The 255,653-nt window shown below is 43.3% G+C and overlaps 2 protein-coding genes across 4 annotated transcripts; one reads left to right on the forward strand and one right to left on the reverse strand.

Annotated features, from left to right (window-relative positions):
- The first annotated feature begins 31,008 nt into the window (after nt 1–31,008).
- Nucleotides 31,009–240,425, forward strand: GHR (growth hormone receptor). 3 transcript variants are annotated; one of them, XM_074952511.1, is made up of 10 exons: nt 31,009–31,252; nt 42,171–42,251; nt 129,372–129,452; nt 218,407–218,536; nt 222,245–222,405; nt 223,159–223,337; nt 231,736–231,901; nt 235,037–235,127; nt 237,329–237,398; nt 237,677–240,425. In XM_074952511.1, the coding sequence occupies exons 3-10, from the start codon at nt 129,383–129,385 to the stop codon at nt 238,655–238,657; spliced, it is 1,848 nt and encodes a 615-aa protein (XP_074808612.1). In that variant the 5' UTR covers nt 31,009–31,252; nt 42,171–42,251; nt 129,372–129,382; the 3' UTR covers nt 238,658–240,425. The 3 variants fall into 3 exon arrangements, with proteins under 3 accessions (XP_074808612.1, XP_074808611.1, XP_074808613.1); XM_074952510.1 differs by lacking the exon at nt 42,171–42,251 and having other exon boundaries at nt 31,010–31,252; nt 237,677–240,424; XM_074952512.1 differs by lacking the exons at nt 31,009–31,252; nt 42,171–42,251 and adding an exon at nt 59,361–59,405.
- Nucleotides 43,011–43,598, reverse strand: LOC141988093 (myelin-associated neurite-outgrowth inhibitor-like). The gene has a single exon (XM_074953924.1). It carries the CDS (start codon nt 43,596–43,598, stop codon nt 43,011–43,013), a length of 588 nt encoding a protein of 195 aa, XP_074810025.1.
- Nucleotides 240,426–255,653: the final 15,228 nt, after the last annotated feature.

The following is a 255,653-nucleotide window of genomic DNA, read 5'->3' on the forward strand; positions in this document are numbered from 1 at the left end:
GCGGCCCGCCAGCAGATTACCCTGATGGGCCGCATGTGGCCCGTAGGCCGCAGGTTGCCCACCACTGGTCTAGAATGAATCACCATTCCATCCTACAGAAATCCTAATTTTGCATAGTTTTAGAGTAGTCTGTTTATATTCTTATTGTTAATCTTGTTATCCTGTCAGACTTAGCTTTGTAATGCACCTGCAACTTTGCTTCTTTCTTTTTCAGAAACACCATATTCCAAAGGTTATAGTGTGTACAAGTCAAACAGAAAAGTCTCTGCATATCTGCTTCTGTAAATGTCAGCATCTCAGCCCTTTCATTTGTCATCTTTCTAATAGAGATTCTAGCACAGCACAGGGAGCTGTTGTGGTAATACAGCAAATGTCTGTTTGCAACCCAACACATAAATACCACCCACCCTTCACACTTTTAATAAATAATATGTCAAAATTAAATGTGTTTTTGAGCCGAACTAGTTCCAGTGTGGTACATCTATTTTAGTTTCAGAGGTTAAAATTGTTCTCTAATGAATCAATGGAACTAGAAAAGTGGTGGGTAAATCCCAGACTTCAGTTTCTTCTAGTTCTTTGCATTGTCTGAATGAATTTTAATTACTGTTTTGCTTAATGTTAACAGTTCAATAGCAGAACTTGATTAAGACAACTACCCTATACTATCATGACTGTCAGCACAGACCAGTGGGTAGGGTGCTGGATGGAATCAGGAGACCTTTGTCCTATTCCCAGTTCTTCTGCTGTGTGACCCAAGAAAAATCACACTTTCTCCTTTTGGTGTCTGTCTGTTTTGTATACTTCAGTTGCAAGCTCTTTTAGGCCCTTTGTCTCTGTTTTGTACAGTGCTTAGCAAAATGGGACATAGTGGATACTAGAGTAATAGTACCTATTGCAGGGGTCGGCAACCTGCGGCATGCATGCCAAATGTGGCACATGAGCCGATTTTTACTGGCACACTGCTGCCAGCCAGGGTCCCGGCCACCGGCCCCGCTCAGCCCACTGCCGGTCTGGGTGAATGGAACCCCAGGCCAGCAGCGGGCTGAGCGGGGCCGGCTGGCAGGAGCCGGCTGCCGGAATCCCACACCAGCAGCGGGCTGAGCCGCTCAGCCCGCTGCCGGTCTGGGGTTCTGTCCACCGGCCCCGCTCAGCCCACTGCCGGTCTGGGTGAATGGAACCCCCAGCCAGCAGCGGGCTGCGTGGGGCAGGAGCTGGCGGAACCCCACACCGGCAGCAGGTGGGCCGCTGCCGGTCTGCGGTTCTGTCCGCCACCCAGCTCAGCCGCTGACAGTCTGGGGTTCCTGCTGCTGGCCCCTTCCCAGCCGGGGTCCTGGCCATCTGCCCCGCTCAGCCTGCTGCTGGCCCAGGCCTGGGATACCAGCTGCCAGTCCCGCTCACCTCACTGCTGGTCTGGGATTCCAGCCGCCCGGCCCCCTGCCAGCTGGGGTCTGGGCTTCTGTCCCTGCTCAGCTCTCCTGCCAGCTTCGGGTACTGGCAGCCAGCCCAGGGCTCTGCTCCTGGCCTAGGCCCAGCGCTCTGCAGCCATTAGCAAAAATCACACTACAATTACCTTAAAAACTTGAAAACTTAAAAACTTTGTATATTACAGTAATCGTTAAAAAATGTATAATGTTAATAAATACATAGGTTTGATGAAACAAAGTAGTTGTACTTATGTGCCTGTGCTTAATTTGTATTTTCGATGATTTACCTTCTAAAAAAATCTCACATGTATCGCACCCCCAGAAAGGGTATCTTGCACCCCCAGGGGTGTGTGCACCCCAGGTTAAGAACCACTGCACTAAACTGATAAGATCTTCATTTTAATTTAATTTTAAATGAACCTTCTGAAACATTTTAAAAACCTTGTTTACTTTACATACAACAATAGTTTAGTTATGTAATATAGATCTATAGAGAGAGACCTTCTAAAAACGTTAAAATGTATTACCGGCACGCGAAACCTTAAATTAGAGTGAATAAATGAAGACTCGGCACACCGCTTCTGAAAGGTTGCCAACCCCTGATCTATTGTATTGTTAAATTTGTTGTTAAAAGATGAGGCTGTCTGAGGGGGAAAAGTTGAAAGTTGGAGAAAAATGTGAAGGTCAGCTCAGTGGTTCCCTTTTAGAGCATTTCTTCATCTGTCTCCCAGCAAATGGGAAAGCAAACAGATCCAGGATGCACTGATAGTGGACTAGTTCATATGTTATACAATATCTCATGGCTCAAACTGAATGGGAAAGCATTTTCCCATGCTATGAACATTTTTGAGATTTTTGGAAACTTTTCCTGTTCTGCATTGGGATTAAATGAAGGCCTTTGAAAAGTTTTTTTTTTTCTCTTTGCAAAAAAAAAAAAAAAAAAATGAGGGGGAGGGGACAGCAAAACCCACCCAAGAATAGCCAAGAGCCTGGTGGTTAAGGCATTCTGGTTTAAATCTCTGCTCTGCCTGACTTGGAGTAGGAACTTGAACCTACGTCTCCCAATCCCAGGTGAGCTCCTTGTCCAGTGCTTTTAAAACTCTTGGTTGCAAGTTATCCTGCTTATTCAGAATGTCTAACTTTAGTACCTTCTATTTTGTATCCTCTTGAGTTGTTGTTATTGGCATGGAAAGTATTTCACCATCATCACAATGTGATACATCATCTGTTTTTCCTCAAATACAGAACTAATTTTTATTTAAAGCCTTCTGGGTTTTTTGTACTATTATTGACAATTCTACCATTCCTATCTATTGGACCAATGCCATTGTCAGGATTCTTTTTGTTCCTAATATACTTTTTAAGAACTCCTCATCCTCAACTCTACTGGCCCTAGAGTTTTCCTTGTGTCCTTTTTGCTTCCCTTGTCAACTTCCTACAGTTCCTAGCTTCTGACCTATATTCATTGCTATCAACTTCCCCTGACATCTGTGAAAAGACTGAGATGCTGCCATTCCTGAGCACCCCGGTGACACATGCTACATATCCCAGTCATGTTAGAAAGACTTAGAAATCACCTCTGAAATAAGATCAGTGAGGAATGTGTTTGTGTGCCCTAAACTATGGAAGTATAAATGTTATGCTGAAATGCAGCATTTAAATATGTAAAAGAAACAAAGGTGGGTAGGGGAAGAGAGGAGTCTGTATGAGGAACGGGAGTGGACTCTCTACCCAACAGCTTTTAGTTAAGTTATTCTGAGTACTCCAAACAGTCTTTACAATGTCTGTATGCAGTAAGGCTGCGCCTTACAATGGCACGGCAGCGCTGCTGCAGCCACACTGTTCTAAGGCACGCAGCGTAGCCACTCTTTGTCACCAGGAGAGTGCTCTCCTGACAACAAAATAAAACCACTCCCAACGAGGGGCGGTAGCTTCGTTGGTGGGAGAGCATCTCTTGCCGCCGAATCGCTGTCCACACCGGTGCTTTTCGTCGTCAAAACATTTGTCATTCAGGGGGATCTTTTTCACACCCCTGAGCAACAAAAGTTTTAAAGATGAAAGCATAGTGTAGACATAGCCTCAGGCTTTGTCTACCCTAGCAAGGGGAAGACCCAACTTTTGTCGTTCAGAGGTGTTAAAAAAGCACACACGCACCCTGAAAGACAAAAGTTTTGTTGACGACAAGTGCTGGCGTGAACAGTGCTTTGTTGGCAAGAGACCTCTCTCCTGCCAACGAACAGTGGCCATACGGCGCACCTTTTAGTGGCACAGCCGTAGTAGCACAGACGTGTCGCGGAAAGCTACGTAGTGTAGCCATAGCCTAAGCAACTGTATAATACTCTCTTGCAGCTGATTGGGAACTATTAACACCTACTTATCAGGGTGTTACATACAATAACCCTGAGGTTTAACTCTCTGTAATGCTTTCTGAAAAGTCCTGACATGACAGAATTCTGGCCTGTATTTCAGCAGTAAATTAAGCAGATGTGCAGAAAGAAGGGGAATGGAGTAGATCTGTACATAACATTGCCTCAGCATCCCTCTAACCTATTTAAAATAGTACATCCAGGGCAGGTCACAGTTGTTGTCCCCTTATTGTCCACATCTGCCATCTGGTGTAGAGCCAAACCTAATCAGAAGGAATCACGCTCCCTCCTGTAAACTTTCTCTTAAAAAAATCATGTTTACTGTGCATTTAAGAGTGCCCATGGTCACAAGGATGCCCTGAATCAATTTCCAGGTATGCTGTTGTACTGCTACTGTAACCTCATGCTGACTTGCCCGACTCAGACAACAGCTACAGAAAAGACAGACACTGGGAAGTCAACAAGAGGAGAAAGGACATAGCTTAAACCTCAATACACTCTTCCCCAGCTAGCCAGGCAAATACAAAAAACAGGGGAACTGCCATGTATGGGGTGCAGCTCTCCACTCCCAAAAAGGGAAAATGCTTGAAAGTGACAGGATTTTTTTCTAAATTTTATACAGTTGGGATGCTTTTTCAATGAGAAGCCAGAGTTTCCCAAGTAATGTAGAATCCTATTGTGAGTTTTTACAGCCACATACTGAGTGAGCTGCTTCTAAATCAGCACAGCTTATTTGAGGTCAGTGACACTACACCTCTACACCAGATGAAGATCTGGCTCTTATGCTTTTGTTCCACTCTAACGTGCTGTGAACAGAAAAATGAAGTAAATTTAATCATCAGATTGGTTTCCTTTTCTGAATCATAGAATCTTTTTTGCGGGGGAGTGTGGCTTTTCTCTCTCATTGAATAAAAACATGGAAGTTCTTTCTATCGCCTCCTGAGGAGGTCTCAACCTCCCTACCAAAGCCTTGAGTGTCCACCCACTCTGAATGCTATTGCACAGGTCATTTAAAAAGAAAAGGAGTACTTGTGGCACCTTAGAGACTAACACATTTATTAGAGCATAAGCTTTTGTGAGCTACAGCTCACTTCGTTGGATGCAGACAGTGGAAAATATAGTGGGGAGATTTTATATACACAGAGAACATGAAACAATGGGTGTTACCATACACACTGTATGGAGAGTGATCACTTAAGATGAGCTATTACCAGCAGGAGAGCCGGGAGAAACCTTTTGTAGTGATAATCAAGGTGGGCCATTTCCAGCACTTTTCAAGAACATCAGGAGGGGAAATAAACAAGGGGAGATAGATTTACTTTGTGTAATGACACATCCACTCCCAGTCTTTATTCAAGCCTAAGTTAACTGTATCCAGTTTGCAAATTAATTCCAATTTTCTCGTTGGAGTCTGTTTTGGAAGTTTTTTTGCTGAAGAACTGCCACTTTTAGGTCTGTAATCGAGTGACCAAAGAGATTGAAGCCATCATGTGCCAGCAATGCCCCTCTGCCATGTACATTGACCAAACTGGACAGTCTCTACGTAAAAGAATAAATTCTTCAGCAAAAAAACTTCAAAAACAGACTCCAATGAGAGATTGCTGAATTAGAATTAATTTGCAAACTGGACACCATTACATTAGGCTTGAATAAAGACTGGGAGTGGATGTGTCATTACACAAAGTAAAACTATTTCCACTTGTTTATTTCCCCTCCTACTGTTCTTGTAAAGTGCTGGAAATGGCCCACCTTGATTATCACTACAAAAGGTTTCCTCCCTCCTTCCCCCGCCAACCCGGTCTCCTGCTGGTAATAGCTCCTGTTCTTTTTACAGATACAGACTAACACGGCTGCTACTCTGAAACAGGTCATTTAAACATCTTCTATCTGTCTGAGAAGCCCTTCCAAGCAGAGCTCAGCAGGATGCTGGAACACTTCCTCAGACTTAACAGTTTCAGCTCAATATTTTAATTTTTTTATTGCCCTTCGCTTTCTCTTTGTTACAATTGCCTGGCTGAACACCACTGAAAGAGCACCTCAGGAGAACTAAAAGGCTTCAACTGAATTATAAAAAAGCAGTTTCATTGGCCTAAACTGGTGACTAGAATTCCCTGTGTGGCTTTTCCTAGTAAGTATGCTTTTGACAAACTTTTTTTTGGAGAAAAAACTAGGTTTGGCTAAATGAAAATAGTTCTGGAACGTGTCTGCTTTCCTTGAAAATGTTTGGGTTGGGAGGAGGAGGGTTTGGCTGGCAAACAAAAAAATAGTTTTCTAAGGAAAAAATAAAATCTTCCATTGGAAGGGGAGGAACCAGACACCCATTTTCCACCCAGTTCTACTAGCAATCAGATTAGTAGCCTACCATGTTGTCTTTCAGCACTGTGTGAAAATGGTCATCAGGGTCTGTTTGTATTAAATTAGATGGAACATATGGGCCCAAAGAATTAAAGGTGTTAACAAAACCCAGTTATATCTCAACAGCTTCAAACAAAGTTTGGGGTTTTGAATACAGATACCTTAGCTTGCTTAGTACCAGGGGAAACACATAAATGGGTAAAAGAATTTTCAATTATTGAAGATACAGAAAAGAAGGGGAAACAGTTTAAGCATTTGAAATGTAAAGTATGGTGTTTATTTTAACAATTTTTTATTTTATTTTTAGCAGGAGAGAGTCTTTAGAAGGAAAAGGCTGTTGCTTGACAGGGTTTGGGTTTTTTAGATGATTATGACTGTTTGGTTTTTTGGAGTGGGGGAGGAAGTTAGTTGAGATGGGCTGGAGCGGCTGTTGTTAAAGTCCAGTCCCATTTCTAGAAATCAAAACAAGAGAAACGCACAATGGGGAAAGAAAAGAACAGCAAAGATAGCAAATGCAGTTTCTGTTTCTAGCTTCTGACTTTCCCTTGCAACCTCGCTACTAGAAAAACACAAGCACAGCACACTCTCTTATCAGCCACTCAGAAACATGGCAAGATCATACCAGCATCAGGCTGTTTAAGGCACTGCATTAGCTGCCTGTCTCGTCATAGGCTTACAGCAGTGTTGCAAAATAGGCAGTCTTGACTAGCTAGGCCAGACTCTTAGACAGAAGGCAAAAGGAGAGGGATAGAAAAGAAATAAGGCAGGGAAGTAAAAGGACTCAAGGGTGGGTGAGGGATGACAAAGTCTCACATTGCAGGTGGTGTTCAGGATTTAGCCAAAGCTAGTGGATGTGGCAATATCATCTGGGTCCCTCTCTCTGTCTTGGTCTGGTCATGGCATCTCTCAGGATTAGGCTGAAGGAGGGCTGGGGTCCCAGGAGGTGGTGGGGGATGGCAGCCATGATAACGCTTACTGCAGCAGTTGTGAACAGACAGACCTCCTTCTCCTAATTTTTCCCCCAAAGTCGTTTCCTTTTGAGCATGTCCAAAGGGAATGTTAGACAGAATAGTCTATTCTTGGTGTCCACCAATAGGCCTACTTTTCAACACACCGTTTGCTACTGATTTTTGGTTCTACTTTTGTTTACCTGACATAATTTTAACACAGTTCTTGACTAGTATTAGTAAAACATTTTCTGTTTAAATTAATTGTTTTTGTCTCCTCTCATTTTTTAAACAATTTTATAGAACAGATTATTGTGATAGTTTATGAACATTCACTCACTTCTTAAAGCTGATTTTACAATTGGGGGAAACTTGTACATGCAGTTATCACAACAGATCTAAGTCTAATCTGTTTCACTGCCTATTATTTGTAGTACTCCCTCCTCTCGGAATATGCACCATGTTAACTAGGTTTCCAGCTGCACCATAATCACTTTTTAGTCTTGAATCACAGCTTTTGGTATTCTCTGGCTTCTTCAAAAGCAAGGCAGCATTGTCAGTATAGTCTTGGTCAGCGAACACTTCTTGATTAACCTTGATTCCAACATGTGGGACGGCAAGTCCTAATACTCAGTCGATGGCTCGCTGTGGCGAGAATGCACCCTTGCCCTGCCCAAGGTTGTACAGAAATTCAGCAAAAGCCATGAACCACTACACACTCTTGCACTGGTACCAGTGTGAAGATAGTGCACCAGAGTGAGCAGACCTTCTGGGATGCCAGCTCCTTTCTGTGCATGCTGAAGTGCTGACCTGTCAGCTGAGTCAAAAGCCACATGTAGTGGATGGTTCGATTCTCAGTGCAGCTCAGCCAGAAGCTGGAGGGAAAGACAGCATCAATTGTTGAGTGCCCAGCAGTGAAAGTTGATTGCTGTGGATGACAGTGTCTGTTGAGGAGTGGCTGCATCCTGCCAAACAGGACATGAGCGAAAACCTTTCGGGAGAAGAGGGGCGGCTAAGAAGGTACAGTTCCAAGTGCGGTGTTCAGATACTACGGTGATGAGTGGCATGAATAACTACACACATTAGATAATGATTGTTTCTAAAAGGCAGGTGGGGAATGAACTTTGAGGTCCATGGAACAAACTGCAACTGAGCAGTGACCTAGGTGACCCTTTTCAGGCTGCAGCAAGGCTAGATGTGAAGGAGGATAAGATGGTACAAAGGTTTCCAGAGAGCAGGTATAAGCCCTGCTCTGGGAATACTCCAGGTTTAGGAAGCCTCTGCACCACCTATATAGGAGCAGCACCCCCCCACTTCAAACTAAGGATTGGGGGGGCGGGGCAGGCGTTCTGGGTTGATCCAGGGGGTGGAGGAAGCATAGCAGAAGTTTCCTACTGCTGCAAGCTCCATCTGGACTGTGACAGTAAAGAGTGTTGCTTGGGCCTGCCCTCTCCTGCACTGGGGACTAAAATAGCTTGTGCAATCCCATAACTGGAAAGGCATAAGCCACCTTCCCTCAGTCCCTGAGGCCCAGGGTTGAATTTGTCCTTTTAACATTGACCAGGTAATGCAGCTAATCCCTCTGCATCCTATCGCAAGAATTATGATTAAGCCACGACATTCATCTTGCTTAGAGACCTCTCTCTTCAAAGATATTTTCATTTTCTTCCTTCAGATTTGTTTGTAATTTAACTAAAGCAGATTTTAGAATGAAAAGTGGATCTCTGTTTAAGTGTTTCCTTCCTCTACTGCCTATTTCCCATCTGCTGTTATAATCCTTTGCATTTGGCATTGTCTCCACAGCAGGCAATCGGTGATGTTACGCACAGGGGATTGTGACTGCAGGTGGAACAATAAGCAGCAGTAGTAGATGGAACTTTTCATGTGTATGTATCGAGTAAACTTTTTGTTTCCGATATCAAAAAAGACAAATGCAGAAAACTGAACACATGAAACCTAAACTAACAGCCACCTCCATTAGAACTTCTCCTAAGCAACCAGTTGAAAATTGCCATGTTGCTTTGGTACATTTTTGCTCAACCTTTAAAGAACATCTCTATTAAGTAACCCAGTTTTCAATGATCCCTTGGGTAGTTGCTGAAGATAGATTTCACTGAACAGTAAGAAGGGCTGTTCAGAACTTAACAGATTCACTTTAGGGGTTCATGTGAACATTTTTCTTCAGTTTCAATCCACATGACATCAAAGCCCCTGACTTTCCCTTTCAGTGAACCTTTTATTTACTTACTTTTCTTCACTGAAGGGCATTTAGGATGAATTTTTTAAAATAAACGAATCTCAATTTCATTTATATCGAAGTGCCACTCAGTAAAACCCAAAATACAAAACATTACAGTAGCCAGTCAGACTTCTTAATGTTTTCTCTGGGGTATAGTTTTCCACCAATTCCAGCTGGTAACTTACACATTTATTTCCCTTATTTTGTACTGTGGCTTTCCTGTTGTCTGAATAGTATTATCTGAAGTGGGCACCTGTCTGAGAGATGTTAACCTCACCAGTGTTTACTTGACTATCAGAGAGACAAGGTGGATGAAGTAATTTCTTTTTTTGGACCAACTTCTGTTGGTGAGAGAGAGCTCTATGTAGCTCGAAAACTTGTCACACTCAGCAACAGGAGTTGGTCCAATAAAAGATATTACCTCACCCACCTTGTTTCTCTCATATCCTTAGGACCGACACAACTATAATTATACTGCATGCTTTGAATATGGCATTTGCAGTACTCTCTATATTTTGAATGAGAAGTACCATTGTAAGCATATCTACTGTGGGTGATAAATGTCTAATTTTTAAGTGTGCCAGAGTGGTTGCCTCTCCCCCCCCCCGGAACCCCCCTGCCCCACTTGATTCAGGATTTGCTATTCTAGTGGGCAATTTGTCTGAGAAATTCATTACCCTTATATTTTGCTGTGTTTGCATATATATATATCTTGTCTGTTTTCACCATAGAGCCTGTACAGAAGCTGGCATTTCTTCACCTCCTCTGTCTTCTCCCATTTTGGCATTAAAGATGTTGTGAAAAAAAATTTAAAGCCCTCCTCACTAGATTCATGAGTCAGTGCGCGAAGATCCTCTTCTCCTTCTTGGTCAGGTGGAACCCATCTCTTCCCAGCAGACTTTCCTCATGGAACACCATCCCATGGTCGAAGAAGCTGAAGTTCTCCTGTTGACACCATCTGTGCAGACATGTATTCAAAGTTTAAATAAAAAGAGAGAAGTGGGGATCTGCCAGCAAACACGGTAAAACTTGGAATCTCATGCTAATTGGGGTGGGACTGTGCAGCTGAGAAGGGGAAGCAGAGATGGGAGTGGACAGATGGGGCGAGAGAAAGTTGACAAAGATGTGCAAGGAACGCTAAAAAGATATTTTAATGTTTCCTTTTATATTGAACCAAGGCTAGCGATCAGGGATTGGTGTAGGACTGAGCAGCTGAAAGCAGGCAGTTGAGACGGGAAGGACAGCTGCTAGAGTATTCTCAATTCCTACTTCTTTCTTTTGAATTATGAGCTCTGAAAGCTGGGATCTGGGTGGGGAGTCTGCAGCTGGAAAGGGGGAATTGGGAGGAGAGGGGGAATAGCTGCCAGAAACTTAAAATAACGTATTTGCTTAAAATTGGGCTTTGGTTCAGGTTAGGCAGGTTGAAAAGGGTTTAAAATGGGCAGAATATAATATAACTGACCTTATTTTCCCCATACTAAGTCTTGAATTGTGGAAACAGACTAGGGTGAGTCCAAGAAGGGGGCTGAAACTAAGACATTAACGGAGTGTGTTGTCTTTGCTTTTCAACCAGTATTTCCAGAAATTACAGTGGCAGTCTTCAGTGAAACACGCTACTTCAAATGATCCCCTTCCCCCAAAGAATAGGTCCATGCAGGTGACTGGGGCCCAGATCCACAAAGGGACCTAAGCATCGCAGAACATAGATAATCACAGGGACAACATTGAAATCCACAAAACCTTAGGCATGGTCTACACTACAAAGTTATGTTGATGTAAACTCCTTTGCGTCAACCTAATCATGCATGTGTCTACACTTAAATTTGTTGCCCACTAATTTAAGTGCCCCGTTATGCCGACGTAGCAGTGTTGAGCCATGGTCGATGAATGGAAGTTGACATAGCACAAGTGTAGACACTGTTACCTATGTTGACCTTAACAGTCCTCCAGAAGCTGTCCCATAATGCCCAACACTGACCTCTCTGGACACAAGTGTGAACTCCACTGCCCAGGGTCATGGAGACTGGGAGGCCGCCCCCTCCCATGAATTTTTGAAATTCCTGTTCCTGATTGCCCACCTTGGCGAGCACACCTAGCAGCTCTCCATTGTTGAGTGCAACTGCCCAGCTGACCATGCTGGCTCTGCACTCCAGACACATGCCTGAGTAGACAGAGATATTGGATCACCTGGGCCTGTAGGGAGAAGAGGCTTTGCAGGCACAGCTCTGTACCAGCCATAGTAATGTCAACTTCTGTGAGCAGATTGCTTAAGAGATGCAGGAGAAGGAGTATGATGGGGCCAATAGCGTGAAAGCCAAGGAGTAGCAGCAGGCATACCAGAGAGGCCAACAATAGATCCAGTGCAAAGCCACAGATCTGCCACTTTTACAATGAGCTGCATGCCATACTTGGCAGAGATCCCACCACCATCACCCCCAGATCACTGAGGATACCTCCAAGGAGCCCAAGTCACAGTTCCCTGCTGTGATCAGCGAGGAAGAGAAGGGGGATGGGGATGAGGAAGAGGAGGAGGAAGGGGGATAGGGGATAGGCGACTGAGGGATCCAGCTGTTCAGCAAGCCAGGACCTATTTTGACTCCACCACAGTCCAGCCATTCCTGCCAGTTTAGCACAGGAAAGCTCAATGCAGGTCAAGGTAAGTGTGTAGATGAATTGTACATTACAGGGATGGCATCTTTAAAATAGCAGGACACAGCTTTCGACTTTTCATTAATTTACTTATGCTAGAAGAAGTAGTGATACAACCAAGAGAAAGAATTATCTGCTTTTCATTCCCCACTAGAGTTAGGCAGGTTTGGTCACATGGAGCAGTTTGTTTATGTACTTAGGGATATCCCTGGAATCATCCTGAGAGATCCCGGCAAATTTTCATGGAGGTACTCTACAATCTTCTGCCAAAGGTTTTTAGGGAAGCCTGTCTTATTTTGTCTTCTGTGGTAGGACACTTTCCCACACCAGTCAGCAATAATTCGACACGCACCATTGAAATACACAGCCTAGAAGCATGCGGGCACAAACGGCTTCAAGTCACCAGTAGCAGCTGTATGCTCTCTGCCTCTGTTACCCAGAGGAGTGAGATATCTGCTAGAATCACAATCACCTGTAGAAACCAGTGCCAGTATTCAATGACATTATCCTATTCTACAAGATTCATGCTGTGACGCACTCTATATGTTTTTATAAAAGTATGCTCATGAGTATGAATATAATGTAACTAAAATATGCTTCATGCAAAAGGTCTCTTGTAAGGTATCATTACAAAGCGTATAATCTACTGAGTGTGGTCATCCTATTTGTATAAATGTATCACTCTTGTATCTGAAACTAGAAATATGAAATATAACTCTGAGGGCCTATTGTAGTTATGCAAATTGTGGGCCATTAATGGTGGTTTGGAATCTTGATGGCTCCCATCAACCAGGACTACTGACTGTGGATGGCTCTGTTTGCAGGCAGGCCTTCCTGTGAGTCAGGCTGGGAGGAATAAAGGCTTGGGGTCTCACAGGAAATGTGACCTGGTACTGAAATCCATCTTAAACCTGGTGCTTTTCCATTTAGGGGGGGACCCAGAGAGACAAAAGATTCCCACCTTGTGCCAAAGCCATACAAGGGGGTGGAACAGAACAAGGGAGGGAGCCATGAGGAGTCCCCTAGCTACCACCTGAGCTGGAACAAGGGCTGTACCAGGGGAAAGGATTGTGCCCAGACTAGGAAGGTGTCCAGTCTGTGAAAGAAACTTATTGAAACATCTCTAAGGGTGAGATTAAATTTGTATTCAGTTTTTATTACTGTACTAGACTTAGACTTGCGTGTTTTATTTTATTTTGCTTGGTAATTCACTTTGTTCTTTCTGTTACTACTTGGAACCTCTTAAATCCTACTTTCTGTATTTAATAAAATCACTTTTTACTTATTATTTAACCCAGAGTATGTATTAATACCTGGGGGCGGGGGAGAGAAAATAGTTGTGCATATCTCTCTGTCAGTGTTAGAGGGCAAACAGTTTATGAGTTTACCCTGTATAAGCTTTATACAGGGTAAAACAGATTTATTTAGGGTTTGGACCCCATTGGGAGTTGGGCATCTGAGTGTTAAAGGCAGGAACACTTCCTAAATTGCTTTCAATTAAGCCTACAGCTGTTAGGGGACGTGGTTCAGACCTGGGTCTGGGTTTGCAGCAGGCTAGTGGGTCTGGCTCAAACCAGGCAGGGTGCTGGAGCCCAAAGCTGACTGGGCAAGAAAGCAGGGGCAGAAGTAGTCTTGGCACATCAGGTGGCAGCTCCCAGGGGGTTTCTGTAATTCAACCCGTCACACATGCAACCAAGCAATTCCCTCATTTTCCCTAACCTCTGGCAGGCCATGCTCACCATGGCTGGTGCTGGGACTGATGCTGTGCACAAGCAATGCCAAGCAGAAGTGAGAATGTAGTGCTTAAAACTTTAGGGGAGTGAGTTCTGCGTCTTAAGTTTCACTTTCCGTAGTGAATAGACTGACAATGGTACCTCTGGGTGTTTTATCTGCAGCTGCTGCCATTGCGGCCTTCAGGGTCTCCACCTCCACACTTGCAGAGCTCCTGAGCCAGATAAGGAGGATAAAGAAGAGAACGCAGGATGACATGTTGTCAAGGTTCCTCCCCCACTCTGAACTCTAGGGTACAGATGTGGACCTGCATGAAAAACCTCCTAAGCTTATCTTTACCAGCTTAGGTCAAAACTTCCCCAAGGTACAAAATATTCCACCCTTTTGTCCTTGGATTGGCCGCTACCACCACCAAACAAATACTGGTTACTGGGGAAGAGCTGTTTGGACACGTCTTTCCCCCCAAAATACTTCCCAAAAACCTTGCACCCTACTTCCTGGACAAGGTTTGGTAAAAAGCCTCACCAATTTGCCTAGGTGACTACAGACCCAGACCCTTGGATCTTAAGAACAATGAACAATCCTCCCAACACTTGCACCCTCCCTTTCCTGGGAAATGTTGGATAAAAAGCCTCACCAATTTGCATAGGTGACCACAGACCCAAACCCCTGGATCTGAGAACAAATGAAAAAGCATTCAGTTTTCTTACAAGAAGACTTTTAATAAAAATAGAATTAGAAATAAGAAATCCCCCCTGTAAAATCAGGATGGTAAATACCTTACAGGGTAATTAGATTCAAAACATAGAGAACCCCTCTAGGCAAAAACCTTAAGTTACAAAAAAGATACACAGACAGAAATAGTTAGTCTATTCAGCACAATTCTTTTCTCAGCCATTTAAAGAAATCATAATCTAACACATACCTAGCTAGATTACTTACTAAAAGTTCTAAGGCTTCATTCCTGGTCTATCCCCGGCAAAGACAAAATGTAGACAGGCACACAAACCCTTTGTTTCTCTCCCTCCTACCAGCTTTTGAAAGTATCTTGTCTCCTCATTGGTCATTTTGGTCAGGTGCCAGCGAGGTTACCTTTAGCTTCTTAACCCTTTACAGGTGAGAGGAGATTTCCTCTGGCCAGGAGGGATTTTAAAGGGGTTTACCCTTCCCTTTCTATTTATGACACATGTTCATTGAGATCCTGCAAGCCAGTGCTGCATTAGACTATGAGCACAGGGCCTGAAGGATGAACACTGTGGACAACCTAGAGAAAGAAAGAGTGGAGAGAAGAAAGCTCAGGAGTTCCAGCAGAAAAAGGAGAGTGAGATGTACCAGGACACAATGGGGCTTCTTAGGCAGCAAACACAGATGCTGCAGCAATCCCAGGCTCACCTCTCTCTGCAGCCCATTGAGAACCCAATATCAGAAACTCCCTAGACCACCCCCCCCCGTCAACATTGGATATGGCATCAAAGGTCACTGCACTACCCCTACCACTCCAACCCAGGGAATGTTAAAGACAATCACAGCTTCACATACAAGGACCCGTGAAAGCCAAGGTTCGTGTATGTGTAGCTGAAATGGTCATGAATGTTCTTCATAAGTTCTAGTCTCATAATTAATTAAGGTTTATTAAGTTTTAAATATATTTGTTCTAAAATGTCACTTTCTTTTTTTTGTACAGAATTCTTTTACAAAATGTATGTGTAACTTAAAACATAGATCATCTTTATTAGTTTGGAACATCTGCTTCTGAGTGATTTGCAGGGCTGAAAGTGACCAATTCAATGTGATACAACTCATGGGATAAGCCACAAACAAAATTAGTAGATATATTGATAATGTTATATATCTACATGTAAGGCAATCACCACACAATTCCAATTCACCACACAAGGCCACAAAAGAGCTGAGCCAGGTAGAGCACATTATAGCAAAACACTATTAGTGGCTCACTGTTAAAATGTTCTTTCAAAGCCTCTTCTAATAGCCCTTGTGTCTGGCTGTTCAAACTCACAGACAGCCCCTGGACCTCAGCAGAAACTTTCCCCCCTTTGCTTCACATACATTATGCAGGACATAGCAGACAGCTATAACCATTGGATATTTTTCTCGCTGAGGTCCAATCTTATGAGTAAAACAACTACCAGCATCCTTTCACCAAAAGCACATTCAACTCTTATTCTGCACCTGCTGATCTGGTAGTTGAATCATTCCTTGGTGCTGTCGAGATGGCCAGTGTACGGCTTTCTGAGCCCGGGGTCACCCAGGATTACTATTGGCATTTCAACATTCCCAGTGGTAATCTGCTGGTCAGGAAAGAAAGTCCCTGCATGCACGTTTCTGAAAAGTCCTGTGTTCTTAAAGATGCAAGTATCATGCACCTTCCCTGACCAGCCCATACTGATGTCAATGAAGTGTTTGCATAACCACTGAAAATTACCCCTTTCTGTTGATGTATTCTGTGGCAAGATGGTCTGGTGCCAAAACGGGGATATGCATGTCGTCTATTGCTCCACCTTGAGCATCCAAAAGTTCTGCAGCCAACGCTCACCTGGATTTAGATGTGATTCCACCAGTCGGTGCTCATTTCTCAGGCCAAGGAGCAGCGCTCCACCAGCTGCTCCATGAACATCACCAACATCCCTGAATTGGTTCTCACTATGTCCCACAGCAATCTGTCCTCCAAGAAATCATCATGTTCCCCACTGATTCAGTTCTTCTTGCGGCTCTGCAAATACTGCAGGATCGGGCGCCCTGTGCTTGCAACGCTCATGACACTAGTGCAGGGCTGTGCAGGCTCCATGCTTCTGTCCAAGATGGTGGACAGCGAGGAGGGCTGCACAGGTTTGTGGGATTTTGAAAAAAGGCACAAAAATTATGCAATACATATGACATTATGGGATGGAGTGGGTTGCAAACTAAGATCTTGATTCTTGCTTCCCGTCATCCCTGCATGACTCGTTTCGGACTCATCATGCATTGGCATTTGGACCCATCATCCCAAAAGACAGTGGTGAGTTGCACAATGGGATATTTACCCATTGTGCACCTCACTGTACATCACTACAAGCACTCCTGGTAAGTATGTGCTGCGCTGATGCAAGGAGACAAAATATGCACGCACACAAGCAATGTATTAACTGCCTCAGCTTTATGCCGATATAACTTACATTGATATAAGTTTGTAGGGTAGATGTGGCCTGAGTTAGGCACCTAGATTTCTATAAAATGCATGAGGAGAGATACGCATCTTAGACCCTGATTCAGAAAGCCAGTATGGTAGGTGGGGAGCTGCCAAAACTAGCCCAGGATAGATGATGACAAGAGGGTGTCTGCTAAGCTCCACACCTCTCTCATGGAGGTTGGCACCAAAGTCCAGGCAGCAGGGAGGTGCATAGCTCTACTTGTGATCCATGAACTGGGGGAACATAGGCCCTTGGCTACCTAAATTGTGTGCAGGATCCAAAACAAAACAGTGGGTGGGGAGGACCACCACCCTTACTGCCTTTAGCATAGTGGATAGGTCACTCACCCCAGATGCGGGAGATGCCCGGTGACCTTTCAGGTAAGTGCCCTATTGTAGCCTATGGAATATTCTGAATGGGGCTCCCTCAGTTTCTCCTACTGAAGTTGTTCCATTTAATTAAATACTTGTGTAAGTAACTATTAATTGGGCCAGAGAGGTGGTGGATTCCTGTTCAAATCCCTGCTCCTGCTTAGGAGGTGGAAGGAGTTGAATTGGGTGTTTCCCACATCCTGAGTGAGTACCCTATCTATGAGGTGAGCATAAAACACACTGCACACAACAGCATGAATGAACCCTTAGGCCATTCCAAAGGTCTTAGTCCTGAGAATAAAACAACTGGTGCCATTGCTAATGTAACCCACACACCTCCTGGGTGTGGTGTTCTGTCCCATCTAGTGGCACCAAGAGCACTTGGCGAGAGCGGTAAAATGAGTCTGCTCTACAGCCTTAGCTAACAGCCAGTTGGCTTTTAGCTCCTGCAGTAGAGGCCCATGCACTAAGCTCCAGAAGCACCAGGTTCAATCCTGCCCGCTGACAACCGGGGTCTGTTGGGGTTACACTCACACAGTGCACCCAGAAAGCAGGACTCTCTAACATTGCAGATCCGTTAGGAGTCCTCCTTATGCCTTGTCAAATGATTTATGAGACAGTTTCTGAAGGAGCTATTTCTAGATTTGGCCTTCACAGTTGGCCAGATATATAAGAATCTGTTTACAAGTGTCAAATCAATGGAATGCTAACAAGTAAATGGAAAGGGAACTAGACAATCATGTCTGCTAGTGCTTCACTTTGAGTTTAGAACTATTTTGAAGCAAAACCTAACTTTTTACAAATGTATCTGGCTTTTGTGTCAGTTAAGTTAAGACACAAGAGACTTTTCAAGTGACTTCAGAGCTGATTTATTAAATTAAAAATCAGTGTGCACTAGTCAACGCCACAGTATAAATAAATGCCCAGTTTCACTCCTCCAGAGCCACAGGGAGGCATAAACATGGAACTAACATGTAGAGCTGATGAACGCATGTTTTCCTAGTTTGGTCTTTCTATTCTGTTTTTGCATGCAGGAAATAATATAAAAGACAATGATCCTGTTCATGGAGGAAAAAGCAGATAAAAGTGATACAGGTATGAATGCAATTTTAAACACATCATTCTGTATACATAATTTGGGCATTATGACTGTATAAACCATCAGACATGAACTCCTCCAAGTAGGAATTGAAGATTATGTCAACCGAAAGGCATTTTTCCTTTCCAATAACGTATCATGTTAGATCTTTGACCCATTGTCACTGTGACAGGGTGTACCAGGCATTTGCTGTCCCCTCCCAGAGGCCTTGCTGCCTTGACCCATCTCACCCTATGAAGCTGTCCTTTTGAAAGAGAATAGGAGTAAGTTCTGACTCCAGCGGTTGAATCAGAATCAGCTCCTGGTGGAAACAGTAAGACTTGGTTCTTGTGACACAGGCACTTCTTGATGCAACACTGAGCATCATGGTGCCAGAGCGCTGGGAGGGCAGGCAGTGCAGCCCGAGCCAGGGCCGCCGCACAGGGGGACCCGCAGAGTGGGAAGCATTGGGGAGCCTACGGGCAGCGTGTGGGCGGGGCCACACCTGGCTGTTTGGGGAGGCACAGCCTCCCCCAGCCTATGACATCCACTGCCCATGCAGCGACTTTAATAAACGTAGGAACTTCCTGGGTAGGGAATTCTCTAGTTGCTGCTTGAAGTATGGCTCTTTTTGTATTTGTGTCCTCACACTATGCTCTGTGTTGCAGAGCACCAAAGGAAGGGCAACACTCAACAGCACATAGTCTTAAGTGAGCACTTTCATATTAGGTGAGTTTCAGGGTAAAACCCAGGGGTTGAACTTGGAAAAGGGAAAAGAGTGTTAAGCAAGAGTTCAAGACAGAGCTGCTTCTCAGTAACAGAGCGGTGGTGCCTTAACTGAGGCCTGGTCTATGCTATACAGTTAATTATGTCACTGATTATGACAGTGTACACACTACAGCCTTTCCCACCGATGTAAGTGCCCTGCTAAACCGACATAATAACTCCACCCCTTCGAGAGGGGTAGTACTTATGTCGGTGTAGTTAGGGTGATGCAGAGTCTGTGTAGATGCCTTACTTACATCAGCTGTTGGCTGTCTTGTCAATTTCATGGCTCCATGCTGGAGCTGTGAGCCCGGCTGCCCCAGCTACCTGCTCCCAGCCGGGCTGCTGCCCAGAGGCTCCTCGTTCCCCGCTCAGGGAGCTAAGAAACCCAGGTAGCTGCCGCCCACTGCCAGGCAGGAGCTGAGAGCCAAGAGCTCGGGGAGACAGCTGGGTTTCCGGCAGGGACCTGCGCAGACCTGAGAGCCCTGGCTCTCAGCCCCCCATACTGCCCCTCTTCAGTCAGTGGAAACACTCCTGGTGAGGATACATACTACCGACAGAAGGAGGGTAGTGTGGACATCAGCTACTGCAGTAATTACTGCGGTGGCTTAAGTCAACCTAACATAGGTCTACTTAAGACTGTGGTGTAGACATGCCCTGAGACTTCTGCAGGAGGTAGTTGCTGTGTGCAGCTTTGGCTATGTCTACTCCAGGTAAACAGGTCTTCTGTATATTTTGTAAGTAAACTCATTATACTTAATTTTGTGCCACAGATTTCTGCTCCAACAAGAAACTGACCTGTAAGGGCCTGAAACCTGCTACTGCTTGGCAAAGGGATAGCATATATATCCATCATATAGGTTATCTCAGACAGGGTGCTCTGCTAGTTCTTTTCTTTGTATCATATCAGCTGGCCCAGATAAATCATACCATCACTAAAGGGAGTTATAGGAAAATTTTTCCAGCGAAGGTACATTTTGCTACTGAATGACCTCTTGCAGCAATTGTAGAAAATCATAAACTAGTCTGTAAATTGTTGCCTAATGTAATGGTGCCTAAATCCCAGAGTCAGGCTCTACTGGGATTCACAAAACCCCTGCTCAGCTGCTGCCGAATGCTGTAGGTACCTAAAATGGCTTGGTGCCTAAATATTTGCAGTAAACGCTGCCTAGGTGTCTATGTTTCTGCCAGTGTGCATGCACACTGCAGTCTCACCCTAGGCATCCAAACACCTAAGTCCCAGAATGATGCACAAACTGGGACAAGACAGACATTTCTCCACCTAACTTGCCTGTGGGGTCCAAGCTGGTAAGTGTGCTCAGAGCTTGTCTACCAGATCAGGCCCCCATAGAGGAGCTTACACACAACAGCCAGGGGAGGATGCCAAAATCTGGGCTGGAGAGACGTGCCTCCCTCTGCTTGGGAGTCTCAGCTGCAAACCCTTTTGTGGTGTTCAGCGCCTATGCCATTTTGAGTAGGAACACTATGATCTCCCTCAGAACTTTTAGTCCAGTGTTTTGGGCACTCACCTAGGATATGGGATACCCCTGCTTCAAGTTCCCCTTGCGCTTGAGGAGAAGGCATCTGAACAGGGATTTGTCACCTCTGTCTCAGGTGAGTGCCCTACCCCCTAAACTATAGGATGTTCCGATGTGGGATTTCCTCAGTCTCTCCTGTGGCATCTGTTCCACTGTGGATACACAATTTAAAAACGTCATTGGAGCAGGGGGACTGGCTCCTGGGTCTCCCACGTCCCAGATGAGTACCCTAAACACCTGGGCTAAAAGTTCTGAGAGAGGTCAATGTCCTCCTCCTCATCAAAATGGCATAGGAGTCCAACACCAAGAGATCTGAGACCACCAAGTGGAGGGAGGTGCCTCTCTCCAGCCCAGACTTAGGCACCTATGTCTTTGAGAGCGGTGAAGTGTGGGACACACCCCTCACCTTGGCAGCTCCCATTGGCTAGCTTAGGCAGGGAGCCACCTAGCATGCTGTCTTTTGCAAGTCCCATTCCGATGCGCCTATCCCTCCCCATTCATTGTTTAGGGATCCAAGGCGCCTAACCCAGGCTTTGTGAATACCACAAAATTAGGCGCTTAAAAGTTAGGCATGATGACAATGAGTTCCTATATAAATCTAGGCATTAGTCCCTTTGCCTTGAATTCCTTGCTGTCACATGCAAAATGTGCCACATGTGGGTCCCTTAGTTTGTAGGAATTCAGCGGGTTTGGAGACTGAAGGACATGAGTGTTCCAGGAACTAACATACTTATGAGTACTACATATAGACAGTCACTTTTTTGGTTCAGTTTGATTTGGTTTCCACTCTTGGAATATGCCAAGAAGCTGAAATCTCACACATTGAATCCTGTGAACTTGTCTATGTTGTTGTTGGTTTTTTGGTTGGTGATGTTAATTAGCTATTTGTCTTAGTTTCTTCTAGCGTGTCTGTAAAAATGAAGATGAGTTGTAACATCTAGGGTAATAAGAAGTTATATGCTGTTGCTGCTCACTCACTTTCTTTGATGGCTTTTTCACCTAAGTATTCTATTAGAGAAGAAAAAAAAATTTAAGTTAACAAAAAACCATAGGAAAACATTTTATGTATAAACTACAAGCCAGAGTAGTAAAAAGTACTAGGAAGATATGACAATCAGCACACAAGAGAGAGAATATTTACGCTCTTTCACTTCCCATCCCTGGGAAACAGAGAGAAATTCACCATATGTTTTATTGACTTGGAACTTCTTAATTTTGTATAGGGCTTAGATACCAACATGATAGGCACTCCAGAGAGAGCGTGCATGTTTTAGCCATGGTTTGTACTTTAGTTTTCACTACCTCTCTGCTTTCTTCCCTCTACATTTCCCCCTTTCTCCCATGTCTACCTTGGGTCCTCAGGGATTTTCTTCTTTACAGAAAATACTCTACTTCTCTCCACTGAGTTTGTTTGTTTGTTTGTGCAATTATTCTGCCTTTTGTGCAGTGTTAAGGAATGTTTTTGTCTATAACTTTGGAGGAAGTAATCCAGACAAACCACAACCCAATATTTTCATATGGTGAGCAGAGATGCCATTAATTCTTGCTTTTATTTTTACATTAAGCATGTACTATACATTTCCGGCACATACTACAAGTCAAATCATGGTCTAAATAGGCATTTTATTAATGTAGCTTCTCATGTGAAGCTATACTGTGCAATGAAAAATAACATAAAATGGTATTTTTTCTGCTATTAAATATATTGTGGAAATGAGGTTAAATGAATACTTCTCCATTGTGGATGGTCTCCTATGTTACATTGAATAGGAAACATTAATTATAAAGGTGTAGTAATGAAGATATTTAATCATTTATTTAATCATACAGTTTGCACTCACTCCTGCTACATCATTGTAAAACAGCATAGAACATTCTAGCTGTGCCCGTGGGGATGGTATTTTCTGTATCTTTCACCATCATTGTAAAGTAGGGAAACTGAGGCATGGTGAAGTTAAATAATTTATTTCAGGTTATCTAGAAAGTGTACGGCATAGCAAGGAACAGAACCTCACTCGCCTAAAGCCTATGTATATACCTGAACCCACAAGACCACTCTTTCCCCTAACAACCTCCCTTTTCATACCATCTATACTCTTCATCCACCGGAGCCTTTAATAGGGCCTAATCGGAGAGGGGCATCGTACTAATCAAAAATCCTAGGTCAAAAATGACACCAATGGTGAACCAATAAAAAACAAGAAATGAAATCATGAAGCTAAGATGTACGAAAGAATATGAACAATGGGATAAAACACAGGAGAGGTTTTTTTGGTTTATTTATATAGTGTGTTTAATATAAAGGAAAATAGTTATGACAGCTTGTACCAATGGCTCCTCACTCAAAAAACAAAATGATTCTAGCATCTCACTTAAACTGATATAAATCTGTATTATTTAACTCCACTGAATTCAATGGCGTTACACCAGTGTGTAAAAGCTTTAAACCAATACAAGATCAAAATTAGGCCACAATGTCTCAGAGGGGATGAGAGGCAGAGAGGGACTTACATTTACCTGTGATGGGAGAGTTCCTATAATGAAGTTATTGTCTACACTTGAAAGTGTTGCATATTTAACTATGCTGGCGAAACTCCCCAGTGTAGATGTAGTCATACCAGTGTAAAGGTGCTCTTGCCAGCATAGCATAGTCTAGTTCAGCAAAGCAAAATAATCCAACCCGGTATAAGACCTCTTATATGAGTATAGTTATGTCCACACTAGGGCTTTTACCAACATGTCTATGTTGGAAAAAATCATATCCCAAGCTGGTATAGCTATGGCAGGAAAACTTTTAAGTGGAAACCAGACCTTAATGTTTTAAAAAACATGACAAGCTAATCATGCAGAAAATAGTGGCTCCATTAGGTACAGGCCAGGTTCTGCTATCGTCTGGCACATTAAAGTGAATGGAACTACTTGTGGATTAAGGTGCTACTCAATGTGAATAATGGTTTCAGACTCTGACCTCTGATGTGATTAGACATCTGTGTGCAGCAAATATATAATATGAAAAGCATGCTCTGTCATCTTTTTAACTACTGTGCATTGCTCTGTAGCATCAGACTGGGAGCAAAAACAATCCAGAGTGGTGACATGTTAAGAATGGCCACGGGATGAAAATCAAGTATATAGAACAGAAAAAAGGTTGAAAATTATCTAACTGACTAGATGCGCTTATAGGATGTGTTGCTGAAGAAAGCACTCAAGAACAAAAGCTGTCAGAATCGGCTTCTTTCTTTATTATGCATAAGCAAGACTTGCCCAGCTTCTTTGGCTTATTGGAGAGGAGTTGGTTGGAGGATAGGATGGCACAAGAGGAAAATATAATGGGTGTGATCCACGAAGGCTTAAACACCCAAGTCCTGATTTTAGGCACCACTGTGATCCACAAAACCCCCACTTGGCTGCAGCCTAACCCTATGGGCACCTAAATTCACTTGGCACCTAAGTTTTTTCCTCGGGGCACTGCAGCCTCACTCTTGGCACCTGGGCACTCTCCCCTGCCTGCGCATGGGCACTACTGCCTTATGATACGTGTTGTCATAAATAGAAAGGGAAGGGTAAACCCCTTTAAAATCCCTCCTGGCCAGAGGAAATCTCCTCTCACCTGTAAAGGGTTAAGAAGCTAAAGGTAACCTCGCTGGCACCTGACCAAAATGACCAATGAGGAGACAAGATACTTTCAAAAGCTGGGAGGAGGGAGAGAAACAAAGGGTTTGTGTGTCTGTCTACATTTTGTCTTTGCCGGGGATAGACCAGGAATGAAGCCTTAGAACTTTTAGTAAGTAATCTAGCTAGGTATGTGTTAGATTATGATTTCTTTAAATGGCTGAGAAAAGAATTGTGCTGAATAGAATAACTATTTCTGTCTGTGTATCTTTTTTGTAACTTAAGGTTTTTGCCTAGAGGGGTTCTCTATGTTTTGAATCTAATTACCCTGTAAGGTATTTACCATCCTGATTTTACAGGGGGGATTTCTTATTTCTAATTCTATTTTTATTAAAAGTCTTCTTGTAAGAAAACTGAATGCTTTTTCATTGTTCTCAGATCCAGGGGTTTGGGTCTGTGGTCACCTATGCAAATTGGTGAGGCTTTTTATCCAACATTTCCCAGGAAAGGGAGGGTGCAAGTGTTGGGAGGATTGTTCATTGTTCTTAAGATCCAAGGGTCTGGGTCTGTAGTCACCTAGGCAAATTGGTGAGGCTTTTTACCAAACCTTGTCCAGGAAGTAGGGTGCAAGGTTTTTGGGAAGTATTTTGGGGGGAAAGACGTCTCCAAACAGCTCTTCCCCAGTAACCAGTATTTGTTTGGTGGTGGTAGCGGCCAATCCAAGGACAAAAGGGTGGAATATTTTGTACCTTGGGGAAGTTTTGACCTAAGCTGGTAAAGATAAGCTTAGGAGGTTTTTCATGCAGGTCCCCACATCTGTACCCTAGAGTTCAGAGTGGGGGAGGAACCTTGACACGTGTCTAGATGTTTGTCTCTTGCCTAAACCTCAGAGTGATTTGCAAACTGGGAAAGATAGGCATTCAACTGCCTAAATTGCAGGCAGAGGCCCAATCTGGTAAGTGGCTTCTGACCATGCCTACTGGATTGCGCCTTTCAGGAAAGTTTACACAAATCAGGCGTGGGGGAGAAGAACTTCCCCTTCTCCCTTTATAACCTTTATCCTAGTGGACAGGACACTTGCCTAGGATGTGAAAGACCCCTCTTCTAGTCCCTCCTCCTCCTCCTGTCGGTGAAAGAAGGAATTTAAACAGGGCTCAGTGGTCATCTCTCAAGTGAGTGCCCTAACCACTAGGCTATAGGGTCATTCTAAATATGTCCCTGGCCCAATTATTTAAGTACTGTATCACATTATTTAATTAAAATGGAATAATGTCAATAGGAGAGACTGAGGAAGACCCACACCAGGCTAGTCCGCAGCCTAGTGGTTAGGGCACTCACCTGAGAGGTGGCTGATTCTTGCTGAAATTCCTTCTCCCTCTCAGGAGGAAACGAGGAGGAGGAGGAGGATAATGACCTCTCTCAGAACTTTTAGCCCAGGTGTTTAGGGTACTCACCTCCGATGTGAGAGACCCAGGAGCCAGTCCCCCTGTTCCAACGACGTTTTTAAATTGTGTATCCACAGTGGAACAGATGCCACAGGAGAGACTGAGGAAATCCCACATTGAAACATCCTATAGTCCAGGGAGTAGGGCACTCATCTGAGACAGAGGTGGCAGATCCCTGTTCAGATGCCTTTGCCTCAAACGCAAGGGGAACTTGAAGCAGGGGTATCCCATATCCTAGGTGAGTACCCAGGGGAAATTGAACTGGGGGGTTTCCCACATCCTGGGTGAGTATCCTGTCCACTAGACTAAAGATTATAAGGGAGGAGATCCTCTTCCCCCGGCTGTTTTTGCTTTGGGTCCCACATAATTTAAGTGGCCAAATGTCTATCTTCCCCCAGTTTCTGGACCACAAGTAGAGCTAGGCGCCTCCCTGCAGGTCAAACTCTAGGTACCCATCTCCAAGAGAGGGGTGAGGCTTAGCGCACACCCCTCTAGGCAGCATCTCCCATTGGCTAGCTTAGATGGCTCTCTGCCTAGTGTACTGACTTTGTGGATTGCATTCTAAAGTGCTTGTCTCTCCCCCACTCATTGTATAGAGAGCCTAGGCACCTAACTCAGGCTTTGTGGATCTTGGTGCTGTTTCTGTGATTTTCTAGGCAGCTAAAATGTAGGTGCTGTGATGCTCGGCATTGCAATGCCTAAGTCCCTTCCTGGATCCCATTCAATATATGTATTCACTCACTAAATGACACAATTAATTACCTTGTTTCCTTTGAGATAGACTCTTGACATTTGGTACACTCGTACTTTCTAGGATGTTGAGAACAGGAAAAATCCCAAAAGTGAAATTTGACTTTTCCATCCATTATCACCAAAATGCCATCAGTCATTTCATGTATGCAGTTTAATTGTAGCTGTGTTGGTCCCATTATATTAGAGAGACCAGGTGGGTGAGGTAATATCTTTTATTGGATCAACTTCTATTGGTGAGAGAGATGAGCTTTTGAGCCACACTGAGCTCTTCTTCAGGTCAAGTCTTGAAATCTTGTCTCTCTCACCAACCGAAGTTGATCCAGTAAAAGATATTACCTTCCCTACTTTGTCTCGCTAATCCGTCATTTCAATCAGTTTCCACCCATGCAAGCACCCTTTTTATGTGGCAACAGTTTAGAAATATCACATGAGGCCTCCAGTTTGGAGAAATGAAATATCAGCTAGGTACACACATATCTCTGTAGGAGTATGTGGAAATCAAGGTTAACGCCAGCATTTCTAAACAGACCAAAAGAGAAATCATTTTCCAACTGACATGTGGACTGTGCTGGCAAACATTAGTAGCATAGAACAAGTGAGCCATCGTACTCAAATGGAATCTATGTGAGCATTTTATTTCTAAAAGCAGATTTTCCTAATTTTTTAATAGTGAGAGAGAAGACAAGTGGGTGGTAGATGGTCACTGATCATGCATCATTTTGTTCACTTATATGGAGCAGGGAAGAGAAATGAATGCCCTGATCCCAGCCCCTATCCTACCACAGGAGTAATAACTTTATGCATGTGTTTGCAGGATTGAGGTCAAAGGCTCTGTGTGACTCTGGCAGACCAGATGCCAGCCTATGTCAAGGCCCAGGACCTCACTGAACACTAACAAGTGCATAGCTGGAAACCAGTCTGGCTTATCTCTGGGTTAGTATAGTTTCTTAGAATATCTGTATCCCATGGTATAAAGTTATATTGAGTGTTTGCATTGTAAGTCTCTGTAATTGTGTAATTCACCAAACAGGAAACGAAGCATTAATTAGGGTAAAGTGCCTGTCCTGCACAGAAGATGTCCAACTGAAGGCAAATGAGGTGTTGTGTAGCATCAAAGGACAGAGACTTCATTGATTGCATTCCTAACTCCCCCCAGGAAGGGCAGACCTATGCATGAACTCATCCCATCAGCTTCAATTCTGGGATGAAGGGGATAAAAATCCCTGACAAGGGTCTCTTTATGCTCTCTGGACTCTAAGGGGCAAAGATTCCTAAACATAAGCAAGAGATCCTAATGCTGCTTGGCACGCGACAGACCTAAAGGACATATAGAGCTGCTTATTATATAATCTTATATCACCTTTTTAGATCTAAGATTGTAACTCATTTGTGTGTGTATGTTTCCTATTTTAGACTTGTAAATAACTCTAATTTCTTTTCTTAGTTAATAAATCTTTAATTTATACCAGATTGGCTACCGGTGTTGTCTTTGGTTTGAGATCTGAGTACAATTGACCTAGGGTAAGTGACTGGTGTTTTGGGACTGGGAGTAACCTGAATATCACTGTGATTTTTCATGTAAAGTCACCATCTACTGCACAATCCAACTTGCTTGAGTGGCAAGAGAGACTGGAATGCCCAAGGGGTCTGTGACTCCATGGTAAGACTGATACAGTGCTTTAGGAGTTCACACTTGTTACTGGTTTGATGAAATCTAATTATAGAACATATAACCGGTTAGGGGTTTCTGCCCTAATGTTTGACAGTCTTTCCTGAGGTTGGCACTCACAGATAGCATGACACCCTGACTGAAGCCCATTGAAGTCTTTGGAGCCAATCCCAATGAAGCAAACCCACCAGCAGTAAGAAGACCAAAAGTAAAAGCACCTTTTATCAAGGAAAGCAACAACATGAGAGAAGTAAATCAGTCTATTAATTCTTAATGCTTATTCAAACCTGTGAAATGAAACAGGAGCAAAAACCCTTTTCCTCTTAGCTATACATAACCAGCAATTCAGGTGGTGGGAAGTGGCTGTCACTGAGCCCCTACAAATTTTTTTTTGTAAAAACCTCAGATATTTTAATTCCTCTTTGACATCACAGGTATTTCTACACGTACAAATCATAGTAATATTATAAGGTACCCATTATGAAGCAGGTAGAATTGAACAAGTAACAAAGTGTTAGAGTTCACTTAATGAGCATATGGCTGGAGCTGAAAAGAGTCTTTGCATTCTTCAGGTTACTGCATCTTTTTCTGACAAAATCCTCCTCTTGTGAATCCACTGCTTGGAGACATTTAAGGCCCCAATTCTACAACTGTTTATACACAAGCTTAACTTTGTGCAGATGGGCAGACTTGACTTCATTGGGACAGTTCAGGTATGTACAGTTTAAAAAGTGAATGGTTGTAAGATCTGGGCCTAAGTCTCCACCTTCATCATTTTGAATGCAAATTTAATAAATTAAAATAAATTGAATTGTTCCTATTATAGCCTTTTATTGCCTATAGTGTTTTGAATAGCTACACAAAAATGAAAATCATATTATTAACTGTAGACAAAGACTAGTTAAATACTCACTGAAAATGTTCCAGAGGGATGACTGATAAAATTTAGGATTTTCTATTGCTTCGTTAACCTTTCTCATATACATCCTAATTGCTACCTTGCTTTGCTATTGTTCAACTCTATAATTGTACTATTTAGCTCTGGAAGGCAATTTTTGAGATCCGGATTGTATTAAAAACACCAATTTTTATTATAGTATTCTTATTTTAGCAATCCCAAAGTGCAGGAGTTAAAAACAAAAAACAAGCCCTGTATTGTGTGTTTCATTCTTCAATTTGTATTTCTTGATCAACTCTGATTTAGCAGGCTGTAAGCTTTTTATTTTTTAAAAAGTTCTCTTGAAAATGATTGTTGTTAAAATGGTAAAACGCTCATACAAGACTGACTTTACAGGAATAAAATGATGTTGGATGCAGAAATGATTTGCCAACATTTGGTTTGCACCCTCAGCAAGTTTGCGGATGACACTAAACTGGGAGGAGTGGTAGATACGCTGGAGGGTAGGGATAGGATACAGAGGGACCTAGACAAATTGGAGGACTGGGCCAAAAGAAATCTGATGAGGTTCAACAAAGACAAGTGCAGAGTCCTGCACTTAGGACGGAAGAATCCAATGCACCGCTACAGACTAGGGACCGAATGGCTAGGCAGCAGTTCAGCAGAGAAGGACCTAGGGGTGACAGTGGACGAGAAGCTGGATATGAGTCAACAGTGTGCCCTTGTTGCCAAGAAGGCCAATGGCATTTTGGGGTGTATAAGTAGGGGCATTGCCAGCAGATCGAGGGATGTGATCGTTCCCCTCTATTCGACATTGGTGAGGCCTCATCTGGAGTACTGTGTCCAGTTTTGGGCCCCACACTACAAGAAGGATGTGGAGAAATTGGAGAGAGTCCAGCGAAGGGCAACAAAAATGATTAGGGGCCTGGAACACATGAGTTATGAGGAGAGGCTGAGGGAACTGGGATTGTTTAGTCTATGGAAGAGAAGAATGAGGGGGGATTTGATAGCTGCTTTTAACTACCTGAAAGGTGGATCCAAAGAGGATGGATCTAGACTATTCCCAGTGATAGCAGATGACAGGACAAGGAGTAATGGTCTCAAGTTGCAGTGGGGGAGGTTTAGGTTGGATATTAGGAAAAACTTTTTCACTAGGAAGGTGGTGAAACACTGGAATGCGTTACCTAGGGAGGTGGTGGAATCCCCTTCCTTAGAAGTTTTTAAGGTCAGGCTTGACAAAGCCCTGGCTGGGATGATTTAGTTGGGATTGGTCCTGCTCTGGGCAGGGGGTTGGACTAGATGGCCTCCAGAGGTCCCTTCCAACTCTGTTATTCTATGATTCTAACATTGCCCACAATGCGAATAACGACCCTGTCCAGCATGTACTCATAAACAGGATGCTTTATCTTCCTCTCCAACTCGAAAAAGTCCCTGGAAGAAAGCAGAGGGAGGCGGCATTGGGGGGAGGGCTGCTGACCAACTGTCCAGAGGTGGCAGATGCATCCTCATTTCCGTCCACCTTTAGCCCAGGGGCCCTCCCTGAACTTGGCCGAATGATTTTAACTGTTTCCCTTTAAATTGCAGCTCTGAGCACGCGCCGCGCACAGCCTGCCAAGGAGCCCAGGTGAGGCGCTAAGGAGCGGGTGGTTTGCATAGCCCAGGTGCAGTAGGTCTATGGGAGATATTAAATGTACTGGATAACCGATCTCCTAGCTGCTAACCCCGGGCACTAGAGAGCGGGGCTCCCCTCCGCTCTAGCCCGAAGAGCCTCACTTTATTGTGAAGTCCCGTGGAAACGCGCTGCAATACCCAACATTTTCCTCTAGTCGGAGCCCGCTAGCCCCAGGGAAGTGACACGCACTAACGCCGGCTCCTCACGGGCTGGGCAGGGAGCGGAGCTCCCGGGAACGCACGGAGTCGCTTGTCCATCTCCAAGCCTCTTTCCCTCCCCCCCGGCCCAGGAGCCAGCCGCTAGGCTCGGCCAGGCATGAGTCCCTCTTGAAGCCCCCGCCCTCCAGCTCCCACCCCGCGCCACCCCTCTGCAGGAGGCTGCCAGCCGAGCGGGGCGCAGGCAGCAGCAGCAGCCATGGGGCGGCGAGGGGGCGGCCGCTGAGCGTCCCGCGCCGGGACTAGATGGGGGGACGCGATTAGCGGCGCCGCTGCTGGGACAGGAGCTCGGTGCACGGTGGCGCCCTACGGCTGGGAGCTCGCTTGGAGCAGTCAGGTACGGGGCAGCTGGGCTCGCTCCCTTGCTGTGCGCGCTTAGCCGGGGCTGGCTTTCCAGGGCTGCCTGCTCGCCCGCAGGGCTGTTGCTCGGCCGGCGGGTGTAATCCAATCCGTCCCGTGCAAGCGGGGGTGTGGGCAGGGGGGTCGCTCGGGGCACGCTCGGCCCTGCTGCTGCGCTGCTATTTTTAGCGGCGAACGCCTGGAAGTTTGGACACGCTGGCGAGCGCCGCGGGCGGGTACGGGTGGGCCCCGGGCCGAGCCCCGAGCGGCGGGGAGGTGCGGCGGCGCGCTGGTGAGTGCACCACGGGCGGCTCCGGGGCGCCGATCCCCGCGCGGGGCTGGGCTTGCGGCCGGGCGCGCGTTGCCCTGTGGAACGCCTGGCGACGAGGTGCCCGCGCTCTCCCTCGCCCCGGCCGCGCACAGGCAGCCCCGCCGGGGGCGGGGGGAGGGGCTGTTGTCGGACAGCGTGTGAAACTCGGGAAAGTTTGGCCAAGCCCGCCTGAGCCCGACAGCGCCTCGGCGGCGGGGAGCCGGAGCCGGGGTGCTGCTGTTCGCGGGGCGGGAAGCCCTGGCCCAAAGGGGGGTGGGCAGGGGGCTGGCTGGGCTCAGATGGTAGGTGACTCGAGCCGCGCGTGTCCAAGCGGGAGCCCTGGCCCTGCACAGGTTTGTCGGGTGTTTTGTTCGCTGTCCCTTGGCCAGGCTTGTGCCCATCTCCGCGCCCGGTGTAGCTCTCCCTGGCCCTTGCTAACAGGGGTGCCGTGGTGGCTGTGGTCAGTGCGGAGAGCAGGTCCCAGGTGGGCACAACGTGCAGTGCAAGCCCCGGGGCGATGCTGGTGGGCGCCTTGCTCCGTTCGAGGGGGGTTGGCCGGGAAGGGGAATCTCGTTTTGGCTTGGCTACAGAGGCAACGTGTAACTGTTGATAAGGGTGCATGCGACCACCCCACAGCGTAGCCTCGGCATCTACAACCGAGGTTTTCAAAGAGGGGGTGCCCCAGTAGGGGGGTGCAGAGGAACGTTTGGGGCAGAGGCACCAGGCGGGGCTTGGGGAGAGGGCGGACTCACCTCAGCGGGCCACCCAGCCCATCTGGTTTGGGGGGGGGGGAGCACAGCCAAAAAATTTAAGTCAAAGTTGGGTTATAGCTTACAATTGTTGGTTGTGTCTCCCTCCCCCCAATCCAGACAGGCTGAGTTGCCCCTGAGGTGAGTCGGGGTGGAGGTGGTGCTCTCTCCCCCTGCCCTGCGAGAGCTGGCCCGACTTGGCCTGAATGTTCCAAGGGGGGCGAGCCCCACAGTTAGAAACCCTCTGATAGAAGTTGTGCTAAATGGAAGGCAGGATGCGCCCCACTGCAGTGTCAGGGGAGCAGAGCCCCTGCTATAGGAATGGGAGAGCGGCCTCTGCCCTGGGAACAGGCCTGGGGTATTCGCCCCAGGGTGGTCTGCAAAGCAGGTGGCAGGAAGCGCTGGGACTGGAGCAGCAGGGAAGGAGAATAAGCCCCAGGTAGCAGGCTCAGCTCATAGCCAACCGCCCTACTGCTTCCTCCCTCACTGTGCTGCACGGGGATGTGGTGAGTGCTGATGCCAGGGAGAGCCACTGGATGTTGGCCATCTTGGGGAGAGGCATGCCTTGCCCACTCCCATTGCTCTGGGGCTGTGGGGCAGAGTCTGCAGCAGCCCCTCTAGATGGGTCTTCTCCAAACATTTAGCTGTTGCTAAATGGAAGATAGAAGTCTGGGGGGAAGGGGCACATGACCCTGTGTCATCCCCCACCGTTGCCTCTACTTGGCTAGACTGCCCAGCTGTGGTGGGAGTTCTGGTCAATCTCTCCAGATTTAACACTCTCCTTCCCCCGCGTTCCCAACTGCCCCAAGTTTCTTTATTACACAGTTCTTCCTGTGAACATATGTATTGCTGCTGTTATCTTGTTATAACAAATCAGAATCCAGGCTATAGCCAGGTGGAATCACATTGGAACTCAGAGATTGCCAGTCTTCCTGTGACTGGGAGTGGATGTGTCATTACACAAAGTAAAACTATTTCCCCTTGTTTATTCCACCCCCCCCCCCCCTGGTTCCTCACACATTTTTGTCAACTGCTGGAAATGGCCCACCTTGATTATCAGTACAAAAGGTTTTTTTCCCTCTCCTGCTGGTAATAGCTCACCTTACCTGACCACTCTCGTTACAGTGTGTATGGTAACACCCACTGTTTCATGTTCTTTGTGTATATAAAATTCCCATACTGTATTTTCCACTGCATGCATCTGATGAAGTGAGCTGTAGCTCATGAAAGCTCATGCTCAAATAAATTTGTTAGTCTCTAAGGTGCCACAAGTACTCCTTAACTCAGTATGTTTAATATGTTCAACCACAGTTGCAGTTTGCTCCTGCCGTAACTGCAAGGAGCAGCCCCATAAAGACACCATGGATCACATATTTGCTCTGTTATTCCAGTGTAAATAATTGAAATAACTTAATTGAAGCCAATGGAATAGCTCTCTTTTACACTGGTGCAAGTGAAAGCTAGTTCTTAACAAATCCTCCTATCAGCCTGCCAGCAAACATTTAATAAGATAAATCAGAAAATTTCATTGAGAATATTTGTGAAATTGATGGAAGTTTAACTTGAATTTAAAAAAGACTTTTAAATACCTGTTCACTCACCTCAAAGCTGAAAACACTTTTGGACATAGACCTAATTGGAACAGATTTGTGATGAGATATTGAAAAGATTTGTTTGAGACAAGGATGCTGATGTAAATGACACTATTTAAAATATGGAGGGAGGGATAAAGGGAATTGGAATTAAAATGTCTTGTTGAATCTCATCGAACTACATGAATGTTTATTGAAAGCTGTCCCATCTAGCTTAAAAAAAGAAACCGATTTAAATAGGAACGTTCTATCTTTCATCTCCTCCACGTTATCTCAGCCTTGCATGCCAAGAATTGCAACATGTTAGTTAATATATTATGCTGGTACATTTTAATTATAAAGGGTGTGCAAACAAGGCAGTTAGTTGTCTTTTCAACTTTTAATGGGTTTCCCCGGGAAGCCTGCTGTAGAAAGTGCAGACAAATGTTCGCCTATTCAAGTGAGTCACCAGTGTGGTTTTGTTTTGTTTTGTTCCATTTGAGCTGGAATTATTAATTTATCCATAGTGGTAAACTTTTAGAAGTAATTGCTAGTGATAGGCACCTGGCAAATTCCCTAATTACTACCATGCATTGTATTTTACTCTTGTCCATTATCTTCAGTACTGATATAATTCTGTCTTTAACACTTGAAAATCCTACTAATATTTTTGTTTTAATGATGTACAACAGCATCAGTTGGTGTCACCATATGTGGAGTTTTGCTATTACAGTCCAAGGGTCTGATCTTACACACACTAACAAAAGTAGTGTTCATAACTGCAAGTGAACCATTGGATCCCTTACCACTGTGGGAGGCAAAAGAAGCACTTCCTCCAAAGAAATCTTCTTCCTCCAGGGTGGATCTGGAGCTGCCAGAGGCCTAAGGCCCCCCCCTCCCCCCCCACTGAGGTGTGGAGAACAGAAGTTCTCACATGGGGCAGATTCTGCTCCCATACTCCTGTGAAGTAGCACTTTCCTCCACAGATAGCTCCACTGATTTCAGCAGGACAGGGCAGAATCTTACCCTCAGAGTGTGGGGGAAGCAGGATGGAATAAAGAGAGAACAGAACAAACAGACCCCTTTTCAAACAGCCAGGGGTGGGATGAGAGCCCTTCTAGCCAGTGGTCTGGAGACTTAAAAAGTGTTCTCTTGTTAGCACAGATCTTGGGGATACTGGATTTGTAAGGTTTTTACTTCCAAGTTCATTTTCCTAGGATTGTGCTTAATTTTATGTAAACATTGTGACTGGTTCCTCCTGGGGTGCCACCTTGAAGTGGGATACCACTGAGCCCCCGACCCACCAGTCTGGGTTCCCTCTCACACTGTACTGCTGTGACAAGCTGCAAAGCCCTCCAGTCTATACTTTCACCAGGTAGGGGGACACCCAGCTGCAGTTACATGCAGGCTCTCTGACCAGCCCTGCATAGGAAGGCTACAGCTAAGGCAACTCCCAGCTCCTCAGGCACTCCCTCTCCCCCCAGAGTATAAACCCAAAATTATACAGTCTCATAAAATTCACCCCCTCCCTCAATGTGGAGAGGAATATGCAACAGCCTTTGCCCCAAGTTATAATTCCCACACGCTTCACTCCAATTCACCAGTTTAGATAAACCAAAAACAAGTTTATTAACTATAAAAGATGGATTTTAAGTGATTATAAGTGATCGCAAACAGATCAAAGCAGATTACCTAGCAAATAAACAAAAAAACACAGCTTAATTTATTAAATAGATTGGATATGAATAACAGATTCTCACCCTAAGAGGTGATACAAGCAGGTTGCAGATTCTTAAGGGGCAAACTGCACTTTACAGCTTGGAATCCCCAGGTGTTTCACTCACAGGTAGAAATCCCTTTAGTCTTGGTCCAGCACTTCCCCCAGTTCAGTGTTTGTTCCTCAGGTGTGTGGGGAGTGAAGAACACCAGATGATGTCACTCCCTGCCGTATATAGCTTTTGCATACAGTGGAAACCCTTTGTTCCCAAAGCTTGGTTCCCAGACCAGTCTGGGAAAAATACTGACATCCCAAGCTGGAGTCCAGAGACATGTGGTCTCATCACATGTTGTTGTAGAGTCCTAGCAGCCATTGCTTGGAGGCTGTCTGTTGCGTTCTCAGGAAGGTTCCCTAGGTGGGAGATAAGCTTCTCCTAAGGCCTATTATTTTTTCCTGATGGCCCAGGGCCCTGAATAGGCTCTTCCCTACCCACTATCTAGACCAGTGCTCTTCACTATTTTTGAAGTGGGGGCCACTTTGGCAAAAAAGCCTTCAATATGAGAGCCACATAACTACTAAATTAATGCATTGCTTACTGCTCCTTAACAATGTAATGTTACAGAGCCACTCGTGTAACTAAAACAAAGTCTGCGTGTACAGTAAAACTATACTCCTTTTGTAAAATAATAACCAGGAAAATATATGGAATTAAAAAGGCAGCTATGCGAGTAAACCTTTTAAGAGCAGAATAATGCAAAACTTACTTTAAAAACTGGATGAGTGAAAGTGTCTGTTCCTCCTTGACTTTCTTCATGCAGTATTTGTAATCTGTCATTGCAATCCTAGTAAGGCAGTCCAAATGTTCATTGGTCAATTTGTTCCTCTGTTTTCTTTTCACCCCTCTGGCTGGGGCTGAGGGCTCTAGGGTGGAGCTGAGGATGAGGGGTTCAGGGGGCTCAGGGCTGGGGCAGAAGGTTAGGATGGGGGGTGAGGAGTTTTGGGGTGCAGGCAGGAGAGGCCCACAGCAGTCCTGCAAGCCCCAGCTTGCTCCCCTCCTCAGTTCCTGCCCACCCCCTGCCTGCCTCCTCTCCAGGTCCCTACTGTGTGGCCCTTTAGAGCTGCTGCACGGCTATTTATAGCCTAGCCGCACTTAGGGTTGATGGGAGCCGCTACTGGCTCGCGGGCCTTGTGATGAAGAACACTGATCGAGACTGAAAGCATCTTGTCTAGTGCGTGTTACCCAGGTGTAACTACATTTTAAATACAGATACATAGTCAATATTCATAACTTCAGGTACAAAACTGATACATGCATTCAAATAGGATAATCATATTCAGCAAATCATGACTTTTCTAGTGACACCTCACATGACTTATCTTACATAAAATAGATCATAGTTATGCCATACTCATATCATAATAACATCACTGTGAAGAATATGGATGGGGAGCAGTGTCACACATATATACTAATTAGATGTGACCCTTGCTTCTATCAAGGTGCTCATGAAGCTGTTTATTGCTGCAGAAATTACTAGTTGTTGATTTATATGAATGGAAAACCTGTCTTATGAAAGGAGACTCAAGGAGCTTGGCTTGTTTAGCCTAACTAAAAGAAGGTTGAGGGGAGATATGATCTCTCTCTCTAAATATATCGGAGGGATAAATGTCGGAGAGGGAGAGGAATTATTTAAGCTCAGTACCAATGTGGACACAAGAACAAATGGATATAAACTGGCCACCAGGAAGTTTAGACTTGAAATTAGACGAAGGTTTCTAACCATCAGAGGAGTGAGGTTTTGGAATAGCCTTCCAAGGGAAGCAGTGGGGGCAAAAGATCTATCTGGCTTCAAGATTAAACTCGATAAGTTTATGGAGGAGATGGTATGATGGGATAACATGATTTTGGTAATTAATTGATCTTTAAATACTCATGGTAAATAAGCCTAATGGCCTGTGATGTGATGTTAGATGGGGTGGGATCTGAGTTACCCAGGAAAGAATTTTCTGTAGCAAACCACGATTTGAGGACTTTTCTGTTTTAAACACGATTTGAGGAATTTTCTGTTTTAAACCACGATTTGAGGACTTCAATAGCTCAGACATAGGTGAGGTTTTTCGCAGGAGTGGGTGGGTGAGATTCTGTGGCCTGCGTTGTGCAGGACGTTAGACTAGATGATCATAATGGTCCCTTCTGACCTTAGTATCTATGAATGCTCATGTCACATTTAGAATATCAATCGGAGAGTCAAGTTTCAGAGTTTGGAATGTTGCATATGTTATTCCAAATGCCAGATTTTCATGGATAGAATATGTGTGAGGAATTCTTGGTACTTAGGAAGGTCTGTATTACTTTGACCATTTGTAAATGTTCCAATGCCTAAAACACTGCTAGACAGACATTGTTGCAATTTCACTTTAGGTGGGAAGCAATAAGTGAGCAATAACAAAGAATAGAACGGATGAGGAATGGGTTATCACAATGCAACTGTGTGGTTACTCAGCTAAGTATGCACACGTTATGATGGTTCAGTAGAAGATTTGGGTTTCTTTTTAGTTAAAAGATGTCTTATTGGCGCTCTCTTTATTGGCATCACCAATGAGGTGACTGTGTAGGAAGGATTTGAATGAGGAAAGAGTAATGGTCTGGCAGAGCAGAATTGGGATGGTGTCCTAAGGTAAGGGTCAGTGTGGGAAGAGCAGGTCAAGGGGCATTGAGTCTGCCATTGCTGGGAAAGTGCTGGAGGCAGAAAGTATCGTATTGCATCAGCCTACCTTGGCAGGAACAGACTAATATTGGGGCTTGAAGGAACACTTTGTGCTCAGATTGTTTACCACAGGTTGTTTACTGTATATGAATCCTGAAATACAGTGGCTGCTTACTTACAGATCGTTTTGATTTGTGAAATGTAGAACACTGCCTATTCTTAAGAGATTTGCTCAGTGTATGAGAAATGGACTCGTCACATAAATGAGAGAGGCCATCCCTTCACAAAGACAGATGTTTTCCATATCTTGTTGTCCCAGTGTATGAAATGCTAAATACGTTTAAGCAGGTGACCTTTTAAAAAGGAGTCACAGGAAAAAAAACAATAAAACATGTAGTTGATAATAACTTTATTTTTGTTAAATATCTTAGAAAACAATATAAACTTCAGAAAGGCTTAACAATACTTATGAGCAGGTCTGCAGGTTTGTCATGTTGGTGAAAATGTCAGACACTGGGACTTCTCTGTTTGTCTGTTACTTCTGAGCTGGAAGGCTCTATGTGGGTTAACTCACTGGCCTGGTTCAGATGGGAGGCCCTGAGGGAGGGTCAGAGAGTGAGCCCACACCACACTTATCCTGAAGTTTCTCCAGTGTCCTGCAGGGCTGGGCCCAGCTCCCTGGTCCAGGCGTTACGACCTGGCACATGGAATTGTAGCACCTTTCACTCAAATTTGGCCTGTCCATCCCTTCTTCATGATGGAAGGTCATCTTGGGCTAACCTGAGTGGTGGTGTGGCCCTGGGCACCAGGTTGCAACACCTGAAGGAGGACCAGAGACATCCCAGAGGAGTGGACAAGGGCAAATATAGTACCTATCTCTGAAAAGGGGAAGAAGGACAACCCAGGGAATTATAGATGTCATATTAACTTCAGTACCTGGAAAGATAAATATTAAAATAATCAATTTGTAAGCATCTAGCAGACAATAAGGTAATAAATAACAATCATTGTGGATTTGTCAAGAACAAATCATGTCGTACTAACCTAATATCTTTCTTTGATAGGGTAACAAGCCTTGTGGATTGGAGGGAAGTAGTAGATATATCACATCACGACTTTGATAAGGTTTTAATACTGTCTCACTTGACCTCATAAACAAACTAGGGAAATATAGCTTTAGACTAACCTAGTATAAAGTGAATGCACAACTGGCAATGTTTCACAGGCTGGGAGGGCATATTGAGTGGGCTCCCCCAGGGACCTGTCCTAGGTCCGGTTGTATTCAATATCTTCATGAATGGTTTGGTTAATGGCATAGAAAGTACACTGTATCATTTGTGGATCTTACCAAGCTGGGAGGGGTTGCAGGCACTCTGGAGGACAGGATTAGAATTCAAAATGATGTTGACAAACTGGAGAAATGTTCTGAAAGAAATAGGATGACATTTAATAAGGACAAATGCACTTAGGAAGGAAAACTCAAATGCACAAATAGAAAATGGGGAATGACTGCCTAGGAAGGAGTACTGCAGAAAAGGATCTGTGGGTTATAGTGGATCACATATGAGTCAACAATGTAATACTGTTGCAAAAAAAAAGCGAACATCGTTCTGGGATGTATGAGCAGGAGTGTTTGTAAGCAAGACACAAGAAATAATTCTTCCACTCTACTCAGCACTGGTAAGGCCTCAAGTGGAGTACTGTGTCCAGTTCCAGGCACCACGCTTTGGGAGAAAATGTGAACAAACTGGTGAAAGTCCAGAAGAGAGCAACAAAAATGATTAAAGGTCTAGAAAACATGACCTATGAGGAAAGATTGAAAAAATTGTGTTTGTTTAGTCTGTAGAAAACTGAGCAGCAATGTAACAGTCTTCAAATATGTAAAAGGTTGTTAAATAGAAGAGCATGATAAATTGTTCTCCTTAACCACTGAGGACAGTAAAAGAAGTAATGGGCTTAAATTGCAGCAAGGGAAATTTGGTTAGACATTGGAAGTTTTTCCTAAACTGTAAGGGTAGGTAAGCCCTGGAACAAATTACCTAGAGAGGTTGTGGAATCTGTGTCATTGAAGGTTTTTAGGAACAGGTTAGACAAACACCTGTCAGGGATGGTGTAGATCGGGGTGGGCAAACTTTCTGGCCCGAGGGCCACATTGGGGTTTCAAAACTGTATGTAGGGCCAGGTAGGGAAGGCTGTGCCTCCCCAAGCAGCCTGTCCCCCCCATCCCCCTACTCCCACTTACTGCCCCCCTCAGAACCCTCCACCTATCCAACCCCTCCTTCTCCTTGTTCCCTGACCACCACCACCACCACCACCACCGCCCCCCCCATCCCCTGACTACCCTGACCCCTATCCACAACCCCGCCTCCTGACAGGCGCCCCGGGACTCCCATGCCTATCCAATCCCCCACCCCGCCCCGTTCCCTCTCCCCTGACCGCCCCCCCAGAACCTCCGCCCCATCCAACTGCCCCTGCTCCCTGTCCCCTGATTGCCACCAGGAGCTCCTGCCCCTTATCCAGCCCCGAGCCCCCTTACCATGCCGCTCAGAGTAGCATGTCTGGCAGCAGTGCCACCCGGCCGGAGCCAACAGTGCCTCCCAGAGTGCTGCCCGCATGGCGGCGTGACTGCAGGGGAGGGGAGACAATGGGGGAGGGGCCGGGGGCTGGCCTCCCTGTCCGGGAGCTCAAGGGCCGGGCAGGAGGGTCCCGCAGGCTGGATGTGGCCCATGGGCTGTAGTGTGCCCACCACTGGTGTAGATAATACTACTTAGTTCTGCCTCTGTGCTGGGGACTGGAATAGATAACCTATCAAGGTCCCTTCCAATCCTACATTTCTATTATTTCCTTTTTTTTTTTTTAAGGAAATTTTGCTTGTTCAGCCTAATTTTGTTTTGTTTTTAAGACAGAAAAGGAATACAGATCTGAAGTTAGCTTTGAAAACTATGCCATATGTACAGAACTCTGTGCTTACTCTAGCCCCTATGGACTGGCTTCATAGTCCAATGGATTTTTAGTATTTATCACTAATCTACAAATAGAGCCAGGCACACATGGATCTACTGCCTGTTGGCCAGTATGTGGCAGTTCTGGTTTCTATTCCATACAGGGTCTATCTCCATCTCATACAAGTGCAGTTGAAGAACTTGGTCAGTACTTAATGGAGTTTGGGGGCTAGATGAAAGCTAGCTGACCGAAGCTCAATCCAGATAAAGTGGAGATAATATTTACAGGCTGGGGGATGTAACCAGAGGAGTTATCTCAATTAAAGGATTGTGCCTGGTAGTTTTTACCGCTATTTGGAACCTGGATATTTTGTTTAATTGCCCAGCTTAATTGCCCATCCAGCTACTTTTGGATGTTCATGTAGCAGACAAGTTCCCGTGTTATGGGCTGCAGCTGGCAAAATATCTGTCCTTTCCTCTTTTGGATGCACACCTCACCACAGTGATTCATGCTTGTGTCTCCTGAAGATTGGCTTGCTGCAATGAGCTCTACACCTTCAGAAGATTTGGAAATTTGGCTTGAAGCTGGTGCTGAAGGCTTATTAAACTGTGCTAGCTCAAGGAACATGTTATACCTGTGCTTCTTGATCTGGGTGGCTGCCAGCTTTGTTTCGGAGTGAAGTTCAGGATATTGGTTTTGGCCTGTAAAAACCTGAATAATTTGGGTCTTGAGTACCTGTGAGACCACTTGTCACCTCGCATGATGCTGCAGCAGATGTTAAATGAGATGCATGAATTAATAAAAGAGAGGGGACTGGTGAGAGTGCATACTCTGTGAAGGATTCTCAACTCTGCAATACATTTATCTTCCTCTCCTCTCACGCATGTATCTAATAGAGCTTTGTTTGGTTATCTTCAGGACCCCCTTCAAAGCTTCTCTAGCCTTTCTGGGGGAGGAGGCTGTTGGAGAAGGAAAAGATGAAAGGATGAGTGAGATGTGGTGAGTTGGATACTTTTTTCACAGCTGATTTGGCCTGTGGAGTTTACTAAAGGTTTGTGTAATTATTGTTCATCACCTAGTGTAGTAGGTAGATGCTTATAAATAAATGCAAGTAGTTTTAAAAAAAAAAAAAAAAAAACCCCTCATAGGTAATACTAATGACAGACTGTGGACAAAGGATAATTTCAGTTCTAAAGCCTACCACCAAGTTCCTTGATCTGTCAGTTATATCCGGTGTTCTCAAACTTTTTCTTTCAGAGGCCCCCCCTCAACATGCTATAAAAACTCCAAGGCCCAGTGGGGTCGAGGGAGGGTCCTTGGGCATAGATGTAGTTTTACTTCAATTTTGGGGGTACAAGGGCTGGCAGGGCTTGAGCCAGCTCCGCACAGTGGGGTCCAGGGAAGGAGTCCACCTCCACTCCCTGACTCACCTCAGCAAGCCAGCCAGGGAGGATGCAACCAAAAAATATAACTCAAAGGGCTTGGGGGGGACGGGACTTTTTAACTCAGTTCAAAAAGTTTAAAAAAACCCCAACACATTGTGTTTAAAAAAATCCTTCCTCCTACACAACTTGATCAAAACGAACTGACATTTAAGCAAAATAGTCTACTTATATCCCTATTCACTGAATTGGCATATTGTAAAATTTCCCCGAATATCCTGTGAAATCTCCATGAAAGAAGCTGCAGTCATGTGGCCATTTATATACAGGCTACTGTTTCAACTGTAGGCACTGGTAACTTACAATACCGGAATAATCACCACTGTGTGGGCACATAGCTATAGGTTCGTGGTCCTGGAGCCCAATATGTGGGCATAGTAACTGGATGAGGGGCTATTGGAGTTGGGGAAAGAGTTGTCAACAAAGTACCTGCTGACATTGCCATAGTGGTCCCAGCCAACATTCCCATAGTCACACCATTTCCTCTTGGTGGTGGAACTGGAGCAGGATACATAGTTGCTGGCATGCCATTAGGCTGCACAGCTGTGGGGTGATGGATTACGTGGGGTGGTGCTGCATATAAATGCTGCGTATAGTAAGTTTCTTTCTGTGCATTTGGATTCTGCTGTGGATAGGCACTTCGAACCGGATACACAGCAGTCTGGTAGGGGTTGGGTGATGAAGAATAAGGTGGCACTGCACCACTGGTGGGTAAACAGGATACTTCATATGGTGTTTCTGGTGTATAACCTGTTTGGAAGGTAGGGTTTGCTCCTGGGTACACGTTGGGGGAATAGGCAGGGGCAGCTTCTGCATAGCCCATTGGGAAACCAGTTGGATAACCAATTCCTTTGGCATTTGCATAGGGAACCCCAGAAGATTCAAGACTATAAACAGGATTCATGACTTCAATAACGGGCTGCGGCGCTTCTTGGCGGCAGCCCTGGTCCTGGCTCTGTCGCTCGGTGTCTGCTGCAGCCCAGGGAATGGGTGGAGCCTCGCGGTCGGAGGGGGCGGAAGCTAGAGCGGTGGCTGGGGCCTGGGCCTCCTGCTGCTGTGTGGTTTGAAAACCACAGGGTACATGGAGAGGGGTAGCTGGGGCTGTGTGCAGGCATGGGGGTAGCTCGGGATGCAGGGAGGGGGTAGCTAGGGGCTGTGTGCAGGCATGGGGGTAGCTCGGGATGCAGGGAGGGGGTAGCTGGGGCTGTGTGCAGGCATGGGGGTAGCTCGGGATGCAGGGAGGGGGTAGCTGGGGCTGTGTGCAGGCACGGGGGTAGCTCGGGATGCAGGGAGGGGGTAGCTGGGGCTGTGTGCAGGCATGGGGGTAGCTCGGGATGCAGGGAGGGGTAGCTAGGGGCTGTGTGCAGGCATGGGGGTAGCTCGGGATGCAGGGAGGGGATAGCTGGGGCTGTGTGCAGGCATGGGGGTAGCTCGGGATGCAGGGAGGGGATAGCTGGGGCTGTGTGCAGGCATGGGGGTAGCTCGGGATGCAGGGAGGGGGTAGCTGGGGCTGTGTGCAGGCACGGGGTAGCTCGGGATGCAGGGAGGGGGTAGCTAGGGGCTGTGTGCCAGCAGGGCTCCCCTTGCGGTGGCTGCTCCCCGAGGGCTCGGCTGCCCCAGAGCTGGGTCACCCTGCCCAGGCTGCTCTTGCCGGCTGCATGAGCAGTCAAAGGGGGCTGCAAGCTGAGGAGCTGTCGCAAGCCTGGGCACCAGCAGCAGACAGGGGAAGGCCACAGCTTCCTGCTCCATGGTAACACCAGCCAGAGGTGCAGTTGCCCCGCACGCCTGGCTCTGGCTTCTGACCTATGACTTTGCCAGAGGGCCGAACCTGAGGCAGACTGGGAGAGAGGCGGAGGGGGCTGGAGCTGCCCCCGGTACTGCCACACTCTGGGTACGGCACTGAGTTATGGTCTCTCATGAAATAGGATCAATTCAGTAACGTCTAGGCTAGAGGGAGAAACAGCATTAAAAGTGTGAAGTGCAGATGGGCATGTGCCCAGTAATTCTGTGGAGGAAGCCATTGGGGAGGGGTGGGAATGCATTGTATGCATAGTGAGACTGGAAGCCTCAAAAACAGAAGTCCATGCATTAGCTGCAACATGGTAATAGTTAGCATTTAGATAGCATGTTCCATGTGAAATATCAAATCACATCTCCCGCATGATTTAGGTATGGTAATGCATCAGCAACACTGATAGTGATCAGATTGGCATAAATTTGATTATTCATATAGGGCCTGATCCAAAGTTTCCATTCACTTCATTGAGATTTGGATCAGGGCTATCTGGTTCATCCTAAAAGTTCTCAAGCACCCTCAACTCCATTGGGACAGGTGGGTGCTCCAGACCTTGCAGGACGGGTTTAGAGAAGGGTCGCCTTTCTTGATTCTGTGACCTTTTACTTTGCAGGTTGGTGAAGGAGATTTGAATCTTAGCTCTTTAAATACGACAAGGTAGTAATAGTGTGAACATCAAAACCATGGCTTTTTTTCTCTGGCTTCTTGATTAAGTTTTTTCTGGGGGGAGGGCATGAGGTGAGGCAAACAGTCTCCCATCCAGCACATTGTCTTCCTTCTGTTTCCCTCCAAAACCTATTGCAGTCAATAGACTTCATATGGCTTAGGCTCAGGTACTTTAAATTTCTAAATTCCTCAGGACAGGGATTCCCTCACTTTCCAGCACCAACTGCATAGCGTGTATAATACAGGTGGACAAACAATGTAACCGCTGGAATAACAGGATCCTGAATTGCACCTCTGACATGTAATTTAGCAAAGGTTTTCACATGATAACAAGGATCAGATTCACATGGACCTGTTGTAGTTCCTGAAATGTTTTTGGTGAGGTAGAATTTCTATTTTATTAGAAGTTTCTAGTGCTGTGATTTTCAGATCGCACATTGATTGCACTGCTGTGTAATAGTCACAGTTCAGCAACCCCTAACTGGGCACTGAGAACTGAAAATAGGTATTTCTGCATCACATATTTAGTTGTGATACAGCTTTTATTCATATCTCTTCATATGAAGTGTGTAAAGTTTGTTTAGTGTCGGTCATTTCTATTGACTTACTGTTTTCTTTCTCTTAAGGCTGATATAGAAGAAGGATTCTGACTAGTTATTTACATCTCTGAACTTATTAAAACAAATGAAATATGTTCCTATTTGAAAAATGGCAATTTGCCAAGGAGCCGTCTTTGGCAGAGACTGCAATGCAATAACTGTAATCCTGGGGTGTGGGGTGTGTAGGTGAAAGTTTGAGAAGTGGGAGAGCACAGCTATGCAACAGAGAAGAATCTTGTTTCTGATCTAGTTAATCAGACACCTTGGAAGCTAGCATGAAAATTATATGGTTGCTCCCTCACTGAGTGCGCAATATCATAGAGACATGGTAGGGACTTCATTGTTATCTGTCAGTCTGATTCTGTTCTATTTCCCTCCTCCAACCCATATAAACTTTTGCTTCTCAATCTCCGGGGCTGAAAATTCATCTACTTAGTCCCGGCTCATAGCTGATTTATTTATTTATGGGAAGTTGACATGGGCTGACCATGGGAAGGGATGAAGAAGTAGAATGAAAGGGAGCAGAGTGTCCTCATAATCCCCTCCGCTTCCATGACTTGTGCTGCGTAAACACCAGTACTGGCCATGAAGAAGAAGAAGGCAATTTATGTCTGTTCTACAGGGAAGGGCTGCTGTTATCTTCTGACTATGAATCTTTGAGCAGTTATGTTAAAAACTATCAGCAATTTGGCCAGAATCTGTCTGAATTTGTGTTCAAAGTAGGGCTGTCGATTAATCACAGTTAACTCACATGATTAACTCAAAAAAAAAATTAATCACGATTAATAGCACTGTTAAATAATAGAATACGAATAGAAATTTATTAAATATTTTGGATGTTTTTGTATATTTTCAAATATATTGATTTCTATTACAACAGAATACAAAGTGTACAGTAATCACTTTATATTATTTTTATTACAAATATTTGCACTGTAAAAATGATAAACAAAAGAAATAGTATTTTTCAATTCACCTCATACAAGTACTGTAATGTAGTCTCATTATTGTGAAAGTGTAACTTACAAATACAGATCTTTTTTTTTACATAACTACACTCAAAAAATAAAATAATATAAAACTTTAGAGCCTACTCAGTTCTACTTCTTGTTTAGCCAATCGCGAAGACAAACAAGTTTGTTTACATTTATGGGAGATAATGCTGCCCTCTTCTTATTTACAATGTCACCAGTAATGGAGAACAGGTGTTTGCATGGCACGTCTGTAGCCGGCGTTGCAAGGTGTTTATGTGCCAGATATAAAAATTTTATTAAAGCTAATGGTTAAAAATATATATAATACATAGGTTGAGAAAAGAGTGTCTGTACATCTGGGCATAGTGCTTAGATTATCCACAAATACAAAGTTTGTTTTTAAAAGTCATATGATACGTAGAGCACATAATCAGCAATAACCCAAATTTAGGTGGATAGATTTAACAGTAGGGTTAGATATTAGAATCCGAATACTCGGGTACATCACTCATGAAAAGTTGTACAGAGATTTTTGTTGTGGAAAGCAAAATATATCGATGAGTAGAGATTGTCCCTAGTAAATGAGAATTAGGTAGGTTGTCCAATTAGAACAGGGGTGGGCAAACTATGGCCCGGGGCCCACATCTGGCCCTTCAGACATTTTAATCCGGCCCTCAAGCTCCCGCCGGAGAGCAGCGTCCGGGGCTGGCCCCACTCCGCATGTGCCTTTGCACCGCATGGCTCCCAGAAGCAGCGTCATGTCCCCCCTCCGTCTCCTATGTGTAGAGGCATAGGAGCCGGAGGCGGATGTGCCGTTGCTTCCAGGAGCTGCTTGAGGTAAGTGCCGCCCGGAGCCTGCACCCCTGACCCCCCTCCTGCCATCTGAGCAGCCCATAGCACCCTCCTTCACCCCCAACCCTTCATCCCCAACCCCACCCCAGAGCTCGCACCCGAACCCCCTGCCCCAGTCTGGAGCCCCCTCCCACACCCTGAACTCCTCATTTCTGGCCACACCCCAGAGCCCTCACCCTTCCCCGCACCCCAACCCCCAATTTCGTGAGCATTCATGGCCCGCCATACAATGTCCATACCCACATGTGGCCCTCGGGCCAAAAAGTTTGCCCACCCCTGATTTATAAAATACTTTCCTCATGGATTGTATCATCCCTCCTGGTACTGCCAATGTCCAGTGATGTGTTCTATGTAGATGTCCCTCAACCACCTGATGGCGTCTGACACCATGAGTTGCCGCATCAGCAGAGCATAGCATTGACAGATTCCGCATTCTCTCAGCACTCTTTCATTACTAGGGTCCCATACACCCAAGGCTCCGATGATCAATGTGTGTCTCTGAACCTGGTAACCCATAGCTCTCAAAGTTTCAGCCAGAGGGGCATATTTCTCTACCTTTTCGAGCTCAGGCATTGTGAAAGACTGAGACCCTGTTCTGGAAGGTCACTGTGACGTCCACCATGATGATCTCCTTCCGATCCTCGTTGGTGATGACGGTATCCGGTCGCAGTTGGCTGTTGGTTCCGGAGATGGCAGCGTTTATGGCAACCTTCCCCCACGGGTGGCAGGATGGCTCTGCCCAGGCAGTCTTGGATGGTGTTGTGTTGCAGCTGCCAAGCTCTCGAATGGGGTTTCCAGCTACACAGGACATGTCCATTTTTGGGGCTGCGCAGAACAGGAATTAAGGTAGAAGGGTATGAGTTTCCCAGATGAGCAACACCGACTTCTTGACATCTCCCACAATGTAAATATTTGCTCACAGACAGGTCTGATTTTTGTGCACTGACCTTTGACTCAGCTCCCTCCCAGTTTTCGCTTTGTGGTAAATTGCATTTTCCTTTCTCCCACCACCTTTAATTTATGGTAGTGTTCTTTAACTGAGGATTACATGGGGCTTACTGCAGAGTCCATCTATGCTGGTCCTGATCAACCAAAAGAGTAGCTAGCTGTACATTCCTTCCTTCCTTCCCAGTAGCCACAGGATAATGCCTTCAGAACCCTCTCAGTCCTTGCTGTCCCTGAGATTGAGAAATTGGCCTTTTGCTTTTTACATGGGCCTGTTCCTATGCTGTTGTGTGCTCACATCAATGTAAAAAAGGATATACTTTCAGTTGGTGGCTTTGGATTTTCTGGCTCTGACCATTATCTGGACAGAGATTTAGGAGACCTGGGTTCCATTCCAAGTTCTGCCGGTGGCCTCCTGGATGACCTTGAGCAAGTCACTTCACCTTCCTGTGCCTCCAATTTCCCCATCTGTAAAACTGGAATAATGATACCCACCTTCTTTGTAAAGCCTTTTGAGATCTACGATGCCAGGGTTAGGCATTTTTATTATTTGCCACAACCTGAATGTTATGTAAAACATTTTTCTTTTTTCTCTCATTATTGGCTGTGCTAGTCTGTAGAAGACAGCCATTTCGTAGTGATGGATTTAACAGTCGGCAAAGAGGAAGGGCAATGGGGATGTGCCATGGGGACTGTTAGAAACAATTATCTGGGAATCGGGAGGCCTTGAACAGTGTTGTTTAGTCTTAGATCATCAATATAGTCAAGCATGTAGAAGCTGGGAAGTAAAGATCCAAGGCTGTCACAAAGCACCTTAAAGGGGTGTGAACCATCTGGAGTTGGTAGAAGGCAGCCAAAAATGGGGAATATAAGAGGACAGCCACCACCTTTGGGGAGTTGAATTTTCTGGGGAGTTTAATTTTCTACAATTGCTCAAAGTTAATTTCAGTGAGACTGCATTATGGCATTATCAAGGCTTTATTGAGTGCACTGTAATGTGTATGAAGAGTTATTAAAGAACAGAGCAGTCTCAGGGCCTCTCAGCATAGTAGCTTCTATATTATAGTACGCTCTTATTTCTCACATTTGGGCTTGACTCTGGTTTTTACAGCCATATTAATGTTATGGGTGGTGAGGAAGGGGAGGGAATGTTGTTTTATTTTTCCTAGGTGGCAATCTCTGGAAGCATTATGCCTGTGGTGGCTAGGAGCTCGATACCTTCTAAGTAGCTGTCACCAGCAGCCTGGCTCTGACTGCAGAATAGGTATAGCATGTGTTTTGCAGTGCAGCTTGTAAGATAGCAACTGTACACTGGGGTGTGGCCCGGCCTCTACCCAGCCATTTATCCTGGGACAGTAAGTGCTGCCTGCTTCTCTAGCATCTCACACCCATTGTGTTCTTAGTGCTGGCTTCCAGATTAGAGCAGAAGGAAAAGTTATGCAGTCCAGGGTCTTCAAATTTATATTTGTCTCACTATAGGGCAAAGCATTATGGGTCAAAAGTCATGTTGATAGATTGACTGCAGAGTTGAGTCTGATGTGCTTTCCCTTTTTGCACACCCTTACGCCTGGTCTATATTACACAGTTAAGTTGACATAAGGCAGCTTACATTGAATAATTACGTCAGTGTACACACTACAGCCTTGCCCTGCCGATGTAAGTGCCCTACTACACCGACCTAATAACTCCACCTCCATGAGAGGCATAGGGCTTTTGTCGGTGTAGTTAGGGTGATGCAACGTCTGTGTAGACATGCATTACTTATGTGGGCTGTTGGCTGTCTTGTCAATTTCAGGGCTCCATGCTGGAGCTGTGAAATTGACAAGAAAGCCATGCCTCTAGAGCAGGGGTAGGCAACCTATGGCACAGGTGCCAAAGGCAGCACATGAGCTGATTTTCAGTGGCACTCACACTGCCAGGGTCCTGGCCACTGGTCCGGGGGGCTCTGCATTTTAGTTTAATTTTAAGTTAAGCGTCTTAAACATTTTAAAAACCTTATCTACTTTACATACAACAATAGTTTAGTTATATATTATAGACTTATAGAAAGAGACCTAAAAACATTAAAATGTATTACTGGCACGCGAAACCTTAAATTAGAGTGAATAAATGAAGACTCGGCACACCACTTCTGAAAGGTTGCCGACCCCTGAGCTAGAGCCTGGCTGCTCCCCACTCAGGGAGCCAAGAAGCCTGGGAGGGAGCAGGGAGGCAGCTGGGCCCCCAGCACGGTGCTGTGCAGAGCTGAGAACCCGGGTTTTCAGCCTCCCACATTGCCCCTCTTCAGTCAGTGGAAGTGCTTGTGATGAGGACGTGCACCACTGACAGAAGGAAGGTAGTGTGGACATCAGCCACCACAGTAATTACATAGGTTGACTTAAGTCGTGTAGTGTAGACATGCCCTTAGAATAAATACAGTGCCAAATAATAGTTGCAACCGTCAAATTTTGTTTTCATTTTAAAGGTAGCATGTTAAATGTAACAGTTTCCCAATTACATCCGTACAGGGGCTCTTTTCTTTGCTGCTAGTGTGATCTGTTGAAAGTTTCACATGAATTAAAGATCCTTGTGAGCTATGAATAACTACCTAACGAGCCAGACCAGTAAAGTTCCCTTATCACCATTCAGACTGTTACTATGGAGGCAGTGAAAATCTGTAAGGGGAGAAAGCCATTAACTCATATTTAATTGCCTCAGTGACTGATGCTGTTAGGGGGTATGAAAAAGTCAACAATGCAGAAACAGTGCATCATTGTTACTAGAGTCCAATTTGCCTGTTAGTGTAAGACCCAGTTGGCAGCAGGTCTGGCTTGTACGCGGAGAAGTTATATCAGGTTCTTCACAGCTTTGTTAAGTAATACTAAAGTACCTTTGGCAGCATTTAGGACAAACATGTATAGGATATGCACACAACTGACGGTCCGGTGACTGGAAATAGAGATTATTTTATTCTATTATGACTTCCCCATGTTCTTTGTTGGCAAATAGAACCTGAAAAACTCTTATATCTGCAAGATCTGACCGTAAGTGAGTGCTAGTTCAGGAAACAGGAAATTACTCAACACCCAGTGTTGATCATTGGAAGAGTTCATTTAATTTTTCTGAGATCTCTGGCACCTAACCAGAACCCTAGGTATTCCCCCAAAAATCCAAAATTGAAATTGCCTCATTAGAATTACAATTCCAAATCTCCAGTTAATATGTAGAGACACTTGACCCAATCATGTCAGTAGACATCGCCATGTAGCCCACCCTGCCATCTCCACCTCTGAATTTCACTCCCCACCACTGTTCCCTCTAAGCTGTGCGTCTGTGGCGCGCACACAGATCCTGAACCCCGCGCACATGGCGAAACACTGCGTGCACAAAAGTTTGCACAGAAGCACAACAGTTTGCACAGAAGAAATTTTGTGCGCACACAGCCTGTCAAAAACAGGGAACATTGCTCCCCACCCAATCCCATCTCCCAGTGTACCGTCAAGAAAAGATGAGCTCTTCAGTGTGTCCAGAAAACTAACAAGTTGGGGCTCTGACAGATCAAGAAGCAAGAAAATTCCAGAGTCTTGGAGAATATCCTGTTTCAGAGTAGCAGCCGTGTTAGTCTGTATTCGCAAAAAGAAAAGGAGTACTTGTGGCACCTTGGAGACGAACAAATTTATTTGAGTATAAGCTTTCGTGAGCTACAGAATCCGATGAAGTGAGTTGTAGCTCACGAAAGCTTATGCTCAAATAAATTTGTTCATCTCTAAGGTGCCACAAGTACTCCTTTTCTTTTTGGAGACTATCCTGTCAGCCATACATCCCTCCATCTCTGCTTTCATTCAGAGCAGCAGTGGATACAATAAAATAAAGGTAATCAGTGCAGGCAACTTGCATGACTGGAGAGAAACTTTTTCCTTCTCAGTTATCTGAACTCTGCCTCTGTGGTAGGTTGCCATGATTCTCTTCTTTTTGAATTAAAAATTCCAATTGTGCATAAAAGATTTGATGCAAAAAATTCCATATTCGTACATATTAAGCATTAAGGCCTGAGTGCTTTTAGTCTGTATGTCATTTTATGCTTGTTATAGCTAATTACGTTCTGGCACATACTTGGGAGTTCTACAGACTGGAAAATACATTTTGGTGGTTTTTTGTTTTGTTTTGTTACACAGAGCTAAAACTTTCTTTAATTGCAGCTGAAGACCGAATTATTTTGAAGGTCTACAAAGATGGCAAAATACTTGGAGAAATAAATGTGTAAACATAATAGATTTAACTTGCTGTTCTCTGGAAATGTAATAGGCTTAATCGTTATTGTCTGTAATCATTTTGTCTAGATTTTTACGTTTTGTAACTGAAATTTAGTTGCCAAACAGACCAGTTGTTTTCAAAAGACTAGGAAAACAGTATCTATGAATTGCCTTTTATGTATTCTACCCATTTGTATAGACTATTAGTAACAGATGTCTAGAAATGTGGCATTTGCATGCAAAATTTTACACACACAGCCAGATTTACCTGTGATAACCCGACTCCGGACTTCCGCCAGTGTGCAGTTGGAATAACTCCATTGAGGCCAGTGGAGTTAAAGCAGTGTTAAATGCAGAAGGCAAAGGCATACCCAATCCTGTATTGCTGAGTTAGGAGTACCACTTTCATCAGTTTCCAGCATTTTACACCAAGTATCTGTGGAATGCCAAGACCCAGGTGGTTTTGTTTGTTTAGAATGCTACAACACTCTCCCCTCCCATAGATCAGATTTCTCAAGCTAATTTTTCATGCAACCGTAGCTATGATCAGAGTGTGACACAGTGGACAATATTTAAATTCTGTATTTTGATTAGCATATTTTCAAACATAAATACGCTCAAAAGATTGTGACAGACAACAACCAAGGGATTATAATCTCCACCAGTTAGGCACACCAGAGCACAGCTGACTATAATTAGGTGCGAATAGGGATCATGTTGTCTAGTAGAGGCTGGTACTATTCCTATGTGACTATCTGGATTACATCACAAGATTTACTTCCTTTTCATGCTCAGACACGTATACTTAATTTAAAAAGGAAAAATTTGCTCTGTTATGCTAGAAACACTTTATGCTTTTGTAGTATTATTACATTGGGATGGTTGCTGTTACCATGCAATCCATTTGGGGAAAATTAAAAACCTAGGTTAACTCTGCTGGGAACCCTGGTTAATTCCATTGAAATCAGTGAGGTGTATTCTTGTCACAATAATGTTGTTAGGGTGAGATTCCTCTGCCTCCAACTGACAAAACCTGATTGCAGGGGAACAGTTTAGGGGCAGACTCAAAGCTTAGAGTAGCTCTTCTGCGGCTATTACTCCACCTCTGGGTTTGGAATAGGAGCTGTGCTCTGCACTCACACCATATGTGAGATTTTTTAGCCATTGGATCTATGGCAGGGGCACCAGAGCCTTTCCAAAAGTGGGGGGGGGGGTTGGGGGCCCCACCCCTCCTCTCCCCCCAGAAGCCCTGGCCAAGCTGGAAGCCAGAGCAGGGCTGGGGGAAGAAAAAGTAGCCCCCTGCCCATGTCCTCGCCACCCCCGCCCCATCCAGGGCAGGTAAATGGACCCGCTCCTCACAGCTTCCCAGGCAGCTCTCCCCGACCTGGCTCCAGATCGGGGGGGGGGGGGCCTAGGAGCTGCAGCCTGACCATGGTAAGAGTCGCACGGGCATCTGTGAGGAGCTGGGGTGGACCCTCCACCCACCCTGGGCAGGGGGCCGGGATATAGGCTGATGCTGTTCTCAGTGGGGCCCCCGCACTGTGGGCAGGTGGAGGGTCTGCCCCGGCTCCCACAGCTGCCTGTGCAGCTCTTATCATGGTCAGGCTGTGGCTCCGAGGGCCCCTCCAGGAGCCAGAGCTGGGTCGGGGAGAGCCACACAGGCAGCTGTGGGGAGTCGGCATGGAGTCACGGACCCTTTACCTCCACCTGCCCTGGGCCAGGCGGGGAGGCCAGGGGGCGGGGACATGGGCCAGGGGCTATTCTAAGCCTCCCCACGTTACGGGCAGGTGGAGGGTCCGCATGGCTCCCACAACTGCCTGGGCTCCATGTTGGCCTTGCCAGGGGGTGGGGCCTCAGGGGAAAGAGGCAGGGTCCACCCCAGTGAAAAATGGATGGGTTATGGCATCACTGACCTATGACAATCCATAGCAACATGCCACACTCCTCTGCCTGCCTGCCTGTGATGAACCAGCATGAAGCCTGTTTCCACCAAATACTCCTTCATATTCAGCCACTTTGCACAATGGAATCATGGTGGCTACAATATCTGTCTTCATTATTTTAGGTACTTATATGGCCCTCATTACTCTAGTATCTGAGCACCTTAGTAGCTTTAATGTATGTGTCCTTACCTCTCCCCTGTTAGGTAGGGCAGTGGTATAACTGAGACACAGAGATTAAGTGAGTTGCCCAAACTCAGGCAGAAATACTACGCTGAGGGTCTTCTACAGCCCCTGCATTGCTAGGGGAATTTCAGCCTTGAGAGAAATAGTACACACCTGTAGTAGCCAACATTTTGAAACACTGGTTACTTAAAGTTTATGCACCTAAATCCACATATGGATATGTACTTGGTTAAGTGCAAAACTCTCCTGATCTTCACTGCACTAAACAGATGATTAGATTGGTCTGGCAAATGGAAGCAGAAAATCTGGCCCCAGGTTCCATATTACTTATGGCTCATATAGTGCCATAAGTATAACTTATAATTGGTAAACTGTGCCAAACAAATAAGGAGATCTCTGCCCTGGAGAACTGGCAGTCTATAGACATGTGTTGACACAGTAGGATAGATTACAATAGACAGTAGAACCTCAGTTACAAACACCTCGAGAGTGGAGGTTTTTCGTAACTCTGAACAAAATGTTATGGTGGTTCTTTCAAAAGTTTACAACTAATCATTGACTTAATACAGCTTTGAAATTTTACAATGCAGAAGAAAAATGCTGCTTTCAACCATCTTAATTTAAATGAAACAAGGACAGAAACAGTTTCCTTACCCTGTCAAATCTTTTTCTTAAACTTTCCCTTTATTTTTGAATAGTTTACGTTTAACACTGTACTGTATTTGCATAGGTTTTTTTTTTTTTTTTCTTTTTCATCTCTGCTGCTGCCTGATTGTGTACTTCTGGTTCCAAATGAGGTGTGTAGTTGACCAGTCAGTTTGTAACTCTGGTGTTTGTAATTCTGAGGTTCTGCTCTAATACAAAACAAACACAGTTGTGTGTGGCTGTGCTACATGTTTTGTATTTTAAATATTTTATATATTTTTGCTGGAGAGCAAAATGCCTTCTGAAATCAGACTCTCCCCAAAAATCAGCTGTGTTTTTTGTACTTTTCTGAAATGACTGTAGAAAAAAATACTTTGTAAGGGAGACCTCCAGCTTTAGCTACATTGGGCTTTGTCATACTAGGTATGAGTGGCTTTTAATCGTCATCACTGAGTTAAGTGCTTGAAATTAGGGATTTGTAAGGGACCAGTGAATACAACCTGATGTGTAGGGTCGCTAGGATCAAGTAATGCTGGAATAGCTCATTCAAAGTGAGAAAAAGATACACGTGCACAAATGTCTGTGTATATATGTGTTACAGCTTTTCATATAAATTTGATAACTGCTCTAAGTTGTTTTTCATACAATGCCAGTCGTTGTCATGTTGATATGCAGATATCAAGAGGCCACTGAACAGACATAAAATGTAGTCTACCTAAAGTAAAACTGGTCTCTGCTGATGTCCGGTTCTAATGCAGCTATATATCTCTTTTATATCAATTCTGTTCCTATTGATTTCAGTGGAAGCTGCTTTAGAGAGCAGAATTTGTCCTGTTAATGAAATAGTGGGTCCCCATACTTGGTGATTTCTCACTGAGCTATTGTAACAATGTATGTGGTTCAGGTGATGATAAGAAGCCTATTGTGTGTTACAGTTCATGGGGTGTGCATAGCAATAGTTTGTAGGCTGGAAGGTGAATTGCTTTGGAAGGCTCTGCCCCTCACATGTCCTCTCTAGGAGGAAGATGACAATCCTGTGCCCTTGAAACAAGCTGGTCTCCAGAGGTTATGAAAACCATGGACAGGATTCGCTTTTGAGCCATTTTCAGATGATGGGCTGCCTCAGTGCTGCTATTGAATGTCATAGATACGAGACAACAATAGTTTGCTTGCTTATAATGAATACTTCTTTAAAAGCATGTGTTTCCAGGCTCCGGGGAGGAGGAGGGGTTACACCAGGGTGATAAGAATTAGGGGAAAAAACAACAGTAAGGATAAATGGACTAGTGCACCCAGGTTGTGTGTGAACAGGCCGATGCAGTTGTTGCCACATTTATCTACTTATGGTATTTCTGTAGTGCTCACTGCTGTAGTATTGGAGCACTAAATACAGTAATTTGATCAATCCCCTCCCCAGCAGACTTATTTCAAGTGCCCCAACACATTTTAAATTAATTTTTAAAGACTTTTCATCACAAAGCGTCTGGGTCCATCTTTGGACATAGGCTTCTGAGGATTATCTTCATCTGCTCCTTCCCTTTTCCCCACCTCTCTCCTTTTAGTTCTGTGTGTAAGTTATTAAAATGCATTGTATTTATAATACGGTAGCCTGAAGAGGGCCCCATCTGAGATCAGAGCCCCATTGTGCGAGGCACTGTACAAACACACAGTAAGAGACAATTCTGCCTCTGAAGCGTTCACACTCTAAATGGACCACTTAAAAGAATAAGAGAAAGGAATGATTTTAACCACTTTGTACAGATAGGGAATGGAGGCACAGAGAGTAATTAAACGACTTGTCCAAGGTCACCCAGGAGTCTGTGGCATAGCCGGAATTTGAACCCAGGTCTCCAAAGGCACAATCTGCCTTAACAACAGTATTATACTTCTATAAGTACTTAAGAGCAACTGTCTGGATGTTTTTGGTCTTACGAGTATTTATTATTCTACTCTTTTCTAAAGCCCCCATTACTATAGTTTCTAAACACTCCTGATACACTGATTAATAGCAGAATGTCCGTCTAAAACATGTAAACGTATCATTAAAAGCAATGAGAAAACTAACTTGAATCATGCAGATTCCCTAAATGTAAACACTCACGCTCCTGCCATTTAAGGACAGATCTTTCTCTTTTCTTTTCTACTTTTATAGTCCCCAAAACAAATATTTGAAAACTGCTTTAGTGAAAGACTGCCTTTATCTCCAGGCTAGGTGGTGAAATACTAAAAAAGCTCTACTTGAGGAATCTAGATCAGTTCCAGCAGTTACATTAGCATGACATTGAAGCGCTGCCCCTGACGCTGTCCTTTCAGATTAAATGTTTAAACGAGGTCCTGCTTATTTTGTAGTTTGTAAAGATCCTGTCAGGATTTTTCTAAGGATTAGGGTGGTACCTGTGGTGTCTGAAGTAAGCAACTCACATATAGTTTCCCTTTTGCTCCTAACTGAAGCTTTTCAGGCTTTGCAAAGACAAATACTAAGCTGGAGGCTGGTTTTTCTGTCTCCGGGCTCTCCAGGGGTAGCAGCTCTTGCTCTTCCTGAGGTCTGTTGCAAAATGAGAATGTTCCCTATGCCTCTGGAACTGAGTCAGACTTGTAAACGTTGTTAACTGAAGCAATACTGAGTTCAGTTTCTAAAATACTTGGAATCTAGTTGTTGACTTTTGGGTACATAGGGTCGTTGCTCTTGCATAGCACAGTCTTGCGTTAAACTTCCAGATGATCCCTGTACATGCTTTCTCTGTTTATTCCCCTTCCAGAGAAGGGTTTTTCTTGGAAATCCAATGTTAGCGTGTCTTCCAGTTTGTGCCTAGGGTGATCAGAAAGGGCTATAAAAGTGCTAAGTGCCGTTGATTTTGCCACTGTGGAGGGATTGGAAGGTTTGGAGTCATGGGGAGAGTGTGTGAAGGGGGCTTGTCCCTGGGTGATGAGGCAAAGTTGGCAGCTGAGAGATGTGAGTGGAACTGAGGTCAGGGATGTTTGCCAATGTGGCACATGGGAAGGCTTGGCAGCTGGGGGAGGGGCTAAGATTACCGACCAGTGCTCTCAAAGGATGGATGACCTTGTGACTATCACCTGCTGTACTTATAGCTGCCCACACACATTATCTTTCCAGCTTGTCTCATTACCCTGCATGTCTCACCCTCTATCTCCCTTTAAAGTTGACCTTGGAGCTCAACTGCACGTGTGCTGAGCATTGGAGCCGGAATAGTCCAGTGCTTTGAATTGTGGCAGTGTGGGCTTCCCAATTTTAATTATAATTTTTTTCCAATTGTCCTTTCGGTATGGCATGCCAAATTACAAAGGTTTGCAGAGCGCTGTGAAGATGTGAATGGCTGTGTACTGGAAGTGCTGTTATTTACAAAACAATCACTGTTAACTTAAATTCCTTTCCTCTGCAGCAGGACTGCTGTACTCACTTTGCACTGCAGGCTACCTATACAAGTAATATATATGAAAGACCCTTTTTGCCTGCTAAATGAATTCTATGGTGAAAACTATATTTATATGTATTTGTATTTATATTTAATTAAATATTCCTGAAGCAGGCAGTGGAGAGATGTTTATAACAGCTAGGCTACTACTCTGCATTCTAACTGATCAAGGGAAGCTGGGAACCTACTTGAGAAATGGTGTCAGCTGTATGAGTTTCTGCTACATTACTGGTCAGTTCAACTGGCTGAAAAAAGGGGTTGGCATTTAGAAAGGACACAATCAACTTGAAATTTTGCAAATAAAATGTTTTTTTTTAAAAAAAATAAGCTTGTTGGTTATAACCCACCATAAATAAACTGTCCCAATTTTTTTTATTTATTATAAGCTGCGGAATGGAAAAGCTCTTGTGTTCAGAAAGGTCTTTTGCGTGAACCTGTAAGAGGTGAGCAAGCATGCTGGGGTCAGTTCCTCATCCACATTTCTCCCAGGCCTGGCTCATGATTTGTGAATGCTTGGAGTTGACAATACATTTATCTATAAATATGGCCCCCATCACCATAGCATTTGAATACCTCTCAACTATTTAAATAGAGAGAACAGTAACTTTTCTGTGTGTCTTTGTCTGTCATCTTAGTCAAGCTATTCATAGCTGAGAATTTGACAGGGCTTTTGTTTGCTGGGTGTACATAAGTGGGTGTTCTGTGTGTTGTGTGTGTGCAGAATTTAGACCTCCAACCCTCTATAGTGAGCTTCTTGCAGGTAGACCCGGGCCACTGATGTCACTTAGGCTGATGTGCATGAGTCTGCCTGACCAGCACTCATTGCAGGACTGGGCAACAATGGGGGAAGGCTGTGAGGCACACTTTGAACTGGAAATGCTAATGGGAAGAATTCTGTCATTGCAAGGTGGAGAAGAGGGCAGCAAATTATCAGTTGTGAAAACACCATTGTTTATGTTTTGAGTTGTAGTAGCTATTTCATTATATCAGAAACTGGGCTTTATTGTAAATACAAATATTAATTGTATTTGCTTTCTTGAATTTTTTAAATAAGTGTTTTGCTAATGGGCCATTATCTGAACCTTGCACTGTTATTAAAAAACAAACTGCATTCCAGAGTTAAGCAGCTTTTGAAAACAAAGAAATCATCATCTCCTCAGTTCTTTCCACTGTTTCTTTAAACAGCAGTAAAATCAGCTAGCTCTGGCATCCAATTATCTTTGAGAAAGATATGAATGTTAAGCTGACAGCAAGAGTGTTTCCTTTGCAATTTACAGGTACCTTGAGGGTGCTAATAAAGGGCTTGTATTAAATGGAAAACTACTAATAGATGGCAATGTCACTTTTTGCCTAGTTCTAATTATATTTCCCGAACTTTCTTCCTTCTTAGATCAATTGATACTTTCAGGTTTTTTTTTATCTCTTTCACTACAGTCTAAAACCAACCAACGTTAACACTGCAACATTCTAGGGCCTGCTCATCTTGCCCCCAAGAAAAGCAAGCAGTGCAGTTTATCTACTGGTCCTATCCAGTGTCATTGCTGAAATGTACATTGTGGGTGCATGCTCACTTAACCAAAACACAGGATCGGCTTCTCAGTGTTCATGTCTGCAAAGGCACCTAAAGCAGTCTGTGTCTGACATGTAGACAAACTGAATTACAGTATTTGCCTTCCGTGTTGTGATATGAATAGGTACTAGACTGTGGGAGTTAAAATTTGCCTTGGTTTGTGACTGGAGGGAAAGAAATGTTACAAAAACATCCTTTTAAAAACATTTGTCTATATCAAAAAGTCCAGTTCATTTAATACATGTAAAAGTTTTATATAGTTAATATCTGTTGGGACAGACTTTGTGGGGAGGAGAATGGAATGTGTTTTGGCACAGGAGAAAAAGGTTTTGTTGGAAATATTTCATCATTTTTTTTTCTCTGATTATTTCCAGCTGAAATTTCAAAATAATCAGGGTCTTTCTGAAAGGGAAGGAGGGCCTGATTACGTTTTTTTGCAGGTTTTTTTTAACCAACTTCCTTTGATAGTATTTTTATTTTAATCTGTAATTTTTTTTAAAGCATTGCTGGATTACCAAGGGTTATGTCTGTCCATGAATGGTGTGTGAGTGGCTCTAAGCCAATGAAATTTTCCATTTCACTTTATCCTGTGACTTCAAGGAAGAAGAAGAGAAGCTGAATGAGCAGGACATTAGAAATGAAAGTTATAGTTAACATTATTTCATAATAGATGATGATGGGCACCCTAGAAGAAATAATGAGTTGTGCTCTGTCTGTTTGGAAACGTTGTAGTATAGTATTTAATTAAGCAGCACTCATTTTCAAGAGCAACCTACCGGAATCATATGCAATTCTTTAAAACACACACAAGTGAATTCCCAGAACCTTCATATTCTGTAAATAAACTCTGTTTCCAGTGAGTTCTAATTGATGATGGCAGTTAATGCAGCACCTGCTGGCTAGTCCTGGCTTTTAATGACAGCTGTTCGAAACTATTCATTGTAACAGCAGGTTGAGTTCAGAAAAAAACATTAAATTGGCCTTAATTTTTAATACTTTATATTTCATTAGAGATTGGAGAGAGTGAGAGTGGAAGCTCTTTGTGACAGAGACCTTGTCTACCTTTTGTGTTTGTAAAACGCACAACAGAATGGGTCTCAATATGATTGGGGCCTCTGGAACTACCATAATATAAATATTAAATAATAATACAGGACCATTCTTCCTTCTATTAATTTTGGTTAGTGGCAGAGTTTCTCAGGCTATTCTAAAATAGGGACATAGGCTTTTCCCTACCCTAGTAGGTCATTGATTCATTAGGGGTTAATTCTTGCTTACCTTACTCATGCAGTTAGTCACAGATTCATAGATTCTAAGGTCAGAAGGCACCACTATGATCATCTAGTCTGAACTCCTGTATAACACAGGCATAGAACTGCCCCAAAACAATTTGTCACTAGAGCATATCTTTTAGAAAAAAAAATCCAATCTTGATTTAAAAATTCCAGTAATGGAGACTCCACCAAGCTCCTTGCTAAGTTGGTCAAATGGTTAATTATGCTCACTGTTAAAAAATGTATTCCTTATTTCCAGCTGAATTTGTGTATCTACTTTTGGGAACTCCAGATCAAAGACCCATGATCTGTCTAAAAGGGTGGAGTAAACTTGTCATGAATGTGCTTGTTGTGAGCTGAAGCTGTGATGAACTGAATGCATCCGATGAAGTGAGCTGTAGCTCACGAAAGCTTATATTCAAATAAATTTGGTAGTCTCTAAGGTGCCACAAGTACTCCTTTTCTTTTTGCGGATACAGTCTAACACGGCTGATACTCTGAAACCTGTGATGAACTGGTAACCATAGGAACTCCCTCGAAGTGGGGATTGAAGGACTACTCTTGTCAGAATCCATGTTAGGGTTGTGGTTAACTCCGTTAAATTTATTAGCTTGCATGTAGGTTCTTTTATTGTTTAAAATATGTTTTTTTCTGTAATGCTTTTTACCTTGAGAATACCTGCATAGAAAGAACTGTGGTGTAACTTTTACCTATAGCCATCACTCTGTTGTCAGTCGCTGAAAAGAAAGCAAGCGGGTCTATTTAGGCAGACTGTCTTTGTTGGGAATAACATAGTGAAGGCAGGGAACTGTTTAGCCTGCACATATCGTGGTCAGAAGAGAGTGAGATGTAGGTCTTCACCCAAGAAAGGCTTCCAGCTTCCCGCCTGTAGCCTGAGATTGGGAGCCCTTACTGAACAAGTGGAGGGAAATACAGGGGCAGTTACTCTGAACTGTGACACTTGGCATTGTACAAATATCAAATAATTAATCCCTAGCCAATAATGGCCTAGTCAGCTCTTCTGTAATGTATGTGGAGGATGAGAATTCAGTCCTCCATCTTGCAGTCAGCATGCACCTAGATGTCAGAGGTTTGATTCAATTACCTCTATCACAAAGTGTGTAATTAGAAACATTGGTCAAAAAGTTATCCAGCTAGGGTATCTCTCATGGTTTTGTGTCCCATTTTTCTCTTATGTCTCAGCTGATAGTTTCTTAATTTTTTTGCATCTGGAATGAGTCACTTACTGCTAGAGAGGCTAAGTTTAAAGGGACATGATCAACTTAAAATCACATCTAAATTCCTTTTTACCTCCTTTGTTTGATTGTTTGTATTACCTTAATGTCTAGGAGCCACAGACCAACATTCCCATTGTGCTAGGCGCTGTACAAATACAGAACAAAAAGACAGTATTTATGCCTTAAAATGATGGTAGCTGAAAGATTAGTGAGAATATTTTCTCTTTTGTTTCCAGTGTATTTACTTTGTACCTATGAGAGCACTTTGTATATAATTGCTTTTACAGTTACCCCTGACTAGTCGGTTTACCTGGCTGCTTACATCAATGGGGGAGTGAAAAACACTTTGAAAAATAGGGAAAACATATTTGTGTAATCACAAAACTTAGCTGGGGTTTTGGGAAACAGGTGTAACCCCTGAAAGAACTTTCACATCAATGTTGTTTTTAATTGACTGGATTTAAAGTTGCATTCCTTTAAAACGCAATAGTATGTGCTTCTCCAGTGGCTAGTGCATGGCCCCTTACCACCTCCCATAGTCTGCTCTTTTGCTCAGGCTTTACTGATTGTGTCATATTTGTTAGCTGATTGGAACTATCTTTTTAATCCTTAGTACAAAAATAAAAATGACCTCATGTGGTGATTATTGTCAGTCCAGTACTCTTCAGAATGTAGTACTCCAGCATGCACTGTGCTATATACCAGTGGTTCTCAAACAGGGGTACGCGTACCTCTGGGGGTACGCAGAGGTCTTCCAGGGGGTACATCAACTCATCTAAATATTTGCCTAGTTTTACAATAGGTTACATAACACTAGCAAAGTCTGTACAAACTAAAATTTCATACAGTGACTTGTTTATACTGCTCTATATCCTATACACTGTAATGGATGTACAATATTTATGTTCCAAGCAATTCATTTTATAATTATATGGTAAAAATTAGAAAGTAAGCAATTTTCCAATAAAAGTATGCTGGGACACTTTTGTATTTTTGTCTGATTTTGTAAGCAAGTAGTTTTTAAGTGAGATGAAACTTGGGGGTGTGCAAGACAAATCAGACTCCTGAAAGAGGTACAGTAATTTGGAAAGATTGAGAGCCACTGCTATACACTAGTCCAGAGAGAGTGGGAAATGATGAAGTTGTATATGAGCCTTGGGGAAAAAAAAGCAATCAAACAATTTACCCTGCAGTGGAGTGAGTGCCATTTAAAAATTGAACATTAGTGCAGTATAGTGTACACCCTGCTCTGGTGTATACAGTCTAAATATAGGCATAATAAATTACACTTGCTATTTAAATTTTAACGGCATCCTCTGTGTCGTTTAAAATAGTAATAGTTTCCAGGGTTTTTGCAACTAGTATTGCAACTAGTCCATAAGCCCCATCTATACTAATAAACTGACCCATTTGGTGAGAACTGTCATGATAAACTTTCTGTAGATCTTTTGAATTACCCTGTAGAATTTAATAGTTATATCCCTGCTCAAGAATTATATGGAATGGTTAAAAAGGTCTGTAGAAAGTATCTTGTTCTTTATTAAATTCTGTAGAGTTTCAGCGTCATTTTTATGCAATTCTATAACATTTCTCAAGAACCCTTTTGATTTCATCCTTATTAAATTCTTTAGGACTTATTTAGAAGTGCTGTAAACAATTCAACTACTCTTGTGAATGGGGCAAAACAATTTCCAGGAACTTGTAGATAGCATGATGATTTTCTCAAGAATGCTTTCTGCAATGGTGCTGACAGTGATTTTGTCCCATCCTGTTAGTCAAACTGTCTTCAGCTCTAATTCAGCAGACCCACTACTGTCAACATGTGTAAACAGGGCCAGACAGTACCAATCGGTTTTGCACTTTCCCGGTATGAATTTGTATCCTGGTTATTCAATTACATTTTCAGCAAGTGGTTTCACTGAACATTAACTCTAATTTCTCGTGTCTTTACTGGTGTCTGTCCATTCTAAACATTCTCACAAATTAAAGACAATAGACAAACTCATTCATTCTATAAATCCCTTGCATGTCTTAATTCCATGTTATTTGCCTGTTTTTAGTTGTTTTTACTGGGCTTTTGAATAGCAAGAACTAGCTCTCATATAGTGCTTTCATCCACAGATTTCAAAACACTTTATAAAGGAGGTAAGTATTGTTATAAACCAGGGATGGCCAACCTCAGTCTGAAAAGGAGCCAGAATTTACCAATGAACATTGCCAAAGAGCCACAGTAATATGTCAGCAGTCCCCCATCTGCTACCCCGCTCCAGCCTCCAGTGCCTCCTGCCAATCAGCGCCTCCCCATGCCTCCTGCCCGCCACAATCAGCTGTTTTGCAGTGTGCAGGAGGCTCTGGTGGGGAGGGGGGAGGAGCGAGGGCATGGCAGGTTTGGGAGAAGGGGCAGGAGTCTTGGGGGAAGGGGTGGAATGGTGGCAGGACTTGGGGCAGAGCAGGGGGTTGAGCAGTAAGCACCCCACAGCACATTGGAAAATTAGCATCTGTAGCTCCAGCCTCGGAGTCAGCGCCTATACAAGGAGCCGCATATTAACCCCTGAAGAGCTGCATGCGGCTCCGGAGCCACAGGTTGGCCACCCCTGTTATAAACTCTCAGTGGCCAGACGAATGCACTCCATCCTCTGGAAGTGCGTGTTTTTTTTTTTTTGTCACCATGAGCAGTAGTACTTGAAGTGCTTCTCTCTTCCTGCCAGTCTTGCCTGGATTCAGATTTACCCAGTTGTTCCTCATGTAGGTGCATTGAGAAAGCTTGGAGATGGGACATAGCTTCCTTGCAGATCGATCTCTAGCTAGGTCCTTAAGATGGTCTGGCTGGATATTCAGTTTGTGTCCATCACTGATACCCATGTGATTGCTGGCCGTGTAGCAGCATTCCATGGTAAAGGTGGTATGGAATTCATTAGTCTTTCATTCTACGGATATGTCGGTACCAAGAAAGCTGCCAAAACCAAATCAGTGCTAACAGAGGCAGTTGCTGTGTTCAGCTTTGAATATCCTCACTTCTGTTCTGATCCTGCTCTGTAATATAGAGGAGCTGACAAAGATTGTTAGAATTGAAAATGTCAATCTAGTGTTCTTCAGCCAGTACGATTCATATAGATGATGAATAATACAAGGTTAGATCTTGTTGGCATGCCACAGGTTGAGGGCTTTGGAGACTGAGCATTATTTGTCCATAATCCTCCACTGGGTTCATGCATCTTGGGAGCTGTGAAACTCCTCTACATCAACTTGCAACTGCCATCTTCCTCATGAAACCAGAAAAGAGGCCCAACAGCTTCACTCAGACCTTTATTTCTTAAATGTTTCTGCCCCCTTCCCCTTCTCTGAAAAAGAATAAACTTATTTAGAAGAAGCTTTGAATCCCTTGCCTTCCCAGCCAGCTCACTATTTGGGTCTTATAATCTGTCATCTAGAAAGAGACAGGGAGACCAGGTTAACCATATTAATTGATTCAAGCTTCGAAATGCTTCCTTCTGAATAACAACAAAACAAGGCTCAGTTGACTGGCTGTCTGCTTGTGTACCCCAATTTACAAAGGCAACTTGTCACAAGGGAAAGAAGGAATGGTTGGTTCTTCTACAGACCACTGAATCAGACAACAAGCATATCATGTTCCTTTAGTGGTCCTTTGGCATAACTGTACTGCAAATGTTGACCTTAGTTTTCAGACCCATTGACTTCACTGGATCTATGAATTGACCTCTGAAAACCAGGCCCATAGCCTTTCAAGAAACTTAGTTAATTTTCTCTCTCAAATTATATTTTAGTGTGTGATTTGACGTAACCATACGGGTATCTATTTCTAAGCTGGATAACTGGTGAAAATTACAAGAGCTTTCATACATTAGTAACTAGCATAATATGAGGTCTGGAATTCAACTGTTTCTCACCGTCCACTCTGCTGATTACTGATGCAAGTTTCTACTTCAATTAGCAACCAAATGTTGTGTGTCTTTGCATTCAAAGCCTCTTGCATCAAAGAGGAGCTGAGAAAATTACAGAGGAAGACAGAGAACAAAGAAGGAATAGCTAGTGATCCGTAAAACCAAATTGCTAATAAAAAGATTAAGTTTAAACCAGATTAGCTACCTTGTAGGCCTGAAATTTTCAAAGCAAATTATTGCCAATGATGTCAACCCTCATGAATGAATCAGTGCTATGCATTGTATGGAGTAGTTTCACAGCAGTATGTAGAAATTAGAGCAAGAGCCTAGGAGTCTAGAATTATATGTTCTATTCCCATCTCTGCCATTGATTTACTATGTGATCTTGGGCAAGTCATTTCACTTCTCTGTGCCTTCAGGTATCCACCTGTAAAACATGTAATGAGCTATACAAACCCTATGCTGAGCAACATGGGGTTAATGAGCTCATCTGGGTTTAGATGGTCCTGCCCCATCACACCTGTGAGATGTCAGACATGGTGGGAGGAGCCTAAAAGGGAGAAACAGAGCTCCGCTAAGGGCAGACCAGAAAGGAGAGTAGACCTTTAGGTCTCATTTCCTGGAGAGAGATGACCGAAGACAGGAGCTCAATAGGTGACTGCTGCCTGATGGTCCCTGAAGGAAGAAAGGGCTGGTGGACTGGCTTGCCTACTGGCTAGCAGGCTGTCCTGATGCTGACTCATCTTGATAGAGGATTATTCCTCTCTGTTCGTGAACTCAGTTTAGGGCTGTAGCCTTAGCTCAACTTCGGGATGGTTCATTGTGTCAGTTCCCCTTTTGTTCTGTTCATTGACAATCCCAGAAGGCAACTGTAGGGCTGAGCCTCTTAGGACTGGAGCTGGAGTGGGAGAACCACTTGGATGTTGCAGAGCCTGGGTGAGTACTGGGATCCCACCCAGAGCCTAGGTGGTCCCTGGGGGAAGGAACTCTGGTGACAAACAATAATAATAAGGTCTACCTCTGTGGCTTACTCAGTTGGATGTAAACTGCTTTGGGATCATTGGCTGAAAGGTGCTATAAGTACAAAGTGTTCTTAGCTCTGTTAGTTTTTAATTATACAACTGAAATTGCTGCTCTCAGAATGTTAACTTTAAACAGAAGAACTTTTCCCACAAGTGTGTTCAGTACAAACCTGGGGCTAGAATGAGTCATTATGCTCAGCGCAGAGTAAGAGGTGGTGTGTAGTTGCACAATGCAGGAGGAACAACGGGAAGGACTTTTGCCTTTGAGTCGCCCTTCTCCTTGCTCTGGGTAGGGTATAAGTCACTTCACTACTCTTCGGGCTGAGGTTTGCTCCCACTCTATTCACCCAGCCAACTGTTGTGGTTGGTTAGTAGGGGTCTGCTCCTCCCCCCTGTATCTCGCCATACCCTTCCCACCCCCTTGATCACCAAGAGGCATATCAGGCACGCAGCTACTGCTTTACCTCTCCACATGGCTGGAGCTGCAAACTGGGCAGCTTTTCCTCAGCCAAGTAGGGGAGAAATGGGGCTCCACATAGCCAACTAAGGGCTAAGGACAGTCTAGCCCCCTGTAATTGGTTAGGGAGGTGACCACCTTGATTACTGATTTATTCAAATACTGGTTCTGCTGTTATTCCTTTCACCCCCATTTGCTGGTTTATTCACCTGTGCATATTGTCTAATGCTAGACTGTGAGGTCTCTGGGGTAGGGACCATTTGTCTAGAGTGCCTAGTATAGTTGGCTGCTGATCCAGGGTCGGGGTCTGTAGGTGCTGCTGCAATAGAAATAAATAAGTGGTTGTCATACAGGGTATTTAAAGAACACCTCTTGAGTCAGTCTTACAGTTGAGGATTTACAATTAGAAACAGACTAGGCCAGTAAGATCCCACTTGCCTAACATACCTATCTGCATGTGGTTCCTTTATTAAAATTTCAGCTGCATTGGTTTTTGAGGGGCTTATTTTGAGGACTTCTCAATTCCAAGTCTGGATCCACATTTGGCACTTGTTCGTCCTCTGCTGAATTAAGTCTTTTCACACTACGTTTCAAAAATAGGATTGGATACCATGCCCTTTTGTTTTGCAAGTTACGGTACTGAATTTAAAGGGATGCTATCAAGATAGTTAAAACAAATTAAAATCACAGCAGTCTGTATGAAAACTTTGGGAGACAGATCTGACTACTACTTTTTTATCAGTAATGCTAATGTCCTGGAAGGAATCAAGTCTTTTATGGATTTAATCGGTACTTTAATTGGAGGCTTTTGTGTAAAGGCAGTAGACTCGTAGACTTTAAGGTCAGAAGGGACCATCATTATCATCTAGTCTGACTTCCTGCATGATGCAGGCTACGTAACCTCACCCACCCACTCCTATAATAGACCCATAATCTCAGGCTGAGTTACTGAAGTCCTCAAATCTTTATTTAAAAACTTTAAATTACAGAGAATTCACCATTTACATTAGTTTAAACCTGCAAGTGACCCATGACCTATGCCGCAGAGGAAGGTGAAACACCCCCAGGGTCTCTGCCAACCTGACCCAGGGGAAATTTTCTTCCCGACCCCAAATGTGGTGATCAGTTAGACCCTGAGCATATGGATAAGACCCACTAGCCCAGGGGTCAGCAACCTGCAGCACGCGTACCAAAGGTGGCACGTGAGCCAATTTTTACTGTCACACCGCTGCCAGCCGGGGTCCCAGCTGCCAGCCCCGTTCAGCCCACTGCCTGCCTGGGTGAACAGAACCCCAGGCTGGCAGCAGGCTGAGCTGGGCCAGTGGCCGGGACCCCAGCTGGCAGGAGCCGGCAGACGGAATCCCAGACCGGCAGCGGGCTGAGCCGCTCAGCCCACCACCGGTCTGGGGTTCTGTCTGCTGGCCCCGCTCAGTGCGCTGACGGTCTGGAGTTCTGGCCGCTGGCCCCTTGCCAGCCGGGGTCTTGGCCTCTGCCCCGCTCAGCCCTCTGCCGGCCTGAGTGAACGGAACCCCTGGCCGGCAGCGGACTGAATGGGGCCAGCGGCCGGGACCTTGGCTGACAGGAGCTGGCAGAACCCCAGACCGGCAGTGGGTGAGCTGCTGCCGGTCTGGGGTTCTGTCTGTCACCCAGCTCAGCCCGCTGACAGTCTGGAGTTCTGGCCACCAGCCCCTTGCCAGCTGGGGTCCCGGCCATCTGCCCGTTCAGCCTGCTGCCAGCCTGGGATACCAGCTGCCGGCCCTGCTCACCTCACGGCTGGTCTTGGGTTCCAGCTGCCCAGCCCTCTGCCAGCCGTGGTCTGGGCCTCTGTCTCTGCTCAGCCCTCCTGCCGGTTTTGGGTACTGGCAGGCAGCCCAGGGCTCTGCTCCTGGCCTGGGCCCAGCGCTCTGAAGCCCTTATCAAAAATTACACTACAATTAGCTTGAAAACTTAAAAACTCTGTTTATTACCGTAATCATTAAAAAATGTATAAAGTTAATAAATACATAGGTTTGATGAAACAAAATAGTTGTACTTATGTGCCTGTGCTTAATTTGTATGTTCGATGATTTACCTTCTAAAAAATTCTCATGTCTCGCACCCCCAGAAAGGGCATCTTGCACCCCCAGGGGGTGCGTGCACCCCAGGTTAAGAACCACTGCACTAAACTGATAAGATCTGCATTTTAATTTAATTGAAGCTTCTTAAACATTTTAAAAACCTTGTTTACTTTACATACAACAATAGTTTAGTTATATAATACAGACTTAGAGAGAGAGACCTTCTAAAAACGTTAAAATGTATTACCGGCATGCAAAACCTTAAATTAGAGTGAATAAATGAAGACTCGGGGCACACTTCTGAAACGTTGCTGACCCCTGCACTAGCCAGACACCTGGGAAAGAATTCTCTGTAGTAATTCAGAGCCCTCCCCATCTAGTTTCTCATCACCGGTTATTGGAGATATTTGCTGCTAGCCATCGCAGATCAGCTACATGCCGTTGTAGGCAGTCTCATCGTACCTCCCTTGCATAAACTTATCAAGCTCAGTCTTGATGCCAGTGAGATGTTTTGCCCTCACTGCTCCCTTTAGAAGGCTGTTCTAGACTTCACTCCTGCATCTAATTTCAAGCCCAAACTTGTTGATGGCCAGTTTATATCCATTTGTTCTTGTGCCAACATTGGCACTTAAATAACTCTTCTCCCTCCCTGCTATTTATCCCTCTGATGTATTTATAGAGAACAATCATATCTCCCCTCAGGCTTTTTTTGGTTATGCTAACCAAGCCAAGCTCTTTCAGTCTCCTTGCATACGGTAGGTCTTGCATTCCTCAGATCATCCTAATAGACCCTCTCTGCACCTGTTCCAGTTTGAATTCATCTCTCTTAAACATGGGAGACCAGAATTGCCGACAGTATTCCAGATGGTCTCACCAGTGCCTTGTATAATGGTATTAACACTTCCTTGTTTCTACTGGAAATACCTCGCTGGATGCATCCTAGGCCTGCGTCACATTGATGAGTGACCGTCATCCTGTGATCAACCCGTACACCCAGGTCTTTTTCCTCCACTGTCACTTCCAACTGATACATCCCCAGTTTATAACAAAAATTCTTGTTGTTAGTCCCTTGCACTTTGCACTATTAAATTTCATCCCATTTCTATTATTCCAGTGTACAAGGTTGTCCAGTGGATTTGGGGGTTGGAAGATTGAGATTCAGTTCTTGATTCTGCTACAGATTTCCTGTGTGAAGTCATTAGGGCCTTTAGGTACTAATGCAATATAATGATACTTATTAAGAATACATCTGCCATGTAGAGGAACTTACTGTGAGGTTTAGGCTCTGTAGTGTGCCTGGGCTGGCAAAAGAGCCCATAAAGTTTGTGTGAGGGACTTTATCTGACTGTCCCATAACATATGGGAGTTTGCTCAGTCATTCTCTCCTCTGGGTTTCCCAGTGTATCCTGTCCCTGACTGTCAATTTAGATTATAAATTCTTTAGAGCAGTAGCTATCTTCATCTCTTCTTGCATACAATATCAAGAATGATAGATAATGCTAATAGCATATCCCAAAAACCAGAGCAAATAAATAGAGCACTTAGTATTTTAATTTAAAGACCAGGGCCCTGTTGTGGGATGTAAAGTGTTAACACAGCAGTAAGGCAGTCCCTTCCTCAAAGAGGTCATGTTCCAATTACAAGGACAAAGGGTGGGAGGGTAAACAGGCACACAGAGGGGAAGTGATTTGCGCTAATGCACTGGTGGGACAAGTGTCTTTTTATGTAGAACGTCTAAAGAGTGTGATTACCTACAAAAGTGTTCCTTTTTCTTTAACAATAACCCAGCATCTTTTAATGACTACAGATTTATAAGTGAGGCTAAATCTTTGCATAATATAACAGTAGTCGGACAGAATCTCTACTACTTAATGACTTTCTAATGGATTCATCATTCAAGTGTTTTTATTTTTTCTCATTATGCTATGTTATATTGTGCCACTGATTTCTGGTAGGTATCTAACCATTAGAAAATGGCTCAATTTGAATGACATATCTTGGAGGTCTCATGCTGCCAGTATTAAAACATGCCTGAAATTTCTAAATATCATGGATGGCTTCCTAATTCAACAAATGTTGCAGCTAACATGGGAGGATTCTTTATTAGACCTTGTCCTAAGAGATAAAGAGGAACTGATCACAGAACTAAAAATTCATGGTAGCTTAGGTACAAGTGATCGTGACCTGATCACATTTATAATGTGTAAACAAAATAAAGTCCAGACCAGTAGTATATATACTTGATGCATTAGTAGGGCCAGTTTCACAAAGCTGAAAACAATTTTGAGCCACATCAGCTGGGAGGAAGACTTTAGTCGGAAAAATGGGGAATCATTTAAGAGCACCTTATTAGATGCCCAAAAAGCCACAGTCCCACAACTGAAAAAGAAGGTTCTTTTGGCTTAAAAACTGACCGGGTTTAGAAGGAAAGTGAAGGCAGCTATTAAAAAAAAATATGGAAGAAAGGGGAAGCTGATATTAATGCATATAAACCAGAAGTTAGGAATTGTAGAAAATTAATAAAGGACACAATAAATCTATGGCCAGCAGAATTCAGGACATAAAAAGATGTCTTTGTAAATGTATTAGGAACAAAAAGAAACCCGACAATGGTATTAGTCCATTACTAGATGGGAATGGTAGGATTATCAATAATGAGAAAAGACAAGTGTTCAATAAATATTTCTGTTCTGCATTTGGAAGGTGGGGGGAGACTGATGATGCAGTTTCATCTAGTGATAACACACTTTCCATTCCACTAACATCTCTAGAGGATGTTAAAGCTGCTCAAAGTAGACATTTTTAAATCAGCAGGTCTTGCATCAAGAGTTTGAAAGAACTGGCTGAGGAGCTCACTGGACCATTAATGTTGATTTTCAATAAGTCTTGGAACACTGGGAGAGTTCCAGAAGACTGGAAGAAAGCTAGTGTTGCGCCAATCTTTAAAAAGGGTAAATGGGATGACCCAAGTAATTATAAGCTTGACGCTGATGCCAGGCAAGATAATGAAGTAGCTGATATGAGGGTCTTACAACGTTTGTTTGGTTTTTTTGGTGGCCTTACAGTGCGGCCACCAACTCTTGCTGGTGGTTGCTGTTACAATTTTAACTACAATTCCTAATTAAGTTTAGGAAAGACAAAGAAATAAATATGCACATATACATGTCCAAATCATTCCAATTTATTTATGTTGGGATTTTTTGCAGACTCAGTAGTAAAAATAACGTACACTTGTCTCTCTTCTTTACTGGACCTAAACAGAATAGAAACACAAATAAGGTGTATTGCACGTTCTTGTCTTTGTTGTTGTTTATTTTGTGGTTTTGGTTGCTTTTTTTAAGACTTGCTAGCTAGTAAGTCTGCTGTTGTGAAAAGTGATATTAACAAATATCACTTACTCAGCCCTGGCAAGCCCAGGGACAAATTTAAGCCCTAAATGGGGAGGTGGGTAGGGAGGCAGTAAGGGTCAGAGGCATTGGAGAGAATGGATGGGGGCGCAGGAGAGGTAGTGGGGGCCAGGGGGAATGGATGGGACCCTATGGAAGGTGGGGAATTCACTAGCAGCCTGCTCCTCCAGCATTTGTCTCTCCAGACGGGGACAGGACCCAACCCCTACTGGCAGCCTCGGGGTAGGGGCCACTGCTTTGCCCCTCTCCCTCATCACTGTCCAGGAGGCTGTGGCCGCAAGAAAAGCCCCTGGTGGCTGCATTGAGAAATGCTGGACTAGATTAATAAAGAATTAAAGGGAGGTAATATAACTAATGCCAATCAACATTGATTTATGGAAAATAAATCCTGTCAAACTGACTAGATATATTTTTTTATGAGCTTACAAGTTTGATAAATGTAATGGACGTAATATACTGGGACTCCTGTGAGGTGCTTGATTCAGTACTGCATGACATTTTGATTTTTTAAAAAAACCTAGAATGATATAAAATGAACATAACACACATTAAATAGATTAAAAACTGGCTAACTGACAAGTCTCAAAACATAATTGTAAGCAGGGGTTCGTGTTCAAGCAGATATGTGTCCATTGGGGTTCCCCTGGGATTGAGTCTCAGCCCTACACTATTTAATATTTTTATCAATGACCTGGAAGAAAACAAAATCATCACTGATGAAGTTTGCAGATGACCCAAAAATTGCAGGAATGGCAAACAATGAAGACAGGTCACTGATTCGGAGCAATCTGGATTGCTTGGTAAACTGGGTGCAAGCCAACAATATACATTTTAATATGTCTAAATGTATACATCTAGGAACACAAGATGTCGATCATACTTACAGAATGGAGGACTCTATCCTAGGAAGCAGTGACTCTGAAAAAGATTTGGGTGTCATGGTGGATAATCGGCTGCACGTGAGTTCCCAGTGTGACACTGTGGCCAAAATAGCTAATGTGATCTTGGGATACCATCTCGAGTAAAAGTAGAGAGGGATTTTACCTCTGTATTTGGCACTCATGTGACCACTGCTGGAATACTATGTCCAGTTCTGGTGCCAGCTATTTAAGAAGGATGTTGATAAATTGGAGAGAGTTCAAAGCAGACCCTTAAGAATGATTAAAGGATTAAAAAACATGTCTTATAGTGATAGACTGAAGGAGCTCAATCTGTTTACTTTAACAAAGTGAAGGTTAAGGGGTAACTTGATCACAGTCTATAAGTACCTGCGTGGGGAACAAATATTCAATAGTGGGCTCTTCAGTCTAGCAGAGAAAGGTATAACGTAATCCAATGGCTGGAAGTTGAAACTAGACAAATTCAGATTGGAAGTAAGGCATAATTTTTTGACAGTGAGGGTAATTAACAATTTGGAACAATTTACCATGGGTTGTAGTGGAGTCTCCATCACTGACTATTTTAAAAACAAGATTGGATGTTTTTGTATAAAATATACTCCAGGAGTTATTTTGGGGAAATTCCGTGGCCTGTGTTATACAGGAGTTCAGACTCGATGATGACAGTGGTCCCTTCTGGCCATGAAATCACATAATGAATCCCAATCAGTTAAAATTCAGTCTTGCAGGACTGCTTTTCCAGTCTCCTTTAATGGCAACAATACAACTTTGAGTGCTATGTGTAGTGCGGTATTCTATTCTACTCTAAGGCCTGCTTTACATCTAAAAATTAAATTGATCTAGCTATCTCGCTTGGAGCTATGAAAACCTGTGCACCTTCTGCAGGGTTGTTAGGTTGACCCCTGTAGATGCCACTAGGTCAAAGGAACAATTCTTCCCTAGATCTAGCTGCAGCCTGTGGGGGAGGGGGATTGCCGCCATTGAGGAAAAAACCCCTTCTGTTGACAGAGGAAGCTGTGCTGCTGTAGTGTAGGCATATGCCGCTGTAGCTATGCCAGGATAACCCCACAGTGTAGATGCCGTCTCCTCTGACAGCAGGGGATTTCCGTCAGCGTAAGAACACCATGTTCCCAGACCATAGTAGCTAGGTCAATGGAAGCATTCTTCCATCGTCCTAACTGCGTCTACACTGGGGGCTAGGTCGACGTAGTGGGTTTTGGGTTTTTTGGTTGGTTTTTTTGTTTTTTGTTTTTTGTTTTTTTTTACACTGGTGTATCTACAAAAGATAAAGTTGCACCAGTGCAACCAAACCTTAGTGTAGTCATATGTTGCAGTCAGATAAAAAAGTGAATAACGCTGGTGCAGCTTACCCAAGTTCCCCTGTCTTTTTACTTACCTGTCCAGCATGTCTATATGAGGGGTGAGCACTAGTGCAGCTGCACCATTTAAAAAAAACCTAGTGTAGGCAAGTCCTAAAGTTAATGAGCCTTATGAGTTGACTGTAAATCTGGGCCAATTGAAAATGTTTATGTGAAAACCTATCATACAACTTGGTAAAAATGAATGGGATTTAGGCTTCTAAGGGCCAGATTTTTAAGGGCAACTAATTCCAACCCTTTAAAAAAAAAAATCTGGCCCTTAAGTGCCACGTCCCCTTTGAAAATGTCATTTTGGCACTCTGGGAAAATTTTACGTAGGACCTATAAATTCAGAATGTGTGACTAAATACATCTTAAGTGATTTGGGGGAGGGGTAAGGAAGAGAATATCTCTTGGGTTTTTCTTCTTAAAGAATGATTCAGTCACTGAACATATTCAGTGTTAATGTCTTGGAGTCCTGGATGCCTTTCAAGTTTCATATGCAGAGAGCCTTCTATTGTGTTAATTGTCTTTCCCTTCAGTAAGCAAGTGTAATTTTACAAAAGAAATGATGTGGGTATCAAAGTTTTGAATTTGGCAGCAAAGATCTGTGAAGGAAAATAGGTTACTAACCAGTTCCTAATTTTAAAGAGGAAAAATCTTTTAGGTTTGATTAGCTTTGTTGAACTGTAAATAGCTGTGTTAAAAAATTATTTGTGAATAGTTATCTATATCTGTAGCTGGCAATGCCAAGTCACTTATTTTCCAAAGCAAGGTGGCCTATGCTAAGAACTTATGTAGATGAGAAATATTGATTTTGTTTTAATTATAATACAGGAATATTTTATTTTTCATGGCACAGAACATAGCTGAAAATAATTGTAGCTGATACAAAACAACAAATAATACTTTGCACTTCCATCAAGTTTTTCATCACAGGTCCTGGCAAAGTTTTAACTAAGCATCCAACATCTATAAACTAGATAAGGAATATTAGGACTTAGGAACAATTCCATCTGTAGACGATTAACTCCATGTGTGGACACTTGTTCCAGATTAAGAATATCTTCTTCTTCTTTAGCTGTTTTCACCTATCTTAAGTATGTCCATGGCCCCATAGCTGCAGTGTCTGAGCAGCTCATAATCTTTAATGTATTTATCCTCACAACATCCCTATGAGGTAGGGCAGTGCTATTTACCCCAATTTTACAGATGCAGAACCAAGGCCACACAGGAAATCTGTGGTAGCTCTGCAGATTGAACTGGTCTCCAGAGTCCCAGGCTATTGCCCTAACCACTGGATAATTCTTTCTCTCTTCCACATCTGCCCAATGGATGCCTGCTTTGGTATGTATTAGCTGCCTGAGGGCTTCACCTAACTTGCATAATATGAAGCAATTTGCAGCAATCCTCTTCTTTAATATTTTATTTTGGGTTTATAAAATGGTCTGAATAACACCAATTCTTATAGACCAATCCTAGAAGAACAAGAAGTAACTGAGTCACTACTTTATGGCCTGATCCAACTCCAATTAAATTGATGGAAAGTCAGACCTTGACTTCAATAGCATTAGGATCATGCCTTAGTGCCTGTCTGGGATTGCAGCTTCTGCTTCCCACCCCATCTACTCTTCCATAACAGGAAAAACAAATTGCATTTTCCACACCAAAAATGCAAATGGGAGAATGGATAATTCTTTAACCAATGGAAAAATCAAGTAAGATAGGCAAATGGAGTGAAAGTAAAATCATGGAACTGATTAAACATCTAGTAATGCATAGATGTGAGGTATGAGGTTTGGAATCATTCATGCATCTGAGGGGCTCCCTATCCATAATTATGTATATCTTCCTTTGCTGCAATAGCAGACCCACAGCTGTTCTTGTGCCTATTCACAAGAGTCAGACTTAACAGTGATGTGCAGTGCAATGGAAAAGCTACTGCTTGGAGCAAGAAAATTTTAACCATGTGATTAATAGATTGTAAAGCTAAAAGGGACCATTATGATCTAGTCTGGCTGCCTGCAAAACACAAACCAAAGAACCATATCTGGAGTTCTTGTATTATTATTATTTGTGTACTACAAATAGACTGCAATTGAGATCAGGGCCCCACTTGTTAGGCCCTGCACGTATACGTAGTAACGGGTAGTCCCTGCCCAAAAGAGCTTACAATCTAAGTAGACAAAGACTCAGGGTAGGTCTACCCTGCAGTTAGACATCTGTAGCTGGCCTGATGCCAGCTGACTTGGGCTAAGGGGCTGTTTAATTGCGATGTAGACATTCAGGCTTGGGCTGGAGCCTGGGCTCTGGGACCCTGTGAGGTGGGAGGGTCCCAGAGCTCAGGCTGCAGCCTGAGCCCAAATGTCTACACTGCAATTAAACACCCCCTTAGCTGGAGCCCTGTGAACTGAGTCAGTCACAGGCCAGCTGTGGGTTTTTAATTGCAGCGTAGACATATCCTAAGAGTAAGAGGAAAAACCGAGGCACAAAGTGAAGTGGCTAGCTCAGAGTCACACAGCTGAGATGGGGTCAGACTGTAGGTCTCCTGACTCTCAGTCCATTAGATCAACAGCTTTTGAACTTGCGCAGTTAGTTCTAGTATGTAACTGGCTCTCCATTCTTCGTACTGTAGCACATTTACTGTCACAATGTAGTCAATTATTCATCTGCATTGTATTTCTAATGTAAAACATTGTTTTAAACTACAAAAACCATAATGTCTTTGCATTAATGTACATACTGTAACTGGGGATCAGACTCTTTTTTTGCTCTGTCTGTATTTTGTTTTATGCCAAACCAAATTAATAACCTCCAGACATTTATTTGCAATACACTTTTGGAATTGCGTTATACAGTACTTGATTTCATGTCTGGTATTTGTTATGAAAATAGTAACAAAGGTTAACTTGTATTACAAATGAGGGCTGTCCAGATCATCACTCACCTTTTCGTTTCTTTCCTGTTTTTTCTCTTAATATGTTTTGATTAATTTTATTAATTTTTATTTCAAGATACTTTGCTGTTGTATGGTAATAGCAGCAACCCCTATTTTAATTAATATTAATTATAGCATGAACAAGATCATTATTAATACTCAATATTCTGTTCTCATGAGTGTGACTTTCAAAATCTATTAGCTAAATTATGGTCCTGAGAGCCAAAGAAATGCTGGGGAAGAAGAGGGGGAAGCACCTGTGGTTAACCCAGCACTAGTGGAAGGGGGTTATTACATAGAGGAAGAGCTGCTTGCTAGTTCATCCCCCTGTCTTGTCTGCAGAGCATTTTCTGTTGCATTTTTCGAATGAGTGTTCATTGTTCCAAGTGGCCCCCTCTCCCCATTCTTCTGTCTGTGTGTAGTCTGTCTGTGATCTCTTCAGGGCAAGGCTCTGTTGTGTAAAGCATTTATCGTACTTCAGAGGACTACGGGTTGGACTTTTAAAAAACCTCAGTGATGGCTTAACCATGCTCCCATTGAAGTCAACAGTAAACCCAATTGACTTCAACTGGAGAAAACTTAGCCAAGCAATAAGCACTTTTGAAAATCCCTCCCTATCTAAATAGTGGCTATACACTTGTATAGTGTGTGCTGTTTACTCAGCACTAGCTGCTCTTAGTGGTGGTGTGGTGGGACCATAGCCATGCCCCGTGCACCCAGACAAAAGCCCCCCTTTTTTAGATTGTGCATCATTGTGAGCAGCATTTGCAAGACCCTACTTGTGCTCAGGGAGAACAAGTAGATGTAATATGGCAGTCTTCTGCACCGCCGTGTGGGTGGGGATGAGGTGCTCCCTGTGTCCTGTAATTACCACCATCTCCTGGAGTAACCATATTTTTGCTCTGGTAGTAATTGGGTCATAGATTCTTTATCTAGCAGAGGCAAATGTGTGGGTAAAATCATGTGGTTCTCTGGAGAGTCTAGCATATGTAAGATTTTTTCAGCAATGTTATTAAAAAAAAAAGAGCATTTACTAGTGACATTTGAGTGTTGTTAATGTTATATTTAGCAGACAAAGGCATGAGACTCAGTGGCTGGAAGCTGAAGCTAGACAAATTCAGACTAGAAATAAGGTGTATATTTTTAATGGTGGCGATAACTAACCATTGGAACAACTTACCTAGGGATGTGCTGGATTCTCTGTCACTAGAAGTCTTCAAGTCTGGGTATGCTTCTAAAAGATATTCTATGGGTTTGATGCAAAAATTACTGTGTGTAGTTCCTGGGCTTGTGTTGTGCAGGAGGTCAAACTATATGATCATAATGGTCCCTTCTCTCTTGCAATCTGTGGGTGAAATCTTGGCCCCATTAAACTCAATGACAAAATTCCATTGACTTCAGTTGGGCCAGGATTTCACTCGATGAATCTATTTAATATATTAAAAACTAGGAGGTAAAATTTATTGATGTTGTTTTACTTTTCTAAGGAAAAAAAGCGAGTCTGAGTTAAAAGGTACAAGGGTGGGGTTTGCGGTGGTGGTTTGAAGCTGGCTGCGTGATTTTTTTTTTTTTTTTAAATCTTGATCAGAGGTGTATTTGCCAAGTATATAGCAGAAACAAGGAGGGTGAGGTAATATATATTATTGGACCAGCTTCTATTAGTAATAAAAGGTATTACCTCTCCCACCTTGTCTGCCCCATATCCTGGGCCAACACGGCTGCAACAACACTGCAAACAAGTATGTAGCAAACAGTTTGCTTCCATTGCAACTAAATCCTAGGGAGACAGAAAGTAGGAGTGTCACAAGCAGATTTTGTTCTAACTTGGATGCTTATGATGTTTTATGTATAATAATTAGGAGTCATTGCATGGCAGAGTAGCTTTCTGTTATAACTGCCTTCCGGTGTGGATGCAGAAAATATCTTATCCAAGAAGTCAAAATGCACTCAGGCCAGAAAAAAAACATTTACGAAAATGGATTTTCCTTTCACTTCTCCAGTCTATGACCAAACCCCATTCCTGAATACACTGAGATGGAGCTGCTGTATCATTTTTACACCATTAAAAATTCTTCCTGGAAGTAGCTTGATAGCGAATGATTTAGTTACATTTTGCAATATTTTAACTATAATCATCTAATATTATTTTGTTTCACGTTCTTCATTAAGAAACTCTGGAAAGAATCCCACAATTCATTAGAAAAATACAAAGCCAAAACTTGGTTCCATTTTAGTACTTGGCTTCTATTTTAATTATTTAAAGGTTGCATGTTGTATCAGTCAACTCTGATACCCCATTAATTACTAAAATTACATTACCTCTGATTGTTCCTTCTTATATCGTGCTAGTATTACTGCATAAAACTGACTGCACACAGACATTTATCATCAGTCTGTAGTTAAGTTGATTAACTTAATAATTATACACCAATATAAATACAGTCAGATTGACTAAAATAACCTTCCCTGATAGCTTTCTGCATAAATCCATTGCTCGATTGTGGTGGTCAGGTAATGGACGGTTAATCACATAGATTTACAAGAAAAAACTGAAGAGTAATAGGACTTGGACTTTATCATGCGAAGATGTAAACCCTGAGACAAGCTTCTCTGAGACAGCTAATTTGATGAATCAGTGTGCTTAAAAACACAAAAGATCACAGCGTGGAGCAAAAAGATTGAGGTGATGGTTCCTGAGAGCTGCACCATAGGTCTCCGCCTTCTAGGATAATTGAGATTCTGGGGCACTTCTACTGAAAAGGCACCTCTTCCACGGTTCCAGCTACCCGAACAGAAAGGTGCCCTCAGGCACAGAAGCTAACAGGCATGGAGAACCTCAAGAAGAGAGTTGTGAGGCAGGCTAGTAGGACAGCATGTGAAAGCTGCTGCTGCTCTTGCTATGCCTGTGCTTTGAATAAATTAACAACTTCAGCCTCTAGTGTCGCCAATCCAATACAGGTTTGCTCAGGTTTTTGTCCCCCTACCCAACTGAGGTCTTAGGTCTCTGCTATGGCCCATCCCCCACCTGAAGGGCTGGGGCCTTGTTTTGCTTCCGTGGACTCTGCCCAGTTATCAAACAAGCTACAGTAAAAGTTGTTTCAGAGTAGCAACCGTGTTAGTCTGTATTTGCAAAAAGAAAAGGAGGACTTGTGGCACCTTAGAGACTAACACATTTATTTGAGCATAAGCTTTTTAGTAAAAGTTGTGTTATCCGGCACTTTATCAACCAGAAAGCTCTATTAACCGGCATTTCTGGTATCTCCCAGTACAAATCTTCAATCTAGTAACTGGGACTAATATACTGCCCAGGAGTTTATGCAATTGCACATTCTGCACCCAACTTCTATGCAAAAGAGGCAGAAGACAAGTAAGCAAGCTGGTATCAGGGATTTATTCAAAAAAGCAGCTTCTAGGGTGTGTCATTGGGCTGGATCTGTAATGACCCGATCTCCTACACTTTCTACAGTACATCAACCACGATAGTTGATGTTGATAATGATGATCCTGAGGCACTGCAAGATCCTGAAGTGCCTTCTGAATTATTAAAGAAAGATTAAACTATGTTCAGTGTAGTTTTAGTGTTAAGTGTATTTTTAGTGATCTGGGTGTATGCCAGGTGCTGCCCATAGTGATATGAAGTGTCATACGATAACTTGATGTATAGAAAACTTTACCTGTGTACACCTAAGTGCTTCAAGAAACCAACCACTGTACAGTGCAGTACTACTGCTGGATTCGTGAGTACCCATATACTATTTTACACTTTATTCATTTTATTGTATTCTAATTCTTTGAAAATTGGTAAGTATAACTCTTAGTTAACCAGAATTTTTGACTAACCAGCACCCGCCATTCCTCCAACATGCCGGATAACAAAGCTTTTACTGCAATACCTTTGTGAACATTTAACCTAATTTTTTTAAATTAAAAAATCATTTAGAATTCAGCCCTATGTCTGTGATCACTACATTTTTCTTCTTCTTTTTTTTTTTTAACCTGTGTGCATGGATTAAATTTCATTGCATCTTCAAGAATTTGCTGATTATGAATTATGTGCAGCTACGTATGTTTGTGTTTTCTGGAAGCTCTGAAAATATGTAAATATGTAAACTTGCCGTTTACCCGTTCTGATTTTATCGCTCTTTGCTAAATTAGCCAACCAAATAATGTTGCTAATGGGAAAGGAAATGCAATCATACTGCAGAAGTCTGACACTTTTTACCTGGCAGCACAGTTATTGCTTTCCCCCCTCTATTATTAAGACCAGTAGCAAATGTCTTAATTGTCTGAAGTTATGATAATGATCAATATGCCTCTATTTGCATATTCCAAATCCACAGCCTTTATCTCTGCAATGTTCTTTGAAATGAAAATAGCATCAGGGTGTGTTAGCTGGATGTCTGAAATACCAAATAAGCAGTGAAATGGTGAAAAATGTTGGCATTTAGCAGTCATCGTTAGATTTCAAGGTCAGAATTCCATTAAAATAAATGGTGGAACCTCACATCTTTTTTGTTACTTTTAATTCTCGCTGTGCTCGGCTGAAGGTCCAACAGGACAAAAGTACAGCCATGCATGGTTGGCTTCACAACCAGAAGTACTAGAAATGTCTTTCTCCTTTGTATCTTTCCCCTGTATTAATATTATAGCAACATTTATGGATTTCTTGCATCCATATCATCTCAGGTGATGAAGAAACTTTACCCTAAAAGGGAACGAGCTATGTCATTCTTTACCCCACTTATGTAATGCAGGGATTCACAACCTTTTTCTTTCTGAGGCCCCCTCCCCAACATGCTATAAAAATTCCATGGCACACCTGCACCACAAAAATATTTTTCTGCATATCCAGTAGATTAAAAGCCAGGCTCAGCGTTAAGGGATAGAAAGCAGGGCAGTTGTCCAAGGCCCCATGCCACAAGGGGTTCCGCAAAGCTAAGTTAGCTTCATCCCCATGCGGCAGGTTCAGGCTTCAGCTTTGGCCTTAGCCAGCAGGGCTCAGGCTTCGGCTTTCTTCCCTGGGCCCCGGTGACTCTAACGCCAGCCCTGCACTCTGGTTTATTTTGACAGACTCCCTGAAACCTGCTCGTGGCCCCCCGGGGGGCCTTGGACCCCTGGTTGAGAACCACTGGTGTAATGTGTACAACTAGAGATGAGCTGTGTGCTGCAGGATGAGTGGAATGCAGTGAAGTGTGTTTGCAAGCCTTTGACAAATTTAAGTCCAAGATAATTAGTCCATATCTAACTGAGGCTGATGTGAAACAAAAGCATCTTGGCTGATAGGCCAATATTAAGCATGTTTTGTTTCCTCCATCACCAGTCAAATTGTTGAATTGGTATGCAGCTGTGTGGGCTAGAATTCGGAGTGCCAGCTGTGGTTTTAGCAGCTTGAAAAGAAAAGAAAATGTGATTTATGGTAAAGGAGACTGAAGTCACGTGCAGCAATAATCACGTGGCATTTTCTCTTGGGAAGCAGAAGCAGTGAATATAATTTTCTTTAGCTAAGAATAGCCAAAGCCAATTTTCCAGTTTAAATCCGGAAATGTGGAAGCATTGTTCTTTTTTTCACCATGTGGCTTTAACAGTTTTTTATATGATACAAGCTAAGGAGTTTAGAGGGAATTGTTAATACAACTGGTAGAGAGAGTGGCTAAAGGAAAACAATATTCCATGCAGAAATAACCTAGGTTTGTTGGTGGTTTACAAGTGACAACTTGTCTACACTATAAATACAACCATGTCAGGGGATCTGATTACAACACTCTTGCCCCTAACTTAGTCACAATACAGTTCTGATTTGTAGTGCAGATGGGACTACGGTGCCCAGATAGCAAGTATGAAAAATAGGGGCAGAATGTGGGGGGTAATAGGCACTATGTAAGAAAAAGCCCCAAATATCTGGACTGTCCCTATAAAATCGGGATATCTGATCACCGTAGATGGGGCTATGATTTGTAACTGTGCTAAAGCTTTGAGTGTGACCAATGGGTCTGTTTTAGGCAGGCCTTAAGAGAAAAAAGTTTTGTACAGTAACACAATAACTCCATTATATTGTATGTATCAGAGGTCTTTAGTGGACACCTAAAACATTTAGGTAAATAAAGTTAGGTTGATTTGGGAAGCCACCCCAACAGCTGGCTAACATGATTTTGGGGTGTTGGTTGCCTTACCAGCTGGTGTTCTGACTGGTCCATAGTACCAACAACATGCTGTTCAGTGTGCTTCAGAGTCAGAAATTGTCTGACACAGCATTCTGAATGTGTAGATCTTGGAATGCCATGAAAACTAGAGCCTCAGGTATATAGCCTATTTTAGGATGAATGTTCCTGTTGTTGGGTTGTGTTATGTTAGAAAAACATAAGGTCATGGGTGCAGAGAAGAGCTGGCTGCCTCTTACACTTAGCTCGGAGCTAATCAAAGATTGCACTTAACAGTTTTTACTGACCTTGTACATTGCTATTTTGTACGGCATCAAAAAGCTTTTTGCCAAGACCAGTAAATGCTATCTAGGTCCCTGGGTTACACAACCTCTGTGACGTCAGTTCTTGTTTTCACAAAGAATCCTATCAGCTGTATTAGGTTGAATGTGCCTTTGTATGAATATCCATATTTATTATGAAAAATGTAAATAGCCTTCAGTATTTCAGCATTCATTGCCGTTTGATTCATGTGCAATGGTCATTGTTAATTCTGCTGTTGACAAAATGCAACCTATTGTGGGGACTCTACAGTCCATTTGCAGTGGGTTTTTATGGAGGGGAATGGGCTTTAAGGGCTGAATCCAAAGCCCATTGAGGTCCATGGGAGTCTTTTCATTGACTTCAGTGGGTTTTGAGTAAAGCCCTAATTTACCAGAGGGAAAGACAAAAGAAGTTTTTAATAATTAAGAATTATGGTTTTGCTCGGCAGGTGCAGGCCCAGCATAGGTGACTGACTATAAAGAAAACAATGTAGTGATTTATAGTATTAGTGGTGGTATCATATAGTAGTCTAGTACTAAAAAATATGTATATCATTAGACCCCAGTCCTACAAAGACTTACACACATGCCTCAGTTTACATGCTGTGAGTGCTACCATTAACTTCAGTGGGTCTGTCGCAGTCTGTCTAGGTAAGTATGTGAGCAGGTCTTGGTAGGATAAAGGCCCAGGTGGCTATACTTAATTATGATAGAATCTCAGTGTGCAGCGGTTCTAATTTCTTCGTCTCCCCACCCCCCGTCTTCTTTTAATGAGCACTGAGACACAACATTAATTTATCAGCAATATCACTATTCCAATAAATTACCTTCCATCCCTTAGAAACTCCACTTCCTCCACTTGTTCCTTACCTGTTTGGTATAATATTTGTTGTTTGTTAACCTTTTGTCCCAGCTGATTTTAGTGCCTGTCAGATATTATGTATACTCGTTCTGTAATCTTCTCATTTCTGCTATCACTGTACAACACGTTTTTTTTATACCTCACGTCTCTCTTTGTTACCTTTGATAATCTTTGTGCTTTTTTGCTCTTGTACACTGGCCCCTTTCTTTTTGTTTGTTTAGCTCCCAGCCTATCTGTTGCTGTGACATGAATAATCATGAGGTATATGATGATTAATCTTTAAGCACTTCTAACAAGTTTGCTTTGTGCTGCTGCTCTTTTCAGAGCTTCTATTTTGAGGTCAGAGCATGGCTAAAAAGCTAGTAGAAAAGAGCTGATCTCTGCAGGGTACAGAATTTGGGGAAAAATAAGTATAGGACACTACTTGAACTCCACCCACAAGATCACCCTCCACACACAATCCCTGAAGAGCTGTATGTGTTAACACAGTTGACGTTTTAAATTTATCATTAAGCTTCAGAGTTCCATTCTGATGAACTGGAGAGTTCATATCTCTTGGAGCTGTTGTTTTGTCAGCCCATCTGATGATTTAGGAACATTGGATTGCATTTAGAAGGTGATCTTTGCAAACACAGAGCGGGAAACAGTTCAGGGTGCGCGTTCGTGGGTTTTTAATAACAGAAGTTTACATGTTGCAGAAACTGATAGGATACCAGAAAAGTGTTTATATGGCATATTGCCACTTACCGGCACACAAAAAACGAGGAGTCCTTGTGGCACCCTAGAGACTAACAAATTTATTTGGGCATAAGCTTTCGTGGGCTAGAACCCACTTCATCAGACATATGAAGTAAAAGATACAGGAGCAGGTATAAATACATGAAAGGATGTGGGTTGCTTTACCAAGTGTTAGGTCAGTCTAACGAGATAAATCAATTAACAGCAGGATACCAAGGGAGGAGAAATAACTTTTGAAGTGGTAAGAGAGTGGCCCATTACAGACAGTTGACAAGAAGGTGTGCCTGTTACCTGCACAATGTGACTCTTGGTTAGGAGTAGCTGTAACCTGCTGCATTCTGTGGGCAATGTTCTGCCCTCAGTTACAGCAGAGCAATTTGCTGAAGACAGGGGAGCTGCATGATTATAACTGAGAAACACAGTTTGGCTACTTGTGTTACTTCTTTCAATTGTTCCAAAGTTTATATTGTTTTTAAAAAGTGCAAGCAGATCAGCATAAGGCTGAGAAGTTCTATGCAGAATCACAGGACAGGACTAAGGAAGAAAGAGCCACGGGAGTTGTAATCAGTGAGGAGGGGGTGTCTTTAAAAATCCTGTAACGTCTAAAGTTTGAGACAGTCCTATACTAAATACTGATATGAGTTCCCTGGGTCTGTTGCAGGTTTGGGTTTCCAGGCCATATCCCTGTCTGCTGTTTCATTAAACCAGCCCTGTCAGCTTCATCATCAAATAAAGTTCCAGTATCTTAAATAGCCAAAGGAGCATTAAAGGAAAATGAAACATGCAGTAGTGCTACATGTATCAAAGAAGCATCCGTAAGATGAGAAACAGTTCATGGACAGCTAATGGCTGCACCAGGCTGAAGATAACTGCTCAGAGTTGCCTTTACTGCCTGTTCTTGAAAGTTATTAATTAGTAATCAAGGAAAACATCTGTAACGCTCTATGCAAATGCAAAATATTGATAGATGTGCACAACTAAATACCAGAATTCTAAACACCACCCTTCTCTACGCTTACTCTTTATCCATCTGGATATGTCTCCTTGACACAGTCTTGATTTTGCTCCCAAAGAAACCTCTCTTCCAGATCTACATTAGGACCTTACCTTTCTGGCGCACGAAACATCCAAAGCCCTCTAGCAAAGTGACAAAACCCCCTGCCATTCAATTGTTACCTTTTGTTTCTGAGTAAATTCTGTTAGGGTGTCTGTGTAATATGATTCATTTCACTCCCGAAAGTGATGCTTTAAAGAACAGCTTTTCTTTCCATCCCTCCCTGAGAGATCTTAACCATATTGCTCTCTTCTTGTCTGCTACCTGAGAGCGTGAGGGACTGAGACCAAGAAGAGTGGGAGGGGAATGACTGTTCCACAGTATCTTCTGGCTTACATAGCAAAACTGTCTGCGGTTACAAGTGACTATTGTTATAATTCATCAGCACAGCTTGGTAGAGAAAGGAGAGACCTGTAGTTGGTTAGTCCTGTCCTGGGCAACAGGTGTCACTGTAGACAAGGGCTTTAGAATGGTAAGGGTCCTGCAGGTTACTTAAACAGCTGTGCAACAGAGAGCTGGTAATTGAATTGTGAAGCATTATTATTGTAGGATTGTTCAGAAAAAAATCTTCTTTCCTTCCAGGCCTGGACTAAAAGAACGGACCACCAGAGCTATCATGAGTGAAGGTCCCTAATATCCTGTAACATTCTTACATTAAATACATAATATTATGAAGATCCCATTGGTGATGTCCCAGGTTGTCTACTGAATTCAGAATGTCACTCCTTTTTCTGCTTTCTGCTGAGTTTCTCCACATGAGTGATATTGCAGCTCAGGAAGTGACAACCTATACAAGCAACAAGAAAATCATACAAATTCAAATTGGATGATTGACTGGTTCTCTGAGGATGGTACAGGCAGAATATTTATCTAATGTTCTGATCTGTGGCTGCATGAATTCTTCGATACTGCAGTTGTCCCCTGAATCATCTGTGTGGCATGGGGAATAGAACTTTCAACTCTTCCATCTGAAACCACTTTTCTCTCCCACTTGAGCTAAGGGAGAATATCCAACTAGCTTAGTCAAGGTGCATGTACATTCCAGCCAATAGATGGCAGTGAAACATGACAGTTCAGTATGCTCAGCTCAGGTGCAGAGGGGATGGAATAAATGGATAAATTAGCATAAATGCATGCATGGGAGCAGTATTTTCAGGATTTCTTAGTTTCTTGAGTGTTTCTTAGACTGTAAGCTGTTGGGAGGAACAGTTTCTACCTTTTTATATAGCCTAGCATAATACATCTGCAACCCTTATTGGGGATTGTGGATACATGTTGCAAATCATAAATAACAAAGTGAATTTTCTTATAACAGAGAGATGATGAAAGGAAACATTTTGGCAGATGAAAATGCTTACATAGTGGGTATCAGCTGTAAACCCATGTGTGATGACTCACTAACCGCTGTGTGCAAAAGTGGAACAAGAAATAACTTCAATAATTCAACTCATGCAGGATAATGATATGAACTCCCAGGCAGCCTGCCCTGCAGAATGAGCACAGGGCTGAGAGTAGGACAACCCTGAGTTCATACTTGGCTCTCTACTTGTCACTCAATCGGTAGTCTTGAGCAAATCACTTAAGCTTCCTGTTTCAATTTTCCCATCTATGAAATGAAGATATTGGTACCCATTTATCATATAGCAGTGTTGTTGTAAAAATTAGTCAATATTTGCAGAGTGCTCTGAATGGGTACATGTCCTATAAGTGATAAGTGGTATTATTGCTATACCCTGTCTACCCTTCTCCAGTGACTAAAACATGAGTTGTTTGAATTACTACTTCACAACACACCAAGGCATAGAGAAATTCATAATATCTGCCCCCTTTGTCCTGAAGCACCCTATACTATTTGGCCACTTGTTATAGCTTTGTGTTACACGTGCACGTGCATAGTGATAACAGATTCGTGTGCCCTCTCTCTGTCACTACACTACGCTGCCTCGGAATCCTGGCTCTCTGCTTGTACTCCTGTTAGCCTACTCCCACCTTTGGTGTAAAACACTCTGACTGTATTCTGCATGGATCTATCTTTGCCCTTTATTAAATCATCACAGCAGCAAACAGAAGGGACAATATGCTTGGCTGTACAGTGTGACATACAGTTGCAGCTATCTCATATGAAAGCAATGCACAAAAGCACATTAGGGGAGCCTGGAGGGCCGTCATGGCTGACAGGATGCACCTGCTAGAAGAATGAGAGAGCAGTATCATCACTATGTAGTCTTTTGTTAGTGACTCAGCAGTGACATGTAGGTAGGGAGATGAACAAAAGACAAAGTCTCTACCACATTTTACTCTGACATCCCTCCTGCAGCCTTGCTATAATAAGATGTACTGTCATGAAGACTGTGCAAGCACCTAGTGTTGTCTGCTCTTCAAGTTAGGAGATGGATCGTTAGTCTGCTCTGCGGGAGCCAGTTACAATATTTTAGCAGTAAGAAAAGGAGTACTTGTGGCACCTTAGAGACTAACCAATTTATTTGAGCATAAGCTTTCATGAGCTACAGCTCACTTCATCGGATGCATACCGTGGAAAGTGTAGAAGATCTTTTATACACACAAAGCATGAAAAAATACTTCCCCCCCCCCCCACCCCACTCTCCTGCTGGTAATAGCTTATCTAAAGTGACCACCCTCCTTACAATGTGTATGATAATCAAGGTGGGCCATTTCCAGCACAAATCCAGGGTTTAACAAGAATGTCTGCGGGGGGGGGGGGGGGGAAACAAGGGGAAATAGGTTACCTTGCATAATGACTTAGCCACTCCCAGTCTCTATTCAAGCCTAAGTTAATTGTATCCAATTTGCAAATGAATTCCAATTCAACAGTTTCTCGCTGGAGTCTGGATTTGAAGTTTTTTTTGTTGTAATATCGCAACTTTCATGTCTGTAATCGCGTGACCAGAGAGATTGAAGTGTTCTCCGACTGGCTTATGAATGTTATAATTCTTGACATCTGATTTGTGTCCATTTATTCTTTTATGTAGAGACTGTCCAGTTTGACCAATGTACATGGCAGAGGGGCATTGCTGGCACATGATGGCATATATCACATTGGTGGATGTGAAGGTGAACGAGCCTCTGATAGTGTGGCTGATGTTGTTAGGCCCTGCGATGGTGTCCCCTGAATAGATATGTGGGCACAGTTGGCAACGGGCTTTGTTGCAAGGATAGGTTCCTGGGTTAGTGGTTCTGTTGTGTGGTATGTGGTTGCTGGTGAGTATTTGCTTCAGGTTGGGGGGCTGTGTGTGTGTGACTTTAGCAGTGTGACTTTCTGAATCAATGAGTCAAGGCACGTTGGAGGGAAATCCTGGCTCCACTGAAGTCAATGGTAAAAGTCCTATTGACTCCATCAGGGCCAGGATTTCACCCATTGTCTTTAAATCCAACAATCCTTTAAAGCAGCCAGTGCCTATGCCTTCCCCTGGAGCCGGCTACAGGCACCACCACCCGAGAGCATTGTTTTCTTTTTCTTTCCTTCCCCCCAGCTTCTTGCGAATGCCGGGCACTTACAATGAACTGGTAAGGGAGGGGAATGCCATTAGGGGTGTGTTACTATAGCAGGATTGCCAACCCCAAGGATTCAAAAATGAGTCAGGGCTCAAAAAATCATGATACTGACTTTAAAATTAAGAGATTTTAAAATGATAAAATATCAGTTTCTTTTTATTTGTCTTTTAGTTTCTGAGCCTTTAAGATGCACTTGGGTCACATTTTCAATCTTTTCTCTGTAAAGATGAGGGCTAGAAATATTTTTTTAAATGCGAGCCGACTTTCTGACCTAATCAGTTGATTCCAGGAGCAGAGGCTTCAAGAGATGCAACAAATATCATGAGAGTTGTAATTAAAATCATGAGTGTTGGCAACACTGCAAATAGATAGCTCTGAAATGGAGAGGTCCATGCTGCCTTAATAGCTATCTTGGTGGGCCTTCCTGTGGAAGGGGTTTTGTAGCCAGTTGGTGTTTAATTCCTAACACTCCCCTATCAGTCAAGGACCTATCCTTCTGCAGCTGCTATGGAATGTGGAAGCATCTCCGTGGAAGCATCTCCATGGAAGCTTCATTCGCTGTCCTGCATCCATTGTACAACCGCCTGACTTCCTCCCCAAGTTCCATATCCTCCTCACCCAGACACCCAAGAACGTGGGGGGGGGGGGGGGCGGGGGGAGAGGCTCCATGCACCGGACACCCAGCCACTCCACTCCAGAGGATGGCCCAAGCAACAGAAGGCTGTCATTCAAACAGTTTGATTTGTAGTGTGGCTACAATAATCAATGTGGCCTTGTCCTTCCCTCCTCCCCCACCCCACCCAGGCTACCTTGACAGTTATCTTCCTTTTTTTTAAAATTAATAAAGAAAGAATGCATGGTTTCAAAACAATAGTTACTTCATTTTGAAGGAGGGAGGGTGGTTGGCTTACAGGGAATTAAAATCAACAAAGGAGGCGGGTTTGCATCAAGGAGAAATACACACAACTGTCACACCGAAGCCTGACCAGTCATGAAACTGGTTTTCAAAGCCTCTCTGGTGTGCAGCACACCTTGCTGTGCTCTTCTAATTGCCCTGGTGTCTGGCTGCTCAAAATAGGATGCCAGGCGATTTGCCTCAACCTCCCACCCCGCCATAAACGTCTTCCTGTTACTCTCACAGATATTATGGAGCACACAGCAAGCAGCAATAACAATGGGAATGTTCGTTGCACTGAGGTCTGACCTAGTCAGCAAACAGCGCCAGCAAGCTTTTAAATGTCCAAAGGCACATTTTACCACCATTCCGCACTTGCCCAGCCTATAGTTTAACTGCTCCTTACTACTGTCCAGGCTGCCTGTGTAGGGCTTCATGAGCCATGGGAGCAAGGGGTAGGCTGGGTCCCCAAGGATAACTATTGGCATTTCAAAATCCCCAATGGTAATTTTCTGGTCTGGGAAGTAAATCCCTTCTTGCAACTGCTCGAACAGCCCAGAGTTCCTAAAGATGCGAGCGTCATGCACCTTTCCCGGCCATCCCACATTGATGTCAGTGAAAAGTCCCTTGTGATCCACCAGTGCTTGCAGCACCATTGAAAAGTACCCCTTGTGGCTTATGTACAGTTGGCAAGGTGGTCTGGTGCCAAGACAGGGATATGCATTCTGTCTATCTCCCTACCACAGCTAGGGAAACCCCATTGCAGCAAAGCCATCCACTACGACCTGCACATTTCCCAGAGTCACTACCCTTGATAACAGAACGTCAATGATTGCATTGGCTACTTGGATCACAGCAGCCCCCACAGTAGATTTGCCCACTCCCAATTGATTCCCAACTGACTGGTAGCAGTCAGGCGTAGCAAGCTTCCACAGGGCTATCGCCACTCACTTCTCAACCGTCAGAGCAGCTCTCATCTTGGTATTCCTGGCTTCAGGGTAGGGGAAAGCAACTCAGAGTTCCAGGAAAGTGGCCTTACGCATGCGAAAGTTTTGCAGCCACTGTGACTTATCCCGCACCCGCAACACTATGCGGTCCCACCAGTCTGTGCTTGTTTGGCAGGCCCAGAGTCGGCGTTTCACTGTAGCAACCAGCCCCACTGCCACCATGATGTCCCAATTGCCACAGCCCGTGCTTTCAGGAACATCTGTGTCCACGTCCTCATCAAAATCATCCTCGTGCTGGCATCTCTTAGCCCAGTTCTGAATATACTCCAGGATAATGCACGAGGTGTTTACAATGCTCACAACAACAGAGGTGAGCTGAGCGGGCTCCATGCTTGCCGTGGTATGGCATCTGCAGGAGAGCAGAGTTGCAGAGGAAGCAGTGGATGATGACGGATGCCACGAGAATAGATATTTATACAGAACGACGAGGCTGACCTGCGAGGTGGATTCATAGCACCAGGAGAGCAGAGTTGCAGCAGAAGCGGTGGATGATGATGGTTAGCACTCGTACTGCACCGTCTGCTGACAGCCGCACCCAGGACACAACAGCAGTGGTGACGGTGAGCTGAGCGGGCTCCATGCTTGCCGTGGTATGGTGTCTGCATTGGAAAAAAGGTGCGAAACTATTGTCGTCTGTTGCTTTCACAGAGAGAGGGGCGACTGACGACATTTAACCAAAACCACCCGCGACAATGTTTTTGCTGCATCAGGCATTGGGAGCTTAACCCAGAATTCCAATGGGTGGTGGAGACTGCGGGAACTGTGGGATCTCCCTAAGTCGATGCTAGCCATGGTAGTGAGGACACACTCTGCCGACTTAATGCACTTAGTGTGGACATATGCAATCCACTGTATAAAATCAATTTCTAAAAATCGACTTCAAGAAATTGACCTAATTTCGTAATGTAGACATATCCTTTGTCTAAGGAAAGAGATCAGAGTTCATCCCCTCCTCTCTCTGCTCCAAAAGAAAAGCAGGCAAAGGGAGAATGAAGTAGAAAATGACACTGACAAGTGACCTTATGCCTGAATTAAAGGGATGGATCCCTTTGAGAATTGCCCTCACATTTATATTTTTAATTTTAGAAGCCCTATTTTGCAATTCTGTAGTAATCTTATCCTTCTGGAATCCTGCGGTACACAGAGGATTGGTGTGGTGACCTATAATTACCCATTTCCTGGACTGATGGCCTGGAGTAGCTCAAATGTCTGGGGCATCAAACATAAAAACAAGAGTGCTCAGTGATCTCATTGTGGTGTTTGTGCTTTGCCTAAAGTCCCCAAAGCATGTTTGGACAATTGGAAATCTAACTTGGTTCTGCTGGAACTGGGAAAGGACAAGCTTTACAGCAGTGTTCCTTCTGTATTTGGCCCCTCAGGCTACAGAGAAAAGACCCATTTAAGGAACACATGGGCTCAGTTTGCAAAGTTGGTACTGAGGGCAAAAACAAACCAACATAAAGTCCTGCCACCAAAGAACTTTCTCTTGTTTAGCTGGCCAGTTAGACCATCCATAAGTAAAGATTCATTTTTGTGGTAAGGGTGGGGTGGTCTCATCATTTAGTCTTTGCCCTACCACAGATGGGCAAGCTAATGGCTGTTGACATAGATGCTGTGCCTTTCCTGCCATGTGCCAGCAGTAGCTCAGACAAAAGAGGCAGCCTGGAGATACTCTCTCAGCCAAGGAGCCAACAAATCACCATCACAGTGAATTCACTGTAGAAAATTTCTACATGTGAGGTTCTTTTTTTGGTCTGTTTTTGTTTTAACATAATTGGCTAAATAGAGAGAGAGAAAAGAGCCCATTAAAATGTTAAAGTATCATGAAGCTATGAAACTTCTTGGTCAGAGCAAAGTCTTGGTAGCCTGGAGTCTTCTGTAATCTTAGCTGGACTGAATAACTTCTTGTCACCTTGGAATATCGGGTGACTTCCTTGTTTCACAACAGTTGGATCAGTTATGAAACTGGGTAAACCCAGGACATCACTGAAAATCAGATGCAGCTCCATGCTAAGCTTCCACTGGTAAATAAATCTCAGGGAAGAACATATAATGCAAAATGCACATGTGAGACTTGTGTGTATACATGTTAATTTAAATGTGTGTATTTTTCCTGCTGCTGTCAATTTGAAGTTAATGATTCAAGTCAAGAGGTGTGGGGTTTTTTAAACTGATTTATTCAGGTTATTCCTGTTACTAGCCATTTCTACTGGATTCTGTTTCTAAACTTGAATCTACTTAGGGAAGTCTGGAAGCAACATGGGTTTTTTGTTTGTTTGCTTTTTAAGTAATTGCTACAGAAATTGGAGCAACACTTTCTCTTCAGAAGCCAAGCAATAAGTTTCAGATGATTAAGTTAAAAGAAAGAAGAAGACAGACCCAATTTTCATATCTCCTACCTTATGGTATCTGCAACAGGGTGGCTTGCCCCTGGGCTGGAGAGGCTGGGACAAAATCAGCTCTGATTTAAAAATGAGCCCCCACCTGTAGGGAATCATGTATTTTTAACATAAAAGGAAGCAGGAAGCTGTAGGGAGAGGGATGTGGTTGAGATTGGTAGAGGCCAAAGGCATGGTAGTAAACAGGGGAAGAGGCTATGCTGAGCCTGGAACTGATGAAAGACTTTGTTTTGGGGACTTCTGTGAGTTCTGTTTAGGACAAGCTTTGTTGCCAGTTTGGTGAAGAATGAATTAAAGAATTCTGGTCTGAAAAAGGTAACTGGAACTTTTGTGAGTTTGAAAAGGGGCCCTGCTGAAGGGGAAATAGAGGTGGGTGGTGGCCATGGAACTACAGTGCATACTCTGCATTTTTTTTATGCTCATAGTTTAAGGCTAGAAGGGACCAGTAGTCATCTATTGAGACTTTCTGTATAAAACAGGCCAGACAGCCTCACCCGGTAACTTCTGTTTGATCAATAGCATAACTTTTGAAAAGATACACTAATTGAGATGTCAAGTGTTGGAGAATCCACCCATACCATTCCTAGGTAAGTTGTTCCAATGGGTAATTACACTGAAAAATGTTGACCTTATTTCCAGTCAGTTTGTTTAGATCAGTGGGGCCCAAACTTTTCCTGTCTGAACCCCCACCCCCCATTACTGCACAGTTGGCTCAGCAGAGGCGCTTGGGCTGAAGGCAGAGCTGGAGGCAGAACTGGGGATGGGGGAGGAGCTGGGGCTCGAGGTGGAGCTGGCCTGGGGGTGGAGAGGGAATGAGGGCAGAGCTGGGCTGTGGGCAGAGTAGAGCTGGTCTCGGGGCAGAGCGGGGCTAAGTGGTGCTCCCTCTCCACCCCCTGTGGGGGCTGGCCCGGTCCCTGATGTGCGCCCCCCAAATGTTCCTCCATGCCACCCTGGGGGGCACACCCCATAGTTTAGGGCCTATTGGTCTAGATTCAGCTCCCATTATGCCCGTTTCTGTTAAATAGTGATCTGCTCTCAAATATCTTCTTTGTGTAAATAATTGTAAGCCATGATCATGTCACTTCTTAGCCTTCTCTTGGATGAACTAAATAGATTAAGCGTCTGAAATGTCACTCTAAGTCAGATTTTCTAGACCTTGGATTGTTCTTGTAGCTTGTGACTGGGTCCACTCACCACTCCAGTGCCTCCTCGTGGCCAATACGGGAATTAGCTCTGGTAGCCAGTGTGTCTTGCTCTGGTGGTGCTCCACCCATCACCTCTTCTGCTTCTGGACCCACATCCCTCCAAGGGCCACAATGTCCTCTTCAGTGTGACAGCCCTCCAGCCATGTCACACTTAGTGCTCCCCCCTTCCAGGGGATGTCTCTCTAGTCCCTGTCCAGCCATTTCTCTCAGTGATGACTGCAGTCTGCTGTTTAGCCACTCCCCCCATGGCAAGTGGAGGGGACCTCGGCCTTCCCACTGCTCCGGGTCCCAGCCCAGGGACCCTGTGGCACCCCCTCCGACTCTTCAGTAGGTTTCCCTGGGCCACAGCCCGAGCACCCTCTTTACCCTTGTCTGAAGGCCTCTGCCTGCAGATTCTTATACCTGCTTTAGCTCGCTGGGTCTCTGCCTGCAGCACCGCTCTGTCCAGGGTGCTTGCTGCCTTCAGCCTACAAGGCAGCCAGTTCTCCTCCCTCCTCAAGCTCCAGGGAGTGACTGAAGCTGTTCTGCAGCCCTTCTTATATGGGCCTGCCCTGGCTGGCTGCTCCTTGAAGCCCTTCTCTGATTGGCTGCCTTCCGCACAGCCTCCCAAGGGCTCTATTAACCCCTTAGGGCCCAGTGTGGGTCAGGTGCCCTATCATGCAGCACTTTTCTGAACCCTTTGCAGTTTCTAGACCTCTCCTTTTGAAATGTGTACACAAGAACTAGAGGCAGTCTTCTAATAATGGTCTCATTAGTGCTCTTTAGTCCTCCTTGGTATTTCTCCCTGGGCTAATTCAATCAAGGAGCACATTGATGTGTCAATGGCAGTTTCAGATAATGTTTTGGATTTTCTTGCATCCAAGATCTGAAAACACTTTATTAAAATGATTATGTAAGCCTCACAACATCCCTACAGTGTGAAGTAGATAATTAACTGTATCTGGGACTATAGCAGTCATTACCCACAAACCAACTTGGCAGTTCTATCTGTGGATGCAATGAGCTCTGTCCTATATGTTGGAAGCAGTAATACTGCCTACTTAAAGACTTTGGACTGAATGCTGCCTGACTCACACCCTTTGCAACTCCATTGGTTTCCATTGCAACCCAGAGAGTTTTAATTGGGTTGAGCTAGGTGGTGTGGAAATGGTATCTTCACCCCACAAATATTTTTGAGCTTTACATTTCTTCCCCCCAACCCCCTTCAGAAGAAATTTAAACCTTTCAAAAAAATTTTGCAAGAAAGAGGCCCAACCAGAATAGCCAGTGGTTAGGGCACTCACCTGGGATGTGGGAGACCCAAGTTCAAGTTCCTGCCCAAAATTAAACAGATCAAGGGGTGAATCTGGGTCTTCCAGGTGGATGTCCTCATCACTGGGCTATTGGCTAGTCCAAATGGGTCTCTTTCTCTCCAACAGAAATTCCGTCCTGGACTTGAGAAAATTTTGTTGATGCTGATAGGTTCTCAGGAAAAGTTTAAATTTTGATGAATTTTGCATTTTCCAGTGACCAACTGTTTTAACAAAAAATTCCTGATGAATGATTGCTGTATTTGGTCCTTTATTTCATTTCTTGTGTGGCACCTTCTGAGCTAGTCTGTCCTGTGATATAAATATATGTATATTTAAGTAGTATTTAGTTCAGGCTGAAAGTTCATTCAACCTTCAGACAAACTACTGGGGCCAAAACAAACATCCGCTGCTACAGTCTATTCTGTTAATAAGAAAACATTCCTCCTGCAGTTGTACGAAAGAGTCAAAGATTATCAGCTTTGTAAGAACAGGTCTCTGGTTGGTTGAAGCATTTAGTGCATGAAGGGCAGCGTGGATTTACTCCCAAACTCCGAAAGATGTTAAGGGGATAGATGGGGACAGCTTCCAGTTTATCCCTATCTTGTGTAAGAAAAACAAAATCTTAGTTGACATTTACGTTAACTTGTCCCTAACAGGTAAAAAAGGACAAAGGGAAGGGTGGGTGCCAGTTTTATATACAAGCAGGTTTCTCAGTGTTTCAGTGTAGCGTGCAAATAACTGTTGACTTTTCTTAACGCCTGTGCTTTAAGTGTAGGCTATTGGTGCCAGTGACTTGATGTAACATTATTCATTTGCCACTGATAATGGGCTTGTTGCTTTAAATACATATAAGGAGACATAGTCCCAGTCCTTAAATGCTTACAATCTAGTTCAGAGGTTCTTAACCTTTTCCACACTATGAACCCATGTTGCAAGATTGTTTTGTGTAAGGTATCAAATGAGAACTTGTATCATACTGCCATCATAATCAGTGTGATTATATGTACAAGTAACAATTAAAAGTTGTAGATGTGTATTAAAATATGCCCAAACCATGAAAAATGCAGAGTTGGTGAACAACACAAAGGCATGTTGATTGCCTGTCTGCCTCAAATACAAATGGAACAGGGTAGGCCAAAGACAATGGGATTACATTTGTATCGGAAATCAACAAGAACAACAAATTAACAAAAGGACAAGTAAAGGGGACATGGCACCAGCACTATGGGGAACAAACAGCAAGAATACTTTTCAAAGTTTTACCGGACTCTAAGAAGAAGGTGGGGTGCGGGGAAAGGAAATTATGCATTTCATCACTGAGGATGAGAGGAGACAAACTTTGGTCTGTGCCAGAGGAGAAAAGAGATTTGTGGGAGGGAAAGGAAAAGCAATCTGAGGAGAGGGAAAAGGTCATGTCACTTGTCAATTTTCTCTTGGAAGAAATTGGCAAGATCCTGTGGGGAGAGAGGGGGAGGGGAGGGGAAGGTTTGAGGACTGAGCCAAAAGAGAGCTGGGACTGGGGACTTGTGGTTCAGTTAAGTTGGAGAGGTGGGGTTGTTTAGCTAAGGAGATAGGAGAAGTGAAGGAGAGAACAAAGTTGTAGTGGAGAAAATTCCACTTAATGACACAATTTCTGCCGGAGATGCTTTGCAATTCAAGAGTAGGAGTGGAGGAATTGGATGTTTGGGGGTAAGTGAGTGCTGGGGATTATAATAGAGGAGGACTCAAAGGTGGAAGAGTGGAGAGGATCAATGGAAGAAGTCATGAACACAGATAGGCTGGTTTCAGAGTAACAGCCGTGTTAGTCTGTATTCGCAAAAAGAAAAGGAGTACTTGTGGCACCTTAGAGACTAACCAATTTATTTGAGCATAAGCTTTCGTGAGCTACAGCTCACTTCATCGGATGTGAGCTACAGCTCACTTCATCGATCCACTTCATGGATCGGATAGACTGGAGGCCACAGAGAGGCTGAGCGACCAGGTGATGGTTAGAGAGGGGAAAACTCACAACATAAAGAAGAAAGAGTAGTATTTGGTGAAGACCAAGTCAAGTCAATAGCCCTTTTGGTGGGTAATAGTGATAGATTTGAACCACAGCTTCAGACTGAATGAAGAGGTGACGAAAAAGAAACATGCGTTTAAGGGGTTGGATAGGTCATCAACATAAAGTTGGAGCCAGAGGATGAGTATGGGGGAGAGAGAGCAAGGAGTTGAAATCTGAGAGAGAGGCTGATGGCAAAGAGTTGGGTGGACAATCGATAACATGGATAAATCAGCCCACGGCTCATAAATATTTCTGAAGAGCTTTTTCTTTTTCCTTTCTTTTCCTGGGATCAGCCATACTGGGTCAGGTATTCTCAAAAAATGTTTGCAGGAAAGGTATTTTGAGGCCTTCTACAAGTCTGCACTGGACATGTCAGCTGGTATGACGTAGAACTACTCTCCATCAAGCATATTTAATATATTTGTTTGCCAAGCTGGGTTGCCTCTTTCCTAGGATATGATCGAGAAAGTTGTTTAAATGGGAAGCCAAGGAAATTCCCTAGCCCCTCCTCTCACTATGAGCACAATTCACCCAGAACAAGGGGTTTATCACCAGCTCAGACAGAACATTTTTGTGGAAGTCTCTTGTTATAACACTGTCAGCAGGCCTTCTGCAGCATGAGTAAAGGAAGGAGTTCTTGAACGTTCTGGCAAGACCTGCCACGAATGCAGGCTGCACAAGATTGCTTCCAAATAACTTGCCCTTCCTTGATGGCATATGCAATTGGCCATGAAGCTGGTACACAATCTCCTCCCAGTGCATGCTTCTTCCACCCTCTCTCTTTCTGGCTGTTGTCAGCCATATTCTCAAGGAAGCAGTCCTGGCCCCCAGCTCCACCTTCTCTTTATTGATATTTTTTGTGGTGAGGCTCAATATAAATAATCTCACTTACAGAATATCCTTTCTGAGTTGATGCTCATGTTAATAGCGTCCATCTTCAGTATAGCTTCCTTTGATTCATTCTGCAACATGTATCCCTGAGCTACATATAAATAGAAATTATAGCAGCCCCATCTCTTCTCAGGCATACATTTGTGCAGCACAACATTTGAAATATCTGAAAATAGCATTTCTCCGGCCTTTTCAGAAGCCTGAAAGAGAAAGTTGGTAGGAATCTAAAGCTATAATACTCCAAGGATTGCCACCTAATTTTGAGAAGTACTCTAACGTAAGGCCAATTTCCAGATCTATTCAAGTCAACCAAAAGACTCCAATCAACTTCACTTGCAGTGGAATTGGCCCTATCTTCAAAATGGCTCAGGACTCTTGTTCTTTTCATTGGCAGAAATGGCCGCTCCAGTGTGTTCTGACCTCCCGACTAATGCAGGCCATAGTGATTCCTGCAGCAAGCCCATAGCATCTGGCTAAGCTAGAGCTAAAAGACATTCTTGCCGTGAATGAGAAGCTGTTCCAAAGGTTTAAGCAAGAACATAATTTTAAGCACATAAGTAATCCCTCTACTGTCAATGAAACTACTCATGCTGAAAGTTACAAGTGATTAAGTAGCTTTTTGGACTGGGTCCACTGATCTTAAGAAGAAGGAATCCCCCCCGGGGTGAAATAGTGCGATATTAAATTCCTCAATAAATGCCACCTTCTACAAAAACTTAAAAGCATAAATCTTTCCCTCCACTTTTCACTATGACTTTCTATGACATAGTCTATATCTGAACCCCCATGTAAATATCCTGTTGCCATTAATGCAGTGTTGTTTAGGGAGCAATTGCAGAATATACAACAGAAGTGTGCAGTGTGGATGAGAGAGTTGGAATTGTCCCTGACTCTGTTTCAGTTGTGTGCTGGAAATTTTCTTATTCCCTGCAGGTTATATATAATTTTAAAGTTTCTCAACTGTATAAAATTTGGACAGATAATGAAATGAAGTAGCACATTACAGATAATCAACATCACTTCTTTTCCTTCTGTGCAATGTAGGTGTGTGTGTTTTTAGTAGTAGTTATGTTTACAAGGACGTAAGACGGATGAATTTAGGAATTGCCATACCAAATCAGAGTAGTGGTCCATCTATTCCAATATCTTGTCATAGCAATACCAGAGGATTTCAAGGAAAATGCAAGAACATGCAGTGGACAGTTATGTCATATAGCTATTAGTTTAAGCAACAAAGAATCTTTGATCCCTTTTATAACTCTTGTTTACAACTCCGTGAGTATAAAATAATGTTGTCTTTTTGGGGCTTTTTGTATTTTGTGTAATAGTAAAATTTGAATAAATATATTTGTAAAAGTTATCTGAGAAGGAAACTTGGTATCCGTAAAATCAGCCTAAACACTGTAATCTTGCCAGAATATTTTAGTCTAAGTAGCCTTACAAGCTGAAAGTGTAAACAAATTGTGGCAATTCAAAGGGTTCTTTGCCAGGTAATTTAATATAAATAGTATTTAACTTGGACAACAACAAACTGTAACCCGTGGGGCAATGTAGTGGTTTTACCTGATTGGCAAGAGTTCAGCTTTATTTCCTTTCTCTAAGGGTAATTAGAGGCAGAATGTTGCAATCTTTTGTTGTTCGGCACTCTGGTCCTTTGTTAGAAAAAGCAAAGGTGCTCCTGAAAAGAAATCTGTTCCCAAGAATCTAATCACACAGCTTGATGCTCTCCCTTTGTGGGACATTTATTTCTTCAAAGAATGGACTGGAGTGTGGCTTCTTTCCATTTAAATATCCACTTCCCTTTTGCACAGTTGGTTGTAGCTGTATCGAAGACCAAATATAAATATAACTCTGTGTATGAAGTGAGCTGTAGCTCACAAAAGCTTATGCTCAAATAAATTGGTTAGTCTCTAAGGTGCCACAAGTACTCCTTTTCTTTTTGCGAATACAGACTAACACGGCTGTTACTCTGAAATCTGTGTGTGTGTGTGTCTGTCACTGGCTCTAAACTGCAATTTTGCAAACAAAATTGTGCCAGGGTGAGGCTTTGCTAAAAGCATTATATGGTTGCGAAGTCAAACACCCAAAAATTAAGAAATGGAAGAATTGAGGTTGCCTATGCAACCTTAAAAACAACAAGGAATTCGGTGGCACCTTGAACACTAACAGATTTATTTGGGCATAATTTTTCATGGGTAAAAACCCCACAAAAGATTTGTGGATTTTTACCCACAAAAGGTGCCACCGGATGCCACCGGAGTCCTCGTTGTTTTTGTGGATACAGACTAACACGGCTACCCATCCGATACTATGCAATCTTAGTTCAGTCTGTTATTAATATGCATTATGATACAGTCTTTATCCACATGATCACATATTGTTTTTTCCACAGGATTCTTAACTTTTGAGTGTTTAACTTTGCAACTTCAGTGTTCCTTTATGTAGGTTTTTTGTGTTTAATATATATAATGAGTATTTTTAGCCCTCAGGTTTAGTTAAGCCTCGAATGCAGGTGCTCAACATTCTTGCTTTTGCATGGAAACTCTCTCTCTCTCTCTCTCTCTCTCTCTAATTTTCAAATCCTGTCAGTTTAACACTTCTCTCTCTAGGTCAATATTTATTTAGCATTGTTGCAAGCATGTTAATGTGCCTCACTCACAGCTACCCTAAAGGCATGCGTGAATTGTGATTCTTGATTTCTTTATTAAATGACTGATTTTCCTCTGGGCCTGTTGAGAAGAGGCTACCACAGTATATGACAAATGATGATGATGTATTTTTCAATCATGGTAAGTGTGACGGATTGGACCCCCCACCCCCTTTTGGGATGCCACCGGATGTGCTGGGGTCCCACTGAGCCTGTCTCTCTCACCAGCCTGGGTTTCCCTCACTCTGTGCTGCTGTGACCGGCTCTCAAGCCCCTTTCCAACACACACACACACACACACACACACACACACACACACACACACACAGGGACACACCCAGCTGCAGAGTGTCACAGTCTGTAATCAGCTCTCTGTGGGAGGACTCAGCTTGAGGACTGGTCAGCACTCTTGTGCACATACCCTCTGGAGTGTAAACCCCAAATTGTATGGTCTTACACTGTATAGAAATCCATATAGCGTAAGCTCATGAAATTCGCCCCCTCCCTCAATATGGAGGGAGATATGCACAGCTCTTTGCCTCCCTCCCACCCCCCCTAGTTATGAATTGCGCAAACTGGGTTTTTGTATAAACAAGAAATAAGTTTATTAACTACAAAAGGTAAATTTTAAGTGATTATAAGGGAGAGCAAACAGAGCAAAGCAGATTACTGAGCAAATAAAACAAAACACGCAAACTAGGCTTAATACACTAAAGTATTAAACTAAATTACTATAGTAATTTCTCACCCTAAATGTTGTTTTAGGCAGGTTGCAGAGTTTCTGCAGTTCAGAGTTCGTTATTTCCCTTCATAGGCTAGACCCCTGTCTCAGCCTGGTCTCAGCTTGGACTTGCCTTTTTCCAGCTTAGTTCCTTTGTCTGTTCGGGTGCTTTCATCAGTCTTCCTTCCTGGGCAGGGAGACAATGGAGAAGAGCTCTGATTGACTAACTTCCCAGCCTTAACCAGGGCAGGGAAGTTAGTCAGGAATAAGGCAGGAATCCTTTGTTTCCAGTGGAAAAAGACCAGCAGTGTCCAAGGTGGAACTCCATACCAAGTGACACCATCCCATGACCCTGCAATGTCAAAGCAACATCCCAGGAAGCTTCTCAGGAAGGTGGGAGATTGGTATCTTCAAAGTTCTATTATCCTTCCTACATGGCCCATTCAGGCTGATGGCCTACTGTTCTTAACTACATGGGGAAAAAATGAAGCAAAATCTGTGTGGTTTCTGCCATACCTAAATTTCTTAAAGCCAAATACTGTAACCCTTAATTTAGAAAAACTGTCCCTGGAGACACTGAGGCCCCCATATAGGACAATAGAATATGCCCTCAGCAGTCAGTTAAGCCTGAACATATCCATACATTTTTGTTTTGTTTTTTATTTTTTTCATGGACTTTCTTCTCTGTTGGCTATTCAAGGAGTCCTAAGTATCATGAAATATGATCTTCTCTCTATTCCCACCAACTGGAATTACTGTGAGAGCAGCAGGTCTGATGATTTGTCACCATAACTGGCTGACTGAAACACTTAACGAAGACCATAAAAATATATGTAACAAGAAACAGAAATTTTAGAACCTGCACACCCCTGTAGATACCTTGAACATATTTGTCACATTTATTCATTTAAATAACAATTACTATTGTATAAACTCCTGGAAACAGTTGTACCCTTTGCACTGGTTTTCCTGAGCAAACTATTTCTGCTTTGCTCATGGGCCTTTATCTTCCTAGATACATTTACTCATTGCTTCTACTGTTCTAATCTGGATCAGGCAGTAAATCCCTACTCCCATGCTCAGGAATAACTTAATTTCTGTGTTTAATTGATTGACTCTTTTTAAACCATTGGCATAGAACCACTTCAGACTGTGCTTCTCTGCCAAAGATCAAGACTGCACTAATATATTTGACAATTCTGAACATAAATTCCTTGCAGCATTTGTCTTTCCTAACAGTATGCAATTCTAATCGTACTGGGTCTGTGTATGTGGACTGTTTTGAAACAGAAGTATCATTTTCTTGAGATTAACGGTTACCAAAAAGTGACTCTTTCAGACGTCTATGGCAGTTTACCTGTTGTAGTATGATTAATCAAATCCTCTCTGGCAGTGGCACATAACCAAGCAATTTATACCTCACATGGGCATTGAGAAATCTCTCACCTCAGCATCTCAGACGTCTCTTTGCTATTCAAATCTATATTAATGGTGCTTTAATGCCAAGGATAACATTGTATGCTGTGGCCTCGCCAACAGCAAATGGCCAAAGGCATTTCTACCAGCCATTACTGTTTGAGAGTCCAGATGGACCCTATTGGTATGCATTGTTTTGACAATCTGCTGGCAGCCTTGCTTGGTGGAGGGTGAGGATATGGTGCAAATTACTATTTCAAAACGCGTTCCTCTTCCCACCAACATGACTTCTATATTGCCCAGGTTATGCCAGCTATACTCCATCCATTCACAGCAAATCTACACTACAAAATTAAGCTGACCTAAGTTATAGCGACGTGCAGCCACCTCAGTAATTGAATCAGTTTTACATGTCCACTTTATGTTCCTTGTGTCAGCTGTGCATGTCTTCACCAGGAGCACTTGTGCAGATTTAACTGTCAGTGTGGGGCATTGTGGGATGGTTTCTGAAGAGCAGCAGCAGTTGATGTAAGCAACACAGTGTCTACACTGACACTGCATCGACCTAGCTACATCGACTTAAGCACTGCGCCTTTCGTGGAGGTGGAGTTAAGTTGGTGTAGTGGGTGAGTTACATCGATGGGAGCTGTATTTTAGTATAGACGCTTCTAGAGTTAGGTTGATATAAGCTGCCTTACGTCCAGCTAACTCTGTAGTGTGGAGTAGGCCTCAGTGACTTCCATTAGGCACAATGATAGCTGAGTAATGCTGGCTTTTTGCTGTTGACATGAAGGTTGAGTTATGTGGGGAATGCTGCCATCCTTGCCAGATGGTTGTTTCAGGTACTGCACACACACAGGCTGCTGCTTGTCCCTGCTCCTACGGCTGCTACAGCGGTGGGTGCACTTTAAAAGTTGGTTTCAGTTCTAGAGAGAGTACCAGTTCTAGTGGTATTTCCCCATTTTGAGCATAGGGAATATCACCAAAACCGATAATATTTCTAACACCACATTGAACTTTTATGTGCATCTACTGCACTTTTCAGTTTAAACTTGCGAGATTTCTGTTGTACTGATGACTTTTTTTTTTTTAAGTGCGGAATAATGAAAGAGCATGTGTTCATAAAGTGGGGTTAATTTATAATCCTAGAAACTGAATTATAGAAACCTGTATGTTAGGTTGTCTTCCTTATGAGGTGTATTTTGTAACAACTTTATACACCACAGTTCGTGAATAACTTCTTCTGTCTTACTTTATAGCCCAAACAAAGTACCACAGCACTCTCAAATAGAAGAACTTCCTCCATTCTTGATTTTCCTTGATCTGTTCCATCAGCCCCTCCCAGCTAAACCTGCTCCTCTCATTCCTCTTAAAGAAATGATGCAGGAAGAAGTGACTAGTGGTTAGAGCACAAACTGAGTCAGGACTTCTAGATTCTATTCCCAGCTCTGCCATGGGGTTTCCATGTAACTTTTGGCAAGTCACTTACCCTCTCTCTTGTTATTCATATCTGTAAAATGGGGGGAGTTGCATCTTCATGGATAGTGAAGTATTAAACACTTTGTTGCCCAAGAGAGCAATATTACTCACATAGTATGTCATTATCTATTTTTGCTGCTCGTGCTATGTTACCAAAGGAGAAGTCTTCTAACACTCTTTATTTGGCCACGTGCCGGTCCTTGGAGAATACAGTGAATCTCAATGGGAGAGAATTAGATTCCCTGTCCTGATTGTGCCGCCTTTTTTAGTGTGTCTCCTAAGACGGCAAAGAATATTTTGCATTTGGCAGGGTGAGCATGAGATCAGCCTTCTCCAAAACTGGCTACTTAGGTTGCCGTTGCGGGGAGGGTGAGTATTATTGTAACTGGATTTCCCGGGGAGTTCTGTATGGTCCCAGTGTAGTGCAACTTGGATCTCTGTCTGCTCTGGTGACATACTAAATCTGAAATGCACCTCTGGACTCAGATATTAGGGAGCAGGTTTACTTGCTAAGCACTTTTATTTAAATTGATCTGTGTTTTTTCCATGCACAGCAGGAGCTGTACAGCACTGTGGCAGGGAGGTCCACTGGGGAATAGCTCACGAGGTCAATGCCTCTTCTTGGGGTTGCATGCCATCTCTTCACCTCTCTTTCTGGGTCTGCGGCCCCCATCTTGCTCTACGAGCTGCTGTTGCTGCTTCTCCGTGACTCAGCCCTCTGGCCATGTCACTATGTGTGGTTTTCCACATCCAGGGTATCACAGTCTTTCCTCGCCAGCAGTCCTAGGCACTTTTCCCATTCGCTGCCTCACAGTGAAACTCCCTCTGTGGCTGGCAGGGGAAGCTGGGCCACTCTCTACTCTGGGTTCCAGCTCAGGGACCCTCTACCCAGTGGTTCTCAATCTGTGGCCTGTGGGCCAATCAGCACAGAGCTGTGGCCCATGTGACCTCTTCAGGGTCATACAAGTAGTATTGGACGCAGCCTGCATATGCGGCTCACAATGGTAAATAAGTTGAGAACCGCTGTCTAGCCAGCAGTCAAGGCTTGTTCCCTCTTAGACCTTAGACTGCCTTTCCCAGAGCCCTGTCCTACCTTCCTGGCTCTGCCCCCCCTCTGGGTTTGCCAGTCCAAACACACCTCCCTTCTCCCAACGACTCCAGACTTTCCCAGCAGCCCCCTCAGTTACCAGTTTCCTGCTTTTATAAATCCAGCCCACCTAATTCCTCCCCTCTGAGGCTTCCTCCCTCAATCAGGGGATTGCTTAGTCACCTGACTCCTCTCAGCTGTGGCCTGTTGGGTTAATTAGCACCCTTCTCAATTTGCCCTAACTTTTTCAGGGGAAGTCTTGGGTGGACACATTTTATAAATTGAAATTAATAAACACATGTTTGCGGTAAAATATATCCCTTTTATTCTGAGCTCAGTATGTGACCCCCTCCATTAAAAAGCAAGCAAGCACAGCCATTAATTTATGTTCAGGACACTGAATTTTTCCCTTTGACATGGAGAGAGTAAACTGCACTAGTCACTGTTAGTCAGGGTGGAAGGTAAGACACAGGGAACAGCTTTAGTTTTTTGACAGTATAACTAGCTCTGCTGAATACTGTAGAAAGACCGGGGCAATTTCTGACTGAATGTGTCAGAGGTGATGTAAAACATTCTGATTTAATTGGGTTTCTTAGCTGTTAATGGTTTATCATACTACTTCAGTACATGGTCAGCACCCATGTCACACACACTCAGATGGAGACTGGCTAGAGTGCTTGCTGATAATGTGGTCAGCATGTGCAAAGCAGGAGCCAGTCTGGGTATTATGCCTACAGAATGAAATATAAGAGAGTGGGACAGAAGTTTATAATCTCTTGCTCTGTAAATTGGAAAAGGAAGCTATAGGCTGAGTATGCTATTGTACACTGAAACCCCCATTTTTTAAGGTAGGGAGTAATAATCTAGCTCACACTGAAAATGCCAGTCTGTGTACATTCTCGTTACTTAGCAGCTCCTTCCACCCAACAATATCTTCCAACCAAACAACTCCACATGCTCCCTTAATGAAATGTTCTCCTCTCCATCCCTTCCCATCCACCAGGTTACCTGCCTTTTGCAAGGCTTCTGTTTCTTTCTGTCATGGTGCCTCCTTTGAGTTACTGAAAACAGATAGCATCTTGAGTTTGTCTTGAAAGTGGCATCTTCTGCAGCTTCTCAGAGAAGTGCAGCTTTGTTGTGAGAGTTCCTAGTTACAGACAAGATGTTAGAAGCATGCCAGAAACTTGTTGCAATAGATGCTGCACCATCTCTTATGAAGTGGAGGGGAAGAACTAGGTAAGGGAGGGAGAGAAAAAAACTGCACCACCATTACACAAGATGTAAGTGTTGGGGGTTAGATAAGCTCCTTAGGGCAGGGACTCTGATTTAGTGAGTTTGTGTAGCTCTTTGCACAGTGGGATTGCTGGTCCCAATTGGGACCTCAATATGCTACTCCAGTATGTATATTTCATAATATAAAACACACCAATTGAAAAAAGGTAGGGGAGTTGCAAAGTGCCTTGCACTTGGATTACTAAACATGGTCGTGTGATCTGCTATGTGACCCTCTGGCTAACTGCTCTGTGGTTACTTTTAGAGTGATTTGAAATGTGCTTGCACCATTTTAAATCAGGAATGACTCAGTTGAAGGCTAACTAGTGTATTGTATGTGAAATCAGAATCGGGCCTTATGTGTACAAGGGACTTGAAACATACAGATCCATTTCAAAGGAGTAGAGAAGGGTCCACCCAGTGCGGTATTCTGCAGCTTTATGAAGTAGACACATTCGACCCTCGGTATAAAGGTTAGACTCTACAGATGCTGATTCATTCAAGTGTCTGGGACTTCTAAGATTATGGCTACGTTTACACTAGCACTTTTGTTGGTAAAACTTTTGTCGGTCCGGGGTGTGAAAAAACCACATCCCTGATTGACATAAGTTTCACCGCCAAGTGCCGGTGTGGACAGGGCTATGTTTGCGGGAGACACTCTCCTGCTGATCTAGCTACTGCTCCTAGTTGGGGATGGTTTAATTATGTTGATGGGAGAGCTCTCTCCCATCAGCATAGAGTGGCAACATGGGAGACCTTACAGCGGCGCAGCTGCAGCCATATAGCTGTACCGCTGTAGGTATGTAAAGTAAGACGTTAGTCTCAATTTCAGTGTGTTTTAAGACCTAAGATCAATTAGTGTCATGACAAATGTTGCTCGTTGTGACTGTAATTACATATAAACCTGATTCAAGTTTGAGTTTGAAGTGCCATACGTATCTTGGGAGCATATGAAATAACTGTTAATGTCTTCCAAACGTTAACAATATCTTTGTATCCAATGCAATAAGGTCTCTTTAAAAACACAACCATGAATGCATCTATATGTATTATTTGTCCCTTGATTTGTTTCTTGCAACTTCAAACTTGGTGAGTGTAAGAACTGTTTTTAATAAAAAAAAAAAAAAAAAAAAAAAAGGTGGGGGCAGTCATACTGTTTTCCCAAAGCCACTAGGTAGAATCAAGTAACTGGGGTGCCCCTGGCAGTTGGTCATGTATGGAATGAGAAGAGATTCCATGCATAATCACATAAGTAAGACTAATAGCCTTGTGGTTAAACTGCAATCCTAACTATTCAGTAATGTGGTATAAACATGTAGATTAAGTGCAGGAGAGCCAGTTACACAGGGCACTTTGCTGCTTGATTCATATCAAAGCAGAATTACCAGTTATTTCAGCATCAACACAAGGTCAATGAAGTGAGGGTGGCTTTTAAAATCTGAAAAGTAATCTGAAAAGAAAATGTTGAGTTATAACTCCCAACCTCCACAGTCTGATCATAAATCACGCCATGTGTCTAATTTGGTACCTTATAGTGCAAACACTACCAGGCACAGCGCAAACTACCATGAGTAGTCCTAATGAAGTCAATGGGATTACCAGGTGAGTTGCATCATACGTGCATTTAACTTACGTGAATTCAACTTTATGCGCTCGGCAAAAAAAAAGAAAAATAACAAGATACCTGTAAATAGTGCGGGCGATTCCGCCCACTATTCCACTCAATGAGCATATGCCCCAGAGTGAGTGTGAGATGGGCGACGTGAATCTGCTGTTCCCTCAGTCGGTCTCAGTTCCCGCGTGCCTCTCATAGTGTGAGCATCTCGCTGCGCTGAATGTGATTCTAGGGTTTAAAGATACTGTACATATTTTTTGTACAACATGGCCCCTAAACGCAAGCCAACTACTTCATCTGGTACTCAACTGAAGAAACAGCGATCTGTTCCAACTCTGGAGGAAAAACTGGCTGTGTTGGACTTATTGAGAGACGGTACGTTGGTCTCCAGTGTGGCGCGTAAATATGGCTGCAACGAATCTAGCATCCGTGCCATCAAGATTCCCAAGAGAGAAATTCGTCAAGCCGTGGCATCAAGTACTCCAATAACTGCTAAGGTGACGAGCCAGGTGCATGATAAGACTTTAGTGAAGACTGAAAAGGCATTAAACTTATGGCTGGAAGACATGAACCGTAAACCTGTGCCTATCGATGGCAACACGTTGCGAGAAAAGACTCTTAGCCTCTACATGCTGTTCAAACCTCCCGCCGAAGAGGGACAGCCTTCTGATGAGAAGGAATTGAAAGCCAGCCAAGGTGGGCTTAACAGTTTTAGGAACCGCTTCAACCTCAAACATGTGCAGACTACTGGTGAAGCTGCATCTGCCAACGAAGAGGCAGCAAAAGCCTGCCCCGAACAATCAAAGAAAATCACAGAAGAAAAGGGCTTTCTTCCGGAACAAGTTTTTAATGCTGACGAGACTGGGCTCTTCTGGGAAAAAAAATGCCCAACCGCACTTACCCTTCGAAATCAGAAAGACAAGCCCCTGGCTTCAAAGCAGTTAAAGACAGTGTGACTGTGTTGTTTTGTGGCAAGGCATTTAATAAAGCTGGGCTTGCTCTACAGGGCTGCAAATCCCTGTGCCCTAAAAGGCAAGAACAGAAATCCCCTGCCTGGTTCTGGTAATCCAATAAAAAGGCTTGCGTGATGGCAGCATTATTTCTGGATTGGTTCCACAAGTGTTTCATTTCGGAGGTCAAGCGGTACCTCGAAGAGAAAGGACTTGACTTTAAAGTGTTGCTGATCGTAGACAGTGCTCCTGGCCATCCTGAGGCACTCCGGTTTGTGCATAACAATCTTGAAGTTGTCTTTCTCTTTCCCTCCAGCCCCCAATACCTCCTCCAACCTCTCAACCAAGGCATGATTCGCTGTTTCAAGGCCACGTACATGAGGCTTACATTCTCACAGATACATAGCGCTATGGATGCTGATCCCAATCTTAATGTGATGGAGTGTTGGAAGTCCTTCAACATTTTCGATTGCATCACTTATATTAAACAGGCAATGGATGCAATCAAGCCTGAAACAGTCAATGCATGTTGGCAAAACCTATGGAAAGAATGTGTGAATGATTTTAAGGGTTTCCCAACCATTGACAAAGAAGTGAAACACATTGTTCAGGTGGCCAGGCAAGTGGGTGGTGATGGCTTCGTCGACATCCTTGAGGAAGAAATTGAAGAATTATTTGAGAAATGTAGAGAAACATTGACTAACGAAGAGTTAGAGGAACTGATAAAATCGTCTACAGAAGATGAAGATGATGACGACTAACAGGAAGAGCCAGCAAATTGGAATCTTCATAAATTTGCTGAAGTGTTCCCAGCAGCGAAACAGTTAAATGATTTAATTTCTGAATACGACCCTCTATGGAACGAAGCCTCAAAATCACACGTCGTATTACGGACGATTTGAGACTGTATCAAGAAATGTTTGAGCAGCTCAAGAGACCAACAGCGACAGTTGCCGATCACCATGTTTTTCCTTGAAAAACAACCAGCAACAGATGAGCCTATGCAATCAACTTCTCGAGCTGAACCAGAGCCAACCATCACCCAAGCTCTCCGTCACCTCTGTCTCCTGGATCGACATCAAGCCCTGACAACCCCCTGTAATTACCCCCCTGTAATTAAAAATACAGTACTATAAAATTATATTTTGCATATGTACTCTTTATTATATACTGTACATTACTGTATACATTTATACATATTACTGTACAGGGTTGTATACACAAAACCATGTACAGTATACTGTACTTTATGGGCGATTTAAGGGTAATTTTGACTATATGTGATTTTCGCCTTACGCGTTGACTTTAGAACCTAACCCCTGCGTGAGATGCGACTCCACTGTATGTGCAGTAGTAAGTGGTAAGCCTGGTAGTTAAATGTGAAAAGGATCAGGCTGTTAGCTTGTAAATTCCTCAGGGCAAAAATCATGTAATTTTGTCTGTAAAGTGCCAAACACTCCTGTGGAGCTGTATAAATAATAAACAAAAATTAGGACAATACAGACACATGGTTTCCCAATTTAATACTCAAAGCAGGTGAATCTGCTCCAGAGGTTTTACACCTCCTTCACCTTAGAATATAGTGCTGTGAATTTCCTGTAGATGAGGGTCATGGCATTGATTCATCCAGGTCAGCATCAGTTTGTCAGCCACTCTTTCTCCCCATCAAGAGACCTTTCTATTTATAACACACAAAGTAAAATGTTGGTGCCATGTTTTTGTGGGTTGATAGCTACACTTCTTCCATCTTTCATGTCTGAAGATAAAAGTTATGATACAGAGTTACTAATGCACTCCTCTTTGGTGTTTTAGTGGTGCTTAATGTGCCATTTCACATCTGCCATTGCTCCTTAGTTACACTGGTTGAAGAAGAGTAATAAACATACAGAAGATACAACTCAGTGTTAATATTTGAAAAAGCAAGTAGATAGAGGACTAACTAATGGTTAGCAATATCGAAATTGCTAATCACTTTGGATTATAGGTGGTTGTCATTATTTCTTTCTTCACTGTGTGCTACAACTTTATTTTATGATCTTGAGGTCTCCAATAGTTCATTTCTTGTCTCACTGAGAGATTTGTTGTGAGAGTTCAAAAGTTGCTACGAATTTCTCGTACAAATTTGTATAAAATACCAAATCGGATCCTCATCCTTAGTTGACATAAATCAATTTAACTCTATGGACTTCAGTGGTGCTATGCCAGTTTACACCAGCTAAGGACCTGGCCCATTATCTTTTCTGTATGGCTATATATTAAGTAATACAACTCTTGAATGCAAGAGTTACTGCTAGGTAATTTTCTGTGGCTTTCATCTTCAGATTTGTGAGGTGTGAACTGCAAGGCAGTGGAGAATCAGCCCATGATTCAGTACCTAAGGGGTCTGACTTTATAGCTGGTAGTGCCAATAAACTCTTTAATGATGGTCTGATGCTTGCCTAAAATATTTCTTCTGTATGCTATATGGGACATGGGGCTTGTTTACACACCCAAGTTGCACCAGTCTGACTTTCAGTTGCTTTAAAAAACAATTTAATTGAACCATTGCAAACTCCTGTGTGGACACATATCAGTTTAAATCAGGCTTACTCAGGTTAGTAAATTACAGGTGCAGACTTAACTAATAAATATCGAGACACAAAGTTGCATTGGTATAACTAAATCAGCTTAACGCCACACCTTCTATTAAACCTGTGCAACTTTGTAGTACAGGCCATAGAAAATATAGGAGAGTGGAGTGTGGGATGAAAAGGTTTGATTTAGTACTTTTTTCTGATGACCAGTATACAGGAGCTTCTCATTTAAAGTCGTCCCAGTTAATGTTGTTTCGTTCTTTTATGTTGCTGATGTAACCCTTCTGCCAGGCCAAGTTGATAGCAGCAAGGGCCGGGTTCAGTACACAGGGGTTCCCTCTCATCAAAGCAAATGCAAAACTGGCTCGAGCCCCCACCCAGTGACCTGGGAAAATCTTACACACCCCCTGGGCGCCTCAAAGAGGCAATACTTCCCTTCTCACAAGCACAGAGTCTCGGTGTAGCAGAGAATCTTTAATAACATGAGGTAAACGACATCAGCATTAAATTGGGGAAACACCACAACTAGTGTTCATTAACCAAACCATGAGCAAAGACCCACCCCAGCAAATTGGGCCTCATCCTTTCCCTCGGGTTCTTGAGTCCCAGAACCCAAACGTCTCTTGAGTCCAGCAATCCACAAATCACCCAAAGTACAAAAAGTCCAGCCCCAGAGTTCAAAAGTTCATCTGCATAGTGTTACCCCCCAGTCTGGCTAAAATGTGCCTGTGTGTGGGGAAAGAGGTAAGGGGCACCTTACGTGTCCTGAAGCTGACTGCCCCACAGGGCTCCGCTCCGCTCCACCGTCTCACGAATGGCTCCGCTCCACCACGAACGGCTCCGCTCTGCACAGCTCGCCGTCTCACAAATGCTCCACTCCGCCGTCTCACAAACAGCTCTGCTCTGCACAGCTCGCCGTCTCACAAACAGCTCTGCTCTGCACAGCTCGCCGTCTCACAAACAGCTCCGCTCTGCACAGCTCGCCTCACCGTCTCACGAACACTCCGCCAGCCTATCCACGAACAGCACCACTGCACTCTAGATCTTCCGGCTCCCCACTACTTGACACAGTGCTCAGTGATTTCAGCTCATAGTAGTGGGAGCCTTAGTGCTGGTGCACCATAAGGCCAAAGTGAATTCAGCAGAGTACCTGTAGCAAGACTCTTAATAGACCCAAAATTAGCTCTGACATTCCACAGTGGAGAGAGACAGAGGTGCAATTGGTGTTTCAGCCCCTCACAAAGGGGCCCACACCACCAGGTACTAATACCTGTCTCAAGCCTCTCTCAATTCACAGAGTTTTGGAACCCATGTCCCTTGCCTAGCGAGCGCTACTTAGTTGATGGTGAGTCCCTCCATCATAACAAAAGGCCAAGTACAGTTCCAAGCACAGTTCCCATAATCAGGGTAATAACAATTTATTCTTCCCGCCCCAATAACAGAGACACGGGGGATCCCACAACAGCGAAAGTGACCGTTTGGGCAGTTATGGCCTCATTCTAGGCGGGGTGGGTGTGCCTATGCAAATGAATCGGCCCCTGAAGTTCTTTTCCACAACTTGCCACACCTCACCACCAGATGTCAGGGTGGAGCTCATCCTGACTCTGCTTACATCGATCAGTTAGGGAACATGCTCGTTTAAAGTTGTGTAATGCTCCCTTCTAACGTTTGGCAGCCGTCTGCTTTGTCCACTGCTTGCAGGAAGAACAGCCTGTTGCAGCTAGCTGGTGGGGGCTTGGAACCAAGGTGGACCGGCAGCCCCCCTATCAGCTCCCCACTCCCCTAAGTTCCCTGTGAGGCAGCCACTCAGCAGGCTATCAATTGCCGGCAGTTCAGCTGTCCCTCCCCCCACTGCCATGTGCTGCTCCTGCCCTCTGCCTTGGAGCTGCTCCTGGGAGCCTCCTGCTTTCTGTCCGGGAGTCGGGAGGAGGAAGGGGAGGGGCGGGGGGGGCTAATGTCAGGGTGTCCCCCTGCACCCCGCTTACTCCTTCTCCATATAGAGCAGGCTGGGGACATGGACAGAGAGAGACAGAGAGAGCTTGGGCAGGTGCTGTCTCAACTTCCTGATCCACTTAAAAATGAGATCAGCTTACTTAAAGGGGCAGTGCACATCTCTCTCTCACACACACAGGGTGTGTGTGTCTGTCTCTTGTTTGCCATGCTTGCTGTGTCCCTTTCCTCCATTCCTGCTGCCTTGTACTGTGAGGCTACATTAACAACGTGTTAACCCTTGAGGGCTCAGCCAAAAGCTAGTTCATCACTATTTACATTTATTATTATGGGGAAATTGGGTTCGCTTAACATGGTTTCACTTAAAGTCGCATTTTTCAGGAACATAACTACAACGTTAAGTGAGGAGTTCTTGTAATTCTCTGATCACTTTGCCACTTGTGAGTAATGTGGTCTTCCCAAACTCATGCCAGTAAAAACCCTTTGACTATCACTTATCATCCTGTATTTTATCTAATACTTACGTCAATAACTTTTGCTTAATACTATGTCAATTCTTCTTATGCAGATTTTAATCTGATTAGTAGCATGTGAAATAATTTAGCATGAGTTTAGTGTTTATAACACATTTTGTTTCTTGTTAATCCACCATTAAGCAGTTCCATTAGTCCACATAAATTCCAGCTTCCTATACTTTATTTTATGGCCTCTGGAAGGTGCTGGCATTACAGAAAATAAATTAAGTGTAGCTATTTAAAATGAGCCACCTAATGACAACCCTCCCTCCATCTCATTTACTTAAGGTTCACTGAAACAGTCCAGGGGTTGATTTGAAGATAGTACTTTTTAAAAGTCATGTGGTAATTTCAAAAATACTCTGCGTTAGCCAGCCTGCTCCCACTGAGTTAAGCGAGCGTTTCATTTAACCTTTTAAATTTCACTTACACTAATTGTTGTATTCTTAGCTATATCTGTTGTGCATGTCAAGCTTGGAAAAGTTTGAGACATCATATGCTGACTTCATAGTGGGTGCAAATCCAGTCTTCCATTATCCCAGTCCCACACTGTTCTCCAAAAAGTGCTTCCATGCTTGTTAGTTTCCTGCAATACGTAAATACCATAGTGATCAACATTAAAAAGACTTGAGACTGAACATCTGCCATAGCAGTAGAAGTAGCTTCCTCTAAGGTTCCGATCAAATGGAGCACTGAAACAAATGCATGACTTTAAGTAAGCGAGTAGCCCTATAAGTCGCAACTTATGTTTAAGTGCATACTTAAGTGCATTGCTGGATGGGAATCTAATTCTGCTTTTGTTACTGTTACATAACTTTGTGGCCATAAGGTGATTTTGCTTGTGTTCCCATTTCTGTGTTGTGTTCCTAGGACTTTGTCCTACAAGGTACTGAGAACTCTGGTTCCAATCAAGTGGAATATTTAGGCGTGTGCTTCACTTTGGGACTACTTGCATGCTTAAAGTGGGACTACTTGCATGCTTAAAGTCAGAATTCTAGAAAACATGTTACAGATACATTAGAAGCAAGAGGAAGACCAAGGACAGGGTAGGCCCATTATTCAATGAGGGGAGAAAAGCAATAACAGAAAATGTGAAAATGGCAGAAATGCTAAATGACTCTTTTTGTTTGTTTTTTCACCAAAAGCGTTAGTAGCGATTAGACAGCTAACGTAGTGAATGCCAGTGAAAGTGAGCTAGGATCTGAGGCTAAAATAGGGAGAGAGCAAGTTTAAAAATTACTAGGGCTGTCAAGTGATTAAAAAAATTAATTGTGATTAATCACGTGATTAAACAATAACAGAATACCATTTATTTTAATATTTTGTATGTTTTCTACATTTTCAAATATCTTGATTTCAATTACAACACAGAATATAAAGTGTACAGTGCTCACTTTATATTTTTGATTACATATATTTCGCTGTAAAAAACAAAAGAAATAGTATGTTTCAATTCACCTAATACAAGTACTTTAGTTCAATCTCTTTATAATGAAAGTTGAACTTACAAATGTGAATTATGTACAAAAAATAACTGCATTCAAAAATAAAACAATGTAAAACTTTAGAACCTACAAGTCCACTTGGTCCTACTTTAGCCAATTCCTCAGACAAACAAGTTTGGTTATAATTGCAGGAGAGAATGCTGCCCACGTCTTGTTCACACTGTCACCTGAAAATGAGAATAGGCATTCGCATGGCAGTGTTGTAGCTGGCACTGCAAGATATTTATGTGCCAGATGTGCTAAAGATTCATATGTCCTTTCATGCTTCAACCACCATTCCAGAAGACATGCGTCTTCTGCTCGATAACGATCCAAAGCAGAGGAGAGCGGATTTTCATCATCTGAGTCAGGTGTCACCAGCAGAAGGTTGATTTTCTTTTTTGGGGGTTCGGGGTCTGTAGTTTCTGCATCGGAGTGTTGTTCTTTTAAGACGTCTGAAAGCATGGTCCACACCTTGTCCCTCTCAGATTTTGGAAGGCACTTCAGATTCTTAAACCTTGGGTCGAGTGCTGTAGCTATCTTTAGAAATCTCACACTGGTGCTTTCTTTGTGTTTTGTCAAATCTGCTGTGAAAGTGTTCTTAAAACGGACATGTGCTGGGTAATCATCCGAGACTGCTATAACATGAAATATATGGCAGAATGCAGGTAAAATGGAACAGGAGACATACAATTCTCCTCCAAGGACAGTCACAAATTTAATTAACACATTCTTTTTTAACGAGAATCATCAGCATGGAAGCATGTCCTCTGGAATGGTGGCCGAATCATGAAGAGACATACCAGTGTTTAGCATATCTGGCACATAAATATCTTTCAACACTGGCTACAAAAGTGGCATGCGAATGCCTGTTCTCACTTTCAGATGAAATGGTAAATAAGAAGCAGGCAGCATTATCTCCCATAAATGTAAACAAACTTGTTTGTCTTCGCGATTGGCTGAACAAGAAGTAGGACTGAGTGGACTTGTAGGTTCTGAAGTTTTACATTGTTTTGTTTTTGAGTGCAGTTATGTAACCAAAAAAAAAATCTACATTTGTAAGTTGCACTTTCATGATAAAGAGATTGCACTACAGTACTTGTATGACGGGAATTGAAAATACTGTTTTTGTTTATCATTTTTACAGTGCATGTATTTGTAATAAAAATAATATAAAGTGAGCACTGTACACTGTGTATTCTATGTTGTAATTGAAATCAATGTATGTAGAAAAACATCCAAAAATATTTAATAAGTTTTAGTTGATATTCTATTATTGTTTAACAGTGCAATTAAAACTGCAATGAATCGCAGTTCATTTTTTTGAGTTAATCACGTGAGTTAACTGCAGTTGACAGCCCTAGTCATAATGAGTTATTTTAAACAAAAAGCTAAGCAGCTGCTAAATGTTCCAGGTGCATTCAAGTGGAATACATCTGCTCTGCTGTCAAGTGTACAGTACCATGGCAGTTAGTGGATGACAGAAGGAAAAGCATAGAGCTTGGAAAAATTTTCTGCTTCTGTGTCAAATGAATACCCAGAACAGTTCCCTGCATCCATCCTTACAATTTAGCACTCTTCTGCAGGCAGAAGCCTCCTGTCTTGCTACCCTTCAATCAGTCTTTGGTGCTGCTCAGTTGACCTGTTTCTCCCTGTCTTCTGTTGAAGTGGGGACATCAAATTAAGTATTTGATGTATCCATCCATAAAAGAGAGATTTTTCTCCTGGTCAAATTACTGAAGGCATATAGTGTGAATAGTGATATTTTATCAGCTAAATTAGGACTACCTGAAGTCTATGGGGTTTGATCTTGAAGTGAGGCTTTTGAGTAGTTAAGGTCCGTGACTCTCAAACTTTCCAAACTACAGTACCCCTGGCAGCAGTCTGATTTATCTTGCGTACCCCTCATTTAAAAACTACTTGCATACAAAATCAGACATAAAATACAAAAATGTCACAGCACGCTATTACTGAAAAATCACTTAACTTTCTCACTTTTACCATATAGTTATAAATAAATTGGAATATAAATTTTGTACTTATATTTCAGTGTATAGTATATAGAGCAATATAAACAAGTCTGTCTGTGTGAAATTTTAGTTTGTACTGACTTCTCTAGTGCTTTTCATGTAACCTATTGTAAAACTAGGCAAACATTTAGATGAGTCAGTGTACTCTCTGGAAGACCCATACATACTCCCAGAGATATGTGTATGTTGAGAACCACTGGTTTAGGTCCAAAACTTGGGGTGGGGAGTTAAGTTATACAAAATCTAATCTGAACAGAAATTTATACATGGATGTAATTTTTTTTCCAGTTTCAATAATTAAAGCTGTTAGTAATAGTTGAGAACCTCTTTTATCAGAGCTCCTTTAACTCATTTGAATCTCTTCCTTATTATGTAGAAGTCTGATTAATGAAAGAAAGATGCCTTTATTTCATGGTTCAGTTTACTGGTAGGTTGTGTTTTGTGATAATCCCAAAATATGGGCTAACCCACATATAAAATACTGCAGTATTTTATGAGACTTGCTCAGTATTGCATTCTGAGTTTTTCTGGTTGATGACACTGGATTGTTTGTTTGCAAGGCACAATATCTTATTCCACAGAATTATTTCTCATTCTTTAGTGTAATGCAGGGGTGGGCAAAGTTTTTGAGCTGAGGACCCCATCTGGGTGGGGAAATTGTATGCAGGGCAGGGGGTTGAGGTGTGGGAGGGGGTGCGGTGTCCAGAAACGGGGTCAGGGCAGGGATTGGGGCAGAGGAGGGCTGTGGGGCGTATGAGGGGGCCCAGGGAAGGGCGTTGGGGTACAGGAGGGGGCTCAGGGCAGGGGTGTAGGAAGGGTGCGGAGTGCATGAGGGGGCTCAGGGCAGGGGGTTGAGGTGCAGGAGGGGCTCAGGTCAGGGTTGGGGGTGCAGGGTGCAGCAGGGGGCTCAGAGCAGGGAGTTGGGGTGCAGGAGGGGTGTGAGGTGCAGGCAGGGGGCTTAGGACAGGGAGTTGGGGGGTGGGGTACAGGAGGGGCTCGGAACCCTCTGTCTCTTCCCTCTTCCCCCCCCGACTCCCCCGGGCTCCCAGAGATGTGGTGCCGGCCGCTTCTGAGAGTGGCGCGGGGCTTGCAGCACCACGGGGGAAAATCCCACAGGCCGGATCCAAAGCCCTGAGGGGCCGGATCCAGCCTGCAGGCTGTAGTTTGCCCACCCCGGTGTAATGGATTATCACTTGCAATATGTGTACTGTAGCTTTTTAATACAAATTCAACAGTTATTTCTGTCCTTTAATTCAAGTGGGTACATAATACTGAAAAAGACACTGTTGAAAAAGCCATTCATTCAGGCATTGTTGGTTAGTTAATCCAGACTTCAGTGTTGGCTGGGAATGATGCAACGGTTTGGGTCTGTGGCCATTTTAATTTGTGTAGATTTGAAGGGCGTTAACTCATTCTAGCTGGAGAACTGTTCTTTCTTGTTGGTATTCTGTGGAACACGGGTGAGCAGACAAAATGCCTTCACCAAGTACATTGGACAGAATCTGTATTTCATTATGCAAGAATAGAAACGAGACTTTCTTTGCTATCACAAGTCTTGCCATGAGGTAATTTGTGAGGAATGTATAAATACTCTGCAAGAATTACACTGAGCTTTTCTCCAGGAAAACACTGCAAGGCTATATATTTCAACTCAGTAATAAATCTCCTTCGCCAATAAATGTTACATCTATCTTAAATGCAACATAGTTCTGTGCTTTAAAGCCCCTGATATTACATGTATTTTTCCCCTACAAGCATATTAATTGGTAATTGAGGTATCTGTATGTATTTATTTTTACTTGTACGTTTTCTATGCCTTTCTCCTTGCCCGTCATTGCCAGCAGCACAGCGAAAACTAAACCCTCCTCCCCAAATCAGTTCTATGCTCTTAACAATAATTTTGTTCAGCTTATGGCAAATAAGCTATATATAAATTTTCAGGAACCAAGAATGTAATAGGGTAGGCTCACTACACTGAAGCTGACTGACTGCAGTTGAAATGACCTCATGTTTCAAGGTTGGAGAGTTGTTGCTGGTAGCCAAGGCAAAAAGCTTTTGTGCTAGCCAGAGGTCAGTATATTCAGGACAAAATGGCTTTCTGAAGTCCTTTTCCCTTTGTCTTATGAGGTCCCAGGGACTCTCCAGATTCAGAGGTCTGACCCTAGAATAACATTCTTGTTAACAGGGTGTTGAGATGTTTTTTCTGGCCAGTACAGAACAGTGTTACAATCCACGCTGTAAACTAAAAACTATGCTAGGTTTCTTGTCTCTAGCATGGTTTTCTGTACCGATTTCTAGTCTGGGTCACGCCTGCCTACACTGACAGCGTGAGCACCCTACTAGCAGAAGTCAAGTTTAAAGCTCCTTGTGGCTATCATCACTCCAGCACTGGTATAGAAAGGCCCAGAAAGAGAAATTCTTTCCCTTTTTATAGCTCCTGGTTCCCTTTCTCTGTTGGAGCAATTAGCCCCAGCTGACCCATATAAACATTCCCTGGCGGCAGGGGGTTCTTGGCAATCACTATAGTGAGGACAGTCAGCTATTGTAACCCTTCTTGCTGGTTTTAACCCTCTTCCCCCATACCCACTGCAGGGCAGAGTTTATACAGCCTACCACACAGCTCTCCCCAAAATATTGTGCATTGCAATTGTTGCTTTTTTTTATCTGCTAGGCAATAGGAGCCTTCACAGTGGAATTTGTCTTCTCCTACGCTTAATGGTATGTGGTGGAAGGAACCATTACTGGACTATGTAAAGGGTCGGTTTTTCTGAAGCTGGGGGTGGGGAAGCAGCTCTTACTAAACTAGTGTTCCAGCCCCTGAACAATGCTGTCCTTGTGGGAAACCGATTTGCGAGACAGCCCTCAGCATCGCAATCTGCTGTCATTTCTAAATATTCCTCTCTGGATTTCTGCTAGGCAGTGGCTCTGTCTAATTAGAGGGCAGCTGGCATTTCACAGAAATGGTTTCTCCTGAGAATGATCTTGTCTACCAAGAACAGTTTCATCATGTGGTGTGTTTTTTTTTTTTTTGGTTTATTTTTGTGTGTGTGTTTTTACTTCAGCTCTTAGAACAGATCTCTCCTCTCCTTCCCCTCTGAGATTATTCTCAAGCTGTCAATGCCAGACGTGTGGCAAGATATCACTGTTTGTGGCCTCTCTCCAACCCTCCAAGATAGTTCTCCTGGGGGGGGGCAGTTACCAAGTCCCCTTCGGAGCTGCAGGTGTGCGCTGTGGACACCAGTGAGGCGCTCAGTCCGTGTTGCCTTCAGAACTAGAACTCCTTTTAGTAAAGGACCTTGGGTTGCTATTGGATATCACAGCTCCTTCAAGGAGGATCATCTTCCATCATACCTTCCCTCTGAGACACATGCAGGCTGCAGGCATGCATAAGAGAACAAGTTGGTAGGAATCTGAAGTAGAGCTCTGTAAGCGCAAAAGTGTGTCTTTCTCACCAACAGAAGTTGGTCCAATAAAAAATATTCTCACCCACCTTGTCTACTAAATTCAAACATTCAAGTGTGCAATAGAGGGACTGCCATCCTGTTTTAAATTCAGATCACAAAACAGCCCTAATGATGAAGCTGCTAATGTGACTCCATAATGAATGTCTCCAGTAGTCCACTGAGCTGGGATGCATAGTTTGTTCTCTGGAGTCCCATACCATAGGACACGGTGCTGGCCCTGGAGTATTAGATCAGCCTTGGCATTTGTTTGGGAGTTGTACCCCTTATTTAAGAAAGTCTTTAGTAATATCCCTAAAAACACAGGGTATCTATCTTATATATTTGTATGGCCCCATCACCGTAGTATCTGAGCACGGCACAACTCTTAATGCTTTTATCTTCATACCACCTCTGACGTTGGGCAGTGCTATCATCGCCATCTTACAGAGAACTGAGGCACAGAGACCATAAATAACTTGCTTGAGATCACAGAGGAACTCTGTGGCAGAGCAGCGAATTGAACTCAGGTCTCCCAAGTCCCATATTGGCACCATAACTGCAGGACCAGCCTTCTTCTCTATTTTATTTGGTATGGTTATGCATAGATTCTAATGCTAGAAGGGACCATTGTGATCATCTCGCCCAGTTGTTCCCAAACTGGGGTTCACAGAATGTTACAGGGGCTTTGCCAAAAAAATTTCACTCATGGCGGCCAGAGGACCCCGGGCATTGGAGGCAGCAGGTGGGACCTGGTTGCAGGGCAGACAGCCCGAGCCCCAGGATGAGCGGGGCTAGGCAGTTGGGGCTGGCAACCCAAGCCCTGCCCCTGTCAGCGGGGGAGCTGGCAGCCTGAACCCCAGCGCTCCACACAGGGCTGGCAGCTTGAGCCCCAGGGAGAGCAGGGCCAGGCAGTTGGGGCGGCAGCCCAGACCCCAGCACGGGGCCAGTAGTCTGAGCCCTGTGGTGGGTAGGGCGGCAGCTGAGACCTCAGGCGCACAGGTGGCGCTCGGACCCGTCCTTGTCAGACAGGGGAAGTTGGCATCGAGGACAGAGTGAGCAGGGGCCATGCTGTATGTGGGGTGTGGTCCAAGCTAATTTGTCCCTCACAGGGCACACTCATAGAGACAGACCTCATGGCAGAAGAAAAGCTGTTTGTGAGCCAAACCAGCCAGAAGCACATTGTAGCCAGTGTGACAGTGTTAAGGTGCCTCAGTAATTGTCATTCTCTCTGGAGTGCTGTTTTGCTTCAGTGAGACGTGAATGAATCTTCTCATTTTCTAGTTTGTTGGTTGTTAGCAGTCTCTCTGTGTTATTTTTATTAGAACTTTTGTACACAAGTTCAATGGATAAGTGGCTGAAAAAGGAAAGCGTAAAGACGCAAGGATCAGCTAGTGTTTCCTCAAGTCCACACTATGGAAAATCTAAGTCTAACGATCATGATGGTCCTGGAAACTCACTTACAAAGAAAAGAAAATATGACGATGATTATATAAAATATGGCTTTACATGCATTGGTGATCAAGAATAGATCACCACTGTGTGTGATTTGTGGTGATGTTCTAGCAAACAGCAGCCTCGAACCTTCTCTACTTTGGCGCCATTTAGAAACTAGGCATCCTGCACAACTCGACAACCCTGTTGATTTTTTTCAAGCGAAAATTAGCTGAGAGGAAAAGTGACATTACCAGATTTATATTCAAAGCAAGTACTGATAATGAAAATGCACTTGAAGTGTCATACCACATGAGCTACCGAGTAACAAAAGCATCAGAAGCCCATACCATAGCAGAGAGCTTGATTGGTCCATGTATAAAAGACGTAGTGCATGTGCTCTGAGAAAAGGCTGCAAAAAGGATTGACACCTTTGTCCAATAATACATTTTCATGAAGAATTAATGACCTGTCAAATAATGTAGAGACCACGATTGTACATAGAGTGAAAAATAGTCCATATTATGCTATACAGTTGGATGAATCAACTGATGTAGGTAATCTAGCTATTTTGCTACTGTTTGTACGTTATGTGAATGAAGGTATGGTTGAAGAAGACTTGTGGTTTTGCCGACCACTGGAAGAACGTACAACTGGAAAAGAGATCTTCAATCTGACTAATGAATATTTTCAAGAAAAGGAAATAGATTGGTTTCGTTGCCTAGGCATTTACACTGATGGAGCCACATGAATGACGGGGAAGTATACTGGATTTGTAGCTCAAACAAAAAAGGTTGCATCAAAAGTCTCTTGGACTCACTGCAGTATCCATAGACAAGCCCTTGCAACAAAACGCATGCCTGAGGGACTGAAGAAAGTGCTGGACAATGCAGTGAAAATGGTGAATTTCATAAAATCACGGCCAACAAATTCCAGAATATTTCATGTACTTTGTGAAGAAATGGGTAGTATACACAATTGTCTGTTGACCCATACTGAAGTTAGATGGCTCTCACGGGGCAAAATCTTTGAGCGCTTGTTTGAGCTTAGAACGGAAATCCTAGGGTTTTTTTCCAATAGCCACCCTTTCCACCTTGCCAGCTATATGGAAAATAATGTCTGGCTCCAGAGTCTAGCTTATTTAGCAGATATTGTCTCAAGAATTAATGACCTAAATTTATCTCTTCAAGGCCTCAATATAACAGTTTTCAATGTGCAAGAGCGAGTTGAATCCATGATAAAGAAGTTGCAGTTCTGGGAAAGTTGTTTGAAAACAATCAAACTGAGTGTTTCAGTACTCTTCATGACTTCCTGGCAGAACATAACCTTCAGTTGGATCAGTGCACTAAAACCAATATAACTGCACACCTAAAAGGACTTTGCACAACTTTCAGGGAATACTTTCCAGCTATGTTAGGTGATAATGACTGGATTTGCAACCCTTTTGATGATACCACTTTCTCAACACAGATATTGAACACTGAGGAAAAAGAGAGATTGATTGCGATCTCCTGTGATTACGAACTGAAAAGGAGTTTCAGAAATCTGTCATTGATCAACTTTTGGCTGAGTTTAAGAAACAAGTACCCTCTTCTGGAAGAAAAAGCTGCTGCAGTTTTGTTACCATTTTCAATAACATACTTATGCGAGAAAGTGTTTTCCTCGTATGCACATCTGAAAACCAAATACAGAAACAGACTTGATGCCGAACCAGACCTGAGACTTTATCCTTCTCCCGTGGTTCCGGACTTCCACGAGCTATGCAGAGCAAAACAAGCGCATCCATCACACTGAGGAAATTTAAACTTAAATCCCTGGAAATATTCATTTTTAGGAGGGGGTACACGAGATTTCACAATTTAGTGAAAGAGGTTCACGGGCTGTTAAAGTTTTGGAACCACTGATCTAGCCTGACCTCCTGTGTAACACAGGCCATAGAACTTCTGCAAATAATTCCTAGAGCAGATCTTTTAGAAAAACATCCAATATTGATTTAAAAATTGCCAGTGATGGAGAATTCACCACAGTCCTTGGTAAATTGTTCGAATGGAGTTAATTGCTCTCACGGTTAAAAATATACACTTTCTTTCCAGTTTGAATGTGTCTAGTTTCAATTTGTCGCCATTGAATCGTGTTACACCTTTCTCTGCTAAACTGAGGAGCCCATTTTCAAATATTTGTTCCCTTTGTGGGTACTTATAGACTGTAACCAAGTCAGCCCTGAACCTTCTCTTTGTTACAGTTAAGAAGCCCAGTCTAATCAGTTTATCACTATTAAGCCAGTGGTTCTCAATCTGTTTACCATAGTGGACCGCATATGTGACCCACAGTGTGCTATGTGGACCGCATCCAATACTACCTCAATGGCTCAGTTGCTAGTAGGGCTTTGTGGTGGTCTCATTCCTTGTACGGACAAGTGTTTGAAGTTACATATTCAAGTCACCAGGTTAATACCTGCGAGCCTCTGAGCATGCTCAGTGTGAATTAAATATTACCCGAAGCTTAAGCAGTCTCAGTCTGAGCTGGTTGCTCATGAATTTGTTAGCAAGTGCTGTGTCTCCTCTCCATCCATTTGGCCTCATGAGTGCTTCAACAGTATGTTCCCTGTAAGGGCAGCAAGACCCACAGATTGTATTTTTCTCACTTGTTCTTGGCCTCGCTGCTCTATGGCCCTGAGGATGTCACATGGGCCACAGCTCTGTGCTGATCGGGCCACAGGTTGAGAACCACTGCTATAAGCTTTGTTTTCTAATCCTCTAATCATTTCCCTGGCTCTTCTTTGAACCCTCTTCAATTTATCTGTACCTTTTTTCTGGTGATGCTACCAATGTGGTAGGCAACATAGCACTGGAAGTCCGCTAAGGTAAAGGAGAGAAACCAACAGAACTTTTGAGAGATGAGAACTACTGCAAATGGAATAAAATATTTTTCCTTTTAAAAATGCATTACTAACAGCTCTTATTTTCAAAGTGAATACAAGATAATCCTTTCATTTCATTCTCAAAAGGGTGTGTGGGGAAAATGTGATGAAGGAGAATTCCTGGAATATAGGCCAAGGCCAGAAAATCCCTCATTGCCCTCAGTATTTATTAAACAAGCAGTCCTCTGGAAGTAGTATTTACTGTCTGTCAGAGAGAGTAATATAAGGTAGGACTTTGAGGCAATAACATGTATTCTAACATGCTTCCGTCATAAACTTTTGCTTTAACTCCATTCAGAAATTAAATAAACTAGATGATACATTAAACTGCATTTAAATGTAATGAGATGAGTTCATAAAGAATCTGATTGTACTGTCTCTTTTATGATTGCAGAACCCAGAGGTATGGATCTTCGGCAGCTGTTGCTTATTCTGGCACTGGTTCATGCAAATGATTCTCTTTCTACAAGCGAGGGTGAGTTACTGAGTTTAAACATCTTTTGGCCATTGTTGGTGATGTCTGTGCTCCTTGGTCTCTGCAAAGTGTGTGCACTGCATATTTTCTGAAAAAGAAAATGTAGCTGTTATCTTTAAAGCCATAGAAAGTTTAAGACAAAATGTTACAGCACAAAAGGAGTGGTGAATTTAACATACAGCCAACAGTGCATGGCACTGGATGAGATGGAAGTGGGATCAATGTTTATGTTTGATATCTACACATCCAAAGAGAAAATTACAAATCCGTCTAAAGCAAATTGTGCTGCTTGCAACTCAGATTGGGAAACTAACTGAAGCTTCCTGGGGATATGTTCAGTTGCTGATTTAAGATTTAATGATTTAATAATCTCCACTTGTCTGAGATCAGAGCAGAGCTCTTTTAGTCTTTATCCTGATTCTTGAAATCCCACCCTGTGCTGAAAGTACCTCTCTGGTACAGAGATTATAAAAGAATTATACATTTTTCAAAAAGAGCTCTTTTAATTTCTTGATGCACTTAGTGTTAAAATGGCTAGAAGTAAGGAGGAAACATTTTCATGATGCAGATCTCAAGTCTAAAGCCGGCACTATATGAGCAAGCCATACAAGAAATTCCAGTAGGGGAAACTACTGAGAATGGAGTAAAATCAGTATAAAAGGGTCTGAAAGAGGACACAGGACTGTTATTGTTAACATCAACTGGCCAGACCACTCATCGAGTCAGGCTGTAGACCTTAATATAGGCTATGAGGAGGAACACTGGATATGACCCTCCCCCTCTATATGGGGTTTTAGGTCCAATGGAACAACTCAGTTCACAGATCCACTGACCGTACCTCTGGCCTCCCACAATTCTTCCTCTACCCATCCCACTGCCTATACATGTACCGATCTGTGCCAAGTTGCACGCTAGCGGTTAAGGGGGCAGGAGGTAGGGAGGAGAGAAGAGTAACCCCTCCTGCTGAGTTTTCTCCACTGCTTCTCACAACCCACTGCTTTTGTGCTATCCAGAGGTAATATGAAGACCCCAAAGATTAAGCCCTTTGGGGCCTGATCCCATACTCCTTCAGAATGAAAAATTCCCTTTGACTTCCATGGGAGTTTTATCTTGCATCAGACCTATACAGTTGTTTGTCTCTCTCTGGGTTCATGCTTTACCATGTCTGTTCTGCCTTGTTGGTGCCTTTGGAGAGATCAGTAGACTGTCGTCTACGATAGCTAAATATTTGCTCACTTAAGATTAATAGGTGCCTGCCACTTTATAACGAGGCATGGCAGGATTAGATTTTTGTTGGTAAACGTCTATTTCATCAAACACACTCAAATTGATGGCAAAATATTTCCATCAATAATAGAAATTTACAAATAGGCAAAGTAAGAAATGCTGCTTGAGCACTTCGTAGAGTTAAGACTGTTTCTGTTGTATATTTTGACGTGTGCTGCTGACGCTTTATTTTGTGTTAATGGTTAGGTTAAAGCTTTAACTTTTAAAATCTCAATGTCTACGGTCATTCAATAATTACTGTCTTCCTCCCCCCATTGTCTGAAACCCCCCTTAACTTCCCACAGCTGTGAACATTTAAATGGATAAAAATAGAAAAATACTCAAAACAAACATGAAATGTATTAAAAAAATAAAATTCTGCCAAGCCTATTTGTAACAGACCTCCAGAGACAGAGCTAAAGAACAGCTGCAAGACAGCCAGTTCCTTAAGGAAATGCCCCCGACCTTCTAGCCCGAAAATGTCAAAAGGGATCAGTTTTCAGATGGTTCATTTCCGTAAAGCTTTTGACTTAACAAGACAAGAACCAAAGTTTTTTGGATGGGAAAACATGTAATTCCTTACTTTTATTTGAACTGATCAGTAGCAATCAAATATAATATAATTACCCTACTGCCATGTAGATCTACTATAAAATTCTCCTGAGCATATTTCTGACACTTGCTGGTCAGGAAGCTTTCATGTTTCTTTCGCGTGGGGTTGGTTGATTGTAATGCTGCTTGGCGTTCCATTGCTTGTTCTGTTGAGGTACGGTTGCTCTGTTCTGTATTCTTTACATCTGGTTGTCTGAGGCCAGCCAGCAATGAAAGCAGCAGTTGCTACTGTCACAAATGGTGGAGGGGTGATCAATGTAGTGTGCAGGAAAAACTTCTTTTGTAATTTAAAGCATTACTATAGATAACTGCTGTAGATATAGACTCATAGATATTAAGGTCAGAAGGGACCATTACGATCATCTAGTCTGACCTCCTGCACGACGCAGGCCACAGAATCTCACCCACCCATTCCGGTGATAAACCTCTCACCTACGTCTGAGCTATTGAAGTCCTCAAATCGTGGTTTAAAGACTTCAAGGTGCAGAGAATCCTCCAGCAAGTGACCCGTGCCCCATGCTACAGAGGAAGGTGAAAAACCCCCTGGGCCTCTTCCAATCTGCCCTGGAGGAAAATTCCTTCCCGACCCCAAATATGGTGATCAGCTGAACCCTGAGCATGTGGGCAAGATTCACCAGCCAGATACCCAGGAAAGAATTCTCTGTAGTAACTCAGATCCCACCCCATCTAACATCCCATCACAGGCCATTGGGCCTATTTACCATGAATAGTTAAAGATCAATTAATTGCCAACATCATGTTATCCCATCATACCATCTCCTCCATAAACTTACCGAGTTTAATCTTGAAGCCAGATAGGTCTTTTGCCCCCCACTGCTTTCCTTGGAAGACTATTCCAGAATTTCACTCCTCTGATGGTTAGAAACCTTCGTCTAATTTCAAGTCTAAACTTCCCGATGGCCAGTATATACTATAGAAGTTAGTAAAATAATGAAGGTGAAGGCATAACATCAAGGGTTTTTTTATCTGTTCTGTATCTTATCAACTTTAAAGTGAAATTCACTTATTTGTAGAGAGCCAGCAGAAGTCTCTATTAAAACCTGTTATGAAGGCTTGAAGTGGTGCCTAGCCTGTGGGCTGGCCTCCTGCACCGAGTAAATTTCACCCTTCTATAGCATCTGTTACCAAAGAATGCAGGTGCTATTGAAAACTATTTCATTTTTTAGCATTCAGTGATGATGCAAGTTATTTCCTGGGCTTTCCCCCATTTTATGTTTGCATGGATCAAACTTATACAGTCCATTGAGTCTGCTTACCCAAGACATCCTTTGAAAATGAATGTGCATATGTAAGAAACGTAGGTCAGTCTGATAGTCACTGATGTGTTTATTTTGCTACTCAAAATGGGCTGGAACCACTTTGTTTCTTTTTTTATGTCCTGCTCCATCATTTGATACACTCAAAAGAAAAGGCTCTTTGTGACGAGCAATTTGGTGGCTAAAACAATGTCCTAAAACCTGTGTCCCTCTGAGTGCCACTTAGTACAGCTGCATGTTGTAACAGTAGCAAAATCTCCAAGCTGCTTCTTGGTCTGGGCAAAACCCTACGTTTGTGAATTTTTTTTTTTAATTGGTGGACTATTAAGCAATGTAATGAGTATTGGTAATTCCTTTCTAAAGGCCGAACTGTACAATAAAAGTTAAAATGTCCCAGATTTTACTTCCCTTCCCCTGCGCCCCCCCGCCCCCCGCCCCATTGTCTAGATTTCACAATGGAGTAATTAAGTGGCCATTTGAAATGCCATAAAACTCACTCATTTAGACACAGTGGGTGCAGGAACAGATTGATGTCTCCCTCTCTTGGTTTATGGATGTAAAAGGTTCTGTGCTCTTCTGGCAGTTGAGATGTGGACTAGCTGCATTAAGAGTTTTTCTGCAAATCTGTATGCTGCATTCTAAATCAGACGGGCTCATTTTAGATTGTGGAATGTGCTGATCAAACAGATTCTCCCCTCAATCTGCTTTGTGAACTAAAGCATGTAAGGAGCAAATGCATTTCTTTTTGTAAAAATGTCCGTCTCTTTGCCATCTTAAAGTAATCAAATATGCACAACATAAGTAGAATTTAAGTCCTGTTTTGAGGGGTAGAATGGGCTTAAGTGATGCATAGAGCTTGGGCAGGCTTTCTTCCCAGGGATGCATTTCACTTGTCAAATATATGCCAGCACTTCTGAATTACAGTAGAGCTGGGCAGAATGACAAGCAAAACAAACAGAAGGATACTGTACTCTGCTATTCTACTGCTGCTGATCTGTAGGTGTCAGCCAAAAGGTGATGGTAAAGTATAATGTCTGAAATATGTTGTCATTCATTGCAAAATGATGACATCCTGTTACAATGTGTTCAGAATATAAAGCTATCAAAATACAAAAGTGCCTGAGGAACATAAACTGCAAGACAAGGAAGAGTGTGTGAATGTGAGCGGGTGCCTTTTTGTGGGTGAGATTGTTAAAAACCAACAAACATTTATTGAGATAGCAAGATGCTGTGTAAATGAATTGCACCCATTTCCCCCCTGATCCTGCAATCTGCTCCACAGGGGTGGACCCTTAGGCCCATCCCCATGAAGTCCCATTGAAATCAGTGGGGCTCCACACAGGTGCAGGGAGGGGTCTGCCCACGTCTTGGGACCATGAGAGCTTGTTTCTATGCATATGTCTATACTGCAATGGAAGCGCAGGGCTAGCAGAAATTGAGTTAGCAGACCCTGGGTTTAACAACCTAGGGCTTGACCAACTACACTCATGTGTAACCCCGGCATAGGAATTATTGAACGCTGCATCCCAACGTCTACATTGCTTTATGCAGGCCCGAGTTCAATCATCCATATCCAGACTTCCTAGAGCCCCCCCAAAATGTGGCTGCTCTAGCCTTTGTGATGCAGTGTGGGAAATCTTAACTGTTCACCAGACTTGACCAGAGGACAAAGAAAGTTGGCCCATGGGATTGTGGGATACTTTTGGTGGACTCCCAGTGCACAAGTCCAGGAGGGCTGCATCTACACCACAAAGCAATAGGGCTTGAACCCTGGCTCCCAGCTTGACTCTGGCTCAGACTCTTCACTCATGTGTGGTCCTGGAAAAGGGGTATAAGATAGCAAGCACCATTATCTCTTGTTGAAGTCAGTAGGAGCTTCAGGGGCACAGCACCTCACAGGATTGGTGCAACATGTGAACTGAGAGATTTTGTACCTACAGACAATAGTAATTAATTTCAGATATACTGTAATGCCTACTACTTGCTAGGCACATTCCAGGTACTCAAGAAGGATAGTCCCTGTGCTGAGGATTTTACAGTCTAGAGACAAATAAACAGAGGGTGGGGGAAGCAGAAACACAGTAGGCAATTAAGGCATGTTCCATGTGTGAGGGAGCCTAAAATGAATTCACAGTGAGAGCTGCGGAGCCGGCACAGGCCACACACGGAGCCTCCCTGGCCATCGCTCTATCTAAGAGCCGGATATACTGGCCGCTTCCCAGGAGCCGCACAGAGCCGGGCAGGGATTCTGCCAGCTCTGCTGTGCTGCCAACCAGACTTTTAATGCCAGAGCTGCCATGGTTCTTTTTCGGCTGGGTGTTCCAGTAGAAAACCAGACACCTGGCAACCCTAGAGGGGGGATGGAGTGGGTGGAGTAGGGGCGGGGCAAGGGTGTTTGGTTTTCTGCAGTTAGAAAGTTGGCAACCCTACTGAGGAACTGCAAGGCATTCATGATCAGATCTTGTACCGTGGTCCAACCATTCATTGTCTGGTCTTGGTCCACCTCCCATTGAAGCCTTTCCATTGACTACAGTGGGTGCTGGATCAGAGCCTCTGTGCAGTTTATCCCCTTTCAGTGTGAGCAGCCTGGCTTGTAAACTTCTTATGCTACCGTTAGTAGCCTGCCTCATGTGCTTACTCCATCAATGGCACAGAGAGACCTGAATTCAAATTGAAAAATCACAAGTGAGAATGGTTTGGGGTGTCTCAAAATACAGTCTTCCGTATGCAAAAATATATAAAGTGGTAGTTGCTGGCAAACATTAAATAAAGGAGCCTGCCCTATAAAACTGATGTCATAAAGACACACTGTGATTGGGGGCACAGAACATAAAGAGGGATGGATGGCGGAGAGAAGGGTCATAGTAGTGGGACAGCAAGGTTTCAGTTACTAACAAGTGTGGAGGCACCATGGATAAAATTTTCAAAGGTGCCTTGGTCCCATTTTCAAAACTAAGACACACAGGAGCCTAGGCCTAGGATAGGTACCTAACTCCCATTGTCTTCAGTGGGAGCTAGGCACCTAAATACCTTTGGGGATCTGGGCACTAAGTGTGGTTTAAAGTAAATAGGATTTAGGCTCCTAGGTGCTTTGGAGCCAGCTTTTTAAAGGTAGTAAGGCACCTACCTACCTTTAAAAACCCATCCTGAGATCACTTTAGAAAATGGGACTTAGGAGCTCTTGAAAATTTTACTCTGTAGCTTTATTTGTAGCTAATGAGGCAAATGAGCAAGAGGCTATGATGATTTACTAACAGGTCACTTGCCTCACTATTTTTTTTATTGTGTGATAATAATTGTGGCTCTAGTAAGACAGTAAACGTTAATGTACATATAATTTGGTTTATATTTTAGAAATATAAATTAAAAATAACTTTGTATTAAATACTTATAATGAAAACAAAATATTTTAAGGTACTTGGCAACATCAAAAGACATTTACTAAAAAATAAACCGTAATTTTAAACTGCAGCAGTCACAGGTTGCAAACTGCTTTTACAAGGCAAGAATGATTTTGTCTGCTCACTTCTGCTGAACTATGGCAGGCTGTTGAATAAGCCACCATGCCTCAGATAAGGGAAAGGAAGAGAGGACTGGGAACCAGTCCCAGCTCGCGGAACAAACACATCAGCTCGAGCGGTTCCAAAACCAATCTTTTCCCAGTGGAAAAGAGGCCAGGCACATCCTGTTTTGTTTAGATTCTGGAATAAACTTTGATCCAGTAATAACTCCAGCTATGCTGCCTTGTAATATTAATTTTTCAACCTGAACATGTGTAAAAAGTCATTCATGATTAATAAAAGCAAAACAATATTTGAATATGTCCACATATAGATCTGTAGTCTTTACCAACCCCCCCGCCCCACCACCCACACACACACCAAAGTCTGGGGGCCTTTGGATATTTGGATCCAGCCTCTTCATTGGGGCCTACTTGTTTGAATTAAAATAAAATACATGACCCTGCTCCTGTGTTTTAGGAGATCTGCAGGATTAGACCACAAAGGATGGGATTTTACAAAGTGCTCAACAGTGGTCTAACTGCATTGCATGTAATGGAAGCAGAGTTAGGCCATTGCTGAGCACTTTGGAAAATCCCACCAGTATAGTACATGGAAATCAACCAACCATTGTTCACATAGGCGACCCTGCAATTCCTAGGCACGTGGAAAATGTTAAAATCTAGAACTGAGCTTCTCTTTGAGAGCTTTAATAATGATCAAAACTCTGAAGTCTATTGTCTTGGGGCCTTTTTTCATAAATAAAGAAAAACCTATAATTTACTGTACCAACTTTGTGTTCTGAGGGCATGTTAATGGGCATTGTATGATTATGATATTTGTATAGTAGTAATTCACAACATACGATTCAGTATTTCCAACAAAGTAGTTCCAGTGCATGCTGTGAATGTGCATTAAAAGCTGTACACTTTCCCTTTCCCTATTATGGATGTGTAGTACGGAATGTATTTTGTAGTGTTGGTGTAGTCATTCTTAAAAGGCATTCCACTATACAGCATGCACCAGACTGGCAACCGTTTTTACAGTGTGCAGTTGCACAGAAAGGACCCATCATAGCTGACAAACTCCCAGCCAAAATGTGTAATTAATGTATATTTGCTTGAGCTACCTTTCAGCTCTTGGTACTTTGGCCATTGCATTTAATATCAGTCTGCTGAAAAGACAAATTGCTTGCAAAGCTTCATGTAAACAATGAAGCCACATTAAACTGAAATAAAACGGGAATCAGCAGTATTTCTCATTGTTAAGCGATTTTCTTATACGACCATAACATAAATGGACATAACACATTGTTTTCTCCCAAGAAACATTAAGTATCTGTGAGCGGAGGCTTTTCTTTGCCAGGTTTGAGCTCGGAATGATTTAGCTCTAGAAGTTTTTATGATTTTACGACAAGCATTGACAAACCATAAACAGAGGGACACTGCTGCGTGAGGCTATAATAAATAAGAGGAGTATTTCAGACAAAGTAGGGACGAAGTAGGCACACAAACACAACTTCTATTGTACTCACATGGAATTGTGTATCTGTATATGAGAAATTTACTATGTAGTACAAGTAGGGTTTGCTGATATTTATTCTCTCTGATGCAGTAAGGCCATCTCACTATAATGGGAGCCATGCACATTACTCATAGCCTTGATACTATAGCAGTTGGCACTTTAATAGATAACACATAATCCCTCTAAACTTGATTTTAGGTTAATGTGCTAAATGCTTTGTTGAAACACAGCTTATCCCTCTTCAGCAAAGCACTTAAACTTATGCTTTAAAGTTCATCACATGCCGTGTTTGGCAGAACTAGAGCTTCTAACTTGAGATACGGATGTAATCCAAGGGCTCGTTGATAAAACATACAAAATAAAGCTGATGTTATAACACAGTTTTTTGACTATACAAATTATTTTAGCAGTTGTACTTGGAGTGGCAGTGTTTTTGAAGGTGTAAAATAAATGCCATTATTCTAATTTTATTTCTTAAGTAGCTACGGGCTACTTAACAGTGATGGAAACGTCTTATCTTACTTTTTAGATCAAAGTGTCTCCTTTTGTGTTGTAATAAAACAGCTTGACTCTTTCAACAAGAAAAGAAGGTAAGAACTCGGTGTACTAATTAGAGCTCTTTTAATTATTCTAGAAAAATTACTCCAGGCTAACACGAAAATATTGTAAACAGCCACTTCTGTAATTAATATATTGAGTTCTTACCAACTTTTCTTCAGTGTGGGACTATTTCACTGAAACACAAACTTTGATCTAAAAATAGCACTGATTGAAACATCTGAAGTAGCATCTGCCCTGAGTGATTTTAAAAATACAATATAAAGATAATTTGATACTCACAATATTCCATTTCATATTTGTTATTCTGACCCCAACTTATAGGACAGGTAATTATGAACTACTACTACTGGCATGTCATGAAATAATGTCAAAAACTTATATAATAATGAAAAAAATCAAAACAATTGTTTTGAAAAGAAACTTCACATTTTTTCCAAAACAAAACTTTTGAAACTTTTTTTCCCCAGAATTTCTATTTCTTGAAATGTTGAAGATAGTTGGTTTTGTTCTAAATCAGAATTAAAACAGAATTTGAAATGTCAACATTTCTTGCAAACCAAATTCCAGTTTTCTACGCTTCCTATTAAAGCTCGGTTAATGTAAGACTCTATTGCTTCCTAGAATTGTGTGTGGAGTGGACAACTGCAGCAGAATCCAGTGTACAGAAAAGACAAGGGAAATATCTTGTCCTCTCCACATAAACAAACATCTAGATCATCACCTTCCAGGCTACTGAGCTCACTAGATTTAATGCTGAATACTATTCTCTCCTGTAGCTGCACCTAGTTTTGGCAGATTCTGCAAACAGAGTTCTATGGCTGTGAAGTTAAGCAAACCAATGCTGACTTGAAATGGTTGGTGATTCAGGCAACAGAATAACTAAATTAGAGAATTCAGTGCATCCCAGTGTCTGTTTGGGTGCTACTATAGAAGTGCCAAATACTACAGGCTTATGTTAATTTTACCAGTATGCCCTATTAAGAGATTTTGTCCATTGCATGAAGTCATCTCTCCTTTGAGAACCCTGCTCTCGGAAAATGTATTTCACCTGTATTGTGTGAGCTTTTAAGTTTGGGGGCTCTCATTTCAAAGATATCCATAATTAGGTATCTAGCCTGATTAAGTGCTGAGCACCCAGGAACTCCAATGTAAGTCATTGTGGACTATGGTTAGTACATTTGAAAAACCAGGTCATTTATCTGTCTGGTCCTTGAATGGTCCCCATCACTATGGTACCTGAGCACCAGAGGCAGATTACAGTTTTGTGGGGCCCTGGGTCACAGCAAGTGGGGGGCCCTCCCCACCCCTTCTACCTGCAGTCCCCCTTCCATGCTCCTGCCGGGGAGGGGGTCGGGGTGTGGGGGTGCTGGGTGGGCAGAGCGGGGCAAGCCCCCACACCCCAACCCCGCTCCCTGGCAGGAGCATGGGGTGGGCGGAGCAGGGCATGCCCCAGCGCCCCGGCTCTGCTCCCCAGCAGGAGCACTGCATGGGCGTCCATTTTTCTGGGGGGCCCCCAATTGGCCGGAGCCCCTGGGCACAAGCCCCGTTGGCCCAGTGGCTAATCCACTACTGCTGAGCACCTGGTAGTCTTTAATGTAGTTACCTCCTAACACCTCTGTGAGGTTGAGAATAACAGTTATCCCCCATTTTACAGATAGGGAACTGACACAAAGACTAAGGGACAGATTTTTAATGGTATTTAGACAGATCTCCTATGGAAGGGCCCTATGCTGCTCAAAGCTGCCTCAGCTACTGAGCATGTGGAAGTCCTATGATCCTCTTGGGCACCACCTTGCTAGATGCTTTGTGGCATTCAGAGAGAGCACTTCGTCCTCAGTGGCCTAAAGGTTTCTCCTCCCAACTCCTAGCTGCAGTTGCAGAGGATGAAGAACACTCACCTGAAATACAGGAACCCTCAAACCCAAATGGTAATAATTATCAAGGAAGGAGCATATCTTTCTCCCCACTGTATGCCAAGGTGGCTAGGAACCCACAGGGGGCAGAGGCTAGGGGGCTCCCCACATTGAGAGGTCCTTTTTGCCCCTAAAAAGAGAACCAGACTGGTTCATCTCTCCTCTCCTGCTTGCATAGTGAACAGGATTACTCCTGCCCCAAGGCTGTAGTAACTTCCAATCTCTGCACAACCCAAGAAAGCAAGAGGGATAGGGTAGGAATAGATAGCAGTTCTGCTGTGCGGGGAGACACTGATTAGTGTTTCCTGGTTCATGAACATGAACAGGCCCGGCAGTGCAGTGAGGCGAGAGGTGTTGTGTTACAGCTTGCTCTTCTTTATGCCCTTTATAGAAAGCTCTATAAAATTTAAGGAATAATAACACCAAGCTCTTACATAGCACTTTTCATCACCTAAAAAAAGTAATCTTTTTAGAGTTTCATGAACCATTTCAGTTCTTACCAAAAAATTCCAAGGTTTTACAGCTGTTGATTTTTACAATTTTTTTTTACCTGAATTTTGGACCACTCAAGTATGTGAAAATACAGATTGTTACCAACTATGTTAATCCCATATATTAAGTAGATGTTTCTTAATAAATTATTGTAAGTGTAAATGCAAGGCTTTCTGTTAAAGTACGGCAGCATATTAGGACACACACACACACGCACCCCTCTCTCTCTCAATGCTGAGTCTTTAAAAAAAGAAGTGCTGGAACTCCCTGCTCTGACCAAGCTGCCATCTCTCCTTCCAGAGCGGGGAGCCAGGTCAGAAGTTCTTATTTTTCTCTATTTGTTGCTTTTTTTCCTGTTCTCCCTTCCCCCAATATTAACCCTAATATTTACTCAGAAAACTGTAACATTTAATTTTTGTATCAATTTTCACCTGTTTTTTGTGTGTGTGAGAGAAATAAAATTCCTGGAAAAATTTTAAAAACTAAAAATGAAGACCTTGACCATCGTATAACTTAATAGATAATTTTATCCCCGAATACAGAATTTTTATTATGATGGTTCAAAAATCCTATAGCTTGAACGATATCTACAAATCTGTATTTTCTGTAGAATCCTCTTTTATTCCTATTAAGTTCTGTAGGACTTTTTCATATGAGTGCATATGTGGTCTTCTCAGCCCTAGATCAAGGGTTGAAGACCTAGGTCAGCTTCTAGGTCTCCTGTTCTCGCAAAGTTTGTGCGCATAAAGTTTCCAAGACTTCACTGATGGAATGTAGGGCTAGACGATAAAGGTACAGCTGATTATTAAAAGGCAGAATTCCATCCTGACTCCTGTCTTTTTTGTGGCTAACTCTAACAATCAACATTCTGAAATATATTCAGGAGGATTTATTGTAGTGCAGTATTTGTGATACTGTATTAGGTCTATTCTATTTTTTTCCCCCTACACAGTACAAGCTTGATTTTAGAAATGGGGCTGACCCCACAGAATTCAGAGACAGAACCCAAATGCCCCCAAAGTTCTAGGGTATTTGGATAAAGGGTTTTAAACTTGGGCTCATTTCTATTTAAATTAAAATATATATGGCCCTAACCCTGCGTTTTCCACTTTTCAGGAGACAAAGCGACTATAATAATAACAATGTGTTCTGCTGGCACATGCTGCTCTAAATGCTGTGAATGGTGTTTGTCTTGAAAGGCACTTAGTGGCTGTCACTTATGCCTTTTGCAAGAGACAGAACTATGCTAGCATTCAACAAATTCCAGTCTGAAACATTTTCATATGAATATACAAATTATCATGATGCTCAGTTTCATTACATCTTTTGAACTGATGTATTGTCATTTCACCATTGAAAAACTAGGCATTGGAATACTGGCTGCAAAACATATCATTTAACGTGGCATTGCAAGTGCTAAAGAAGCTGGTTACAGGTCATTATTAAATAGCATATATTAATATTCATAATTTAATTGGAGTGGTAGCGATCACTATAATTATTGTTACATAGCTTGCCATTCAAACCACTTGTTTTCATCCATCTATATATTTTCACAACTTTTGCCTTTTGGGCTAACGTTATCTTGGGTTGGTCTCTGCCTGGAGTTAAATAATTTTCTGTAAATTTTAAGCAAACATTTGTTCAGTCAGTGGGCAGTGCAAAGGTGAGGAGGAAAAGAAACACCATTACCAATTCCAAAAGTCCTTTGCACCTTTTTTGGAATGGGTCTACAACAGATATGACATGGGGAAGATGTTGTAACTGAAAAGCATTGCTCTGTCAGGACTATGGTGAAATTTGTTTGTGATTTGAGTAAGGTGATTAAGTTATCTAAAATAAATATAGAATTATATGATAGATTTAATCTGCAGCAAGGGAGATTTAGGTTAGATATTAGGAAAACCTTTCCAACTATAAGGGTAGCTGAGCTCTGCAACAGACTTCCAAGGGAGGTCGTGGAGTCCCCATCACTGGAGGTTTAAATAAAACAAGTTGTACAAACCTGTCAGGGATGGTCTACGTTTGCTTGGTCCTGCCACAACGTGGGGAAGTGTGGGGGGTGGACTGGATGTCTTCTCAAGGTCCCTTCCAGTTCTACATTTGTATGATTCTATGATGTTTTCTGCTACTGAAGAGACACCCCTGTAACCTCTTGCAGTACTGTGCATTGCCCTGTGTATGCTAGAGTTTTAGGAAAGCCATTTATATTAAAAAGGCAAAGTCAAATGTTTGTACACAACATATTATTAATTAAGTATATGACCTAATGTAGTAGTGAAAATTTGCTGGCATCTAAAAGTTACCTACCTTTTCAGCCAAGTTCATTTAATCGTTAACTCACTCATCCTCCGAACTACACTTAAGGCAGCCTGTAATGCACATGCATGTGCAGCTAAGTTAGTATTGTGGGTAACTGCCTCATCTATTCTGACTGTGATTCTTTTTGTTAACCAGAGAAGCCTGTGCTCAACTCCAGAGCCCAGCACTTCCTGCTGTGAAGAACCGTCAACCCACTTCGCAGGGAAAATCACTTGTATGTTGGGGGAACCTTTCAGAACCCCAGGAGTAATGCAGTGTTTGAGGGCTTGATAACTCCCTTTCTGATAACTCTTCCCTTCCTGAATCAAGCCCATTTGCACAACAGGCAGTCCTAAAAACTCAGCAGGGAAACCAAGTAGTCATCTGAAACACTGACCCGTGCCTTTCATAGCTCGTAAAAAAAGAGTCGAGAACTTCTAGAACCCCCTGCTAATGGGAGGAGTCAATATCTCCTTATAGGAAGGAAATCTCCCTATCCTCTCCAGAGCATGCCATTATCCAGCCAGCATTTAAATCATCACTTGATACAGCCTACCTTGCCAGCTGGCATCCAGTATCCAACATCCCATTCCTGAGCAAGCTAATGTAGAAAGATCACATCTATCACCACAGAGATATTTTCCTTGTCATGAAGTCCTTCTAATTAGGTTTCAGGTCAGGGTGTGGAGCAGGGAGAGTGCTGGTGGCATTTGATTTGGTTGCTTAGGGAATCCTGCTGTTCTGTCTCAGAGGCACTGCAGGGTCATACTGCGAGATGGCTTTGATCATTCCTCTCAAGCTTCAGAGAAGTGTGTAGGGACACGTGCGTCTCCAGAACCCTCACCGCTGGAGTTCCACCAGTATCCATCCCTCTCCCCATCCTGCTCAGCATCTATAAGCCAGCAGGGGAGATTATGGAACAGGATGGACTAATATGCTAGCAACATGCAAATGACATGCCGACCCTACATCATTTCACATCTCCCAGCTCTCTGAGGGCTTGGCTGAGTTTAGCTAAGGATGGATGAAGAACAGCAGGCTGAAACTGAATCCAGGAAAGACTGCAGTGATGCTGGTGAGCAAAGCACTAATTGGCTCATCCTTGCAACACTTCTGTGAGGTAGATGGGTAGATAAGTATTACCCCTGATGAGGGAGTCATGAGCTTATAGATGAGTCTAATTCCAGAAGACCAGTAAAATGAAATGGGAGTGATGTGGTGTGGCAAAACACAATCACAGGCTGGAAAGGGGTGTGATGGAACACACCCTTATTCATACCCTATGGACTATTGTAATCTTTGTACACAATGTGCCTTGAGAGGTGTCATTTCAAAACTCCTAACTTGCTGATCAGTAATATCCTGTGTACAAGATGGCTGATGTTCATATGGTGGATCCTGTGCTTTTCTTGGGGGGGAAGGGAGATGCTACAATGCCACCCCTTGCCCCTGCTCTTGGGCACCGAGGGCCTCGCTAGTGGCCCGGGAAGGCGATAAAGGAGGGAAGTGGGGGAGAGGTCTGGGTTTGCTCCTCACTCTGAGTCCCAGCCCCTCTCAACCCGTGCGGGTTTTTTACCCTCATCCCCCATAGGTGGCGTTACCCTCGGTCCTTAGACGCTGCGGGGGAGGGAGTCTCCCTGTCCTGCTGGGGCAGGGTCTCCCTTACTTCAATTCTCTGGTCTTCACAACACGCCTCCAAGCTCCAGTCTTCTCTCCTTCCTCCTCTTCCTCTGATTGCCTGAAGCAGGTGGGTTTATTAGGTTCCTGACAGGGCCTTAATTGATAACAGGTGCTCCAATTAACCTGTACAACCCTCCCTAGTCTACAGGGAACCACGCCTTAATTAGCCTAGGGTTTATATATTTCCCCTCTAACACTGCTCCCTGGCCTTCCTGTATCACACCTGATAAAATGAGTGGCAACATCATATGTGAAGTTATAAGATTCCCCTGTATGATATTAACACATGTTCCAGGCAGAAGTTGGCAAACTGGTCTGTACTAACAAAGGAATGTGTGCTTGCCTTAATTTGCATTTAAATAATAAACGGAGTTATTAAGTAGGAAGGGAAAATGAAGGAAGCTCAAACAGGTGGGAGAAAAAAAGAGCAGGGAAAATCCTTCCACATAGGTTCTTTGTCTCCTAGTTCTCAGCTGGAAATGTTTTTCAGGAGGGGGTCTGCAACTATAAAAAGGAGGGACAAACATCCTAAAGCGTCGTCTGTCTCTTCCCCCCTTCTACCTCCCTCCCCCCCTTTCCTCCCCAATTGCATTCTCTGCACCTAAGGAGAAAAAGGAAATATCAATTAGACTGGTGTGGGGTCCTGGCCTGAAGAGTTTGGCCAGTAATTTCTCTGGAAGAATGTGGGGGAAATTTTGCTTGACTCTAATATAGTTTAAGTTAAGCTCTAGAGAGTGTTTTATCTTTATTTTTCTTGAAACCATGTCTGACTTTTATGCTTCATTACTTGTACTCACTTAAAATCTGTCTCTTTGTAGTTTTAAAAACTTATTGTTTCATCCAGTCTGGTATGTTTGTTAGTGTCTGGGTAACTTCATTTATCATGGTAAGTTGTTGTACAGTATTCCCTTAAAGGAATAAGAAAGTTAATATTTCTGGTCTGTCTGGGAGAGAGCTGGACAGGGCAGGACATACACTTCTGGGGGAAAAGTCCAGGACTGTGGGTGTCTTGGTATAACCACGGCTGGTGAAAGCTACGGTGTGACTGGCTGGCAGGCTGCAGTTACATAAACACATCTGGAAGTGGCTTGCATGCTGGTGGCTGGTTGCGAGCAGTCCAGGTTGGAAGTTACAACAGTAAGGCGTTGCAAGTCACCTCAAGTTAGAGGGCAGGGATGATGCAGCCAATGGTCTGGATTATACCCTGGAATGTCACAGTGGTTAATGTCCAGTTAGTTACATGCATTGCACCTGAGCCATCACTAATTAGTTTCTTCTCAATCAGAGGGGCAGGACTGAGAGTCATGAGGTGATAACTCAATGGACACCTGAGCTGCATAAAAGGGGGAGAGTTCAGTCTGAAGGAAGAAACCACAAGCAGCAGCAAGAACAAGCACCTGAGAAAGACTCAGTCTGAGGGTCCAGTACTCAGTACCAGAGCTGGTGAGGAGATTCCAGAGTAGCCGAGAATGGAGATGGAAGACAGAGCCCTGAGGAAGGCCCGATTTGTTGAGAGACTTTGGACATTAGTTTGAGCTTTTGTTATCCTGAAAGGGATCTGAACTAGATGCTCCTCAGATAGAAGACTGAATTGTGCCCAGAAGGGGTGCTGGAGATGATGACCCTACACTGTTGTGCCCTGATGCAAAAGGGGGCACTCTGGTGGTGAGTGTGCACTCTAAGGGCTGGTCTACACTAACACTATAAGTCGATCTAAGTTACGCTAGTTCAGTTGCGTAAGTTACCTAACTTAGGTCGACTTACAGCAGTGTCTACACCAATATGTGTTGACGAGAGAGCACTCTTCTGTCAACATAGCTTGCATGTCTCAGGGAGGTGGAGTGCAGACATCAATGGGAAAGTGCTCTCCCATCAATTTAGCATGTCTTCACCAGACCCACCAAAATGGCACCACTGCATCGATTCCAGCACTGCTGAGTTAGCCAGTAGCGTAGACATGGCCTAACAGATGATCAAAGGGTATGAGCTTGCAGAGAAGCTAAATGATTTGCATTGTTCTTCAGCACAGGTTATTAGGGGAACACACTGTACTTATCTATAGATTCTCCTTAAAAGTAATGAAGATGAGCACTTTCAGAGAAAGTCTGAAAATCCCAGCAAATAAATGGAAGTCCTGAAGGTAAATGGGAATAAATCTCCAGGACCAGATGACGTGCATCCAAAAGTCTTTAAGAAAAGTTACTCAACTTCTAGCAAAAGTATTAATTTAACATTAAACATGGCTACTGTGCTTGAGAACTATAATGTGGCCAATTACCTATTTTTAAGAAGTAGCTAAGCGATTTGGCAAGCAAGCTGGGTAGCAATCAGATGCTGCAATTGACAGGTGCCTGAAGAAGAACCTGAAGAGCAGTTCTGTGTAGCTTGAAAGATTGTCTCTTTCACCAACAGATGTTGGCCCAATAAAAAAATATTACCTCACCCACCTTGTCTCTCTAGATAGTGGCATTTTTCTTGTAAACTGTGGAGTTTTATCCAAAGCATAGTGGCAAACTAGCAAGAATTTATCTTAAATTATCTTTCTTATTGAGAGTAACGTGTTAAAAAAAAAATGGATTGGCTATTCTTCAGTACTCTGTGCTTTTCATTTAAAAAAAAATACTCTTTTTAGTCTTTAAGAGCCTGAAGAAAGCCAAAGCTGCTGTTGGTTTTCTGGGCTGTAGAAATAAGACATTTGTATACAAAGGCAGATCACCTGCAAACTGCAGAATGAATAGAGAAGCTAAAATTTCACTTGATTGGCTGCCAGCTCCCCACTTGAAAGCAAGAAGAGGAACAAATAGGTGTCCCCAACAACAAAGTCCATCAACAGAAAGCTGCACTACATAGAAAATGTCACCAGCTAATTTCAATACATTCCCTTGTATTCCCTCGAAGCATAAATATTATAATACTTTGCATCTCTATAGATTTTACATATGAGGACCTCAAAATGGTTTGTGAAGATTAATCAGGTCTTACAATGATCCTGGGAGGTGTGTGAATAAGCACAGACTCTTAAACTGAGTTCAGTAGCATCTTATCCAAGGTTGTTCCTCTGGTGGATAGGGAATAGAACCGAAGAGACATGGTTCGCAGTCCATTGTTAAATAGAGAAATGAGAACTAAACTCAAAACAAGATTACTACATTGATCTTTTCTACTTTCATGGAGTAGGCTCATGGATTTAAAAAGATAGCATATTTGTATTCTGACCAGTTCAGTAAAATCCTATCATGCAGTCAATTACAGTTCATGAAATGCCAGCCCAATTTTTCAGACAGCTTGTTTTCAAAAGAACATTGGATCAGTCTCTTCTTTGTTGTACTAAGGGTAGTACATGCTGACGTCTTGTGATGTAGGCCAAAAGCACCCAAGCATTTCCTAGTTATTAGTGGCAGACTGTGTGTGACTTTTAAATAGAGAGTGTTTGTTTTTTAAAAAGAAACACATTTTTAGACCAATTTACAGGAAAAACAACTTTCTCCTTATTCTTGCTTGGTGTGTATCAAGACAAGGTTCAGGGGGCACCTAGAGAGTGGAAAGTACTCCATCTCCCCAGCTGGAATTCCTGTACCATGCCTTTCTTGCAGCACTAGCATAGGGGACATGTCTGGGAGGACTCGAATGCACTGAATTCCATCTAGCCTCAGTCTGGCAAACAGTCCCTAAGTGCAATTTTTGATGTATTTTGTTAATGAATGGGCTGGCTGCTCCCTGGCCTGTGTGAAATAAGTCTGCCGGTCTGGTCTGTCTGTTTTTTAGAGCATGTGTCCATGTAACAGTTGACACTGACATTCTTAGTCGTAGTCTCAGCAAAAAGACCAAGGACTGATTGGGACATAGTGCCTTGAGAGACCTGAACAGGGTTGAGTATATTGTAGGTGGAGTGAGAAGCTTGCACAGCCACTGACCGTGCTATACTTGTCTTGTGGTAAACAACAAAACTAAATGTCCAGAAAGGGCTAATGGTTTTGCAGCTAAGGCACTGGTCTGGGAGTTGAGAGATAAGGGTGCAATTCCTGGTTCTGCCACAGAGCTTCCACAGTGACTTCGGTAAATCATTTAATCTCTGTGCCTCAGCCACCAATCAGTGAATAGGGGATGTTAATTTCCCATTTTACAGGGGTGCTTTGAGAATAAACTCATTAAAGTGTTTTGTGTTGCTCAGATACTACAGAGATGGGATGATTTAAGTCCTAGGTAAAGGACTATAAATCTGGCATCTGTCACCAGCATTAAATTAACTGTATAAAGTTAAATAGTTACATAACTAATAGGCCAGCTCCTCAGCTGGCCTAAATGGCTGTTGCTCAGTTAACTTCAATGGATGGGTGACTGGAAAAGTGTCATCCTATCCATATATTTCTGCACGAAATTGTGTGCTTGCAGAAACCACACTCCCCTTCCACGTGCAAGCACAGTAACTTGTATTCTTCCATAACAAATTTTCTGTTGTAAACCATGGAATGGGTTCATTTCTGTATCTGAATAGAGCCTGTGTTTAGGCATATTCTTCAATCGCCCTCTGCAAATATATGTGTTTGCCATTCATCTCTTCCCTCTCCCCCCATGATGGCATATTCAAACTGAAATGTAAAAACATCCTGCAGCTTTAAGATTCTTAGGAGCCACAGCAACGTCTCTAACAATTTTCTTACTGGGCTGTTCAGGGAGTTAAGGATACCCAGAATGCCGCTTTCTGTTGCTGGGCTCCATTGTTGTGGACACTCGTGTGTTCCTCTTTTTGGTTTCAAGTAGGAAGGTGGCAGCCAGTAAACGGAAATTTTAGCTCTTCTTCCTCCTCCATTAGTTCACCTGTTTGCATCCTGCCTCCTTGTACTGTCTAGTCTGCTTGTACTTGGGGAAACACTGTTTTATTAATATCCAGGAGACAAAGAAAAGTCATATGCAAACAGAAAAATGACTGTATCCGTGACATTTTTACCACTGTGACAAACCTGCAGTCCTAATGATGACTTAAGGGAATGGTAATAGGATACAGAGCCTTTCACTTCTAGTTCATCAGTTAGAATCTATCCTTATGGTAGTAAAGGACTAAAAATCATAACCATTTGAAAGCTTTTAGGTAACTGTATGAAACCAGTTTGCCTAAATCCATCAACTTTACATTCTTGAAACTATCACTTTGTTGGATTCTCAGCAGAGGAAGCTGAGGACTTGTAGAAATCTAAGTACTCTGTCATCACTCTAGACCAGGGGTTCTCAAACTGGGGGTCATAAGTACATGCACAAAACAGAGAGCAACTCCTATAAAATATATAATTTAAATCTAGCATTTTAGAAAATTACACACACCTTTCCATCCCAATGTAGTGTATTTACTTCAAAAAGTATTGTAAACATATAATGCAGTGATCATTGTTCCTAAACACAATATATATATTTGTATTGTCACCACTTTAAGGAAATTGGACTCTGGAGATTATAGTATTGTGTGTGCAGGTTTGTTGTCTTGACACTAAAACAATGGGACTGAGACAACATTAAAGGGCTTCATTGTTCAGCAGCTGAAGAGCTGCTTTAAACCGCAGACCAATCAGAACACAGAGATCACCAAAAAAAGTAATGTATCATTTAACAGTCAGACACACAGGCAGGGACAGTGTTGGGGGGATTTGGAGGGGTTATAGCCACACCAAAATTTGCCTTAAACACCCCTCGTAGCCACCCCTCCCAGCACAAAGGTCAAACATTACGCAGAAGTAAGGGTGGTATAATATGGCATTGCCACCCTTAATTCTGCGCTGCTGCTGGTGCTGCCTTCAGAGCTGGGCACCCAGCCAGCAGCCATCACTCTCCAGCTTCCCAGCTCTGAAGGGTAGCGCCTGCCACCAGAAGTAAGAGTGGCAATAGGGTACTAAGTCTGCTGGGAAAAGTGATATTGACAAAGTTTCTTCATGCCCCCTCCCATCCGTATTAAACAATACTAGTTAAAGAGAGAACTTTTCTGCTTATAATAATAATTCAATAAAAATGTCTTTTAGTCTTAATGTGAAAGTGGTGAGAAAAGGTAAATTTATTTAAAACAATAGGGTTATAAGTTTAACATTTAAAATGGTGTTAAATATAAAAAGCATTTAATTTATAAGGGCGAGGGGTCACACGCAGAAGCTTGTTGGCTGAAAGGAGTTGCCAATACAAAAAGTTTGAGACACAGTCTTCCCAAATCAGGTTTGAAGCACATTGATGGAGTATTATGCAGAAGGCTGCATTATTACTGCCTCTGCTGTATATGGGCTCGGTTTAGCCCGGGTTAGGCAACCTGTGGTACACGTGCCAAAGGCGGCATGCGAGCTGATTGTCAGTGGCACTCACACTGCCCAGGTCCTGGCCACCGGTCCGGGGGGCTCTGCATTTTAATTTAATTTTACATGAAGCTTCTTAAACATTTTTAAAACCTTATTTACTTTACATACAACAATAGTTTAGTTATGTATTATAGACTTATAGAAAGAGACCTTCTAAAAACGTTAAAATGTATTACCGGCACGTGAAACCTTAAATTAGAGTGAATAAATGAAGACTCGGTACACCACTTCCGAACGGTTGCCAACCCCTGCTTTAGCCAAAGAACATCAATAGTCAAGGTTGTCAGTTTAGCACCTTTTGTGAGCTAGTAACATCACAAATATTAGAACACAATGTCTGGCTTTTTGTCCATTGTTCAAAACATTAGTCTAAACTGCCACTTCATTTTATCTATCTATCTATCTCTCCTGGGTAGCTTTAAAAAAAGGAGTTGTACTCTCTATCGAGTCCGTTGCTCAAAACACCACCTATGGGAGGACGTGCTGCATGTTGATGTAACATCCAGAATAATGGAAGAGAAAGGAGGGAAGAGGTCAAGTCTGGATATAGGTTTCCTTAACAAACATGATGTGGGGTGTGATTGATGTAGTAACATAAGGCCAGATTTTAAAGGTACTTAGGTGCCAAAAGATGCAGATAAGCACCTAGTGGGATTTTCAAAAGTACCTAACTTCCACACTTCCCCCCCCACACACACGCACTTAAAGAAATAAATAAAGGGGCAACATCACCTAGAAAAATCTTGTCTGTTTGTTTAAAATTCTGAACCTTTTTATGAACAAGTAACACCTCATAGTACTAAAGCTGAAATAAGGCAGTTTCACTGCTTCTCTGTATCCTAATTTATCGGGGTGGGGGGGGGCAGGAGATAGCTCAGTGGTTTGAGCATTAGCCTCCTAAACCTAGGGTTCTGAATTCAATCCTTGAGGGGGCCATTTAGGGATCTGGGGCAAAAATTGGGGATTGGTCCTGCTTTGAGCAGGGGGTTGGACTAGATGACCTCCTGAGGTCCCTTCCAATCCTGATATTCTATGATAAGAGAGAAATTGAAAGACATGAGCAGAAACCCCCTTCATAAGTGTTTTTATTCTTTTTAGAGGACTTTAAATAAAAGACCATATTTAAATAAGGTGCAGTCAGAAAACTGATTTGTTTTAAATTGACCTTTTTAAAATAATCAAGTTGACAGTGGCCCTTTAACTTTCTTCATTTCTTAATCTGTATTTAAATTTGTAGCATTAGTATTTTACTGATACTTTGTTTTTTTTAAACTTTAATGTTCCCTTTGCAAAGGTAACCCATCTACCTTGTGTTACATATATTTTTGATAACATTACCTTAAATTTATACAATAAATACAATGTGGACAACTTAGAACTTACATTATTTTATTTCTCGAGCGCTATGTACTTAAATTGATAGTATCAACTGTTTAAAATTGTATAGTAGTTACAGAATAGTGTTCATACATGCGGTATAATTTTAATGGTGATTGTAGAACCCTGGGCATAACTGAAGTTTTCTGATAATACCTGACACTTAGTGATGTTGTAATTATGTGTACGATGTAAAGTGTTTTCTTTTACTTTCTAGAATACCTCCTAGTATAGGATAGTTGACACTATACAAGTATATATTTAAGATGTCCCTATTTTAATCATTCCACTTATCTTTTGAAACATGAACAAAAATCTATAACAAAATAGACATCTCCATGGAGGCAGTACTTTCTAAACAATTTTTTTAAAAAAAGGCACTTGAAAGTGGTTTCAAAAACAAAATTCCTGCATTTAAAGTGGGTGCAAAACAATAGCTTGGATTTTGCTACATTTTTATTCTAAACTATTTTATTTTTCCATCCATTACTGTGAGCTTTCATCCTATTTAACTTAGCCCTAAGGTACTGCTTGTTTCAGCTTTTTTTAAACTGCCTTACTTTGCACATAGACAGTTTAAGTCCTTTGAATACAACTTCTTTCCCTTTGTTGTTTAAAGTTCAGAAATGTTGTGTTGGCTTTTATCACCAGTGAGAATCATTTGGTACTCTAGCTGTTTACACTAGTTGGTTCACAAAGCCTAGTGAAACAGTAAACTAAATCTGTCTGGCATAAAAAAAATCTGAGTAGATTTTTCAATCTCAAACCATTTGGCACAAGGATTGGGGATGGGGGCAGCGCAGGTTCTTTAAAGAATTTTGCTTGTTTAAAGGTGCAGTCCTGGAAGCAGAAGTCCTTTTTATCCCTGGAACTGGTATAGCATGGGCACCACACACCATCCCCACCCCCTGCTGCCAAATGCTTCAACCCTATTCTTGTGTGACGATCTTCCCTTCCTACGGGGTAATTCAGGCTCCATGCCAAATCAACACTTGACCTCTTTTCTGTACTGCCAGCAAGAAAGGAAAGATAGTTTTGTGGTTAAGGCAGTAGACTATAACTTGTAAGGCAGTAGACTGTGCTGCAGAGCAGACTACAGGATTGTGAATTGCAGAGCCCACCAAAGTGATGTGATCAAACTGCCCTGTGTGGATGCCGCTGGTGTGAACTAAAAGGTTCTTTGGATGCTGAGAAGTTCTTCGACCAGCTGGAGTGGAAGTACCTCAGACAGGTTTTGGTAAGGTTTGGTTTTGGAAATTAATTTTATAGGGGCATATTGGCTGTGAGCTTCTGCTTTGGTTCATGGTCCTCGATCCACTCCTTTTAATTTCTGGGGTACAAGGCAGGATTGTATGTTATCTCTCCTGCTTGTTCTGGCAATGGAGCCATTTGCAATAAAGGTGAGAAATTAGCCAAGAGGCATCAAAACAATTTTTGGATTTGAACCCAAAAGATTGGTATGCTGAAGATGTCCTGTTGTATTTGCTGGAGCCGGACGCCTCATAAAAAAATTATACAAGAATTTATTTTTGGAGTTGGGCAAGTATCCGGCTTCAAAATGTACAATGATAAATCTCAAATTTTAGGAAATAATAGTCTCAAACAAACTGTCAGCTACATAATAGTAGTAATGATACTAAATAGTCAAAACAAACTGTCAGCTACATAAATTCAAAGGGTAGAGGAAATTTAGGAATAAATATTGTGGGGAAACAAATTTTTTTGAGTATCAGAAGGGTAGCCGTGTTAGTCTGGATCTGTAAAAACGGCAAAGAGCGGCAAAAGTGGCACCTTATAGAGTAACAGACATATTGGAGCATGAGCTTTCGTGGGTGAATACCCACTTCGTCGGATGCATGTAGTGGAAATTTCCAGAGGCAGGTATAAATACGCAGGCTGGGGATAACGAGGTCAGTTCAATCAGGGAGGCCCTCTTCTAGCAGTTGAGGTGTGAACACCAAGGGAGGAGAAATTGCTTTTGTAGTTGGCTAGCCATTCACAGGCTTTGTTTAATCCTGAGCTGATGGTGTCAAATTTGCAAATGAACTGAAGCTCAGCAGTTTCTCTTTGAAGTCTGGTCCTGAAGTTTTTTTGCTGCAGGATGGAGACCTTTAAATCTGCTATTGTGTGTCCAGCGAGGTTTTGGTATTAGAGAAACTGCTGAACTTCAGTTCATTTGCAGCAGGAGACTAATCGTCCGTTGATGAGTCAGGCTGCCCAGGACCGAGCCCTGCTGCAGGAGCTGGTGAACCAGATGAAGGCCCTTATGGAGCTGAACCGCAACTGCGCTGGGACCCGGACCATACGGGCCAACCACTGCCTACAGAAAATGACACGGGAGGATGATATGGAGGCATACCTCCTGGCTTTTGAAAGAGCAGCCCTGCGGGAGGCCTGGCCCCGAGATCAGTGGTCTGGTATCCTCGCCCCGTTCCTGTGGGGGGGGCCCAGAAGGTCTACTACAATATGGCTGTGGAGACTGCAGCAGATTACCCCTAGCTGAAGGCAGAGATCCTGGCCAGAGCCGGAGTAACGACAGCATTGCAAGCCCAGAGGTTCTATGAGTGGCAGTATACAGAGGACAAGACACCCAAATCGCAATTGTTTGACCTGATCCACCTGACCTGGAAATGGCTGCGCCCTGGGGCCCTCAGCTCTGAGAAGATGATGGAGCTCTTGGTACTGGACCGGTATATGAGGGGCTACCACCAGGCCTCTGGGCTTGGGTTGTCCAGAATGACCCCTCCACCTATGATGAGTTGGTTTCCCTCCTGGAAAGGCAGCTGGCAGCCCGCGAACTGTTCCAGACCCCAGGGGGTGAGACATGGCAAACCAGGAAGCCAGTCCCAAACCTAAGGCCCCGGACTGTCAAGAACTCCAGGAGAACCATAACTGGGAGGAAAGACACCGATGAATGGCCTGAGGCCAACAAGGGCCCTGGGGGTTTGGGAAGAGAGGAGTGGGGGGCTGGCCAAATAGCCCCAGGCTGAGGGCAGCAACTAGAATAACGGGGCGGTGTTACAAGTGTGGGGAATTGGGGCATATAGCAGCCCAATGCCCCAACAGGGAAGAACCTATGCAATGTAATCTGGGGAGCAATGTGGCCTAATCGGCCTGGTAGGGATCGCAATGACCTCGCCTGGGTATACAAGATCAGTAAAAATGAATGGTATTGAGACCATAGCATTAATAGATTCCGGGAGTGCTGTCACGCTGGTCTTGGGGAAGTTGGTGGGGCAAGACCAACTAACCCGGGCCAAAAACGCAGGGGTAACCGTAAATTATGGCACCGTAAATTTCTACCCCACAATCCCGGTATGGATTGAGATCCAGGGGAATACTACCAGGGTGACTGCAGGGGTTGTCCCCAGGCTCCTCTACCCTGTCTTAATTGGTAGGGACTTCTCTGGGTTTGAGAGCTTACTCCCCCTAGTAGAGCCAGGGGAGGGTAGCAACCGCCGGGTTGAGATGGAGGCACCTACAGATAGCCTCACCCCAGTGTTTGCTGAATTTGCCCCAGAGTTATTCTCATCCCCCGGAAAACCCCGAAAGTCTAGGCGGGAAATGAGAGCAGATAAAAGATTAGGGACCAGGATTCTAGCAGAGAACTAGAAAACCTCCCTTGTTGGTAGGTGAACCCATTCAGGAGGCCAGGAGATAATTCAGCCCAGCGAGGACTCGGAGGCGGTTCCTAGCCCAAGTAGGAGCAACCCAGGGGGTGGAGTAGAAACAGGCCTCCTGGAATTAGGTCAGATTGGTACCGCACGTGAGAATTTCGGGCAGGACCAAGCCAATGACCCTCTATATGCAAATGTAAGGGAGGAGGTAGTGAAAGTAAATGGCGTATCAGTGGAAGGAAAGACCAAAGGCCCAAGGCCATATTATGTGCTCAAACGCGATCTGTTGTACAGGATAGCTCAAATACGAGGGGAAGAAGTAGAGCAACCACTCCTATCCTAGAATGGGGCTTCAGCAGGCCAGGGAGGCGGTACAGGTGGGCGGCCAATCAGAGAAGGCCTGCTAGGGAGCCAATCAGAGGCTGCGTTAGAGACAGCCAATCAGAGCCAGACTCAGCCATATATAAAGGCTGCTCAGGAAGGGAGCAGGCAGTCTCTCCCTGGTGGTCAAGGGAGGAGGACTGGCTCCTCTTCTGGAAGGTAGCACCTTGGACAGAGCAGTGCTGGGGAAGGCCAGAAGGAGCTGGGGAGCTCCGGCCAAGGGAAAACCCCAGGCTGCCAGCCTAGGCCAGGTAGGTGCATAGGGCCGAAGGGGAAGTGGCCAATAGCAGGGTAAGGGGAGAGAAGGAGGGCAGAGAGGACCCAGAGTAGCGGGTGGGCCTGGGTCCCCCCCCTTCCCCTTGTGCTACACTGGGCTGAAGAGGAGCGTGGCCTGATCCAGGCTGTGGCTGGGCCCTGTGATAAGGGGCGAGACTTAGAGGCTGCAGCTGGCCACTACAACAGGTGCAGGTCATGAACTGCTGATACCCCCTTCCTGGGGATTTGGGGTTGAGACCGGACCAGTGGGCACTGCCGGAGGGCAGTGTCCTGAAGAGGACGCTGCTGAGCGGGGAGCAATGAGGGTCCCCAAAGCAGCAGAGTGGACGAGGGGCAAGACACTATGCGAATAAGATGCTCCATGACTGGACAGAGCTAATTCCCGGGGCAACCTAAGAATCCTAAGAAGGTTTTATTGACCAGGAATATGTGCAGAGGTCCAGCACTATTGTGCCTCCTGCCCTGAATGCCAGTTGCATAGCCCCCAACCTCACTTGTGGGCCCCATTAGTACCTTTGTCTATTATTGAAGTCCCTTTCGAGAGGATAGCCATGGACATAGTGGGCCCACTGGAAAGATCAGCATGGGGCCACCAAAACGTACTAGTCATCCTTGACTACGCCACACGGTATCCAGAAGCCAGTCCTTTAAGAAACCCCACATCCAAGGCAATAGCAAAAAAACTACTCCACGTTTTTGCCAGAGTGGGCATCCCTAAGGAGATCCTGACCGACTAAGGAACCCCTTTCATGTCAAAATTAATGAGAGTTATGTACCCTACTCTGCATCCAGGCCATACGGACCTCAGTCTACCATCCACAAACAGATAGACTGGTCGAGCGGTTTAACCATACCCTTAAAGTATGATCCAGAAGGTGGTAGCTCAGGATGGAAAAGACTGGGATACCCCTCTACCGTATCTAATGTTTGCTATACGGGAAGTCGCCCAGGCGTCCACTGGTTTCTCTCCCTTTGGACTACTATACGGATGCCACCCACGCGGAATATTAGATATTGCCAAGGAAGATTGGGAAGAACAACCCAACCCAGGGAAGAATGTCATTGAACACATGACACAGATGAGAGATCGAATAACTCGAGTAACCCTTATAATACGAGAACATTTGGAAAAAGCACAAGAGGCCCAGCGGACATATTACAACCGTCAGGCGAAAGTACAGAGATTTCAGCCGGGGGAACGGGTGATGGTGCTAGTGCCGACAGCAGAAAACAAACTCCTAGCCAGCTGGCATGGACCATATGAGATACTGGAAGCCACTGGGGAGGTGGACTATAACGTCAGATGACCAGACCACCGAAGGCCAGGGCAAATCTACCACATCAACTTACTGAAGCCCTGGTGTGACCGAGAGACGTGCCTAGTCATTCAGGGAGCTCCACCCCAGACAGACGACCCACAGGGGCAAGTGAAGGTATCTCCTGAGTTAACTCCAGAATAACGAACAGAGGTCATTGATATGATCCAACGGAACCAGAACATGTTCTGTACACCGCCGGCCCATACGACACTGGTCCAACATCATATTGTCACCAGGACCAGAGTAAGGATACCGGATACCGGAAGCTAAAAGGGAAGAAATTAGGACAGAAGTGAGGAAGATGCTGGAACTCGGGGTTATTGAAGAATCCCACAGCCAGTGGTCCAGCCCTATCATCCTAGTCCCCAAGCCTGACGGCACCCTGAGGTTTTGCAACGACTTCCAAAAGTTGAATGAAGTATCCCAATTCGATGCCTATCCGATACCACGCATTGACGAGCTAGTTGATCAGTTAGGCAAGGCCCAATACCTAACCACCCTGGACCTGACCAAAGGATATTGGCAAATTCCCCTGGCCGAGAATGCCAAGGAAAAGACTACCTTCTCTACACCCGATGGCCTGTTCCAATACACTGTCCTCCCTTTCGGACTTCATGGAGCCCCTGCAACATTCCAACTATGCGCTAATGATAATTGACAACTTATGGAAAATTGATGACTATGCGCTAATAATAATTGACGACTTATGGAAAATTGCTGCGACCCCATGCCAAGTATGCCGCCGCCTATCTAGATGACCATAGTCATCCATAGTCCTGACTGGGAAACGCACCTAGGAAAAGTAGAAGTGGTGCTAGATGCCCTGCGGAAGGCCTGCCTCACTGCCAACCCTCTCAAGGGCATGATAGGACTAGCTGAGGCCAGATACCTCGGGTATGTAGTAGAGATTGGTTTGGTGAAACCCCAATGGAGTAAAGTGGAGGCAATACAAGGTTGGCCTCGACCAGTCTGCAAAAAGCAGGTCAGAGCATTTCTAGGGATAGTAGGATGCTATCGGAGATTCATCCCTCATTTCTCCATAAGAGCAGGGCCATTGACGGATTTGATAAAGGCTCGGGGCCCCGAGATAGTAAAGTGGACTGATTCGTCAGAAGGAGCATTTGCAGATTTAAGGACAGCCCTGTGCTGCCATCCAGTACTCATAGCCCCAGACTTTGAGAAGGAATTCATCCTACAAACAGATGCCTCGGAGGTAGGGCTAAGAGCTGTCCTTTCGCAGATGGTGGGGGAGGAGGAACACCCAATCTTGTACCTCAGCCAGAAACTCCTCCCCAGGGAACAAAAGTATGCCGTCGTTGAAAAGGAATGTCTGGCGGTAAAATGGGCTATGGAGACTCTCCGCTAGTACCTTCTGGGGCGGTGGTTTACCCTCATTACAGACCACGCCCCACTCCAGTGGTTGCACAGAAACAAGGAGAAGAAAGCAAGAGTGACCAGGTGGTTCCTATCCCTGCAGCCCTTCCATTTCCGGGTACAGCATAGGGCCAGAAGCCAACACTGATGGCCTATCACGACAGCACTTCCTCTCATCCCACGTAGCCCAACCCCATGGTGTTGAGCAAGGGGGGCGGATATGTGATACAGCATGGCCAGAGGGCAGCAGGAGAGTGTTAGAAGGGAGCCTTATTCCCTGTAGAGGGAAGAAAGTTTGCTATAAATTAATTAAAGCACCTGAAGCCAGTCACATGATAAAAACTCCCTGCTTCAATCAGACAAGAGGAGGAGTTGAAGCAGAGTGGATTGGTGTTGGAGCAGAGAGCAGTTTGGAGGAGTTGAAGCAGAGTGGATTGGTGTTGGAGCAGAGAGTAGTTTGGAGGGAAGCAGAGGAGAGTTTGAAGAAGTGCTGCGGTGGGCTAAGAAGACCAAGACCCTAGGTAAAGGGACACCTGGTTTGTGCAGAGGGAGGGCAGGAAGCCCCACAAGCTGAAGGGCAGGAGAGGGAAGTAGCCCAGGGGAAGGAACCGCTAGTTCTAGTGGTTTACCGCTATTCCCTAGGGCCTCTGGGCTGGTACCCAGAGTAGAGGGCAGGCCCGGGTCCCTCCCTCTTCACTCCCCTTCTCTAGGACACTAGTGGGGCAGTTAATACCCCAGTTCAGGGGCAAGAAATGGTGCACTGAACCACCCCACCCCCCCCAAGAAGAGAAAGCGCGAGACCCATCATAGTAGTGCCGGCAATTTGCCACAATAGGTAAAAATTAATTATTTACTGTCTGTCTGAAGTTTTTAAAGTAATTTATTTTTACAAACATTAACTGAATTAAAGTTCAAAGCACTCTTTTTTATGTCATAAGTTTTATGTTTGTTTTACAGCTAACACAAGCATACAGAGGAAATTCAGTGACTTGCCACCAGTCACAAAGGAAATCTGTGGCCAGGTTGGGGATAGAACCTAAATCTTCCAGCTCCTTGTCCTATGGCTTAATCATAAGACCATGCCTCCTTCTTATTTCATGACTTTCATATTTTCCCCTGTTAATAATAGATATGCATTCTTTTTTTAAAACATGAACAGCAGCTGTTGATCACAGTTAAATAACACTTCGAGGAATCGTTTTTCACCAGTGCATTATTGGTAATATTTTAAACACTAAACAGTTATATTATCAAACCCTTGTGTGACTTATAACGAAAGGTCAAATCTGTTATTTCAGATGTCTTTATATATAATTATTAGTTTAGTAATGTTTGTTCCTCTTAAAGCATTTGATGTGGAAATACTAACGTGGTGCTGATAAAACGGGAGCTACATTCATGCTGAGACTGACGAGCATGGTTGGTCTGCAGCTTCTGTCTGGCTTTTGTCCACCCCTTGTTTCAGATGCCTACTGACTGCAATTAAACATGAGATGAGGCTTTTCACTTGTGTTTGCAGTGCATGCAAAGCTTTATATCCCTATTAGTTTACTGGGATCAAAAGCTCCTGGCACATCATGTCTAGACAACTTAATTTATGAAGTATAATTTGTGATTTTGAAAATTGTCCTTATTGAAAGCTGGCAGTTGCTTTTACGGACATAGCAGAAAGGCAAAATAAATGTAGAGAGAGAATGTCTAATCTGTGCCGTTTAGTAACTATGAATGTGTGTTCATAAGGAGGTGTGTAAGGTGTGTTCTAAATGGATCCTTCTAGCTAGGATATAAAAATTGGATTTCTTCTTCGAGGGCTGTCCCTGTGGGTGCTCCACTCCAGGTGTCAGTGCGTCCCGACGCCTTTGATCGGAGATTTTTGGTAGCAGTGCCTGGTTGGGACGCAGGCGCTCAGTTGGTATCTCCCATCTTATTGGAATCTTCCTGAGCGCCTGTGTCCCACACCCCCAGCTAAAGACGGGACTCGGAGCAGTGCTACTTCTCTTCCCTGGTCTCTGTAGGAAACAGTAATAAAGAACATAGAAATAGTTACTAGTTACATCCCAGTTGTTTCCCTTCCTTTAGAATAGTTACATAGTTTAGTTACTTAGGTTAAAAAACAAACAAACAAAAAAAACTAAACACTTTTCGCCTCAGGCTTGTCTCTCGCTGACACATCCCTGCCATTTCTAATTCAGTATGCCAGGTGCTTCAGGATTCAAGAAGTGTTTCCTGTCAGGTCTCCGTGCCAAGGTCTGATGGGCACTCACGATGTGTGAAGTGCCTTGGTGAAACACCACGTCCCTGCTAAATGCCTTCACTGTGCAAGACTCAAGACCAGAGCTCGTCACAACAGGAACCAGTGGCTTAAAATGTTACTAATGGAAAAATCTCTGCAGCCGCCTTTGGAGACGGGGAAAATTAAACCCTCTCCCTCATGCTCCCCAGCCAGATCAGAGCCAACTGGGAGCATAGCTTCACCCTCTCTGTAGCAGAGGCAAGAAGCCCAACAGTCTCCGAGGAGAGACTTTAACAAGGGTAAAGGGTCTCCCACAAGATCCTTACCCTCTGTATTGACAGCGCAGAAGGCAGGTGCTTTAGGCTGTCACAACGCCTCAGCTGCGGCTCCCGCAGAGGCAGGAACCCGACCTCCCGTGCTGGGAAGGCTTCTGCGGCACCAAGCACTTCAGCGCTAAAAATAACCGGTGGTGCGGACTGCACTCTCTGCTCCGGTGCCGGGAAGAATGTCGGCACTGACCCCCTCCGGGCTGAAAATAGCCGCGGTGCAGACTGCGCGCTCTGCTCCGGTGCTGGGAAGAATGTCGGCACTGAACCTGCCTCCTGCCCCTGCACCAGCAGCGGACCCCCTGCAGGGCTCCTCCACATGCCCCGGGGCACCAGTGAGGCTTTCAATTGACAATGCGCTAGAGCACAGTCCAGGCTCAGCGCTGCCCAGGGAGCAGGAGCAACAGTTTCTCACTCAAGGTGACCTCTCAATGCCACCTGAGCCTAACTCCCCGCTCCTGGACAAACAGGGCTCATTTTTTGAACAGCTGCTCTCCCCACCTGAACTGGCTACCTTTACTGATAGCGAACCTGATGTACAGTAGCAGGCAGAGTTCCCCCCATCTGCCTCTCCTCCTCCACCGGAACCTTTTCCGCCTCGGGTCACAGCTCACAACCACCAGTCTCAGTTTCCCTACTTCACCCATCCGTGGACGGCACCTGGCTTCTCCTACCCTATGCCTTGGCCTCAGTGGTACCGTTGGCCACATCCTCCTACCGCTCACCCTCAGACCTCTTTTACCGAACCACTACCTTCTTCTGTGCCTTGATCTCCAGCTCCGTCCACTTCTAGAGTGCCTGAACCCCCTCCTGAGAACATGAGCTACAGACCATATCCTGACTCACCGATCCCCTGACTCTCCATCAGCTCCAGACGGAGCCCTCTTCCCTCTGCCTCCACAGAACATGGATGACTGTAAACAATTTCAAGAACTTTTCAAGAGGGTAGCACTCAGTCAAGACATCCCCTAGAAGAGGTTCAGGAAACACAACACAGACTCCTCAGAATCCTTCCACCCTCTGTGCCCTCAAAGATCGTGCTCCCCATAAACGAGACACTCTTGGAGCCAGCTGACACTCTCTCTGGCAAACTCCAGCTTCTTTATTACCAACTTGCAAAAGGCTGAACGTAAATACTATGTTCCCGCAAAGGACGCTGACTTCCTATTTTCTCATCCACAACTGAACTCTCTTGTCATGGATGCAGTTGCACCACGGACAAAACAGCCTCAATATTGGCCCACCCCGCAAGACAAGGACCTTAAATGCCTTGACGTCTTCGGTCACAAGGTTTACACGTCCTCCACTCTGCAATTCAGAATTGCTAATTATTCTGCCCTCCTCACCAGCTACGACTTCGATAATTACAATAAACTTTTCGAATTTGCCTCCTACATTCCAGAGGGTAGGAGAGCAGACTTCAAATCAATCCTGGTTGAGGGCCAATTAATTTCCAGAACAGCCCTACAAGAAGCTCTAGACACAGCAGCCCGTACTGTTGCAGCTGCTGTGGTTATGCACAGATCTTCATGGCTCTCTGCATCTGGCATCCCTAAAGATCTGCAGACCAAAGTGGAGGACCTCCCCTTTGATAAGGATAAACTTTTCTCAAGAAAAAAAAAACCAAAAACCATGAACTCCTCCACACCGTGAAAGATTCTAGAGCAACACTGCATACCCTGGGCATTCACCCATCTTTTCCCAGGAGACAACACTACCAACCCTACCAAAGACCATGGACACAACAGTATTATCGGCCTCAACCCAATTCATATGACGTAACTAGGAGTCGCGCTAGACTCCGAAGCGCAGACAAAATCAAAATCAAGCTCAAGCAACCACTTCCCACCCACCGGGGAATAAACAACAATTTTGAAATGTTGATAGAGGGTCTGCAGGACCTCCCCTTGAATCCACTGCCTACTTGCCCCTTAGGCCACCACCTCCAAAGTTTCCAACATGCCCAGCAGCGGATTACGCAGCACCGCTGGGTCCTCGAAATAGTTCAGTCCGGTTACTCTATCCCCTTTATATCCTACCCTTCTCCCTCCCTCTTCAGAGACCCCTCTCATAAGCACTTACTTTGCGTAGAAGTGGTTCACCTTCTACAACTAGGCGCAGTGGAAACTGTGCCGACACAACATTGAGCGAAAGGGTTCTTCTCCCATTACTTTCTGACCAGAAAAAGACCGGGGGATGGAGGCCTATACTGGACCTACGCCGACTGAACAAATTCGTGAGGATACAAAAATTCAAGATGGTCACACTGGGCACAATAATTCCTGCACTGGATCAAGGGGACTGGTTCACAGCCCTTGACCTCCAGGACATTTATTTTCATATTCCAATTCATCCAGCTCACAGACACTTCCTACAATTCACAATCGGTCACAACCATTTTTAATACAGAGTTCTTCCTTTCGGACTCTCTACAGCGACGAGAGTCTTTTTCTAAGACTCTAGCCGTGGTCGTGGTTCGCCTCCACAGACATGGAAACACGCTTTTTCCCCTAGCTGGATGATTGCCTCATCAAGGGCCACTCCTATGGCGAGACATTTCAAGCTACCCATTTCGCCATCTCCCTCTTTCATAGCCTAGGCCTCCAAATAAACGTCCAGAAATCCATCCTGACACCTACACAACAGATCGAGTTCATTGGGGCTCATCTGGACTCAATCTGGAGCAGAGCCTCACTCCCAAATCCGATGAAGTGAGCTGTAGCTCACGAAAGCTCATGCTCAAATAAACTGGTTAGTCTCTAAGGTGCCACAAGTACTCCTTTTCTTTTTTCTTTTTACGAATACAGACTAACACGGCTGTTACTCTGAAACCAGATTCCTCACTATCACACAACTGCTAAGCACGCTCTCTATTCGTCCCAGGACACAGGCAAGAATCTGCCTACAGCTCCTTGGTCACATGGCAGCCACCACCTTCGTGGTCCCGTACGCCAGGCTACACATGAGATGTCTTCAGGGCTGGCTCAACTCCAACTTCAAACCCAACAGACACGCCTTAGGGATGGTACTAACTCCTCCTCCTCCTCCCAATGTTCTAGCTTCTCTACTCTGGTGGACAAGACCAGAAAACCTCTGCACAGGCATTCCCTTCCAGCAACGATCCCCAACACTCATGCTCACCACGGACGCTTCCCTAATGGGCTGGTGAGCGCGTCTAGAGGGACACAGGGCACAAGGCTGGTGGTCCGCATCAGACACGCGCCTACGCATAAATCTCTTAGAGCTCAGAGCAGTGCGACGAGCATGCCTTCACTTTCTTCTCCTCATAAAAAACAAATCTATTTGGGTCTTAACAGACAACATAGCATGTATGTTTTACATCAACAGACAAGAGGGAGCCCGATCACACTCCCTTTGCATGGAAGCCATCCTACTATTGAATTGGTGCACACAACATCAAATATGAATCATTGCCTACCCAGCTGCCACAATACTGCTGTCGATGCACTCAGCAGGCACTTTTCGACAGAACCCAATGGGAACTGCAACCCGCAATACTGCAACAGCTCTTCTCCCTCTGGGGCACCCCGTCAATAGACCTCCTCGCCACAACCCAGAATCGAAAATGTCGGCTGTTTTGCTCCAGAGCGGGACTTGGGACCGCATCCCTAGGAGACGCATTCCTCATCCCATGGAACAACTCTCTCCTGTATGCCTTCCCACCAGTCCTTCTGCTACACAGGTTCTTAGGAAGATCATAGATGACAATGCACAGGTCATGCTTATTGGGCGGCTGGCCCAGACAGTCATGGTATCCTTACCTACTCCGCATGTCCTCCCGTCATCCACAGACTTTCCCACCATAAAACGATTTCTCATGGGCCTACAAAATCTCTACCCTGAAATTTACCCAACGGCAGCTACGTGGAATCTTAACCTCGTTCTTCACGCTCTCATGAAACCTCCATTCGAGCCTTTGGCTACCTCCTCTCTTCTCCATATGTCCATGAAGGTAGCTTTCTTAGTTGCAATAACATTAGCAAAGAGAGTAGGTGAAATAAGCACCCTGATGGCCCATCCTCCCTACACAATCTTCTCCAAAGACAAAGTCACTCTGAGACCACATCCTAAATTTCTCCCTAAGGTGGAATCCACCTTCTAACTTAACCAGCCGCTATACTTGCCTACTTTTTATCCCAAACCTCACAAGACTCCACACGAGGCATCCCTGCATACTCTCGATGTCAGGTGAGCAATCGCCTTTTACTTAGACCGGACTAAGCCATTTCGTAAATCTCCATGACTCTGTCTCCATCACCGAAAGATCAAAAGGTACAGCTATCTCTAAACAATGTCTGTCCAAGTGGATCTCTGACTGCATCAGATCCTCTTACCGTATTAAAATATTCAACCGCCCGAAGGCATTAGAATTCATTCCACTCAAGCTATGTCAATGTCTGTTGCCTTCCTACATAATGTACCCGTTTCTGACATCTGTAGAGCGGCTACATGGTCATGTGAACACACATTTGCCAAACACTATGCTATCACGCAAGATACCACAGCAGACACCACAGTAGGCCATACAGTACTTTCTACAGTACTCACTGCCAAATCTCCAAAGTCCCACCGACCACAGTGAGCACTGCTACACATTCACCTAGAGTGGAGCACCCACAGGGACGGCACTTGAAGAAGAAGGGGAAGTTACTCACCTTGCACTAACTGAGGTTCTTCGAGATGTGTGTCCCTGTGGGTGCTCCACTCCCCCACCCTCCTCCTCTTTACTTTGGAGTACTAGTAAAATTGCTCCACGGTAGAGAAGGAACTGAGGGGGGTGTGGGACGCAGGCGCTCAGGAAGATTCCAATGAGATGGGAGATACCAACTGAGTGCCTGCGTCCCGACCAGGCACTGCTACCAAAAATCTCCGATCAACGGCGCCGGGATGCGCCTAGAGTAGAGCACCTACAGGGACACACATCTCGAAGAACCTCAGTTACTGCAAGGTGAATAACTTCCCCTTCTGTGGGCTGCAGTTGTAAGAAAATTTGGGGAAAAATAAACAACTTTCTACCACCAGATGGGAACAAATGTCTGTGTGTGTGTGTGTGTGTGTGTGTGTGTGTATATGAGAGAGAGAAAATAGTTTCAGAGTAGCAGCCGTGTTAGTCTGTATTCGCAAAAAGAAAAGGAGTACTTGTGGCACCTTAGAGACTAACACATTTATTTGAGCATAAGCTTTCGTGAGCTACAATTAAATGTGTTAGTCTCTAAGGTGCCACAAGTACTCCTTTTCTTTTGGAGAAAATAGTTTGTTTCCCAAAGAGAGAGAGTTTGTATCATTAGTGCCCACACAGGGAATGAGGCTGGTCAGCCGAGGGTGGGATGGGAGAATAAAAAACTCAGAAGAATGAGCAGTTGAAAGGCAAAGGGAAAGGCAGAAGTGTCCTTTAGTTTAGTTTTCTCATGCTTACGAATGTGAGTAATCAATTTATTTGGGAAAATGCATCTTGCTGCTTGGTATCTGGAGCAATTCCCTTTGGGGAAACCGTGCTTTCTGAAAAGCTTTTAAAAAATTCTAACCATTTATCAAAGCCAAGCTGCTACTCCAGTCCTGAGTCTATGAACTCCATGTCACTGAGCTGAAGAATCCCTGCCCTACTTAAATAAGTGGATTTGTGGAGCTTCAAGGTTGAATGACACTCGTGTAGTATGTATGAATAACAGACAACTGATGTAAGTGAATCAGTAAAGGAGCATTTTTATCTGCCTTGACTTCATAGTTCTCTTTAAAATGATCACATACAAAGTAAATTTATTCTATTTAATTTGAGAGGTATATGAGTACATTACTGGAGGGGGGGGCTTATTTAAACCTATATAGAGAAGGAAAAGGTCAGCCTACCCCTACTGTACAGTTATTTTTTAATTAAATTGTTACACGGGGCAACAGCTCCTTCTTTTTCCAGAAGAACATGTCTTCTGGGACCAGATGCAGGGGGTGAATTTGAACTGCACATAGTGCAAGTGAAGGGTGGTATACAGAGGTGGGCTCTGAAAATTGAGGGATATAACTTAACTCTGAAAAGTATCAAGAACAAACTCCTATGTATGTACTGCATAACTTTTAATGGAGGCAAGTGTAACACCGACAGACCCCAGTCATCATCGAGCGGAATCGAACCTGGGACCTCTGGTGTTTAGCATGAGCTAAAATCCATATGGCTGTTAGCTAAGGCTGTAGAGCAAACTCATTTAATCTCTCTCTCTCTCTAAGTGGTCTCGGTGCCACAAGATGGGACAGAACACCACACCCAGTAGGTGTGTGGGTTACACAAGCACTTGTTGCAAGTAGGTGCAGTGAGAAGAACAACTGTGGTGATGAGTCTCAGGTATTTTGCGGGTTTGTTCATCCATCAGTGTGCTGAGTCATCATCCCTGCTGAAATGGCAGAGATTCCATGGCAAATTCTTATTACTTTTGCTCTCTAAATACAGTTCAGTTCAATTGAATTCTCCTTTTTAGTTCTCTCTAGTATTAAATAGTCCATAAAGAATATTTATTGTTCTCCAGAAGCTCACTTTTAGGTAGTATCAGAATTCTGCTATGGGAGATACAATACTTCGGAAAATGTTTCACATAGGCCTGATACAATACAAGTGTGACCGCCTCAATTCTGTTGCAGAGAACAAAACCACTGTAACTGGCATTAATTGGCATTTTTGTTAGCCACAAACGGGTTTGGAGATGGCAGTATTCAGAAAGCCACACACAGGTTTGGAGATGGCAGTATTCTTTTATATGCTAGAAAGAGGTACTGTACCTCTACGTCTTGGCAAAATCACATTGGCTTGTACTGCTGCCTGGTCAGAGGCAACAGCCACTAGTTTTGTGCTTTTTGCAGCGCTTCTCTCAGCAAAACCCATGATCTGACAAGCCACCTTCCTTGTAGACTTCTGAGACCCACAGTGTATGTGAGCCACACCTGAGTGTGGAGACACCTTTACCCTTTCCACTACTTGTCATGGTGAGTAGCTGGGTCTGTTTTCATGCAAACTTGCATGGCGTGCAGGGATCACAAGCAGTAGATAGCTAGGAAAGTTTTCATTTGGAGTCACAGATGACCGAGGACTGATCCTAGCTATAAGACTAAGTTATTTTAAGCACCAATAAGTGCAGTAATCACTTTGGAATTTCCAGTCTGAAGGAACTTTTTATTCTATAATGAATTGGAATTTATACATGAAAACACAAGGAGACTTATTTAGACCTGGACATTTGCTGACTGCTATAGCTATGACTAGATTGACAGCAAATCAGAAAGTGTTGCTTGTGTCCATACCTCTAAATCAATTCTGTAAATTAAAATAGAAACTGACTGAACACAGCAGATACTATAGATTTGCTATACAATTTGAAGCAAATGTCCTTGTGGAGTATTGCTGTGGAGTCTGCAGAGGGATGCTTAGTGAATCACCAATTCCAGAATGTATCTGCTTTGTCTCTTAACACCGATCTTTTACTGGTGCCAAATATTTCATGTCTGCAGCTTTCCTTTGGACTAAAATGTCTGAAAAGCCTTTTAAATTAACATTGGGTTGTATGGCTGTCCCATTTGTTGTGTGCATGTTTACTGGCACTCTGATTTGGTATTTGTTTTCTGCACTAGGGTAGTTATAATCTTTGACTATGTTAGGCACTGAAATTGTTGCTCCGTTATATTCTGATATGTTCTAGCTCTGGCAAAAGACAGTTTCGAAAGTACCTATGTGTAAAAGATTTTCTGGCAGGAACATATTTTGGCAGCTAAGGTTGTTAAAGAGGCCAGGACTACTTTAGTCAAATTAATCTTTAAAGGACAGGTGGCTTCAAGCCCCCTCCCTTTCTCATCCCCCTCCTTCAAAACATTCTTGAAATTCCAGCCCCCAAACTTTGCCAGAATAAGGTGGCATTGGGGATTGTGCTGAGGTGACAAGCACCTACTGTCTCAACTCTGGATTTGTTTCCCAATCCTGTATATTTAGCTACTGAACTCCTGTTAAAGACAATAGAATTCTGTTGCTAAATGTCTTGAAGCTGTTCGAAAAATGTGGAGAGTTTTTTTGTTTTGTTTTTTGTTTTCATAGAAATTTCTTAATTCCACTGAGTTGTGTGAAGCCATCTCAAATGCTTCCCTTTGTGCCAAATCTTGGTTCAGTTGAAGGCAGTGAGATCAAGATTTGGCTCAGAGCATGACACTGGGGAGCATTTAGTATTATTAAGCTTTTTCTCTGAGTGTCTTTCTAAGCTCTCACAAGTATATTCAGGAGCATCTTCATCCAGCTGTAACATCTTAGAGCAGCGATTCTCAAATTCGGCCACCAGGGGCTTTTCTTGTGGCCACAGCTTCCTGGGCTCTGATTAGGAGGAAGGGGAGGGCAAAGTAGTGGCCCCTCCCTGTTGCTCCTAGATGTACTTCCTTGGTGTTGGTTGCTGGGGCCGCCAACAGGGGTTGGACCAACACCTGGGGTACAACGCTGGAGGAGCTGGCAGCCAGTGAATTTCCCACCTTCCTGGAGTGGTGGGGCTCAGGCTTTGGGCTTCAGCCCTGGGCTCTGGCTGCACGGTGGTAGGCCCCCGCCTCCAGCTGCAGGGCTTCAGGCTCTAGTCCCCGGCTGCCTCCTCTGGCCTCCCATCCAGGGCTTAATTTGTCCCCAGACTTGGCAGGGCTGAGTAAGTCTGCTGTGAAAAGTGATACTTGTATGTTGGTTAATATCACTTTTCACAGCAGACTTACTAGCTAGCAATAAATAAATTATAATGTTTTGGACATGTCTATGTGCATATTTATTTGTTTTTCTTTACGCTAATTAAGTACTTCAGGAAAAAGTGTGAGAGCGGCCACCAGCAAAAGTTGGTGGCCTCACTCTGAAGCCACCAAAAAATTTGTCCTGAGAACCCCTGTCTTAAAGGATGTTGTATCCCTGCTGTGCCTCCCTGAAGAAAAGCTCCCTCTTTGAACTTCTGGGTACTTAGAAATCCCCCAGATGTCCAGCAGTTACATCTTTTTCCCCCAGCTCTTCCAGGTGCACAAAATGGGTTGGAGAAAAAAGCATATCATTTAACTCCTCCCCCTGCATGTTCCAGGGGCCAATTCTGCCATGCTTCATGAAAAAACAACCAGAGAGAGAGAACCAACCTGAAGTCTCTCCATGGGAGGGATAGAACACAAGTACCATTGTGCAACTGTCTCACAGTCGCCCCTGAAGCCCATAGGGAAACCCCTATATAATAATTTAAAGGTGCATACACAGCAAATGGAATGCCCTTTCCCTCCATTACACAACTGCCTAAGCAACCCATAAGCACGTTTCTGTACCACTGAAGCCAAATTATAGCAGATGTTGTGTGCAGCTTTTATACAGATATAACATGCATTTGCATGTGTCAAATACGTGGCCTGAAAATCAGGCCCGTTGTTTTTAGGTTTACTATTTTTGAAGTCTTCGGCTCTCATGCCCCATGTAATTCGATAGAAAAGCTGCAAATGCTCAGTACCTTTGAAATCAGATCTCTGAAGTGTGCATGTATATGCATGCGCGTGCACGCATATACAGGTATTGCAAATACATTTTGTTGGGGGGTTTTTTCTACTTGCTGCTCAAGACAGACTATTATTCAGTACAAACCTAGATTCAAATCTAACTGCTGTGACCAGAAAAGGTCTGTGATGGGTGTGTACTTCTTTTAGGAATGATGCCTGTCTGACTTGCAATTTGCAGGGAAGCAACAGAAATCACTTTGGGAATACTAAAAATATTGGAAATGTTTGTGCAGATGAACTGGTGCCCTTGCCAGGATTCGAAGAGTTTAGTGTGCATGCACATTAACAAATGTATCTTTTAAAAAATAAATAGAAATGTAAATGGAATGCGTCTTTAAGTGGGAGGCTAGTTCCTATCTGTTCAAAGGCTGCATTTAAAACCCAGGCTGTAGTATCCATTGCTAATTAGTAGCAGATGCAGCCCTACCTGCACAAGCATGTGTCAAGGGGACGTTTGGAAACCATACCAGAATGCACACTGCCAGATAGGAAGGGAATATGTGAAGTATAAGCTGGGAGTTGTTAGGAAAGTTCAACATTTGTTCTGTACAGCTGGAGCGGCAAAGGGGCGATTGTTAAGAGGGGAAGTTTTCCAAAAGTCTGTATGGAGATGCTTCTTTCTGAATCCTTTCTTTAGTTGAGATGTGTAATCACCTATTCAAACATTATGAGAGCTGCATTTCAGTTAGAGGGAAACCGTGATATAGTTAGTTTTCAATAATATGTTTTAAATAGGTTTCAGAGTAGCAGCTGTGTTAGTCTGTATTCGCAAAAAGAAAAGGAGGACTTGTGGCACCTTAGAGACTAACAAATTTATTAGAGCATAAGCTTTCGTGAGCTACAGCTCACTTCATTGGATGCATTCAGTGGAAAATACAGTGGGGAGGTTTATATACATAGAGAACAAATATTTACACCTAGCCCTGAGTCCCCCCCCCCCCCCAGACACTTTTTATAGTTTAACAATCATATTTTCCTGTTTTTGAGTTTTTTCTCCCTCCTCCACCATGTTGCTGTGTGAAAGATATACACAAGCAATGGGGAAACTGTCTGACTATACAAAGGAATGCAGTGAAAATAGATAAATAGGAAGTGCTGTCAAATGTATCAAATAAACTGGGACCACGGGAACAGAGAGACACATTTTTTCTGCAGTCTCTTATAGTGCTATTCTTCAGTGGTTACTTTTAACAATACTATAAAAATATTTCAGACAGAAGTGAGTTAGGCTGATAGTGTCCATTGAAGCATAAATGTGCAACTTTTTGGCTAGTAAATTGCTTCACTGGTCTCTCAAACGTATCCCTTTCACTCAACAGGGATGTGACAGAATGTTTAATCCCAAATAAAAGCAGTTTATCTTTACAATAGTCAATAAATCTATTAAATTATGTTGAAAGGACTCTGAACATTCCATTACAAAGATTTGGATACAATATGTATTTTTAAAGCACTAAGATCTCTTATGTCTTAAAAGCCAATAATTTTTTTGTCAATGACTGTATTTGATCAAAAATAATATTACAAGAAAAAGGTTATTAGAAATTTAACTTAAATGCAGTTAATGGGAGGAAGGTTGGTCTTATGGCTAAGGCATAAGTTTGGTAATCAGGAAATGTGGGTACAGCTATTGGCTCTGGTTCTTATGTCCTGTGGGCAAATCACTTAACATTGCTGCACATCATATTCTGTCTTTAAAACTGGGATGGAAAATGAAACCTGGTTTATCACTCCTATAATTTATCCTTCCAAGTTAGGATTTCTGCGTAGCAAAGAAACTGGAGCTGGGAGTTAGGGTGGGGAGACTGGTGCTGGGCACGAGTGAGGGAAATGGAGGGAGAGCTGGGAGCCCATTGGCTGGGTGCAGGGAGGAACACTGAGACTGAACAAAGAGCTGGGGGAGGGCGAGAGACTGGGACTAAGAGCCAATGGGGGATATGGAAGAGAGTGTGGAGAGAGGAAAGACAGGTCTGACAAGAAGCTGGGATGTGGAGGAAGAACTAATTGGCTAGACAAAGAAACTAGGACAAAGAGCCAGGAAGAGGGGGACTAAGATTGGGGTAGGTAGCCCAGGGAAGGAGACTACAACTGGGAGCCAGTGTGGGGAGCAAAGAGACTGATTGGACAAGGAGCCGGGAAGAGGGAACAGGGACTGTCTGGACAAAATGACTGTAACTGGGGTGAAAAGCCTCAGGAGTGGAGACTGAGACTGTGTAGGTAAGGAGAATCGGGTTGGAGCCAGGGGTAGGGAAGAAGCAGGACTGGAACAGGGAAAAGCTGGAGAGGACAGGGCAGAAGAGGTTAAGCTGTGCGGGGAACAGGCAAAAAAGTCTATGCCCACTGGAGCGTCTGCCCCTTTGCAGCTGGAATGGAACCAGTCCTCTGCTATCAACAAAATTGTGAAACTCCCTGGCAAAGTATTCCATCCCCCTCTCATGCTGGCTGATATAGAATTACTCCATTGGCTCAAGTGGCAGAGGTCTATTGGTGCATCTGAAGGTTCCACCGTTGCTGGTGAATCATGTGAGTGTCAGTATGATGCCCTAAATGTAATTTCTGATTTTAGTTTGCTTTTTTTAAAACCTAGAAAATTACACATGCAAAACTGCATTAAAACAACATTATTGAGGTTACCTAGTCAAGCACTCAAATGTCAGAATTAAGGTTGCCTATGGAACCTTAATTCAGCTCCCTTGTGCATATGCATTATGATAATCTTAATTATGTCGTCACATACTATTTTCCATGGGATCCCAGGATCATTCAGTGCAAAGGATGGGCTTGCTCTTGGGATGAATCAGGGTTGTGTAGTGTAGGAGGCTGTTTGTCTGTAGTACCCCTGCTTTAATTGTTGCAGAAGTTCAAAGGTGTGTCGTAAATGAGGCAGGGGTAACAGGAAGACAAAGGAAAGTCCAGTGGTACTGCTGTAGCTTCTCTGCTCTCGTACCTGAGCCAACTAGATTAGAACTAGCTCAAATACGTCTACCCAAGCTGCAGTCACACACCATGATTGCTGTACTGTATAAACATACACTAGTGGGAGCTGAAAGTACTAGACACCTTGTTAGCAGTGCCCAGCGTCTCTCTCAACTGGGCTGTTAGAGCTGGAATAAATTATTTGGGTCTGTCTGATGTTTAATGTTGGCCATTCATGAAGCTTGGCCTGGGGTTTAGCATATTCACTTCCTTCTTGGCCATGTGCCGTTTTTTCCACTGTGCACTAGAGCTGCAAAGAGTAGAAGTCCATAAATCTGCTGTTTCCCCTGGTGGCTGAGATTCATGTAAGTGCTCTACCAGAAATGCACCCAACTTTGAGGAAACTTGTGCACTCTGTTACCCTGTGCAACGATGCATTTGATCAGCATTTTAAGGCTTTAAAATCTGAAGGGGAAGTTAAATTGTTTAATGGAATTGTTTAAATTTGTCCCATTTTTACTATATGTGCTTGGAATCGAAGTGAGCAGGAACACACATTTATCACCCAACTTTTTTTTTAATTGTTGAAATGTTGATGCACCCTCAAATATACCTTGCGTATATATAGCCTTATAAGATGCTCTGCAAATTGAAGAATTTGACATGATGATGTAGTATCTTATACCATGTGTCTCTCCAAGCAAGGAGCCTTTGCTGGGAATAAATCTGTCTGTCAACTTCATAACAAATTGCTGAAATGCTGCAACAGCTGCATTCTATAAGGTTTTTAACAAGGATGGCAATATCTTCTAAATTCCTTCATAACAGCTTTCGGGGAGGGGTTTTGTAGCAGTTAGAGGATTTACTGCATTGTCTCTGGTAACTCTTGGGCAGCTCATATGATTTATTGTTGTTGCAGCGTTAAAACTGAGCATGTTTCCATGAGTGCTCAGAATCCTATAACTGATCAACAGTTATCCTTGGTGCCTGTATGATTCCAGGTTGCAATTGCTAAATGGAATTCTGATAGTCCAACTAGATTTTTCTTACTTTCCATTTCGTAGGCAGCTCTGGTTTTATCATATAGCACTAGTGGCAACTACTTGCTATTCCGTGTAGGACACACAGCACAATTATTTTAGGTGGCTTAACTGTGTAACTGCAAACATCTTCTGCAGATCTGTAAGTAAATCTGTTTTTCTAATTTTAATTGCATTTAAACATGGCCAGTTTCACCCTTACCCCCACCCCATTTACAAGCTAGCAGAAGAGTTGCAGCTGTAAGGAAAGAGGAGGGGAGCGCTTGGGAAGGTTCTAGTTGGGTTGCGCCTGTGAAAGAGGAACGTCAGCCACTTCTGCAACACTCTCCCCCGCACTTTGGAAGCCCCCCATGAAATTGGTGGTCCTTGAGGGACAGGTGTGTCACCCTAATAACTCCCATAGCGGCCAGAAGATTTCTGATAATGACTACAGAATGAAATTATACTGCAGAACTCCCCCAAGCATGAAGAGAGGAGTGCCAAAGGTAGTGAGAAATGAAATGGGAGGAGAACTTCAGGGACTCAAGGAGAAAGGTGAAGAAAGGGACCAATGGTGGAAATGAATGGGCCCCATGGAGGAAAGCAAGAAGGGAGAAGTGGAAAAAATAGGAAGAACAAGGGACTTCTGTCAGCTAAGTGATTCCTCAGTGGAAAACTATCCCCCCTCTCCGCTTTGCAAGATGGGCCTAGAAGGTTGCCTCCACCTGTCTCTCCCCCAGCTAGGGACCCAGGCCTGTAAGGTTCTGAGTGCCCTCAATTCCCATTGAAGTGTATGGAGTTGAGTGCATTCTGCACTTCACAGAATTGGATCTCTTACTTTGAACCAACAGTTTCTCTTACCAGGGGTTCTTGAGCTCCATGGGCTTATGCATGCCTCCTCTGCACTGCCACAAATCCCTCCCTGAGACTGTCCGATTGTCCTGTTCTCTGCAGCTCGAAAGCTGAGAGAGATTAGGTTATTTCTCTCCTCTTTTCATAGGTTGGGAGTGTATAGACCATTGTCCCCCTTTCCATTATGAGCTAGTATGGAGTTTGTAGCCTGCAGATGCCATGAGAGAACCTGCTGCTGGGCCACCCCACTGCTGGCAGCCTAGCTCTCATGTTACCAGTGACTGGTTCCCATGGCTGTGCATTCTTCCCCACCCCGTGTGTGGGGTTGAAGTCACAGAGGAGAGAGGTATTGCTGCTTCTGGAAATATTAACTACAACATGGATTTCCACTAAAAATCAGATCCTGTTTATAGGGAGCCCCACACCACAAAGGGCAGCTTTTTCCTGCTGTTGCCACCATCTGCTCCAAAGGCTGGCCCTGTCCCACAGGGATCTCTCAGAGGTGGGGTAAGCGTGCTGCTTGGGTTCCCACCTCCACACAGCTTCAGGGACCATTCTGGCCCTTCTTTTACTCACTTCTGCAACATGGAGGGGGCACATCAGACTCTAACACTAATTGTTCTATGAAGCTGAATTTATATGGGTGATGCATAATGCCTTCCTTGCATTAGGCTGACATTTGAAGCATCAGGAAAGAACCTGTCAGTGCTGTAGTGCACAAGTCTCACCCTGGGTTGGGGCAGAGAAAGTTAATAGAGAAGTTGGTTGGTTGTTCAGTACTCCCAGCGGGTTATTAACGTTTATCATATTTTCCTTGGATCAAGGCTGGAAGTTGGCGAGAAACAGAGAATAGCAGAAAAAATGCCAGCTGGAAAGTGTTTATTTTATAAATTCTCACGATTTCATGTCCAGGGTTCTCAGATCTTGTCGTGTCTGGAGTAAACATACACCATGGCCCTGGTGCTTTTAGCTATGGTGATAAGGGTTGCAGTTTGGGGAGTGCCTTGGGAAACAGCCTGGAAAGCAGCCTAAAAAGTCACGCTCAATGCTGTGTGAGTTCTATTAACTGAATAGTTAAAGCAGGGTTTGTATAAGCAAGGGTCAGCCCATCACATTTTATTGGAGTAAAGTTATTGTGTCAGATGTTTGAGGCTTGTTAAGCTGCCTTTTCTTATAGTTTGCTGCATTCATCTCCATGACATGTTGCAATGAGACAAATTAGTTGGAGTCCATGGGCCAAATTCAGAGGTGAAATGAAAAGTGGTTTAACTTAGGGTAAGAGAGTCTTACCTGAGTTCCTTTAGACTTGACTGCATTCCCAGAGTCCTATTTACGCATCGAGGTGTGAGGGAACCTGAGATGGTGTAACTTAGATGCTGTGGAGGTATGAGAAAGTGTAAGGAAACAGGACATGATCTTCCTAAATCCTGGAGTTAGTGGCTTTTTTTTTTTTTTTTGCTACACTCCTTGTGATGCCTAAGGATTCGAGTTATGCGACTGGCTTTGTTACAGGAACAATGTAACATAAAATGACCATATTGGATCAGAACTGTGGTCCAGCATCCTATCTCTGACAGTGGCTAGAAATAGCTGATGTAGAGGAAGGTGCTGGAAAACCTGGGTCATTAACCTTTACCTCTGTCTCTGTTCTGGTCTCTCAGTGCATCTCCTCCGATCTCTGGGTTTGTGCTTGCACCTACCCAGGGGTGGAATTTCACAATTCTCCCACTCTTAGACGAGGACTTGGGCTATAATACCCTGTATCCACCATCTTTACCCAGCAGGTCTGACTAGGGTTTAGATGCCTGTGGTTCTTTCCTTCAGGAGTCTGTGATGAATATAGTGACTAGGCAGCCTTCTTAAACCAAAGTATTGTTTGTTTTTTGTAATAGGAGCAAAGCATTTAGAGAAAAAGGGGTTTAAAATAATGAACAGTCTACTCATTATTATCTAAAAGGTTATTCTGTGATGGTACCCCTAGGTAGGCCTAACTTCAGACACCCAGCAAGTCCCTGTGTCTCAGTCTAGATCCCAAACAGCTACCCCAGCTTGATAGTATTCCCTTTAAAAACTGCCAGGGTTCTTTTTATATCCTATGTGCATGGGCCTTTTTCTGCCCTGGCAATCTCTCTTTACTCTCCAGTATTTGTTGAGGGGTAGTTTATCTTGAGCCATATATGTCCAAACTCTTGAATCCTGCTAAACTCTTGACCTCAGTGAAAATTAGTTTCATAGGAAAGGATTTACTTTTATTAGTTTTAAACTGCCATTCAAGTTTTGTAGAATGGTTATAAACTGGTCATGGATGGTTATAAACTGTTCAGGAAGGACAGGCAGGGCAGAAAAGCTGGGGGAGTAGCACTGTATGTAAGGGAGCAGTATGACTGCTCAGAGCTCCAGTATGAAACTGCAGAAAAACCTGAGTGTCTCTGGATTAAATTTAGAAGTGTGAGCAACAAGAGTGATGTAGTGGTGGGAGTCTGCTATAGACCACCAGACCAGGGGGATGAGGTGGATGAGGCTTTCTTCCGGCAGCTCACTGAAGCTACTAGATCGCACGCCCTGGTTCTCATGGGCGACTTTAATCATCCTGATATCTGCTGGGAGAGCACTACAGCGGTGCACAGACAATCCAGGAAGTTTTTGGAAAATGTAGGGGACAATTTCCTGGTGCAAGTGCTGGAGGAGCCAACTAGGGGGAGAGCTTTTCTTGACCTGCTGCTCATAAACCGAGAAGAATTAGTAGGGGAAGCAAAAGTGGATGGGAATCTGGGAGGCAGTGACCATGAGTTGGTCGAGTTCAGAATCCTGACACAGGGAAGAAAGGGAAGCAGCAGAATATGGACCCTGGACTTCAGGAAAGCAGACTTCGACTCCCTCAGGGAACTGATGGGTAGGATCCCCTGGGGGAATAACATGAGGGGGAAAGGAGTCCAGGAGAGCTGGCTGTATTTCAAAGAATCCCTATGGAGGTTACAGGGACAAACCATCCCGATGTGTCGAAAGAATAGTAAATATGGCAGGCGACCAGCTTGGCTTAACAGTGAAATCCTTGCGGATCTTAAACATAAAAAAGAAGCTTACAAGAAGTGGAAGATTGGACAAATGACCAGGGAAGAGTTTAAAAATATTGCTCGGGCATGTAGGAATGAAATCAGGAGGGCCAAATCACACCTGGAGCTGCAGCTAGCAAGAGATGTTAAGAGTAACAAGAAGGGTTTCTTCAGGTATGTTGGCAACAAGAAGAAAGCCAAGGAAAGTGTGGGCCCCTTATTGAATGAGGGAGGCAACCTAGTGACAGAGGATGTGGAAAAAGCTAATGTACTCAATGCTTTTTTTGCCTCTGTCTTCACGAACAAGTTTACCCAATATTCTCCCAGCGTATTACAGCCAAGTTTGGCTGGGATCTTCCATTCATGAAGCATTCCCACTGTCAGCTTTCTTCCTGGGTGAAAGATACCACGGTGTCCATTTGTAACCCCAGATATATCAAAACAGTCTTTTAATCTTTATTCGTAAACCAGGAGCCCTCCTGCTGTGTGTTCCTTATTGTAGATTTTGCAATCTCTTGTTAATTTCCTAATCTTGACTAGCTGGTAGCTAAGCATGCAAATAGAATCATAGAATATCAGGGTTGGAAGGGACCTCAGGAGGTCATCTAGTCCAACCCCCTGCTCAAAGCAGGACCAATCCCCAACTAAATCATCCCAGCCAGGGCTTTGCCAAGCCTGACCTTAAAAACCTCTAAGGAAGGAGATTCCATCACCTCCCTAGTAACCCATTCCAGTGCTTCACCACCCTCCTAGTGAAAAAGTTTTTCCTAAATCCAACCTATACCTCCCCCGCTTCAACTTGAGACCATTACTCCTTGTTCTGTCATCTGCTACCACTGAGAACAGCCTAAATCCATCCTCTTTGGAACCCCCTTCTGTTAACTGTTTATCCAGAACCTCAGTTACGTAAAATTAACAGTGGAATTTTTGTTGTCCTCCGACATTCAAATAATTGAAAAAGAATTGTCAAGATACAAAGGGCTGTGGTCCTTCCAAATTAAAGGTGCTGCACAAATATAATATTTTGTTTTGTGTACACATGTATATGATTCTATATTCATAGAATCAAAGACCAGAAGGGACCACTGTGATCCTCTTGTATGGCCTCCTTTATTAGGGACCCTAGAACCTCCTTGATAAAATATTAGCTTGAACTAGAGCATATCTTTTAGAAAAGGGAAAAAAAACAAATTTTAATTTAAAAATTGCCAGTAATGAAGAATCCACCAGAACCCTTGGTAAGTTGTTCCAATAATTAATTACCCTCACGGTTCAACATTTGCACCTTATTTTCCGGTTTGAATTTGAAAGGCTGGAAGTTGAAGCTAGACAGTCTTGTGATATCGTTGTCTGCTAGATTGGAGAGTCCACTATCAAATATAAATATATAAAATACTTGTATGGGGGGGGAGGGTGTACACACATATGTATACCATATTTATGTATAAGTGTGCACCTGCCCTCTACACTCAGAGAAATTCACCCTAAGAGCTCAATTCTGTTCTCAATTACATGGCAGCTTCCATTTACTTCACATTGCAAGTGAGTGGAGAACTGAGCCCTAGGGACCCAATCTTGCAAACATTTACTATTGAGTGTAAGGATGACTTTGAGAACATTTATTGGCTACACACACACACACAGTGACATGGCACACAGAGGCAGTGACTGTCCAACTCCTCTCCTATAACACAGCATTAGAGATATTCCCATTTTAGCAGCACCACTCCTCAGAGATTTTACAGCCCCTGGTGTTTCAGAAGCACTTGACATTTGAGTCTATTCCTTAATTAATCCTATGGTTTCCAAAGGGCTTGGCACTTCTGTGAGAAAAGGGATCCTGCTTGAACACAATTAAGAATATTTGCTCAGCAGTTTCTAAAAGGAATTTTGTGAAAATATATCTGACTTGCCTTACTAAGACATAGCATGCACTTTGTGTGCCCAGGTGAAGATAAATCTGTCAGCGATTCACCACTGTTCTAGGAATATTAGGACATGTGCCATTTGTGTTATGTGCCTACAGGATTCCAAAGGGAGGTCGTTTCCTAGCTCATATAACTAAATGAGCATCTTGCCAATACATAGACCTACAGTGACCTACAATATCATTATGTAATTAGCCATTATAATAAAAAGAAAAGTACATTTTTGAGCATATATTCCCATGAGATGGAATTCACTCTTGTACAAAACAGTAAAAGGTCCGCACGTCACTTAATCCCTCAGTGCAGTGCTTAATGGAATGTGTGTGTGTGTGTGTGTAGGTCTTGTGCTGTCATAGCATAACGTAGCACAGAATTTCATCTAGGTAAATAAAGGAGGAATAACAATCAGAAAATAGTCATAGTCCATTATGTGTAGTGGGAATACTGTATTTTGTATAGTTTTTTGCATGTGTGCACACATTCACTCTGGTAAAAGGACATTAAGATTGCAAAGCTTAGCACTCACAAGTTAGAACAGAGGTGGGCAAACTACGGCCCGTGGGCCACATTTGGCCTGCGGGACCCTCCTGCCTGGTCCCTGAGCTCCTGGCCTGGGAGGCTAGTCCCCGGCCCCTCCCCTGCTCTTCCCCCTCCCCCACAGCGGGCCGTGCTGCCGGCACAATGCTCTAGGCGGCTGGGCAGCGCAGCTGCAGAGCCGCAGCCTGACCCGGTGCTCTGGGCGGTGCAAATGTAGCACCGCCAGCCACCGGTGCTCCAGGCAGCGCGGTAAGGGGGGGGGGTCAGGGGCAGGGGCGGTCAGAAGTCAGGTAACAGGGGGGTTGGATGGGGCAGGGGTCACGGGGGGGCAAGTCAGGAATGAGAGGGGGGTTGGATGGGGCGGCAGGGGGCAGTCAGGGGTGGGGGGTCCAGGGGGGCGGTCAGGGGACAGGGAGCAGGGGGTGGTGGATGGGGTAGGAGTCCCGGGGGGGGGGGCCATCAGGGAACAGGGGGGGTTGGATGGGGCAGAAGTCCCGGGGGAGCCGTTGGGGGGTGAGTAACGGAAGGGTCGTATGTGGGGTGGGGTTGGATAGGAGGCGGGGGCCGGGCCACAGCTGGCTATGTGGGGAGGCACAGAGCCCCCTAACCGGCACTCCATACAATTTCAGAAACCCGATGTGGCCCTCAGGCCCAAAAGTTTGCCCGCCCCTGAGTTAGAAAATAGCAGAATTAAGATTAGCTGTGCAGCGTCCCTGCCGCCTTCCCCATCCCAGTTGCCTTTCCCAAGCCAGTCCCATTCTAGCTTCTCATTTGATCTTTCTTCCCCCCACTCTGGCTTCCAGTTGCCCACTGCCCACATTCCCTTTCCCCACTAGCTCCCAGCCCAATCTCCCTCCCCAGGCTCCTCATACAACTTCAGTTTCCCACTCCTCCCCAACTCCTCGTCCCTGTCTCGTTGTCCAGCCAGTCCCAGTTTTCCACCCACGTTGTGACACCTAGTTAGATCTGTCTTCCTTCCCCTTGCCCCACTAGTTTTCTAGTCCCGGTCTCCTTTCCCAGCTATTCAGTCCTCCCAGCTCCTCATCAGATCTCAGGCCCTCATTTGGTTCAGGCAGCTTCTTCCTCCTCGCACTGCTTTGGCCCAGCAGGGGGAGCACTGAGAGCACAGAAGGGACAGGGTCCCTACTCTCAGTCCAGGTGCTAGAACCCAGACCTGCCGCAACCCAGAGCTGCAATTGCAGGGAAAGTCCTGCTCGGCCTCAGGACACATGTGTGTCCAGAATTTTCAGGGAATTTAGCTGCTTCACAGGGATGGCAAAAGGTACATCCCTGACCCAACAGCCACCCTCCCCTGTACCAAATGTCAAGTCCCTGCTCCAAAGCATGGGGATGCTAGTTCTTTTCAAAGAAAAAGTTGCCAGAATGTTTTAAGATTGGAGACGGGGGGGAGTATGTTTTTCCCTGGCCTCATTGTCAGAAATGGCTGAACTGTTTGGGGTGAAAATTTCCATAAAATTTCAGCTGGATGCAAACTACTAGCATGGAAATGTTTAGCCCGGATGATTAGTTTGGCAAAGTTATAACAGCTGAAAGCAGAATCTTATCATGGGAAGTGTTGGGCAACCTGGACAGATCAAGCTACCAGCCCCACCTATAATATATGCTTTTATTTTGGCAATTTTCTGGCATTTTATAACCTTGTTCTACCCTATGAATGTCTTTTTCTACCACCCAGCACTGTTTCTCTCAATTAGTGCTCATATGACGTGCCAGCAATTAATAAGGTTCTTGAACTCTGTACTGTGCCCCCTAACCATGGTAGCTGACAACCACAATTTTTTTTCTCCCTTACAAAATTAAGCTGTTTACATTTCCTCATTTGTTTTCAAATTATGTTTGAAGGTTCAAGTTGGATGAACTTTTGGCTGCTGAGCCCAACCTCTTTGGTCTGACCTCTTTGGTCAGAATGGAAATCTCACAAGAGCAGACTTTCACACTAGATTGCCTATATTTTCTGGTTTTGATTGGATTAGAATTTTTTTAAAACTTTTCTCATAATAGTTTGGTATTTCCTCTTCTGTTCCCTAATGAAAGTAGTTCAGAGGCAGAAGAAAGCAAAAGCAAAGGAGTGAAGAAAAATGAACCGCACTTTTTTCAAACAGTAAACAAAACAAAAAACATAACCGTTGATTTTTATTTTCTGAGCTAGTTTTTCTGTGGATATTTGCAGTGTGTGCAACTTGCAATTATTAGAGCCAGTCTTAGTATTACTACTATTACTAATAGAGATTTTATTAAAGGATCTCAAACTGCTATTATAAATCTAAATTAATCTCCACAAACCCTTGGGTAGATGAGTAACATAGATGGTGAGCCCTTAGGACAGGGATTATCTTTTTTTTTTTTTTTCATGTATATATTTATGGTACCTAACACAATAGGGCTCTGATGTTTGATGGTGCCCCAAAGCACTTCTTACTACAATAAAATAATGAATGATAATAAAGTATTATCCAAATTTATAGAAGGGGATATTGTGGTATAAGTAACTTGCTCAAAGTTACACAGCAAAGAAGTGGCCCCGGAAGGGACGGGGCCTAGAGTGGAAGGGGCGGGGCTGAGGGGGTCAGAGCGAGAGCCAGCCCCAGCCCACCCTGTAAGGTAAGTGCCCCTCCATCCTCCCCCCTCTCGGGTAGCAGCAGCAGCCCGGGGCTCCGGGGGCTATTTAAAGGGCCCAGGGCTCCCCTGCTTCTACTGCCCTGGTCCTTTAATTAGCCGCCAGAGCCCTGGGGAAGCAGCAGTCTCCAGTGGCTATATAAAGGACCGGGGCGGCAGAGGCAGCTGGAGCCCCAGCCCTTTAAATAGCCCCTGGAGCCCCCGCTACCCCAGGGCTCTGGGGGCTATTTAAAGGGCCTGCGGCTCCCCTGCTTCTACTGCCACAGTCCTTTAAATAGCCCCCGGAGCCCTGGAGTAGCAGCTGCGGGGCTCCGGCGGTTATTTAAAGGGCGGGGCGGTAGAAGCAGGGGAGCCCCGGGCCTTTTAAATAGCCGCCGGAGCCCCACAGCCGCTACCCTGTGCTCCAGCAGCGGGGCTCTGGAGACAATTTGGCTGGGAGCCCCATGCCCTTTAAATTGCCTCCTGGGGAAGCTGGGCTGCCCCAGTACGGGGTAGCGGCTCTTGCTGGTACGCTGTACTGGGGCGTACCGGCTTACTTCAGATTCCTATTCCCTTGCTCCAAGCACTTTGGTCCAGATCCTCAAAGGTATTTAGGCACCTAACAACCATCATTTTTGTAGTAAAAAGAACAGAAGTACTTGTGGCACCTTAGAGACTAACAAATTTATTTGAGCATAAGCTTTCATGGGCTACAGCCCAGGTGCCACAAGTACTCCTGTTCTTTTTTGTGGATATAGACTAACAGGGCTGCTACTCTGAAACCTGTCATTTTTGTAGTGCCGCTCTAAGCACATTGTGATTTAAGAAATAGAATGGAAGACCTTTGCATGTAAGATTTTTGCATTGCAATGTTACAAGATTTGTACAGTTTTCTCTAGTCATAAATTAGTGAATATTTATTTAATGTATTTCAGTTGGTTTAACACTGCTCAGGGATTTGACCTTTGTTAGGCACTTCATAGGTGTTGGTAGCCATTTGTTTCCAGCTGATGTTTATTAAATTATTTTGATTAGCTAAAGGTGATTTCTATAATATACATGTGTAGCCTATCCAAACATTTGGCAGTGTATGTGTAAAGTGGATCTGTTCAAATACGCGTATAGTGCTGTGGGGGGTTTCTATCAGTCGCAGACCAGTGGGATTATTCTTGAATTAGGTAGCAGTTGTTGAGAGTCAATAAGAAATATGTTCATCCTTAAAGGACTCTGTCGAGGTTGTCAGGTCTTTACCTAAAAGTTGTCCCATATTGGAGCTTTTCCTTTAAAGATTGCAACTGTGCAAAACAAAAAATTGTTTTAAATCAATAAACTAATCTCTTCTGTGGCACTAAAGTGTAAACAAATGTGCTCCAAATAATGCTGTTTTTCTGTTTATGCCCCCATCAACATAATGCCTCCCTTATATTTAAAAACAGAAATAGGTTTCTCAGTCTTTCTTCCAGTCCAGCCAGTAGGAGAAATATCTTGATTTGGTTTTGGTATTTTGTCTGGTAGTTTTTGCTTGCTTGTTTCTATGGGTGGATAGGTGTGTCTGGGGCATTTGCATCTGCGTGAAGAAATTGTTGGAGGAAAGCTAAGCTGAAGAAATCAGTTTTGCCTGTAATTGAAAATGGTTAGCTCCATGTCCTTTTTAACCCCCTGTGGGAGTGAGTTCTGTGGTCTAGGTCCATCTCCTATCTCTGGCATTCATGAGCCTCTGCTACTGGTTGTCATTGTCACCTTTATTTTTCTTATCAGATCATAGCTCTTGTGGGAGGTCATGGTTGTGAACTGAAAGGAGGGGTCTCGGGTATCTAAGGACAGTCCTGTGGAGGCCGAAGAATACTGAAACAGACACCTCAAACTGGACTGTATATTCAACAGGGAACCAGTGTAGTCAGCAGATCACTGGGGTGACATATGTTAAACAGATGGGCTGCTGTGTTTTTGTGCCAGCTGGAGCTTTTTCTGGATGTATGGTATCACTCTTAGTTACAGTATTGAAGCTCAGACGTCTTGAATACCTGGATCACTGTGTCCAGGTTTGTACCCAGTAGGATGGGGTACACAATCTTCTGCTTAGCCACAGATGGAAGTGAGAAATTGTTTGCCATATTTGGATATCCAGTATCACTGAGGAATCCCAAAGGCTGGTGGCCAGACTTAACCTGGGGGCAAATGCCCTCATTAGTGGGGGATGTTATAGAGGAGGCAAATTTTTTTGAAGCATGTCCCTCTTCTTACAAGATTCGCCTCAATCTTGCCTGCATTCATCTTTTGCTAGTTGCTTTTCTTCCAGGTTTTTGTTTCAGCTAGGCATTGAGAAAGAGGAAGATGGTGCTGCTCATGGTCTCACTAGTCCTCCTGACACATTTCTATCTATGATTGAATACAACAGACCCTTGTAGGTCTCTATGGTGAAAGCTATGGACATAGAGGAGCGGGGTTAGCTGCAGTGCTACGGTTCCATCTAAGAGGAAGAGCCCTGAGCCTTTTCCTTTCACACCACATCCTCTTGGAGGGAGTACAAGATTATAGGCCCAATTCTGCAACCTGGATTCACACAATTAATGCTCATTGTCCCTAATTTTAAACACCTGCAACTTTTACCAAAATAAGTAGAATAATGTTTCTTGTTCAACCCATTTATCTCCAGGCCATGAAGCCACCTCACCTGTCTGTTTTAGAGCATGAATTGCAGAGAGTGCATATTAGCATTCAGTTTGCTCAGCATTTCTATAGCATTCATCATGTAGAATCTAGATAAATAAACTCATGCACCTGTGACGACGATTACACAATCACTTTCAGAGCCTGAGCCTGCAAATCGCCCACTCAGGCTGTGGTCAGTGCCATGGGACTGACTTCACAATGTGAAAAGAAGCAAGCCCACAGTGCCTCCATATTTAAAACACTTTGGGATTGATAAAAATAGATGCTATGCTGTTGTGTAGACAGTACACAAAACAGACAGGAGTGGGAGAGAATTGTTTGCTCTATAACAGGGGTGGGCAAACTATGGCCTGCGGGCCAGATCCGGCCCATCAGGACTTTGGATCCGGCCCGCAGGATTGCCAGCCATATGGCAGGCACCGCCCCCCACTGCTCCAATTGGCTGGGAATGGGGAACCGTGGCCAATGGGAGCTTTGGGAGAGGTACCCGCAGGCAAGGGCAGCACGCAGAGCCCTCTGCCTCTCCTCCCTCCCCACCAGGGGCTGCTGGGATGTGGTGCCAGCCGCTTCCCAGAGCGGCGCAGGGACAGGGAGCCTGCCTTTGCCCCGCTGTGCGCCACTGCCACCCCCGACCCACTCAAGGTAAGCGGCGCTGAGCCGGAGCCTGCACCCAGAACCCCTCCTGCACCCCGCATCCCAACCCCCTGCCCTGAGCCCCCTGCCACACCCCGCACCTTTCCTGCACCCCAACCCCCTGCCCTGCGCCCCTTCCTGCACACCACACCTCCTCCCACACTCCCTCCCACACCCTAATCCCCAGCCCCAGCCCCAGCCCTACATTCATGGCCCTGCATGCAATTTCCCCACCCAAATATGGCCCTCAGGCCAAAAAGTTTGCCCACCCCTGCTCTGTAATTTACAAGTGAGAACAGATTCAACTCACAAGAGGCACTATCTGACACATACCTATGGTATGGTATGTTCTAGTAACAATCTTTTATATTAAAAAGAATACATTTTCTAGCCTTTATTTCAACACCTTGATTGCTTTGGGAAGGTGTTAGTGGATACCCCAGTCACCAGCTATAGAAAGTTACTATTTAGTACCGTGTCTTGCAAAGCATCTTCGTCATGGTGCTGAGAACTTTCAGCTCCAGTGATGTCCCTGGCAGGGTCAGACCCTTAATCAGTAAGGAAGGGTCCAAAAGTCTGAGTGAAACCAAGTTAAAATGAGCCCAAGGAAGACCCATATGATGATAAAAGGTGTCTGCATAGGGTTGCCAGGTGTCCGATTTTTCACCGGAACACCCGGTCGAAAAGGGACCTTGGCAGCTCCAGTCAGCACTGCTGACTGGGCTGTTAAAAATCCGGTTGTTGGCGCAGTGGGGCTGGCAGGTTCCCTGTCCAGCTCTGCACGGCTTCCAGGAAGCAGTGATACGTCCCTCCGGCTCAGGGGCGGCAATGGGTGCTCCACAGTCTGCTCCCACACCAAGCACCAGCTCCGCAGCTCCCATTGCCTGGGAACTGCAGCTATTGGGAACTGCGGGGACAGTGCCTGCAGATGGGGGCAGTGCATAAAGGCCCCTCCCACACCCCAAACTCCTGCCCCAGCCTTGAGTATCTCCAGCACCCTGAACCCCACATTTCTGGCTCCATTCTGGCTCCATCCCCAGCCCAGAGCCCGCCCCCCCCACACACCCCAACCCCCTGCCTCATCCTGGAGCCCCCTCCCACACTCCGAACCCCTGAGCCCCAGTCCAGAGCCCCCTCCTGCATACCAACCCCGTGCCCCAGCCCAGTGAAAATGAGCGAGGGTGGGGGAGAGAAAGCGATGGAGGGCGGGGGTGGAATGAGCAGGGGATGGGGCCTCGGAGAAGGGATGGGGCTTTGGGGAAGGGGCAGAGAAGGGGGCAGGGCAAGGGTGTTCGGTTTTCTGTGATGAGAAAGTTGGCAACACTATGTCAGGATCAGATGTTATCAAACATCATTACTGGCCATGTAAGTGGAAGTATGTGCTCTGCAAGCTGTGGATTGCACTTGTGTGGTTAATACTATCTGCTGTGTCATGAGGAAAATAGGTTTCTGAAATATCGTTGTCAGGGTGGAGGTGTTTCACGCAGTTCCAATAACAATATTTATTTGATGTTAGGCTCAATTCCGCCCCCTACCCCATACTTGCACAATTATTCCTCAGTAGCCTTCATTTTAAATGCTGGCAACTTTTATCAAAACAAAGCACAAGATTTAAGAAGCGTCTTCCTCACTGCCAGCCCTTCCCCCCCCTCCCCCACACACACCCTCTTTTCCCCAAGCCCTAAACCCACTGCACCTATTGACTCATTTGTGGGGTATGAAGTACTTAGATAGAAACCAGCTCCTCACAGCAATACTCTGAGTATCTGCTACTGAGGATCAAGCACTTGAGGTTGTCACTTTACAGGTTGTTCTGTGGAGAAAACTGTGATTAAATTATTTCAAACTGCTAAATCCTTCATTTTTAGCTACTTTTCTGGAGCATTACTGGGTGTGTCTGATTTGGTATTTTCTTAACTGAGATATAAATGTTGAATATTAGTTTCCATGGAGATTAATTCATTAGAGGGGAACTCTGTGCTTGACAGGACACTGTCAGTTAGGTACATGTATTGTTTTCCTTCCTAAAAGAAGCAAAAATTCTGGAAGCCATCAGGCAGCAGGGCTGATTTTGTGCTTTATGGATTCCTGACAGTTTTCCTCTTTTGAAAATATTTGGCATGTAAACACAAGCTGCTAAGCACATTAAAATAGTCAAAAGCATTTCCATTTTAATTTTCTTGGACATGATCTGGGGTGGTTCATTTTGGTCCAGACATTCTGTTGTGCATAGATCCCATTCACTGTTGCATATATGTCCAATGCATTGGAGGAGCTCAGTCATTGGTTAATGCATGTTGAGACATTCATATCCAGCTCAGACCAAATGCAAACCACATCTACAATATTCTGGAGTGATCACACTGGTATGATAGCTTGTATTTTTCATGGAATATTATTTCAATCACCTATGTCAGTGTTGTGAACAGCAAAACTATAGTTTTTCGTAGACTCTGATCCTTATAAAACTTTCACTTACTGGTAATTACTATGTTGTTTGACTATCCCCTTAGTAATTCTGATATCTGTATATTCAAAACATTACAAAGACAGACAATTGGCAAATATAGCAGGCCAAGTGAGGCTCAGAATTATTTATGCTAAAACAAACATCCTTGAAACCCAGAATACAGGCAGTAACATCACATTAGAAGGCAAAAATATCAAAGTAAAACAGTTCATCTAACTGGGCAACACCATATTAACCAACATAGATCTCGAGAAGGAAGTCATGTTGAGGACTACAAAAGGCATCCACTCAATTTACTAAACTCAACAATATATGGAAATCAAAGATATAGTGTCACAGTTTCAGGATAACTGCACGTGTATTCCTCCTCCATGGTCCCTCGAGGGTACCCCCTTAAAGGTTTCTGGCTCACAGTCATCACCTCTCTTGGGCAAAGACCTGCATCTCACTCACTGCTATTTGGGGTTTTAAGGCTGCACAGTTCACTGGATTTACACTGATATCCCCAGCAAACCAGGCTGCCTAAACAGCCCAGTGCTTGCACTTTGCTTTCTCTCTGAAGGCTATGGCCAGTGTATTACCTGCAGTTAAAAGTTACCACACAGCTCCTTCCAAGCAAGCACATTTATTCTTAAGATAAAAGCACTGCAGAGAAAATTATATTAAAACAATAATAGAACCAATATGCATGCCAAAACACGTACCAGAGGTCACTCGCAACTTCACTCTAGGTAACTCTGGTAAGTTTCAGTCCTTCAAAACTCACAACTGGGTTTTCCCCATGGGTGCAAGTTCATATCACTCTTAAATCTAGAATGAGAACAACAAGTGGACAGAGCAGTCATTTCTTTATACAGCTCAGGCCTTTGATCTTTGTCTGATGATTAGCTGTTACAGAAGGCCAAGACGCTCTCTTCAGGGCGTAGCTTCAAAATGCTGAGTTTTTCATAATTGGATTTGGGTAACTTGCATTAATCTCTTCTGATGCTTCCCTGGGGTACTCTGGATTGTGCGGCACCCTGCTTCTACCTGCCTTTAGCATGAGAAATCCTTGTCTGTGTCTGCCATGGATCAGCTCCCGAACTCAACTGGCCATAGGCAACACAAGCACTCTCCTCTAAGCCTGTGAAGACCCTGCTGTCTCTCTGCAGGTTAGTGATATGCACACTCCAATCCCAAAGCCCTCCAAGCATCTCCCTGGAGCGTCCAGGCCCTGTTCCACTACACACTTGTAGTATTCACAGATTTGCTGCTTCCAGAGAAGCAGTATACCCCAGCTTACCATTACACCTCACATCATCACTCCATTTAACACACAGCACTTTAGGTATGTTTATAGTGAAAACAAGTAAAAGTTTATTTAACAAAGTACAGAGATTCAAGTGATAGCAAGTAGCATTGGAAGCAACATGGTTACATATGAAATAAAATCATAACACGTATTCTAGAATCTAGACTTACTTAAATAGATACTTCCTGTATTATAGAGCAATGCTCATCCAAAGTCCTTTCAGCGTTTTACAGCCAAGACTGACTGTGGTCTTCCTTTTATGAAACAAGTCGTGCCATCAGCTTGCCTCCTCAGTGAAAGATCCTGGATATCAGTTTGTACCCCCAGACATATCAGAACCATCTGTTGTCTTTATTCTTAAGCAGGACACTCTCTGCTGGGTATTTTTCTTGCTGTATACACCGTTCTTGTAGATTTTGCAATCTCTTACTCAGCATCTGGCTCAGTATACAAATAGACCAGAAAGGGACATAAGTGTCTGTTACCCCCTGCTGGAAAGGAACCCGTCAGAGACAGGTCACTTCCTGGAAACCTGCCTTAAGAATATAGTTTTCAATATAGACACCTAACTCCTTAAATATTATCTGTACAAACATTTCACAATTATTATAATGACCAGTGGGTTACTGGCTCTTGTTAGAGTCCTCACGTGTCACTCTTTAGTGAATAATTATGTAACTGTCTGACCCAGTAGATCCCTGGAAAACTCTGTATCCCCTGTGCCCTCTGCCAGCTGGCACCAAGAGGTTCCCGGGTCAAATCTCTCCCTAGGGATTCCCCAGGAAACCCACTTAACACTTATTGTCTCAAAAGTACGTACTTGTCTGGAACGTTTTTAGTAAAGTCTTTTGAACTTCGGTCTTACGTTTTGCGCTTACCTCCCTCCTTCCCCTCCTCCCCACAGACACAGGAGTGTTATACAATCCCAACCCACAATAATATATCATTTAATACAATAAGGTCTTTCAAGGATATTACAGGAAACTGCCATATCTATCACCTACAGGACCAGAACAAAACTGAGAATTTTCAATTCGAACATAATATTGGTGCTAATATACAGCTATAAGAGCTGGAGATCTACTAAAACATTAGACAAAACTAGATGCCTTTGAAAATAAGTGACTATGAAAGATTCTGGGTATTTTTTTGGAAAGACTTCACCACCAGTGAAGAAATCCAAGAAATCACCAACTAGCAGCTCATTTCCACCAGAATCAGGAGGACACGCTGGCCATGTTTGGGGCATGTACTCTGAATAGTACATATTCATAAGCCAATACACAGATACCCATATGAAGCTGTCAAGTAGAAACCAACAGGTGTGAGGAAACGAGGGTGCCCAAGAGAAAGCTGAAAAAGAAGGGAGGGCAGAATAATTTGATCTCAACATAATGGAGCAAATGGAAGCAGCAGCAAATGACAGAGGAATGGATGAGACTGGTTGCAGCCCTGTGTGCCAACATTGGTATGGGAAGAATTTAGTAGTAGAGAACTGTAAAATTATAATGATTTTCAAAGTGGTTGAATACAAAGCCATATAGATAACCTCTCTAAAGCGTAATCACCATGCAACAACATAGCATGTTATTTTGCAAGCTCTGGATTTTTTTGGTTGGTTGGTTTTTGTTTTGTTTCATTTTTAGTTATTTCAGCACTCAAGGAAAGATGCCAGAGCCAGACCGATGGTACAGGAGTTTGATGTTTTCTTTCCATCCATACAAGTGTGCAGCACAGGAAGTAGCCGTGTAACATCCCTTTCTCCCACCCCTCCATTCTCCACCAAGGTGCAGGATGCTAATTTGGCACTTCTTTGGTAAGGAGAATAATTCAGTGTCTGTATACAGTAAATCTTTGATCACTTAGCTGAGACTGTCAACAAATGTGCCAATAGAAACATGAAAAAAAACATACCCAATGAAGGCATGTCTAGACAGACACTTCAAATAGGACAACGCACACATGGACAAAGAGGACATAGTGCAGCATCTGGTCATGAGAGTTTGAACAGTTCATGGAAAAGGTGGATTTTGAGTAGTTTCTTGAAATTTTAAATGGTCTACAACTCATTCTGTAATATGCACTGAGGCTGTAAAGTTCTGTCTCTTCTGTGCTATGTGGTACATTGGAATATATGTATAGCAGTACTCTTTTTCTTAGGGAGAAACCGTCAGAGATAATAGAATACATGTTAATCTTTAATTTTCAGTGTCTTGCTCCCCTTCCCTTTTGTTTCAAACCAAGGCTAAAATGGAAGAGCTGAAAAACCAATACAGAGACCATTCTCATGATACTTCTAGCCTGGCTGGAAATGGGAGACATTAGAAATCTCATGAGACATTGCTCAGTTTTTGTGCTCTGATTTGCAGGCCAGTAATCAAGTTCCCAGAAGTTCAGATAAGAATCCAAGCTACAGCTCACGCTCACGAAAGCTTATGCTCAAATAAATTGGTTAGTCTCTCCGGTGCCACAAGTACTCCTTTTCTTTTTGTGAATACAGACTAACACGGCTGTTACTCTGAAGCTTTTAAGTGCTGACTATGTTTTCAGAGGTTAGCCCATTGCGATGACAAGCGTTCAGCCAAGTTGAGTGGCTGAACATCCATTGGATAAATGCTTCATAATGAAGAGAGTGGTGTTCTTTGTGTTGGTTTCTTCATTTGAGCTGATTTAGGAAATAAAGGCTTGCACAGTGTTAAAGATTAGCTTCTAATGTAACTTGTCAGACTGAGCTAATTCTAGTCACAAAGATAGTGAGGAAATACAAACATGATAACATATCAATAAAAGCCTATCATCCTGGACATACCAATGGATCCATGTAAATCTCAGTCTTGCAACATCCTCATGAGTTTGTTTTCACCATCTCTTTCTATTCCTCTGGTCAGGGACTTCTTGAGGTTTTCTAATCTATTACATTGGTATCTGCCTGGCCATTGTGTTACTTGAACATCAAGGTTCCACAGAAAGTTAGACTTTGCCTCCCCCTCCCCGCCACTGGCAAATATTTTTCCTAGATAATCAGAAGCACAAAGATTGGATCTATTGCAAAACCAAATATTTGCTTTATATCGAGATTTTTGTCTGGTACTTGTACCTGCTCTGTGCTTTATGCTTTGTGCATGGGCATAAAATCACTACTCAACTAATGTCTAAGTACATAATTTATGGACTCTGCCTTCTTTGAAAAGAAAACAAAATGTGGATAAATATTAAAGGTAGCTAATGATCTGGTTTGCTATCATACTGAATAATCATTTACTGATGTAAAGTATTTGTAACGGAGCAGTGGCTCCAGAGGGATTTTCAAGGCAAATATAAAGATCACAGAAGCCATGGCTTCCCCTCATCAGGACATGTTTTGTTAGTCTCCTGTTCCAACTTTAGGCCTCTTTAATTAAAAATAAAACATGTTGCCACATGTCTGTTTTACTGTGTAATACTATCAGGTAGTGTGTACAGCCAACCCGCTGAGCTCAATTTATTTTGTACATAGGCTCTGAGATTAAAGCATAAATTGCCCTGGGGCAGTATGTGTCTCCATCCAGATTAAGAAACAGCCTTGAGGTTTCTGTGCTGGAGATCAGTGAAGTTTAGGGTGGCCAGGTGCCTGATTTTCGACTGAAAAGTCCAGTTAAAAAGGGGAACTGACAGTGTCCAGTCAGATCTACTGACCAGACATCTAAAGTCTGGTTACTGCGGGCAGGGAAGGTGCCAGGTCATCACCTGTACTAGTTTCTACTCAGCTGGGGCCACTTCCTACCTGCATCAGGTGGCTGCAGCTCCCAGCCCCAGCTCAGGGCGGGGGGGAAGCAGCAAACAATAGCGGGAGGGCCCTTGGGGAAGAGGCAGGGTCTCAGTAGAAGGGACAGGGCAGGGGTGGGCCTTGGGGAAAGAGGTGGGACAGGAAGGTTCCGGCACTCCTGCTGGAGTGTCCAGTTTTTAAATATTACAAAGTTGGCAACCCTAGTGAAGTTATGGTGCAGTGGTGACTGTCTAGTGGGTTGGAAGCTGTGCTACTAACCAGTGTAGCCTTCAATGTTCAACATGAAGCCACAGTAGCAGCCACCTCGGAAGTTACTGTAACTTGTCTTCTGCTGTTCTGGGACGGGCGGGGAGGAGGAATGAGAGTATGGTAATTAATGCGATCCACAGAAGCAGTAAAATCAGGGAGAAATACGTGACCTTCCTCAAAACAAACTGAACGTGTTCACGATTCATATAGACATACTGCTCAAGACAGAAGCAGGACCATAAACAATCAAAATAAGAGAATGGGGGAGGAATTTCTAGTTGCATGTTCTGATGTGTTCGAGTGTCCCTTTCTCACCAAATTAAATACAGGAACTACTAATACCTTGCCATTGGCAAGCGATGGGACAGACCCACCAAAATTGAGCATATCAAGAGAGACAAAGGATAGTTTGCAACCCAAACTAAGATCAGGGGCTGATTTCTCCTCTCCCTTACGCTGGTGTAAATCAGGTGTAACTCCACTGAAGTCAGTGAATTTATTCCAATGTAAAACCAATGCAAACTCGGAGCAAGTCAAGCTCCAAGTCCTCACTGACTTACCCATCTTCAGCTCGTCACTAAAAATGAGTCATTTGCTGTGGTCATCCGGGCGGCTTCACTTCACTCATGCACATTTCCACACTATTTCTTTGCTTTTTTCTATTTGTGTTTGTTGTTACAGAAGTACTTTAAATGATAAAATTCCCTGCAGTCACCATGTTTTTCTGCTATTGGCAGAGGAGGTGAATTAATCACTTAATTCCAAAAAGAAAAGGAGTACTTGTGGCACCTTAGAGACTAACAAATGTATTTGAGCATAAGTTTTCGTGAGCTACAGCTCACTTCATCGGATGCATTCAGAAGTGAGCTGTAGCTCATGAAAGCTTATGCTCAAATAAATTTGTTAGTCTCTAAGGTGCCACAAGTCCTCCTTTTCTTTTTGCGAACACAGACTAACACGGCTGCTACTCTGAAACCTGTCACTTAATTCCATACACTTCAGTGCCTTATAAACATTTTGTGTAATTATAGCCTGTGGTCCCTGTGGCTGAGAAAGTGGTGTAATTATATATATATATATATTTTGAGAACTGTCAGAGTGGAAACTTCTGTCAAACAGTTCAGAGGTGTAGATGGGATTATAGTCACCTTCATTGTCCTGATCGGTCAAGCGCTTTTTGGCGCCTCATTAGCAGCAGTTTCAAATCAAAGTATTGGAACAAGAGCAATGGACAGATAATCAGTGTGAATGTTGCCTTTGATCTGTACAAAGTAAACAGGGAAAATAGGGCAAAAGAGAAGAGAACCCTGGAGGGGAAGGGACAGGGAGCAGAAGCCAGGTTAAAGATTTCCACTGCCAAAGGCAATGAATTCTGCATTATCTGTCTTAGATTGCAAAGTCTTTAGGGCAAGGAAAGTGCATTACTCTGTAAAAGCCTGGTGTGAAATTATTGCACTATATATATGATTAGTAAGTGCTTTTAGAAATCTGTAAAAAGAAAAGGAGTACTTGTGGCACCTTAGAGACTAACCAGTTTATTTGAGCATGAGCTTTCGTGAGCTACAGCTCACTTCATCGGATGCATAGCATATTGTGGAAACTGCAGAAGACATTATATACACACAGAGACCATGAAACAAAACTTCCTCCCACCCCACTGTCCTGCTCGTAACAGCTTATCTAAAGTGATCATCAAGGAGGGCCATTTCCAGCACAAATCCAGGTTTTCTCACCCTTTCCCCCCCCCCACAGACACACATACAAACTCACTCTCCTGCTGGTAATAGCCCATCCCTCTTTGAAACCTCTCTTTATAATGTGCATGATAATCAAGGTGGGTCATTTCCAGCACTAATCCAGGTTTTCTCACCACCACCACCACCCCCCCCCACACACACACACACCCCCCTCCAAAAACCACACACACAAACTCACTCTCCTGCTGGCAATAGCTCATCTTACAATGTGCACAGCAATAATCCAAGTTTAACCAGAACGTCTTGGGGGGGGGGGGTTTGTAGGAAAAAAACAAGGGGAGATAGGCTACCTTGCATAATGACTTAGCCACTCCCAGTCTCTATTCAAGCCCAAATTAATAGTATCCAATTTGCAAATGAATTCCAATTCAGCAGTTTCTCGCTGGAGTCTGGATTTGAAGTTTTTTTGCTTTAAGATAGCGACCCTCATGTCTGTGATTGCGTGACCAGAGAGATTGAAGTGTTCTCCGACTGGTTTATGAATGTTATAATTCTTAACATCTGATTTGTGTCCATTTATTCTTTTACGTAGAGACTGTCCAGTTTGACCAATGTATATGGCAGAGGGGCATTGCTGGCACATGATGGCATATATCACATTGGTGGATGTGCAGGTGAACGAGCCTCTGATAGTGTGGCTGATGTTGTTAGGCCCTGTGATGGTGTTCCCTGAATAGATATGTGGGCACAGTTGGCAACGGGCTTTGTTGCAAGGATAGGTTCCTGGGTTAGTGGTTCTGTTGTGTGGTATGTGGTTGTTGGTGAGTATTCGCTTCAGGTTGGGGGGCTGTCTGTAGGCAAGGACTGGCCTTTCTCCCAAGATTTGTGAGAGTGTTGGGTCATCCTTCAGGATAGGTTGTAGCTCCTTAATAATGCGTTGGGGGCTGAAGGTGACGGCTAGTGGCGTTCTGTTATTTTCTTTGTTAGGCCTGTCCTGTAGTAGGTGACTTCTGGGAACTCTTCTGGCTCTATCAATCTGTTTCTTCACTTCCGCAGGTGGGTATTGTAGTTGTAAGAATGCTTGATAGAGATCTTGTAGGTGTTTGTCTCTGTCTGAGGGGTTGGAGCAAATGCGGTTGTATCGCAGAGCTTGGCTGTAGACTATGGATCGTGTGGTGTGGTCAGGGTGAAAGCTGGAGGCATGTAGGTAGGAATAGCGGTCAGTAGGTTTCCGGTATAGGGTGGTGTTGATGTGACCATCGTTTATTAGCACTGTAGTGTCCAGGAAGTGGATCTCTTGTGTGGACTGGACCAGGCTGAGGTTGATGGTGGGATGGAAATTGTTGAAATCATGGTGGAATTCCTCAAGGGCTTCTTTTCCATGGGTCCAGATGATGAAGATGTCATCGATATAGCGCAAGTAAAGTAGGGGCGTTAGGGGACGAGAGCTGAGGAAGCGTTGTTCTAAATCAGCCATAAAAATGTTGGCATACTGTGGGGCCATGCGGGTACCCATAGCAGTGCCGCTGATCTGAAGGTATACATTGTCCCCAAATGTAAAATAGTTATGGGTAAGGACAAAGTCACAAAGTTCAGCCACCAGGTTAGCCGTGACATTATCGGGGATAGTGTTCTTGATGGCTTGTAGTCCATCTTTGTGTGGAATGTTGGTGTAGAGGGCTTCTACATCCATAGTGGCCAGGATGGTGTTATCAGGAAGATCACCAATGGATTGTAGTTTCCTCAGGAAGTCAGTGGTGTCTCAAAGGTAGCTGGGAGTGCTGGTAGCGTAGGGCCTGAGGAATGAGTCTACATAGCCGGACAATCCTGCTGTCAGGGTGCCAATGCCTGAGATGATGGGGCGCCCAGGATTTCCAGGTTTATGGATCTTGGGTAGTAGATAGAATATCCCAGGTCGGGGTTCCAGGGGTGTGTCTGTGCGGATTTGATCTTGTGCTTTTAGAAATCTGGACATAAGTGGAATTTCCTGGCTGGCTGACTGCATGGTTTAAATAATAGTTCTGGCTTTGCACCTCCCCTTCCTTGCCACCTCCCCAGTTTGGTTTGGGACCACCTGCTGCTTCATCTCTCTTACTCTGTTTCCCCATTTATAAGAGAAGGAAAACATGCACCTCACAGCAGCATGAAATGGATTACAAAGTTACTGTTTGCAAAGCACTTTTATATAGCACCTTCCATTTTCAGTGCTAAGTTTGTTTATGTATTAACTATGTTCTCTTGAGCTAAAATAGCCCAAATCTGGTGATCTTCAGAGCATACAACAAGCCATATTGTTTTAGAAGGGCAGTTGGAGAAACAAATATTTTTAGAACTAATGCATAGGGGAACAGAGCTTCTGGCTTTTTCCCCCCTGCCTTATGTAGTATATGTTGTGGGATTGCTGTTCCTTTGGATTTATTTTATTTGTTAGGTAGTTAAGGAAATTTTCAGAGAAGCACCTCGTTTTTGCTGTTGTTGTTTTGTTTCGTGAATTGAAATAAAAAATGAGCACAGGACTTCAGCTGAAGTACTGCTTCTTTCTGAGTGTCACATAACCTTTGAAAAAGGACCCCTTTCTGACAAAACACACTCGGAGCCCATGGAGTTTTTTCAGGTGTAGCCTTTGTTGCTCAGAAAAGAGTAACGTGGTACCAATTACTGCAGATGCAGGGCACATGCTGTCTCTTGGCACTGGTGAGATAATGAGATACAGTTCATGTCTCGTTTTGTTTTTTCCTGTCATGAGATGGTCCTATGTTCAAATGACCAATCTGAAGACGTACCTCCAGTTCCACCTCCCTTTATTTGAAAGCCAGTCAATTCAAATGCGTTGCTAGGAGCCAAGCCAGAAGATAAATCCCCTGCTTTCAGAGGTCAAATCCACCCTAGTTGTAACTCCACTGCCCTGCACTTCCACCAGGAGTAAATTTGTCCCCAGGAACCCATGTTTAGAAGAGGACGAGTTTGGTAGCTCTTGCCTCCTGTTGTTCTCTTTCCTATGACTGGGTCTTACTCACACGAATGACTGAGAATAGACAGATCTGAAATGTAAAACCGGCAGCACTGGATTCTCACAAAGAGGCAGTGAGTATTTGAAAAGGAGAGGTCAGCAGAGGATACATAAAACTTAAATCACCTCTGGAAACTTGTCAGAAGACGCTGCAGCTTAATTTACTAATCTGCTTACTGTAGATTGCTCGCACCTGTATGGTCCAAATTTGTGCATGAGTCACCAAATGCAATAGTAATGTAAGGCTGAATTGGGAAACACACATGAAGCTAGACAACACTGTGTGGATGATCAGAAACCCTCTCTATATGTGCAGCCCTGAGGATCACAGAAATTAAAGATGCTGGGGGTGTACTAGGTCATTTGGTCCAACTCCCTTCCAGTGCAAGACTGTTCCCATGTGTATATTCTCCATCCCTTTGTCAAACCTAATTAAATGTCTGCTGCTATCTTTGGTATGTGAGAGACTGCTCTGCCATCTGATAGAACTCACTGTCAGGAAGGTTTTCTTGATATTCAACCTAAATTTCCCCTTTCTTTAATTTAATCCTATTGCTCTGAGATGTAGGTGCTTGTGCCACTTTAATTAAATTTCTCTTTGTGTTTGCACCTTCCTGAATCTAACATCAGGTTGAATATTTAAAAAGATTAATCGTTCATAGAAATTGACCTGTTTGGGGAAATTTTACAGATACTTCAAACAAAATTTAGCTAATGGGGCCGCATTTATTTTCCTTCATGCTCACAAATCCAGATTGACCCAGGAATCAAGGTAGCAATGAAAGTGTATATGCAAAAGTAGGTTGCTGACTTAGCTAACAGAACTTCTGTGGTAGTCTGAACTTTATGATAATTAGATTCTCTATGCAGAGCCAATGTTTTGTTAAAAAAGGTGATATGCTAGAAAGGCTTTTGTTTTAGAAACCCTATTAAAGTAAAAATCTTTATTAAACTTCTGAGAACCCTCAAAAAAACCAGAGGATGTGTGTAGAGGACAGTATTGTCAGTTTCTTTTTTAAATGCTTGGAAGAGAAGGCTATTAAGAGTACTGTGCAAAAAAACAAAAATATGAGAAAGAAAGGAAGATGCATCATCAATTTGAAGACAGAATTAGAGGAAAACCAGTACTTTGTTGTTCCTTTATTTTGTATTTCTTTACAATTTCATTGGAGCTTCCTATGGGTGGGTGAATCATAACTGAAGAGCCTCGGCAGTAATAAAACTCTGAATTAGTGTATCAATAAGCTTCCATACTATAATGATTAATCTTGCAATTTAAAAACCATAAATGAAACACTTTGTACCAGAGATTTCTACAGTACCAAAACTGAATTGATCATACTTCTTTCTTAAACGAAGAAAGATCATAGGATCCAAATATTATATATAAAAAGAATACTGAATAATAAAATGCATGCTTTCTTGGCCTCAGAAAATGCAAACTCACATGTATTTCCCTCCCAAAAAGTCTTGGGCTGAAATTTTCAAAGCTGTGTAAAGGATTTTGATATCCAGTTAAAATTAATGGGACTTGGACTTCCTAGTCCCTTACATGGCTTTGAAATCTCCCCTGTTATTCTGTACAGTTTTCTTTTCTGTGTTGCTATAGGCCTTCTAGTGAAAGAATGATGTTGTTTCAGAGCCTTTCAGAGGATGCCCTGAATGAAAAATGAAATTTTCATCCCTCCCCACATACCTCCACGCATTGATTGGCTTATACCCCAGGCATGAAAAAGTAACGGAATGACAATGTTTTGTACAAAAATGTCTGTTAGATACATAGCAGCTGCCTTCTGCAATTACAAACTCTCTGATTTTGGGCTGACTATGTGGATAGGTATAATCTTTTATTGGGCCAACTTCTGTTGGTGAAAGAAACATGCTTTTGCTCTTACACAGAGCTCTTCTTCAGGTCTGATTTAGCAGTGAACATATCTTTGAATTGAAAAACAGGATCTCTGTGGTTTACCAACTCTGGGCAATTTTACGTAAGGCTTTTTTAGGAGGTTTTATTTCCCACAAATTCAGAGTACTTGCCACCAATAAACTTCCTATAGATGATTATTCTGTAGAGATGGCTGCTATTTTCACTCTCCCTGTGATTAAAAATAGCTGAGTTTTTAGCCTCTTTAGATTTTGTGTAGCCATTGGAAAATTAGTGCACACCTTGCCTAAAAGATCCAAGGAGAATATAAAGTGGGATTGTTCTGTCTGCCAGTCAGATATCACAGATTAGGTTATCATTGTTTTGGCAAATGGCTCTTGCCATTTATCTACATGAATATCTGCAGAAATCGGAAGCAGCCTGAATGTTTGACAATGGCAAGTTCAGGTATCATAGGCTTGATTCTGATCTCATGTGTGCCAGTGTAAAGCAGGAGTGACTTAGTCACAGGTGTAAATAATGAACTCTGATGCAGGCCCAATATCACCACCAGTTACCCAGGGGAAACATCCAATGAGTTGTAATTCAGCTCCAACTTCATGAACTATTGGGAGGATTCTGTGCCCGACATGAGTCCTTTTGATGATGTCACGAAGTTCAGTATAAAGTGTCATGAGTAAAGTGATAATACGCAGCTGTGTGTCTCTTGCCCCAGGGACCCTGCAAATTTGATAGCTGGACTGCTTTCGACAAAAATGAGAGAGAGCGGTGTTGGACTTAACAGGGGGAGATCCTAGCCCCACTGAGGTCAATGGCTCAATGACTTCATTCTCACCAGGATTTCACCCACCGTGTCCACAATACTAGGAAACTAGAACATTTGTTACTGGGTAGAAGTCATCATTATGAGGGCTAGCTCCTCCTTTTCCCTTCTTATCAATGTGGTGCCTTCAATGATAGTGAATCAGGTTACAAATCTTGGTTCATTTTCAACCAAACCCTCTCTATGGAGAGCACCATGTGTTGGATGCAGTATGAATATACTTCCACAGACTGACCTTATATTAGCAACATGTGCCCTCATGAGCACAAGCGTCATTTATTCTCATTCTCTTTTAGCAGGGTTTCTTTGCCTTAGGATCTCTTATTCTTGGGAAGCTCACCTTTGTAATTGACAATTCTATTGTTCCTAAGGAATGCAGCTGTCATGGAAGGTCATGACCAGGGAAGTGGTCCCTTTGATATCCTGAGTGTGTCCTGCTCTGTGAATGGGTGTGGTGTTGAAGTTTTGGATTTGTGTAGTTGAGGTGTCACCAGAGGGAATATTAGTCTCCCAATACAAAGACATATAGAAACTCCACTTCCATCCCATCTCTAAGGCATGAAACTTGTTCTTCGAAAACAATTGGCACAGTTCAACTCTGATTTTTAAAAATATTTCAAAAATGTTTTAAGTTAAATCTGCTTTTCTTTTGACCACTGTTGGGCTCATGTATAACTCCAGGTTAACCCCCCTTTTTCTTGCATTTTGACAATCTCACTTGATTCTAAGGGATGTTTTCTGCTAGACTTTCTGTGTTGTTTCTGTATCATTAGGCAGGGCTTCAGTGAGGACTGCTTGGTAAATAAAACTATTTATATTTTTCTTTAACTGTTTTGGGATCTCTCCTGGGTTGCACAGTTGTCCTTTCTATGTTCCTTCCATCTTCCGTCTTCTCTTCCAACTCCAGTCATCTTATTTATGTTCTCTCATGCTTTCCCTCCCATTTTCTATCCACCTTCGTTTTGTTTTATTTTTCCTAATATTTCTTTGTTCATTTTAATTCCTCTTCCCTTCTAGTTCCATGTTGTCTGTTCCCCTCAATCCACTCCCACTGTGTGTTTTGTATTCCCCCACACCTTAACTTTCCCTTGGTAGTGCATTCCCCAAGTGGTGTTCTCTTCATATACACTTCTGTGTTGCTCTTCTAGTTAAACTTAGGACACTAGTGTGTAAATATTTGCTGCCATTTAGAGTAGCTATACAGGTATTGCATCCTTGCCCAGCTACTGTGCTGACCAGTCAGGATAGTATTAAATGTCATCAGCAGAATTCTTTTCTGACTTTTTGGTGATTGTGAATGTCTCTTTCTATCCAAGACTAGGTTGACCGATTTCTAATGCCAAAGACTTCCCTTTGTCACATGGGAAGGAGGGCAGTTACACGTAAGAGGGTTCTTGCAGTTGTTGGAGTGAGTCAGGTTAAGTGTATATATCCACCTGACCCACATTGGGTCACAAGGGGCATCTGGCCACCATCCTCTTCCTTCTTTAAAGGAACTCAGGGGGTCTAGCTGCTTCCATTCCAGGACCTAGTGCAATATTTGCTCAATCCTGATGAACTGTGCCCTTGCTGTTTAGCATATCATTCGGTCCAAGGTGTGACACATCCACAAGTGCCTCAAAGAGTGGGATATGAAGCACTTTGGGCTTTCTTTTGCCCCATTGACTATGGGCATATGGAACATGTGAGCAGGTTGCAGAGAGATGGTTTGCTAATGTCCAGCACAGAGAAATCTAGGCTTTGAATTCAATCTCCCTGGCCTTGTTCAAGGCCCTGTGTACCCAGCCCCAGTCTGTGTCTCCTTGTGCTTTCACTCAGTCTCTTCCACTCTGTCAGCGAAGCTTTCCTCATTCCCACCTCCTTCTGTGCTGCCCCCTCTGTGTGGAATGCCATTTCCAAGCCTGGTAACCAAGATACCTCCCCTCTCCTCATTCAGTTCTCTTCTGCCTTTTTGCCTATAAGAAAAGAATTACTGTTAATCAAGAGGGGAAACTTAAAAATCAAATTTAGCTGAACCATCAGGATTTGAACATGCCTGGCAAAGTAACTGGGTGACTTTACTATTATAACCTTGTGTGATGGTTTGGGGGATATGCCTGTCAACGTGTGAATTCCATTTTGGTTTTGTGTACGCCATGTTGTATTTCAACCTCCATTTTTAAAGTAACCTGTAGTGTGGCTCAGAGCAATCATTTTGTAGCAGGAACTTGACACTTAGTAGAAAGACTGTCTGGAAAGTTCCCCTAGTGAAACGATGAGTTGCTACCAGATGGGCCATTGATTTTGAATAACTCTCCCAGAAGTTAATCTGGAGGTTGGAGCCTGGGAAGTCCCCAGCAGAAAAACGGGGGCAGGAAAATGTCAGGAGCTGTTTTAAAAGAGGAATGCTCTCTAACCAAAGGGAGCCATTCCACTGCTTGAATACCAGACCAAGTAGGCAGGAAGAGCTGCCTGGTCTAAAGGACAAACTCTGGACTCACATAGGTGGTTGGGACACACTCAGGGGGGTTACATTCAGGAGTTGGTTTTAAGAGTAAAAGTGCTTGTGGTTAAGAAATTCCTTTGCTAAGCCTGCACTTCCTTGCTGTATTGTCATGTTGTCCCTTAAGGGTGTAGCTGAAAAAAACAGGGCTCCCACAGCCAATTGGACTGTGGGGGGAGGATGCATAAATGACAGGGGTTCTCAGAGGGGCTGTGGCATTGGTTCTGGAGTCAAGGCAACTGGACTGTGAGGTCCCACTGCCCAAGAAGGGTGTCAGACACAGGGTCTTCATCTGGGAATACACCTGACAGACCCAGAGCTAGGAACAGTAACCAGTCACTACCTAGACTGAGGAGGCTTGGAACCATATGGGATTCAATGGCTTGTTCCCATCACAACACACTGGTGTTGTTCAGAGAGCAGGACTAGGCTAAACTACAACACTTTGGTCCTATCTCCCCGTGTCCCTGACTTTTAAGTTTGTTTGTGACCCTCTCATTATGAATCTGAATTCAGATTATAAGCTGTTTGGGGCAGAAAATGTGATTCTATTTATCTCTATGCCAGTGGAGGCTCAAATACAGAGGGCGTTGGGGCACTGCCCCACCCCCCAAAATAAAACATGCATGGAGGGGGCTGCTATAGATTTGTTGGGTTTGCGATTTGTATAGTAGCAAGGTGCTCTTCATCACCCCTTTCTGGCTCGTGCACAGACTGCTGAGTGAAGGTCTGACGGAAGGAAACCCATGCCAATTCTGAGTGTGATTTTAGATGCTGGATTCACCGCCTAAGCCACAGGCTTGACTACATTAATGTGCTCAGGGTATCTTTTAGAGCATGCTAGCAGGGTCTACACAAGGGGTGGGCAAACTTTTTGGCCTGAGGGCCACATCTGGGTGTGAAAATTGTATGGCGGGCCATGAATGCTCACGAAATTGGGGTTTGGGGTGCAGGCTCTGGGGTTGGGTCAGAAATGAGGAATTCAGGATGCAGGAAGGGGCTCCGGGCTAGGGTAGGGGGTTGGACTGCACGGGGTGTGAGGGCTCCAGCTGGGGGTGCTGGCTCTGGGGTGGGGCTGGGGATGAGGGGTTGGGGGTGCAGGAGGGCGCTCCGGGCTGGGACCGAGGGGTTTGGGGGTGGGAAGGGGATCAGGGTTGGGTCAGGGGGTTGGGGCGCTGGAGGGAGTCAGGGGTGCAAGCTCTGGGCGGCGCTTACCTCAAGCAGTTCCCAGAAGCAGCAGCATGTTCCCCCTCCAGCTCCTATGTGGAGGCGCAGTCAGGCGGCTCTGCACGCTGCCCTGTCCGCAGGTGCTTGGGGCGGGGGCAGCATGCAAAGCCCCCTTGCTGCCCCTACATGTAGGAGCCGGACGGGGGACATGCTGCTGCTTCCAGGAGCCACACGGAGTGAGGCAAGCCCCTGGCCCCGCTCCCTGGCTGGAGTGCCGGAGTGGGGCAAGCCCCGGACCCTGCTCCCCAGCGGGAGCTCAAGGGCCAGATTAAAACATCTGGAGGGCCGGATGTGGCCCCTGCGCCATAGTTTGCCCACCCCTGGTCTACGCAGTGCAGTTGGAATACAACACTTTAGAGCACTCTGCAGTCACCACAGCTTGTGACTTGGGCAGTGAATGTGGTGCTCCAAATCCCACCCAAAATAGCCACAATTTGCCTCCTATCAGACCTTCACTGTGCAGTCTGCAGGGGATGAGGCAGTGGAGAGAGAGAACGTAACAGAGGAAAAAGAGGAGGACCACCACCATCCTGGGAAGAGTCCAGGCCCGGGATTGGCCAGGGTAAGTAAGGGCCCTAGACAGCATGGGAGGGTAACCTTCCTAGGGCCCGTCCTCCCGTTTGCCATCTTTGGAGGTGGGTGTGGATGGTAGTCCATGGGGACAAGTGGGCGTGATTTGTTTTATAGGCTATGCCCACATGCCACAAAGTTCACCAGCAGCTGCTGCTCTGTGTACCACCTCCCCACATTCAAGTGCAATAAGAAATAAAATTTTAAAAATAGGACAGTATGTTAGCACAAGTTGCACAAATGTTGAAAGCCCTGACTGGTTATATTGGTTCTGCTGAGTTCCTCTTCCTAAACGTAACTTACATTGGAAGGGAAAATGACATTTATTATTATTTTTATAGCACTCAATGGTTATTTAAATACTAAATGGAAGAAAATAGAGTAGGGCTTGTGATACTGACTGATTTAATTAATTAATTTGCCATACTTTTTGTATTCAACATGGAGTATTTATCTTTTGAATAAATGTGTTATTTCTCTTCATAATGAATGATATGCAGATTTATTTTTCCCCAATACACTTTTTTATACTAAGTGATAGCATCAGTATAGTGCAGAATCCTTACAGTTTCAAATCATTAGAATATAGGACAGTTAATCCCTAACTAAAAATTCAGGTCCTCAGCAGGCAACTGATTCCAGGAAAATAATCTTATCAATAAATAAATATGTAACCATAACACAGTATGTTAAATAATAAAGAAAAGTGGAGATAGTGAGGGCAATACATTTTTTAGACAAGTTCTGTTAGTGCAGCTACAGATTAGAGGGAGCCCTGTCCAGAGAAAAGTTGGGGCAATGAAGTTCTGCTGAGGAAAAGGGGTGGACATTATAACTTAAAGGATATCATGAAGGCATATAAAACTCTACAGCCTAAATACTTAATGCTCAGCCTACTAACCTTCTGTCCTCTTCTAGAAAGGTACTTGTGCTGGGATGGGACGACTTCACTGCAGCAAAGTGTGCAAATTCATTCCTATGGCTGCACATAAATATGCTCAAAATTACCAAATACCATGGTGATCATCACACTATAAAAGAGGACATGTCCCCAAATCACTCAGGTCCTCCACGGCATGATATGTCATTGAGGCCTGGGATCAGGTCCTTGTTGTCTAGTGCCTATGTCCCCTGAAAGAGCTGCCCCATGTTTACGCAGATGATTTCACAGGAAGCAGCAGCTAGTCTGACTGTCAGCACACAGTAATGCTACTTTGCTGCATTTACGTTCCTCTGTGTCTCAACAGTGCTGAGGGCCTGAATTTGACCCATAAACAAGCATTCAGGGTAACAATTTTAGACTGCAAGTCTCATACTTGAAATGGAAACATCACAGAGGAGCCATTTTGGCCATGATCCATGAAGGTAAAAATGTGCTTAATGGTAAAAGAAAAACAATTTAGAGTGAGGTTGTCAGGTCAGAGGAAAGATCCCCTTCTCCCTCCTGGGCATAGGGTTAAACATAAAATCCAAGAGTATTTAGTCTTGATTTTTCTGAGACCTGTTTTCTGTTCATGGAGGTCTTACAAATGGGCATTTTGGAGTAGACACAGAATTTATAGCAATTATGCTCTTCCAGGAGCATTGCTTGCTGTTGAAGAGCGTAGTCAATCATGTGTGGTATTCATTTACCACCTACGCTGCACTCTCCTTATTTATCCTTCTGATGAGAGTACAGCTCTAAACCACATCCTACTGAAAACATCATCCTAATGTTGATTGACTACACTAATTGTGTGCAATACATAAATGTACTGCTAGTTTTTTTCACAAGAAAGGATTCCATTTTAGATAATAAAAAGGCCCAAGCATCTGTTTCCCCATCACTCCCCGAAACATAATTGCAAGCTGAGTCACTCAGATAAATTGGGAAATAATTGGAAACTTATTAGTTACCCTTATTGTTTTGTAAATGAGAGAAGTACAAACTCTTGCTGTACTTACTAATGCAGTCAATTGTGCCAGTGGTGTTTGTCTGCAGGTTGGTTTTCTAAGGGACAAATCCTAACTGGTCTTCTGAGGCCACTGGAGGATACTGTTTGCCTACCCTGAGTGGTGTGGTTCCTCTGCACACTGAGGGGAAAGGCAGGGAGAGATTTGGAGAGAATATGGAGGGCCCAGCTCCCTATGGGTGCCTCCTCATCCCTGCTCTGTGGGGCTTTCTGTTGGGCCAAGGGTATGGGAATGATTGCCCAAGGGCAGCAGGTGCTCAGTAGCTGCTGTAATTGCTGCAGAGTGGCTCCCACTAATCTAACTCAGGCCTGATCTACACCTAAAATGTAGGTCAACCTAGGTACGTCATACCCCTGAAAGAGATAGTTCAGCCAACCTGAGTCCTGTTACAGAAACCACTAGTTTGACAGAAGACTTCTTCCGATGACCCAGTTACCACTTTTTGAGGGGCTGGATTAAGTACAGAGACGGAAAAACCCCTTCTGTCTCTGTAGCAAGTCTCTACACTCCAATGCTACAGCTGCAGCACCATAGCTGTGCTACTGTACCATCTGTAGTGTAGACATATCCTTAGACAGTAGATTCTTTCCGCCCCGCTACTTGGGCTCTGTGCAGGTGAATGAGTTATGGGTAAGCAGTACATTTGTCTGATTTTAAGCTAGACAGTCCTGTTTTTCTCTGGTTTGTCCCCTGTCCGGTACTTATGTAAAACCGGGCATGGTTTTGTCTGGTATCACCCATGGAGGAAGCCATTTTATAGAGTGTACAGTTCTACTCCTGCCAGTGTGACCTTGCACACTCGGTGCATGCAAGTTCACAACAGTGGGAGCGGGGCGCCATGCTCTGCCAAATGGTGTCCTCTGTGCAGTGTGACCTCCCATGCACCATGTGTGAGGTCACATTGGCAGGGAAAACTGAGGACTCCTGTCCTGTGTTCTGGGCACGGGAGGATTTGGCCCTAAGAGAGGAAATGATTGTCCATTACTGCCTCATTTCCCACTATTAAGTTCCTGTATAGGATTTTTTCTTCTTCGTCTCTTTTTCCTTTATTCTGCTTTTCCTGGTGAGGGTCGCAGCGGCAGCATGGAGAGTAGGGAGGACCACACCTCCCTTTCTTTCACCAAAGGTTCCAGCTCCTCTTGGGGCATTCCCCAGCGTTCCCAGGCCAGCTGGGAGATATAATCCCTCCAGCATGTCCTGGGTCAGCCTCCTCCCAGTGGGATGTGCCTGGTAGAGTTCCAAAGGAAACCTCCCAGGGGGCATCCTTATCAGGTGCCTGAACCACCTCAGCTGGCTCCTCTGTATCGATAGGGTTTTTTTCTTTTTAACTTAATTAACTAGACTATATTGAGAAAGTGTTAAAAATCCCTTTGACAACCTAGAGAGTTGAAACCAACAATATTTGTTGACAATTTACGTAATCCTACTACAACATTTAGAGAATACTTGTTACTCAAGCAAACTGATCTGTGCTTCATCATCGCCAAGGCAAATCCCAAAGGGAAGTAACCTCCATGTAGATTGAGTTCAACCTGGATTGATCTCAAGCTGGGTTCTTAAGGTGATCTAGCTGGATATTCAGTTTGTCCTTCACTGGAGATTTTATTACATCACTGAAGCTTTTTTGCCATGTGATTGCCAGCCACGTGTTTACTAAGGAATGCTGCTAAGCATCATAATTCATTGGTCTTCCATCCTAATAACATGTCCATACTAAAAAAGTTCCCGAAACTGAACTAGTGCTGATGGAGGTGGTTTCTGGATTCAGCTACAAATATCCTCATTGCTGATTGTGTCCTGCCATTTAATATCGAGCAGCAGATAAAGACAATTGAGAACTTGTAGCTGATCTGTTGATTGTATATTAATTAAAATGATTACTTAAGAATTCCCCATTAACAGTCTGAGATTTGGTAGGTTCTTGTTCAGAAATCAGGCTGAGTATATTAAAATTATTGTTCAGTTGGGAACCCCAATGTGCAGGGGTAAACCCTCTGTATTTGTAACAGTTTTATTAACACAGTTAGCAAAGTTACAAACACTCCTACACAACAAGGTAGGTAGAGATAACACAGGATGTGCCATGTGTCTGAGCATCTGTATACTCACACCATCCCTTGCAAAAAGAACCAAAATATTAGTCGTCCTCATCATCATCAGTGGTTGTCATTGTGGCATCTCCCAAGAGTTACGGCTCCCAGAGAACACAAGCTAGGAGACAACTTTTATAATGTGTTACACTGATGCTACTGTGCCTAATGCATAAGGCTACTTTTATGTCATGGAGGTCATGGAAGTCATGGAATCCGTGACTTCCAGAGACCTCCGTGACATTCTCTGCTTCAGCCCCAGGGGCTGCAGGGCTCTGGAGCTGGCAGCCAGCGGGACCCTGGCAGGGTTCTGGGGACAGCAGCAACAGGGGCCCCCCCGACAAGGTTCCAGCGACAGGTGACAAATTCCTGAGGGGGCCCTCCTCAGGGTTTCAGTGACGGGCGACAGCCTCACAAAGGGGGAGTGGGACACCTCGGGCAAGCGGCTGGGGGTGTCCTGTTTTCTCCTTGGGAAATATTGTCACCCTGCAGCTTCCAGCTGCCGTGGGCAGAAGGGGAACTCCACAGCTCCCAGCCACCACAGTGGCAGGGGAAACCATAGAGCCGCAGCAGCAAAAGTCACAGACAGGTCACAAGCAATAAACAGAAATTCACGGAAGCAGTGACCTGTCTGTGACTTTTGCTGCTGCGGCTTCCATGAATTTTTGTTTATTTCTTTTGACCTTTCCGTGACTTTTACTAAAAATAACCATGACAAAATCTTAGCCTTACTCATGCGTAATCAATAGGGATTTCATTCCCTTTTCCTTATTTGTATTTCCTCACCCTACTAATGTTGGGGTGCCCTTCTCCCATAGGCTAATTGGCTGGTTTATTACCTCAAGTTTATTAGCATGTATGTCAGTTCGTTACCTTGGTATTCTTGTGGTGGGACATCTGCCGATGTTCCTAACTTAAAATATGCCAAACTGGTATAAATTAGCATCTTGTGGTTACCTGTCAACAGTTTAGTCATTACAGCACTCTGTCTTGTGATAGCTTATGATCCAAGGTTACTCCTGGTTAACTGCACATGTAAGGCTTTGGGCCTTATGCCTTGTTTAGATAAGCTGTTTATCTTACAGGCCTGAGGCGTGTAGGGCTCATTGCTTTACTGCCTTAACTTATTCATATGTCTTACCTGGCAAATACCTATACTTATAGGCTACAAATTGAAAACTTCAATCCACTGCTCTTCAGTGTTCCTCAGCACCCACATTATACTGCCATACAATAGAGTTGGTCTAACTCTGTTTCTGTATATCTGCAGCTATGTAGTAGCCAAGAGTTTCTGTGCCACTGAGGCAAAAATGACCAATGAAACCTTGTAAAAAGGCCATTCTGATATCCTAAGTGTTGGCAGCAAATTGGTGCTGGGAATGTTCTCCTCTTCGGCCCTTTCCTCCAACCATCTTAGGCCTTGTCTACACTACACAATTAAGTCGGCCTAAGTTAAGTCAATGTACAGCCACCGCAGTAATTACTGCAGTGGTTCATGGCCACACTACGCCTCCTCTGTAGGTGGTGTGCATCCTCACCAGGAGTGCTTCCATAGATTTAACTATGTGGGGCATTGTGAGGCACTGGCAGCTGGAGCCCCACCCTGGGACCTATAGCCCAAGCTGTCAGCCCCCTCAGGGCTCACAGCCAGAGCGTCCCCCACTCCACCCTGGGACTCACAGCCCACTGTCGACGTAAGCAATGAAATGATCACCCTAACTACACTGACCTAAGCACTACGCCTCTCACAGAGGTAGATTTATTAGGTCGTGTAGTAAGTGATTTACAGGAGCAGGAGGAGCAACGTCGTAGTGTAGACACTTACAGAGTTAGGTCAACGTAAGCTGCCTTACATCAACAAGCCTCAGCAATAAAACCTTTAATTTTTCAGATACAGGAACATTCTGCTTTTTCTTCCAGGCATTGTCATGCAAAGGGATCTCTTCCATTGCTGATTTACATTCATGAAAAAAGTTCTACCATTTCCCAAATGGAGGAGGGGAGTTGATCCAGAACCTTACTGCTATCCATTCATGCAAGGGTTTTACCTGGAGCCTAGTTAGTGATAGACTAGAAAGTGGCCTACTTTGCTAGTGTTATTGTATCTGTTTACCACATCTGGAGAGAAAATTCCAGTTTCCCCATATTTGGTGCTTATTAGTTTATTAGCACAAGGCTATGTATATTTGAAGTTGCCTTTACTTGATAGCCAGCACTGTTCATTTCTCTGTGTATCTTGAAAGAGTCACTGAGTTAGAATCTCAGAACATGTTCTCTTGATATCCAGCATAGTAGACATCATCCTACTTCCATTAAAATAAACACCAAACTGATTGACCTTAGTGGATAGGGGTAAATTCAGATTGAGCATTCAGTTTCATTATATGAACTCCCAACTACAATAAATAGTCTCTCAGCTCCTAATGTCTATTTCCCACTTAGCTGTTTCCTTTACTTTCTCCTCCATATTACTCCATTAAGCTCCCCTAATTCTACGTTGTGATCAATTTGAGAATTTCTTAAATGAAAGTAGTACTTCCTGTTGCATAAAATATCTTTTCCTAAGGCCACTTTATTTTTTAGAACATGTTGTCCATCGTTTCTTATGTGTGTGTTCTGTTTTTGATTTGTTCTGCATTATCACTTGTCTTTGTAATTTATAAAAACCTTTTAAATAGACAACCAGAAGTTTTTTGTTTTTAAGAGAGAATATGGCCTTCTGCATCTGTTATGGTCAGGTAGCTTGATTCTGTATATCATTTGCATCATTACATTACATTACATTTTCATCTACCAGAACCCTGTATTAAATAAAGAAGAGCTTCTTAATCTCATCTAGTTCAGAAACATCTGCTTTCTTTTGTAATCAAAGTATTTGCTTGTTCATCAGATCTGCCGAAGGAGAAACTAAACTAGGAAATGCTAGGGATTTTATCCATCTCCCATTGGATGTGAATGGGAGTTTAGCCATTGAATTTACTGGGTACAGGATAAAGCCCTCTCTTAGTGTTCAGTACATAAGGCTTGTTGGCTGAAACCCAGGCTAAGAATTTATACTTTGATTTTTACTTTTTTTTTGGAGCAGTAGTTAGGTTAGGGAGTGGAGATCAGTTTGTTCCCTACCTGCCTCTAATACATCACTACACAAATATATTAACATAACAAATCCATGGCCACTTGAAATTTCATGGTGAAAGTGGGGAAAGACCTCAGATCCTGTTGCTCAAAAAGCACAGGACCCTGACACTTGAGCTAAAGGATAATCTCCTCTCTGTATTAGCAGTTTAGGACCTGTGACAAACAACTGAATAGTTTTGATCCCATCTAGTAGGGAACATGCTTTTGTGCTCACATCTCTCCTCTACGGCTGTGAGACCTGGACACCATACAAATGGCATATCAAACAGCTAGAGGCCTTCCATATGCAGTCTCTGCACACCAGCATGGGCATCCGTTGGCAGAACAAAATTACCAACCTGGAGCTTCTCCAAAAGTCAAATGCCATAAGCATCGAGGCCAGGCTAATTAAAGCCCAACTATGCTGGGTTGGACACATCATTAGGATTCCTGAAGATCGACTCCCCATAAAAATTTTCTATGGAGAATTGGCACAAGGGCATCGGAATCAAGGCCGTCCCAGAAAGCGCTACAAGGACAGCATCAAGGACAGCATACACTTTGGTACAATAAAACCAGATGATCTTGAGAAGGCTACATTAAATAGATTAGCAGGGCAACCCACAATACTCAGAGCTTTTCAAGCCTTTGAAGAGGACATAAATAACTGATTGTTAGTTGCAAGGGAAAAGCGTCATGCTACTGTTGTAGTTACCAAGATGCCCACCAATGACTGTCAGTTTATTACAAGAAGAAATTGAGAGTTTCAGATTGAAAGACAAAGTTTATCCCAGCACTCTTTGAAGGGGGAATGAACAGTAGACCTGCCTTCACAATCCTTCAGTGCAAAGATCCACACAGTGCCCTTGATCCAGAGCAGTATACCATCATTTTTCAAAGTAATATTAGCACACTGACAGGTTTCAGAGTAACAGCCGTGTTAGTCTGTATTCGTAAAAAGAAAAAAGAAAAGGAGTACTTGTGGCACCTTAGAGACTAACCAGTTTATTTGAGCATGAGCTTTCGTGAGCTACAGCTCACTTCATCGGATGCATAGCATATCGTGGAAACTGCAGAAGACATTATATATACACACAGAGACCATGAAACAAAACTTCCTCCCACCCCACTCTCCTGCTGGTAAAGTGATCTTCAAGTAGGGCCATTTCCAGCACAAATCCAGGTTTTCTCACCCTTCCCCCCCCCCCCCCACAGACACACATACAAACTCACTCTCCTGCTGGTAATAGCCCATCCCTCTTTGAAACCTCTCTTTATAATGCGCATGATAATCAAGGTGGGTCATTTCCAGCACTAATCCAGGTTTTCTCACCCCCCCACACACACACACCCCCCTCCAAAAACCACACTCACAAACTCACTCTCCTGCTGGCAATAGCTCATCTTACAATGTGCACAGCAATAATCCAAGTTTAACCAGAACGTCTTGGGGGGGGGGGTTGTAGGAAAAAAACAAGGGGAGATAGGCTACCTTGCATAATGACTTAGCCACTCCCAGTCTCTATTCAAGCCCAAATTAATAGTATCCAATTTGCAAATGAATTCCAATTCAGCAGTTTCTCGCTGGAGTCTGGATTTGAAGTTTTTTTGCTTTAAGATAGCGACCCTCATGTCTGTGATTGCGTGACCAGAGAGATTGAAGTGTTCTCCGACTGGTTTATGAATGTTATAATTCTTAACATCTGATTTGTGTCCATTTATTCTTTTACGTAGAGACTGTCCAGTTTGACCAATGTACATGGCAGAGGGGCATTGCTGGCACATGATGGCATATATCACATTGGTGGATGTGCAGGTGAACGAGCCTCTGATAGTGTGGCTGATGTTGTTAGGCCCTGTGATGGTGTCCCCTGAATAGATATGTGGGCACAGTTGGCAACGGGCTTTGTTGCAAGGATAGGTTCCTGGGTTAGTGGTTCTGTTGTGTGGTATGTGGTTGTTGGTGAGTATTCGCTTCAGGTTGGGGGGCTGTCTGTAGGCAAGGACTGGCCTTTCTCCCAAGATTTGTGAGCACTGGTGTCAGTGGGAGTTCTGCCATGAGTCAAGCTGTAAGTGGCCTACTTTTGGATGTACCACATTTCATTTACAGACTGAAATTTACAGACTTAATGAAATTTAGGCTTCAGTATTCTGTCAGGGCTCAGTCCTTTGTGGATTGATTTCCCTCTATTTTAATGTACATAGCTTTTTGTTTAAAGGGCTGGCTACACATACTGTTTCCATTAGTCTGTAGTTACAGTAATATACTGTTTTTGAGTGGCTAAACCATATTTGCGGTTGAAACTGAGCTATATGGAAAAGAACATGAAGCTAGATAATCACAAGAGATAGGTGACATGCTTGCATTCTCAATTATTTCCATAAAATGCACTGGTTTTGCTACTGTATTGGAGCAGCTACTTCCAACTGAGCCAGAGCTCAGACCATAGCTAATATGTGGTCATAACAAAATAAACAGCAGGATCTGAAGAGTTTGTTTGGCTTTTGTATCATGACTGTAGTAGTTGTACATTGTGCTGATCCCCAAGGCAGAGACTAGGAATTTTTTACCAGATGTGCTTGGTTATAATGGAAGCCACAGAGTCACTGGAGTGTTCCCTACTTCATAATACCTTCTGCTGTTGGGCCTGAATATTTAGCAAGTTTGAGATTACTAACTAGTCTAATATCCATTAAAGTGCACAGAGTGAACATTTTTGCTGACTGCATCTTTTATACTTTAGCTGGTATGGTCAAGTAGGAAAACAAGAATACTCACTCAGTGTTTTGTTTTGCTATTTTAGTCTGTTTTAAATCTCATCTTGAGAGATTCCCAGATTAATGTCTTTAACCTTTACCTTCAGTAGCCTAAACCTGCTCACTTTGTCTAAATTAATTTAGCTATTGTGTATCACAGTTTTGGTACAGTATGTTCAGGAGACAGAGCTCATGCAGGGCTCTGTTACATGTTGATAACTGTTTTTTAGTGGGAAGCAAAGGAGACTTGCTCAAAGAGTGCCAAGCATTATGTAAGTCAAGTTCACAACCTTTCCTGTGATCACTAAGACTTGCTCTTGTGGAGCCTGGAAACTTGACACAGCGGCTAGAGGCAATCAGCTAGAAAAATTTGTATTACAAACGTTGGCACTGATTGTAAAAAACAAAGTCATAAATTACAAATCAGGAAACTGAGCACATATGTATTGTAGGGAAATCTCTTTCATGCCTAAAAACTCTTGAGGCCGTTGAAGGATCAACTTATTCAAAAATAGTCTTGAAATAAACATAAACAAATAAAATAAATAAAAATAAAGTTAGGAGATGAAAGAGGTTGCTTTTGTAAGTTTTTACTCCACCCAGCCCTGTTGTGTATATGCATTACTATAATCTCTATTTCCATGATCACAGATAGAACTGAGTGAATAATTTATTTTTCTGGTTCACTGGCTGAACCAAAAATAAAAAACAAATAAAATTATTGTATTAGAAGCAAAACTGAATTGTTTTTAGTTTTTTCTCACCAGACCAAAAAACAAGAAAACAAATATTTTGTTTAGGTCAAAAGGATTTACTATTCCTTGAAAATATTTCATCTTGCTTTAGTGACTGTTGTTACCACATTCCTATTTCATCTTGCTTTAGTGGCTGTTGTTACCTACCCTATTCAGTGTCCAGGCTGGATAGTAAATCAGGCAGGGTTGTGTAGTGAATGAGGCTCACTGGACGCAAGTAGGAAAGTCTGGGGGTAATATCCAGGCCTCATTGACGTTAATAACAAAAGTCCCATTGACTTCAAGGGGACAGAATTTCACCCTGGATCTTATTTCAAACACTCTGTAGTTTGACCGTGTTAGATCAGAGCTTTTGATTTGGCCCATTATCAGGATCTGCATCACTTGCAAAATGTTTATATGACTTTATGTTTGGATGGTGAACACCCTCACAATATAAGGGGAGTTTGGATCTGAAGTTGTGTTCTGCTCACATTCTAGTGTGTACCTTGCTGTGTGTACAAACAACTGGGGGGCAAAGTCATCCATGTTTATCGGTAACAATAATAGCAATACACTGTGGGGTTTTTTTATCTCAAGATGGTGGTTGTTAAGGTGGAGCCCAGGATTTCAGCACGGTATTTGTCTGGTTTTACATGTTTGTTTCATTTCTTTCTTTTTCTTCCCATTTTTCATTAGTTATTTTGGGACGGCCACAGATCATCAAGTGCAGATCACCTGAACAGGAAACATTTTCTTGTCATTGGACAGATAGGGATTTTTACAACCTCACTACTCCAGGAACAGTACAACTGTTGTATATGAGAAGGTAAAGAGAGTATGCAATTTGAAATGCCTAACAGTCACTCATTAAAATGCAAAGCAATTCATTTCATATCATGAAAAAAAGGCTAAGAAGGCACAGTTTAAGTAAATGTTTTTGAAACCAAAGATGTCTGTTATTTGTCAGGTATAATGCAATGACTAATATGGATTGGGAAAGAATGGGTTAAACACCAAAGGAAACATTCTTAGTAGAAATAGGCCCAAGGTGCAGAATCTGGAATTTGAACACCCCACAGTTTGGGGAAGAGGTTTAGGATATGGGGTTTTCGTTTGTTCCCCTATGAACCTAAGAGACAGCTTTGAAACTAAAGCCACGTTTTTGAACCTTACCAAGTTTGAGTTGTGTTCACATCTGGGGGTCTGCTTCAGGCCCATCTAAAATTCTGGTTCAAGCTTTAGTAGAAGCTTCCTAAATCAACTGTTAGTTTGAACTCCTTTGAATCCTAAATGCTCAGGGATGCCACTATTCCATCTAATGTAAATGATTATCAGATAATTGTGATATCTCTGTGTGTGTCCAACTGTAAAGCATGAGCTATAAAGACTAAGTAGGTTCCATTTAATAACTCAATATAACAGTTCCACACAAATTGGACATATCACACATTTTATCTTCTTACCGGAAACAAGAATGATGTAATAAAAAATTGAACTAAATGGCAAAAGAGGTCATTAAGATATGTTGTTATACACATTTGCATTTAATGCCACTTATTGTATGTTCATAGATTAGAAGGCAACACTGAGTTCACCTAATTTGACCTCCTGTATCGCATAGGTCAATGATTTCATGCAGTAACTCCTGCATCAAGTCCATAATTTCTGGTTGAGCTAGAGCATATTGTTTAGAAAGATAACCAATCTAAATTTAAGACTTCAAGGGACAGGGAATGTTGTAGCAGTGCCATTTGATTATTACATAATCATTGGGCTACTAGGTGATTAATAGAATTGCTAACCATGAATTTTCTTGCCTTTAAGTTTCTGACCACATTCTTATAATGTAATTCAGGGTACTAGAAGTTTTGTCTAATGCCTGCTTAAGGACTCAAAAAGAAAAGGAGTACTTGTGGCACCTTAGAGACTAACCAATTTATTTGAGCATAAGCTTTAGCTCACAAAAGCTTATGCTCAAATAAATTGGTTAGTCTCTAAGGTGCCACGAGTACTCCTTTTCTTTTTGCGAATACAGACTAACACGGCTGCTACTCTGAAACCTGCTTAAGGACTGTGCCATATGGAGATATGTTTTCTTCTTGGTACATATGCATAGCTTCCATCTCTGCTGGTGGGCATTGCAGTATGTTTGCATGCTGGAAATATAGCATATTCTAAATTATTTCTGGGTAGAGGGTTATTATTTTAAGCCACAGGTGGCCAAACTTTGCAATATCAAGGGCCTCAGTGCCTACTTGCCAGGAGCCCAAGGGCTTTGCTTAATTTTCATGTTAAAAAATAGCACACATTCACAATATTTGCTTCTACTTGTATCTTTCTTGATACCTGAATATAACTTGCTTGTTGTTTTTCACCAGCAACAAAAGCCTATAGCTGATTACTTTTGTCCTAACCCTACTGTTTCTGGGAGAGGACAGATGTGGGCCACATTTTATTTTTTCATATAACATATAACCTAAGGCTGCATTTTGGGTAACCCCGTGCCAGTCTGTTTCAGCTCCCATTACAGCCTGAATTGCAATCAAATGGAGAAAAGATTAATTAGAAGTATTTCTGTGATATAGTGGTCTGTCAGTTTCTAGCGCACATATACCCTGTTTTCAAGTATTACAAGCTACATGAACAGAGAAACCGGATTATAATTTTTCCGGCAAACATCAGACTATTAAAGACTGTTTTCCACAATATATTTTCTGTTTTGTGAAGAAAGAAATGTATCTTCACATCTCTTGACAATGAAGTTAAAGACATCAGTGAGTGCAATTAAAATAAATGTCTTTAACTATGTCTCTGGCTTTGTTTTACATTTCAGGTGGGCATAATCTTCCTCTAAAAAGTTTCATTGAGCAGCGTAATTTGTTAAAATTATGAACTTCTGCAGAGTTCTCATCCAGCATAAAAGACAAAGGAACAACTGTTTTATTTTTCTCTTCAAATTCTGTTAGCTATTCCAGTGGCTTTTAAACTTCCTTTATGAACTTTACTCAGGTGAAATGAAACTGATTTCAGATACTGACTATTAAGGGCTCTCCAGCAAACCACTGCAGAAATTCTATCACGTTCCACACATGCAAAAATCTAGAGGGAAGCTCATCATCATCCTGGGCTGTGCAAAGTGTTGGAACCCCCTTATCCCCATGAAAGAGTCTGTGCAGGGTGTCTCCCTACCACACAAAGACCTGGCATTAGGTTGGCTCTACACCAGCTCAAACAGAAGCCCCTGGTGCAGGAGATGTGCCAGGCCACCCTAGGTATAGTCATGGCATCCTTATGCCCCAGCCATTCTCAAGTGCTCCTTGAAGTCAGGAAAAAAGTTAGGGAAGTCTTCAGGACTGCTGTGACCAAGTAACGCCTGGCATCCCTATGAATGGAGAGGTGCAAGCTGTCTCCTACTGTTCCCTACACCTATCTCAGCAGGCAGAAGGAAGAATCAGGAGGCCCAGTGTTTGTACAGTTTTGTTCTGATTTTTAAATTTCCCATTTAGTCTTTAGCAACCAGTGACAGGGCAGGCTCCTTTCCCATGCTGAGGTCCCTCACAAACAATCTTGGACACCTCTTGCTTGTCAAGACCTCTGAGTTTTATTAATATTACCACCACCAAGTCCCCATCACAGTCCCTGTGCAGCACATATAACTACATCTAACTAATTATCCCCAACTCGTGCGATAACTTGCTCCTTAGCTCACCAAACCCCAGCTTCTCCTCCTCTATCAGGACTTTCTGGGTGGAGCTAATTATTGTTTAAGTGATCAGAGTGCTGGATCAGCTACTGGGTCTCAGTATTCTATCACACCACTACTTTAAACTGCCTTGTTTCCTCACACTGGTTTCAACAATTCAAATCTGATTCTTTCCCAGTACATGATGCATCAGAAATGTAGAGGCATCCATTCTTCCCTCAGAAAATCCAAAACAGCTTCACTGTATACCTACAAATATATGTAATGGTTCGGGGGACAAGCTCTTGTTAGTTTGAGTCTTTTCATTTTGTTTTAACTGAAGACTTTTGCCATTTTTCTTCGAAAATCCTGGCATTATTCAGACTTGCCATATGAAAATGAAGCTAGAGAAATATCATTGCCCCTTTGCCTGACTTGGTAGCCAATATTTGGAGTCTGCTGGATTGTTTCTGTTAGGAGGAGAAGCTGGCCAGTGTTTTGGGTGGTGGCTTCTACTGTTTCATCTTTCACTACACAAAGGAACATTTAATTGCTCCTTCCACTTAGCCTGAATGAAGGGTGCTTAGTACACACACCAACTTTACCCAGGCCTGTGATTAATAGCAGATGTTTAATACCTTCCAGCATAACAATATAATCTAACAGCCTCTTTTGGAATTTCACCAAAGCCCATAAAAATAGCCACATGATCATATACATATGGCTTCAGGTGGCTTTGGGTAATTTATTATAAAACATGATCAATACGGACATGATTCCTCATTTCCATTTCTATACTAGCTGTGACTTGCCACTAGCCACCTTGTAATATGTGTTTTGTTGTAATTCTAGGAATGATGAAGAATGGAAAGAATGTCCCGATTATGTAACTGCTGGAGAAAATAGCTGTTATTTCAACACATCGTACACCTCTATTTGGATAACTTATTGTGTTAAGCTTATCAATAAAGATGAAGTGTTAGATGAAAAATGCTTCAGTGTTGATGAAATAGGTACATTTCCATTATATATTTTACACTGCTTTATTTTTATAATATGATACGTATAATCAAATACATTGGCTTGGTTACCATGATTTCTTTTCATTAATTTGGGAGTTTTATATATTTAAATTCACACTGTGGTAAAGAATAATCTTTTAAAAGTAGATGGTATAAAGCTTGAAAATATAACCTAGGAAAATGTTCCAATAGAGGGGAAAACTCCCATGGATTTCAATTCCTTTGGTATGGGGGAGGTTGTTTTTGTTTTTTCTTTTCTTTTAAATGCACAGTTCAGCACAGATTAGCTTTAAAATATAATATAAATCCATGAAATATTATGAGCAAAATGTTGTTAGTTAGGAGTTCAGGGAAAGTTTTGGGCCCAGAGTTTCAAAATTCTGAAACATACATATCTGGTTTTCCTAAATTCCTATGTAATCTTAGGGTGAAATCCTAACCCTATTAAAGCTAGCAGAAGTTTTGCCATTGACATTAATGAGGCCAGGATTTTATCCTTAAAGTCAGCAGGAGTTTTTTCAGCATCAGGGCTGTGTGATGGGCCCTCTGAGATTTAGGTGCAAAATGTCTGACTCAAATGAATGTTATCAAATCTTCAGTAATTTTTATATTAATTTGTAGGTTGAGACTGGAATTACTGTATGTGTGGTTCAAATACTTCTTTAATCATGAACAGTGTTGAGCAAGAATAGTGATTTCAGACTGAAAACTGTTTTATTTCCAACACGCTGTTTAAATAAACAGTACAACCTGATCCTCCTGTCGGTCTCAACTGGACTCTACTGAACACCAGCCTGACCGGGATCCATGCAGACATCCAAGTGAGATGGGATCCACCACCATCAGCCGACGTTCAGAAGGGGTGGATTACGCTGGAGTATGAGCTGCAGTACAAAGAAGTAAATGAGACGAAATGGAGGGAGGTATGAAGGAAACATTTATATATTAAAAAATTGTAATATACTAAGAGCTCATTTGTGCCTGGTTCTGGAAGGAATCTCCCCCATTTATGCCTCCTTGGGGCAACTAGTGAGCGCTCCCTTTTGCGTAAAACAGGCAATGCTCCTTACTAGCAGTAGCCACCTGAAAGGGGGCAAGGTGATGGTAGGCCTTTGCCCTGCTTGCAGTCTACACTGGGCAGCGTAACTAGCAAGGCATGGAGGAGAACGTGTGCTGCACTAGTTGCAAGGGTAATGATTGGGTGCCGCTGCATTGTGCATTCTCCAGAATTCTTCCTTGAAGCTCCAGATGCAGCATACTCCCTCCCTAGTGTGGACAGTGATTCAGTAGCCACAGTCTGGCCCTAAAATGTTTATGCTGCTAATATGAAAGAAAGGAAATACATACAATGAGATAACATACCCTAAGCCTTTAACAAACAATATAAATATTTCTCTACAGCCTGTAGGCAGGCCAACTTTGGTTGTGATCTTGTAAGATCTCATAAGTGAAGTACTATTGGGCTTGGTCAGCACTTGAATGGGAGATCTCCAAAGAAAACCCAGATAGTATTGGGGGTGTAGCAGGTTTCGCTCTTCTCTCTAAGGCTGTGCTAAATTGCACAATCTTTTGTTGGAAGTCCTGCCTTTAAGATAAGACATAAAACCAAGCTCCTGATCACTTGTGTGGTTGGTAAACATGTTGGGCCATGTTTCACAAGAGCGTTTGATCCTGATATTATGGCCAAATTCTAATTTGACAATTTACTTTTTTTGTTTACTTAGAGAAATTAACCTGCACTTTCCCTCCTCAGTCCTGCTGAGTGGAGTTGTCCCTGCAGGATGGCTGCTAATTCCTCCCCCAAAAGTAGTTATATCTTAGTGATGGATGAAGTGGTAATAGGCTCATGTGATAATAATAAAAGACTTTGAGATCCTTGTGGATAAATGTAAAGTAAGATTATTATCAGTGATCTCAAATTTTCCTGTAATAAAATAATCTTCTGTTAGTTTCCTAAATTTTAGCTGTTTTACAAAAAACAAGTTATTCTATTATATCTGTTATTTTTATTTTTTGGCACAACAATATTAGTTTGATGCCAGGATATCAGATTTTCAGGTTAGTCTGTGAAATTTCTGGGTTTTATACATTTGGGTTAACCCTTTAAAATTGCTTACATTTTAAATGTACTTCTGAATGCAATTCTGTGGAAAATTCTTGTAATTATGCATTGATTTAAAAGAGCATTTGTAATACTTTTAGTATTCACTTTGTTTTCTTTTATTTCCATTGCATGGAATTTTGCATCCTTACCATCTGCCTCCTTTTCCATTTGGCAAATGCCCTTTGTTTCAAATGGAATCATAGAATATCAGGGTTGGAAGGGACCCCAGAAGGTCATCTAGTCCAACCCCCTGCTCGAAGCAGGACCAATTCCCAGTTAAGTCATCCCAGCCAGGGCTTTGTCAAGCCTGACCTTAAAAACCTCTAAGGAAGGAGATTCTACCACCTCCCTAGGTAACGCATTCCAGTGTTTCACCACCCTCTTAGTGAAAAAGTTTTTCCTAATATCCAATCTAAACCTCCCCCATTGCAACTTGAGACCATTACTCCTCGTTCTGTCATCTGCTACCATTGAGAACAGTCTAGAGCCATCCTCTTTGGAACCCCCTTTCAGGTAGTTGAAAGCAGTTATCAAATCCCCCCTCATTCTTCTCTTCTGCAGACTAAACAATCCCAGCTCCCTCAGCCTCTCTTCATAAGTCATGTGCTCTAGACCCCTAATCATTTTTGTTGCCCTTCGCTGGACTCTCTCCAATTTATCCACATCCTTCTTGTAGTGTGGGGCCCAAAACTGGACACAGTACTCCAGATGAGGCCTCACCAGTGTCGAATAGAGGGGAACGATCACATCCCTCGATCTGCTCGCTATGCCTCTACTTATACATCCCAAAATGCCATTGGCCTTCTTGGCAACAAGGGCACACTGTTGACTGATATCCAGCTTCTCGTCCACTGTCACCCCTAGGTCCTTTTCCGCAGAACTGCTGCCTAGCCATTCGGTCCCTAGTCTGTAGCGGTGCATTGGATTCTTCCATCCTAAGTGCAGGACCCTGCACTTATCCTTATTGAACCTCATCAGATTTCTTTTGGCCCAATCCTCCAATTTGTCTAGGTCCTTCTGTATCCTATCCCTCCCCTCCAGCGTATCTACCACTCCTCCCAGTTTAGTATCATCTGCAAATTTGCTGAGAGTGCAATTCACACCATCCTCCAGATCATTTATGAAGATATTGAACAAAACCGGCCCCAGGACCGACCCCTGGGGCACTCCACTTGACACCGGCTGCCAACTAGACATGGAGCCATTGATCACTACCCGTTGAGCCCGACAATCTAGCCAGCTTTCTACCCACCTTATAGTGCATTCATCTAGCCCATACTTCCTTAACTTGCTGACAAGAATACTGTGGGAGACCGTGTCAAAAGCTTTGCTAAAGTCAAGAAACAATACATCCACTGCTTTCCCTTCATCCACAGAACCAGTAATCTCATCATAAAAGGCGATTAGATTAGTCAGGCATGACCTTCCCTTGGTGAATCCATGCTGACTGTTCCTGATCACTTTCCTCTCATGTAAGTGCTTCAGGATTGATTCTTTGAGGACCTGCTCCATGATTTTTCCAGGGACTGAGGTGAGGCTGACTGGCCTGTAGTTCCCAGGATCCTCCTTCTTCCCTTTTTTAAAGATTGGCACTACATTAGCCTTTTTCCAGTCATCCGGGACTTCCCCCGTTCGCCACGAGTTTTCAAAGATAATGGCCAAGGGCTCTGCAATCACAGCCGCCAATTCCTTCAGTACTCTCGGATGTAACTCGTCCGGCCCCATGGACTTGTGCACGTCCAGCTTTTCTAAATAGTCCCTAACCACCTCTATCTCCACAGAGGGCTGGCCATCTCTTCCCCAATAGAACTTAATCACTTTGGCTTTTTTCTAAGATACTATCAAATTAAAATGAATATTTTTTAAAAAATCTGATCTTTTCTGTCACAAACAATATCGTATCTTTTTGAAACTCAAAGAAATTTGAATCAGACTTTTCTTGCATTTTTCTCATTTCGGAAAGTGAAAATGTAATAGTTTTCACTTCATTTTATAATCAGTATCTGCTGAGTTTTAAGTTCAAATTCTCATGCATTAGCACAATGTTGCAATGTTACATTTCAAAGACTTAAAAGAAATGTGTTAAAAAATTTCCAAGGAATTATATAGTTTTCAAAAAATGAAATATTAACTATTGTTACTTGGTTTTATAAACAGTTATTTTTATTACATTTTTATTTTGGACCAAAATATACCTTGCATTATCCCTTTAAGAACAACTTAAAGATCACCTGCAAGGTTTTTGAGGAAGATTTTCAAATACATGGCAATTTAGGTGCCTAACTACCATTTGTGCCTTGGAAAATTTTTCCTTCTTTGTTTTTTTCTAAAGACCTCTAGATGTTAGTATATATATTTTTAATTTTCCCCAATACATGTTAAAAAAACAATTTGATTTGTCTTTTATATGCCCTTGAAGTCTTCTGTTTGGACACATGCCTTTTTAGCTTCAAACTGCGTGCGTTACTCCATTTTCAGTGAATAGTAGTATCAGAAGCCCAAAGAACATGTTAATCACTGTCTATAAAACTGTAATCTGAGCTGCTTCTGGTCTGAGTTATTTGCCTTCCAATATTATCTGTGTTGGGAGGTAGTAATGTAGTGGCTTTAAACAAGACTATGTAGCAATATATATAGTGCTTAGCATGCAAATATAAGTGATGTCAACAGGGGAGGAGCTTACATCTCTCTTGCTGATTTTTTTGGTATAGGGCAGGTGACAGACACTAGTTTTAAAAAAATCATGAAAAGGGGGGTTAAATTAAAGCAGAAGGACCATGAGTCTCATAAGCTAAAAAAGTCTTTACTTTAGAGACCTTATCTGTGCTGCTGTCACATCAGGCAGTCCAGTTCCTCCACTGATTACGGTCCCTTGCTAGTTGTAGTGCTTCTTCCCCGCTGACACCAGCACATTCTATGTCCTCTGCCACTGTCTTCTGCCCAGTTCTTCCTTGGCCTTCCCCGCTTTCTCTTTCCTCCGTTGGGTACCCAATGCAATGCTTGCTTAGCATGTCTCCCCTCTTCCCTACAGCGTACATGGCCCAAACACCTGAGCCTGCTTTCTTTGATATTCACTCACATGTCCTGCTCTGTTGGCTCCCTTGCTTTCACATTTGTTGTTTTGTTTTTCCATGTCCTTTATACTCTCTCCCTCAGCCAGCTGTGATAGGCAGCCTCCTATCACTTTTTGTTAACCAGTCATCAGCCAAGTCTCTTCTCTGTACAGTAGCATGCTTAGTACAATTGCATGGTATGATCCAGAGGTGGGCAAACTACAGCCTACGGGCCACATTCGGCCCGTGGGACCGTCCTGCCCGGCCCTTGAGCTCCCAGCCGGGGAGGCTAGCCCCTGGCCCCTCCCCTGCTGTCCCCGCTCCCCCGCAGCTACGTCACCATGCGGCACGGCTTCCAGTCCTGCTACTCTGAGCGGCATGGTAAGGGGGCAGGGAGCAGTGGGGTTGGATAAGGGGCAGGAGGTTATGGGGGGCAGTCAGGGGACATGGAGCAAGGGGCGGTTGGATGGGGCGGAGGTTCGGGGTGGGGGCAGTCAGGGGACGGGGAACAGGGGGGCGGTTTGATAGGCGTGGGAGTCCCGGGGGGGCCTGTCGGGGTGGGGGGTGTGAATAGGGGTCGGGGCAGTCAGGGGACAGGGAGCGGGGGGTTGGATGGGGGCGGGGGGGGGTCACCCTTTATTTTTTGGCAATGTCACGGTAATGCCATCTTTCCAGTCTTGTGGCGCTTGTTTTTTCACCCATATTTTATTAGTTTTCTTAGCTCCTCAGTCAGAATTTCACCTCTCACTTTAGTATCTCTGCTTGTATTCTGTCAGCACTAGGAGCTTTCCCTTGTTTAAGGCCTTTCTTTGATAGCGACTTTAATTTCATCGGGCATTGTTGGTCCCTCTTCTGTTTCTAGCTTAGCATTGGTATTTCTCATGAACCTGTGCATGATCGTCAGCTCTGGACAATTTAATATGGAATGGAAATATTCTTTCTATTGTCTAGCTTCTGTCCATGATTTTCCCTGATGGTCTGGTTCTTCCTGAGAGGTTTTCATTGTTCCTTAGAGTTGCTTGAAGTCTGCACCCTGTAGTGCTGCTTATGCCTCTGCAGCCTTCTGAATCCTGGCATTTCCATCTTGCCTGAATATATTTATTTCTTTGTCTTCTACTCTATTATCTTGCATCCACTTCTAAAAGTTCTGCCTGCATCTTGCACTGTTCCTTTTTTGCCTTCAAAGCTTCCTGCTCCTCAATCAGTTCCCTTGTTCCAGATGTAATGGATGATTCTTTCTTCTGCCCTCTTCGGAGGCCCACTACTACCTGTGCTGTCTCGACGGCCTTCTTGCAGTTCCACCATTTGCTTTCCAGACTTTTATCAGCCTAGTCCTAGAAAACACTGGATCAGTTGCTACAAGCAATCTGGAATCTGCTGTGTGTTTCTGTCTTTGAACTTATCCACTGCTATAACACTCTTTTTGTCTGCCTTCATGATCTTTTTGAGTTTGTTATAACATGTCCACTAAAAGATAATGATCTGAGCCAACATCTGCTCCCCTGCTGACTCTGACATCCCTCAAAGAAGATGCCCATCTCTTAGCTATACATACATCATCTACCTGATTGACAGACATGTTGTCTGGTGATCTCCATGTGAGCCTGGGAATCCTCTTTGACTGGAAAAGACCGCCTCCTATCATTAGGCTGTTTGTGCCACAGAGATTCAAAAGCCATTCACCATTATCAGTTAGGATGCCTTCTGCTGCTATGCTCATGACTCCTTCCCAGCCAGTAGAGTTGTTGCCAATTTGTGCATTTAAGCCATCTATCATTAACTTGATACCATGATCAAGAATAAAGGCCAAAGTAGTGATTAGCAATGGAAGGTAAAACAAAAGAAGTGACTCTTGAAAGGTGTGAAGAAGGAGAGTAAAGCTGCATGGCACAAAGAATAAGGCAGGACATTGCAAGCATGCAGTGGCAACAAATTGTAAAAGTCCAGTCTTCCATAGGCCGCTCTGTACAGAAAACTGGAGCAAACAATGTAATCCTTGACTTGTAGTTCTGAATAGGACTGTCAATTAATCGCAGTTTTAATCACACTGTTAAACAACAATAGAATACCAATTTAAATTTATTATAAATATTTGGATGTTTTTCTACATTTTCAAAGATATTGATTTCAATTACGAGACAGAATACAAAGTGTACAATGCTCACTTTATATTATTTATTATTACAAATATTTGCACTGTAAAAAAGATGAACAAAAGAAATAGTATTTTTCAGTTCATCTCTTATAAGTGCTGTAGTGCAATCTCTTTATTGTGAAAGTGCAACTTATAAATGTAGACATTTTTTTACATAACTGCACTGAAAAACAAAACAATGTAAAACTTTAGAGCCTAGAAGTCTACTCAGTCCTACTTCTTGTACAGCCAGTGACTAAGACAAACAAGTTTGTTTACATTTATGGGAGATACTGCTGCCTGCTTCTTATTTACAATGTCATCTAAAAGTAAGAACAGGCATTTGCATAGCACTGTTGTAGCGGCGTTGCAAGGTATTTACGTGCCAGGTATGCTAAAAATTCATATGTCCCTTCATGCTTCGACCACCATTCCAAGGGCATGCATCCATGCTGAATTTAAATTTGTATTCTGTTATTGTTTAACAGTGTGATTAAAACTGTGCAAAGGAAGATAGATGGTATTGTTGCTGCCTAGCCTTCCCTGTTGAATTTCTGCTGGAGAAGGCCAGCTTTACATTATGATCAAGCTTTCATACTATCCTTCCCATGTGAGTCTGTTAAGAGAATGGGTTCAATCAGTGCATCCTCAGGGCAGCATTACTTATATTTGAGGTTACATTGGCCCCGTGGGGCTCCAGCACTAGAGAGATTGTGACCACTTTTTACCACTACAGCCTTCCAGTCTCTAGTAGATTTTCCACCATTAGGGACCTACTCCAAGGTGTACCTCAGTAAAAGAAAAGACACTAAGCCATAGTGTGAAAATCCAGTGTATTTCATTGTTTCTGGATTTATACAACTACAGTATGAAACAAGCAAGCTAAACTAGTTTTGGATTGTGTTCTTAGCTGCCTTCCAGCGTGATTGGCTTTGTGTGCTAAGAGTCAGTAAGACCTAATAGCATGGTTCTCTCAACTTCTTCCTGTGGACCACAGGGTACAGGAAGGAGCCTCTCCTCTCCCAACACCGCAATTCCTGACTGCTTTGTTCTCAAGATATTTCAACCTATAGGGGTACTTGTGGTCCAAAGACCACAGTCTCATAACAACAGAAAGAATGTGTTTTAAAGTACACATTTAGGCAAACACAGCTTATTTAGATTGCACAGTTCAAGCACAAACTTATTCCAAATCTGTGGGATCATAAATCCTGTTTTGGCCAAATGATTTCAGGCTAATCTATTCCACTCTGTCTGGTTTTCTGACTCTCATTCACTCTTGCCAATCATACTACTGGGTTCTGCAAACATAAATTCAACGTAACTCCCACCAGAGGGAATTGTATTTAGAGCACATTTTCATTATTTTTGGGTATTCTGATGCTGGAACTGGAAATAGATTATATAAGGGAGGAAGACTGGTCTTAAGGAAGGGAGGTGTTCAGATACTATGGGATGGGGCCCGTGTACAAAGGTAGGTACCAAGGCAGGTAGATCTGTGGTTAATATTTATATATAAGCGTCTTGATTCCTGAAATTTGTTCCCACTCTTCATATGTTACCATTACATTTTATTCACTCTGTGATTTTTGGGGGGAGGGGTTTACACAGTATTCCTAAAATAAGTACGTTTATAAGATGTGCAGTGAGTTTAGTGTTTGTGCACAGAAAAGAGTTTAAAAAATTTTAGTTCATAAGATCTGTGCTGAAGTGTGGACTCTAGAGCATAGTATTATCCGGGATGGGGTTTAGGAAGTATACCTACTCCTGCCTCATCGTGGGGAACTGGACTAGATGCCCTCTCAAGGTCCCTTACAGCCATGCCTCTATATTTCCAATATGTCCTCTTGTTTTTAACAAGACAGTTTTCATTGGGAAGTTAGTAGAATAGTGTTGGAACAATAAAAGGGCTTGCAGTTTGACATATACCCTCTATACCTCTGAACAGTAAACACAGAAGTTCCATGTAAGTAAAAATGCCTGCAGATGTTTGTATTTGTCAACTAGTATCAGTCATTTTGTCTTTGTAGCTGGATCCTGTGCTCGCAACAGTAGTTCCATTGTACTCATTGAAGTTGGGAAGAGACTATGAGATTCGAGTCCGATCAAGACAACGTGCTTCTGAAAAATTTGGGGTGTTTAGTGAAGCCCTTTATGTGTCTCTTTCTTCAATTAGCTCAGTTCTGTGTAATGAAGGTAAGTGAGGAAGAACAACTCTGCAATGAAGTGTCATTCTAAACATTGCCCTGCTTTCCATTGCTTCCTCTCCTTAGTGTTTAGTACTTGAATACGCTAGAAACTCAAATGACTGCAATAAAAAACACTTGGTGAGACTGGCTCTGGCACAGCAGAAGATCCTTGCATTGTGGTACAGGAAGGACAGATTCGGAAACAAACTCAGTGGGGCTGTTTCCCAGCTTTGCAGAGATAAAAATAATTTTAGGATTATTAATGAGTTCTGTAGTTCATGCCATACACGCTTAGAGAAGGGCAATTACACTGTGAAAGCAGTTTGCTTTCCTCCTGGCCTGCCAGAGGTGGCAAGGGATAGTAACTTTCTGACTCCTGCTCCTCTTTCTTTTTCTAAAACTCTTTTAAAAATGGGCAAACAGCTGATATGAGCCTTCCCATTTCTTTTTATCTAAAAATAAGGAACTCATCATTCTGAAACATCATTGGGCCTGACCTGCAAATTTACCAACTCAAAACTTGGTATCATTGGCAAATTTATTTAGTTCTGTTTTACTCTCTTTTCCAGATCACTAGTAGAGATTGTGATACAGCATGGCCAGAAGTCAGCAGGAGAGTGATATAGGAGAGAGATGTAAGCCCCAGGATGAGGAGAAGCCTTATTCCCTGTTGAGGGAAGAAAGGTTGCTATAGATTAAAAGCACCTGAAGCCAGTCACCTGATAAAAACCCCCTGCTTCAATCAGCCAGGGGAAGGAGTTGGAGCAGAGTGCAGTTTGGAGGAGTTGAAGTAGAGGAGAGTTTGGAGAAGTGCCATGGCTGGCTAGAAGACCAAGACCCTAGGTAAAGAGACAGCCGGCTTGTGCAGAGAGAGGGCAGGAAGCCCCACAAGCTGAAGAGCAGGAGACGGAAGTAGCCCAGGGGAAAGAAGCACTAGTTCAAGTGGTTTGCCACTATCCCTAGGGTCCCTGGGCTGGGACCCGGAGTAGAGGGCGGGCCCGGGTCCCTCCTTCTCTGGGTTACTAGTGGGACAGTAGATACCCTAGTTCAGGGGCAGGAAACTGCACCCTGAACCCTCCCCCACCCCCACCAGAAAAGGAAGCTCAGGACCCATCATAATTGTGCTGGCAATTTGCCACAAGATGTAAAATAAAACTGAACCAAACAATGATCCCTTCAAAATCCCACTGGACACCTCCCCTCCACTATTTATATTGACAGTTTCTATGGACATTTAGCCTGTGTTCTGTCCATATGGTACTGTTCTTCCTACCCATGTCAATTCAAATTAAATTTTCAAGTAAGATTTTGTGGAAACAGAATGACAAAATACCTTAATAAAGTCCAAATACACTGTGCTTGCTGCGTTCCCTTCATCCTTAAAGACCGGATTCTGGAAGCTGAGCCATATGGGTGCACCTGTACCTCTGACTTTGCTGATCTGAGTTCTGTATTTGGCATTTCTCAGTTTTGGAGCATAAAGTTAGATTTGAAAATTTTTGCCTTAAAGTTAGGCACTTAAATCCTTGGGTAGGCACCTAATTTTTCAAAGATGCTGCGCATCCACAAATCCCATTGACTTCAGTGGGAGTTTTTGGGTGCTCTGTACCTTTTCAAATGGGGCCTGTTATTTAGGTGTCTCCGTATGGATTTAGGTGCCTAATTTCAAGCACCCAAACTTGAAAATTTGGCCTAAGGATCAAAAAGCTGAGCCATTAACTGAAGGGGAAAAGTGGTCTCTGAAAATATTTTTTATATTTATGTTCTTACATACAAGTTTTAAAGCTCCTTGTTCAATCGTTCTTGGCCAGAAAAATGAGTGAAGCCTAAAGTTAAAACAGGGAATCAGAGGAATCTTAAGGGCTGCAGCCAGAACAGATTTCCATGTGTTTTCCTGATTTGTTACCCTTTACAGTCAGAGCTACAGTAGAATGAGAGTGCAATTATTTAAGAAGAATGTTTCACTTATCAGCATGGTTTCTCATTCCTATCATACCACACATGTTAAGTTCTCTCCTTGCATGTGCCAGGCTGCAAGGCAGGGCTAAAAAGCCATCAACCTTTGTACAATTTCAGAGTGGTAGCCGTGTTAGTCTGTATCAGCAAAAACGAAAAAAAAAAAAAAAAAGGACGAGGAGTCCTTGTGGCACCTTAAAGACTAACAAATTTATTTGGGCATAAGTTTTTGTGGGCTAGAACCCACTTCATCAGATGCACAAAAGCTTATGCCCAAATAAATTTGTTCATCTGATGAAGTGGGTTCTAGCCCACAAAAACTTATGCTCAAATAAATTTGTTAGTCTCTAAGGTGCTACAAGGACTCCTTGTCATTTTTGCTTTGTACAACTGATACTACTCAAAACATAAGTGACCAGCCTGGCCTTGTGGAGAGGCGCATGCTGGCTGTTACATCATGTTATGCTGTTGGGTGACTGCCTGGGCCAAAGGGCATGGTTTGCTCAGAAAGGAGGATGGCTAGTGGTCTAGTGAAGGCATCTGCTCCCATCAATGAGCACTCTTCTCTTGCTTAGAAGAGCAGTAAAATAAACCCTGCGGCAAGGTTTGCTGGCAATACTACCGCTGTCCGGCCCTGAGAAGGCCTTCGGTGCATGCATCTGTCTCCTTCTTAGGCTATGTCTATGCTACAGCTTATGTTGGCATAATTTGTCGCTTGGGGGGCTGTGAATAAATCACCCCCTGAGCGATATAAGTTACACCAACATAGCTATTGCAACTTGCAGGGGCTGGAGCAGTTAAGCCAACGGGAAAGCTCTCTCCCATCAACTTAGAGCAGCTACATTAGAGAGCTTACAGCAGCGTAGCTGTAAACTGTCTAGCGTAGCTATGCCCTTCATGTAAGTGCTTCTGCCCATGCTACGTTTGCCAGGATTTGGTTCTATAATAGAAAATTTCATCATCTTTTCGAGGTGTTGAATTGGACTTATGAAACGCAATATTAAAAGGGTTGAGATTGGAAGGACATTTTTACTTGTTTTTTGTGCAGAATTTTTGGTTGAGTGACCAACAGCCCTGTAAAATATATAACTTGTGGAATCCTTTGGAACGGACGGGAAAGTTAAATGTAAGGTCACAGCAAAGCCTTGCAGATTCCTGCCAATATGATTTTGTTATGTTGTTGCAGAAATTCAGTTTCCATGGCTCTTGGTTATCGTCTTCGGAACATTTGGGCTGATAGTGGTGATGTTCTTAATTCTGTTCTCTAAACACCGCAGGTAAGTGTGCTTCATCTGTTCACTTTTCTTTAGCAGTTGTTTGGCGTGATCCGTTATGTCATCAAATCACACATTTGTACTGCCCTTTCAGTAAAGTCTGCTGACTCTTACATTGCATGTTGAATTGACAGTTTGCTCTGAGGAGTTTGCTGTTTGTAGATTTGAAAAAAAAAAGTTAAAGAAAATTCCATAGTAGCAGCCAAATGAGTCATCTAATTTAAATACTTCCAGAGATACAGCTGACTGTAAAAAAAAAAAAAAAAAAAAAAAAAAAAAAAAACCACCCCTTCCCCCCCCCCCCCACACACACACACACAACTGCTGTCTTGTCTGTTGCAGTTACAGACAAGATAACTGTAAGATGAGGCAATCCATTCTCAGCTCTGCAGTGGTCTGTGGAATAGAAAAAATTCTGAATTATGAGGTGCATTTTTAAAAAATTGTCAGGTTTTAGCAGGCTTACATTGGGGTAAAAAAAGGGGGGAGAATAATCTATTCCTTGAGATTTTTCAGTGATGCATTAACTTCTTACTGAAGCTGAACTTTTATTTGTCCCTGAACAATGGAACCTGTCCCTGTGAGGTTTATATGTAAAACTGAATTGTAGACCTTTTATTTTAAAAATTTTTACACTATTTTCAGGATAAAGCAGATCCGATATACTGGTGGTACATGGAACTCATTGGTTTTACTGAACATGATGTGTGAACTTCTGCAGAGTAGTCTCACATATTGATGGCTCCTACTCCTTCCAGGCTGCAGATGTCATGTCCTTGCTACTCGTAACTAGAACTGGGCAATTACTCGATATGGGGGATTGGACACCTAAATCACATGGTATTATTTCTCGTGCATGGTTGGATGACTGAAACTTTTTATAAGCAGCAGGAGAAAAAGAAAGAAAGTTCATGATGACCATGGATAAAAAGGACATAAATACTGATGAAGTGAACTCATGGCTCTCATTTAACTGTGTGTTCATCGATATCTTTTGCAGACTTCACTCAGCTCAATTGTTACCTCAGCACCCTCCTGGGCTAAGGAGCAAGGGCATAATCAAGCATAACTTATTTAAAGTATTCTTGTAAATCCCCCGAACACACACCACCCCCAATGGTCTTGCATATGCACATTTAAATATTTAGACTATAGGTGTTTTTCACATGCCAAGTGGAGCAAAATTCAATACAAGGCCCACAAGATGGAACCGCTAGTTCAGAAGGTCATTAAAGCTCTGGAACTCGTTCTGTGACACAGTAGCCCTGAAGCAGAAACTTTCGGGAAAAAAATACATGGCATGGGAGCCAGTATTCCATCACGGGCCTATTGGGCAAGAAGCTAGATACATTACAAAAGACAAGCAGGATTTTCCTTCCATGGATATGGTAACCCTCTTTGGTGAAAGAGGAGAGGTGGTGTAGTATGTTAATGTAAAGCCTAGCTTTTCACCAAACACAAGAAATAGTTGAAGATCAGTTCTTTTTCACCCAGGCTAAAATTCACCACTGTGTAGCGTACCACACAAGGCCTACAAACATTTCAATATCACTTAATGGTGCAGAGAGAGCATGCTGGCCCTCTCCCTATTATGATGATCTTCAGATTGCTGTCATGGAAATTTGTTATGTTAGTGGATGGTCTGAATTCACAAACACAATCATTTAAAGTTTTGCTTTCATTAATCTGCAGGTTTTGTTTCGCAGGCCTGAAATACCTTCCCTCCCTTTCGCTATCTAACCCTTTCCATTCCTCTGTTTACTACTTATTGGACTTCTGCAAGAACCCCTTGTCCCTGAAGATACTTGGAGAAAGTCGCTTGGCATGTTGAGTAAACCATGCTGACTCATAAGGTTTTTTTGTAAATTATACAAGAGGGACCTTCCATGGGGCTTTCCTGGAATTTATTCAAGAACTGACTTGTGGAGTGTAAACTATGAAGACCTGTATCCAAAATGTGTGTGATCTGGACATAAATTTACTTGACTTTAACAAGCCAGATTTCAGAAAACCTGCTTCTTATTGGAAATGAGACTAGTAAACAGCAGTTTTTTAAAAATATTTTTAAATTGAGTCCATCACACTGGAGTCTTGGAATAAATAAGCAATAAAGCAATGGAATGCCGACATCTTATTTCTCTGTGTGCCAAAAAAAGTAACAGTTTAAATTATTTGGAATTAAAATCCAATTTTTATTTTTCAAGGTTAAAAATGCTGATTCTTCCTCCGGTTCCAGCTCCAAAGATTAAAGGGATTGATCCAGACCTCTTGAAGGTAATTATATATTGTACAATATAATTCTGCAGAGTGGGCATCAGGTCAGTGATGATACTTGGAAAAAAAGCTTTCCCCATGCAGCCGGATTTTGCAGGAAAACTATCAGATAGAGGTGTTCCATGCTGGGAGAGATGCCCAAGTATTTAACATAATACACCATGTAACTGCTACCATTGCAACAGTTACTTTTCCTTGAACAAACGTGTTACATAAAAAAGAATAACCATTCTTGACTATTTCCTTTATAACATACACATTTTGGTTTTGCTCTGTAGAAAGGAAAGCTAGATGAAGTGAACTCCATCTTAGCCAGCCATGACAGCTGCAAGCCACAGCTGTATAACGACGACTCATGGGTTGAGTTTATCGAATTGGATATAGATGACCCCGATGAGAAGACAGACGGATTGGACACTGACAGGCTCCTGGGTGATGACCGTGGTAAATCTCACAACTGTCTTGGAGTGAAAGATGATGATTCTGGACGTGCCAGTTGTTGTGAACCGGACATTCCAGAGACTGACTTCAGTGCAAGTGACACATGTGATGGCACCTCAGATATTGATCAGTCCAAAAAGACAAGTGAAAAACAAGAGGATCTCTTGTGCCTTGATCAAAAAGATAATGATGAGTCACATGCTAGTCCTGCTGACCCAACTACTCAGAAGCCTAATACTAATATTCAGTCTGAAGATAACCAGTCAAAGCCGCCTTTTGCTGACAGTATTGAATCAACTATCCCACCTGTCCATACGCAGCTAAGCAACCAGAGTTCAGTAGCAAATATTGACTTTTATGCGCAAGTAAGTGACGTTACTCCAGCAGGAAGTGTCGTACTATCTCCAGGGCAAACAAACAAGACAAGGAGAACACAGTGTGAAGCCTCCACAGAGCCAGCTATACAATGTCAACCAAACTTCACCCTGGACAATGCCTATTTCTGTGAGGCGGATGTGAAAAAATGTATCTCTGCGACATCTCACAATGCGGTTGAGCCACATGTTCAGGAGCAGAGCTTTAATGAGGATGTTTACTTCACCACAGAGAGCCTTACCACTACTGCCGAGAATCCAGGTGCAGCTGCAGTAGAAGCCTCAAGTTCCGAAATGCCTGTCCCAGACTATACCTCCATTCATATAGTGCACTCTCCACAAGGCCTTGTACTTAATGCTACTGCACTGCCTGTGCCAGACAAAGAATTTATGATATCATGTGGCTACGTGAGCACAGACCAACTGAACAAAATCATGCCATAGCCTTTCTTCGATAATGTGCGTACAGTATGTATTTAATGGCATAGAGTTGGCTTGGGCTTATATGCTTAAACCAAAATAATGTTTTAAACTTTTTTGTGGTTCTTACGCTTTTACCTGAAATGTCAAAACGTAAAATGTTACATCAAAATATTCCCATTGTGTATTATAAATATCTATGAATTGTCTTAAAAGACTGTTTAGTAGTAGTGACTGTCTTGTTATTGTGGGTGTTGATTTTTGTGATACTAAGCATTGAATTACTATGTTTAATATACAGTAAATCATGCTTTTTGAAAAAGCTAACATCAGGTGGATTTTGAAGTTTGAGAATTTAATGCAAATCATATCACGTGCTGAGATCTTTATATCAGTAACTGGGAACTGAAAATATAAAATAGGTGGGAAAGCAAAAGTTGTTTGGATAAATACATTTATTTTGAATTACATAAATTAATAAATATTTTAATTTTAGACAAAGGCATGGATATCTTATATTATACTACATACTGTAGTTTAAATATGATGCTCCATCTAAGGAAGTATTTGCTGCAATCTGATAAGAGCTTGTTCCTGCGTCAGTCATTGCAGGGGGGAGGGGAGGGAATTAGTTTTTTACAGAGCCATTTTTATACCTCTGAAGAAACCTGTAAAGAAATTAAAAATTGTAGCAACTCACATTATCTGATATTAATTTCTTACCGTAAGTATAGAAAAGTATTAATAAATTTTAAGTTTTTCAGAAAACTTTACAATGTACAAAACGAGTCTATTCTTCACTGGATTCTGGTTAGTGCCAATAATATACATTTTATATAACTGTAGAAACAACAGTAGGCGTTTGTTTACCAAGATCTTTAAATACTTAAAATTACACTTTTATTGAATGGTTCTCAAGAATAAGCTCTGGTGACTTGGCAGCTTTATTTCTTCACATGGGAACAAATTCTGAAGTCCTCACTCAGACAAATCTGCTGTTGAAGTCACTAGTAGCTTTGCCTGGGTATGGAATAAAAGTTAAGTAAGAACTTCAGGATTTGGCCAACAGTGCATTTTTGAAGCTGAAACAGAATCAAATTAAGTTAACAGAACAAAGGAGTTTGAGTACAGTATTGTTCAGCAGTGTGTTTTCTTTTTCACAGCCTAGCACAGAGAGAGAGAGTCTCAGCAACATTAGGAAGACTTTCAGAAATCTATGAAAGAGAAAACCAAAATTCAGTGTAATAGCTTTCTTCATTCTTATGCATTTTTAAGAAGGTGATAAAGCTTTGCAATGAACCATTATTTGCTTCAGAAGTTGCCTTTATAAGAAACAATTTCCATCTTAGCAGAAATATTTTTAGAAAGCAAACATAACCAGGGATTTTAATTTCCCTTTTCTTACGTGAATAGCAATCTATGGGCCCAATAAGGCAGACCTAGCTTACATGAGCACTCCCACTTAATTCAGTGGGACTCAGCCTTTGACTAAGGGCTGCAGAACTGAACCCTATGGTTGGATGGGATTTAAGTTTAGCATGTACTTTATGGTAAATGTTTATTAAATATTCTGCCAACAGCTATATTATTTGGTTTCATATAAAATTTAATAAGTGTACGACACTAATGCGATTAACAGCTATGTATGTGTTTGGAAAAAGTTTCTTACTATATTTCTATTGCCAAAAATAGAAGATACCTCAATCAATCTCAGAATGTCATTTTGGTACTTTAGTGGTTACACAAGTCATTATACACCAGTATGAAGATTTGTGCCTTTCAATTTCTATTTAACTTTCCTTATGTCAGTGTTTTTTCTTTCAAAGTTTAATAAATTTATTTTCTTTGATCCATCTGGACACGGTGTTCTTTGTTGTAGGTGCATTAAATAGCTTTTAGCATGTGTGAATTATGCCAGTGTATTCAGGGTTTTCCATCAAATGAAGCAGAATGCAGCCACTCTTGCTTGGACCAGGCGCATTGCATGCTAGGACCTGTGTTCTCTGTGGGCCACATGTATACAGTTAAATGTGGGTAGAATTAATTGTAGGTGGGCCATTTTGTATAAAAATTTAAAATCATATATTTATTGAAGCTGGCTCTCCCATATCCCAGATGAGTGCCCTAACCCCTGGCCCACAGAGTCAAATCTCTTTCTCTGTAATTATTTAATACAAAGTGGAACTTCAGCAGGGGAGATTGAGAGCCCTACCCCAAAATCCCATTAGCCTGGTGGTCAGGGCACACTCCTGAAAGGTTCAAGCGCCTGCTTCAAATCAGGCAGGCGGAGTGCACATACCACAGCCACCTGAGCAATTCATGACCCGCTCACACGCTGCTGTCTTAAATGCGAGACCTGCTCTGAGAACACCAACCAGACTGGGCCCTGGTGGGGAGATAAGGGTGGGGGGGCGCCTAGTTTGAGAATCCTACTGGGGCATAGGCATGAACAAGGGCTCCAAGCAGTTTGTTAGCTCTGGGGCAGCATCAGGGCTGAGGCAGCTTTGTGCATGCCTACCGGAGGACATTTAGGCACCTAATGGACTAGAGGCACCTACAGGGTTAGGTGACAGCTGTATGGTGGTTTTGAGAACCTCAGTGGTGCCTAAATGTTGGACTTTGCCACCTCAAGAGGCAGTTGGGTGCCTGAATAGTACCTTTGTGGATCTATCCTTAGGGTCCAATGTTGCCACTCTCTTACACGGAGGAGTAGTGTCCTTCCAGTCCCAAAGTAACATATGACTCAATGTAAGAGTATGAGAATCAGTCCCTCTTGAAATTGTTGAGAAACAGCATGGCCAACCCCCTACTATAGCTACATTTTCCTCCCTCAATTCTTCCTGCATGTAATCAGCACACTGAGATTTTGTAATCAAATCACAGATGACAAATAGACACTGGAGACAAGTAACAGTTTGGTGAAAAGCAAAACAATGCCACTTAACTGAATCTTTCTTCGGGCATTAAATAGTCATTGTTCTAAGTATGGGGAATAAATTAGCATACTAATTGCTCAGTATGCTCATATGCTTCCTGGTAGAGGCTGGATATTGAGATTACAATTTGATTCTCAAGGGGAGAGAGAAGGGTTTTGGTGCTGTACCTGCTGCTTCTATTGATGCCATTAGGAAATGCACTTAACTTGGAGCAGAGTACAATTTCCATTCCTTCTCTGCATTAGTGAAAATAGGAGATCCCATGGTTTGAGGATATTTTTGATAGAAGGTTGAAAGAAAACCAGATGGTGTGAGTGCACTTCCACTGGGTTAAGAGCAGTTGGTTGTTTTTGTTTTTTTTAAATGTGTAATTTTGAGAAAGCTGATAGTTAAAGGCCTGTATTCTGTATATTGTCCCAAATAGTTTGTGCTTTCCCACACGTGGCTGAGCCTGTATGAGGAATGAGACTCTATGACCTCATAGGGTATGTCTACACTGCAATTAGACACCTGTGGCTGGCCCATGCCAGCTGACTCAGGCTCATAGGGCTCAGGCTAAGGGGCTGGGGCTGTTTAATTCCAGTGTAGATGTTCGGTCTCGGACTGCAGCCTAGGCTTTGGGACCCTCTGACCACAATTAAATGCCCCTTATCCTTGGCTCAGGCCAGTCTCAGGTGTCTAATTGCAGTGTAGACATGCCCATACAGGCCAAGTGTAAATCAGTAATGATTGGAGGCCAAGGAGACCTCAAAATATCTCTGCACTCCCCCAATGTCTATTTGAATGTCAATTAACATCAGAAAAAGTGTAATCAATTTTTCATGGTAACAAGAGCAACAAAGGAAAATGTGGGAGGTGTTTTAGAAGCAGTTGAAAGCCTTAGTACAGGGATGATAAACTTAAAGTGGCACTTAATCCAAGCTTGAAGCATGCTACTCGAGTTCATAGCCTCTTATGGACAGATGTAGCAGGATAGCCTTAAAAGCAGAAAGAATGCTGTGGTTCAAAGCAACACTTGAACCTATAAGAAACATGACTGGGGCTACCATTTGTTATTTCAAGGAACTAGTTAAGGGGAGGGGGAGGAATGGCTACTCTCTGTTACCCTTTGAATGGTAGCCAGCTAATGTCTTGCAAAGGAAGAAAAGAATCTCAAATACTTCATGGTTTAATCAAAGAGGATATAAAAATTGCGTTTTGAAGGGGAAAAAGGGGGATGATATTTGCTTTTTAGGCATTTTTTAGATTACATGCAAATTCTAATTCAGATTATCCTAATTTATATGTAGGGTGGAAGTTATAGGGACTTTAAGAAAATCAACTAGCTTTAACAATTATTGATTTTGGAAGGAGTACTTCCAATCATATTTGGTCACATTTTTCATGCTGGAGCTTCCTTTGGCTAAATATAATTTTATTGTACACACTCCACTTCCAGACTAAGCATCACTAACCATACAAATGTCCATGCAGAATGGGCCCATATGGAAGCCATATTACAAATACCAGGTATGTATATTTCTGACCCATTGTCACTATTTATATATCACTGCTGAGCCCCCTGGAATGGAACACACTTTCAGTAGCATTGAATTTATCTACTACATCCTTGCATTTTCTGATCCTATTAGTAGGTTAATATAATGGTAAAAATACACAAGCAGGTGGAGAACAGAGACAGCAGATGTATTGGAGAACCAGATGCAGGTGGAGTGGATGCCAACACAGATAATACACAGATAGATAGAGGTAGGTAAATCTGTGAGATTGGACTGGATCACAATGCAGACAGCATAGTCAATGGCTATGTAAATATTGTGAAGTATCTTGACATAAGTGCTGGGGGAGAGGTAGTTTTGGTTCCTTGAAATTGCGTTCATAATTTTTCATTCTTCATCATGGCCTTCCCCTACCCGCTGCCCCAATATGGAAAATTTAGCAGTATAAAGAAATGTTATCTGGAAACAGTTCAGAGAGAGAGAGAGAGAGAGAGTCACATTCAAATCAAGAACGTACTGAAATTGTGTGTGTGTGTGTGTGTGTGTGTGAGGGGGGGGGGGATCCGATTATAGGGAGAGAGTTACATACATCATCCATTCTCATTTTATTTTTCTGAAACCTACTGCTACTTAAGATTTAGGGGACAAAGATGCAAAAGTAGTGATAATGATCATGCAAGTTTTTACTAAATTCTAAAATGTCACAGATTTTATTGAGATGCATTTCTCTGTGTGAAAAGAAAAGGAGTACTTGTGGCACCTTAGAGACTAACCAATTTATTTGAGCATGAGCTTTCGTGAGCTACAGCTCACTTCATCGGATGCATACTGTGGAAATTGCAGAAGACATTATATACACAGACACCATGAAACAATAGCTCCTCCCACCCCACTCTCCTGCTGGTAATAGCTTATCTAAAGTGATCATCAAGTTGGGCCATTTCCAGGAAGTGAGCTGTAGCTCACGAAAGCTCATGCTCAAATAAATTGGTTAGTCTCTAAGGTGCCACAAGTACTCCTTTTCTTTTTGCGAATACAGACTAACACGGCTGTTACTCTGAAACTTCTCTGTGTGAGTGTATATATAATACCCTTTCCCCTTTGATTATGTCATAAATAACCTATGATAGATACTATATATAACTGGTGCACTTGAAACACTTAAGATACTTAGATCCAGTTAAAATCTAAGGAGAAACTCTGACATCTGTCAGTGTGCTGCTTAGCATATAGTTAAAGGAAACATTCACAATATTAAACATAATTTAATCTTCTTGCAGACTTTAATTTTGGTAAAAAATTGTATGTGGTTTAATTGTTTTGCATACAGCAATTAGCTTCCAAGTGGTTGTGTTGCATTTATATACAGACCATTTAACTTCAGGCAAACATACTGCAGGGCCATAAAAAATTTGCCCAAACAAGGTGGTCAGCACCGAGTATCTTCTCGGTATCTTCCCATGAATGCAACCTACAAAATAAGATAAGCCACTTCATAACTATAACCAATGCCATCCTGCACAATCCAGTTTCTTACAATTCTTTAAAATTTTATTCCCTCACCACTCACAAATCTATTTGTTTTTGCAGTTAATATCTACATGCACCATTTTTCCAAGGTTGACAAGAGCAACACTAGTCATTTCCTATTGATTGAAGCAGTTTGGTCTAGTCTAGCAAATAGTTGCTTCTACCAGAGTTGTAATTTTTTATTTTTTAAACAGACCAATCCTTTAAAGCACACTTTTGGGGAATGGATACAGGCTTTAGAGAGACATTTATGGTATCCAGCAGTAAAATTCTTCAAACAGAAAAGAATGTATAGTACTCCCAACTCATTAGTGATATTGTGGAGGAAAAGCTTCATTAAGCTTCTAGAAATCACAACAGATACTCTCAGAGCATGCACAGATGTGATTTTATTTTCTCATTTTTTCCCTCCAAAAATATGGCAATATTCTTTCCTCTAGTTACATAAGCACGGGAAGCCATATCTAGAGCTCTGTGTGTGTTCTGTGATGCTGTAGCCACTGAGTTTGCTGAAGTAACCACCCCTAGCTGCAGAATTGTGCTAGACTCTTCTTTTTTCTCTAAACAAAAATCAAACCCATGACAATGAAAGCTGCAGGGTGTTCAGCGCAAGCCAATTATTATGGGATGTAAATGTAGATTTAAGAGCCTAATTTTATGCATCCATTTTTGAAAATCATGACTATAGTTTCCAGCCCTTGTTAATGTGAAATCAATCTTCCAAACATGAATAAAATGCAAATTAATGCTAAGGTGTGTACCTGAGTCCATAACTGCGTTAATCAATCACTCTGAGGCATGTGAACTGCCCATTCGTCCCAATAAGATAATACTGAAAACTAATGGTGATTTTAAATGTCAGCATTGTTAATTGCTTTACAGTTGACCATTACAGTAGGAACATCCAGCTAATATGCTTAACCCACAGTCCCAGACTAGCTCTGATGCCTTACCGGGTGACAAGAAGCCCCAGCTGCCTCCTGACAACTTTCATAATGCTTCTACACACTTTCAATGCAAGATTCTGCAGAACATTAAAAATGCAGGGGCAGCATGAACTAAATTGAATTTGATATCAAATTGAACATAAGTAGTAAAGCAGTGATTGCGTCATTTTTCATATTTCGTTCAGTAGTACTCTGAATTTCTTAATTTATCTGAAGCTGCCACAGATCTCCAGTCTAAGAACATAACAATGGCCATACTGAGTCAGACCAATAGTCCATCTAGCCCAATATCATGTCTTCTGACGGTAGCCAGGGCCAGATGCTTCAGACAGAGTGAACAAAACAAGGCAATTTATCAAGTAATGAAGCAGTCCCAGTGTCTAGCAGTCAGAGGTTGAGAGACATGCTGAGCATGAGGTTACATCATTGACCCTCTTGCTTAATAGCCACTGATGGACCTATCTTCCAGGAACTTATCTAATTCTTTTCTGAACCCAGTTATAGTTTTGACCTTCACAAGTCCCTAGCAATGAGTTTCACAAGTTGGCTGTGCACGGTGTGAAGCAGTACTTATGTTTGTGTCACGGGATGCAGACTCACCCAGCAGTGCCTCCTGCTGGTCGTCTTGGGGAATTAGCATTCCAGCCTCTCGAGCACCCTCTTCAGGCTGGTGTCTCACTGCCCCGGCCCCCGTGTCCTTCCTGGACCCCAGTACTCTTGTCTTGGGTGCTGCCCCCTGGCAGTACCCCCACACCTCTGGGTCTCCCCCTCCCAGGGGAACCCCCCACCCACTATCCCTACCTCACCTCAGTCAGAGGCTCCTGCCAGTCACCAGCTAGCCCCCCAGGTCAGACTGCAGTATGAGCCACTCATCACCAGCAAGGTTGGGTTTGGACCTGCTGCCTCTGCCTACCCGTGGCTGCCCCTGCAACCCCTGTACCTAATAGCCTTTCCCAGGCCTGCAGCTTTCTTAGGCCAGAGCTCCCCGGCTCCCTTGGCCTTTCCCCAGCCCTGCTCCAAACTAGGTCCTCTATTCAGGTCTCTGCAGCCAGGTCCCTCCCTCTCAGAGCTAGAGAGAGTGTGGTCTTCTGCTCCTGGCTCTTATAAGGCCTACTGGGTCTGTTTGGGTCGTGGGCCCCAGCTGCGGCTGTTCTGCCAATCTGCCCAGCTCTTCCCCTGCCCTAGCCCTCTCCCAGGGCTATCTTAAACCACTCTGGGCCCGAACAGGTGTCCACCCTGTGTCAAAGTCAGATTCAGAACTCACATAATTTGTCAGACCACTCTGTTTATTAGCAAAGCGCTTTGCTAATGCACCCAGATGTGAGCCCCCCTCTGAGGCTAAAGATAACTTATTTATACAGCTAAGCCAAAGCCAATTTAACATAAGAGACAAAAGGAAGCAGAAACTGACAAATATGCATACATATCTTATTTGCATACTAACGTTTACCAATCTCCTAGCTCAGTAGGACCTCTAAGATAATTAGTTTGAGGACCCATTGTCTCACACTCCTTAATGTTTCTCTTCCTGACAACTATATTTCAACAAACCCTTCAAGTAGCATTTCTTTAATGAATTATAATTTCAATATAATTCATTCTACTTTCACACCTGCTATAGTTTGTTTTAAACTTGCTGCCTACTAATTTCATTGGATAACCTCTGATTCTTGTGTTATGTGAAGGGGTAAGTAACACTTCCTTATTTGCTTTCTCCACATCATTCATGATTTTATAGACCTCTATCAGATCCCCATGAATGGTCCCAGTCTTGTTTTCTCTCTCCTCCATATGGAAGCTGTTTCATACCTCTCATCATTTTGTTGCCCTTGTCCAGACTTTTTCCAATTCTAATATATCTTTGAGATGGGGTGACTAGAATTGCATGTAGAATTCAATGTGTAGGCATACCATGGATGTATACAGTGGCATTATGATATTTTCTGTCTTATTATCTATCCCTTTCTTAATGGTTCCTAATATTCTGTTAACTTTTTTGACTGCTGCTGCTGCACATTGAGCAGATGTTTTCAGGGAACTATCCACAGTGATGCCAGGATCTCTTTCTTGAGTGGTAACAGCTAATTTAGACCCCATCATTTTGTATGTGTAGTTGGGATTATGTTTTCCAATGTGCATTACTTTGCATTTATTAACATTGAATTTCATCTGTCATTTTATTGCCCAGTCACCCAGTTTTGTGAGATCCCTTTGTAAGTAACTCTTGCAGTCTGCTTTGGACTTCTCTATCTTGAGTAATTTTGTATAATTTGCCACCTCACTTTTTACCCGTTTTCCCAGATCATTTATGACTATGTTGAACAGCACGGGTCCCAGTGTACAATAGAATGCAGCTGAATCCAGATGTCTGGCTGCAAAACTTAAGTCAACCTTCCTGCAAAGTACCCCAGGGCTTGACCATAATCATTAAATCCCAGTTGAGGAGTGTGAAAGGAGTCCAAGCCCTGTAGCATACTCCCACCCAGCCTGTGATACCATAGAAGCTTTCCCCCAAAACTCTTTGATGTTAGATTTCCCCAGAAAAATGAGGGGTGGGATCAAGAGGTAGCCACTGATTGGAAGCCGGGGTGACAAGCACAGTATAAATGCTGAGAGAGGATAGAGTCAGAGAGATGTCAATCTGTCTGTCATACCCAGCAGCATGCTATTTCCTACTCAAAATCCATTTGGGCTTGAATGCTGCTTGAAGAAGCATTCACACCCTATTTACCCCCTCTGCTGATGATGACATAAAGGAGTCAATCAGAATCATTCTGTATACAACACAGTTGGGGTACGAGGATGGTAGAGGTACAGGGCATCTATGGATCTCAGAAGATCCAGTGGTTTGGGGGACTACAGTTCATCAATGTCCCCTTCTCCCCAGAATAAATGAGTAGGAACCTCTCAGGTTCCATAGGGGCTAGTATTTCCCAGGAGACTCTATTTAATGGAGGGAAAACTATATCTTAAGCTTGGGAGGTTTTGTTCAATTATTTTTCAGTTTTTGGAAAGTTAAATTGTAGGCTGAAAGTGGTGTGTTTTTTCATTCAGTCATAATCAAAAAGCAGTGGAATGATTTTCCCCTCAAACTTTTAATAACAAAAGGGCAGAGATCACAGAAGATGGAAAAGTTGAAACCCTCAGAAAGAATATTTGAGAAAATTACAAGCTTGTGACTATGGGGATTAATATAAGGTTTGTTTGGACTTGACAAGCTTTCACTGTTGCAAAAGCTGTAATAAATCTTGCAGGTCTAGAATACAGACTTACATTTTATAATGCAACATCACTATCAGGCCAACAGAAACAAAGATACAATTATGCTTTCAAAAAGCTGAATTCAGGTTCCTGTCTTATCAGCTTTTATTATTAGAATGCGAAACAGGGTTTCTTGCATGTCCTTTGACATCTCAAAATAATCCATGGGTCTTGATTAACTTCTTGCTGCTAGAAATCAATTTGTCAAGGGTTGGCACTAGTGAAGCACAAACATATTGGTACTTAGCTGAGTAACCTCAGTCCCAAGGGGGTAAACGTTACAAGCTGCCCAACACTGACTATTGCATGCAAAGAATGCCAAAAATAGCATAACAAACTATAAGTAAGGAAGAAGGTTTTGATCACATTAATTTGAGCAATATGCTCCACTCTTGCTGGACAAAAATGTAGAAATGTGCATGCTGCTGAAAAATGATGTCTCTAAGACATGTTTTGGAATGATGTTTCATTTCAGAACACCAACATAAAAAATATTTAAGACCCTTACCTATTTCTATCATATGTATGAAATCCTGAACGTAATCAAGTTGACTTTGCTTAACAAGGACAGAAAGTACTATTGGCCACAGTCATGGCTTTTGGTATAAGAATCTAAACAGAAAAGATGAGTGGCCTCCTTTTCTGTTCTAACAAAAGACACCTTTTCAACAGTAGTGTTGCAGAGCAGAAAACTGCAGCCAGCCTGAAACCTTACCAGACGGGCCAATGAAGTTGAGGAGGCGCTATCTGCCCTGGAATAAGAATTGCTGCTAGAAACCTATTATGGTCCCCCTGCAAGTGCCATAAAGGGAGCAGGTTACCTGTGGGAGACAGTGGTGAATCACTCTGTGTGTGTTCTGTTAGTGATAAGGAGAGATTGAAAGATGATGTCAGGAGAATCCACGGAAGAACCAGCCTGAAAATCTCATATACAACATTTAAGCACCACCAAATTCCTAGTTAAACAGACTTCCTAATTAAGCAGTGTAAACTGAAATCCCATTTGGCACAGTTCGCCCTGTAATGGGGCCTAGCAGTAACACCACTTGTGTTTTTAACATCAGAATTTTCTGGAATTTTGTTGAAACTAGAAACCTTAGAAAGCCTACAATAGGAAAAGGCTTCAGAAACTGTTATAATTTTACATGCTTTAGAAAGGTGAGTATTATCCTGGTTTTATAGAGGAGAAAACTAAAGTATAGAGAGGCAACTTGCCCAACATCCCATGTTGCGTCACTAACAAAACAGGAAATAGAACCTGGGTTACATGTTGTAACCACTAGATCACATTTCCTCCCTGGCCCCAGGGAGGAATGTGCTTGTTCATAAAATAGAATAATAATGTGCTTGTTCATAAAATAGAATAATACAGCAAGAGCATCTTCAAGAAAATTTCCATTTTAAAATTCTTAGCTTTTGTCTGAGTTTTCTAGAGAAGTATTTTAACCATGTGAATCTGCAGTTCTAGATAATTAAAGACTGTGTTTTGAGCCTTATTTTAGACAAATATATCTTATGCAGCACCCCCTTGTCTAATTTTACTCAATTACATTGGATTAGTTTAGATTCAGTACTATGGAATGATGTGGTAGTACAATACAATGTTACATATAAATTATCAGGGTCATATACTGTAATTCAAAGATTTTAATGTGTTGGGAATTACATGGTTGAATTTCTGAGATTTCATTGATAAGTATATTCTCAGTATATCTTTCCCTGTTCCTTCTCCCTCCCGTTCCTTTCACCACTTACACATAGTTCAGAAAAGAGATCAAATTCTGCTGTCCGGTACGCTGGTGTAAATCCACTGACTTCATTGAATAACCATCTCTTTGTTACTGGGCATAATCATATGGCTATACTTACTGCTTCTATAGTGTTTTATCAACATTAACTAAATAAGTGAACAGTCATTGAACAGAGATGATGGTTTGCACACTATTATGGCAAGATGACAATTTGATTTGTTAATGTGAAACCAAACCTCTAATCTCTGATTTAGGAAACTAAGAACTACAGATAAACTATATTCAAATTACTGTATTCTGTATACATGTAAATTTATACGCCTGTCTAAGGACCCAGTCCTGAGAGGTGCATAGTCCTCTCAACTCCCATGAAAATCCCATTGATGTCACTGGGAACTGAAAATGCTTCCATCTTTCAGAGGTATTCATTCCCTATATCTGCACATACCAGATCCCTAAAGACTATATACTACTCAGGGAACAAGTACTCTGAAAAAAGTCCTTTCAAAACCATCCATTAGCTGCTTTGCTGTCTCTGAACACATCAGACTGTATTCATAAGCCCTGACACTTAGGCTACATCTACACTGCAGGAGGTCATATTAGATGATCATGCTGGTCCCTTCTGGCCTTAAAGTCTGAATCATCTGAATTTTAAAGAGTGTGGCTTTAACCCAAAATATTGGATCTATGACAGTCCTCTTTTCCCTTTAGAATTTGTTGCTCACTAGGTGGGAACTACATGGTGATTTAAATTTAAAGCCTGATTGATAAGATTGTATTTAATGGCCTTGCTTATTTTAAAAACGTTAGCGTGACATGGAGTCCATGGCAATGATTGGTCTTTTTTTCCCTTAAAAACCACTAATTATTTAAAATTACTCTGAATTCCCATCACCCTTTTCTGCTTCTCCTCCCCTAGCCCCATCTCATGCAGAAACAATGATTTTTTCCCCCATTTCTTCAAGGTCATCAGCATAAAGCACCCTCTCTGTTTCCACTTCATTTCCCTGGAAGCATTGCCACTCATCGCTACATCAAGCCTGACGCTTAGGCTATGTCTACACTGCACACCAGAGACAGTGGAGCCGCAGCGTTGGGGATATGGATCTACACACCTCACTGAAAAACAAGCTGTGTCCACACAGTGGTACAGACTTACACATGACAGTGAAAGTTTCAGGCAGGTGGGAGGCAGTTGGGAAAGGCTTCAGCAGCTCCCCACTGATACAGCCTTTCACTGCAGTGAGGTAAGGCTTTGGTGGGGTGGGAGGCAGTGGTGGAAAGCTCCAGCAGTGGGGAGGCAGCAGGACACTACACTGCTAAAAATAGTAATATACATGGGGAGACATGGCTTGGGCAAATAGGGAGCTGAATATGGTACATTCCCACAGGCTTCAGGCATGTTTTTACTCACCTAAGCAATGCTTCACAATCTATGCTGCTATTTGTACCTGTGCTAGGGGGTATGTACTCTACACACTACCAAAAGAAGTGTTCAATGTTGCCATTTCTTTATCTACTCTGATAATAGGTATCTTAGAATCCCTATAGACTAGATGGCATTGCATGTACTCATTGTCACCCAGCAAGATCCAGCCCCTCCAATACTGAATCAATCTTCCTTTCTTACCTAAGCCCATCTCCAATTTCCAAACAGGCTACATCTGTCCTCTTGCCTCCCCAGCCTGAGAGCCAACAGCCCCACACTGCACTGACTGCATCCAGCCTGAGCATTACACCCACCCTTCCTTGCATTCATTTTATCCATCAGCCTCATAGCTTTGGATCCACCTCTTGTGTCTCCCCGCCATCACCCATAGCCATCCAGTCACCCCCCTGTTCTGCAGTGCTGCATCCATTCTCCCCTAGTACCATGCTTACCTGCCCTGATTCTCCCCCATCCCCATGCACTGTGCTGTCCTTTCCTTCCACTGCTCCCTTCCCCTGACACAGCAAGCAGAGCTTGCTTGGGGGGACGTGCATCAGATGCCACCATGCAGGGTGTGGGGAGCAGACTGTTCAGCAGCTCTGTGGTTGGGTGGCCTCCTCCATTAGCTGGTTGGTGTGGGGGGAGTGTAGAAAATCTCCCTCCTGTCCCCCCAAGGACGCTAGTGGTACAGTCCATGTTGTGCTGAGGGATTCTCCCGCCTGTCTGGGAAGGCGCCAGCGCTGCTCCTCAGCCTGGCGCGAGGGGCAGGAGGCTGAGGGGGGTGCGGAGGGAGTCAGGTGAGCTGGGTCCTATCCCCTTTCCCCAGGGACCTGGCGCAGACTCTGGGCACTCTCCCTCTGTGCCCCACAGACACATGCTGCGACCCCAAGAGTGCCTCTGGAGCCTGCCCGGTGTTGGAGCCGTGGGGTGTACCTGACCCCACAGAGGTCAAGGGGAGCTTGCAGTGGGAGGCGCTGGGCCGCCCACCAACACTCGGTGCCAGCCTTCTGGAGGTTTGGCTTTGGGGAGGTTTATTGATTGTGCCTTTGCTGGGCGGGGGTAGTTTTCCACCCTGAGTGATGTCACTCCTACGGCGGCTGGAGTGACGAGCCCCTGCGTGCATCCACCCGAATCCCAGAGGCCAGGCCATATTGTGGGCTTGGCCTAGGGGGCAGAGCACCAGTCTGGATCTCAGAAGAGCTGGGTTCCATTCCTGGCACAGCCACATCACCTCCCTGTGCCTCAGCATGCTCATCAGTAAAATGGGGTGATGATACTGACCTCCTTCAGAAAGTGCTTTGAGATCTACTGATGAAAAGCACTGTATAAGAGTGAGGGATTATTATTACTAATGCTTAGGGCAGGTACTACAGCCACTCCTAGTACCGAGGGCTCAGGTGGAAACATTATTCAACATAGAGCATTGCATCCTGGGACCTCTGTTCTTCACTGTGGGCACTCTGTACAAAGGGCCTTGGTGAGCAGTATAGGTCATGCATGATTCAACATTGCATCCTAGAATACCTAACCTCCACGGCCCCTCTACTTAAATCTTCACATTTGGGTGGACACTCATCTGTGAAGTCCTGCATAGTGGCTCAATGTCATTGTGTGGTCCATTATTCCAAACAGAAGACACGGGGGGTAAGGACCACATTGCAGAATCCATACTTCAGCTATCACTGCCATGATAATTTTTTTAGAGCTCTAAAAATACACACAAAAGGGGAGAAAATACTGGAGCTTACTGAGTGAATTTTAAAACATTCACAAAATCAACAGGTTTCAGAGTAGCAGCCGTGTTAGTCTGTATCCGCAAAAAGAAAAGGAGTACTTGTGGCACCTTAGAGAGTAACAAGTTTATTTGAGCATAAGCTTTCGTGAGCTACAGCTCACTTCACTGCATGCATCCGATGAAGTGAGCTGTAGCTCACGAAAGCTTATGCTCAAATAAATTTGTTAGTCTCTAAGGTGCCACAAGTACTCCTTTTCTTTTTACAAAATTAAGTTATTTTAACTCAACACAAATATATTTTTAAAGCACAGTACAATTAATTATATAAATTGCCTTCATTTTTCTTTATGCCTTTTTTAACCATTATTTAAATTTTCTATATCTTTTCACAGCAGCAAAAACAACAAACATATTGGAAGATGACTATGCATATTAAGGCCTCTATCCTGCAGACTTACACACGCTTAACTTTATGCAGTTAGCCATCCCGCTGAAGTTAATAGGACTCCTAACGGTGTAAAATTAAGCACCATTTTTTGTAGCCTCAGGACCTTATTAACAGAAAGGAAAGTACGGATTGCTACTTCTGTTTGTAAAGATAAAGAGCAGTCAAAATAAAGCTATATTTCCCTATTGATAGCCTCCCAGAGGCTTTGGGGTAGATAGGTTAAACTGCTGCCACTTGTTCAATGTGACATACAGTGTGACCATAACTACACCCTCTAAGTGTGGGGCAGCTCATGCCTTCCACTGTGGCCAACATGTTCTACTGTCCCTTTTGGGTTGGCTAGAGACCATAAGGCCTGCAATTGAGCTAGCTACTCATGAGTCCTTTCTCACACTTGCACACCCACAGTTGACCTGGGCAGAATGCGACACTCGATTAAAAACTGACTTTTAATATTCACAAACATATCTTTCCTTTTCTGGTATTCTCAGGATATCCTTTGAAGACCAAGCAATTAAAGTGAGATACATATAACTATACATATAAAATGATGGGATCTAAATTAGCTGTTACCACGCAAGAAAGAGATCTTGGAGTCATTGTGGATAGTTCTCTGAAAACATCCACTCAGTGTGCAGCCGCTGTCAAAAAAGCGAATGGAATGTTGGGAATCATTAAGAAAGGGATAGATAATAAGACATCAATATATCATATTGCCTCTATATAAATCCATAGTACGCCCACATCTTGAATACTGCGTGCAGATGTAGTTGCCCCATCTCAAAAAAGATATATTGGAATTGGAAAACATTCAGAAAAGGGCACCAAAAATTATTAGGGGTGTGGAATGGCTGCCGTATGAGGAGAGATTAATTAGACTGGGACTTATCAGCTTGGAAAAGAGATAACTAAGGGGGGGATATGATAGAGGTCTGTAAAATCATGACTGGTGTGGAGAAAGTAAATAAGTAAGTGTTATTTACTCCTCATAACATAACAACTAGGGGTCACCAAATGAAACTAATAGGCAGCAGATTTGAAACAAACAAAAGGAAGTATTTTTTCACACAACGCACAGTCAGCCTGTGGAACTTCTTGCCATCGGATGTTGTGAAGGCCAAGACTATAACAGGGTTCAAAAAAGAACTAGATAAGTTCATGGAGGATAGGTCCACCAACGGCTATTAGCCAAGATGGACAGGGATGGTCCATCTTGTTTGCCAGAAGCTGGGAATTGGTGACAGGATGGATCACTTGATGATTACCTGTTCTGTTCATTCTCTCTGGGGCACCTGCCATTGGCCACTGTTGGGAGACAGGATACTGGGCTAGATGGACCTTTGGTCTGATCCAGTATGGCCCTTCTTATGAGATTAGATTTGGTGCAAATGTTAACTGCCTCACTTATCAAAGTGTGAAACAATGGAAAGAACAGATAAGGCTGTTACAGAAACCCATCATTGAATAATTAATATTCCACT

This window comes from Natator depressus, chromosome 5 (genome assembly GCF_965152275.1).
Source record: "Natator depressus isolate rNatDep1 chromosome 5, rNatDep2.hap1, whole genome shotgun sequence".
NCBI classification, from domain to species: domain Eukaryota; kingdom Metazoa; phylum Chordata; order Testudines; family Cheloniidae; genus Natator; species Natator depressus.

What these genes read in the sequence shown, in the direction of transcription:
- LOC141988093 (XM_074953924.1), bottom strand. Translation starts at nt 43,598, where the DNA reads ATGAATCCTGTTTATAGTCTTGAATCTTCTGGGGTTCCCTATGCAAAT.
- GHR (XM_074952511.1), top strand. Translation starts at nt 129,383, where the DNA reads ATGGATCTTCGGCAGCTGTTGCTTATTCTGGCACTGGTTCATGCAAAT. An exon ending in CTTCAGTGTTGATGAAATAG is followed by an intron (nt 222,406 to 223,158) that starts GTACATTTCCAT and finishes TTAAATAAACAG; the next exon opens with TACAACCTGATCCTCCTGTC. An exon ending in ATGAGACGAAATGGAGGGAG is followed by an intron (nt 223,338 to 231,735) that starts GTATGAAGGAAA and finishes TTGTCTTTGTAG; the next exon opens with CTGGATCCTGTGCTCGCAAC.